General features: G+C 40.7%; 3 protein-coding genes and 2 long non-coding RNA genes across 6 annotated transcripts; 3 read left to right on the top strand and 2 right to left on the bottom strand.

The window, feature by feature from the left end:
• The first annotated feature begins 58797 nt into the window (after nt 1-58797).
• Nucleotides 58798-70769, top strand: LOC128788343 (uncharacterized). Of its 2 annotated transcripts, XR_008431042.1 has the most exons (4): nt 58798-59143; nt 60333-60574; nt 60935-60983; nt 70548-70769. It is a non-coding gene; the product is annotated as an uncharacterized LOC128788343 (long non-coding RNA). The 2 variants fall into 2 exon arrangements; XR_008431041.1 differs by having other exon boundaries at nt 58798-60574.
• Nucleotides 70770-119008: 48239 nt separating this feature from the next.
• CCDC71L (coiled-coil domain containing 71 like) lies at nt 119009-120755 on the bottom strand. Its single transcript, XM_053943021.1, has one exon. The coding sequence runs from the start codon at nt 120633-120635 to the stop codon at nt 119781-119783; it is 855 nt and encodes a 284-aa protein (XP_053798996.1). The 5' UTR covers nt 120636-120755; the 3' UTR covers nt 119009-119780.
• Nucleotides 120756-130995: 10240 nt separating this feature from the next.
• On the bottom strand, nt 130996-134406 carry LOC128788175 (uncharacterized). The gene is made up of 4 exons (XR_008430978.1): nt 134280-134406; nt 133246-133392; nt 131165-131257; nt 130996-131054 (listed from the first exon to the last, which is right to left on the bottom strand). It is a non-coding gene; the product is annotated as an uncharacterized LOC128788175 (long non-coding RNA).
• Nucleotides 134407-142953: 8547 nt separating this feature from the next.
• On the top strand, nt 142954-176050 carry PIK3CG (phosphatidylinositol-4,5-bisphosphate 3-kinase catalytic subunit gamma). Its single transcript, XM_053943047.1, has 11 exons — nt 142954-143239; nt 148986-151007; nt 155160-155225; nt 155331-155556; nt 159478-159581; nt 161794-161940; nt 163162-163252; nt 166413-166543; nt 167150-167261; nt 169149-169306; nt 174037-176050. Exons 2-11 carry the CDS (start codon nt 148998-149000, stop codon nt 174316-174318), a joined length of 3327 nt encoding a protein of 1108 aa, XP_053799022.1. The 5' UTR covers nt 142954-143239; nt 148986-148997; the 3' UTR covers nt 174319-176050.
• A 22553-nt stretch (nt 176051-198603) lies between these two features.
• Nucleotides 198604-272380, top strand: PRKAR2B (protein kinase cAMP-dependent type II regulatory subunit beta). The gene is made up of 11 exons (XM_053943084.1): nt 198604-199017; nt 227493-227528; nt 254575-254627; nt 255683-255766; nt 264231-264337; nt 265586-265739; nt 266949-267050; nt 267628-267702; nt 268474-268539; nt 268669-268807; nt 270267-272380. Exons 1-11 carry the CDS (start codon nt 198693-198695, stop codon nt 270398-270400), a joined length of 1275 nt encoding a protein of 424 aa, XP_053799059.1. The 5' UTR covers nt 198604-198692; the 3' UTR covers nt 270401-272380.
• Nucleotides 272381-273793: the final 1413 nt, after the last annotated feature.

Genomic DNA, 273793 nt, shown 5'->3' with positions numbered 1-273793 from the left:
TGCGCGGAGGGGCCCCGGTTTCGGTTCTCGGCAGCCGCGGCTCCGGGAAAGGGGCGGCGCCGGCGCCGACCCGGCCGCGCGGGGGGACCCCGCCCGCACCCTTTCCCGGCCGGACCGAGCTCAGGGCAGCCGCTGCGCCCTACGGTCCCTTTTACACAGGCCTGGGGCTGATGCCCGTATGGGAAAGGACCTCCCGGCCTTCCCGAGCACCCACATCTCCATCCGCCCGCGCTGCCGACGTACGGCACCGGCTGCCTCCGTGGAAGAACGTGACGCTCTTTGACAGAAAATACTCCCGAGCATTCTTTCAAGTTGTTGATCAGGGATTACGTATAAAGTTACACCTGCTTTCCAAAAGCTTTGTTTTATACTCATTATAACTTCAACTGGTATTCTAATTCGAGTAAATAACTTGAGGTTTTCGAGCCGTACTTATCTGGTATTTATCGAATAGAGGAGGAAGAGGAGGCTCGGGTGGCCTCGTCGCTCCACCGGCACCTGACAGGGCGGTGTAGCCTGGTGGGCGTCGGGCTCTTCTCCCAGGGAATGGGAGAAGAGTGCACGGCCTCAAGCTGCACCTGGGCAGGTTCAGGTCGGGCATTCGGGAGAATTTCTTCCCAGGAAGGGTGATCAGACATCGGAATGGGCTGCCCAGGGAGGTGATGGAGTCACCGTCGCTGGAGGAGCTCGAGGAAAGAGCGGGTGTGGCACTTGGTGCCATGGTCTGGTTGGCACGGTGGTGTTCGGTCAGAGGTTGGCCTTGATATCTCAAAGGTCTTTTCCAACCTAATGGTTTCTGTGGGTCCGTGAATTGTTCTGAGACGAGAGAACACTCTTTTGGAGCAAGTAGCAAATACAGTTCCTGTCACAGCCATGGCTTGTCCACAGCTGGAAGATGGTTGTCTCGCTCTCTGGTAATCGGGCATATGGAAAAATAACTAACTATTAACAATGCTGCTCTACTGCATTAAAAAAAAAAAAAAAAAACGCTGCTCGGTTAGCCTTTTCTGTAAAACCACTGGTGAATTAAAACTTAAGTTGTTGTTTGATCGTATACAAACCCAAAAATTGTATAACTACTTTTTATGTTTTTATTAATATGATTCATACACACCAGTCAGATTTTGATAGAAATAAGAATGTCTAAAAAATTGAAAAGAGTAAGGTTAGAAATGAGATCTAGGTATTTCTGACATCATTCTATATAGATCCTGGTTATCCATAACATCCCTGTGAGCCACATTAATTTGATTACCCTTGAGAGTCCCTGTTGACCTCAGCATGCTCTGGTTTTATGCCCAACCATAAGAGAAAACCACCAGTTTTATATATATAAATATATATACCTTGGCCAAAGAGGCTGTGGGGATTCCCTTGCTAGAGATATTCAGGAACCATTGAGCCACAATCCTGTACCATGTGCTCTAGGCTGACCCTGCCTGAGCAGGGAGGCTGGAGCAGACACCCACTGTGGTCCCTTCCAGCTCTACCCATTCTGTGATTCTGGGAAACTACTTTCATTAGTTTTCTCAGGAGGAAAATGGTTTCCCTAGAACAGGAAAAGGTCTGTGAAGAAGTTGGAAACATTAAGAGACTCCATATATCAGGAGTTTCCTGTATACTTCCCTCTGGCCATCTTGTCTGAATGCTGTTTTTCAACAAAATATGCAAATATCAATGGTAATTGCTGTTATTGCTATTAGCCACCATGAACTTGTAACTAATTCTTGTCTTAGATGTTCCTCTTGCTTTTGTTCAGTCTCATGGACACACAGTCATCAGACAAAACTAAAAGGAAACTTCCATTTTCTTTCTAAGGTTTCTCTGTAGCTCTTCCCGTTTTTATCTCTGTCTTGTTTGTTGCTGCATAGACAACTCAGTCTGCTCTCTTCCACTGGCAAGACTTATCTAAAAGTGATTGCTAGTTTAGAAAGCTGCTCTACTTTTTCCACATCTTCCTTAAATAAAAAAATATTTTTCTGAAATTGTCTGGACTTAGCTCTTCCTTAGTTCCTTCTGAGGATTCCTTTTATGGAGTGTCCTATCAATGTGACAACATGATCATGGGATAATTTGAAATTATCTTTATATGCAAATCTCCCGTGTTTTGTCACAAAACTTTCTTCTGTGTTGTCACATCAGGACTTTGCCCCTTAACACATCCTTTATCTGTGTTATCTGTCCTTATCTTTTTCATGGTGAAATCTCTCTGCTGCAAGGGACAAAGCCTAATTTTTTTTTAATTCTGCTTTAATATAAAGCTGATAAGTAATAAGCGAAAGTTATTTTATCAGATCAGTCTTTTATCTAAACCATGGCAAGAAATTGGAAAAGTCAGAAAAATACTACATGTTTTTTTGTTTTGTTTTTAAATGGCATTTCTCACTACAGAATTCTGCTGATACATCTTCAAGCCTTCAAAGAATAATTAATGATGATTTGCTCAGACAGAATTTTTGTCAGCATCTTGTTTCTCCTCCTGCTGGCTCTTTCTGGCACCTTACATTGTGCCAGGTCTTGAATAATGGTTTAATTTAGCTCATATGAACATATCTTAAGCTGTATCTATAATGAAATATTGTAAAGTTAGGGCATTTCAGAGTATTAATAGAAAATGGTAATATGCTAAACAGAACTATGTTAAATCACTATTGGCTAGTGAGTAGAACATATTTTAAGTTTGGAAAAAAAATAAATAGATTTCTTGCAGCTGTAGATGGTGAGAGTACTGTCACAATGTTGAAAGAGAAATAATCCTGGGAAACTCAAATAGTTGATTTCTGTACTGTATCTGTCCTCTATTATCTGTAAAACTGACTTTGGACTGTTCAACTGGCTTGTTGAAATCAGGATTTGTAATGTATATGGGGCTTAACTTCTCCCTCCAGAAGGAACCACTCCAAGAAATAATGTTCTTCAATTTAAATTCAAGCTCAGCTAAATTGTTTCTGACACCTTTTGCCTACAGACAGAGGTGAGGTTCTTCAATAGTTGTCTTCCAACATTTTTCTTTGGCATGTGAGAGATTTTTAGAGGTACTTGTTTAGATATTTTTAATAAGCAAAGCTCCAATGCTAGCTTTAATAAATTCATATTAATCCAGGGACATATTTTGTTCCCTGGGGATTGCTGATAATAAATGATGTTCTGTGTAGCAGAATTCTGCACTCAACATTTTATGTATATAAAGTCCATAATATGGTGCTGTATCTGGAGGAGAACTATCCTGTAAATATGTCCTCAGGCTGATGTCTTAGGAAGTATGCAAGGACAATCAAATTAAGATGGATATTACACTATATCCTTTCTTCAATCACCACTGCAAAACTTCATATTTATTTAATCTATCTGTAAGAGTCCTGTCACCATTGCATAGAGGATTGCTGTGACTGGAATTTCTGCACACACCATGATTATGTACAGTGCATGAATTTTCCTTTCTGGTTTTCCTGGTTGTTTTGGTTGTTACTTCTGAGCCTGAACAAATCCCCTGTGCTCCCTTTATCTGGGTGATAATTCCAAGGCATATTGACAGATTGAATGTCAACATTGTTTCTTAATACTGTTGTTTTTCTTTTCAGATATGCTGGAAAAAGGGCAGAATTTTAAATGTGCTTCTTTGTGCTTTAGGTATTTGTGGCAGTGTTTAAGCTTACAATTTTTGCAACAGGTCTCTTGGTGCCTGATGGCCAGGCTGGTGCAGATGGAATTTATCAGATATCTGTCACTTGCCACCTTGCTGCATACAGTTCTTTGCTGTGAAGCTGTAAGGAAAACAGAGTGGACCTGTGGACTCTTTCTTCCCCCAAGGCTAAACTCCTTTTATCCTTCCTAAAGCTTCCCATCCTACACCATTCTGCAACATCTAGCTATGTTCTCATAGCGTTCCTTCACCTTGGATACCTGTCTGGGATTCCCGAATAAATCAGTGATAATTGGTTAAAATCATCTAAGCAGATTTGAATGGGCTCGAGAATTTAATTCTCATTGCTAAACCATATCCATCAATAGTCCTGTTAAATAGTATCCCAATCACAAGAAATCATAGAGAAGTAGATTATTTTTTATAGAAGTGAATAAATAATTCTGGCATGTTTGTCAGAATTTAAATTCAAATAATTCAACATGTTTATCGGTTTTTGTGCTTCTAAGCGTGACTCACAGCAAGTCAGCTTTTCTTTATACCTTCTTAAGAGCTACATCTGGCCACTAGGTCTTACCTTTGGAAGCCAATGCCTATGTTTCTGCTGGCACTTGGGTTGGTAGACTTCACAGACATGCTGTGAGACTTCTTGCCTTGACTTTTGAAAGAGTTGAATTTTTGATTATGGTGATGGCTTTGTATCACACCACATAAATTGTTATTTCTTGATATGCATTGCCTAACCAGTACTGAGGTGTTTGCATGTTCTTCAAAGAGTAACAGAAGTTCAGTCACTTCGTTGCTCAGAGTATTGTAAAGCTGAGATAGCCTGAAATTGCTGTCACACAGATGGGTGAAATGCCACAGGACACCCTGAGAATTACTGTTACAAATATGCCTTACTGGTTCTGAATTGGCACTGTGGACCCAGCCGTTTACCAGTTTTGGGTGTACTGAGGTGCCCTCTACCAAGAGACACTCAGGGGGACCTGCTGTCTCTTTTTTCCATGCTGGGGTCTCCTCAGGAGCTGGGTGACAAGTAAATGTTGCTCATGGGTATTTGTGTGCATCTGTCTAGCATCAGCTTGGATCAAGAAGCACCATTCTGAGCAGGAGCTTGCCGAATCACATGCGGCTTTATGAAGTTAACGGAGCAAGTCTTGCATTTCTGGCTTTTTTTTGGCTTTGTACTGTGGTTCAGATGTACAGTTGTATGGAACTGGCTTGGGTTAGTAAAGCTGGTTCTTTATGTCCCAGGTCATATAAAAATGGCAAAACTGCTTCCTGGGCTGACACCAACCACTGTGTAATGTGGTTTGTGCAGCACTGTACCTGAGCCAATAAACTTTGTAATTGTAACCACTGAGCTATACCAAGTGTGTCCCTGACACAATGTGCAACTAAAATAAGCCTCTGCAGCTGGTCAGGTGATGGCTGTGGAGTGTAGGATGCAGTGCAGGAAGGGAGCTGACAGGAATGTTAGACTCTATCACCTGTACTTTGTCCACACACTGAGATTCCCAAACATCCAAACAGCTGAGTTTCTTTTCCTTTTGAATCAAATCAGCACAAAGTATTTTCTCTGCCTCCCAAACCAACTCTCCTCCACTTCATTACAGTGATGTGTATCAGGTTGGTCAAATGAAGTGGAGTTCATCATAATGAATACCTCTGGCTTTTATAGGGAAAAGAATTAAATATTTCCAATACATTTATTTCAGAATTCAGATATACTTCTAAATTGTTTCTTCAGCAGTGTTTGGCCAATGCAGAATTTGTGATGTTCTGTCACAGTGTGAAGATTTTACTGCTGTTTATCTAGAGTTAAGTTTATAATTTAGTCAATGTTTACTGCTCTGGAGTACATGCTGAGTCCTCTGGAGCTGAGACCATTTCTAGTTATGTGTTTATCACCTGATGTGTGGGCTAATTCCAACCAGAGTCCCTGCACTAACACAGTTACAACAGCAACCACAGTGTCTGCAGGGCATAATTGAGCTTTTTGTGATAGAGGGATCAGAGACCTGGAGCTAAACTGATTGACTTTTGCTTTGTATTTCACAATACACAGTGTGTATTAGACTCATGAGACAGATACACAGTTGTGTGTCCAGGTGAAAAGACAAGGTTTCAACACTTCTGCAGCACATGTAAAGTTCAACCAAGCTGCCACAGTTATGTCTGAGGATCAAACACCACCTGTCCAGTTTATAAATACAGAAGATGACTTTCTAATGATTCAGGTCTCCATTTTCATTCTAGCAAGCTGAAGGTTCTGTTTTCTTCATTTGATTTGTGCCTTCTGTGAAGAAAATAAACCAACAAAAAATGGAGCACCCTAGAAACACCAATTACTCAGACTTTCTTTTTTTGATAAGTAGACAGCATGGAAGATTATACATATTTACTGATTGCCCATTTTCTGCAATATTCATGCTGGCTTTGCAGGAGAACACCTGAAGCAAAACAAGATAAATCAACAGATTTGTAAAAAGCTGTAGAGGAACAGACAGTGGGCATTTTGCTACAACCCATCAGTTAGAGGAGTTACGGTTTCACAGTTTATGACATCAGCCACATTATCCTCACATGAACTTCAGCCTTGAACTGTTTTTTTCTCTGGGCTTGTGTTAACATGCTCAAACACTTTCTAGTTCAGCCTGATCCTGTAAAATGCAGTGGTATTCTAGTGAGCTGCTACTGACTTTAGTACACTCAGGATCTTGTGCACTGTGTCTTTAAAGAGAAGGGGGAAAAGAAACTGAATAATTCATTTATGCTTACTAAAAGAATTGTATGGAGGGCAAGCTCTACTGTACAGACAGTGTTCTGGCCAAAAAATATCACAAGGTTATAAAATTTGTTGCACTGTAATTTTAAAGAAATAAGATTTTTTTTTCCCCCAGCATCCTTTCTGAAAGAGGACTGTGAGGTTTATCAGGAAAATACTTTGCTCCTTTTGTTCCTGAGGAGAGTGAATATAAATTTAAGGGATTGGACAGAGCCCCAAGCATTGTCCATTCTCATAACAGTGCATCACAGATTACAGTTTGACTCACAGATAAATCAAGACCATTTCAGTCAACAAGGGTGTTTGTAATGTGGCTGGGGCTGTGATGCTGCATAAGGATGCAGGGCTGTTCTGCTAAGTCATCCCAGCTGCAGGTGAGGAATCCCAGCACACAGATGCAGGATCATTTCTGCTTCTTCAGAGCTGGTGCGTGCAAATTGCTGCTGGACCGAGCCACTCCTTGGGCTCCTTCTGTGCAGAGGTTGAAATACAGTTGTCTAGGAGAACACCTTTAAAAGCAGGGACATCCTCATGGAAATTTATAGGTTTGTATTTTGTTTATTCTTAAGGTAAAAATGAAGGGAAAATATTTGTTTTTAGAATATTAGCCTAAGCTGATAACAGGCAAAAACTGCCTTGGGTGCTTAAATTTGGATGTTAGCAGTCTGTTGAATTGAGCAGGATTAAAATTGGCGTGTTTGGTGAGTAATTGCAAAATGATGAAGTTGTGTCTAAGTAAACTCATTTTCAGAGCTGGAGGTCTTTCTCTTTGATGTCTCAAACATAATTAATCTCTGAAAAAAAGTTGCTGGGTTTTTGTAAAGTGGTCTTACACAATATTTGCACTGCGCAGGTCACTGTGGTTCCCAAGATCTCTGTGGAGTGATTTACAGGAAATGCAGAGTCACTGAAGCAGTGGACACTCTCCTAGAGCACTGCCCTGCAATCCTCACAGTGTAAATGAGATGTAGGTTTCTTCTTGGCCTTCTTGCAGACCCAGTCCACCCTCAATGCTCCCCACAGAGCACAGCCAGTGCGCTGGCAGCAGCCTCAGGCACCAGGGCTGGGGCGCAGGCTGGGAGCCCCTGCACCACCCTTTGCTCTGGGGCTGCTGCCTAAACACGTGGGCAATTTTCTGCTCCCACTGTCCACATGGGAAAAGATTGCAGCTGCATTTTGTGAAGAGCTTAATCCCATTAGTGTGCAAAGAGCATGGCCTAGAAATGTGCTCTGGATGTAAGCAAAGGAACGGGTTGAGGAGAGGCAGGCGCTGGAGCAGTCGGGCTGCGGGCGCACACAGAAGCAAATTGATAGGCATCGAGGGCTCCTTGGGCTAAACAAATAGGTGCCTGCTATGCTATACAGAGTTTTCTATGAATGGTACATTTGGATTTAGCTCTTTTTCTTTCCATTAAATTCTACTTTATGTTGGAATGCATGGAATAGAAGCCTCTCTGAGAAAGGAATGCAGCATTTGAATTAGAACCTCTAGAAAAGATGAAATATATTAAGCCACACAGATATGAAATAGAAGTGTAAGTTTTAGTTTTAAGTAAGTAGAAATACATCTTAAGTGCCTTAAAAGACTGTGTTAGCTAGTAAAAGGCCCTAAAGCCTAGTTTAAAGGTCAGTAGTGTCATAGATACATATTATAATACTGGCTTTTCATAAATATTAAAATGGATTTTATATGTGTAGTGTTAAAGTAACTTTGTTATAAACATCCAGTTTTTATTTCTGTTGTTGATTAAGCTTAGACGTAGTAGTGAAATAGCTGATATAAGTATGCTTGTGTTAAAATGCCTGCTTGGATGGGATAATATCCAATGAACACAGGATGAGGACACCTGCTACAGATACGCCAACTATGAGCACTCACTGTCTGAAGACCATGTGGACCAAGGTCCAAAAATTGGAGATGATAAGAATGGACTAAAACCACAACCAAGGAATATGCATGCCCTAAAAAGGTGGATCCAAGGAGGAGCCATGCTAAACAATTTTTGGAACATGTAAACTAGTTTGGGGAAAAGGTTTACTATGCATAAGGTCCATGAATAAGCAACAGGCTGATGTAAAGGAAAAGATATTTAAGGGGTATTCCCAAAGATAACAGTGTGCTCTTGGCTGAGTGCCAAGATGCACCCAGCTGTAATAACCTTTGCATTATGGTCCTTGTCTTCTATTGTCCTTTATTAAACTTTTAAAGTTTTCTCAGGAGAGTGAACATGTTTTTCACTGTAGTGTTACCTTTCACAAAATTAGGTCCAGACATAACAAAAACATAACAGAACATTGCTTGCATTTCTAGATAGAGCAGGTAGAAGCATTTGTGTAAATAGATAAAATTATATGTGTAGATTTTGTATAAGAACTGACACTTTTGCACATTAGAATCAAGCCAGGATAGGTTTAGGAAGAATGTTTTAGAATCGTGTTTTTAGGTGATTGGATGACTTATGAATAAAATCTCTGTATTGGGATGCAGAAAAGAAGAAGAGGAAGGAAGAATAAAAAGGTGTGGGAGCTGCTGCTGCTGCTGCTGCTGCTTCTGGTCGGGACTTTGTGCCAGAAAGCTTTAAGCACGGATTTTAATACTCTGAACTCCTTGCCTTTGAGACTGATGTATTCATGCAATAAACAATTTACTACAACCAACAACTGCTCTTGTCTCTTTGAAGATCCAAGGCCCATGAAAAACTCGACAACTTTACTCATATTTGTCCTCATTTTTATTTAGTGCTTTCTAATTAAACATGAAATGGAAACTGTAGATTGGAGCCTACTGTGGCAGGATGAGACAGGAATGAACTTTATACCTCAATTTCAATACAGATATGATTGATGAATAAATTTAAAAAAAACCCACATTATCTTAAATTATGAGTCTGAGGAGTAGAAGGAAGAGCTGCCAGTGTCTATTAGGGAGAGAGAGGGCAGGCATTCTATGTGACAGCTTGTGCTGCATCAGGAATCAACCTGGGATCCCAGTTTGAGCTATTTGAATTGGATTGCACCTACCTAACAGATACCTGTATGGTCTGGCTTTACCCTTTCACTGTGGTGACATTTGGAGAATTTGCTGATATGATAAGTTGCAATGAACTGAATTACAGCATGGCCCCTGCCCACAGTGTTTCCTCTTTTCCCCCACTGATTTCCCAAGCTCTCTGACTTCAGTTCCTGCCTGTAGTCTCATGTCTTCCTCAGTATTCTTAAGAAATGAACCAAGTATTGGGACACACCCCTGAAACTCACAGCTGTTTTTAGCTTGTGATTTTTCTGGATTGTTAGCAAGGTATCTTTTATGTTTCTCTCTCTGAAATTTTATCCTGAGATCTCAAAGATAGTGGAAACAGAAGTGAGCTTTTTAGATGGCTTATTTTTAGAGGTATGATTTTTGTGTCAAAACAGCACTGAAATTGGGATAAAACAATAGTCATATCTAAGGATTACTTCTTAAACAGGAATGTGAGATAATCTTCAAGAAAAAAAAAAAGCTGGCATTTATCTTATCAAGTAGCAATTAATAATCATTCCACAAATATTTGGGGAAATCTGTGAGCCAGTGAACTCACTAAGATAAACAGGTTGTATCAAATCCTTAGTGTCAGATAAAATGTGAACTTTTCCATACCTCTTGTTTATTTTACTATATTGAACCAGTGCCTTCCATACATTTTAATTTTCCATTCACTTTGTCTTTCTGTTTAATGCATCTATTTTACTGCTGCTGACAGGAGTTTCTTTCTTCTTGCTGGGGAATCAGAAGTTATCTGATTTATTTTTCTTGTATATTGGAGGAGATACCTCCTCCAATGTTTTACAAAGTAATGTTTTCTCTTTCTATAAACTGATCACAGTAGTGAAAATTAATGTAACTTCCTGTTAAGAGGATTTATTTCTGTATCCCTTTATTAGTGTCTATGTATTCTCCAGTCACCTAACCTATATTGTCACAAAGATCTGCTATTTTATTCCAATTAAAAGATTTAAATGTAGAAGACTTTTGAGATTTAAACAACTAATTGATAAATGTTGTGCAATATTTACTACTCCCAAAAGTCTTCTTTACAGAGAGAATGGAAATCCAACACTGGAAATTTGAGGGGAAAATATCTGAGTGTATAGTTAAAGCAACAGTGTTCTATTTGATGCTGAAATACTAAAGAGCCAAAACTTTTCCTCAAAAAGGGAAATATTCAGAGGACAATGAGGGTCAACTAACTAGCATGGAGCAATGGAGAAGAGTGGGAGAGAAATTAAAGGCTGAAAATGTCCAGAAGACAACAGCAGGAATGTATATGTAGAAGAAATAGTCAGACATCCTTGTTTGTGCAAACGGTGCTGGAGTCATCTTCTGTGCCCTTCCTATGAGTCATGGCTACAGGCAGGTTTTATGGGGTTCCACTAGATCAGGAGATCCATAGAGGAATTGTGTCCTAATTTATGTGTGGAGTCACACCATGGCACAGTGGTGTTCTGGCTGTGTTACCCCGCTCAGCATCTCTTCTATCACATCAGCTTCCCAAGAGCTGGGATTATTTAATATGATGTGCAAGGCATGGTTAGGGCAAGGAGGACAGCTATGAAGTTCCATATATCCACATCACTCTGAGAGCTCCAGATGCAGTCAGGAGGTGGTATGCTCCAGATTCAGACCTGGGAATCAGAGGATATTCCTTGATAGAATGGTAGTATCTAAAAACATAATACTATTTTTATCTGGTAAGAGATGCACCAGGAAGGGGAAAAGGTGAGCTGAAGTCTTGGCAAATCCTGAGTTGATTTATTTTTCAACCATTTCCTGCTGGATCTCAGGCCATTTAAACCATGTGATAATTCATAGAGCTGTCCAGGTTGGAACAGCCCTTGAAAGAGCTCTAGCTTGAGTCTGGCCTGCTGCTCAAAGCAGGTTAATGAAGATTTCAGAGAGTATTTTTCAGGACTTCGTTGTGTCAGGTCTTGAAAATTTCCAAGAACATAGGTTCTCCAGTGTCTCTAGAGAATTTGTTGCTGTGCTTAATTATCCTCCTAGTGATTTCTCCCCACCCTCATATTCAGCTGCAGCCTTCTCCAGGCACTGCAAGGCTGCTATTAGGTGCTCCCTAGACTCTTCTTCAGGTACGTAGGGCATGTGTGATCTGATCACACTGGATACGTCTAGATTTGTCAGGAGGCACTTGCCTCAATCCTCTTCCAAGGAGAAGACAATTCTCCTTTGATCCCTCTCTAGGCACAACAGCCCAGGAAACCTTGCTGGTAAAGAATGAGGCAAAGGAAGTGTGTTTAAAAAGCCGTGGTGGTCAGGCAAACTCCCTGGTGACTGGAAAAGGGGGAATATTGCTCTTGATTTTTAAAAAGGGAAGAAAACAAAACCCAGGGAGCTACAGGCTGGTAGAGCCTCATCTTTGTGCCTGGGAAGATCCTGGAGCAGATCCTCATGGAAGCAATGTTCAGGCACATACAGGACAAGGAGATGATCTGACACAGCCAGCATGGCTTCACAAAGGGCAAATCACATCTGACCGATCTGGTGAATCTGGAATCTTTGGAGGCAATGGTTGCAGGGTTTTAGGGCTCCTCACTCTGTGTCAGAGCACTAAATAAAGCTGGGTCATTCATACCTTTGGAGTTATCTGGAATCCTGAGCATGCTCTAGCCAAAAAAAAAAAAAAAAAAAAAAAAAAAAGAGTTGGAAACACACAAGGTTTTATTTTAGCTTCTCTTTCCGATAAGAAACTTTTTAAAGTCTATATGTATTCATGAGATGTGTTACTTCTAGCTACTCACTCTTTCCTATTTGCTAAGTCAGAAAATTCCCCAAACACTTGCTCAGATGATGCAGCATTTTTGCTCAGATAATGTAGGCAGGCTGTTGGGAACCCAGGCATCAGTGGCTCCTACCATCACAACCAGTGGTTCCTACCACCACAACAAGAGATTATGGAAGATCCTGCATGCTATGCCAACAGTGAAGAAAGGTGTCTAGAATGTGGTACATGAATTCCTTGTTCCCCTTTCACTGTGAACAGAAAGAACTTCTTCATGACTCTTATTTATGGCTCTCCAAGTGAGCTGATTGAAAGATCCATCAGAGGAGCAAATGTAGATTGGAACTGCAGGTGTCCCCCTTGAAGGGCACTGCAAGCCATGTCAATTCCTTTAAGCAATTTCTGCAATCACTATTTCCTCTAATTGTTGACTTCAGGTGAAAGTAATTCAGAGCAGTTCTGGTTCAGGAGGTGAGCTCGTGATGGTGGGACAAGTCTGTACAAGCAACACATGCTGAACCCGCTGAAGATATTCCTGTGTACTTTTTGAGTCTGTAAATTTGTCATAAGGAGGCAAGAGGTACCAATACTCTTGTGAATATTTCTGCAAATACTGCTGTGATTTATTAATGTATAGAAGACTTTTGTGAAATTTCTGGTCTTCAGCTGAGTTATTTAGAAGAACACAGTAAATTCCTGCTTAGATTTAATATGCTTAATATTAAATAAGCTTAATATGCTTAATATTAAGCCTAGGGAAAACTTGGACTTCATTTAGCATTTTCTGAGCAATCCCTATCAGTTAACACAGAAGCAGCACAACTGAAGTGCTTTAATCTTCTACTGCTCCAGTCTGCATGACTCTGCCTGGCAGTCAGTGGCAATGATGTAAGTAAAGATGCCCTAATTTTTGTGCTGGACTATAAGCTTTTACCCATTTCATACATGCTGATGCTTTACAATTTAGCTCTGTGAATTAAGAAGAGTCAAATTACATGGGCCTTGTTTCATTCCCTGTTATGTTGATATAAATGGGCATAAACATACCAAAATCAATGGTGGCTACTGTAATGTAAAACAGGTGTAATGATTACAGAAACAGGCAAATTTAAGCTGAAATTTTCTTCTCTTCTGGTTTAAGTAAAATAGATAATTAGGTGTGAACTCTGATTCAACAGAAGCAAGAGACTTCATTAGCACAACTTCAAAATGCCTTTTTTTTCTGATCCATGTCCAGTTTAGTTAAATCATAACAATTAAATCCTTCAAAGAACAATAAAGACCTGTATCATTAATAAAATTCTTTAAAACATTTGCTAAATAATGAATAAAACTGCCGTATGTTATATTATTGTGACTCAATATCAAATCAATATCAAGCCTGTTGTGTTTAATCTGATTAAGCTCACCAGGACTGGGTCTCTCAGTATTAAAAACACTATCAGGAGGAGCAGTATAATCTTATCTTCTATGGACTAGACAGTGGACAAGATGAAAGTATATTCTGTTATTCAATTGACTGTATTTTTTACTTTATAAGTATCAATCACTGATTATTTATGCCATTATCAGAAGGTCTTGCATTACAAAATGAAAAGTGTGAAAGTCACTATGTCCCTATTGTACAAATGTGTAGAAGGCCAGAAGATAAGGGACTAATGTGTGTGTCTCAAACACTGATAGCTGGATGGCTGTGGAGCCAACCAAGGACTGCAGGTAAGTTACCAAGGCTTGTTGGTAATAATAACTTGCTGTGAGAAAGAACAGGATGTGGCTGGAGAAGGGGGCCATGAGAAGGTAGTGCAGCACTTTTGAGGGACAAATGTCCTCGTTCTGATTCCTGGAGATAAGCACAACTCAGTCCAGTGCAGGCACAGGAATAAGATCAAGAAGTGGGCATGGACTGGTGGGGGGGAACAAGACCACCCAAGACCCCCAAATCCTCTGACCCATTTCCAGAAAGGTCTGAAAGAATGGGCTGTACATAACAACTAATTTGCATAGAAAGCAAGAATCTGTCTTCAGGATGGGGAAAATTATCTATAAAAAAGTACCCCCCAAGCCCAGACAGTTCTCCCAGGACCCTGGACACCCCATCAGCTGCATCAACACTGCAGCCAGGACTAGTGATCTTGATCTCTCTTTTCCTCTTTAATTAATCTCTTTCTTTCTCTCTTCCCTTTCATCTTACCGCTTTATACAAAACCCACTGCTGTGTACTTATGTAAGAGGCCAGGGGCTAACACAGCAATTTCATGCAAAATTTGTAATTTACTAATAAAACTTTTTGAGTTTTTGCAGACCCTTTGACTTTTGTTGTTCCTGTCAAACATGAGCATTTATGGATCTTGGGCACTCCCTTCCTCTTAAGGGTGAGACATCACAAAATTGTTGGAAGGTTTTGCTAAAGACATCGATGTAGTTAAGTTTTGAAAACATACTTTTCTTTAATGAAGATGGATTACATAGATTCCTTGGTAAATGCCTTTTTATGTACTTCACACTGATTTTTTAATAGGTTATTATTCCTAGAACTGAGATTTTTACATTTTAACATCTCTTATTGTAGGCAGATCAGAATTCCAGAGGGATTTGAGATGAGAAGAATTTCTACTCTGTAAGGTTTTTTATTGTGTTTTTACTATCTTACAAAGCCTTAGCGTTTGGGTTGTTTTTTTTTTTTTTTAAGTGACAATATTAATCCAGCATTCTGAATAAATTTCCCATCTCTTTATCTTAATTGGAACAAATGTCTTCAGATTATTTTCCACATGTAATCAAACACTGCTGTATGGCCTTGAAAAGTCACTTCAATTCAGGCAGAATTTCCAAGCATATGAGAAATTTTGATCAATAAGATGGTAATCAAAAAGAATATGTTTTGTACTTCTCTATGTGCCTACCCTCCTAAGATCTTAGAGCCCTTTGAACACTGAAGGAATGAAGCATATAAAATATATTGAGTAGATAACATTATTTTCATTTAATAAATTGGGAAATCAAGGCATACAATTTTGTAACTTTTTTTTTAAATGTCCTCTGGCGTTTTTTTAGTCAACAGTTTTGTCCAAGGCTCTGGATTCAGAACAGTTTATAGCCTTTAATTTTGTTTAGCCCTTGAATGTTCAAGTCCGTGTAATCATCTGGAAGAGTTATTATTTTTTGTGGAGCCTTTGTCGCTGTGTGTATCTCATTCTGTGACCCCTCCACTTTGTGTTTCTCCCTGACCTGTGTCATAGCTCAGACAAGGCCCCCACTCAGCAGTTTGCTGCCAGGGCCCATTGCCATGGGCACTGCATTTTGCTGCTATTTTCTATTATTCTGTCAGGGTGTTTTTGCCATTCCTTTTGCTATCCTTATTCCTGTTCTTTATCCAGTTTAAGTTTAAGGGATTATTTTTTATTCTTCCATATTCTCAAAGACAGATGTCCCAGACTTCATCCTCCTACAGAAGGAAGATATGGGATTTAGAATTGACATGGTTTGTGTGAGGCTGTGCTGAAATAGGGAGGTCAGGTTTTGCTGCAGTAGTGCTTGAAGAGGGTGCTTTTTAGCAGCATGTCTGTCCAAGATTTAGGATAATAAATCTATGGCTAAGGACTTATCAAAAATGATCTCACTTAAAATAATCTAGATTAAAGCTTTGATCACGAGTTCATCATGGTGCCACAGGTAAGGCCTGTCATGGTAGAGGGAACCTTGGACTCGGGCTTGATGTTCCCATCCAAGGTCAAGAACAGTGCTTTAGGTGAAGTCCATCCAATGGAATCAGGAAAAGTATTTCTTCCAGCACCCTGCCCTCATGTCATGGTCCTTGGCCACCCAGAAGCCTAACAGTGGTGACTATTTTGCCTTGTAAAGTTGCTTCAACTCTAAGAGAAGGGAGGAGGGGCATGAGTGCAACACACGATGAATGTAAGCATTTTCCAAAGCTGTCCTAGCCACTGTTCCTGCTGTAGGGCAATTACAGGCAGTGGAGTGGGCTAGATATGTTAAAGAGGTGTTTCCCTTGTTTGACATCAGCTGGAGAAGACTCCTGCACAGAAACCAGCTACATCACATCAGTTATTCTGGTTAAGACCATGCTGCAATAATTGTGTTGGTTGTGCACATTGTGATTGCAGTTCTGTAGGAAAGAACTTGCTCTGAACAGCATCCGCTTTCATTTCCTGTCCCTGGTGTGCTTGGCACATGACATCATGTTGTTACTGTCAGTGTTATTGCCACTGCATTTATTCTCTGTACATGGGAAAAGACAGTACAGCACTCTCTTCCACATGCCCTCCTTTTTCCTTTTCCAGAACCTTCTGGGATATAGTGTCCCTTCTCTGTCCTTCACTAACCTTGCCAGGCCAACATTGGCATTCTCAAGAGTCCAAGCAATCATCAGCAGAACCTTTCTAAGGGTATGCTGAAAGAAGGGAGAAAGGCTGGAAGAAATAGGTAAAACAAAGCAAGATAGGACCCTCTTAATTCTACATATGAATGAGTTATAGCATGCACAAACAATTGTAAGTCAGCATGAGAGCAGTGTATGCTGGAGATACCTTCCACAAAAAGCATTACTCTTCCTGTCCCTACCAAAACACAGAATCCAAGCTGTGTCACCCTGCCCTTCTGGGAATGGGGAACTGAGACAAACTGCAACAGCAATGAGAACTCCACGAAATTTTTATAATTATAGAATAATTCAGGTTAGAAGGGTCCTCAGGAGGCCTCAGAGTCATCTATGGGATCAGACTGTGTCCCTCAGGACTGTATCCAGTTAGGTCTTGAAATCCTCACAGGATAGAGGCTCCACAACTTCTCTGGACAATCTGTTCTAATGCTTGATTGTTGGGAATTTCTTCAGGTGAAGAAACTTTTATCAATGTCCAGACTGATACACCTTTTTAAATTTCAGTTTGAGTCCCTTATTTTTTGCTCTTCTGCCATGGATCATTTGGACCCTTTTCCAGGGTATAGAATCTCAGCCTCTCTAAATGGACCATGAGCAGCAGCTCCTTGATCTCCTGAACCTAGTCCTCATTAGACAGTAAGTAAAATCTGCACCAGATCTTTTTCAGCACCTGCCTTGTAACAGGAGTACAATCAATCTGGACTCCTCCTACTCCTCAGGTACTAAACAGAGAAGTATTTACATAAGGTTGGACACTCAATCTTAGATTGAGTTGGGGATGATAGAGATAAAGGCTCCATCTGCACTAGTGTTAGTTGTTCTTTTATAACAGGATATTTCTTGCATGCAGCCATGAAAATGCTTTGTTTCCTCTGTGAATGCAGAGGTTCAGATCCCTTGAAGCTGTGATATGACAGCCTTGTCAGCTAGCAGTCCACAGCTCACAGCTTCTTAACTCACTCTGGAAAAATTGCAGTCTCAGACTAATTAAACAGCTGCAGCCCTTCACAAGTTGCACTAACACATTACCCTTTGCTGCTTCCAAGGCTTTCCAGAAGAATATAGTAATTCACATGGACTTTAGCCTAGTCTGTAGGCATACAGTAAAATTAAACAACCCTTCAGTTTCCAGGTTTTACATAAATAATGATGTGCAATGAAAATGTGATTGGGGACTTTAAAGTCAAAAGAAGGTTTAAGGAAAATAAGAAAAAAAGGGAGTGCACATGGAATGAAGAAGACAGTCTCTATTTAAAATTATCTTGTGCTATTTTATCTATCAACATTTGCACAGGAATGCTGAATCAGATTAGATTTTATACAACTACTCCCAAAATAGTTGGATATATTCCAGGTATTTATTATGTGCCAAATCTCCTGCCAGCCAGTTGTCAGATGTCCTCAAGGAATCTCCACTACCCTGGCCTTGGGACAAGTTGTGCAGCAAAATTTAGCTGTTAAATGTCTGACTGCTGCTTTCATCTGGTGTTTGAGAGGGGCAGTTAAAAGCTGATCATCTTTAAAGGAATTCGAGAAAACAGACATTCATCACTTGGCAGACTGTATCTCAATTTAATGTATCTGACACACAAATGTATCAGACTGTATCTCAATTTAATGCATGTGACACACATGGTGTGATAGTAGTTACCCTGGGGTAAACCCCAGTAATCTGTGAGTCCCTCTGAGAAATCTTTGTGGTGTGATTGTAGAAGTTTGTAACTATCTGGAGTAGTGTGATCCATATACTATATGTATAAAATATATTTTAAATACAGATTTTTAAAAATAAATATATATTGATTCACCTATCTGTACCTGAAATAAATTGCACATAGGAATTCAGTGGAGCTACTATTGCCATAATAGTAAAAAAGAGTGCAGTATGTGGCAGGTTAACTGACCTCTGTATTTTATTTCTGCCTGATGAGGGGGCACAACTTGTGCTAATTATGACATTTTCACAGTCTGCAGCATCTAATATTACAGTAAAATGCATCTAAGACTCAAACCCTCTGGCACAGTACATAACTTCAGTTTTACATGAAACGTTTGCCAATGTTTCACTTTCACATTTATATTTATTCTTTTATCCAGGGATGTATCACTCAGACATCCTGTGTGTGTGATTAAGAGGACCTTTGGCCATCACATCTGCTGACAGCAGAACTGACTGCCTTAGCAATTGTGTAATAGTGCCATTTTATTTCCACTTTTGATTTACTCAAAGAAGGATTAGGGATCAGCATTAAGACTAAGTGCCTGGCTACTGCAAACAGTATTCCCTGAGAAGCTGCCACGATTTTCTTCATTTAAAAGCATATTCTGAAAAAAATGTTTAGATTTCACAGTGCACTTATTCTGGACAGCAATATCTGAAGGTATTTGAGGGCTTTATAACTGCTACCAGGGTTGACATAATTCTTTATAAATTTAAATAAATACAAAAAAAAATTTGTCAGAAATTATTTAGATCAATGAAGTGATTTAATTATAGCAATCATTGTACCATCATATACAACTGCTTTGGTGTGAAAAACAATCAGGTATGAGAACTCCCAAGTCAGCCAGCAGAAGGAAGAAGGATGGAATCCACTCAAATATCCCAGCTTTGCAGTCTGCCCCTACTCTCTTAAACCTCTCTTAATCCTTACCCAAAACAGACACAGCTGGAGCAGGCCTCGACAGCTCTTACATGATACAAGACTTTTCCCAGCTCAGAGTGTAACTACACAGAGGAGTTGTTGGAGACACTTTATGTAAGCTTCAGTGGTCCCAGATTTCTGTTTAAAGAGAGTGGCAGCTACATCAGTCTGACTGTGGGCAGGGCTTTGATATCCATCCTGCAATTCTGGCAGATTCCCTGTTATACACACACACACACACACACACACACACACGGCAACACCAGCGCTGCAGCACTGAAACTCATCCTAAAGTAAGAATGCTCCTCCACAGGCATCAAGCTGGCAGGTTTCCTCCCTTGCAATGCTCTCTGAGAGATGGACAGACACACAGCCTCTTTTCAGATCCCCTTCATTTGTCAGCATAAACAAAAAAAATGATCTCTGGTAGCATTTGCCTCTACTTTTGAAGATGGTTGCTACAGTTTCTAATTGACGTGAGCCTGCTGCTGCTAGGCAGTTAACCCTCCTGTCCATGCTTTTGGGGATACACTGGGCTGCTGAGCTGTGCACCTTTCAGATGGAGTGCTGTAGAGGTATTTTAGTAACCTTTTCTCACGCAGGCCAATGTTGCAGAGATACTCATTGAGAGAATGCTTGTTTAAAGTAAAACTTGCTGTCCTGTGCCAACAGGAGTCCCCCACTGATGTGCCTGTACAAGTGCTTGGCTGCAAGTCGTGCCACTGTCCTGGTGACCATCCATCCCTGTCACTGTATTGCTGCACTGGGCAGGTGTCACCAGGCTTCACGTGTCACCAGTTTGCAGTGTTGGCCTCTCTGGGGTGAACCCATGCCTTGCTGCCTGCCAAAAGTTATTCCAGCCTGCCCTGAAGGAAACCATACAGTGAGCAAACACACCCGTGAGTGAGCTGTGCCAGAGCAGGGACATGGGGGGAGAGCCACAAAGGCCATGGTGTGCAGTGTGGTGGAAGCCATTGCTCAGGGTGTCAGGAATCACGAAGGGGAGCACAGCAGAAACAGCAGAAACGTGGGCAGCAGAAATGTCACATGCTCTACTTCCACCTTCTCACACCACCCATCCCATTGCCAGGGAGTTTTGATGGAACAATTGTGACTGCAGAAAAAATAAAGAAGGTGAAACTGGGAAGGAGGAAGGGTGGAGTTTCATATTAAGTGTCTAGCTGTTTGTGCTGCTTTTTCTCTTAATATCCAAATCAGGTATCAGAAGCTTGTGTGGTCTGGGAATAAATTACGTAAAATATCCCAATTCTGGACTGTTTTGTCTGTGACAACTACATACAAAATGGTTTAAATATCTTAACTGTGTACAAAACACTGTCCTACATGAGTATTTTTTTTTGGCATCTGCAGGAACAATTTGTACTGACTATTTGCAAATGCCATATCTATGTACAACTTGATCCCTTCTGCAACCGCTAAAGCAGCAGAATCACGTGAGAATGCCAGGGACAATGCATCCAGGATGTTAATCATCACATACACATTTAGATATACAAAGGAGATGAGCTGCAGCAGGAGCTACCTGGGGGAATATGTGGAACTGTCAAAAATTCCTATCTGGAGAAGTCCTGAGTGTCGATTACTTAATTATAAAGATGTGTTGAGGAGTTCGGACCTGTTTTCAAGGCAATCTCTTGTCTCAAACCAGCTTTGCTATCTCATCTGTGCTGATGACAAGCTGGGATGATCCTGGACCACCCAGGGAATTCATTAATTCAGCGTACAGGGTATGCAGAGGGGCAGAGCCCTGATACCCACCTTCGCCACACTTATAGCTATGGGACAGACTTGAGTTTCACACTTAAAACTTACTACTGCCACTTCAAGATGTTGTCCTGGTTGTAGGATTTGGAAATCTCTGTTCTTGAAATATTAATTGAAATAATTTTTTCAAACTGAGCACACTTCCAATTCATTCTGGATCATACAACTTCCCCTGAAAAATTGTAATATTTTCCAAAGTAATAAATCAGTGTTAGCTGTTATGCTTTTATTTATCCAAACCTATGAATCAGTTCTACTATTTTAGGGGAATCACTAGTCTCTGTCGCATTTGTAGCAAGACAGCCTTGTAATGAGTTGTAATTAGGTGTAAATTATTATGGCAACTGTTACATTAACTTTAGGCTTGTCTTCATCTAAGTATTAGTAGATTTCAGTGTTTGTATGTTTTTATGCACCGGAGCAAAATCAGCCAAAGCTGAAAGGGAAAGCAAAGTGGCCTTACAAAGCCTCTGGATATCACAATCTGCTGATTTCTTTTGCAAAGGTAAATGAGTATTGCCTTGTGGCTCTGTTTCTTCTGCTCTCCATGCTCCTAGAGACACTTTGTCTTTCCAAAGTGCTGTTTTGCCCCATCCCCAGCTGTGCAGACCTGCCACACGGGACACTGAGCTGCTGAGGTCCTCCAAACTCTGCTAGACCGTAGTGTTCAGAATCAATAGTTTTAATACAGACCTTGAGAAAGGCAGTGGATCTGCCAATAGTTCCTTCAGGGAGATGTTTCTGTTACCACACTACCATTTGCAATCTGCCTTTCCCGCGATAAGGAAGAAAAGACTGCCCAAGGGATGCATCTCCATGACTGTGTCCACAGCAAGTTTAGCCTATGTTTTACCAAATAAACAGCTCTCAAATTGATGCAGGAGGCTGAATTGGATGATAATGTGACAGGGCATGTTTCAATACAGAAAAGAGAAGTACAGCCACTCCCAGCAACCCCAACAGTAGAGCTGCAGCAGCTCAGAGGTGCCTTGAAGGGGTGTCCTGCTAGCCAGTGGGTCAGCAGATGCTGCAATACCACATCTGGTCTCCTCAAGTTAGGGAGGGAGAAAGAGGAAACCATATTACTGAGAAAAGGGGTATGAAACAATAAGAGAAGTATTTGGTAATAGCCTGAGGTCAGGGCATCAGTGGGGTTTTCACTTCTGGTTTGGGTTTCTAGGAATGAAGAACTATAACACCCTCTGTGTGTAAGTGAATGGTGCCCAGCTGAGTGTGGCTTGACTCCCAACTGAACTCCTGTGAAATACTGATGGATAAATGCTATCCAGTTTAATAGCTGGCTGGGAGAATGGAGTGCAGCACTGTTTAGTTTCAACCAGCAATAACCCTGAGCAAATCAGTACCATCTGCTCTCAGCTCAGAGCTTTCCTGATCAGCATAAAATAAAATAAATGCTAAAGTTTCAGAAAATAACAGCTACCTCCAGAATTGTCAGGCTGGCACCATATGTCAGTCTTCCCTTCTAGCAATGCCCCCAGAGCTGTGTCCATCATTACTCAGAAGTGACAAGGTCTGGATCTCAGGCCTAAAATGTTCTCATCCACATCTTTGGTGTTCCAGCAAAAACAGAACATGAATTTTGTCATGCTATTAAATTATGTTCGGCCTTGCTAACCTCCGGTGATGAATGGCTCCATCTGAATATAATGCTGCCAGCCTCTTTGCATCTATATGAAAAATAGTTATAACATGTCTTAAGGACCTGTCAGGGAAAGAGCTACAGCATTTTTATGCAGCATAACTCCCTGAGGAAGCAGGATGAAATAGAACCACCTCAAAGCTTACAGCAAGAAAAAGCATTAGAGACAGTCCAGTGGAAGATGGGTCCCAGAAGGGCTCAGGGACCCACAGCAAACAAAGAGACTTTGTTTCTGTCACACAGCCATGCCTGCTGAGGGGTGACAAGCCTGCGGATCTGAATCAGGAGCAGGAACAATGAAATGGCATGGAAGAAACCAATTTCTTATTTTTCAAATAGTAACACCCTCTCCCTTACAAGTAAACAGGAGTTGGAGCCAGCCCATGCTGCAGCAGCACAGAAACTGCAGAAACTGTGGTGGCAGTGTTGTGTTGAGACGTGGGCTTGTGGTCAGTGGGAATGGGCAGCATGGAGCTCAGCATGGGCTGACCTGCCCTGACAGGAGGCAGGATCATGGAAGCAGCTGGGCACCACATGAACTCAGAGGTATTTTGTGGCTGCTGGTTAGACTGACCACGAGCTGTGTACTCTCCTGGAGCCCTGGGAAATCACAGTCAGGGTTAAGAGTCCATAAGGGTTACACACAAGTTTTTGGGCCTTGAGTCCCAAAGATAGGAATAAATTAAATATTGTTTTAATTCATCAAGCTAGAGACACTTCATACTTTTCCTTTACAACAGCTCATGGTTTCTCAACACCCTGTTGAGGTTCGTGCTCCACCTGCTCACTTAGGTAGTTTGGACATAAAATGGGGCATCTCTTCTCAATACATATCCTTGCACAAAAGCAAGCTCAAGGCTTGTTCCCTGGCTCTCCCAGAATCTGTCTTCAGGCTGATACTGCTCCTGCCACCAGCTAGGAAACAGAGGGATGTGAGCTGCCATCTCCACATATGCTTCTGGCTGGCCAGAGCCTGCCCTGGCTGCATGGACCACGTATCCACAGATCTCCCAGCCAGTGCAGCCTTTCCCACATTGTCATTCCTGGTGTCCTTCACCAAGCCAAGATGAAATGGTGAGGATGATGCATGTTCCAACAGGGAGGAGGAACCTGGAGTGTAAAAGAGTGTTCTTTAATGTGCAACCCTGCTCAGACACAGTGAGCTGTGTTCAAAGAGGGTATGACATGCTTATTATTGCAGAATAAATATAATGCAAAGAGGGATTTTCCCCCCAGTAGTCCAATTTTAGATTTTTTTTTCCTGCACTGTAGGCAGACAACTTTTTAGTGAGAATGAATATTTGTCTCCATGTGATATGGGGAAAAAATTTGATTTAATCTTAATATAATCCCAGTTCCTTGTCAGGGATCAGTTTCAAGCATGGGCACTGGGTTTAGCTGCATGGAGTTTCTGAGTGCCTCCTGATATTCAACAAATCCCCCCCATACCGAGCTCAGCACATCAGCAGGGATCCAGTTGGGTTTTACTTCACATTCCAAGAGATGCCCTTTCAAAGTACATCTTCTCAAAGATGAACTTCTCATTCAGCATTCTACTGTTTCAGTGATATGAACCCTAAAGTTACATATAATCTTGGCATGTCTGACACTGAGAATCTATTACAATCTGCCAGAGTCTGCCAGTTGGATCTGAGGTTGTGTGATAGATGGGAAAAGGTGCAGAGGCAGAGATGGCAGAAGGAGGAGCAGCAGCAGAGGTTTGACAGATGATGTGAGGAAAATCACTGCCTTGCAGCTATGCAGGATTCTCTTCTATAGGAATGAAGATGCTTATCTGAAAGCAGTCCTGAATGTAAAACCTGGGTATGGAACATTACTTGTTGAGTTTTTGGGAGAGAATTTAGACTACCTTGACTCAATCCTGCAATAAAGTTGCAAAGAATAAGGTCATAAAACCTGGGTATGGAACATTACTTGTTGAGTTTTTGGGAGAGAATTTAGACTACCTTGACTCAATCCTGCAATAAAGTTGCAAAGAATAAGGTCATACCATATCCACTGCACTTTACCAAAAATACTCTTGTGTGTTTCTTGTTTCTGAGACTTTGTAGAGAATACTTAACGCTTTCCTAATGCTGAGGCTGCATTTATGCTAGTATGTATCCATTTATGCTGTTCTCTGGCCTGGAGCCCTCCAGGCATGTCCATACAGCCAAACTCTCCACTTGCCAAATCAGAGGCTGCATCCAAACAGCCTGCAAGGACCCAGGCTCCTGCCAGCCCATGCTTTGGCTGGGCACATTACAGCCTGCACAGACCTTGCCCGTGCAGGGATCTTCCTGATGATTTAGTTGCTGATCATGAGCTGGTGCTCAGGCCTCAGTTCTGGCTCCATTTTGCTCTGGGCTTTAGACTAAAAGGTATTGCATGGAGAAGGCTGCTCTGGTTTGAAAGGAGGTGGTGAGTGGTGGGGTGCTGTGAGGTGGGCTGCCCTCTGTGCTCTGCGGTGCTGGCTGCAGCACGGCCCCTGCTGCCCAGCTGGCCTGACAGGCAGGGGAAAGCTGGCTTTGGAGCACCATCACTGCCCCTAAATCACAGCAGGGATGGCAGAGGTTTTCTGGCATAAATGTGTGCACAGGGAAAATGATTTATGTTAGGAACGGTTTCCAGGGAGGAAGAGGAAGGATGTGCTGGAGCTGAGTGCTTTCTCACAAAGTTAGAATTGCCCTGAAGTGGACTTCTGGATTTTTACAGGAATTTAGGGAATCATAAGAGAACATGTGGGCATGATGGTGGCAGTATCCCAGCTCAAGTGACTGCACAGACGCGCTCCTTCAGCTGGGGCAGAGCAGGCACCAAGGGAGCAGCCACCGACTCCAGTGGTTGGGAGGGAGGAAGGAGAAAGAGAAAGCCCCTGCAAGGGACTAGATTGTGTAAGAAATTAAAGGTGTCTGTAAAGGAGTCTGGAGCAGGACAGGATGGTATGAGGCAGTGTCAGGTTTCAGGAAAGGCAAAAGAAAAGGGTAGATCAAAGGTAATTACTATTTCATCCCCCAACAAAACTGTGTGATGCTTCCGCTCCTTATCTCTGAGTCAAGCCCTACTTCTCCCCTCCCTGTCCTGCCCCACTGCTGTCTCCCACTTTTGACTTTTCCTCATCTTCCTCCTCCCCTCATCCAGTCCTTATGCACTGTCTCTGTATGTGTTGAGCATTTACTGAATGTGCCAGGCAGTGGCAGCCTGGGGATACACTGGCAAGAGTGGGGTCTGTAGCCTTCACTGGAACCCACCCAAGCCTTATTTCACTGTTGGGCTAATCGTGGTCAGTGTGTGTGCCATGGCATGACAACAGTGCCTTAGAGGAGGATACACAGAATTGGAAGTAACTGTGCCTGTGCAATGACCCCCAGCTTGGATTTCCCAGAGTGCCTTCAAGTTTGCAGAGACAAGTGTTTGGCAACTTGTGCTGAGCGTGAAAAGGAGCAGGCAGGAGTCAGTTGCAAGGTCTTGACACATTCGATGTCCTGTGGAGTCATTTGTGAGAGAAGTGGGGGGAATCCATTGTGCTTCAGACCTCCACTGGGTTTGAGCAAAGCAGATTTTTTGAAATTACATAAGCTAAAGAGCAATGTCAAAACAAATGGGAAGTGTTGAACATTTTGCAAAGCACTTCCACCAGTGTCATCACCCCTGCTGAGTTCCTTTAGCAGCTGCATGCACCCAGTCCTTGCTCTCCCAGCTTCTCAGAAAGACCTTACTGATTTTAGAGGTACATGGACAGAGGCCTGCCAAGAGGGTCTTTTTGCCTCGTTTTGCAAACCCAGCTTTCAAAATTAGTGGTAACCACCTTCTAGAGTGTGCAGGAGCTGTGATTAGCACTCCAGCCAGCCAGAGGCTCAGATGAGGGAAGGAAAGCCTTGGGGCCAAGGGGGCCCATGAATGAACATATTTCCCAAAATGCATCAAGTTTTGTTTTATCACAGCAAGACTGTGAATTGACATATTTCCCCTCCCAGCACAGAGATGTCTCAAAGGCACACAAAAGGTTTGTGGCAGAAAGTGTTTCTGCTTGGCCATCTGGGCTCCAGTGCTTGAGAGGGGATTTGGCTAACCCTGAGCATGATGCCATCTGCCAGAGCCATCCATTTCTCTTTGCTATCTGTGTAATACTCCTTTTATGTACCCACAGCAAATGGCAGACCACCTGCGTGTTTTATCTTTTAAAAAGAACCCCCAACTTGTCTGGCTGTGAAATGCAGGATTAGTTGAGAAAAGTTTTCTTCTGGGCACAGTGTTATTTTTTAATGACCAAAGCTGAAGTCATACACAGACCCACACCTGTATTTAAATTATGCTGAGGGCATGGATAGCTCATGCAAGAGCACATGTGACTGATTGTGTATTTTTTTTATAAGCTCATTGTTTGTTTTACTGCAGTGCCAAAAACCCACAGTTGGGTTTAGGATGCAATTGTGCTAGGTGCTGTATGGATGTGATGAGGGAAAGCCATTTTACATTGTCTGTAGCTAGGAGTGCCAGTGATTATTTCCACTTGGTTCAAATGATTTTGCCTCTCTTTTGAGAATATCTCTCTTTATATTGCAGTGCCAGTCTCATCTCAGATTTTCCAGGCTCCAGAGGGAGATGAAGTGTGTTACTTGTCATGCTGAAGGGAACATGAACTGCATTTCAGCCAAAAGGGCTATTCCAGGGAAATGACACCACCAATACTCTCTTTGCTGCAGAGCAAGCAAACTCACGTTGCTACTTGAAATTAAGAGTGAAGCATCTCAAATCACCCAGCTTTCTAAGATGAAAGAAACAGCCAAGTCCTGGTTTCTTGCACATGTTTTGCCTGGATCTGTGACTGTTTCCTCTAGAGCTAGACAGTTTTGTTTGAAAAAAATTATCAGTGCTTCCAGACATAAATCTTACGTTCATCATAGCTATTTGCTGATTCACTTGCTGTGATCAATGGGATAGCAAATGGTGAATGTTTAATGGAGGGCACTCCACAACTAGTCAGGTGACTGCAAAATATTTAACATTCTACTGCAATCAAAGTGTTTGGGAACATCCCTTCTTTTGCCCTTGTATTTGTTTTTTCTCCCATCCCTTGTGGTGTATGTAATGGGAGTCTCTGTCTGGGCATTGACCATGGCTTTGGCAGCTCTGATTGCTGTACAGCTTCTCCAGCTATGGGCTTGAATGCCAGTAGAATGCATATAAATTTGGAATTTTTTTTTTCAAGGGAAGGAAAGAAACTAATGATAGCTACAATTATAATTCAGTGTTCCTAGTAATTGGTGCAAAACCATTTTATTCTGTGTCTCTTCAAATGGTAGTAATTGTACTTGTACACAAGGACTATTTGTGTTTATTAAAATAACCTTATCAGAAGAGCAGCTTAAGCACACTTCAGCCATGTGAGCAGAACCATCAGGGTCATGATGAGGCTGTCTTTGGGGAAATACTTCAACCATTCAGAGAAGTCTGCCAAGGAAATTTCACAGCTCTGGAATTGTTTGCCAGCTGCTCCTCTGCCTACTCATGTTATTTGTCTTTCTCTCCGCAGTCTGTTGCCCCGTGCTACCACTTTGTGTCCCTGACTGCCCAGTGCTTTCCACAAGTCAGACAACTTCATGGTGAGGGAAGACTCTGTGCCAGCAAGGGAATGGCACCACTGAGCAAGCCCCAGTGAGTAGTTAGGACATTGTGCAGCCAAGGAGCTGAACTGCCTCTGCCTGCTGAGGAGATGTTATGGTATGACATAATTCCCCTCGCCTTGCTGCTTACTTATTAAGCTGTGTTTTGAATCCTGTGGTTTAGACTAGAGACCATATTTTCTAGAGACAGTTGACTTAGCAAGTAACAAGAAGGTTGGCAAGCTACCAGGAGGAGTTGAACAAAAAGGTGATTTTCATTCTCCAAAGGCTGCTGAGCTCACTGCTGATAAGGTGCCAAGCACTTCCTAGCTCATAGATCTGAACTCCAAATTCACAGGCCTCCGGAGGAATTTAGGAGCCACTGTTAAGCCTATTAAATCCCCCTGATGTTTCTAACAACAGCTTAGATTTTATCACTAATAAAATAAAACTCACAGTTCCTCTGGATTTAGTCCATCTTATCTCAACAGCTGAAAGAGAGCTTGGCTAAAAGGATAAAGAATTTTTTTTTTATTCAATCAATGTATTAAGCTATTCTCCTTGCTTCAGTCTGAAATCAGAGAGTGCCCTGAGTTACTCTTGAGTCTCTGTTTTGGAGTGATTCAGAGAGTTACTGCTGTGGCACTGTGGAACTCCTGTCCTGGAGCAGGGGCAGCAGAACTTGTGCAATGAGGTGCTCGACCACCTTCTGGGTGTGTTTGTGTGAGTGGTGCCGCTGGCTCAGGTTAACTGATGAGGGGACAGGCTCCTCTTCAACTGCCTGTTCCCTAGCTGGGAGCTCAGGGATAGAGCAGGCACCTACAAGAGATGCCATAGCAACAGAGTCACAGTATGGATGAGGTTTGAAGGTGCCTCTGGGATAAGTTGGTCCAGCCCCCCTGCTCAGCATGGGGTCAGCTCCAGCAGGCTGCCTAGCGCTGTGTCCCTCACACTTCAAAACTTTTCCAACAATAGAAGTCCCACAAGCTCTCTGGACAACCTGCACTGTTGTCTGTGCACCTTCAGAGTAAAAAAACTGTTGGTTTTTTTTTTTTAATGTTTAAGTGTAATTTCCTGCATTACAGTTTGTGTCCATTTACTTTTCCCCTGTGACAGACCACTGGGAAAGATGAGTCTGTCTCTGGTATCTCTTTATACACATTGATAAGATCTCCCTGAGCCTTCTCTTCCTCTGCTGCAAAGTCCCATCTTTTTCCGATTCTCCTCATGTGTCAGATTCTCCAGTTCTTTAATCTTTTTTGTGGCCCTTCGCTAGGCTGACTCCAGTATGTCCAGTATGTCCAGTATATCCATGCCAGTCTTGTACAGGCAAGCACAGAGTGAGACACAAGACACCAGTGCTGAGCAGAGGGGAAGGATCACCTCCCTCAATCTGTTGCTGATTCTCTGCCTAATGCAGTCCACGAGGCTGGTGGCCTCCTTTGCTGCAAGACACATTGCTGGCCCGTGGCCAGGATTCCACCAGGATCCCCAAGTCCTTTTCTGTAAAGGTACCTTCCAGACAGTTGACCCCCAGCCTGCTCTGCTGCCTAAAGATATTCCTGCTGTGGTGATGGACTTGGTGTCTCATGAAGTTCCTGTCCACCTATTTCTCCAGCCTGTGCAGGTCCCTCTGAGTGTCAGCAAAATGTCCTGGAGCATCATTCACTTTTCCCAGACTGCTGATGGTGCACTCTTTCCCATTGTCCAGGGCATGAATGAAGATATTTGGCAGTATTGACCTCTGGGGTAATCAGCTAGTGAATAGCCTATGTTTGGACTTCGTACCACTGACCCACACCTCACTGTGCATTTATCTGTCCATACTTCACTGGTTTGTCTAGCAGAGTTTTGGGAGACAGCATCTAAAACCTTGGTAGCATCAAGATAAAAAAAGTCCACTTTGCCTTGTTCTTTACTGATGAGATTTGCCTTCAAGAACCACAGGCACCAGAGACCTGTGGCAAATACTCTTCCTGATCTGGTCTGTGGCAGACACCAATCACAGCGTTGCCCACATTGGTCAGCCCTTTAATCCTCACCCATAAACTCTCAGCTGGCTCACTGTACATGCCAGGCACAGCTCTATTCAGTGTCCCTGCTCTTGCACATGAAGGGCAAACCCCCTCCCTGCTTTTCCAGCCTGTCCTTCCTGGAGTGCCAGTATCATCCATGGCAGCATTTCAGGTGGTGAGCTGTCATACCATGTCTCACAAATCCTCCTGTGTTATTCCTCCTGTGTGCTCCCCATGCTGCATGTGTCGGTGTACAGGCACCTCAGAGAGGCAGTCAGTCCTGCTGGTTTCCCAGAAAAGGTGGGAAGTAAATTCCCATAATGCTGCCCTCTCAGTGCTCCCTTATTTTCTGCATCACTTGTATTACACACTGTATGTGCTGCAGGTTACATGCTGCTGATTGTGAGGTGAGGTCTAGGCCTCTTTAAAGCTCAGATTTCCTCAGGCTCAAGATTAAATTTCAATTTCCCTGGCCCCTTAGTCACAGATCCTGGAATGGAAGGAGGCCGTGGCATAACCCATCTCATCCCAGTGCCATCTTCTGCTGGGGACTGCTCTGCCTGCAGACCACATTTGCAAAGGCCTGGAGTTATTTCTGACTATGTGTGGCTTCACTGTAATAAACTTCTGTAATGTGATCATATCTGATTAATGCTCTTGGATTGCCTACCTCATTCTTGGAAGAAATGTTGGCACACTGGTATAGGGGTACCTGAAACTGTCTGAAGTTTTGTGACATGTACAGAATGAGGGATGCTCCTGCTGGAAACCAAGTCTGCTCTTTGGTAGATAGAAGATGGAGGAGCTGGATTGTTTCACTGCTCTGCCTTTGGCTTCCTGGTCATAACATTCCTTTACAAGATCAGTGAAGGATAGTAGCAACTTCCTAGGCCTCCACATACATTGTGGAAAAGTATTTATTGAAACAATAATGAGGAGCAATGTGGAGAGTCTAAGAGGAAAATAACCTGTTATGGGTTGTTAAAGTGCAGGAAATAAAACCTCAAGCAGCTGAGGAAGGATGAGTTTCAACAACAATAGGAACCCTGCATTGAGGTCAGTTTGAGTCAGAAAAAAAGTGCTCCCTAGCAAGATCGGAGGAAGGATAAAAAAGAGCTTTTTAAATAAAATTATAAAATATATAAAATAATTGTTATAGAATAATTGTTGAAATGTGTTTTAGAATAACTTTTTAGCTGACAAGACATGGAACAGAAATTCGAGGGTTGGCGTATGAGATAATTCTTCCTTCAGGAGAACTCCTTGTAAAAACTTCAGAGAAAAATGTATGAAATGTAACTCATGGGATTCTCTGAAAAAAAGTTGGTTTTCCATAAGAGGGTTCAGCTTTTATAATTTTATTTTCCCATGCTTTGAAGGCTGTAACCAGTGCTCATTGCAGACAGGTCACTGAAGAGACACGTGGGAGCACAACAATGGGCTCCACAACCTGCAGCTGCCATAATGGTTTTCTCCTGATTTCCATCCCCAGGAAACATGATGTTTCTGTTCAGTTTTTGCTCCCATGGCTTCCCAAGTCAGTGGATCACTTTGAGGGAATTGCTGCTGTAGATCTCCTGAATGGGAGTGTATGCTATGAACCCAGTGTTTCATGGGAATGTCTTGGATATGGGTACAAGATGCATTACTGCACATAAACAGTGTGACTTTGAAGTGTATCAGCTGTATAGGCACTGTTTATGCCTATAGTCAGCAGTAAAACCAGTAACTTTTGAGAGCTCTCAGACTCTGTGTCCTTGGAAATGTGAAGCATTAATGTATTATGGAAGTCAGCACTTGTCCTGTCAGGTGAAAAACAGAAACTGAAATTCATTCCTGACCTCTTCTGAGCTATTTTACTGGATGTATGTGAAAAATCACCTTTACTTCACATTGTTTCCTTGTCTGTCATCTCATTGAGGCTTACTGCATGTTATCAGCACATCTGCTGAGAGAGGACACAAAGGTGCTTTTGCAGCAACCAGAGTACAACAACCTGTGTTTGGTGATCAAGGGCCTTCATTCTACATCTGTATTTAAGAGAGGTAAACACAAAGTGAGCAAATACCAGTTGGTGTCTGTTCTGTAGAGCAGAATGTTTCACCAACATCTGGTCTGAGACTGATGGATAGTGGGTATCACTACAGCCACTGTAGACCAACAGATACATTTTGAATCTCCATAATCTGTCAGAGAGAAAGCCCAGTTGAGGACAATGAAAAATAACATAATTCAGTGAAACTGGATGCACATATTTAATGACAACACTATTAAAAAAAAATCCCTCTCTTTTTGCCTTCTGTTCACTTCCATCCCCTCTCCATCCTCTTCCCAAAGCATTGCCAGTTTTCCATGTGAAATGTTTCCACCAGAAAACCGAATACTGGCTATCACAGTTTATGTGTTACAAGCTCATCTCCACCAGCTGGTTTAACCAGCATGAGAAAAGTCCCTGTTCATGTGGCAAAGGGAAAGTTGCAGGGAAGATTGTCTCAGGTAAACTTTCCCCAAACCTACTGTAAAATTAATTTGAAAGGGGTGCGTACCTTTCATTCTGAGCAGGATTTGACCAACATAAAACACAGAAACAGCCATAACTGATCAAGATGAATCTCAAGAATGGTTTTCAAACAATACACTGTGATCAGATCAATTCATACAAATGGAAGCAGAATCTTGGGGACTACAGGAGAGTTTTAATCTTGGGATTTGCATATTTCCTAGTATTTCTTCCCTAGTTAGAAAGAGGAAAAACACAGTCATAAAGGACAACAGAAAACCACAATTTCTTTTGGGATTTTGTTTTGCTTTTATTTTTAGAAGTCTGACCGACCTCAAATGTTTTAGGCAAAATGTTTACATGAATATTTTAGGAGCACTGCTTTTTGCTACTGTCAAATCCAGTTGTGCTTCAGGAACTGCAGAGTCATAGGGACCTCTTGCTCTAAAGGAGTAGAGCAGGATTTCATTCCTAGTCTGAGAAACTGGATAACTTATTCTAGCAGCAGTTGGGTAAACAACTTAGGTGATACATAAAGATTATCACAGGCAGGAATGACACGTGGTAAGACTCTACTAAAGTGTTTGCTGGATTCCAGTGTTTTCAAGTCTGTTACATTTACATGTGGATTATACACTTTTGTGTCCATGCAATGTATTCACATGAACACATGTGTATTTAGAGACACACACACTGCTGCCTGCTGTGTTTCTTCTATGTAATAAGGATATTTTCTTTCTTTGTCTCTGTGCTCCTGGGAGAAGCAACCCATCTGAGAGGAGCTGGTGTTGTTACAGGTTGAATACATGAATTTTTTTGTTAATGTCAAGGCAGTAGGGAATTTTTCCCAAATTTCCTTTCCTCTGCTGACCTGTCAGCTGGATATACCTTTCTTGAAAGCTGTGATGCAGCAATTTAACCATCAAGTTATTTACACACAATTGCTAATATTGAACTGATGAGCTTTAAGGGACTATCAGGATGTTTATAAAAACCATGCACTGAAATTCAGTTGATTTTGTAAGCTCTCTTGAGCAATCCTTTATGATTAGTGTAAACTCAGCTCACTTCTGATAAAGCCTTACCATCCTTTTGGTCCTAAGGAGATCACTCAGACCTTCAATGTTGCAGAAAGGGTACCATCAGTGCTACTTGTAGTTTATGCTGCTGGATGTAGCTGTTTGAGCCTGCAAAATCCAATTATGAGACCAAAAGAGTAGGGTGGCAATTACATCATGATGGCTGCATGGCAGTCTAGGTTGACCATTGGATGATGTAGTTGTACAAAATACAGTTTTGTACAGTTTTCAACAGCAAACCCATTTAGAAAATACTTCATTTTCAACTGATGTTACTTTGAAGATGGTTATGAACACTTTTTTCAATCCCTGCCACTGTCCCAGGTGAAATCTGTCCCCCAGCATGAACAGAGCTTTTACCTACAGCAGTAGCAAAAACTGTATGAAAGTAGATGCAGAAGCACTTCAAGATCCAATTTCCATGAGGGCTCAAGGTCTCACTTGAATTAAGCCAGTTCCAGTTTTGGAACAAAGGCCCTGCAAAACTCCCTTGAAGACTACAAACACAGGATTGTTTTACTTCATACACCTAAGTAGCCTCTTAAAGCCAAAAGAATTGCACAAGCTTAAGACCACCATATACACACATAATCTGCTAGTCCAGGACCACACAGGGGCTGGTAACTTGATTATGTATTCATACTTGATATAAACATTCAGGAAATCAGACACCTTCTGATCAAGGCCATTTTTCCTGGAGTAGAAATGTGTCATACAATCTCTTCCCTGACCTTACAAAGCTGAGTATAGCTGAGTACCAAAGGAGTCTGGCTTCTGACCCTGGTCTTGAGGGCTTCTTGAAGCAGGGGCCTGAATGTGGCCCCAGATTTCTAATTCTCAGAAGAGAAATGTTTCAAAATACCTTCAAATCAAATTTTGCTATTTTTCTGTTCATGCACACTGAAATGGCTGAGTCCAAAGCCATATACTACAGGCATGCACATATCCCTCATTATGTTTTCAAATAAATGTCATTCAAAAGTATGCATATGGAAAAGCTGGAGAATAATGCATAAGTAATAGTCATTACATAATGATTTAATCCAGTGATACATCATCGATTGTAGCACATATAGCAAAGTGCTTGGGTTTTCAATTAATATAACTGAGATAAAATACCTAAGAGCAGTGCTCTTGACATTTGATCAGTGCCATGTTTTGAGTTTCTGGAGAAGCCTTAAAGGTTAGTGCTATATATCATCCTTCCAAGCTCTGCATTCGAAAACTCAAGCCCACAAAACATTACCTGGTGCCAAGGAAAGGCAGTCATTTTTAAAATCACATTCTGATATAAGCTGTGCAGAAGCCTCAGTCAGAATCTTCTTTGCAGACAAAATCATTGTCTTCAATAATGGCATAAATCAGATGAAGTATTTTTGAAGACAGGTGCGAGAGGAGAGGAGAGGAGAGGAGAGGAGAGGAGAGGAGAGGAGAGGAGAGGAGAGGAGAGGAGAGGAGAGGAGAGGAGAGGAGAGGAGAGGAGAGGAGAGGAGAGGAGAGGAGAGGAGAGGAGAGGAGAGGAGAGGAGAGGAGAGGAGAGGAGAGGAGAGGAGAGGAGAGGAGAGGAGAGGAGAGGAGAGGAGAGGAGAGGAGAGGAGAGGAGAGGAGAGGAGAGGAGAGGAGAGGAGAGGAGAGGAGAGGAGAGGAGAGGAGAGGAGAGGAGAGGAGAGGAGAGGAGAGGAGAGGAGAGGAGAGGAGAGGAGAGGAGAGGAGAGGAGAGGAGAGGAGAGGAGAGGAGAGGAGAGGAGAGGAGAGGAGAGGAGAGGAGAGGAGAGGAGAGGAGAGGAGAGGAGAGGAGAGGAGAGGAGAGGAGAGGAGAGGGAATTTATAAGCTCCAGATTAGAATATGGCCACCAAGAGAGCAAATGGAAAGAAATCCAACCAGGCAGGGCAGAAGGTGAGGTAAAAGATCATAAAGATAATTTTCAACCCACAATAACATAGGCTGAGAAGTAAAGATACCAAAGCCAAACTAAAAACATAACAAACAAAATACACAGACACACAAAAAAACCCCAACAAACAAAAAACCAAAACAACAAAGAAAAACAAACACAAAAAAACCCAAGGAGATTTAGCATCCCCTGGAGGGATCTCATGGGCTGAGTCAAAATATCTGGAGGAGACAGGGACTGGAAGAATAATAGCCTCTGGATGAAGGGATACCTGGTTTAAGGCAGTTACTGGGCATTGGGCCAGTGAGGAAACCCTTCTCTGGACCTTGTGTGCACTGTCAGGCCAGCATCAACCTGGCTGCAGAGGGAAGGATGATGGAAAAGCTTTAAGGGACGGGCTCCTTCTCCACACCCTGAGCTGGCCTGGGAAGAGAGCTTTGAGAACAGCACCAAAGTGCAAATAAGCAAACCTGGTCTGCATCCTGGGAAGGGCTAAAAAAAAGGGGATTGTGGTGAACACCTGCTGCAGCTGTGGGGTGACTCCTGCCCCAAGCTGGAAGAAACATAGGGGAAGCAGAGCAGAAATATCACTTTGGTGATACCTTTAACAGGAAGGCTGAGTCCCTGGCACTAGAACTGAACAGTCATGTGAAATGACAGTGGGAGGATGTGTGTGAGAGCATCATTTCTGGTGAAATACTGGGGCAAAGGGTTCACTAAGAGCTGCTGAAAACTGATGGCAAGCCATGTAGCTAGCTGGCAACAACAAACTATCCTACAGGCAACTGTTGTGACTCCTTAGATGACACAGTCCTTGCCCTAAAATGCTGTCCTTCATGGATTAGAAGAGAAAAATACATATGTAGAAATACTAAAAATACCTCTGCTTCCCTCATGCCTGCCTGACAAAAGGACATCTCCAGCAGGTGCACCTACGCAGCAGGCACAGGTCTTGCAGAGAAGACTCTGTGCTTGCAGTGTTCATCCTCACAGAGCAAGAGACAGTTAAAAATAGCTTGTAGTACACAAACCTCTTAAAACAAGTCAAGGAGGACTTACAAAACCATCTCAGGTGCCTTTTTAAAATATGCAGCTGTGTATGCCTTGTTTTTCTGTCTTTAAACAAGTCAAGAAGTGATTGGAGGACATAAATTGTAGCGTGGCTATAAGATACAAAACAAAGCATCAGATGGCCCCCAAAACCATGATTTTTAACTCTGCTTCTAAGGTGGGTTCTGATGAAAGAGTAGAGATTTTTATTTTGTTTTTAATTTGTTTATAAACTTTACCAACTTTATTGCCATTATGTAGTCAATAAATCAAGACAGGGTTCTGAGGCAGTTCACATGTAATAGATGTTGGGATTTTTTTCAAACACAATTTAAAATCCTTTGAAGAATAACTCCTGGATTTCATAGAATTGCATTACAGAAGTAACTATTGCACCCTGCTAAAGAAATCCAAAACAAGGAATGGGATGAACATATATATATTTATGAAGATTTAACAGTCTGAGCTGGGAAAGGAAATACTGCTGCATTTGAACATAGAGCTGTAATGAAAGAATAAAGAAGCAAGAAGCCTGTAGAAGCAGCTCGCATTTCTCACTGAACCAGACTCTTAATGTCTGTGCCCTTTGAAAGAGGAGTTTCAAGCAATACTGATGACATCTGGTTTGTTCTCATTCCTGAAACTTCTTGCCTGTAACAGCACAGAATAATCAGAAATTCCTTGTGCTCTTGGCTGCTTGCTTTTAAATTAGCATTCCAAGTCAAAATAGAGTTAAACACAGTCACATAGACTGGCAGATTTTTAGTTTTTTGCTCTTCAGTCTAAAATTCTTCAAAGCCTTAGTCTTCTCAAAGGAATAATTAAAAAGAAAAAGTGAGCTTGAAGTACTAGCAGAGATAGTCCTTGCAGAGGAGAAAGGTCCTGTGTCTGAACTGCTTGTGCAAATCTACTTCCAAGGTTAGTTTTCAGTCCCAGGAAACCTTGGGATCTTATCACACCAGAAATGGGTCCGTCCAGTTTAAGCTGCTGTGCATAGGAAGGACAGGATCAAGCAGCTCACAGGACTGCTGACAGCTTTGAACTGGGCAGAATGAGAAGCTTTCATGCCTGAGCTATCAGCTGGGTGTCCTTTAGCAGCTCTGGATTCACACCAGACTGAAGGTGAAATGTGATGGACAGGTGTGCAGTGGCTGTACCCTCATATTTGTAGACTCTCTCCTCATACTCACACATACATATATATGTGTATGCTTATGTTTGTTTGTATAAATACATTGCATTTCTTCATAATTACATTGTTTACATGTAATGTATAGTATGTGTAGTCTGCAGTGTATATGCCTTTTATCTACAGCTCTCCCTATGAGCACAAGTGTCTGTATACACACACACACATAAGCACAGCATTATTTCATTTTCCAGTTGTACTGGAGTTTCCATGGTCTCACAGGAAGGACACAGTAATGCAGCCAGACATTGTGTGTGCTGTGCAGAACTGCACAAAATCTTCTCAAGAAATGCTTGTTTACAATTCGCCAGGTAAAATATTATGTACAAGCTGCAAGTACCAACAGACACAGATTTGGCAGCCCAAGGTTGAAGCAGGTGATAATGACACAGCTTTTTCTTAAAGCAACTCCTGACACATGAGATGCTTCAAAGATTAGAGTGTCACATTGTTTTTAACGAAATGAGATGGGAGCATGATGCAACCCACACTGACAAGGGATGAAGCAAAGGGAGTGGGTGTTCCTTGGCTACTGGCAGTGGGGACTGCACTGATGGCTGGTGCCATGTGCTGGAGCAGGAGCTCAGCACACACAGCCAGATTTGCCAGCCAGCCCTGGGTGCTATTGCTGCCTGCTAGATCTGATGTCTGGTGAGATTCCCATCAAAAAATCACAGTTGGCAGAGTTCCTCCAGGTGAGTAGAGATGACCCTCATGCCAGTTTATGGCCCTCAGCAGTGAGGTTCCAGGCAACCCTTCATCCCAGCTCCACAGCACAGGTGGCTTCCTGCAAATTTACCAGTCACTATTCCCTCTGCAATTCCACTACATAGACTTGGAGGTTACAATAGTGTTCACAAAGACAAATAAGGAATAGGATTCTATAGTTTATATCTGATATGTTTTAAATACACAATAAAAGTCTGTTCTGTTGCTCAGGTACACACTGAGAGTCACAGAGCCAGCAGCTGTGACACAGCTGGTACCACAAGCGCTGGATCTCCCCAGGAAGGATGAGGAGTCCATTGGCTGCCCTACAGTCACTAGCACAAACTGTGCTCCTGCATAACATTCACCAACATGCTGAACATTGCACAGTATGAAAACATACAGAATTCAAACTTTTAATTTCAGACTTGCATAGGTCTGAGCTGTATGATTGCCTGTAACCATCAGGAAGAACAATGAAGGTAATTTGCTTGAGTTTTTACCTAATTCCCTCAAATTAGTCCTTGATTCAGTTCCAGTATCTACAGTTGAATTTGAGGATATCCTTCAGAGAAACATTGATTGGAAACCTCTCCAGGGATGGCAAATGTATGACAAACATGAGCTTCATTGGTGAAAATATTATTTCTTTCTTAAACCTATCTATCAACTCTAAATGCAGAAAGTTGTTATATGTTTACCTGTAACATCAAAACCCTTATACATAGTCTTGTAGACCATTTAAAGAAGTTAGGTAGACTTTGGATCTCCTGTAAGAGGTTCTTCAGGCCTTCAGACAGTATTGATCTATGCAGAAATTTCTCTGATTTTTTTTATATCTCTCTTGGAATGTGAAGTCCAGGAATGGACAGCATATTCCAGCTGCACAAATGCCAAATGCAGAACCAGCAAACCTTAGAGGTCCTGCTCAGAGACAAGCAGGAGAGTGCATTCAAGAACAGCATTGACCTCAACATCATATTACAATTTCATTACAACTGATTATCTATCAGTAAGTCCTAATCTCTTCCAGAATTACTGCTCTGCTAGACAGAGCACCTTATTAGGCAAACATGACTTGTATTTTTTCATTCCTAGATACGTTGTATTGTATGTTACCAAACTGGAATACCTATTATTTTCTTGTGACAGTATTTTTAACCAATTCCCCCTAGATTGTCAAGAACAACTGTTTTCTTCTGGATCTCTCCTGAAAAGACAAAGATCGAGTGTCAATTTTGTCTTCTCTTTTATCTCAATCTGAATACAAGTAAGATTAAGCAATCTTCCTTACACAAATCTAATTGTATTTCTCTAACATCATGTTTATCAACAAAACTTCTCAAGCTAATCTAAAATTACTTGTAAAATTAAAATGTAATATATTTAATAAACCTAGGTTGCACAACACTAATTCTATTACCTTGCTGTAATTATTTATTAGTGGATCACTCCTTCAGTTCTTCCAATATTGTTGGAGACTGGCTGGTTTGTAATAAGGGGGACCTGATGCACCAAGCATCCAATGAACTGAGCTCTTACCTAAAGCTCAGACAAGGCACTGCTGAGATTTGAGAAGTGGCACAACTCACACCATATGTGCCAATATTCTGACCAAGAAAAAAAGTGTGAACTTTTTAAGGTCTGGCAGAGCTTGTCTGATGCAGCAGGGCAGAACCACAAGTTCCCTCTGTAGTGGACAGCAGGAAGGCACCAAGGGCTCATTCTTGCCAACCCACACTGCCCACAACCCAGAATTCTATTCCAGCCCTCCTTACCATGAAAGCAGCTTTATCCTCCCTCCCTTGGAGACCCCCAAACCAAGGATCCTATGGCCTGAGGTTTCCAAAATCACTGGTTATATCCAGTGACCCTAGGGATTTTTCACTGGCAGCCATTCTGGCTAGACTACTGGTCAGCCTGATGGTGTGGCCAGCCACAACCACCACAGCCATTCCTTGTTTTCTCCTACATCCCATAGCCCAGCAGCCTCCACTAAAGCTGTAGGCAGAAAACAGGTTCCTGGCCTTCCACATGGCCCAGCAAAGAGGCTCCCTGTGTTCCAGCCACATCCTGGTGGCCTCCCCAGCTTGTGAGACCAGACCTCTGGCATTGGTCTTGCACATTCAAAGCTCCTACTGACCAGACTGGGTTGCAGGAGGAGGTCATGGTGATATCCTCACTGTGGGCACACTGCTTTGCACATGTCAATGACTGCAGTCAAATGCCAAGAACCCCAGAACAACTGAGATGCTGATTTTGTCTGGCATTGTTTGTTCATACCCAGAATGGGTGTGGAAATAAAGTAGCAACGGTGGGATGGTGTTGATGTCTCCATTGTGTGTGAGAGGTGTGGTTCCATGGTGATGAGAGGCACAACTGTGGGCTAATGCTCCTTCCTACTCCCAGGGCAAAGAGCAGAGGGCTGAGCAAAGCCCCATGTCTGCCCCATGTCTGCCCACTCTGGGTCTCCCTGGCAGAGGAGATCCGTGGGCAGGCTCCATCTGCCACCCAGGCCACACTGGGCAGCCCAACATATCCGAGGGTGCGTGGAGGAACGGTGCCATGAGCTGAGGCTGCTCCAACATCTGCATCCCCTGAGCAAGCAGGAGCAGCCTGTGGTGGCACTGCACATGGGCATGGAGACAGCAGGAGGGAGGCAAGGACATGGCTCACTGCAGGACCATGCTGATGGTCATACAAAGGCAATCTCCACCCATTTTGCTGTCTTTCTCTCTCTCTGTAGGCATACATACCTAAAAGACAATAAACAAAACATATATCTATATATTTAGACATATAAAAAACCATACCCATATTCATACATTAAAACAAGCACACCCACATTCTTCACAAACATACACACATGTCCTTTCCCAGAATATAATGGAAATTCTGCTTTCAGTTTTCTGGAGCCCCCACAATTAACTCATGCAGGAAGGGCATAGCATAAAGCTATAGTCATAAAGCAATTTACCTTTTCAGCTATTCTGTGATAAACTGAGTGGTGTTTGCTTAAAGGTAATTGTCATTTTTTAACCCTAACTGGCAACTGATCCCACACAGCCACTCACTCAATCCCTCAGGTGGGAATGGAGAAGAGAATTGGAAGAGTAAAACTGAGGAAATTCATGGGTTAAGATATAGACAGTTAATAGGTAAAGCCAAGGTCCTGTACTCAAACAAAACAAAGCAAGGAATTAATTCACCACTTCCCATGGGCAGGCGGTTGTTCATCCCCATCATGCATTATAGTAATTGGGGAAGGCAAACAGCATCACTCTTAACATGCCCCTTTCCTACTTCTTCCCGCAGCTCTATGTGCTGAGCATGATGCCAGGTAGTCTGGAATATCCCTTGGATCCGTTGGGGTCAGCTGTCCTGGCTACATCCCATCACAACCTCTTGTACACCCCCAGCCTTCTCACTGGAGTGGGGGGCAGAACAGGCCTTGACTCTGTGTAAGCACTGCTCAGCAATAACAAAAACATCCTCAAATTATCAACACTGTTTTCAGGACAAATCTGAAATATAATCTCATGCCAGCTGCTCTGAAGAAAATTAACTCTACCCCAGCCAAAACCAGCACAGTAAGGCTACACCTATTTGCTAAAGAATCAGCTGCAGAAGTGTTGTGAGAAGGTGGAGTCAGGAGAGTAATAGAAAACTCCCCTCTTCATATTGCTATGATGCCAAGGAGAATGTTTTCTACCTCACTGCCTTTATTCTGCTTTTACGAAGTTCTTGGAGCTCAAATAATACTTCTGTGATCTGTACTAGTGTGTGAAGGCACCTTGAAGTGCTCTTCTTTGGAAGCTTCATGCATTTAACTGGAGGGGTGTCCAGGGCAGCTTCCAGGTAGAGGGGGTGGATGCTCTTTGAAGGCATCCCTTAGGACTGAGTGTCCTTGGGTCTGCTCTGACTCTGCAATTCTCCAGGCCTGAAATAGAAATACAGTCACAGTCCAGAGCAAAAGCAGTCAAATTTGTATAAGCTGCCAAAAAAATCATCAGCCTGGGTTGTTCCAATGAGCAGGCTGGTGTGGGAGCCCATGCAGGCAGTAGTGCTGCAAAAGTCTCAGGAAAAGTAATTTGCTTGTGATTTTTCTGGAGTAATGTCTCTTTGAACTAGAGCTCATTTCCTGAAGAAACTGCCTTCCCTGGGGCCTGGCAAGGAGGATGAGGTGACCAGCTAAACCCTTCACCTGCACAGCACAGCACAGATGATCACAGAAATGCTGGGACAGGATGCCATGGTCCTTGCCTGAAAGGTCTAATCAGGCCACTGGTGATGACAGACCACAGCCTCAGCAGGCTCATGCCAGGAGTCAAGCTAAAGGATGTCATGTAGAGGCTGTCCACAGTGTTCAGGCATGGTTTTGGCATGGGCATCCCTGGAGCAGGGAAGCTCTTGTGAGAGGTTTGTGATGTTGGAGCTGAGCTACAGGGTCATTCCTAATGAAGGCCACTCCTTGGCCTATGGTGAGAACAGTGAGGATTGCATGTGCATTGGAAATGGGCTTTATGTTCACTTTACATAATGAAATGTTGTGATCTTTTTGGTTTCCATTTTCTAGATACTTGTCTAGATAGCCTTGTCCATGCCTTTCTCTAACACTGTAGGCATCTTTCTCCAGATAAGCTCTGATGTTGCTTGGGCATTTGATGGGGCTGTGCAGCCCCAGGAAAGCCCCTTCTGGCCAATTTTTCCAACAGGTTGCAGTGGATGAGACAGGGCTGCCAGCCCACCAGGGACACTTCCACCACTGCCTGCTCAGTGCCACACAGATCAACCCAAGCTCCTACACATTGCAGCCAAGGCAGAGCTTGTCCTTTACTCTGCTGCCCCCAGAAAAATGTGATGGAGGGCATTTGGCCAAGACCTCTTCACCCCAGTAACCCTTCTGCTGTTTTGTCTGTACTAACAGGTGGCTTTGCTGGACATAATGTTGGTAAAACACAATTCCACCAACCCTGCCATGTATGGGAGTGACCTGGGCCACAAGCAGAAGAAGCCCCTTGTGCTCTCCCCTCTTCCCAAGGGGGAGCTCAGCTGTCTCCCTTCTGTGCTGCCTCCCCTGCCATAACCCAGCCCAACTCCTGCATCCAGCATTTTGTGGAAGAAACTGTCTCCTTTGATCTGCTGATCTTTGATCATCTAATATAACTAAAGATCCTGAATTAATGCTGCTGTCTCACAGGGAGCCTAAGTTCCAGATATTCTGTTTGGTGTGCTGTTGAGATCTCTGATAGCAGCATTTTTGTGACTGGTTAAATACCAACTGTGTGTGGAGAGCAGGGTTGATGGGAAGGTGACTGTAGTCCTTGTTGCAAGGATTTGACTAATTATAGAGGAGCAGCTCCTCTGCTGATGTGAATTGTCACAGCCCTGCTGGAAAGCACAAGCCATGAAAATTCACATCAGCTGAAGACACTTCCCATCAGCCAAGAATTTGCTGCAGCTTTGTCTCTCTAATATAAATATTTATGTGGATGGATCGGGCTCCATCTTGCAATTTGACAGTCTATGAGATATCTACAGCTTCAGGCCCCCTCCTCAGCCCCCTGCCTCACTATAGCTCTTATAGATAGTATTATAAACAGAGCTATTGTCTGACTCTAGGATTTTTATTTGAATCTTGATTCCACAACAGGCAGATCATATTTCTGTTGGCAACAGTTAACATGCTTCTGAATTGCCTTTGTTATCCTAGTGGATGTAAGACGCACAGATTCATTCTGGAGCATTAAGAGATCCACATAAGAATGTACATTGCAAGTTGAAATCTTCCCTATGTCTTGCTTATTGTCTTTAACAGAGCACATAAATGAACCTGTTATGTTTTTAGGGCACTGGCTGCTTAAAGCCTAGAGATCATGGTGGATGTTTAAAGAAAGAACAGAAAGAAATGGATCACTATTTTTTCAGACATTTTCTGAGGAAGTGCTTGTAAGCATGGATGGGAGAGTAGAGACATGGCATCACAGACCAAGTCAACTGGAGGAGTACCTCTGCTCAATACAGGCTGAGGCACACAAATTTTGGGGTTTAAATTTTTTGGGGCCTCCAGCTGCACCCCCAGGCAAGGCTGGGACTGGCCCAGGCTTTCAGAAGGAGCTTCTCAGTGTCCATGTCACAGAAAAGATGCAGACATGGCTCCAGCCTGGGCTGGCTCTATCCAGTATTCACACAACACATCTAGCATGTACCAAAGGCATCGTGTCCCATTAAATGCAGAAATGCTAAACACTAACCTCTTTTACCTAAGGCAAACATGGTAAATTGAATTCCCTCGTGTCCCAGAAGAGGATTTGAAAGCCTATCTTCCAGGAGCCATGTGCTGGCAGCTTGTGGGTATACCTTTGTGCTGAAGCTGTCTGATAGCATAAAAATGGGTATCAGACATCCCAAGGATGTCACAGAAACAAGGACACAAGTAGCTGGCACTGGTCTGGTGGTCATTGTGCTCCCCCAGGCAGAAGATTCCCAGTTTCTTTTCTGTATTTCCCAGGCTGTCCCTCCGTGGTAGCCTACCAAGTCTTGGGATAAAGGAGTAAGAATGGGGAGAAGGTCTCAATCCCCCTCTCCCTCCTGGGCAGGCATTTGGACTGGGTCTGGCCAGGATAGAATCAGCTTTCCCCAGAGTAGCCTGTACAGTGTTGTGTTTTGATCTGCAGCTAAGCCAGTGTTGACAGCACACCAGGGTTTCAGCTATTGCTGAAAATGCTTGCACAGCATCAAGACTTTCTCATTTCTGCACTCTGCTTTCCCCCCATGAGTAGGCTGGCAGTGGGCAAGGAGCTGGGAGGGAGCAGTGCTGGGACAGCTGGTCTGAACTGGTCAAAGGGATATTCCATGCTGTGTAACATTATGCCAATAACAAAACTGGGAGGAGGAAGAAGGGGATATTTTAGGTTTCTAAAAGTGCTGTTGCTCAGTGAGTGGCTTGACATTGGCCTGTTTGTGGGAGATGGTGAGTGATTTACTTTGCATTACCTGTGGGGGTTTTTATCTTGTTCCTTCACTTATTAAATTGCCTTGATTTCAATCCACAAGTTTTCTTGCTTTTGTTTTCCATATTGGAAAGGAACACATTTTTATGCTGGGATCCATGGAGTAATGAGAAATATTTTCAAGTGCAGGAAAGGACACTTCCAAAGAACAGAAGAACTAAGAGAAAGCAAACCAAGGTCTATGGAAATATGATGTGTTACATTCAAAGGACCATCTAAATTTCCTGCAAAATGTCATGCATTAAATATAAGTCAGCGTAAAGTAGGAGAGAAAAAACAGTGTACAATAGTTCAATTTACTGAATAAAAGCATGAAGGCTCAATTTTTATTCTCTATTTCAATGTAATTGTAGAAAGAGAAAATTTATTTTCCTGTGAGAAAAAAAACCCAAACACATTAATGATTCCTTCTTTTCAAAAGGAAGCAGGAGAATGCAATGTGACAGGCATAAATGTGTGTAATGTCTAAGAATTCTAACTTGAAAGATTTCAAAGCAGTGACAACTCAAAACTCACAGTAGTAGTAAAATAACATTCCTAAGATGCTGAGAATAATTGGATTCATATTTAGATTTCAATTAAATTATGACACCAGAGAAACCACTCAGTCAAGAATATCAGTACTTGCCAAGGACAACAACTTGTTTGTCTCACGTGAACATTATCATTCTACCTTAATGGGGGCAGGGAGGAAGGGGGTGCTCTGGTGCAAAGGGTGCTAGTATGAAATCTAGGTTCAATTCTTCATAGCTATCCTCTGTGCAGAGTCCTCCTTTGTCCAGACAAGCATTTAAGCTGCAGAACGCAATAAGCATTTTCTTACCTAACTCCCACCAGAATTGCAGTGATGCACAGGCAGGAGTTGGGTGCTCCTCACCTGGGCACTGAGCAGCTGCCTAACACTCACTCCTTGGTGTTTCCACCTTGGCCAAGCTGCTGGGAAGGCCAGTGCCATGAAAACCAAGTGTACTCTGGACATCTGTGAGTTAATCTGAGAGGCTCCTGCTGCTGACATGCCCAGCAGCTACAAGAGCCAAACCATCAGCCCTTGGTTAGACAGCAACCCTGGTATCCCACGTCACTGGTTGTCTCCAGGGGGTTCCAGCAGTGACGGCTCTGGAAGAGAACGACTGGAGCCACCACAACTCATGAGATGACAGGTGACAAACAGCTGAGGCTCCTCAGCACAATCACAGCTAGAAAATAGTGTGTCAGCATTTTTTTATTCATTCAGATAAAATCGGGTAGGACTAGAGCAGATGTCAGGAAATCAGCTGATCCAACCTCCTGCCCAGTTGCCCTTATAGCACTTCTGAAGAAAAGCTACAGAACATTTTCTTTAAAAACTTCCAGGGATGAAGGTGCTTTTGTAGGAAGCTCAGTGTGCGCAAGGTGTTTAAAGTGCTGCAGAGAGCAAGAGATCAGGAGTGTGGCTAACTCATGCCCAAGGTGAAGGGGAGATCAACCATTTCAGCCCCCAGGGATGTCCCAGTCACTGACCCATAGCGACACGTGACATGTCAGAAGTTCAGCAGTGCAGAGGCAAGCTATGGAGGCATAATACAAAGTCAGGGAACATGTCACACAAGGGCATTCTAGAAAAAAAAAAAAAAAAAAAAAAAAGCAGAACTGGGTCCTAGTTGCAGTCCTGCCAGTTATTTCCTGTAATCTTGAGCAGCTCACCCCTATGCTTCAGTTTCTACATCTGCAAACCAAGGCAAATAACATCTGCCTACATCAACGTGGACATTTGCCATTATACTGCAAAGAGCTAAGAGTAATTTTGTGTCATTTATGTTGTCTAATTCTGTGTTATCCTCAATAACTATGGATGTGGCAAGATGAGCTCACAGCCAAAAAACTTTTTTTGTATGCTGAATGGCCCTATGTAATGGGACTAGGTGAAACAGCAGCATCTGCTTAACTCACCCTCAACCTTCAGAGGGTGTAAGCTGAGCTTTCCTTGTGCAGCATGAAACTGTGGTGCAGTACTGACCACCTCAGGGAGCAAATACAGTCCCTGCCTTGTCTTGTTAATTAAAGTTGGAGCATAGAAACAGCTTCTCACAGCTTCACCTTCCTCCTCCTCCTCTTCCTCAGTCACCAATAAAAACTGACTGTACTGGTAAAACATTTTCTACCACTGCTGACAGTCACAAAAGGCTTTTCTCCTTGACTTATAATTGTAATGTATTATTCAAGCAGTTAAGCAATGGAAAAAGAGTTAGAAGCCGGCAAGAAACCAAATAGAGCCCCACACAGAATACACGACTTTTTTTTTTTTTTTTTCCTTAAAAATTATAAAAGAACTGGCCTAGCCAGTTGGGTTGGCCAAATTTTAAATCCCTGTGATATTAAATGACACAGCCATGACACAACTGAGTTTGCATAATAGCTTTTTACAAATTTTCAAAGATGATTTTTCCAAATGTTAGCCATGGCTATTTTTATCTCATGGCTAAATTCTAACACCATTGGAAGGCTGTTCCACCAAAATATTGGATGTTTCACAGGCAAACACACATCTGAGAGGCTGTGGACTATTTTATATTTATGGGCCCAGATATTTTCCCCAACAGATGTGGGATCCCCTTGTGACAAATTTAAGCTTTCTGATAATAGGCTTCACATTTTTTGGCTACTTACCTTGTACCAGTGGGATTTAATGGGCTGCAGGTTGAAAGCTGCTGATTTAAATATCAATCAAATTAATTCTGCAGAAGGATTTGTCATATTGTGAGAGAAAGAACTCAGCCCCTGCAGATGCAGGGAGGAGGGGAGTGGAGGATTAATTTGTGTAGTTATAGCATGGTTATGGGAGGGTTGTTAGCAGGATTTCTTTTTCAGAGATCTTCTGGGATGCAAGGCTGAGGGATCACAAGACCCCAAGAGTATCAAGTGAGGACTGCACCAGGCAACCCAAGCCCCACAACAACCACCCTGCATTAAGCCTTCCTCTGTCCAGGGATTACACCTGAGCTCTGTGGCCACAGATAGAATTCCCATGTGCCCTATAGACCAGCATCATTCTGGCCATGCTTGACACCTCCGCTCCTCTCTTGTGGTGTGTCCTCCTCAGCTGCCCTCTCCTTACCTCTTGTCCTGGGCACTTTTCCCTTGTCAGAGTGTGAGGAGACAGCCCCAGTCTACATCTAGTCCCAGCTTAACTCTGGCTCCACAAACAAGCCTGCAGTTAGAACACCATCTGGGATGAAGTGTGATGTACTGAACACCACTCCCCCATACCACTGCCCCGATTTTGTAGACTCTTGGTCTGGGCTGTAACTTTAGGACAAGGATGCCTGGCTAGGGGCATGCCCTGTATGTGAGGCTTCCAGAAATGAGCTAAATCAAATGGCATCCTTGTCCCAAAAAAGTGGGATCACTGCCCACCTCTTCAGCTGGATTTGTGCTGGGGCTGCCAAGCAGGAGGTGCAACATGAATGTCCAATGATAGCTCGTGGGCTTTGACATCAGGATGCAGCATGGGAGCAACTTCAGGAGAGACCTTCCCTGGGTTGCAGGTCAAAAACACATATTACAGGTTAACAGCTTGAGGGGAGGCCAAAGGATTTGTCTGTTCTTCTCTCCGTGTCCCTCTTTCTGCAGCTTTTTCCTACATGGTATAGTTCTCAGAGTCCTACATTTCATGCCACAAAAATTTGGGACTGCACAAAGTTATCAGTCTGCAAGTGGGAATTGTATCCTAAAAAAATTTGCCCATGGACCCATGTCCTACAGACCATAAGGAAACTTAGAAAGTACCAGCCTGCTTGTTGCACAAATCCCAGGAAAGCATTTGGTTGTTGCAGGAAATTTAGTTGTTGCACAAATTCCAGGAAAGCATTCCATGAACTAGATACCTTTGGGATTAGCCTATTACAAGTCCTTTCACTGAGGCATGTGATATAAGGCCTGATTTTAGGGTCAGAAGCTTTCAGTCTAAGCTGTACATGCAGCGTTGTGCAAGAGGATGTACAAGGGAAAGAAGCAAACTTCATTGTCAGACACTGACAAGTCTTTGCTGTCCCTTTAATCTGAAAGGTTTTATTTCTGGTTTTGGAATTGTTGCTCAGATCACCTCAAAGACTTTACTAATTTCTGTGAGCTTTGGTCCTGTAAATATTAACTGCTGTCAATTTGTTTGATGTGCCTGTTGCTGCTTAAGGGTCTGACTACTTTGAATCTTTACCTAAATAATGCAATGTGATTTTGTTTGGGAGGAGCCACTAAGAACCTTTCAGCTCCTGCATGATGTGAATCAAAAGTGAAACCAGAAAGTGTGTGGCTGGAGTTAGTTGTATAACAGCAGAGGGGTATTACACAAGTTCCCAATCCTCTGCTGAAGTCAAGCTGGGGACTTGTAAATCAGGAGACACCACTAGCAATGATGGGATGGTCAACAGGTTGTTGTCAGACCTTGCTTACTCATTCACTAAAAAGAGTTGCCAAACTGGTGCTTTGCTCTTCTCCTCATCTCAGGCCCTGATTCAGTTGTGGTACAAAGACAAGCACAGGGTTCCAGGTTGTTTTGTTCCACTGTTTGCCGAGGGCAGTGGCTGGCTGTGGGACAGGGCAGCACTCAGCCATGGCTCCTCAGGGGAGTGCCATTGAATCACATCCAACATAATCCTTCACCGCTGCAGCAAACTCTTCCTGGAGGCTCTGTCAGGTCAGGTTTGTCTAATCGCCAGGAGAGGCTGCTCCTCCTCAGGCACCCCAAGGCAGTGCTCCCTGCTGTTGGCTGTGTCCAGCTCTGGGATCCCACTTGGGGGACAGCCTGCACACCAGCACACCCTCACCACCTCCCTGCACACCAGGGCTGGGCTGTGGCACTGATCCCTGCTGCAGGGCACGCGGATGGGTCAGCCCATGCCAGACGTGCTCTGGGCAAATGTCAAGGCTGAAGGCAGAAGCTCTGGGCACAGTAGTGGAAGCACTTGAGAAGCTCCCTGCTCCCACACCAGAGCCCCACTCAGGCTGCAAGCACCACAGCCAAAGGTTTTACCTGGCAGCTATGAGGGACAGTTCAAAACAATATTTTCTTTTAGGTCATGTCAGCACAGGTTTCTGTGACTCCTGAGGCACTCTATGCTGTGCCATGTGCCTAGGGCAGGAGCCCACCCAGCTGCAAGATACATGGAAACAGCTCCTTGCTGCTGGGGCTGGGCACATCCTCTGCTGTGTTTCCCTTAGGATGAAGTACTTGGAGGCTTTCATTTGTCCCTTGTCACCCCCACTGCTGTATGATGGTCAGAGTTTCTATTTTAAGCAGAAGCAGTCCAAATGAATATGTCACAGTTAAGGTGACTCATGCCTCAAGAACACATTCCTCCAGATTTATAATCTGATTTTTGAAGCCTGAGAAGCCCCACTGCACACTCCAGGCAGGCATGCCTGAGTAACTTGTAATAACCCTCTGTGGAGGTTAAGGCAACTTTGTTCAAAGGTATTTCTTTCAGAGCGAGAAAAGTAAAATTGCCCTGGCCAAACAGGCATGAGAGCACTGATCAAGGAGGGACAATGCTGCTTTCTGCAAGTAGAGATATTGCAGAGCACTGAGCTGAGACATCTGTGTTTTGCAAGTGCCAGCCCATCAAACACAGTGCCCCAAGGTGCTCCTGGCAGCCCCTACCCTCCACCCCCACTATGGGTTTGGGTCTCCATGAACTTCTCAATGTCTCCTTCCACACTGCCATCTTCTACCCAGCTTGCACTGAAAGGACGAGAAAAACTCTCCAGCATCCACCAGGTGCTCTGGGAGGTCACTGCCTTAGCCCTGCCATGTCTACTATGGCCTGTTGTCAGTGCTGAAATATTGGTCATCAGCAGGAGGGCTCAGCCTGTGCACACCCTGTGCCTGATTGCACCAGTGCATCCCAAGTGCTGAGGAGCAGGAGGGTTTGGTAGCCTCTCCCACTTCCTTGGCAGAGGCCTGAGCAATGACAGAGTTGGGTGGCGTGACAGGGGATCCAGACCCTATTTTCCTACAATAGCTGCAGAATAATAAAAACGCCAGCATGAATCAGCTGGTGCACAAAGACACTCAGGTGATTCGTGTCAATGAAGTGTAACTCTACATTGTTTAAAGAACATCTGCCTAGTGACAATGTGCAGGAGTCTGACATCACTGAATTGAGGTTCAGTTTTCGCCTGCTAAAGGGCTTTTACAAGTGTCTTAAATCTCCCTAGCAAAGTTTGCTGAAAGATGTGCTGAGAAGACAGTGATCTCACAGCAAGGGGCAGTGGATTAGCCCATAAGCCTGAGCCATAATTCCCGCTACTGGTAGCCTGGTGTGTGCCTGCAGGATAACTGGCACATAACATCAGGGGATGGAGCAGGTCTGCAGCCCACGGAGCTGCTGCAGGTGCCCCTCGGGAGCCCCCCATCTGCAGCCAGCCATGTCCCAGCCAGGACAGCTTCTGTAAGAGATCAGGGTGCACGGAAGCATCCTGACTGGGGAAGCACTGAGCTCAGAAGACCGTGTGACCCATGGAGCACTTTGTGTGTGCACTGGGGTATCCTGCAGCCTCAGAGCAAATTGCAGCATCAAGGCATAATGCAGGGGTCTGTGGGCATCTCCGATTTGGCACCAGCAATTACATCACCAGCATGGCCTTGCCTTTGTCCAAAAGTGCACCACGAAGTTGTGATGTGAACATCCCCACTGTTTGACACAGTAGAAATGAGGAGCAGAGTTGCTACCTTGTAAGAAAATCCTGTAACAGTTCAAATCACCCAACTGGTGTAATCCTCTGTGTGGAGGATCTGCACAATGTGCTGCATGTGGGTGCACAACTCGGGCTCACGCTGTCTGAAGGGATGTAAGATTTTTATAGTGTTTTCTCCATGTTAGGATTTAACCCCAGCTTAGCTGCAGCGAAGCTGCACGCAGCTGCTTGCTCCATTTCCCCTTCATCCCCCCTTCACTCTGGTGGAATGGCACAAGAATCAGAAAAAGGTAAAACTAGTGAGATAAAAACAGTTTAATAATTAAAATAAAATAAAATTATAATAATAATAGTAATAAAAAGAGAGAGAACAAAGAGAATAAAATAAAGGAATAAAACCACAGAAAAAGAAGTGATGAATATAATTGTTCACTACCCCAAGAAGACATCAGCAGCTCCTGACCAACTCCCAACAGTTTATTAACTGATGGGACATGATGTTCTATGATATGGAATATTCCTTTGGCCAGTTCAGGTCCCCTGTCCTGGCCACACTGCCTCCCAGCCTCTTGTGTACCTGCTCATTGGCAAACCATGAGATGCTAAAAAGTCCATGCCTTAAGGTCAACACTACTGAGCAACATAAAACATCAGTGTTATCAACATCATTCCCATACTAAATCTGAAATACAACACTGTACCATATACTAGGAGGAAAACTCTATTGCAGTTGAAACCAAGACACTCTAATAAACAGGATTTAAAATGATACACGGTCTGAGTGCCCTTCTTATAGGGTCTGCCATGGACCAGCCCCTCCTGGTGCAAGACATCAGGCACTGGGCATCAGGTTGGTAGGAAGCATCTGCTTCCACAAATGGGGTTTCCTGAAGTGGCAGGGGAGCAGACAGGCTTTTATATGGAAATTTAACCTAGCACCAGTCATTTTTCCAAGCTGGTGTAACACTTCTGGTAATAACAGTAGTGTCTGGCATATGCTTGAGCACCATGTTCTGCAGAAATGGGCAATGAAAGTGCCTTTTCTGATTTTCAGCATGGATGAATGTTCCAGGTTTTTAAAAAAGGAAAGACATTATGAGAGGTGATCAATAAAGAAACTCCAGCATTTGGCAAACCACCTCTTCCATAAAGCTTCCAGTGTCCACGTTCTCTACCTAAATGCTGGTCAGGTTATTGCTGGATCAGTCCCTGTGATGTTAAATAATTTCCATGCAGAGGTGTTTTATTACTCCACTGCCTACAAAACTCAAAATATGATAAAGCTGATAAATAATAGATGAGATTTTTAGCTGTCATTGGTGATCACTTTCTGGAAGCCAGGAAAGCACTCAGCAGAGTGCCCTTGATTTGCATCACATAAAAGCTTTGGCTTCAAGGATCTTAAACCAAAATCAGAGCAGCAACTGTAATAATTACGCTCTATGCTTGCTATATTTGCTATCAGCTTCAACTGCTAGAATGCAAGAAATAAGAAAAAAATAATAATAATATAAAAAACCAAAATGGTCCCTTGAGAATTGTCATTGCACTTGAGAATAGTCATTGCACTGAGATGGTGTAAATGAATTCAAAAAGACACTTCTCTCTGTGAGTTAAGGAGCTTTGTTCCTGACCTCTAACTAGGACATACTACTCACTGTGCTGTTCATGTTTATAATAGGTTGTCACCATATCGTGGCAGGAGGGAAACAAGGCTCTCAAAAAAAATAACATTCCCAAGTGAAAAAAAATGTTTTTACTTCTGTCACTTCTTGCATGTGCAGCTACAGAACAATTACTCAGAAGACTCTTTCCCTCATTCACCTTGTGTATTGATACAGGGTCAGGACTTAAGAGACTATTTCCATTTTCTGTCCCTCTGTGCAGTCAGGGAGTCTACAAGTTTTTCTGGTATCTATCCAGTCCTTCCATCTCATGATAAAGGAAACTGTAAACACAGGGCAGTGTGTGCACCACATTTTGGTAGAGGAACTCAGGACCAGTCAGAGGATCTGGAACTGACTTTCCTCCTTTTCCTCCTTACTGCTGCCCTTTTTGGCACAGTGCAACTCGAATCTCCTAAATTTTACAGTAAAATTTTGCATCACATATACTAATAAATGTGTGGGAACTGAAAAAGGACAAAACCTCTTAAGGCTGTCCACAGTCCTCATTCCAGAAGAGATGTGTAAGATGTTTCTATGCAGGTTTCAAACATTCATGCATTGGTGCATTATTTTTACTAAAATAATGTTGTTGAGTAATTTCTTAGAGTAAATTTATACAGCAGGTAAGTTAACTGATTCTATATTAGCCAATAGTCATAGCTAAAAAGAGCTGAAAATTTTCTAACAGAATGGTCTGCATGGGTAAACACAGTTGTGTTGAAACCCAGATACCCCAGGAAACAGGATGATTTCAGTGACATTTAATAGGAAAAGAATGTAAACACCCATTTGGATAAGGCTAAAAGTTTTGTTTGGGTGCTGCCAGAACAAAATATTTTTATTACATAGCCTAATTAAGATATTTCAATATTAAAAGTGCTCACATTCCAAACACTTTAGCATTCAACATGCAAGATTTTAATGCATCAAAGTATTTTTAATTGTGATCTCATTTTGCTTCTTTAAATTAGGGTCCTTCCTACCCATAAGACCTGAAGATTCTTGCTCCATGTGCTGCGAATTAGCTGCCTCTGGTTTGTACCACATAGACCAACACAGTGCCTGGAAAAGTAAGCTAACCCTTTGGTGAGGAACATACACTGAAAGCCTTGAGCTGGAAACTAAACACACAGTCATGAGCTGCTTTTTAAAAACCTAGCACTGCCTGAGGAACTTCATTCTTTTCCCACAGTCCTAGGCAACATTTCTACTGCAATATCAAAGTGCAAACCCTGGATCAGCCTCTGCTTTGCAAAGTTTTACCAGGTAGCTGTTTTGGCTGAGAGTGTAGGAGTGTAGTTATCTCAGTCAACATTTTAAAAAAATTTTAGGGAAAAAAAAATGTGTTGTTTTCGCTGTAGAAAAACTAAAATCCCTGCTGACATAGTGCTGCAGGTGTGTCCTTATTGCTGACTTGGCCTGAGGCCAAACACCAGGGCCCCTCCCTATCTGTGCCTTACATCACTGAGGTTGGATGAGGACACCAGTTTCTGATGAAGAAATAAGCACTTTCCCAAAGTGGGGCCAGAATGACCTTTTTCCAAGGAATCTGAGTGGAACAGTGGTGAGCTTAGCTAAAATTCTTGGGAAAACTGGTGTTGCAATAGCAGCATAAAAACCCTCTGCTCATATCTGCTGGGGTCTTGGAAACACAGTTCATGTAGCTAAGACCCTGCAGAGCAGGTCAGATGGGATATGGCTACAGCCCAGATGCGAGGTTCTGGTCAATCCTTTGTAATATCCTTCCTTATGACCATCTGTCCTTATGTGACCCCTCCTCCAGCCCACTTTGTGTTTCTCCAACTTCACCTAATAGCAACCAAAGAGTGGGCTCTCTTGCTGTCTAAACTTAGCTGAAATGTGACAATACTGAGAACTGATTAAGCTCACATTAGATGAAAAATGTCAAAAATTTGAAGGCACCAGTCCAGGCAACCAGCCTAAGGCCACAGTGCTACAGAGCTGTGGACATTTAACCTCTTCTCCAAGCAAGAGAGACCATCCCCGGTTCTGGGAGAGCAGCCAGGCTGTAGGAAAACAAGGGTTGAGTTTCTGGCAAATAAACTAAAACCAGGTGAAACTGTTTTCCTCAGGAAGCCCCCTTGGCACACCTTATCCCATCCTGTTGTGTATGGGCAAGAGGGTGCAGAGCTCCCACCTGAAACCAGACATGAGCAGGGACTGATTCTTAGTCTGTCACTGCCCAGTGAATACCTCTCTGGTTACTTCGAGGCTGTTACAGAGAGGCAAATGATCTCCATGACCTTTCTGCTGAACAGCAAAGGCCCAGGAACCTAGGTTCATTCTAAAATAAATAGTGAACATTTCTGATTTCTCAGATGTCTGTGAAAGTGAAACCATTTCCATTTGGTGTTCCTCATGGGGATTTCTTCTCCAAGATCTGTTCCTGGTACACAAGGGTCTCTGTGCCTGTGTGCTACAGCATGCAGCATCAGCATGTCAAAATCAAATGCAGTTAAGACTAAATCTTTCCTTGTGCTTTAATTTACATGAACTTAAATGCTCAGGCCATGTTCATTATCTGACAGGGTCAGAGCAGTAGCTGGGTCCTGGGGAAGCACTTATTGGCAGAGTGAAAAAAAAAAACCAAAAAAAAAAGCAAAAAAAAGCCAAAAAAAACAGGGTGCCAAAGCACTCTGCAGAAGGGAGGGAGAGGGCAACATGCCTGAACTAAGCAGAGGGCAGGAGACAACAGTTATTGGAAACAGGCAGTTTGGGCTCCTTTAGCACCATCTCTCTTCACAGTAAATCCAATGCTACCTCAACCTTTTAATGCATCTTATTGCTTATAGGTCCATCACTGCTCCCATACAACACAGCTATTTACTTTGAACCAGCAGAAACATATAGAGCCCCAATGCCCAATTGTTACAGCCTGAATCCTTAGACAAAAGGAGGAAATCAGTCCGAAATTACTAAATAACTTGTTTCTTTGGGGTTTGGTTTTCTTTTTTAAAGTGGCTGGATTGCCTTTATCCTTTCGCTCAGTTCTACAGATTCTTCTGAACTACAGAGCCAAAAGCCAGCCAAACAGGCCCACATACCACAGGAACAAGAGAGCCACTAAAAGGGTTGTTTTGACAGCAAATGCTGAAATTACAAAAGCAAACACATCAGTTTGCTTTGAAAAGCCCTTAGTGGTGTTTATGCAGAAAAATCAAATGTAGTCAAAACAGCAAGTCTTTCTTAAAACTTCTAAATTGTTCCTTCAGTTATAAATCCACTCAAGAATTGAAACAGCAGAAGCATGGATGTCTTGACAGTCCTTAGTAGCTGTGTAGGCTGCAGATAGAGACCATCCAGCCAATACTACCCAAATATTGGATGGGCAGAAAAATGAAAGCAGGATATCATTTCCAGAGCTAGTGGTGAGTCCCTGTCATTCATAATCAAATTAGGGACTGGCTTCTCTTTGCATGTGATGGAGTGGGAACATGTCCCTGCCCTCATGTTTCACACATCCAACCTACAGCTTTCATGGGTGATTGGTGGTGGCTGTACAAAGGATGCCCAGTGCACAACTAAGGTGCCTCTTTGCCTTTCAAAACACTTCTCTACCTCTCTCTATCTAGGGACCAGGACTCATTACTTGGTAGAACCTGGATCTTCCTGTGTATAGCCAGGGCTATTTATGCTTCCACATTTTTTGTAGAAGTACCCTTTATTTTTCATATATTTTAGCATACCATTCAATTGGTTCATTCACTAATTTTTCTGTTCCAAATTGAAATATTCCTGCAAGCTGGATAGCTGGTAGAAAATATCATTCTGTGCCATGATCAAGCAATCCAGAGGACCAGGATTCAGAGGGTTATTTCCAAACTGGTGTATGCCAACAATACACTGGGAGAATTTAAAAGACCTCTGGGTTGTTACTTGCAAAAATTACTGCAGGAACGTATCAAAAGCTCATTGTAGAAGATGCTTTTACCTATTGAAACAAAGATGTGTTTGCAGCCCATCGCTACAAATAAGTAGCCTCAATTAGTCATCTGGGTTTGCATGGGATCTTTGTTGGAGTTTGTTCAACTTGAACATTAAAAACAAACACACACCACAAGAAAAAACCACAAGAAAATGACCAAATGGTTCACCACCAGGCAGAAACAACAGAGCTGGATAACAGCTCTAATACTGCAATAGTATAGAGTCATGGTGGCTCTTCAGTGACCTTTAAAAAATATATCTAGCCATAGTTAAAGGTCCAGTCGGTGAACATCTGTGTAAAATAACACTTTGTTTAAAGCTGAAAAGACAGGAGGAGGTAACATGGCCTGCCAGGGAAGTGGGTGACTACATCCCTCCTGGTTCGTACCCCAGGAGGTATCTGTGGAGAACCGTGAGCTGGTCCTGCCTGCTAAAATATTGTGTCCCACAATCCCCAATTTTTCTCTTTCCTTTTTAAAGAAAAAAAAATCAACAAAACAAAAACAAAACACCAAAGAAAACATTTAAAAATCCCCCCAACAAACAAACAAATAAAATGTAGAGAAGCCACCATTAAACAAAATCCCAGCCAAATAATCAGAACAAACAAAACCCCACAGAGCTGAGGTATGTTAGAATACAGTCACTCGAACAAGCCGGCGCTTGTGCCCGAGTGCCTGAGCCGGCGATGGCCCCTCCGGCCGGAGGAGGAGCCGGAGGAGCCTGTTCTGCCTCCTGCTCTTGGTTTCTGCTGCATTCACATGCCACCTAGCGGCTTCCCAAGCGGAAAAGTCCTTCTTGAACGTGATTTACAGACACGCCACCTCTGCCGCCGGCTCCGTACGCCTCAAGCCCGCTGTTGAGGAGCACGGCCCGGGCCTCGCTGCAAACCTGCCCCGCGGCAGCCCCGGCCAAGAGCCGCCTGTCACCAGCCCCTCAGTGCACCCTCAGACTCCCCCGAGAAATTTCCGCCTCCTTGGCCTGTGTTTACAGCTCTCTCCTGTTTTCTGCCATGTTCAAAGCCTTCACGGAGCCTGCACCCATTTGGCTGCTCACCTTACCCCTCTGGGCCATGGCCTTCACCAAATATCTGGCAGAGAGGAGGTTGTACATTTTACTTTTAAAGCATTCAGTGGTGGTGGACACTCACCACAAAGTTCATGTTAGTTAAAATCCTAGTTTTCCAAGGGAAAAAAAATCAGAAATGCTTAAAGAGGTCTTTCCCTCTTTCTAACTTCTTGCAAGGGTCGGGGAGGATTTTATTGTACAGCTCAACAGCTGCTCTTTGAGTGCCCTACAGCCATTTTCCTTCAGACAAAAGGTGTTACACCATAGCCTTTCAGTTAGGCCATTTCTCCAAGAAACGGGAAGTTCTGCCTCCAAAAGTGGTAATTTGATTTGTCTTGCTCCTTTCTCAACAAGGTGGCCTAACCCCTGTGTTGATTGAATGCCTGTGTGCCCCAGCCAGCCCCAGCGTGCCGCCAGCAAAGACAGACGGTGTCTGCAGAGCAGGTCAGGGACACCCCGCAAGGACCAGCAGCACGGTCCCTCGGGACAAGCCCCGCTCCAGGCACGATGCCTGTCAGAGGACACAGAGCATGCATTTGCTCTGTGAAAGGAAGAACTTTATCATCACAAAATCAGGGCAAGGGCTGTCCAAGTTACTCTGGGCAAAGAAAGGAACTGGACCATGTTATCCCTGGCGTTTTCATTAGGCAGAGGCAGCATTTAAAAAGAAGCCACTTTCCCTAAATATTCATTTCTTGGTTTCTATTTCAAATGCTTAAAAACAGAATTCTTCCTCTTGAAAGTACTTGAAAGTTTTCTCTGCAAGAAATTATTTTATTTTTCTAGGGGAAAAAAAAACAAACCAAAACACTTAAAGCAACTCTTTCAACATTTCGGAAATGATGTGCCATTTTTTTCTTTCAGACCACTGGAGAAATTACTTTCTTTTGTGAAAGGCCAGTGCTAGGCTTTACCACAGCCAAAAATCATTGAGCTATGCTGACACCCCTAAACTAATTTCTCCCCTCATCAGTGTGGTCCTTATCCTATACATTGTTTAAACCCGGGTGCTGATCTTGGGTGCTGTGCATCACCAGACCCTGAGGGCTGTGAGACATTGTCCTGCCCTTCAAGCATGGGTTCCTCACCATAGCAAAGGCAATGCCGGTGAAATTATGCCACAAACTGCTGCCCCGTGGCTTGGAGAGCCAGCTTTGCTGTGCAAAAGTCACAACACAGCTGTCCTTATCAGTTAATTACCATCCAGATGATTGTGTCCATGCAGAGGAACCGTGTGGCAAATACAGCTGGAGCCCCTGGGCATGACAAGGACCATCAGAGCTCCGGAAGCACGAGGGGAGGGAGCAAAACTGACTTTCTATCCTGGATGCTCTGGGAAAGTCAAGGAAATTGAAACAAGAGTGCACTCAGCAGCTAGAGGGCAGGCTCATTTTTCCTTTAAAACTTGGGAATCACTTCCTCACAGCTGCAGTGACTTCCAGAGTATTCAAGAGAAGTGGCTAAGAGGTAAGTCAGTCAGGCTAATTGGAGAAGTCTTCTTTGTATTAACTAGGGGGAGGGGAGACCCAAACTAAAAAAAAAAAAAAAAAAAAACACCAAAAAAAAAAAAAAAAAAACCAAACAAAAAAAAAAAACCCAAAAGCACAGATGTACAAACTTGATAGTTGTTTCAAAATGCTTAGCTTCAGCCCACCAGGCTGATTTCTGACACAGCAGGGGGAGAAAAATCATCTACAAGATAGGAATAATCCACAGGTGTGGCCTTCTAGGCTTCCATAACAGGCAAAAAATAATTGAAAGCATTTACAAATAGCAGTCATCAAAGCATTCCAGAGAAATAACTTCCTTTTTCTTTTTCCTATTCAGAAAAGGAATGTGAAGCAAGCTAAGAAGTCTCTGCAGAGTGTGGTCTCAGGTAAGTTATGTACTCCCTAACACAGATTTTTCTATTACCTTCTGTGGACATAACATTTGGGAGCTCAGCCCTTTGCAGGGAATGCAGCTGGAGCAGCTGTCCAGGCACACACCCAGTGCTGCTGGTGTGATGCTGCCACTGCTGTGCACCCACTCAGACGAGCAATTTTTATCTTCAAAGGCAAATTCTCCTTCTCTTCGTTGCTTTGGAAAATAGCCATTGAAAAATCACCTGTCACAGTATTACTGTGCATTTGCATTGAAAACTTTCTTACTGAAGCATAAGGGGAGATTACTACGCTCCCTGATGTCACTGATGTCTCCCTGTTCATACAAATAAGGACTAGGCCATACTACAGGTGATGCCTGAATATTAACATAATTACGGAGGTTCTGCCAATGCAGTTCACATTGGTGAGAGGCCAGGCAGTGCCAGCCTGGTGTGGATGGGGGAGGTAACGCTGTGTTGGACCAGAGGAGGGTTTGAAAGCTCCTGGTGTACACCAGCTACTCACCAGTTTAGCAGGCAGAAACTTAAAAAGCAAATATAGATATATTGCAGTTTTCCCCCCATCTTGCAGCAGTGGTTGCACCTCCCAGTCAAAACCTCATGGGCACCCTTGATGGGCAGCAACATGGGAGAAACCTACCAGAGAAACAAGGCTTGGTCTGGACCTGAGCACTTCTGTCAGCTGAGCAGCAGCCAGAAACCAGGAAAGTCCTCAGAGGTGGAATCCACTGAAAAATACACCACCCTGTGTGTTTTTGTGCCATGGATGGCTCATTGCACTGGTCTGAAGTGAGAGCATGGCTTAACATAAACATAGCCCTCAGCAGAGTCTGTTACTGAGAAAATGGTTCCTTTCACTGCGCTTCCTCCTGCCTATCTGCAAATGCCAAATCCTTATGGCCCTAACGTGGACATCTGGTGCATAATTTCAATAGAGAAAGGCTTGAAAGATATTTGGATTTGGACAATGAAGGTCCTATTAAAGGTCTGAAGAGCCTACATCCTTGGGAACAGAGAAAGCCATGAGAAGTGCTTTGGCTGTTCACCAGCCAAAGGCAGAGGTTTCTCTGAAAAAACACTACTGGAACACAGGAGGAGAAAGAGATATTTACCCACAGCTGTGTCAATGCAGCAGGGATTGGGTAGGCAGAGGTGGAGCTGTCGGGAGACAGCCTGGTGGGAGGGCTGCCCACTGCCCTCCTCTGCCTGCCTGTCGCTTCAGAGTATGCTAATGGCCGCGTTTCGAGTGACGCTACTAAGAAAACCCAACCCCCGATGGCAGCAGCCACAGCAGCAGGTTGTGATTCCTTGGCAGGGCTGCACTGCTGGAAAGCTGCTTCTGGAGTTGTCCTGTGGCTCAGTCCTGCTGTGTTAGGATGACATTTTATCTTCCTGGTAGCTTTTATCTCTAGGTTGGTATGGCTCCAACTTGCTTCCCCCCCCCCCCCCCCTTTTTTTTTTTTTCTTTTTTTGGAGAGTAGAAAACACTTTCTACATGTGTAAGGTCACATCTGATGAAGAACAAGCAAGCACTATTACGAAGCACACATATTTTTCTTATTTAACCAGGGTGTAAAACTAAGCCATGAAAAGAACGGGAATATTTCATCCTGAACTGAGTGGGAGAAAGAGGTGCAAAAGCAGACGTAGCATTAGAGGGCAGACTTTCTGCCAGCCATAATAGCCAGCACAATGCCAGACCTCAGATTTAACAAACACTGTCATTATAAATAGCCCTGGTGCAAGACTGCCATGCAGAAACATGGGAAAATTGAGCTAAACTGGTGCTCGGTAAACAAATTCTCCCTGCTTCCAAAATTATGAACCAAATTACAAACAGTATTTTTCTTAAAGGGGAGGGGGTGCAGGGGAGGGAAACCAGACAAAGAAGTATGAAGGGTTACATTGGTGGGAGAACCTGCCTCTGATCCCACCTGGACTATCCCCGTGCCAGCACCTCTGCTCATATTGGCTCTGGGACCCACACAGAGTTAAGCTGCCATGAGAGCTGAGCTGCCTCTTGCTTAAGAGAGGAAATGTTGCATCAACTGCTTCTTTTTCACACATTTACCAAAATCTCTCTTGCCTTGAGTATCCTGCTCCTTCTTTTGCAGCCTCTCTTGCACAAAGAAGCCCTTGCACAGCCTTTCACATCAGGGACACTGAAACAAGGTTCATGGCTGAAATTTCTGCTATACATTCTCCATTTAATTATATAACTCCATGCTACCAGAAATACCTCTAACATAGCAGGACACCAGTGCACCTTCCTGTTGGTTCCTCTCTTCTGCTTCACCAGATCTCAATGAAACGTCCTCCTTGGTGTGGGTCCCACCCCAGGACTGTCCCTCACTGTGCAGTTGGTAGTCGGGAGCAAGGGCTGCTGCGCCTTGGGCACAGTGGGGAGGGTGGGGAGCAACACTGGCAGCAGAAAGTATCAGCCCAGAGTGACTGCAAAACTACAGCAGAAAATTCATTTGCTGTAAATGTACAAGTCCAGGAGCAGAAGCTGTGTGTGCTGAAATCTGCTGTTTAAAGGCTGGAAAGGTACAAGGCAGAAAGGAAGGTGTGTTGTCAAAATGCTTTAAAGCAGCTCCCAAAAAGCCAGCTCCTACATGCAAGTTTATTCGTGCCTCTACAACCCAATCTGTCCTTCACCTCCGCCAGAAGCAGCACCAGAAATATCCAGCTCTTGGGCCCTAGAAATTGCTGCCTGGAATCTGCTATTTAAAATGGTCTTCTTTTCTCAACAAAGAGCAAATATGGAATAGCTATTTGCAGTATAAAATCCTATGCAAAGACAAGGTCCTGGTTGCAACCTACTGTAGGGCACATCAGCAAGAGGAGCAGCACCTCTTGCTACTCCTTCTCACTTTTCTGAGCCCAAGCTGAAGGAAATACCCTTCCTGTGCTCTTTGCCGCATCAGAAGGCCTGCATATAAAATAGCTCTTCTTGACAGCAAAGCCACGCTTGAGACTGATCCTCACAGTTCCCTCCTACAAGCCAAGCTGCTGGCAAATGTTTATTAGGATTAACCAATTAACCAGGGCAGATTCAGACCACTATTAAGGGAGAAACAAGTCCTCCTTGTGCCTCCCACTGCATGTCATCCACAACCTCTCAGCATCCCTCAAAAATACATATCAAATGAAAACAGTAAGACACTAATTTTTAGCAAACTTGTCGTTGATTATAACAAAACAATCTTCTAGTCCAAAGCCCTTGGCTGGATTATACATGTAGATCCATAGAAGAGGCATGAGAAAGGTGACAGAGAAATTGCCTTTATATTTGTCTCCCAGAAGGCTTAGATGCTGGATGGTTTAGCAATTCACTGCTCCAAATTCCAAATAATAAAGAAGAGGAACTGGTGTCTCCCACAGAGAGGCAGAGGAGGGCCCAGTGGCAGACACTGGAGTAGACCCGTGCTCTCAGTAGCACACTTGTGACCCAGCCTGGCAGGACACCACATGAAAGGAGCCACGTCTTTGTAGTCAGGCTTCTGGTAACAAGAAGCTTCAGAGGCAAAGAGCAAGCTGAGTCCAGCTGAACCACAGTGCCCTGAGGCTGTTTACGATTTGTTTAAACCACAGATCCTTTTAATAAGTCTCGGCTATGTCCTTGCTGGTGACAAATCTCCCATGGTGGCAGCACACACACAGGTGCAGCACCCTTCAAACCCAGTGCTGTGGAGACTGCTGGGACATGGCCCGTCTTTGGCTGGGACAGCTGCTCTCACTGCTCATTTCCAGCCATCCTTCACAGCATACACACATTTCCTCTGTGGTAGGGAGCACTGCTGGGAAGACAGATCAATCATACCCCTGTCTGGCAGGTTGTTAAGGCAGGAAGGTTTTCATTAAGTCAACAAGGGTGTTAATTTATAGCATGTTTGCTACTTCTCTCCAAATACTCTTCCAGATGAGAGCTTGCTCCCTCACGCTTGCTGCATGCCGAGGGCAAAGATTAACAAGCATTTTGTTTACCTGACTGCTTGATGCAGTCCTTCACCCCTCTCACCCTCCACTGTGGGCTCCTGGCCTCTGCTTTGGGTTGAGCTGCTGCTCAAACTGCAGCAGGTTTGTCTGGTTGAAATAAAACATATACATGTGGGGATTTCACATAAGAATTGCTATTTATGCATGTAATGTTGCAAGTGACTTCAAGCATTACAAATGAAAAATCAAATTTTGCAAAAACTCCTGTTTTGACAGTGTGTAAATTATTGCATACCAAGAGCTAATCATTAGTGGAGTCTGAACCTACGAAAGCAGAACTTCTTCTCCACTCAAATACTGAATTTTGTCAGCTTTTTGATGCCAAAATTTTTTTCTCAGAGTTGAACAACTAAACGTTTATTATTGGATTAAGGACAAACTAGCCAATGCAATGAAAAATATATGTATAAAGTATCAACACTTGGTTTTTTGGAAACTGCAACTATTTATATTTCCATAGGAAATTTCAATTAATTGTGTCTGATAGGCAAGGTCATTAATTTCTAATGAAGTATATTGTAGTACAAACTTAACACATTATAAGCCATGCTGCATTTTCATATTTGCAACAAGGACCATGAAAATTATCCAATAAAAGTAGTCATTTCATTGTAACTCCCTGGTCTGTACTAGTTCAAATTAGTGTTTTTGTTTTCCAGTATGGTGTCTCTTCATTATTACAAAACCTTAAAGAAAAGATGATTCCACTCAGGTCTGAGATGTATCTGGAGGCTCTTGGACCACAAGAGTCAAAGAGCTGCAAGACAGTGGGGATAGCAGACAGATCTGCAGAAAGAGTGCATTTCTATGGGCAACATCTCCCCCTCTCTCCTGTTCCCATCAGCCTGGGCCTAGCAACAGGGGATGTACTGAAGAACCATTGGGAGAAGCTCATGAGCCTTTGGGGATTTAGCAAGGCTGTGTGTGCTCACCTCCAGCTGCACAGAAGATCCTGTCTGACACATGGAACTCTGTCTCAGCCTGTGTTAACCCTGAGCTTACACATCTGACATATGCAGAAAGCTGCCCAGGTCTCACTGTTGGGCTTTTACATGGAAAAAGGTCTAATGCACCACACTTGCAGAGCAGCTCTGTGTAAGGGAGCCTGGGACACTCTTCCTGGACAGACAATTGCTCTTTGAGATGCTGAAGGTGAAGAGAAACCTGAGAAGGAGTAATAACCAAAGTTACAGTCAAGGGAAAGCTCTCAGGTGCCTGTAGCAGCCCACCAAGCTGCCCATGGGTGTTTTACCCTTGTAAACTTGTAAACTGGTAAATCTGTAATCCAAATGCTGACATGCACCAGAGCGAGGAAGTGGCTGTGCTGCCATGCTGTAATAACACTCACACAACTGGAGGACTTCTTTGCTTTTGCTCTTTACTCACACCTTAAGCTGAAAATATGGCCTCTCATAAAGTGGAGTGTGAGAAGCAGCATCTGTAACAAGAAAAGAGGCACTGTCTCTTGGGAAAAAGCACTTATGCCCTCTGCAGTGAGAATATGTAGGAGAAGGCTGCTGTTAGAAAGCCCTCTCTGCTCTTTTCCTCTGAAGCAGAGCAGAGAGCATGTCTTCCTAAGCAGACAGCTCAGAAAAAGCCTGGACACTGAACAAAAAATGCCTGGATTATGGAAGAGATGCTGTCCCTCCTGCTCTGCCATGAGTTGGGTTACACCGTGCAGAGACTGGGAATTGCAGTGGCAGTGCCTGGCTGGTCTGTAAGGCTGTGTTTGTGTGGCTACTAGCAGTGATGTTGAGCAACATACTCAAAATGTGAACAGGCTACAGGAGGTTTGCTCAGACCTATATCACCTCAGATGTTCAGAGATGTGTTCCAAACTGTAGTATGGACCAGTCTGAATGGAGGGAGGAAAATCAGACCAGCCCCATGAGAAAAATCACTGGAAAAGACCAAGAGATGTTCCTACATGGAGAAGAAGCAAAGGTTTGACGCCAGGAGCTGAAGTCAGTTGTTGCCACATGCATTTTTTCAGAATTTCGCAGACCTATTGACAGTTTTTTATGTAGTGCAGAAAAGATGCAGCAAATTCTGAATGTCATTAAAACCAGCTCAGATTTCCAAATTAACTCTTTCTCTCCCTAACCTTTTCATAAGAGACAGTCCCCTTACAAACCCTTGAAAACAAGAAAAGATGCAATGTACTTTCAACTTTTCAATGGGGAAGCTTGGCCAGGAGGTTAATTTCTGAAAGTCTTGAGCCTATCTAACATTACATCCATGGTGGAATTACATGCTGTTATTACAGTAAGGCTTGACTTTGCTAGGACTTCCAGAGAGCTGTCTATGGTATGAAGACTGCATGCCTGAAGTGTGCTTTTCTGGTGAAAGAAAGTAGTGAAAATAATGAGAGTTTTCAGACAGATTATTTCTTCTTGAAAAATCAACACAACTGGAAGACCACTGTCTCCTTATGAAGTTCCGTCCATCATAAATCATGCTGAAGCTTGTTGGAAACAGAAGATATTGCAGCTTTATTCACTCTCATTAGGCTCATTCTCACAGGGAACCACTAACTTCCTTTATGGAATAAACTATCTGGAACAATAGGATCCACCATCCAAAAGGAAGGCACATGACACAAGTCTTCTGAGGGAGCTGAGCTGCGCTGGCAAAGCTCTTTGCCGGCTGCTGCTGGGTAGCACAGACTGCAGGCAGCACTCACTGGAAAAGAGCTCGGAGCTGCAAGCAAAGTGTTTCCTCATGTTAAGCAAAGAAAGCAGTGCCTGTTCTTTGTAAATAAACAGCTAGGTTTTGAAACAATACAAACTTTGGCTAACCACTAGGGTCAAAAAAGGCTAATAAATCCTCTTTTTCCTGTTAGCAAAACCCACAACTTTATTTTCTATAACTTTCAAAAAGTAAAAATGGCATAATGAGTAATTTTGGAAATTCCTAAATATTACTTCATTTGCCTGGCAGGAGCATCCTGTTCTCTCTCTCTCTCTCTCTCCCTTGCAGCAGAGACAATCTCCCTTCAGACACTGGAGGTTTGGTACAACCCTGTTTGACATGATTTCAACCACGTGGCAAAGTAGAAAGTACAAAAAAAGTAGTATGACTTTTCTGGATTGTAGGCTGCAGACAACGAATGTGAAGGATGATGGGTCCAAGTGAAGAAATCTGAAGGATATTGTGAGCCTTTGGAGAGGTGAAAGCAAGGAAAAGGCAGAGATGTGAGCAGGAGTGGGAAGCCAGAGCAGAGAAATGCAAGATTTGATGAGCAGGGAGGTCAAAAACTTACAAAGTACAAATACAAAGTTTTTTGTCGGGAATACAAGGGCAGATGGTAAAGTCCTGAAGAAGATCTTAAGAGAGAGAATGACCAGCCCAAATAATGGCAAATAAAATTCAGTCTAGGCATGTGTAAAGCCATTAATGCATTTAAGGAGAAGTAGCTTCATTTTCACATGTAAATAATGCTTTCCATGCTTACTGATGCTACTCAGAAAGGAAGCCTTGGTTGAACTATTGTAGATACTTTCTTGAAAATATAAAATCACTGCTCTGCAACAGTCAAAGAACAAATAAATGTTTGGAATTAGTACAAAAGGAAAACCCAATAAAGTAGAAAGATCACTATGCTGCTGTATAAATCCATCTTGTATATGCACCTTGGATGCTCAGTGCAGTTCTGGGCCCTTGAAAAGAATAGAGAAGAGATGGAAAAGATTCAGGGAGAGTAACAGGTTCAAGGTGAGATTCAGGGTGAGCAAATGTGTGACGCAACTTCTGTACAAGGAACAGTGCAGGAGAATAGGCCTTCTAAAGCTGGAAAAGATATGAGATGTGAGGCACAGAACAGGAAAAGCTATGATATCATCAATGACACAGAGAGAGTGGATAGGGATGGAGTGTTGGTTGTGTCTCCAGGACAATGAGGGACCAGATCACGAAGCTGGTAGGAGCCAAGTTCCAAGCAAACAGAAGGAAGGAGTTTGTCATGCAGCAGGCAGTGGATCTGCTGAGGAGGTTCTTTCCAAAGCACCCTGAGGATGCAAGGAACTTGCATGCTCTCTCAAGTGTTTGGAGGGGTCCATGCCACAGGCAAGCCACAGCAGGTTCAGGAAATCCTCTGAGCTGAAAATCGTTGGAAGTAGCAATAACTGATTGATACAAATCTGCTTACAGCCCCTGTTGAAGGCAGAGTAGATAAATGGGTTAGATGATCCAAACCAGCACAGCTGTTCTTACCTGGAGTGAAAATAGATAAGATAGACTCAAAAAAATACAGGGATCCCAAAGGGAGCTAAGGTGGCAGCATGCAGCACAGCAGGAGGTAAAGTCAGAGGTTTGGTTGAAACTAGTACAGTTAAACTGCAGTCCAAAGGTGCAGATGAGGAGGCAGAAGAAAAGCTGCAGTTTCAACCTCATCCATGCTTTTGCTGAGCCTAGACATGCCCCACTATAATCAGGAGCAAAGCTTCCACTGACTTCAGCAGATCAAGCCCTCGAGACATAAATACAAGCAGTTAAATGAGGAGTTTCAGGGTCAAAGAGTATCTCCAAGATAACAGGAGACATGGCACAGGTGAGTCTGTACAGGCAGAATATGCAATTTATCTGTGTTACTTATCTATCAGCCAGATCCAAATCATTTCAGTCCTGATTGGATCCAAGAAAATGTTGAATTTAGAGATATTCCTTTGCAGAGTCTCCATGATATCCTAAATAATAACTACTATGTAGGTATTGCATACAGCACAGTTACTTTTTTCAATCTTTTTAGTAAGCACTTTGAAATAAGCAGAGTTGCCTCCACTTCAAGTGTGATATAATCTAGTAGTGAGATGTTACAGAGTCATGGCCCCAAGGCAAGGCGCAAAGCCCCACAAAAGGCCAAGAGTTACAATTTTCCTTAAGGGTATGTGGGTTTAAGAAATATCCAAGTGGAAGGAACCACTATTCATTAGTTATTCAAAGCACTATTCCATCAGCAATAATCAGCAAAATAAATATGTTTCTTCACAGAACTGAAGAATGTTTCACATTCTAGGGCATATTCCTAAATACCAAGATTTTTTTCTCATACAGACAACACTTATTTGGGTAATGACTTTGAAATAAGCCTCTCCTGTTCTGAGGTTGTATTTTCCTGAAGGATTGATCTTGATTTGTTTGGTTTACAACTCCTACATGAAGTTTCTCAATAAGTACACACAATGTGGTCAGTATTTTGAGAGAAGAGTCTTTTATTCTTTCAGCTGAAGTAGACTGCTTTTCCTGGAGTGTTGAAAAAAAAATAATTTTAAGAAGCTGATCTGATTAACTGGGTTAAACTAGAAATGTGCCAAATTGCTCTGCAGACATGGCATAGCTGCTGACCTGCACTGAGACTGGAAATCGTTCCAGGCTGTGACATGCCATGTCTGCTCACATCAGCTGTGCACTGGGAAATGCACAGGCAAGCAGCTTGCTGAAAACGTCCTTCAGCTTAGGGCTCAAAAAAGATTCCTGTAAAACATGTTGCTTATGAGGAAACCAGCCTCTCAGACCCAAGAAATGTAATTTCTCACACAATTTATTAGTATTTCTCAGTTTTCTTCCAGTGTATCCTGGATAGGATAGCATGCACAGATGGACACACAGCACAGATGGACACACAGCCCTTCACAAAGAACTTTACAAATACCTCACCCCAGCTGGATCTGTCCTTCAGCCTGATGCCACTAGCCCTCAGCAACTCAAGCTGTTTCTTCTTTGCACTTTGTTTCTTCTTTGAGATTAAAAAAAACCAAAAAAAACAAACTTGCAGTAGTTTGGTTCTGACACTGCAGTTTGACATCTGTGTGTGAACCTTTATATTATGTTTGCTCCCCTGCATGCTGCTCAGACACCCAGTTTGCAAAGCTGGGCCTCTCCACATAGACCAGTCCTTGATCCCCACTATTCAAGGATGTATTTTAGCAGCAGGATGTTACACCTTTGGATCTCAACCACCTTTTCAGAATCCATCCTCCTGTTTGTCTTATTTATCACATCTGCTCCTCTTGCTCATATTCAATGAGGAGGGGAAGCTGGCATGTGAAGACAAATGTTGGAAGAAGAGCAGACTTTCCCCAGTGCAAAGCCTCAGGATTGCTGAAGACATTGCCTAACAGAGCTTTTGTTAACTGTTGGGAAGGAGGAGCCTCAGCAGTCATTCAGGCTGCAGCTGGTGAGCATTGTTGGAAGAGTCTCTCCCATCTGTGCCTTCAGTCTATTTTTGTGCTGTCTTCATATCATGCCATCACAACTCAACATGTAGCTGCACCATGGACTGGCCCAGGGAACAGATCTGAAAGGAGGGAAAAAAGGGAAAAAAAAAATCTTTTCCAGCCAGCTCAGATCTCTGATCTCATTTACCACACAGCAGCACTAACAGTTGTACCACCACCAGGGAGGTAACCTCTTCCCACAGCTGTGGTGGCTGCTGCCAAGTCTTCCTCAGGCAGCAACCCAAGCCTTTGCCCCATGGACCTGCTCTTTAGGAATTGAGTTTTCTCATTTTATTCCCACTACTAAGGCAAGTCTAGCTTGTGTAGACAGGCAGTAACGCATGGATGCCCAACATGGGATTTGAAAAGGTCTGGTTAGAAAACTCACATGGGAAAGGATCTGCAAGAGCTCTCTCCTTGTAAATACAAAGGCAGTAAGTGAAGTTTCTTGGAGTGCTTCTTGCTTCACTTGGTGCTCCCCTATCCCTTGGGGAATTTAGGCAAATAGTTTATATAGGCAAAATCTTTTGGTAACTTCCCCCTTCTCCTTCCTGTTCACCAGTGGGTGGAAGCAGCATTCCCTGCCTTGAGACCTCTGGTCCCAGAGGAATTGTTTGACACTACAGTACTTCCCTTCTAGCATGAATTAGAGTGGAAACAAGAAGCTGGTAACATGTGACCCATTTGCCACACACTTCAGCTCTGTCAGCAGATGTGACCTTTGTGACTAATACAGTGCTGGGAGGTACTGGGAGGGTGCATTAAATCCCTCCCTCCAGCACAATTGTCATCTTCATCATCTCATCACCCATCCAAGTGAGGAAGCTGCAGTTTCAAAGCCTGCAAATTCCTTCAAGACAGACAAAATGCTGGACTGGGTCCAGAAATCAGCCACAGGAAGAGGGATTAGTGTCAGGAGGTGACAGCAGAAGTCAAACCAGTGCTGCACTGTCTTCATGCCTGGAACTAGGTCCCCATGAGGGTGACAGCCCCTCCACAGCCTTTACTGTGCATTCAGCCTCCACCTGTGCCAGGCATGCCATGGCTGCAGGACACAGGGCTGGCAGCTGCAATTGCACCATCCCAATGCTCTGCAGAGCCTCTTCCTGCCCTCTGCCCACTGCCTGCAGATAACAAGCCCTGAGTTCCAGCACAGACAGGATGGCTTCCTATTTGCAGTGTGTGTGTGGATGCCAAGGGTCTTGCAACATCTGAAGTGGCAACTCCCAGTGAAGAAAACTTGTTGCAATCCATTGAAACCACTCTGCTGGTGGACCAGAGGCCAGGAAATTTTTTCCCTCAGGTCTCTGGCCTGGGTGATTCTGTTACAGACCCTCCTGTTGAATGCCACAGGCCCTTTACCCTTCTTGCCCCCTCAAACCACCACCAACCCACCAAACAGTTTCACCCATAACGCCCCATGCTAACACTCCACCCTCCAGTCTCTCTCCCTGGCCTCTTGCCCCTTCCTCAAAGCCTGTTCTACCCCTGTGCTGAGCTCAGCTGTCTGGTTGTGGCCACCCTTCAGAGCATTTCTGTTTGCTGTGGCTGTGGGCCAGCACCAGGCTGAGGATGCACCACCGAGCCCACTTAAAGCTATGGCCCAGTGATACCTAAAAATAGAAGAAACATGTTCAATCATACAGGTATGGAAAAATCAGCAGACAAGGGAATTAGCAGGCTGTAAATACTGAATTTGGAGCATGTTCTGGTAACTGCATGTGCAACTGGCAGAGGACACACAAGCCTGCAGAAGGAAATAGGGAGACAGGACTGTACCCTTAGCCTTGAACTTCCAGATAATGCTAACAAGACAAACTTGGAGATAGAAGGAAAAATCCCTACAGGAGAAGTATGCAGGTGACTGCTTCCTGCTGCAGCACCTGGGCCTCTGGCCACACCCAGCACAGGGGCAGCACAGGGCTTAGAGCTGTGGCCAACAGCAATAAAGCTGTGGTGGAGATGGACTCCTACCGTCCTCGCAGTAAAATGTGCCAGTCATCCGGTTTGCTTACCTGTCCTTCCTGCATTTCACTCACAGTGAATTCACTGCCCTTCATTGACTTGTGGCTGTTTTACTGTAGATTTCCTCATTCCTTACTCATCATTGCAGACATTGTCCTCTTGCAACAACTCTCATGTAATTAGAATGAAAAATCTATGGAAAACTGTAGGTGGAAGGCATACAAACCATTTAGCTAGCTGCCAGATTCAATATTAAAAGTTATTTATAAAAATTTGAGAAGTAAAGATTTTGTCTGAGGATCAGCTTTGTGCTTCTTTCCCATGTGCATGAGAGGGGCATCACTTTTCCAGAGTTACTGGCTTTTGCTCTGCAAATGTAGCACCCCAGGGTTACCTCTGTTTGTGTCCTGTGGGCTCCGCTGGGCTGTCTCCATACTCAACCTGTACCAGTGCTTCTGCTCTGCTAGCACAGCCCTAGAGCAAACCTGTTCAGATGGTTGATCTGGCTGAAAAATACCTATTGGGTTAAAAAAAAAAACAACACAACAAAACAAAACAAAAACAAAACAAAACAAAAAAACCAAAACAAACAAAACAAAAAAACCCTATGAAAACCTAGCCTTTTGCTGAGTTTCATCCTCTCATCTGATTCAGCACATGGAGACATGGAGAGCAGCTGCTTTAGCGGAAGGAGAAAATGCAGGAGCAGCAAAGAGTGATGGAGAGGTGGTGGCAGTGGCCTCACCACTGCCTTTTTCATTGTTGCTGGTGAAGGTGAAGCCACAGGATGGCTCTGGCCCTTGTCAATAGCCTGAGAATGCAATCCAGCTCCTCTCCAAAGCATTGCTGCTTTGTCCTTCCCCTTCCATGCACACTCTCTTGTCCTCCAACAAGTAATTATGAACCAACATGACCTACATAAATGTTCCTCCCTCATGTGCCTCGCAGCACTGCATGGGATCCTGCTCCCTCCCCTGCCCCCCGACAGCCTGGGACAGAGGGGCTCCCCCACTCTGCCAGCCAGACGTGGAGCTGATGGTTGAGATTCCCCTCTGCTCCCACACATGAGCTGAACAAAGTGGTGAGGCAAGCTGACTCCCCCAGCTCTGCAGGTGGGAAAGGCAGAGATGTTGTGAGTTGCTCTCTGCCCCTGTCTCTCTCCATCTGCCTCTGAGGTCCCACTTTGGGCACCACCCCTGAACTCATGCCCAGGGGATGGAGAACAGAGATGACAGGCAGGGGTAGGAGTTTTCTCTCAGGCAGGGCTGCCTTTGCAAGAGATGTGGTGTTGCCTTGGGGATTAGCCAGAGGAACTTGTGCTTCACTAGAGACATGACTAAGAACTTCAGTCATCTCTGAATTTTGCTCACCTCTGAACTTCATCCACCTGCATTCCTAAAGAAAATCTCAGGAATTGTGCTGCTGCCTTCAGTGAGGGCTCATTTCAGCCTTGATTTGGTCTCTATGCAAAACAAACTTGTGCCACTCCTTCGGGTGTATTAACACACACCACAGCTTTAGGTCACAAATTACAAACTCCAGCTGGAAATGTGATTTTCATCTAAAATGAAGACTTCGGCTCCTTTTCTCCAAACAGTTCTGTGTATAGCTTTTTGGTTTACAATTAAAAACTCCAGGTCCCAAAAGTTTTCCTGAACCACAAACCCACATTTGCCTCATGGAATAAATGTCTTATGCTCTGGCACTGCAAAGACCTCAGTTCCCTCCTCCTGCCATTGTGCTCTGTCTGAGCTGTGCAGTGCTGGGTGTGCCACAGTGCCCCTCTCCCTGCAGGAGCTGGGGAAGGCTGTGGGCTCAGTCTGACAAATCAGAGGCTCCATGGGTTGGTTGCTACCTGGAAGGCTTAAGGGAAAGATTATACTGCTCAGCCTAGCACAGGAGTTGAACCAAAGGATGAGCAAAGAGTGCTACTGCTGTTAATGTTAGTGTTTCATTCGCTCCATTGGACTGTAGTCCCAGGAAAGGAGAGGAAGCATCATGCAGGTCTCCTTAGACCTAAGTAAATAAAGCCACAGTTCAAAACAAACTTAAGGGAAAAAAAGTATGTATTGACTGCCAGGAATAAACTTGATAAATGAGCTATTAAAATATTTATTTTTTGCAAAGGTCTTTGCCATCCTTGAACCTTCAGGATAATTTTTGAGATTATTATTTTAAATGCTAGAGATAAACAGAAATTTCTGGTTGGAGTAGTCTCTTTTTATTATATTCATCAGGCTACATGGGAGCATGATAAAACTGGTTGTTGTCCTTAATGCTGAGCTCCTCCTTTTAGTGCCATCTGTCGTTCTCATTATTTGAACACACTGGATTTTTTTTTTTTTTGTGGCATACTCAAGGCCAAGGATTTTCTGGGGGACATTATCTCAAAAAGTTGAATTATTTTACTATTGAAAATCTTAAGAGTAAGGTCATAGAAAGAGATACTGCTGGCATTTTCACTTTTTTACTGCAAGTCCAAACAGCATTAATTTAGGAATATATCTGTCAGAAATATCATTATTATGAGGTGCAATTTGTTTCTGTAACTCCATTTTTAAACACACACTAATATATTTCCGAGTCTATTTTTTGACAGTCTTCAAACAGATACATTGGAGAGTCCCATATTGCACATGTGACTAGTGTTAGCTACTTAAAAGCCCTTGAAACAACATTCCTACATGATGGATGCTCAGATCCCAGATCTGACCAGGGCCATTCCATGGTCAATGTTAGGTTCAAACCATCCTGGCGTCACTTCTCCATATTTCCCACAGTTGCTGCTGGACTAGCAGTCGTATTTTCACCAGCTTCTAATTCAGGGTACAAGGGAACTCTGGTGTGAAAGGCGTGGCACACTTAGCAAGACAGGTGTCTGGCCAACGACTCAGAGTATCTGGGGGTGGCTGTGGTGTCAGGGGTGTGACATTATGCAGATTGGATGAAATTGAGAGGTAGGTATCTTCCAAACACCCATCCTGAAAGACACAAACAGGGTCTCTGCTGAGGAGCACTGGGACAGGACACCGGGAACAGCTGCACCCACCCTTCTCACAGCCTTCATGTCAGTCAAAAATCCAAGAGCTGGGACAGCATTTTTGCTCTTGATACTAACAGTAGTTAAAAAATATAAGGACATTTTGTCAAAACTCTGATGACTGTAACTGGTCCTTCTGGAGGTGGGTGGCTGGGAGTTCTTCGGGCTTGCACAGGGCTGCCCCAGCTATAATCCACATATGGAGGTACAATGCAGCTCCTTCCCACCTCCCAGCTTCTCTGCCAGAACTACAAGGGGTGATGCCCACAGCTTATTCAGCATGTTTTGGAGTTCTCAGGGGTAGGAAGTGCTGAGAGATGAGCCTGTGGGCACAGCTGGCATTTGAGGCAGCCAGCCATCACTTTCAGCTTGCCATTCATGTTCAGGAACATCCCACTGGAGTGTACACAGTGTCTCACACTTGGATCTACACTGTCTGTGCAGGCATGCTTTCACCAGCTCTCCAGACTTCATCACAGTTTCACAGTGTTTGCTCTTTCCCTTAAATCTAGTTCATAGAACCACCTGGCGAATATAAACTTCATATAAACATTTCCTGTTTGAAATAACAAAGGTATAACTCACAGCTCCAACAGCTCTAAAAGGTTAACAGTATTTTGGAAGATATTTTCAGTGCTCATCAGTTGTGACAGATAATTATGGATTTGAAGAGATTTGCAATTTGTTTATAAATACACCTTCAAAAACTTTCTACTGAGACATCTTCAACAAACTGCTCGGCTTCATTGTTAATTAAGAAATCACATTTACACATGCATTTAAAAGCATCAAGAAATTACAGGAGCACTGCCACTTCCACTTCAAATGTTAAATTTGAAAATCTTCTGCCTGGGAAAAAAAAAGAGGAACTTCAAGGGCTCAGCAAACAGAAAGAGCATATATATTGTCACACTGGCTGTGTTTTATCTAATTCTTTTGAAATTCCTGCCACAAATTTGTTGTTAAATATGTTTCTGACTGAGTGGGTCCAAGGACTGGGTTGCCAATCCTGACTGTATGTCAGCTTTTTACCTTAAAATATATAGCCCAATAGTAGCTAATTTAAGTTTTGGATATTGTAGTCTGTTGCTGACCAATACATTATCTGATTAGAGAACCTAATAGAGTGTATGTGGAGGACATCCAGTTTACACCTTCTCTTTCTTCTTTCCTTTTTAAGTATAACAGGTTTTTCAAGATGTACACGTGGTATTTCAGCATACACATTGTGAGAAACAGCTCCAAACCCAGTCTGCCAGCAGCACATCCCTCTCTCAGCACCAATTCCCTCCCTGTGTGTTCAGGGCAGATACTTTATTTTGAGGGAGCCCCTTCCCAGGCAGGGAGCTGCTCGAGTGGGTCAGCATCCTTGGGAAGCTGCAGCCTAAGTCCTTTCAGGCACCCTATAAAGGGTGCCATTGCTTTGTCATCGTTATACCAGAGTCTACTACATATGCTGTATCAGGAATTTCGTGCCCACTAGGTGATGACTGAAGGTGCTTCCCTTATCAAAATCCACATTTTGCACTGCAGGGTGAATTCCTTCCACATTCCTTCCTTCCAGATCTGATTTTCAAGGTTAGCCTTGTGCAGAAATGTGAGCTCCATCTTTCCATATGTGCAAAAATGCAGATCCCACAATCACTCATGTAACAACAGCTCCATTACAGATCTGTGCAGATGAGACAGCACCCAGCAACCTCACAGTAAACACAGCTTATTAGAGATCCCCAGGACAGCCAGTCCCCTTGTGTCAACTCTGCAAAAGGAGTCTAACTTTAAGGATGTTCAGCTGGAGTACTCTGCACAGAGAAACTATTCAAATCCATGAACACACTGTGCCTGCCTCTTTTGGAAAACTGGGAACACCCTTTCTATGTATGCTGGAGCTGGAAACAGAGATGAACCCAGAACTGCACAGCAGTTTCCAAGTCCATCAATTATTTTTTCTCTCTTGCATATACAATTTTGTGCAAGCCCATATTTCTTCTTCCTTGATTCAAATAACTTGTATATCCAGCCTTGTCCATGACCACAACTGAATATTCAGTCCTTGACCATGCAGCCTGATCTGAGTTATTTTTAAGTTCAAGTATACATGAGTTTGGAAATCTAGCTCAGATCTCTATCTGGTTAGAAACATTCCTGATGTGAACACATAGTAAAAATTATTTCAGTATATCATAATTATTCTGTGGGCAGATGGTCTTTTCCAGCTGTTATGCCCCAATCACATTGAAGACTCTCAGAGACCACCTCAAATAACACACAACTCCCTAACAGGAAAAACCTCCAGCAAATGAGGTAGAGTGAGCAATCAAAATTTCCACCTGGACCCCACCAACCTGCAGCACCCTTAGGGCAGTGCATGGCAACCCTGAGAGCAGCATGCACAGCCTTAGCTCTAACTACTCCTTAGCACAGTTCACATCCCACAGAAAAAGTTACATCTAGCTAGAAACAATGCAAGGGAGAAATTTGGATGTGCTGTAAGTGCAAATTTATGGCTTAACATATAGAACAGGGGACTAAAGAGGGCAGCTCAGGGACTGCTGGGTGCTGACCTTCTCCTTTGCTTCATGGTATTGCTCCACCTGGTTGATAAAAATCATATTACTCTCAATTAAGTTTTTTGTTTTGTTTTTTTTTCCAGTTCTAGGGCCAAAGTCCTGGACTCCAGAAAAATAAACTACTTGAGGTTTTAGGAAGAATTTGTGTCTGTAGCTAACAGAACAATTTAGCACTCAATGGCTACAAGGCCATCCAGTCCTGAAAGATCTGTAAATTCAGCAAGTACTTCCCAGACAGTTTTCTTACCTACCCACTCTGCTAAACTCAGCAGAGTGCCACAGCCCAAAATTACAGGGGACAGGTGCCTGGAGGTCAAACAGTGGAGAAAACCCAGCACAGCAGAGCCTGGGCTATTGGCATGACTCTGGTGTGTGGTGAAAGGCCACTCAACAGAGGGCACACACAGAGAGCACAGATGTGCTTCTTTCTAGCACTTCCAGACTCCGAAGAGTTTAACATCACAACTTTAATAATGTGCTGGGGCCACAGTTTTTAACCTTGGTTGGTTTCTAAGTTTTAAAAGAAAAAAGCTCATCCTGAAGTCCCATAAATATCATCACACAGCTGGTATCAGGGTGTCAGGAACAGCATCCATAGGTGGTGCTTGCAGCCATCAAAACCCTTTAAAGGTTATGTGGCTCTGTTGAGGTTTTTTTTCTCATTCAGTATTTCAGGGGTACAAATATTTTGACTTTTTTCACCAAGCTTTCACTTCAGACTTGGCTCCTTCCAGCTCTTTCCTCTCTTTTGTCCCTTCCACACCACCTGTCTGCTTTCCCAGTTTGCTCCTCATCTAGGCAATTCTGTATGCTTAAAATAAATCTCCAGGACAAACCTAGGGTTTTACCTGGACCAGATGTTTTAAAATAGACATTTGTCTGGCTCTTTTGACTAAGTCCTGTGTATTGGCATATGGTAAACAGAGTGATACTTACCTAACTGTAGCTGAGTTATATTGGATTTGCTCCAGTTAAATCCATATTATCATTTGCACCTTTACCCTTAGTTTTGCAACGTAATGGTGTCTCAGGGAACAAGTGAAGCCAGCTGTGGTATTGGAAAGCTGTTATCTCCCAGCCTTGAACTTGGACACTTTGTATTTGGCATCTATCCACACTCACAAGCTACATCCTAGTTCAATTTTCTCACTCTCCACACTAGTTCAGCTTCTAAAATGATTTAGTAACACCCCAGTGTGAACAGTTATAAACCAAGTTCAAAGTGGCTGGTATTGAATCTGCTTTATATGGGAAGGTATGAACCAAAGTCAGTGTGCTTCCTTATGAGAAAATTTTGTTGATTTATGCAATCAGTTTATAAACTCAGCTTGTGTAACAGGTTGCATTTCTGTAGAGCTGTCCTCACACTGGAGAGGAAGAAATGTCAGGTTGCAGGGAAGGATCAGCTGCTGGTCAGACCCACTTTTGCAAATGCAAGCAATCCCCAGCTATGTCTTCAACTGCACTGCCCTACTCTCCGGCTTGTGTCTTGCTCCTGTTAGTCCTGATGCTCCTCAGAGCTTAAAAGCAGGATGCCATATGCTTGAAGAAAATCCATGGGCAGCCTGTAGAAGAACATTCCTGCTTCCCATCAGAGCTGCTTCATAGATTCACCATCCATCTGCACGTTAAGGTTTTGGCTAGTTTTGCTTGTTCCTTCCTGTGAAATGTCATCATTTTGTTTAATTGCAGAAGTCAACCACTATATTCAAGAGATGAATTATCCTACTGCTGCAAGAAAGTTTGACATTTAGTAGCTTGGTAGATATTTATGACCAAAGTAGTTGTTATTTTGAAATATAACATTATTTGTAGGAATTCCCTGTTGGGGAAAGAATAATCAATGACACATAGAACGTGCTAAGCCTCACCAAAATAACATCTTAACTGTTCCTTAAAATGGTGACATGTACACAAATTATGAAAAACAACTCAGAATCTTAACCAGTTTAGTCCTGGAGCAATGTAAGCCTTTAAAGATGGATTTACAGTGCACTGAAAATCTGATTATGTAAACTATCATAAATGGATTCAGTGTGTTAGAGGCCAACACTGAATCTTCATCTGTTTACTGGAAAAAAAGGCAGTAGGGAGCCATACATTAAAATGAAGATTGATTTCAGAAAGTGTAGCAGAAATGAAATATGCTGACATAATGAGTAAGCAGAAAGAAAGAAAGCATAAAATTAACAATCGCCAGCTCTTGCTCCAGGATTAGAACTATAAACTAGAGAATGACATTTATTGTAATGCTAGTCCTTGAGATGAACTGCAAAAGTTTTGATAGAGCTTCTCAAAACTTTCCGGGTACCTGGTTCAAAATCTTTGCTGCAGTAATGTCTGGTCATTAAAACTAAAGGAGACATTCCTGCAAAATTCTATGCACAAGCTCCTGCCCTTCCTGTCAGGATGCAGCCCTTGGAGGGTATAATTTCAGATGTCAGAAATAAAGATCTGGGGGCCTTCTGCTCTACTCTGCTCTTACCTGACACCTTGGTGTTTTTCACCCACAGCCTCAGCCAGCCAGAGTACTTTGTCAGTCTCATCACATTGTAAAACATTATTTTGATGCCATTGGCCAGTGCATCACTAGCAGGCAGGGCTGCAGCTCTTCCAAGTGCAGTGGAGTCAGGAGCAGGGAGGGAAACCCTGTCCCTGGGCACCAGCTGGAGCTGGGAACTTCCAGTATCATTGGGAGTCAAACTGCAGTTCATGGGTATCCTATTGAATGAGACTGTATTCAAAGAGTGAGGGACACAAGAAAAAAGGTTTTCTTCCAGAGTATGAAGGTGAATGACAATGTCAAGAAGGTTAGATTATGGAACACCTTGTTCTTAAAGGCCTAGAAGGAATAAAGCCTAAATAAATATGCTTCTGAAATGGCACACAAAAAGATTCATCACAAGTCTTTATGATGTAAAAGTAGCTTTTCATGCCCTCTTGCTCCAAGCCAGCATGGCCATAAGTTGGTGGTGTGGCATGGTTCAGAAGTGGAGGCCACTGAGTCTGAGTCCGGCTGTTCTCAGCACAGCAGCACCCACTGGGGTTCACCATGCTCGGGGTACTTTGTTTCAGAAATCACATCACATGAGGGTTTTTTGGGTATTCCTCAGTAAATACACCCCCTGTTTGGTTTGGTCCAAGCTTCACAGCAAAGTTACTGTGAATGCTGTGGAACTTCTAATTTCTCTTTTTTACCTACCTATCTAGGCTGTACTTTTATAACGGTATTTAAATTGCCATAATCCCTCTTTAAACTTATTTTCACTGAAATTGATTATAATACTGAAAGGGTTTATATGTGATTTGATAAATGTTTTTTGTTAAAATGTTATGGCTTTTTATTTGTTGTTAGGCTCTTCTTTTTCTCTCTCTTCCTCCCAAAAGGATTGTTCAGCAAAAGCACTTAATGATACAGTTATATTTAAAGTAGCCAGTGGCATTAGAGTTGAGATTAGATACTATCCCTTTACTGGATGTATACATCAAAATAAATAATGAAAAAGAAAACCAGGGAAACCATCCAATGGAGCATATAAGATCCTGAAAAGAACACGTTATGCTGCCTCTTTTCGAGCTAGGTCTCTAAAGCTACAGCTTGGCAAATTAGCATTTTTTTTGAAAGACCAAATCAGTACTGGTGGGCACCCAGGTGTGCTGCCTGCAGTGCTGGGCTGCTGCACCAAAGTGGAAATCACAGCAAATCAAAAGGTCAAATTAGTCTCCAGTCGGTTTACAGGAAAGTTTCTGAAGATTTTCTGACACCTGCTTGTGCTACCTCCTGCCACCACAGAGGACAGCAGACCCCGCCATCTGCAGAATGGGTGTTCCATACCCCGGGGAGTGCCAGCCTTTTCTGTCCCTGGCTCTCCCAGGGTTTTCCCATTGCACACTGTAATGGGAGCAGCCTCGGCACTGGAGGACCAGCACAGCTGTATCAGCCCAGAGAACCTTTCCAAAGTGACTTGGGGCTGAAGAGTGTCCAGCTTATTCCGATACAAGTACAAAGTTTTGATTGTGTATTACTTTAGACTAGAAGCCTGTTGATTTTAGGGTGGAGCAGAGAGAAAGGCTGCCTAGGGCATTTTATCTCAATGAATGAGATGTTCTTTAATGTGGGCATAAAAGAACTTAATTTTGTCCTCTATTTGTCATGCCATTTAATCCAGTGGTCTGCCCAAATATTATCTATGCAACAAAAATATAATAAAAGAAACAGCAATAAGTCATGTAGAGAGGGGTGGGAGACTATGTCTAGATAGCAGAGCAGGTTATTTTATCACATCTCAAAATGCATGTTTCTGACTCACCCAGAGCAGGATGCATCACCCATCACTGCAGGTTTTCTGCAGCGTAGCAATCAATGCTGGAGCATGCCTTGCAGGCAGTCTCAGCAGTCAGCAAGGGAACCCACACTTTTACCAAAGGAGTCACCTCATGCTAATGCTGATATTAATCTAGTGAAGGTGAATCAGGCCTGATTTCCCTCCAGTGACTAAAGGGGAGCCCAGAGCAGCCAGCTCTGACACAGATGGGTACACATTGGCATCTGCAGTGAGGTGAGATCCTTGGACTGAGCCACTTAATCTGCCTTAAAATGTAATCATGGGATTGATTGTCCCAGATTTTCCTATAGAAAAAGAGCAAATTCAGAGGAAAATTCAAAGAGGAAGGAAAAAGGAGGAACTAGTGTGAAGAATCTGATGTGACCCGGTATCCCAAAGATGAGTCACTCCCATCTCTCTCCCATAGCCAGGAGACAGGCAGATGGATCACATCACTGTCAGCACACAGACACATCCATTACATGCAGTTACAAAGTCATGAAACCTCCATTTCTGCTGTAGGTGTATAATTATAGTATGAAAAATATCTGAATAATGGGTGTAATTCAGCCTCCCTTCAGGTATGTGATTAATAAGGTGTTAATCAGTGGAAGGACTGGAAAATACTGATCACTGTTCAGTACTGGTGAATCAGAAGAGGAAGTATCTTGGATGTGGCATATAGACAATATGTGGTTTGAAAATGTGAGGGGCAGAATATCAGTGCTGGGTCTTTCAGTGTTTTTTTCTGGAAAACAGGTGTGTCTCTTATTACATCCCTACATTTCTAACTGGATTCTTCCAGGCACTGTTCGGAGTTGTAGATTTTCTTCTTTTAAATATATATCAAAATATCTCAGGGTATGGAAGAACCAGCACAACCTTTCCCAGTCATATAATCGCTTAGTGTACAAATAGAGTGCAGTTGTAACAGAGGAATTCTAATGTCTACATAAATCCAGTTGAGAATTAATCTGATACTTAAAGATACTTTAATGAGGGTATTTAATTTTCTTTCTTAGTCCAGTGTAATTAGTGGAAAGGCACAGGGTTGTTAATGGAAGGAAGCAGGGTTATTTAGATACTTTATTTAAATATTTCTGTCTCCTCATACTGTGTTGTGATTTGGCTAAAACCCTTTTGGTGCTTGTTGCAGTTGTGCACCAACTGATATTCTGTCAGACAAGAACCAGGAGCAGTAAAATGACCCTTTATTTGGGAAAGGCTCATCAGAAAATGTTACTGCTGAAGCACAGATCAGCCAGTGCCAAGTAGAATTTGCACCATCAAGCCACCTCATTTCCTAGGAAGACAGCTGCCATGAGGACCACCCAAGCACTGAAGCTGGTGACATCATCTCTGCATCTCTACCAAATGCTGGAAAACACCCATAGCTGGGAGAAAGTAAAGCCACAGTCACAGGCAGGGCTGGATAGAAAGAAATTAAATGTTTTCAGTGTGATTTACTCTTGGCCAGCCCCTGTGGGCTGCTATTTTGTATCTGAGTTTCTTTTCCCCATCATAGTCCAACGGCAGTTTTTCATTCAGCCTTTTAATGACTTTGATCTGATCCATACCAGTTCTTTAAATGTTTACCTCTTTTCCTTCACAAACCCTCCAAGATTTCATCAGTACCCCACTGGAGCCTCAGGATGCTGAGACAGTCTGGGTGATGGATACAAGGAACCATGCAGGTCTGTGAGAGCATAGAACAGAGATGGTCCAAGGCTTTTTACCAACTTAGCCTGGATCCAGTTGGACTTAGTAGGAAGTCATGTTAGGTGGCTTTTTAGATAGACCTAACAAGTTTGAAATTACCCAAACCACCTCCTTCGGGCTGTGCCTAAGCCTGTGATGAATTGTGATGATTCTCCAGGAGCTCAGCAGGGAATATAATGTGGGTACATGTGAACACAGTCAGCTCACATCCATATGGGTTTTCAGAAAGAAAACTTTAGCTTTGCCCTGAATGGAAGTGGTTGGACTATTTCCAGACCCAGCCTGACTCTGGAATATGCAATGCTTTATCCATGTATTGCTGCTGCCAATGAGCCATGTCAGACATTAGCTATCTGTGGCACAGATCGTCTACAAACTGGGTAATTCAGCCACAGATGCCTGAGAGCTGGTTTTTAGCTGCAAACACCTTCATGATTGCTTCAGCCATGTCTCTAAATATTGTAGAGTGATTTTCATTAGACCAAATCAAGTTGAAAAAATCTAATTGAAGGATCATTCCCTAATCTCTTCCTTATCTTCTCACTTCAGTTCTTCCCCTTTCAACAGTGCTGTTAATTGCATTAAACATCTGATAGCTGTTAATCTTTTTAGTGAAGATGAATGCAGGGAAAAAAAAGTCTATTAAGTAACCTGAGTGATTGTGGAAGTCCTGTTAGAATAGGGACTTGCTTTCAAAGGGATGGTTGCATTGGCCAGATCTACTGGTCTTATACAGGCAAAAGAAACGGATGTTTTCCCTGAAAACCCCCTGCCTTCTGAATGATTCCTTCTTGGAAAGAGGAAGCTTAAACTGCTTTGCCAAAGCAGTTCAGGAGCATGGGACTATCTGCACAAGCCATCACTGAAGTCTGAGAAGGAAGGAGGATGCAAAGAAAACAAGAAATGGAACAGCTGTGAAAGCCTGAGCTCACGATCTCCTCAGATTATGCTTTCACCCACAGGTGGAGCAGAAAGCAAAAGCAGCAGACATTAGAAAGAGAGAGCAACTATAAACTCAGTGCAAGCTCAATATTTGGTACCTTCCCTGCCTCCCATTCTCTGTCTCTTGTGTCCTGTCTGTTGGTCTTCAGCCCACTGAGCTGTGACAGTACAACAGTTTACAGGACTCTATTTTGAAATGGATTAGGGACCTGATAAAATTTTTAAAAATCCTGCCAAGAAATGTCAGTTGTGTGATGGAAATGAGTGATTGTGAGAAAAACTGAAATGAGCATTGCCCCTGAACATGTGATGTCAAGAAACCACAGCTCAGCTCCATGACTAGCCAGCTCCACATTGTTCAGATTTACAAAAGGAGCTGCCATTAGAAGCCAGGAATCATCTTTCCTGGGATTTGGGGTTTTTTTAATTTGCTTTGTTTTAAATAACTAAGCATTGATGTCTTCCATAGCAACAAATATTGTGGCTATCTTATTCAGTGTTTATGTTTGCCATTTATTGTCATGAAAATGGAATTCAAAGATGGAAAAGGGCTGAGACGTGAAAGTACATACATATCAGCAGTTACAGAGTGTAGAACAATAAGGAAGCAAATTACAGCAAAACAAAGCTTTATAAACCAAACAAAGTCATAGGAAAAGCTATACTTAAAAAAAAAATTAAAAAGCTGCTCTCTACACAAAGCTGTACTCCAGAGGAGGTGAGTGCCCACCCATGCACACGGGCTGTGACTCCTGCCAGCAAGGCCTTCAGGGCAAAGTGCACATCTTACATGTCCTCATGCTCCCAGCCAGGAACCTAAAAAGGTGGTGCTGCTCCTATTCTTTCTGAGATTTTTCTTTTTGTCCATAGCAGTGGTTGAAATTCTCAGTCTACCTCAATATCACCACCTTTAACAGTACCAGGAACATCCTTCAGCACTCCCTGTCCTCCACACCACAAATTTTTAGCACAGATCTTGACACATTTTGACCAGTGCCGGGTAGCCCTATCCCAACCAGCCTGGGTAGAGTTCAGTACCACCATGGGCCAGGGACTGCTCCCAGAACCAGCTTCCATGTGGCCACCCTGTTTTGGAGGGTAAGACAGTTTAATGCTATGGATGCAGGCAGCTCCTTGCCAACTGGCCTCAGCATCAGCAAATGGCCCCAGGCACATTTAATTTGCTAGTATAGACACAGCTTCAGTTTCTTTGTGCTGTGGTTCCTCTCTCACTCATATTTTAAAACTTTTTTGGTAACATTTTGCTTGTCAGCTGATAGGTATTTTGGACAGCAATTTAAGGACTTAGCAGAATTCCTTGTTCTATTTTCCTAGAATGAGTCCACAGTAAATCTTCAGGTATTCTGAGGCTTTACAGCCACCTCCTGCAGAGCTGTAATAGCTGCTAGCAACAGACATTCATGCTGAGTATTTTGGTGATGGAAGAAACCAATCCTCCATATTTTTTTGGCTTGCAAGAACTTGCAAATACTCTTTCTTTTCTTGTACCACAAGTCCAGAGATTTACCTGAGCTGGCACTTTGATGAAGAAACCAAGCATTTCTTGCCAGCTCAAAGCACAGTGGCAAACCATAATCTTAATTTGCTTGTACTGTTCTGTTTTAGGGAGTTGCCCTTATGAAACTGTCATCTGGAGAGGAGAAACAGGAGTCAGACCCTAATGTCCTGAAATTTCTGTGTTTATGTGCTCTGCCTGCTTTTTGTCCTCAATGTGTGCATAGCAGTCAGATCTGCTGTATGTTGGAGAGCCAGGCAAATACTAGTGCGCAATTTAACATGCAGCTCATGTGCCTTTAAATAGCAGCGAGAGCCGAGCCAAGCCATCCACTGCAGCAATTTCTGGACATATGTGCAGCGTCCCCCTCCTCCCCTGAGCCCTCCCAGCCTGGAGCTGCGAGCGCACACAAGCTGCGCGGAGAGGCCAGGGATTGGTGCTGCTGCCTATCACTTCACAGTCACCCCACTGACGTCTCCTCCACGCTGTTGACTTGATCCCGTTTCTAGCCAATGTAATTATAACATGGAGAAGCAACAACAGTTAACAATTTAGGTTAAATGTAATTTAATGCCCCGAGATTGCTGCACTTAGATGAGATTTTGTTTCACTTGAACCATGCAGAGAATGTGAAGTGCCTGCATGCTTCTGCTAAAGTAATTCTGGACAAAGGAAAGATTGACACTGCCTTCTTCAGACTCTATTAAATGCTTGAGCAATGCTTTGGCATGAGTTTCTAATCTGTCATTGCTCTTGGAATTCCACATGTGAGAATGGGACCTGTCTGAGAGCAGAGGTTCCAAATTCATCCTTCTTTGGGGGAGGGTGTCCATAGACATGGTTATATTCCCCTTAAAGAAGTAGAGCTCAAAATCCCTGATCATCTCTAAGGGTTTTCTTAGTCCCTTGAAGAGTGTATGCCTAATATTTCACCTGCAGTGCCATTGTATCCATAAACCACGGAAGATAGCGTGAAATGTTGCTGTTACAAGGTCTGAAAAATAGTAATCTGAAAAATGAGCCTAGAAATTCAAAGAGCCCATCACAGAGTGCTCTTGTGCTACTGGGATAGCTGCCAAGCAAGGCATGCAGATTGCTGTTGCTGAGCTTTTGAATGATGAGAAAATGACTGGGTCTGCTCAGCACAGCAGACGCTCCCCAGAGCACCCAGAGAGGTCAGTCAGCATGGCTGCTACCTTTGGGAGCCAGTTTCTAGGTGGATTGTGCTAGATCCTGGTCCCAGAAGTCAGATCCCCATCACACATTTTAATAGGGGTTTCCAGCTCTCTATACCAATCCAAAAGATGGCTTCCTGACCAGGGATTATAGCTTTAGAGCTCAATTGCCTTCTCTGCAGATGCAGAACGGCCATCATTTTTTCAGCCTTCCAAGCTTCCTCTGCCTGACTAGGAAGGCAAATATTTGTAAGTGAAATTGCTACCTATCCTCTAATTCCTAAGAAACTCAGCAAAAAATAGCCTCAGCAACCTTTTGTGATTTGGTGACAATGAGCCTTTTGTTAATCTTTAGTACTGAAAGAAAAAGGTTATCATCTGACACACTCATGTATTTTGATTAAGTTATTTATGAGCTTGACTTTGTCAGGATCTATTAACTCATACCTCTGTGCTCCTGAGCAGCTGCTTTGATGACAGCATTTGGATTTACTGGCGGAAGCTTGTTGGCCTGTTCGCTCACAGCACATAACAAATGGAAAAGCTTCCACATTCTGTGTCTTAGTGTCAAAAAGTCAGTGCTTACCGTGGTCTCAGTGACTTCCGTAGCTATCCAAGGGCTCAGGAGTAGGTGCATACTGTTTGTAAAGCACTTGGCTCTTGGGTGGCAGGGGACAAATGATTTCCAGGAGCCTGTTGCAAGGGCAGCAGCTCTCCACCATGCTCTCTGAGAGGCTTCAAGGCCCATTTTTTTTTTTTTGCACCAGCTGGGATCGTTACAGTAATTTTCTTGATGGTGTCCTAACAGGAATCTCAGTCCTTGCATGGAGCTTTTTAGCAAAGGGCAGATGCCAACCTAAGAAACAACAACTGCAGCTGACAATCACAAAAAATGTGCTATGGCTATAAGTAGTAAATCATGAACTAATCTCACAAAGAAGAAAACCATCATTATCCTGTGACTTAAGGTAAAGATCAGTTTACATGGAGTATTTTCTAGCCTACCCAATCTTCTTTAATTGTTTAGCATTTATAGTCTTCCAAAAGTATCCACAGAAACTTCTCCAGCACTGTCAATAGTTTCCATAGCTCATATAGTTTAATACTTATTAACACTGATCAGTTGGGTTGTACTGCTGTAATATTAGTAAAACCAGAAATGAACATTCAACACTTGGTGATTTACAAATGTCTATCACATTAATATCACTTGTTTTATTCACAGATGTATAAAATTTCATAAACTATATTGCTTTAATTGAGTTCCTGAGTTCATATTTTACATGTAAAACAGATGGGTACTTCTGACAGTAGTTCACAAGCAAGAAAGCAAGAAAAAAATTACCTTTGAACAACAGCCTTCTATGTGGCTCTCTGGAAGAATGAGAGTAAAAGCATTTTATACAATTGGAGCATTTTGTATTTAGATCCATCTCTTTACTTTTAACTGCAGGATTTATAGTGTAGTGACAGATTTAGTGATATGGTTGCACAGATTTAGTGATAAGGTTGCATAGGCTGTGGAAATGGGTGCTTTTCTGGTTGGAAGTTGTCACCCAGAGTTAATGGCTCAGTCATGCAATAGGAAGAAAGCATCACAGCACTGCTCCCAACTCCTTCTCTTCAGATGAATTTTCTGTCTAGAAGGACTTGGAATCCCTCTTCAGTCACACAGGCTAGACCTAGAGACCCATGAGAAACACATTCACGGATATAGCTGAGGATGTGACGGGACTTTCCGAAGAAAGGAAGCAGTAGTAAATCACTGCAAGCACAAAATCACATAGGGCATAAGGGTAATTCCAACATGGATCATGGACTACTTCTATTGTACTCTAAATGGACCCCCAGCTGACAAAAGACTGAACCTGGCAATGTAAGGAAGAGAAAAGATCTGGATAATCACATAGGGTGAACTGGAACCTTCCAGCAGCCAGCTACAGTTAGAAAGACTCTCAGCAAGGATAGAAAGTGTACATCCACTCAAAGTGATATAAAGAATGAAACTACAGCAGGGAACAGGTTCTAAAATTCATCTCAAAGGAAAGGAGGAAATCCACCATGACAGATGTGCATAAGAAAACACCTGGAGATAAATAATGCTCCTGCCCTTTATGGAGCTTTGTACAATTATTCTGAACACAAGCTACCAAGTAGAGCTGGCTGGTTTCTTTCCCAGTACTTTGTTCATTGACCATACCTTTATACTACATAATACTAATGAACAAAAAATTAGTAGCAAGTAGTACTCTTACACTTCAGGGATTGTAGGAAATCATTTGACATCAATGGTGTTGTAGCAAGACACCAAAAATTTATGTATTTCTTTGCAAAATTGTTTATATTTTCCAAAACCTTTCTCAGTACATATATAATCAAATCATTGCTTTGATGTCGCTGCCAGCATAGGAGAAGAGACATCATCTCCCTACAGTGTCTTGTAGTGCTGTGGAACAAATATCTGCACAGAAACTGGAGTCCCAGGGATGTTTGGCAGTCTTGGTTTTTTCTGAGGATATCTATTCATCACCAAATGAGATACAACAAAAGACAAACAGCTTAGTCAGAACAGCAAAACAAAAAAGTCTTATAATCAACAGGTCAGAAAACAAAGGCTATGAAAATAAATATGACCTTACGTGGTAGTGATGTTACAGAAGGAGTAACTGCAAGCATTGTTGTCACATTTATTTACCCAGGCAGTGTATCTCACAGCCCCTGTGGTGCATGACTCAGATGAGCAAGGGAAGGAGTCCTGGTGACAATACAGAGTCTCAATAAATAGTGTTTTCACTGAACTGTAGATGAGGGAGAAGCAAAAGGTTCATCAAGCACTGTTTGAAAAACTTCCAGTTGGAGATGTGTATCAGATGTTCATAATAAAAGCATGGGATAAGGAACAATGACAATTTGAAGTGTTTACAATCACCAGTAGATGACCAAAAGTAGAGACAAAGAAGGTAGAATCTGTTGGCTGTATCCTGACCATATTGAACAACAGACTTAGTGATCCGAGGGCCACAGGAGACAATGCTGACTTGAGGACAGCTTGCAGGGTGAGAAAGATTAGCAGACGGATAAAATTAAAAGTATTGGTCTATAATAGGATTACTTAGGGGTAACTGACATCTGTGAGGGTTGGATGCTTTGGAGCATCCTTCAGTATGCTGAAGTTTTCTTCATATAAAGACCAAGCATAAAGTCTTCCCCCATTGCCAAGACAATGGTTATATTCACAATGTCTACTGTAGGCAGCCTGGAGTTTGCTGCTGTGACCAGTTTTTCCTACTTTACACACTATAAGCCTGTAAACCTGCCAATGATTGCTTTGAATATCTCATTTCCAACCCAACCATGTGGGGTGGTGGGCTGACCCTGGCTGGATGCCAGGTGCCCACCAAGCCAGTCAATTACTTTCCCCCTCAGTTGAGCAGGGGAGAAAAAATATAATGAAAGGTTTGTGGGTCAAGATAAGGAAGCAGGGAAAAATCAGTTGCCAGTTACTGTCAAAACAGACTCAATTTGGCAAATTATTACCAACCAAATCAGAGTAGCATGATGAGAAATAAAACCAGATCTTAAAACACCTTTCCCCTCCATCCCTTCCTTCTTCCTGGGCCTAATTTCTTTCTCAATTTCTCTAACTCCTCCCCCCAGCAGTGCAGGAATGGGGGATATGGGGGTTGAGTCAGTACATCACATGTTCTCTCTGTTTTGCTCCTTGTGCTCTTCCCCTGCTCCCGCGTGGGGTCTGTCACATGAGACAATGAGACACAGTCCTGGTCTTTCCCACCAGCTGCAGCTCTTCACGTAGTGCTCCTGCCCTGCATCCCATATGGGCTCCTTGTATGGGATGCAGTCCTTCAGGAGCAGACTGCTCCAGGAGTTTATGATTTAGCAACATTAAAAATTTATTCCTCGAGCATTTCAAGGAACTCAGGTCTCTTAGTACTATAACCTAATGGAACCTATTTCCAGCAAACAAGAAAGCTTTTTCTTAACTCATCAAATGTTTACATTGAACTGTGTTAAAAGAGTATTCATCATACAAGGATAAAGTCATAGGACAGTAATAGGATACAGTCATAGCACAGTAATAATTATACCAAGAAGTTTTGCAAGTTCCAGCATGGTTGTTTACATATCTATTTTTAAAAACAAATACCTACTGAAGGTGTGTACATGGTGAGGTATTTATTCTTTCATCTCCTAAGGAATATTAATGTAGGCTTTTCTATAGGTACATTGAAGACCATAGGCAATTTTTGGGGAACACATCACTCAAATGTCATCCACAATTCAAAAGATACATACATAAAGATAAGTCAAAAGGAAGGAAGAAGCATGAGATGGATTCAGGGAGACAGAGGAGAGACATTTTCTCTTGTTCTATCTTGAATCTAAAAGGGCATCCTTCACTGAAAGTTTTTAACAACAGTGGAGAAAAAGTGTATCTCAGGCGAAAAACAGACAAATTAATTGCCTTAGTATCCAAGTTTGGGCCAGCCAATTATTTAAATCCCTACCATAAAACTTAGAACGATTTGAGATTCTTTTCTCTTTCTGACCACTTTTGATTCTGAGAAGTTAATGTCCCCAACAGGAGAGAGAGTGAGAGCAGGCTGCCGCCACTTCACCCAGGGTTTCGTTGTCAGTGGCTCACCCCAAAGATAGTGCTGAGGGGGCTTGGGGGCAATTTTTTTTAGAGGAAAACCAGCTTGTTTTGAGCCAGATGAGTTCCCAGAGCCAATGTATTGCCTGGCCACATAAAGTGTGTGTGCTGGCAAAACAGAGGGCAGGTGGCATGTGTGCAGGAGCCAGGGGAAGCAGGACTTATCTCCACCAGGATGTGAACCTTCTCATGGATGTGACCATGAAACAAGAGCCTAAACTGTTGTTAAGGCAATGGAGTCATTGTAATTAAAGGTTTGCGTTTTCATTGCAGATCTGGTATGTCACTGGACTTCAGCACACAGAAACAATTATTTAGATGTCCCATTCAACTCCGTTTCAGAGGTGAATCATGGGTCTGGGCCCAAGGGAAATGTACCAAATTCTGTCAGCCTGAGTTCAGTGTGTATTTGCACTTCACCTTTCAGATATTTATTTCTTGCACTTCCCCAAGAGGAAACATTGTCATTTATATCCCCTCCTACAGCATTTTGGGTCTCTTCTGTTCACTTTGAGCCATGAAAGCAGACAAATTTTATGATAGCAGAACTTGCCCAGAAGGGAAACCCTGGCCATGAGGCTTTGATAGATGTGGCCCTTCAGGTTAATACCTTTCTTTTCCCTTCACCATGTGTCTGGAAACCTACTGGCATGGGCTGGCCTACAATAGAGTAGCTATTCAGAGCAGCTATTCTGTTTCTTCAACTGGTCTTCTTTTTATAATCACATAGGAATTCAGCAGCAGCTTTGTACACTTCCTTTTGGACTACAGCCCCATCCTCATTTACTCTTAGAGACTTCTGCATTGCAATTTGCATATATAATGCATAGTTAATTACTGTTTAAATTAAGCACACAAAAATCAAGATGTGATGATCTGTGTTATCAAATCAGGTATAAAATTAACAGCTATTATAAAATAAATAGACTATATAGATAACTCTTACCATTTCAGTGGCTTATTTATGGAACCATTAATTCTCTGGGATGCAGAGAAGATATGAATGGAGAACAAGTTGCTCATACTAAAAATTCGGTCCTATCCTTTGTCTTCTTTTCCATCAGGCTGCTGCCTAAGCACACCAGAAATTTCCCATGGTTTATGACAATCTGGTATTTTACACCTTAAATTTTGTAATTTCTTTTGCTTACCTAAATACAATTTTTAGTAATAATCTTTGCTATGAAAAAAAAATGGACAGATCAATCAAAAATTTTAATTTTATTAACAATTTTTATATTGCTATAATGTCTGTCTCTCTTTTCAATCCCTGAAGCAATATAACAGCAAAATTAGTAAGGTTGTTGTCATATCCCATCTCCAGCAGGACTGCAGAAGTCTGTGGTCAGCCCTTTTACATAAATACTTCTCAGGCTGCTGCCTCAGACCACTCTCTGGGGAAGCAGGGTTTAGGTCCCACATGAAGAAATGGGGATTACATGTAAGACTTCTAGTGCCTAGGTAATACTGATCATAGAATGTTGTATAAATTGTGGATATCATCTCTTCAATAAAGAGCCAAAAGTACTTGGTACATTTTTCTCATATATACAAATAGTTTGTGAATAACTGAAACCAAAAGATTTAGGGGCAAATTCACTATTTGCAGTAAAAAAAGAAAAATTGCAATTTGCGAGCTGCAGCTGTGTCTCGTGTTTTGTATGCCATGCTTAGTGGTGCATCTGAGAGGAAGTGAAGATGTTTTCTAAGAACAAAGTTAATTATTCAGTAGCAGTTCTTATAGTGATCAAAAAGAAAGGTGTAAGAAACTTCACGGTTTTTTAATACAAAAGAGCTGTTCTTTGAGGTACTGATCAAAGTAAAAAGAAAAACAAATTAATTAGGGATTTGTTTCAATACTATGCATAAGCTTCATAAGTTTTTGCTGAGACAGAATGGAATATTTTCCCAAGCAACAGCAGTGTCCACCAAGACAAATTATTTTATTAAAAACAACCTCCATGTTGCTTGTTTTAGTACTCAGTATTTTTAGATTTGGGGAAATCCCTAAGTGAATTACCAATTTTTTATCTTTGGGAAGATAAAAACCAAACTGTATCTGAGTGGTTCTTTTATTTAGATGAAAAAAGTGTAGGTGTAAGAGTGAAGAAAAAATAAACAAAGAAATAAAGAAAAGAAGGACAAAAGCAGGAAGTAAAGAAAGGCTTTTAGTAGTATTAATATTATGTGTTTGCTTTGTGTCCATGTTGAAGAGCACAAGCCATGAAGCAATATCCCATTTTATGAGGCACTGTGCAATCACAAAAGAAAAGGATAGGGTGTGCTCCAAGTAACTTATTGTTTAAATATAGCACTGCAGACAACAGGTAAGTATTGAGTAATGGAGGAGGACAAGGACAAGCAGTCCTGCACACCTAATGCCTGATGTGGCTGTACCAAAGGATACTCCAGAGAGACTCGTACAAGGGTTTTGGGGAGCTCCCCTTGGCAGTGCTGGCCATGAGTCCACACTCAAAAGTTTTTGCTGGAAGATGTGACAAAAGGATAGTGGATGGTGGATGGTGGATGGTGGATGGTGAGCATCTTTCAGGCCAGAAGAGAGATAAGAAGTGCTGTCTTTGAGGAAGGGTTGTGAGTGAAGATAAGGTTTATGAAACAGGAAAGAAGGGGGCAATGGAGAGGTCCTAGAAAGGTCGTGAGAGCTGCAAACTATTTCTTTGCTCCTGGGCAATGGATGGAGGGCTTATCCAGTTCTGGTATAACTTCCTCAGGTGAATGAATATCCATTTTCTTGGGGGGATCAAACAACAAGCTTGACATGAAGTTGAAAGCTTATTGAAAGGAAGCAAATGGCACGAGAACAGGCATGGACTTTGCTTTCTTGCCAAAATATTTGGTGTCTCTCATTCAGGGTAAAACTTGACATTTCCAGTTACCATTCCATGTATGAACCCGTTACACACACAGAGATAAAAATAAAACCAAAATATGGGGCTAACACTGTGCAGCTCCATTTTACATCCAAACAGAACGTGTTTCCAGGATGAGCTGGCCTCTGGAGCACTGATCCCATTTGGGATCACTGAGATCCCATTTCTGATCTCCCTCATACCCCACACTGCTCACAGGTCTAGGAATCAGCTCACATGAAAGAGCAGTAGGTTGTCCTTAGAGGACTGCTAAAATGAGCACCTTGAAGCTGAAGGCGGGACCTGGCCTGCAGGCTACTTGTTGGGCCTGATTCAGAAGTCCTATATGTGTAGTGTCTTTCCTCCAGAAGGTATTTAGCAAAATTATCTTTATTCTTGTTACATTTATGGAAATGCAGAGGGTGAAAATTTAGGTAATGTGTCCATGTCCACATAGGAATTGCTGGAAAAGCTGATAAACAGCTCAGTCCTCCCTTGTACCCAGATGCACCTCTAGAAAATGTCCACAGCTGGTGATCATTTCCAAGAGCAGGAATTGGCTGAGCAGCTCTGCCCTGTCTTGCCTTCAAGTTAGATTTGGATTAACAGGGTTATGCCAAAAGAAATTGGTTCCTTTGAAGGCATTTTTTGAAAGGAACATGAAGCAGAAGCCTTCATAAAATAGGTCTAATTAATAAAATCATTCAACTGTTTATGTCTGCTTATCTCCCTTCAGCTGTGATGGAAAGAAGACCTCAACTGGTAACTGTTAAGCGTCCAAGAGAAGATCAAAGGAGTAGAGGAAAGGTATAACCCCAGGACAGGTCTTCCTACTACCTGTGCTGAAATTAATCGTGGTTATGTTTGGCTTTGGCTGATGCAGTACTGTCTCCTCTCCCTGTGAGATCTGAGGTGATCTGCTCCTTTGCACTTCAGGTGGGGCAGCCATACCATGTTCCACCTTGTCAGCTCCCTCTGCAACTGCTGAGGTTTGGAAAAGAAGCATCTGCAGGGCATTGGCATCTCCCTGCTCCAACTCACAAGTCAACACAAGTGATCAATCCCCCCACTGCTCTAACAGAAAAGGGGTTGCTGCATCTTTCCAGTGCTGGTATGCAGGAAGACACCAGTTCTCTGGTTAAATTGAGCCCAGGGAGGGAGGCAGGAAGGCAGGAAGGAAGGCAGGAAGGAAGGCAGGAAGGAAAGCAGGAAGGCAGAAAGGCAGGAAGGAAGGAAGGAAGGAAGGAACAGGATATAAGCGTGTTTGCAGCCGCCAGGTGGGCTAACTTTAGCTTACATTCATTTTGAGCTATTTTTAGTTGCATATGCATTCCTGGGACAGGGGTGTTCCTAAAACAACTTCACTAAGTATAAAAAGAAGTCCAAATGGTGAGATGCATCAGAGCCCAGTGTCTTCTGCTTTGTTAGTTCCCTCTCAGCCTCTCCCTCTGTCCCCAACCCTCTAAACCCACAACAAAAGCCATTTTTGAGGCTACTCTGCTAGTACTGCAATTTTTCTGTGGACAAGTGGCCTAGGTTTATGGTTCTGTGTTCATGTTTCTTTACACACTGTTCACATGGCATTAATAACCTGGATTTATCATGCACTGATAAGCAAAGGTTGAGCCAAGATCTTCCCTTGGCTCTAGCACCCCTCTGGGTTTGATGCCTGCAGTAAGGCTACATTCTGCATTGCTTTTAAGGTTATCAGAAAATCTCAGGGCTTTCTTCTGCTGTGATTCTTTTAAAGGTTGACAACATTTCCAAGTTTCAATTGTACAAAAGCCACCCCCCAAGCCAAGGCTGTTGTGAGCAGGCAACATAGGATGTGGAGCGGATAAAGGAAAGTCTAAGGCAGCATATCCAAGAGCTAATTAAAGGGGACATTGGCCATTAATGAGATTCTTGTCAAAACAGCAGTACATTTTTGTGAAGAATCACCTGTTTAAATTGTCTCATTATAAATGATTATGTACCCCTGTTTACATAGCAATATTTTTTTTCTTAAGACAATCTGCCTTTGAGCAAACAGATAAAACTGTTTTATTTCAGTAATCATAAATCACCCTTCCACTATCCTTATTTCTCCTATTACAGAGATCCTAACTCTGTCCTCTTTGTTATTAATAGATTTTTGCTGACTACTCCCAGTGTCACAGAAATCATAGAGATATAAAATCAGCTGTAAATTACAAAGTCTCTCCCTCGGCCATAAATGGACAATAATCTATTAAAGGTAACATCTGTGTAAAGTGGCTTTCAGGAGAGTTTTTTTCAGATTCCTCATAATATTTACACATTGAGTGCAGACAAGTATTAAAAAGACCTTGCTTCAGCTGCAAGAGCATGCCCTGCTCTAAGCCAGTGCCAGCTGAGTCCCACTGCAGGCAGGCTTGGTGTCAGCCGGGGCAGCAGGAGAGGTGACCCTGAGCTCCACAGAGCAGAGATGGTGGTGAGAGCCAGGGAGATCAAACCTTCATACCAACAAATGGAATGACTGGCCAAGAGCTTCTCCCTCTCCAGCCTCCCTGGGTGTGGAGTTTGTAGCTGGGATAAGGGGAGCCTGCAGTAGACTCAGCAAATGGCAGGAAAGCTTTGGCACTGGGCACGTGCCCTTAACCCAGGCCAGAGAGGAACAGCAGAAACCAAGGCCTCACATATGGTGAGGTGCTTGGCAGGTCTACAGACTCCTGCCCAAAGCACCCCATGGAACGCACCTGTGGGAAATTGTAAAGGTAAGAAGATACTCAAGGAATGTACACCAGCAGTTCTGTCCCATTTGTGAAAGAGAAAAATAATCACACCAACATGTGCACCATGCTTGAAGAGCAATAGCTGTGTTGGGGAACATGGCTGGGTATTGGAAGGATGGTGCAAGATCCCTGGTACTGGCCAGAGAGACTCCTCAGCAAGCAGGGCTGCTGGTGTGCTCCGTGGGAATTGGTGCCCAGCACCTCTGTGCTGCTGGGAGCCAACAGCCATGGAGAGGAATGAATCCTGTTTCCCTGCTGAGCAGACTGCACGCTGCCTGTGCAAGGGCTTTCACAGTCTCAGTGCAGGGAGGAAGGCATGGCACAGAGCAAGATCTAGGATCTCCCTTAATTTCTTCTTTTCTGAAGACCACATTTATACTCAAGCATGTATGTTTGCTGCCCCAAAAGCACCATGAGCTCAGCAAATCGTAGACTAATAGAAGTGTTAAGGTTGGAAAAGATCTCTAAGATCATTGAGTCCAACTGTTGACCCAGCACCACTAAGTCCACCACTCAACCATGTCCGTAAGTGCCATACCTACATGTCTTTTAAATAGCTCCAGCAATGGTGAGTCAACCACTTTTCTGGGCAACCAGAGCTTGACAACCCTTTTGGTGAAGAAATTTTTCCTGATATCCAATCTAAACCTCCCCTGGCACAACTTGAGGCAATACCCTCTCATCTTGTCACTTGTTACTTGGGAGAAGAGACCAACACCTACCTTGCTACAACCTCCTTTCTGTTAGTTGTAGAGAGTAATAAGGTCTGCCCTGAGCCTCCTTTTCTCCAGGCCAAACACCCCCAGCTCCCTGAGCCATTTCTCATCAGACATATGCTTTAGAGCAAATGAACCAATCCCTGCTGGTAAGAGTTTCTCAGAGGAGATACCAATCCTCCCCAACCAAGTGCTCCCTTAGGCAGTTTAATCTCCTTCAAACATTGCTAACTGCACACTCCAGTCACCTTCCAGCAGCCAGTGGACTCAGTGTGAAAGCTGTGAGGGAGTCCTGTGCCTCTCTCATGGTGGCTGCTTATGTTTGATCATCCCAAATAATTATGCTTCCTTAAAAAAGATCAACCTATCTAAAATAAATGTCACGTGTTTCCCTGGTCTTCAAATTTTACTCCAGTCTCAGGCCACAGAGCCATTCACCTTATCTTTTTATGCCCCAGCAACTCTTCTGTGGACCATCTTTGGCTATCAGCAGGGAGAGCAGATAACCCCTCAACATTACCCTGCAGTGTCTGCTTGTGAAAGATGGAGGAATTTAATTAACAACCACCACCTGCACTGGGCAGCCAGTGGGTGTGGACCTGCTATGTCCCTCCAGAGAGGAGAACAGCCCAGGGAGGTGACCCACACCAGTCCCAGGTGGTGACACTTTGTGCCTTGTACAAAGAGTGACGGGCAAAGGACTCATCAGCCCAGCCCTTAGGGAGTCACCAGAGAGAGGTGGAGTCAAATTCCTGTTGGCAGGAGAGAAATACAGCTCCTTGGAGTGTGGTCTGTGCTCTCCCATGGGGGACAGCGAGACTGCAGCTCCTGCAGTAGCAGCAGCAGAAAAAAATTGCCACTTCGTTCCTTGGGCATTCCTTATGAAGACCTGAAATTAGATATTTTTCTTCACATCAGAGGCAGAGAATTTTGCTTCTGCTCTTATTCGTTCACCACCAAAAGGAAAAAAAAAAACAATTAAAAAAAAAGTAATGGGAAAATACCAGCTTTGTTTGGGACCACATTCGTTAGGTTTTTTTGGGATTTTTTAAAATTTTGACCACTGACCCATAGATCAATTTTTTCCTATAGGCTCTATATGCTCCTGAGGGCTATGCATCAGCACCCACCCACCACCTGGATAATGAGATCAACTGCTTAATTTAATCAAATTGACAGAAACATGTTCAGACATAATGGGAAGAGGCTTTGTATGAAGATGCATTACCAAACCTCTTTCCTGCTTAATTCCCACTGCAATCCACTACTCCAGTTGTAATTCTGTAGCTCATGTCCCCACACCCGCTGTGTGCTTCCTCTCAGCTTCTCAGTAACCATTTTTTCCTGGGTTTCTTTCCTTCTCCCTGGGAGCCTAGGAGGCTTTAGCAGCCTGCCCAGCTCCACCTCCTTTTCTGCTTGCTGCTTGCTCTCCCTCCTCCCCCTCATTTCCAGGCTTCTCAAAACTCAAGGCTTCTGCTTCCAGTATTTTGATTTCCTTTTCTTCCTCTTAGCAGCTTCTCTCTCCATTGGGCATTAAAGCAGCCCCTCCACCTCTTTTTTAAGAGCAAGAGTTGCTTTTTCATTTTTCTCTACTTCTCTCTCACCTTCAACAGCCAAATGTATCCTTTGCTCAGTGATATTTTCTTCCTGTTTTTTTCCTTTGTCTTCTTCTTATCTTTGGTGGAGGTGCTACCCTGCTTCCCTTTTATATCTGCTTATTTACATTCTTTTCTCCAGTTAAAATGATTACATTTGCACCAACAACTGTAAGTGACCAGTCAGACCCACATATTTTCCTTGCTCTCTTCTCCTGCAAGGTCCATTGATATCTCAAAAATTAATTAATACTTTTTCTCCTTGCCTTTTTTCTTCATGTCTATTAAAATTACTCTAAAATATTTGTCAAAGCCACTTTTAACCAGGATTTTATTTCTGGCTCCTCCACCGCCTTCTCTGTGCTCAGACAAAGGCCATTCCATGATTGCAGTAATACTTCTGTAAATTCCTGGTAATTATCCTGTTTACTCATCCTTGCTGCTCAGGCAGTGTTTCCTTCTTGTTCAGAATAATTGTACATCTTCCTCCCCAACTGCTCATCTCCCATCTTTGACCACAGCTCTCCTCAGTCAAAATCCTGCCCTGGATTTGCCTTTCACGTCATGATCATAGCTGCTGTCCTTGTCTGCAGAGCAGTTCCCACTGCTCTGTGTGCTGCAGCCGCCTGCCAAAGCACTCAGCCCTGGCACAGAGCTGTGCTCAGGGGTCCAAGGATCCCTTTTTGGTATTACAATGCATTTGTAGACAGTCTAGTATAAACACAGGGAAAACTGTGTTTATATTTTCAGAGAAGGATGTATAGTTAAACCTCTCTTTTATCATACCACCTTCTCTTCCATATGTAAATTCAGATAAATGCAATCTATGGGTTCTTAATTAACACTGAGGTTGAATTTTTATCGTTTTCTCTTTAGGAATTCAGCTGGAAGATAAATCTTCAGATATCAGAGAGGGAGTGTTAGTTTATGTCTCACATCCTTTTATAAACATGGGTTTCACACTGCTTCCTCCAGCTCTCCCAAAGAAGGATACAATACACAGGCTCTGTAACACCAGCAGCCTTAAAGGAGAGTGTGGTTGTTTTTAACCTTTAACCAGAGTCAGACATGCTGCACAGGAGGCAGGACACGAGCAGCAGCACCTCCACTGCTTCAGGGAGAGCTCCTTCCCAATCTGTGGAGGTGCTCTGGCCTTGTCTTGCATCCTTGGGGACCACAGGTTGAGGTGAGAAGGAAGAACTGATCTTGTGCAGCCACAGAACCTAGACCCTTTAGGGGGAGTGAGTTGGCAAAATCCACAGCCCAGGCTCCCCAGGGGCTCTGAGGAAAGCTGGGAACAAAACTTCCTTAGCTGTCATTCAGTCTTGTGAAGACAAGACAAGAGAAACTGGGAATTATATATATAAATTAATTTCTAACCTGGAAATAACAAAGCAGAGAGAATTTTTTTCCACTAGTAGCAGATGCACCCAGATGTGACAATGTTTCTAGAAGCTAGCTGCCACCTCTGAGAGCCTTTGAAATACTAGTAGTAATTAAAAATGTATTTTAACTATGTCTACGATTTATAGCTGAATAGCTTCTGAAATGTGGAATGAACAACAATAAATGCAGGTTTCCCTGCAGGGAAAAGGTCTCTTCATCAAGGGATGATGAGCACATTTGATGTTTAAGGTTCCTTCTTTTAAAATGCCCAGTTGGGAAATTTGCCCAGATTGCTTTGTAAAACCAAAATAGTTCATCCACTTCAGGTAAAATTAATCTAAACACATACTTGAGTATGAGAATAAAATCTAATTTGGAACAAATATATCTCTCTAACCTTTACAGTAATTATAAAGAATGAAAATAGATGGTAATTAATCTTAATAGTTTAGCATGCAAAAACAGAATCATTATGTATCAGAATTTTAAAATATGCATTTTGAAAGCTTACGCATATGCTTACAAAGTATCCTCGAGACACTGATTATCCCCTCCTCCTCTAGAGCTGCCTGGATACTCCGTGTGCCTCACACCCAGTTAATCAGGGTGCCAGTGCTTTATCTCAACTGGAACAATGTATCAGTGCTCCTCCAGGGACCTCTTACAAGACTGAGGTCTTGATAACTCCCATAACTCTCAATTCACCATCCTCTCTGTATGCTATTTTACTACCACTTCAGCATAGAAAATGAAGCCTGCTAATATCCTGTGTGAAGGAAACACACTGCTGATCAACACATCAAGAAAGACAAGAGCTACACAGGTGCTTAAGGCAGCCTCTTGGGGTTTAAGTTATGCTGTATTACTGACAAAAAAAAAAAAAAAAAACCAAACAAAAATAAAAACTAAAATAATCAAAAAATCATGCAAATATAATCTCATGTGAAATGCAAACCAGTCTTAAATTTTGTGCATTTAAATTAGGAGGAGACATCCCACTCCCCTACAATGGATCTTGCATTTGAAAGTACTGCTGGAACATCTGCCTGGTGGCACAGTAACCACCAGAGCCCACAAAACATTGCTGACACCCAACAGCAAACATAAACACTGGAGCTGTAAAACCAAAAGCCACAGCCCTAATGAGCCAGAGGAAGTGAGCATAAAGCAGAAAGACATCACCAGCATCCCAGACACCTGCAATGCCAAACAATGCTGTCTGTTATGAGTGTCTGTTTCCTCCCTCCTTCCACTCAATTCAGAGGGATTTTCAGTAGGAGAAGAACAGAGTTCTGTGCAGAGCAGAACCAAAATCGTCCTCCTTCTTGCCCAGAGACCACTGCTGTGCTGTGGCTAAGATAACAATTAGAACCTGAAGAATATTAAATACTTGCAAGATGTGCTCAAAACTAACTCTTGTCTCTAGAAGCAGACAGTTTGCTTATGCAGAAGAAGCACAATAAACCAGGTGGGGGGAAAAAACAAAACAAAACAAAACAAAACAAAACAGATCCTGAAAATATTGTGCTTGATTTAAAACATATAAAAACTAGAATTGTCTTTTATTTTAAGAGGTTGGAATTCACATGCTCCATGGTTCTAAGGGTTAGGCATGCACTTTTCCCCCTCCCTCTTTTAATGAAAATTGAGTCTCATATAATGAGAGTTCTTTGTGCTACTAAGTGAAAAAAAACTCTTTGAGGTGCAAGGTGGTATTATTTGAAGTAGCAACATGACAATCATCCACACAGAACTGCTCGCTGAAGCTGATATGTGATTCACTGAAAATGCTGAACATCATGATTTCCTTGGATAACCAGAGTTCCTTGTAAGACTTCAAGGAAAGTCTTCCCTCTCTCACCAGTCCCTTGCCACAATTTGGAGTTTGTCGGTATATCACAATTTGAGTTTTGAGTTTCTGTGCTGAACTAATCATAAAAAAATAACCCTCTATTTTTACTAAAATGGCTAAGAATTTCTTCTGGAATGAAATGTAGGCCCTATTTCTAAGAAATGCACTTTTCTCCAGAAAGAGGAAAAGACTGATCAGAACTTGTTCCAAGAAGTCTTATCCTTTGCACATCCAATGAAAGGATAAAATACCAAAAATGCTTCATATTAGAGCCAAATTTGTTTGAAGTATTTATTGCCAAGAATACTCAGACTGAGTGCATCCCTTTTATTGTTCTTGGCACAAAGGGTACTTCCATTCTATTGCTATTGTTATTTGAGCAGTCTGAAACAAGACATAAAGTAATACCAAGTCTATCTCTATGTTAATTCTCCTCAGCAATGCTGTTACCATAGCAAGGTTATACTTGGATTTCAGTGGGCACACAAATTAAAACCTATTGGCTTTTGAAGTCAGTTCAGCATGTTTACAAGTCCTGTATCTGCCTTCTGGATTCCTTGCAAACTTCAGGAATTTCACAATCTCATTTTTCTGTATAATCAGTATTTTTCTGATTGTATAAGAAAACAAGGTATTAATTCACTACTTAGTTTCTAATAGAGAAAAAAGAGTGAAAATTACAATGTCTAACATCTCGTCAAATGTGTAAAAAAATCCAAAACCTGATTTTTTTGCCCATTTGTAGCATTAATTTCTTAAAACAGTATGTTATTTTCAGAGACTAGGTACACCATGACTTGTAGCTAAGATATTTGATTAAAGAGGTGCTACAGTCACCACAAATCAAATTTGTATTTATATACACACACATATATCTCTACAGCTATTCATCACCAACTATTTGAGTCAAAACATTTCACACATTACAAGGATTCTACAATGTGTTTTGTTTGTGTGCTCCTATGTGAAGTATATACTTAAGTTTTTTAGGCTTTCATTATGTGAAAAATTGCTACTTCTTCAACTTTAAAAATTTTTAGAGAGGGTTTTTATCCAAATTGTAATGTTTTACATTTAAAAGCTGAAAATATCAAAATTGCAAATGGCAGAATATACATGGTTAGATTTTAGATGATTGTATACTTAAAAAATAAAATCTTGACAAGCTCCTAAAATACATTTAGGCAAGTTGGACTATTAGTGTTTCAACTATAGCAGACTGTGAAAATCTTAATGAAAAAAGAATTTACTAAAAGATGTTGGAGTTTGTAGTCTCTAGTTTATAAATCAAGAAATTCATTCTTGTTCAACCTTATGTCCAAGCCTCCCACTGCACAATGATTCATTTTCTCTGAAGTTAAGAAAACAGAAGAATTCTCTCACGAACAGAACCAAACATAAATTCTGAAGATAAATCCAATTTCTTTGGAACTTAAGTCTCCAGAGAAAGGACACTATCAATTAGAGGTGAACGGGAGAGCAATGGCTAGTCCCTTCCTCTCCAAGATTTATGGAGGATATAAACATGGACATGTCATAAATTAAACTAGGTGAGTTTTCACTCCCAGTTTCTGTAATTTTTTTCTTTTAGATTGGAAACCCTTTTCTCATCTTGCTAGGGGATTCCTGAAATGCAGATCACACCACTGTCTGAGTGCCAAATACAATACTGTCTCATAGGATTATCATCATTGGAGCCTGCCTTCCACCACCCTGAGCACTGGCACATACTGTACTGTTGTAGTTGTTTCCACATGGATTTTTTTCCCTTGTTCCAAGTTATTGCATCTAAAACCATACTCTTGAAGGGCAGATTTGGCTTTGTCATATCTAGTAATGCCTTCCCAGTAAGGCATTACACAGGCGAGGGCCAGTGACCAAGGACACCTTATCTCCGGTGCTGAGGAATTTGGCCTTGAACAGAGGGAGATGATGTGCAGCAGCAGCAGTGGGATCAGACTACAGAGATGGACAAGGACTGGGAATCAAACCAGAAAAGAATTGTGTTCTTTGACGCCACCATTGCATAAATCCATCAGGTCTCTATTTTGTTTAAACTGTCTGAGAAGTGTAGCCAAGTGTTGGGGTGACAAATTATGGGGAAGTACTGCTGTAGCCATGAACCCTTCCTCATCTCCTCCTTGCCACACCCCCAAACCTCAGCGCTTGTGCAGTGGCCACAGTGGCTTCCCCATGTTTAGCTCAGAGATACAATGAGCACTCAATCAGGTGAACATCTCAAGCCTCCTACCTGAGCCACTGCCACCCCTGGGTGTCACACTGTCATTTGTGTGCAGACATCTCACTGAGAGCCCCTAAATTCATTGCAAGTGTGGAAAAGGAAAAGGCACATACAGCACAATATAAGCATGTAAGAAACTGGTAACTACAGTGACAACCAAGGAGGACGCAAGAGCAATGAATCATTCAGTGATACATCTTTTGAAGAATAGTCTTTAGGAGTGTGGCAACACCCAGAAAAAACCTCCTGAGCAAATACCAGTTTTGCCTCAGCTGAAAGGAGTCTGGCAACTGAAAAACTCAAGAGACATGGGGACACAAGTTTCAAATCTTGTAGAAACAGATCCACAGGCTACATTTGATTTTCTCTTTCAGAACCTTCAGAAAGACGGCTCACCAAAACTGAAGTTGAAGAATGAAATTGAAAACACCAAGATCTGTGTATGGTACTGGACAGGATTTTAGGAAAAAAGGAATAGGATGTGGGACATACTGCCTGTATTGCATTATGCATCCTTCCACCATTGTCCAGATGCAGGGCAGACTAGAGGAAAATATATATCCCAACAGCTGTTACTAAAATCCCAGACAATGTAACAGCCTGGAAAGAAATCTGGGATAGGAGGAAAGCTGTTTTTCTGTGAATGCTTTGTCACCCCATCATAAACATGTTGGTTTTGGGTAATATGCAAGGAAATAGATTTAAGGTGAACCCAAAGGGGACTGGAATTGGCAGTTTAAACCAGAAGAGGCTTTGGAGTGGCCACCATCACATCACCATCTGTGGAGCAGACAGGGGTGCTGAGTGACATCCCAATAGTCCAACTTTAATGCAAATTCTGAGGGCTTGCTCTGCACAAGGAAAGCAGAGCAATGACTGAACTGGAACCTCCAGCTAAGAAGAAAGGATCCCAAGTGACATATATCAAGTCACTAAAATGTCCCTTGTTGTTAAGGGTTTGGGATTTAGAGTCACGTTTACTGAATAAATTTGCTTCCAATCTTGAAGCTAGATGCCATGACTTCAGCTGACACTAGAAGTGAGGTCAGCAAAGATTCAAAATATTTAAGCCTGCTCTGTTAAGAAGCAATTTATCCTGTAAAGCTGTGCATCCATGCCATGAGGTGCATCATGGTTGCTTGTCAATACGAGGGTGGGAGCACATTTGGTCGAGTTCAGAGGGGAAAAACCTCCAAGCGTTCTGCACCCAGCACACTTATATGGGCAGACAGCAGAGGCACATGGCAATGGAGAAAGAGTCTGAGGTACTTCACCAGACTGCCTCTGAGTCCTCACAGGATTTTTGTAGCAATGTTTTGCATCTTCTGCACAAGACTGAGATGAGCAAAAGTTCATATCCAGCAATCAAAACTTTTATGTATGAGTGCAAAATTTTGACAACTAAACAGAATACATCCACAGCTCCCAGTAGCCGACATTGTAGGCAGAATCAGGAATTATGTCACTGCTATGTTTTTAAGTCCTGCTTTAGTTAAGGTTCTCCAGCAGTGCTCTGAAACTCAGTGTATTCCAACAGCTATCTTTAAAACTTCCAGTTTATTAGAAACTATACCTAAGCGACTGGGCTTCAGTTTTCTTGTAGGAGGTATTATGGGAGGCAAGAACTAAAAAGTCTGTGGGTAGCCACACATGAGCATATAATCTCCTCATAACACAGCCTTCCAGCTGTTCTCACATCACATTAGATGGTGGGTTTTGGTCTTTCTGGTCCGTGAACTATAAATGGGACAAAACTTTGTCACAAGATGCCCTATACCCAGTACTTTATGGATGCAAGCCCAGAGGACTGTGAGTCCTGAGGAAATACTTGCCTATTCTGACAGAGGCAAAAAAAAAAACAACCAAAAAAAAGATGGTCTGGTAAAGCAAAAACTGTTGCTCTTTATTTCTGATAATTGTATCTGCAGACCATCTAGGTATATTCAAAGGTATTTGGTTTATCATGGAATTGTACTTCTTTGGTTATTTTTTCTGCTGCTCAGTGCTTTTCTCTTGAGAACATCTCTCTAGGATCTGTCCCTAGAAAACAGCAAGCTATTTTTATCTCTGAGCTAGACAAAATAATTCTGCTGAGGGGAAAAGGGGATGGCTGAGAGGCCAGTTAACAGAAGGCAGGAGAGATGGGGCTCACATTGCACATTTGGATAGGCTGTGAGCTCTGCTGTGCTTACAAGTACCAGCATGGGGAAATCTGGGTTATGGCAGGTGTCTTGAAAACCCTCTGCATCAGAGGCTGCTGAGGGGATAATTCACTGGCCGTGCTGTGGTCTGCAAAACCAGCAAAGGGGAGACTGACCTGTGCAGGAATGTAAAGGACACTGGGGCTTCCCAAGCAAACAAGAAATGCTATTTTATCCCTTCCCATTCTTTGAAAGAAAAAAAAAAATTTAGACTAGCAGAAAATGGTTGCCACTAGTAACAAGGTGTTTTAACGTGCTGGTGGTTTCAATAGTAGTGAGAGCTGTTGAGCACAGTTTTATGGGGACATATATTCTGTCTGGAATACAGCCACAGACCTAGACTCAGCTCTGTGGGATTTGTAAAGACAAAAGGAAAGCCCATGCCTTTAGTCACATTTTGAGACAATTTACATTTATCACCTTCTCCCCCATTGTGAGCTCCACAGGACGGAAGGAAGGACGGAAGGAAGGACGGAAGGAAGGACGGAAGGAAGGAAGGAAGGAAGGAAGGAAGGAAGGAAGGAAGGGAGGGAGGGAGGGAGGGAGGGAGGGAAGGCTGAAACAGTAAGGGGTGGATGGTAAAGGAGTGGACCAAAGACATGTCCCTTGATAAGTCCTTGCATGGCTCTTCAGTGAAGGTCAGGAACCCCAACGGTGTGCCAGAAGAAGTGTGCCCCTCCATACTGTTCAGGTAGGGTGTTTTGCTCCCACCAAAGATTGATTTGATCTGTCTGCATTGGAGACACTTGAGCCATGCCAACCCCAGGACTTTGTCTGGATCTTCAAGAGCAAGGCCATAACCTTCCCAGTTTAATGAGGCACCACTCAGCAGCTGGCAGCCTCCTGGTACTGCCATGGGTTATGTTGCTTCTGGGTACACTGAAGCACAGATAATAAGTTGCATCACTTTCTCAGTTGCAAACCCACTAGTCTTCTGTGATGCTGATGTCCTCAGAACAGAACAGTAGGAAAGGGAAAAAAATAGAGAAGAACAGCAAAGGCTGGGGAAAGCAGGAGAAATCAGGGTTTCCAAGAAAGAAGATGACATAGGTGTTTGAGAAGGAACAAAATAGTCACAAAGAACTGAGGTCTGGCAAGGAAATCTGAACATGCAGCAGGTCCCTTGTACAGCAGGAGACACATTTGGGATGTTACAGTATTAGTAACCACACGCTGAAGTAGGTCACTACACGAACAGCAGCCATTGCCTTTGGGCCCAACTCTGCTATTTGCACTGGCACAAGGAGCAGGCACCAGTGAGTAAGAAGCTGCAATACACTGTCAAACCTATCTCACCCTCAGATGCTGTCCTCATCTCCAAGATCAGCCAGCCCTTTCCTTAGCTATGCCTGCACTGTTCATCAGTTTTGGGTCTGAGTTTGTGCTCAGGCCCAGCACCCTCTACCACCCGTGCTGGTTTGTGAATGCTGAACTCCAGACCTGCCTGGAGTGGTGAAACCTTAAATACTTGCATTATGCTGTCACATGCTTTCAAATTTTCCTTTACATAGTCTAGACAGACTGACATCAGTTGGATTGAATTAAAGTGGTCTACCATGAGATGTCCTGAAACTTGGGTCTTCCTAAGAACAGCCCAGACAATTTACATCTAAACTGCAGCTACCATGATGAAAAGAAAATGGGTGGCTAATATGGTTGAAACTCTGTAACATGTCCTCAAACTCATGTTCCAGCTAGTCCCAAAATAATCATTGGTGTGTGTGATGGAATTTCTGTGCACAAGAAGCCTAGAGCCAGAAATGGGATGTGCTCTGGGCTTTGCAAACCCATAGAATTTAAAATGAATATTCATAAGCATTCCCAACTTTCATGGGAGTAAAAGACTGCTTTGTTATCAAAGGTCATCTGCACTTCCCCATAGGTTCTAACATATGGGGAATCCTGATGTGACCTAATTTCAATTGTTCAAAACTGTGCATAGAGAAAGGCAAATTGTGTCTCCCTACATTGTTCCTGTGTCCTCTCCCTTTCCTATAGCCTTGCTCCTCATCCAAAAAAAAAAAAAAAAACAACAAAAAAAAAAAACAACCAAAAAAACACCTGACCAAACCACACACCCATTCTCAAACCCTATAGCCATGTCAATGAATCCTTTAATATAGATGTTTTTATAAATGCAGCAACTCCCTTCTCCTCATGTAATTCTATTCTGGGAAGCTGCGTAGCTTTCATCTTCATGGGCAAGGTTTGCTTGTTGCAGTTCTAACAGGAACCCCCCTTTAAGTGGAAACAAGCTCCGATGTTCAGCTCCCATAGCAGCAAAAAGCTGCTTCTCTGCGTGACTCTCTCATCTCCTGGGGTGCCTGCTGCCCAGACAGATTCCAGACAACTGTCTCCAGCCTGCTGCTCCTGTTCACAGGCAGGGTCTGGCTCCCTCCCAAGCCTTGTCTTGTCTGACCCATGACTGCCAACTCTGGGATTTTATTGCCAGGATCGTGGTATTTGTTGTTTATCTTACTGTCCATGTTCCTAGACTGAGAAAACTTATTTGTCATTCAAAATTAAAATGAGATTCTGTTCTTCCTGAAGGCAAAGAAAATCTTGAAAAGGATGATATTTTGTGACTTGTAAAAGTTGCAGGTACATATACACAATTTTTAAATACTTTGATTTTTTGTAAGCCTATCTTGTGATGGTGAAAAGTGAGCAAAATTATTTACACGTTAATTAGCAACACTGCTGACATGAAATATTATTTCCTTGTCTGGCACTCCAGATATTCTGTAGCATTTTGGCAAGGCAGAAGCTGCAATTCTGATGTGGTGGTATTTTACATTCTGTGCCCAAGAAAAAGCCCTACACAATGTAGGAGGGCAACAGCCTTGCTGACCCACGTTTCAGGCCACTTTCAGGGAAGGAGTGCTGTGGGAGAGGGGGAATGCTAAGCATCAGCAGGGAGGACACAGCAATCCTAATATCCTATCATGTGTGCCAGAGTTGTACCCAACACAAGGACCCTCCTGCCCAGCTGACCTGTTCACGTTTCATGATCCCTTTGGTAGGTACTTACACAGCCCTGCACTAGACATTACTAGCAAGAAAACCATGGAGATAATAATTAAAAATAAATTATTTCCTGTGCTCATTGATATATTGTTCTGCATTTTCAAAAAACAAGTTACTCAAATAATGAACAAAAAAAATCTAAGTGGCTTTCACCTCCATTATCTTTTCTGGAATGGAAGCTTTCAAACATTTAGCTAAATGAAGGACTGTTTGCAAAAATGAAAGATGTTTTTATAAAAATGTCAACAAAATAAGTCATGCCAAACCAACAGGCTGCTTTGTGCTTTTCTTTTCATGGGACATTTTTAATTGAGACAAACTTATTTTTCAAGATCATTTCAGGCAGCTCTCCAAATTCCAGGAGGTTTTGTTTCTTTCCAATTGTTTCAGTCCATGATCCCGGCAATTATGAGGGTTTTTTTTAATAGGAAAGGGAGTTTGACATACAGTGAAAATATGGAAGAGGAAGCTGGACATGAGTTAACAGACAGTGATATAAGTGTCAAGCCAAATCAGAAGGGTACAAAAACACCAGAGAATTATTAAGACACCTGGTGTGATAGAAAGGTTTCCATTAGATACTGGACAATGAGGTGAAATTTATGTGCAGATGGAAGTAATTTATGCACATTTTTTACACAGAAGATCATTATTTATTGCTAATAAATGAGCACATTTGATGTATCTAGTCAGCAGTCAAATACTTAATATGTTTTAAGAGCACCTAGGGTATTTTCTCTGTAGCACAACTCACTGCACTCAGGAATTCTGTCAAATTACATAGAGCTGCAGTGAAAGGCAGGATCATTAAACAAAGGTAGTAGTAAAGTAGATGGAACATTTTTTTTTTTTAATTGACAAAAATTTCCTCCGCTTTCTCCTCTACCTCTTTCCACTTGTCCAGAAATAAATATTGGGATGTTTCTGTTCAGCATCATTAATTTTATCATAAAAGATGAGAGGATAAAAAGCTCCAAATGACATTATGGTCACAACATACAGATTTTACAATATCAAAGATTAGCACCATCTTTTTTTCATTGTGGATATCATAGAGTTATAGAATTGCTTGGGTTGGAATGGACCTTAAAGGTCTTCTAGTTCCAATCCCCCTGCCGTGGAGAGGGACATCTTTCACTAGACCAGGTTGCTCAAAGCCCCATCCAACCTGTCATTGACCACAGCTCTCTGGCTGCATCCATCTGGCCAATTCCTTATTCACCAAACAGTCCACTGCTTCAAATTCACCTCTCTCCAATTAAGAGATAAGGATGTCATATTGAAAGCATTACAGAATTCTAGGCAGATGGTATTGGTTGGTCTTCCCTTGACCATTGCAGTCACTCCATCATAACAGTCACCAGATTGGTCAGGCACGATTTGCGCTTAGTGATCTCTCAGATCACCTCTCTGTCATTTGTGCACCTTAACATTGCTTCCATGAGGACCTGCTCCATGTTCTTTCCAGGCACAGAGAAAAGGCTCACCAGTCTGCAGTTCCCTGGGTCGTCATTTCTCCCCTTGTTAAAAATAAGAGTGATGTTTGCTTTTTCCCAGTCTCCAAGAACTTGGCCTGACTGCCATGACTTTTCAAATATGACAGAGTGGCTTGGCAATGCCATCAGCCAGTTCCCTCAGGACCCTGGGATACATTTCAATACAGGAAATTTGCCCCAGTATTGTTTCTAATTAATTCTCTCCCTATTCCTTCTCTTTTTATGAGTAGTTAGGATGCCTTTAAAGGACCACTTTTCAAAACATCTTTTATCTGTGCCTGCTTGTGGAGGATGTTGTTTGACAAGGTTAACCTCTGTAAATCCCTTCCAACCTGAGTTACTTTGTGTTCCACAGACACAACTTCCTGAGCAACTGAAATATCTTTGGGAAAAAAATAGGGTGGGCAGCTCTTAAAAGAATTAAACCTTGAGCTTCTTGAAAGATCTAGGAATGAAAAGAAAATCTGACTATTCCTTAGTATAGCCTAAACTACAAAGTACTGAGAATTTCTGTGAAAAACCACACCTGACATTTACAATCACATTAAAGCCCACTCAGAATCAGCACTGCACTGTTTCTGTCTGTTCACAGGATAAGGTGTTCTGTGTTTTTTTCCTGGGAAAAGTACTTAACTGGAAGGCATTTTGTGACTGCACTGTGTGACCCTTCCTGCTGAAGGCCACTCAACAGCAGCAAGAACTGCACTTCAGTATTTCTCCTAAGAAAAAATATTTGGTTTAAGATTTTCTGCCTCTGGTTCCTTCCTCTCTTAAACTGTCACTGTGATAGTAAAACAAAAATCAGATACCCATTCTTCTGGAAGAGCTGAATTTCCCTCACAACCTCCCAAGACCACAAGTGCTAAGTGAAGATTTATACCACAACTTTTTAGTATGAGTGGATTTACCATGAGGCAGAAGTCTACAGAAACCTTACTGGAAAGGGGTTTCTGGATGGGATAACCATTATGAAGTACACAAGGTAAACTCCAGGAGGGATTTCTGTGGCCTTGAGAGTTTTGTTGACCCATGAAAATATGGGGCATTTTTAGAATATATGTGTGACATTTTTAGAATATATGTTCCAATGGCACTGGACAAATAAAACCTACAAGAGAAGCCTCTTTAGGAGAACTGCTTTGGGAGCTGAGTGTATGTGTGCATGAGAACATACATACACTATTATTAATTACAAGCTTCCAACTGTGGCACTAATTCCCTATAGCTGAGTAGACACATACCTTTAGAGGGGGAAAATGTATTGTGTCAGCTTCCTACATAATCTGACATGCACAGTTAATATATGTTCTTTTTTTGCCATTTACCTTACAGAGACATGGGATAAGTTCAGTTATAAACTTTAACGGTTCTGGGATGTATGAAGTGGATGGTTGTTATTTCAACCACTCAACTGAAAAGGAAAAAAAATAATAACATAGTATCTTCATTTTAGAAATTTTAGGAATTCATGGGGAGATGGAAAGAAGCTTCTTTTTCAACAATACTTTGAAAAGGCATCTTGGATCACACAGACTCAAATCCAGAACAATGAGAGCAGTTCAAGAGACTGGACTTTCCTTTGACACTATCATCTTATAACTTCAACACTATCAAGGCTAATCTTCTATAGTCACAAATGATGCTGAAAGAAAACCAAAATGGAAGCTTTCTTAAAGCCCAGCAGAAAGTCCAGGGAACCACAGACTTTTCTGTTTGGCTGCACACCTGTTTGAGTAAAAATGCACGAATGAAGGTCCACTTCTTCCATCTTCTATAATGATGAGTACTACTTAGCAGTTTCACGAGGAGTTTTACAGTAAATAAATGGGTAAGACTCTTGATTCTTGATTCTTGGAATCAACCCTTGAAAACATTTTAAAACATAGTGGCAAGAATTTTTTTGTAATTTTATGAGGATATTTAAGTATTAACACTGTTTTTATAAATATGCTTTATTTTTACAGTATGGAAAAATGGCTTTGCCTTGATTAGGGATAAGACGTGTTCCAAAATGCTCCTACATAGTCCTACCACCACATACACTGGATGCCTCATTACAGTTCAGGAATGAACCATCAGGAGCACTCTAACATTTGGAGTCACCACCTGAGCAGATTCCCTACCACAGAATACTCTGGGATGGGTTTGCCTCAGTCTTTTTGGTTAAGGCAGTTATGCTCACCTAAAATAAATAGTGGATGAAGAAGCAAGATGTTCCCTAAAAACTGTGATATTCAGTAATTTTTTCTCACTTAGGGAAGTATTTATTGTACAGAGCTAAATGGTTCAAACTCTTATAACATGGTTCTCCATAACACAGAACTTCAAAGTTCACCCTTACAAGTGTGACAAAGGGGGCACTGAAATTTTTGTCTTTGAAGTCTAGGACTTCTAGGATCTACCTTCTTTCGTGATATGAATTGCCTCACTTCCATGAGGTATTTCTATTCACTCTTGTCAATCTAGTCCTTTGTTTCCAGATTTCCTGTGTTTATGGACACAAACAAAACCTTCTGTTCAACTCCAAATCACTGGTTTTCACTCATACATAAAAATCAAAATTTTCGTGTTGGTCCATTGGGCCAAAAGGAAATAGAGATGCTGTAATAATAGAGATTATTACAGTAATAATCTGTATTACTGGCTTCATAGGCGTGCAAACTTTGGGCTTGAAGTACAGCATTGAGCCAACACATATTACCATAAGTCAACTATTTTAAACAGCATAAAGAGCCCAGGACTCCGCCTTGCTGAAGAAGCAGTAAGTGAACAATTATTTGGGATCAATGCTGAAATCTTCAAACCAGATTCACTCTGCCTTTTGCTTCTGATAAGCAAGGAAATACAGATACACACAAGATTCCCTTACCCCTTCAATGCAAAATCCAAGTACTAGAATTGCCTTCTGCAAATGCAATGATGCTCTGCACAGGGTTTGGGCATATTAAGACTTTTTGTTGTTTAAAGTCCAGCAACAGAGGGTTTCAGGGACCAGATGTACACTTTGATCCTTTTGATGTGAAAATTTTTATGCAACAATAGAGTTTAAGAGAAGTCTTGCACTGCACTCTCCTTTTATTACCTTAGTCCTGAACAATGTATTTGTGCAATGACTCATAGGAAGGCACTGCCTCTTGAATGTAAAGACTCCACCAGTCAACATGCCATTGGTCAATGGTCAGTGGTCGCCTCAACTGATATCCTGAGCCATCGTCCAACTCTTTTTGACACTGTGACCTTCTGAAGTTCAGTAACCTTTGAGTGATTGGTTGAAAATTCAGATGTAGTAAAGAAAATAGCCCATATTATATTCCATAAAGGGAGCTCATAAGGGAGGGAACCAGCAACAAAGGCTACCACAAAATTCCTGTTTAATATGAGACTATCTGTGCTGACTAAAGTAGAATGGGCATTGTACACTGGATTTTTTCTGGGCCTGAATTTTGTCAGTCTCAGAATTAGCCCCATGTGACAGGATGTTGAAACCACTGAGTTAAATCAAGCATCTCACACTTCTCACACTGCTCAGTGTGGGTGCAGGAACAGCCACATGGAGTCAGACCAGAGGTTTGTCTAATCCATTACGCTAACTCCAACACCACACATAAATGTAGAGTACAAAAATAGTATCATCCCTTTTCATTTAAAAAAAAAAACTACTGCTATAATGTTTAAAATTATCCAACTCAATATTGTGGCAATACTGCACACCCCTTCCCAATCTTCTTCAGATCTGGTCTACAGCTAGAAGGTTGAACAGAGGCCAAACCTAAAACTGAAGAATTTTCTGCTTGCTTAATTTCATCAGATGAATACAGAGAAGTAGATGGGAATAGCACCTTTGAGAAGGAAGAAGATGGGGGGAAACTGGACCACAGACAATCCTGTCCTGGATTGCCACAAACTGCCATGAAAGCGATCATGAAATAAGCTGGTCTAGTTTCCCTGTGACCTGTTGGCTTTCACACCCTGTCCTGTACTCAGAACCTTTGCTGAGCTATTTCAGCTCATTACATCACCAGAAAACCTGACTAAAGATTTCCCATTCTTAACTGACTTCACAAGCTGAAATAGCTCAGTTAATAATCCATAAATGCAGCTGTCAGAGGAGTTCAGACATCAGTGAAACTTCAACCCAACATGCTAACAGGTTATCAGCAAAACACACTATACACCCAATAAAGCTCCCGCTTCTAAACCAAGAAGTCAAAGCACAACCAAGAGAAAAATAAGCAAGTCTTACTCATAGAGCCCCCAGAGCAAGAGTCACTCAACAGTTATAAGTTACTTCACTGTATTTTGTTCTTACACAGAACATTTCAGGATATGTCTCCAAACAAGGCAGCACAAATTCAATACAGTGTCTCCCACATCATACCTCTGGCAGCCTTAATTCTCACCCTTGAAATCTGACCTAGCCTGTCCTGCGCCTGTTTAGGAATTAAGAATCTGCACAAGCCAAATCCTTAATTTTATCATCTTTCTACAGAGTTGAAAATAATACTAAAAAACCCCTCAACCTAACAGCAGGAGCACTGAAATCACCTATACACTTTAAGAACTAGTAACGATACTCCTGTGTTTCTGCAGTAGAATTTTAAAATTGAAATACCTGGAGCCTCAGCATCTGGTAACTCTGCAGCTTGCCTTACTGGGTTTTAAATCAACCCAATTTTGCTTTTACAGTTAAGCAGGTATTATACCCAGAGGAACAGCACAATAACATGCACCCTTGAACTTTCATTTAATTCACTTCTGAAATGCGACGTGGCACTACTGCAGCCATCAGCAGAAGGTCTAACGTTATGTAAACAATTTCAAAAGCCAAATGGATGTAGAATAGATTAAGCATTAGTTTGGAAGAATAAGGAGTTTGCAGCTTCACTAAGTAAGAAAAAACCAACCAAATATACAAGTTTTTAGAAGAAGCTGGCCACTTTATGTTAACACTAGCAAGTTTTTACAAGCAGCCCCTACACCATCAAGATGTCATACTGCCTTTGTTGAAGGCAGGCAACAAGGAGTCAAGAGACATCAGAAATTTTAAATCACCAAATGATTCTATAAGCAAGTTAGGAGGTTGTTCATTCCACCATGAAAACTCATTAGTCCCATCTGCCAGGATAGTTGGAACATAAGCTGTGTATCACCCAGCATTTCTTAACCCTCATGCAAACATAAAAAATTAATGTAAAAAGAGAATAATCACTTTCTCCCTCACACACACCTTTGCTCCTCACAAACCAATGGCAAAGTTAACAGCTAAAAAAAAACTTTAATAAATCAATTTAAAGAGAGACTGCCTATCATATAGAATGACTACATGTTATTTTTCAGTCAAAATAATCAAGCTACATAATGACTTTTTCATCAGTCTGTGGAACCCATGAAAGGTTTATAAAAATAATTATGTGCAAGTAATTATATTAAACACAATTATCCATCATTAACCATCTCACAACCACAGGACGAGTGTTAAGTTTGTTATCGAGTGACCAGATATCAAGTCTTACTCTTTCTGCAGAGAGAGGCACTTGAGTGTCATATTTGTGTCATGCAAGCTGACTTATGGCTGTCAGTACCAATGCTGGATCATAGTTCACCTCCAGACACCTACATATTGCTTTGATAAGCAGTTACATTCTTCTCAAAGCCAGAGCTCGCTGACACAGAGCACCTCAGTGGTGGTGTACTTCACCAGGAACCCATCCCTGTGCAGTTTCATTGAACTGAAACACCATTTGTTCTTTGACTTTTATTAAGTTCACTTAGGTTGACCAAATGAGCTTCCCTAAAGTAAACAGGGTTATAAAATATCAGGATGATTCTATCTTTAGGTGCTCCATAGAAACAAATACTTAGTTCAACTAGAAAACTTTAAAAATTACTTTAGATACAAAAGTGTAACAATTATACTGCGCAATACATCTTTATATATCACTAAACTCGTGAAATTAAAATTTAAAAAGTTTTTGCACCATCAAGAACAGCCACAAGTCCTGAACCTCCATTCTTTATGCATCCTTTATCAGAGTAAACTGAAACTTGGGAATGCTTGGGATTCAAAATACCCTGAGCACATACTAGTGCAACACCACAAAGCATACATAATCCATCGGAAAAGGGGAAGGTGGGGAAAGAAAAAAAAAAAAAAAAAAAAGCAAGAATCAAATGGTGCTTTATTATACAAGCATGAAAGTAAGTTCCTTTGGAAAATAACTTCTTGGGTGGACTTCTGGACCAGTGAGGTAGCCCAATGGGAGAGAAAAAAAAGTGGAAGTGGAACTTGGTCCCCACGCGTGATACCTGTCAGGCGGTCCCACCCTGGGGCGAGGCCGGGGCCCGGCAGGCCGCCCCCCGTGCGGCGGGGGGCCCGGCGCCGCCCGAGCGGGCCATAAAGTGCAGCAGCAGAACACGATCCAGACAAAAGCAATGTAAACAGGTGACTGATACCGGTCTCTTTGTCCGCACCGCGGCCAAGGTGAGGCGCGGGGAGCGGAGCCCCCGCAGGCTCAGGACGGTGCCACGGGGAAGCGGCGCACCCGCACCACGGGGGACAGATCCACTCCGAGGATCCGCTGCGCCCGCCGCCGCGCCGCCGCCAGGCTCCGCCGGTTCCACATGCTGCCCCGCACACGGATGGTGGGGAACGTGGTGAGGCGAGGGGTGGCCGCCTTCCAGATCTCCTCCAGCGACTTGCCGCCGAACGGCTCCCAGGCGGCCGCCGCCGCCGCCGGGCTGCCCTGCTCGCTGTCCGCCTGCTCGCCCAGCGGCCCCGGCGCCTCCGCCGCCGCCTCCTCCTCCTGGGCGCAGGGGCCACCGGCAGCGGGCCGCTGTCTGCCCCGCTCCCTCCTGCGGCGCCGCCGCCGCCGCCGCCGCTTGGCGCTGCCGCCCGCCGCCCCGGCCCGGCGCTTGGCGTCGGCGGCCGGGAAGCGCCGCTTGCCGGCGCGGCGGCGGGGCCGCTCCGAGGGCGGCGGCGGGTCGGGGACGACGGCGCGGCAGGAGGAGTATCCGTAGACGTCCTTACTGCGGAGGATGACCGGGGAGAACTCGTGCTTGAGGCTGCAGAGGAAGTTCCACAGCTCCGAGTCGGAGCTCATGAACTCCGTGGACTTGGGCATGAAGAGCCTAAGGGCGTCGCCCAGCGCCTTGGTGCCGGCGAAGGAGACCTGCGAGCGCGAGTACACAACTTTCTCCGCCTCCCCCTCCAGCCCCCAGGCGGCGGCCGCCGGTTCGCCGCCGGCTGCCCCTGCCGCCGTCGCCGTCGCCGCCCGGGCTCCCGCGGCCGCCGCCGCGGCGCTCCCCGCCTCTGTGTTCATCTTCCCGGCTCCTCTCTCCAGCGCCGCCTGCTTCCTACTGCGGGTCATGGAGGCAGCGGGACGGGGTGGCGGGACAGACGCCGAGAAGGCAGAGCGGAGGCAGCGCCGAAGGCAGGCTCCGGCCGCCGCCGGGCGCCCGCCGGGTGTGAGCAGCGATCGATGTCCTGCGCCCAGCACAAAATGGCGCTTTAAAGTCCCGGGCGGGGCCTGCGCGCGCCCGCCCCCCCTGCGCCGCCCGTTGGCCCGTTCGAAACGCGTCGGGGCGGGCCCGGCCCCGCCCCGCCCCCGCCGGGGGCCGTGGCCGTGAGGGCGGGGGGGGGGGGCCGGAGCCCCCTGCCCTCGGAGCGTGGTCCGGCGGGGTCCGCCGGCCCGGCCCCCGGCGCGACACCGAGCCGAGATCCCGCGTCTGCAGAGGGTGGCCCCTTCCCTCAGGACGAGGCCCCCGCATGGCGGGGTGAGCGCGTGTCCGCATCGCGCCTCGCTGAGAGGTGAGGATCCTCACAGGGCGGTGGACGAAGGTGGCTTGTGGTGTGAAATGTGCTGGAGTAAGGATTTGGTTGGACATTTCGATGGGCAAACTCCCCGAAGAGTAGCCATGAGAGAGCTGAGCCAAATAACAAGAATGGGCCAGCAGACATGATACAGTGAAGCGCTTTATATGATATTAAATACATCCATCCTGTTGCAGAGGAGTTTTTTAGCATGAACCTGTAGTTCAACCTGTGGTCAGTCAACAACATCGTAAGTCATGGAATCACAAAACAGTTGGAGTTAGAAGGAACGTCTGAGGTATCTGGCCCAACATCTGTGCTTAATCATAGCCACCTAAACCAGGTTACCCAGGACTGTATCTGGATGGATTTTGAATATCTCCAAGGATGGAGGCTCCTCTCTCAGCTGGTCACTGATAGTACATGACGAATCAGAATGAAGCTGTGTGAGGGGAAGCTCAGATTTGATACTAGGAAAAAGTTCTCTGAGAGGGTGATCAGTCACTGAACAGGCTCCGCACTGAAATGGTTACAGCACCAACCCTGTCAGAGTTCAACGAGCATCTCAATGACACTCTTTGTTACATGGTTTAGTTTTAGATATTCCTGTAAGGAGCACAGTTGGACTCGATGGTCTTTATGGATGCTTCCAATCTCTCTGGGCAGCCTGTGCCAGTGCTCAGTTACCTTCAGAGTGAAAAGGTGTTTCCTGGTGTTTGGAGGGGACCTCCTGTGTTTCAGTTTGTGCCCATTGCCTCTGACTCTGTCAGTGGGCACTTCTGAGAAGAGCCCATCTCCATCCTCTCTGTGCTCTCCCTTCAGGTACCTGTATAATCTGATAACCCCGAGCCTTCTCTTCTCCAGGCTGAACAGTCCCAGCTCTCTCAGCCTTTCCTTACAGCAGAAGTGCTCCAGCCTCTTAATCTTTGCAGCCCTTTGTTGGACTCTCTCCGGTGTATCCATGTCTCTCTTGTACCGAGGAACCCAGAACTGGACAGTGCTCCAGATGTGGCCTCACCAGCACTGAATAAAGTGGGAGGATCTCTCTCTCAAGCTGCAGGCAACACTTTGCCTAGTGCAGCCCAGGATAATGTTCACCTTCCTTGTGGCAAGGGCATGTTGCTGGCTCTTGTTTATCCTGGTATCCACCAAGACCCCTGATCCTTTTCTCCCAAGCTACTTTCTGTCAACACTGAGATATTTACCGCATCACTGGGATTGGCTTGATATCCCAACAAAGCATATCCCAAATGAAGCAGTAAAAACGTGGGTTGGTTGAGCCCGTTGTGAGAGTCACCACCTTGCTGAGTCCACAACAAGGCATTACCTGCATGGCACTGCTACACTTGCAGCTTTTGCAGCACAATTTTGTCAGCTGTTGGGAAGTCCCCTGTCCCTCTGGATCATGCTTTCCCAATACTTCAGATTCCTGGCAGAGTGTCTTGCTATGTTCCTGGATTGCTGCACATATACCAGAGCTCTTTCCAGCACCCAGAACAGCAAGGGCAGAGGTGGTTTAACCTACTGTACAAATCCTATCTGGAGTTTGATTAGACCCCTAACTAATTACTTTCTCTCAGCATGAGTAAAGGGAGAGGAATAACATTTTTCTTCATAGACAGTCTTTGCTCTGTAATTAATCTTTCAGATTAGAATAGGGAAATCTTTTATTCTCAACTCATCAAGAACCTAAATTGGAATGTCTAGAAATTCAGTCAAGTAAGAGGCAGAAATTCTGCATAAGAAATTATTCCTTACTGCCAGTGGAAATTAATACATTTTCTTCACAGGATAATTCAACTTATGTTCGTGGGAAACTCAAGAATATTAATCCAAATAGCCATTTAAAGTGGATATTAACAAAGCTATTTTAAATTTTCATGGGGACAGTCTCGAGGTACAGCCATATTCTAAACCAGCTTTGTAAATGACCCATTTTTTAAAAAGCAACCTTTCCCAAAATGATGGCATTAGAGCTGTTTTTAATGGGATCCATTCCACAGCGTACTTTAGCATGTAGTCATGTAGCCAGATTGATTTAACTGAAGGAGGTGTCCTATAAAGCAGAGGACAAGAGCCCGGAGCTGGCAGCACCAGGGATAGGCATCTCCTGATCCAGTTGTGCTGCTGTTGGTCACACTCTGGCTATAGGATCACCACGGCTTAGGAGAGGCTCATCACCTAAGGACCACAGGCTGGACCACAGAAGCTGCCCTGGGCTCACATTCTCGGTGGAGGCAGCTATAATTCAGCAGCTCAGCTGGCAAATGGGTCCTCGTTAATCTGCAGAAACCCAGTTGCCCATTGACCATAATATTTTCCCAAAATTACAAACATTTCTGGCATATGACTCAAAAATCATTGAGGCAGAGGGGGGGAAGCTTCTCAAGCAAGCAGTAAATGAATCACTACAACTGCAACTGAAAAGAAAGATCAGCACATTTTATCATGTAGTATTTATTAATTATTTTTACTTTGTAGCTTAATGGGTGGACAATACCCTTTTAAGGCATGGGATGTAATCTCACTTTTACAACTTCATTATGAGTTTTCTGCAGTGTAACACTCTTCTTTTAATACCCTACAAGTAATCTCAAGAAAATCCATGGTAATTGCCTTTTAGTAATTTCCAATAGCTCATTACAGTAATAACAATAATAATAAAATTAATAGTCCTTTGGAAGTGCATAGTTCTTCATTTCAATCATACTACTTCTTGTAAGCATTAATTATCACTCACAGTAATCTTGAGTTATGTAAGTAAATATTGCCTTTCCTTAATAGATGAATAAAATGAAGAAGTAGATCAAAATGGCTTGACTAAGATGTATAGACTCAATTTCCCATAGATCTTCTAACAATCATTATTCTAAAAATGCAGGAAATGTCCACATTGGAACAGAGAAGAGTAAAAAAGACCCTGTAATCTTTGTTTCCGATTATTTGTTGGAATTTCTTTTCTGTATTGAATTCTCAAGAAGGAAGAACAAAGTACCAATTGAGAAAGTGGTACACTAATTGCTGCACAATACAGACACTATTTTCTTTAACGTTGCCTGACTGGTATCAAAAAACCCCACTGGTAACTGCTAATTATTTTAAATGCTAACAATTTTATCTGTACAAATGATCACACAGTTTTGAGTCTTGCTGATGAGCCCTTAAACCCTGGATATTTAGTCACATCACTTCTGCTGACAGGACTTTTCCTTCAACATACTCAGGCTCATCTAGGTTAGCAAGAGCAGTCTTACTGTCCAATGTCTTCAAAGGGAAATACTCTTTCCTAGTATCTTTACTTTTGCTCTTGAGAGGTTGCATTAACTGGCAGCCTGCTTCAGTTAATTTGGTTCCCAAATGCCTTTAGCATATTTTCAGGAAAGTTTGTTATGGCGATGCAAGCATAACTCCACATTGCATTCACAACTAAACTTCAGATGTTACCCAATAGTCATCAAGTTCCTAGGCCTGAGAAGTGCCCAGACAAGTATTGGCAAAATTTCTGAAAATACTTCCAAAGAGAGACAAAAGCAAATAATTTACAATAATTATTTCACAATCAGTTATAAGGGAGAAAAAAGAATCATGGAATCACTGTCTGTAGAAATCACAGCTGCAGTAAAAAATGGAAAGGGTGTTAGGAATCACTATGGAAGGGATAGAAAAAAACCAGAAGACAGCATTCTGCTGAGTATGAGTCCACTGTGCCTCCAAAAATCTTGAATACTGTGCATGCCTAGTCTTACCATCTCTAAAAGAAAACAGCAGTGATACAAAAAAGGGCAACCAGCATGAGCAGAAATATGGAACAGCTTCACTATGAAAAGAGATTAAATAGGCTAAGACTCTTCATCTTGAAAAAACAGATGGCTGAAGAAGAATATGATAAAGGTTTATAAAATTGTGATAGTACAAAGACAGCAGGTAAGAAATTTTTATGTCTTAATTTTCATAATCCAAGAATGACAGGGGAGCACATGAAGCTATAAAGCAGAAAAATTTAAATAACCCAAAAAAACATGTGTTGGCTTCGGGTTTTTTTTTGGTTTTTTTTGTTTGGTTTTTTTTTTTTTTTTTTTTTTGGTGGGGGGGAGAGTATTTCCCCCCATATGACTCGTAATTAGTTTGTGGAACTCATTTTTCAGTTGTGGATTCCAAAATGGAAAAATATACCCCAGTACATTTGCAGTCATTAGAGAGCACACCATTCAAAAGTATTAGACATGTTTGGAAGAAAATATCCATCAATAGCTCTTCTACATGAAAGCCGTGGGCTCAGAAAGGCTGTAAGCCAAAGGCTAGGAAAGGAAGTAAGGAACAATATAACTGGAGAAGTAATTGTCACTGTTTGCAAGATTCTCACTCTCTTTCCCTAACCTTCCTCGGATTCTTGAATATAATTCCAGCGTAAGAAATATGTTGCTCAAGAACATGGTTCCCACACATCACAGATCATGTCATTTTGTAGTATTGATTACATTGTTTCCTTAGGCACTCTATTTAAAGTACCATCACTGTTAAAACAAGTGTGAATTCCATTCCCTTGTCTCAAACCAGACAATTTTTAAAGCCTAGTACCAATTATTTTAAAACCGTATTAATTAAATGTTATTTAGTGTTATGTGGATGAGCATGTCAATTCATTAATTCTTTTTGTGCTGCCATTTTCCTTCCTACCAGATTTGTGTATTACCAGATAAGCTGACAGGACAACTTGCCACAGGATACAATGCAATGAATCTAATATAGATTCATGTTTTATGCTGGCTTAGGGAGGACACAATACGTGATCCAGTATAAAGTCCATGGAGAAAAGTTACCCTTCCAAATGCTTTGAATGAATTAGAGCGAGGGAGTTGATACTAGCTCAGCTTTGTATGTCATATCGATGTGGCTTTATTAAATAGTTACAGCAGCTTTACTGTGTCATTGGACTATGTCTTAGTCAGGCTCTTTCTTATTTGTTTTCTTTGTCCAAATGAGTCTTGCAAAACCTACTGCCCGCTGTGTTTGTTTTAATAGAAAGAGACAGAACCCGTTTTTTAAATTTTTTTTCATGTCGTCTTCGACACTTTCACAGGGGAGAGGAGGGAGAGCTTTAGACACTTTAGGTGGAAAAGGTCTTGATTTCTCTGTTTCAGTGAAAGTTGCAAGCAGCCAATTATTATGTAGATTTAGCTGTTAGCATTAACACCTCCTTTTGAATCTCTCTTTTGTTCTCCGAGTTAGGCAGGGCTTCAAAAGCCTGGAAGGCTTATCTCCGCCCAGCTCCCTTGCTCCTGGCAAGGGCCCTCTGTCCCCGCCGCAGGGGGTTTGGTGGCCCCTGCGGTTTGTTTGCAGCGCTGGGAGCCGGCACAGACCTGGCGTAGGGAGCGTGGAGTTTGCCGCCTTACCTCACATCACATGAGCTGAATATCTTTACTACACTGAGATCTTGCCCCGACTTACACCTGCTAGAAGTCTGCCATATTAGTTTTAGCGGTACCATTTTCTTTTCCTTGAAAGTATTTTTTATGTTATTCAAAATAGATTCAATTCAAAACACCTCAAGTGTGATTTATATAAACTTCCCCAAATATTCTAATAATTTATAGTTCCATAGCACTTGGTTCACAGTATTTCTTATAATCATTTTAAAATTCTTGTGAATTCAGCCAGCAGACAATAAATATCAAAACTGGATAATTTGAACACATTAATTATTTTGACCATTTTCGATAACATTACTACAAAGAAAGAATAAAAATAGATTGATCATACCTTGAGAACTGGGCTTTTAGATTGCACGTTTTAAAATCAAAGATTCTTTGTAGCTATAGATACCCTTCATTTTAATACAGGCACAACGACAGATACTAGCTGAGGTTCTGACCCTGCACATGATCTGCATTATTATAAAGGCTCTCCACAAAAGAGGCGAGTTCATTCATCCTCGGTCAACCTGCAATAGCTCCAGGTGGATGAGTTGCTTATTTAGCAGAATTTTAAGATTATCTTTCAGAAATGCAGTGGTGTTTTAATGTGTTTGTTGTCACAGAGACATATACAAGCGTTATCAACCAGCAATTGAATTAAATATTTTTCAAAATATACAAGTGACCCAAACTTCCATTGTAAAGTCAAAAAGTAGTCAAAGTTAACAAATCATCTATATTTGATCCCCATTCCCCTCAGCTATCTTTGGAACGCTCCTCCAAATAAGAAATGGTAGTGGTTCAATCTTTTACTGACTTAATTAAACCCATGGTAAACCCTAGTGTGGTCACTTACTCCAGTTTGTTTGGTTTAGTTTATACAAGCTATTATTCAGTTTAAGCTCAGTGAGCCATTGTTGCTCCCATTTAAGAGAATCCACATACGGGTTACTATTGGTTTAATTAAAGCCATATAATTAAGCCAGAATTTTCACTGTCTATTAGCATTCTCTTACATCTGCATTTTGAGTCGTAAGCTTTCAACACTGGGAACTCAAAGTTAAAGTCCCAATACATTGTCTGGAGGGACCTGCTTAGTGTTCGGCATTTGCAATTCATGGCCGGAGCTATTCATTTTTCCTTTGCAGGCAGTGAGAACTGCAAATGGCCCATCACTTTGGAAAAAGTGATCATTATTTAGAAGTGTAAATGAAGATGCCAAAGGCTAACCTCAGGTTTTGTCTGAAACAAAGACTGGTGTCTCTGGTCTGTAGCAATGGATTGGACGTGTCATAACAGAGAAATACCACATTTATCCTCAACATTACATGTTACATGCACCGGAATCATCTTCCTTTTCATATTCTTTATATTCTCCATTCCTTTTCTAGCTTCTTCCTAATCCAGATTCTTCCTGGTTGTTCCTCCCTGTCTGAAAGCTGAATCACTGAAATTCCTGTCCATTTGCTTCCTGCCAAAATGAGATGGTGTTTCCAAAAGCACCACTTCCTCCCACTGACTAATATAGTACAATATCCTACAATACAGGTTTGCTTTTCTTGCTGCGTGTTCTGTTTTATCCCACAATGTTTGTAGAATTAAACAATTTAGTTACAAAGAGGGTAAGATGTAGATCTTGTTATGTACAGGCCACATACAATAGCAAATGAAAAATAAATTAGAAAACAATAGAGAAAACTGAAAGGCTGAGACTCCAGGACTGGTGTAAGAATTACTGATAACAAACCATTGCTGGAAATGGTTGCCAGGCATAATCTCTATTTGCATATAATTTGAACCAACATCAAAACAAAAAGAACAACAACAAAAAAAGTCCAGCTCACCAAGGCAGAGACTGCCTTTGGATATAGAGCTACTGGTTATCTGGCACATCCATGCTTGACTTTAACTCTCTCAGTATCACTCAACCCACTTGTCTCAAACTACGGCTAATACAGTGTAGGATTCCTTTAGTATAATTCATTAGTACTACTGCCTTCTGTAGAGCTGACTAATCAAGCACTGGTAGAAAAACATAAGCCATAGTCTCCCAAAAGTGTTGTAAGCCCTGAGCTGTTGCTTGCTTTAAATTTATCACCAAAATAACTATTCTGAAAATTCTGACATCTATGTCAGAATTTCAATTATCAATTTACCAGATAAGGTGTTTTGGAGTTTTGAAAATATCTTCAGGACAAAACCCCTCTTTCCTGTCCAGGCTTAGCTGACATGGAGATATACTTCATCAAGCTTAACAGTTCCTGCATTTGAAATGCAGAGCTCTGTAAGGTGACAGGAACAATACTGGGAGCAGTACAGGCAGGCTGCTCCACCAGGGAAGGCATGGACCATGGGAGCTGAGGGTGACAACACAGGCAGGAGTACTGCCTCACCCACGGGTGTCAGGAAGTTGTGTTGGTGAGTCCAGATCAGGAGCAGGTCTGGAGGCAGTGATCAGGGTCAGCCTCAGGCCACTGATCAGCCAGGAGGTCTGTAGTGACGAATCAGGTCTGAGGCCAAGTCAGGAAGCCAAGACAAACCAGGGTGGCATAGTCCAGGTCAGAAGAAGAAGGTTTGAGAGGAAGGGCAGACTTAGCGGCAGGCAGAAGAGCTTTAACTTAAAAGCAGCTCCCAAGGGAAGGAGAGGCAGGCCCACTCTCTTCCTTTCCTTTGCAACAGCTCTTACCAGCAAAGAAGCTGAGCTGGGAATCAAATTTTTTGAGCTGGGAGAAGTACTGAATAAAAAGACTGAATAGATTGAAAGTCCGTCTGCGATAGTGGTCAGCTGTAGAATTGGCTTCATGCTCTTGGTTTTGCCCTGTAGGCCAGGTACTCTGAATGAACAAAAAGTTGTGCTCCTAGCTGCTTTCTGTATGTTCTCCTCCTCTAACACTCAGGTAAAGAGAGGCAGAAAAAAGAAGAACCAGCACCACTATGGCTGCAGCACTCAGATTCTGTCTCTCTCCCCATCAACAGTGTGAGAATTGGCATCAGCAACTTCTAAAGTTTCACCTCATTATTTTTGAGAAGAGACAGAGACTGTAACTACTGCTGCACTCTTAGTACAGCTACCCCAACAAATCATCACCTGAAGAAATTGCTCCCACCATTCTCAAGGGTTTTGGGGTCATCCTTATTTCATTATGTGCATCACTACCCTTTTCAGCTACTACTTCTCTCTGTCAAGCTAATGCCTCATTTTTTAACCCAAACAACCCCCATTCATCTTTCATTTCCTCTCCATATAATGTTCCCCGGCATGCAGTTCCTTCTGCTTTCAATCCATTTTCATTTTCTTCTTTGTCCCCTTTTTCAGTTTTCTTTCACCTGCCACCAAACCATGTCATTTCTTGCCACCTAGTCCTAGAAAAGTTTTGAGTATGAAAGTTAACATGGTAAAGAAACAATTTAACATGCTAAAGAAACAATTTAACATGGTAAAGAAACAATTCTGTACAAGGATTGGGTGCTTAGACTTCTAGCCTGTGAAAAACATGCTTACGAGAAGAAAAATGGGGAACGGTTGTCTGCTGTTTCTTGTAATACAAAATCTAGAAGGCGAAAAATCAAATTCTTAGGTGGCAAACAAGAGACACTCTTCTATGTAGTGCATAATTGAGCTGTGGAAGTAATTACAAGATACCATGGGTTTCAAAAACTTACATGATCCAAAGAATAATTAGACAAATTCATGGTTAAAAATAATCTAACAAGTACTATTAAAAGAAATCCCACCACAGGATCAGGCCTTGGCCTGGATGTGCTAGTGAGAAGCTTGGTTGTCTCCCCAAGATTAAACTCAGAGGATAGCCTGGAGATGCCAATCCTCCTCCAGGTACATAAGTGGCAGTTGCTGTATTGGGGATGATGAAAATAATAATTAACATTACAGAGCTAGATAAAATTATAGTTCTGAAGGATACTGCAACAAGGTGGCCTAGTTTGAGGGTGGGAAGCGCGGTGGAGACAAATAGAGGCCCGGAGGTCCCCTCTGGCATGTGAAAACTAAATCCTATAAAGGAACTTGTGATTTTTGTTTACAAACTTTGCACTTATTAATTTTAAAAGGAATAAATACTGGAAAAAGACATCTGTCATCACTTATGTAACCCATAAGGCAGGCCTCAAAGACTATAATTAGAAAGGGGGAAAAAAGAAGAAAATTAGAATCTTACCATAACCAGTTTCAACTGGGAATATGTTACTATAAGGTGGTACCAGCTGAACAAAGTAGTTTACCATGAGAAAATAGAAATCTATAAGGCTGAGAAAAATATCCAACTTGTCCTGTCCTATTGCAGCAAGTGAAGGATGTAATCACATACTGTCTAAGTGAGATCTGAAACACCTATAGAAAATTAATGAATTTTCAGTTAAAGAAAAAAGGGGCATTCTAGTTTCAGATGCTCTGAATTTGTGTTGAAAATACACTAAAGCTGATAGTGTGCATGATCCAGGATTGCATTCTTGGATTTCCACAGGCACTGACGTACATGTGCTCCTCCTCCATTTTCTAAGCATTAGGTGTACTGAGTTGACACAAAGGAATTCTTCTGTATCCACTACAAGCAGAAAAAATAGTAAGTGCCAGTAATGAGAGATTAATCACATTTCACCCAAGACAAATGGAGATCACTATCAATATAAAGCAAAGGGAGAACAAAAGACCTACCATTCTGAACAGATAGATGTCTGTCACTTCCCTAAAGATTTTTTGACAGAATGTGGGCCAACCATGGGCTGTACAGATGTTCACTCTGGTAACCTGTGGGAAACACAGGAAGATCCTGGAATCAGGCATCCTGTGTGCCAGGAGAGGCAGATGTGTTCCAGACCATTCATCTGTGCACAGTAAACCTCCCTACACTGAGTGTTGCTCTGAAAATAAGGCCACTCTTAGGGCCTTCCCTCTTAGGGAAACCATGCTTCAGTTAATGCTAGACAGCTGCAGTGTACATATTTGTAGATTGCTGTTAGCAGCTGGCTAGCTGTCTGCCTGCAAAGACTCCAATAATGCCAAGGTTATTTTATTAACACTGAATAACTTAATAAAAGGATTTGGTTATGTGACACGTGGCTGTAGGAGTACATGCAAGAAAGCCAACCCATTGAATACAAACCATAAACAAGCTACCTGTCATAAAACAAACATCAGACAGACAGTAATAACACAACTGACTGAAAAGGGATGGAAATATGCCCTCTTCATTGCACAGTGATATATTCCTTCATCATAGTCTAAAAGGTTCTCATCTGAATTCTTTTCATTTGTCACCACAAGGCTGTGAGCACAAGGTATTCCCTGTCTGTGTTACATCCCCGCCTAGTTCCTGTGAGTAATTTATTTCCTAGATGCCTGTTCTACATCACTGATGCCTTAATCCCAGCTCTGTGCATAGATTTCCTCCTTCTCCTGATAGATACTTTGGAGGTCACTGAAAGCAGCAGCAACAGAGAAGTCATCAGCTTCACTAGTGTAACAGGCAGAACTCTCCTGCCTTTGGCCCAGCTCTATGGTCTCCCATCACTGCAGAGTGGCTGAATACAGTAAGAGCTGTTCCCCCACATGGGACAACTTATGTGCCAGCGCTGTCCCCTTGTCTAGCAGGAACAGACTGAAGGCAGGAGAATGGCCTTGTGGAAAGTCTTTGGCTGAACATGTCAGCAAGTAACACCACTCCAACCAAATGTCAGATGTTTTCTCTTTCTAAAGGGAAACAACCAGCTTCTCTGTTTTCCTCTCTCTTTCTTTTCTCTAGGAGAGAACAAACTATACAGCAGACTTCTCTTCACCGTAACTCCACCAAGTGAGTGCCGAAGAAACAGATTTCCCACCAGTTCCTTGCACTGAGGCTCCCGGTGAGTTCCAGCTCTACCTGATAGAAATAAGTTATTGTGCCCTCAGTGGTATTTGGGACTTCTTCCTAACCAGTGAAGGGCCAAGAACATCTGCACCTTAGCAAATACAGTCCATCTCCCATGGCCAGTGACTAAGGATGGGAGGCAGGGAGGGCCGTGCTACCAACAGCTTCAAAGGTGAAGAGCTCATCCTTCTACCTACCCACACAGAATTTCTGAAAGTCTTTTTATCCAAGGAGGCTTTTTGGGGCATTGGTATTATTCTAAATATATTTGAAACTTATTAATAGAGGCCAAACATTTTGAAATTTTATCTTTCAACTTAGAGATGGATGTTTCTTTAAAAATTAAATTTGCTCCAGAAAAGTCTAGTATTGAAGGTAACTAGTATTGCTGGCTGCATACCATTTAACTTCATACTGTTCATCAGAAACTGTGGCGTCTCCTTTTTAAAATATCATTTCCCATAAGTCAGCATGCAGTTCCACCAGTATGCTTTTCATTCTTTTCTTTGAATACAGTATAACTTGATCATTTTCTCATGTTACTGGAAAAGTATTTATAATGGTTTCATAACCGTTTGATTTCTTTTACTGAAGTTGATAATATTTGCTGTATCCCTTTTGCTAATATCTTTACTAGGGTCTTTACATCTGAATTTAATAATTTGTCCTGGACTGTGCCTGTCTGTGATAATATATCCAAGGATAATTATTATCTTATGAGCTTGAATAGAAGCCATCCCACCAGCAATCCGCTGGTGCTCTGAGGGTGCTGAGTTTTACCATGCTAATGGTAATATTCTGGCAGATAATATTCTGTCATAGATATCTCATTGTGTCTAATACCTGAAGTGACAGTAGATTTCATTTAAGAGTTTTCAAAGACTTTTACCTGAGAAGCTGTGAAGCAAAGGTGGCTGCACAAAAGCAGATGGTTTGAAGAAAAAGGCTAGGCTTCCATCTGATGCCCAGCAACACACGTGGCTGGCTCAGTATTCCTGGTATCACTCATGCAGAGCTTTGCACCGGTGATGGTTATCTGATTCACACAGCAGGAGAAATAAAGTTGTTATGTTCCTCAAATGTAGCCATTTGAGCAGAGAGAAGGGATATTGCAGGGCTTACAGAAAGGTTTGATAAAAGCATGGGTAGTGTCGGGTACAAGGAAGGGAAACATTTTGCAGAAAATGAAGTCAGCAAGATGAAAAAATTGAAATTACAAGGGAAATTACAAGGGAGTCGTCAAGATTCACATTGCTGGAAGATTATAGAAGTCAGGACGTGTGAACCAGCCCCAGCATCAGCAGCCACCCTCTCAAGCAGTGCTTACTTAGTCCCACAGGGACAATTTCAGGCCACCCTTGTGTGTAGGTGTTAGTGTCCTGAAGATGTCAGAAGCTTCACTGGTCCATGTGGCACCCCTGGATAGGTGAGTTTTTCTGGGCACCCCTAGCTCTAATCCCCAGCAAGGGCAAGTTTGAAAAGTGTTTGGAGACCTCAGCTCCCATGTGAGCTCCTTAATCCAAGCTGTCTGCTCATCTCTGGCAAAGCCTCAGCTCAAAACCTGGTAGGCAGCTGAGAGGCAGCTCTGGCACACCACCTTGAGCTCTCCCATGAAGCCTGTTCTCCCTTTCCTGTCTTACTCCTCTCTGCCAAGAACTGGATATCCAGAATTGTATTTAGATGTTTACATGACACAATTTACATGGTGAGTTGGTGGGATGTGAAAGCTCTGCTAACACTTGGTTTGGATGAAACATACGTAGCTGAAGAACAAATAAGTCAAAATCATTGTCACCAACTCTCTTCCAGAAACAAACACTTTGTATTTCCATATCCTAAGGATCTTTAATTACATAGATATTAATGACTGAAACCAGAACTAACTATGAGTTAGGTTAACTATGGGTTACACTGCTGGCTGACTTTTGGGCAACTCCGGTGAGTAACATCATTCTCCACAACCCATGGGTGAATCAGGGACAGGTGGAGGCAGAAATCCAGAGCCCTTCCCCGCTGTGTCTCGGCCGGGACAAAGCCCGGTGATGTTCCTGCCGGCCCAGCAGGTGTCACCACAGCACCAGGGTCCCTCTGTCCCTGCGTATGACGCAATGCCGGCGCTGGCCGGGCGGGCGGTGACGTCACACCCACGGCCGGTGACGCAGCCATGGCGAGCGGGCAAATGCCACGGGTGGCTCCGGAGAGCAAGAGTTTGTAGGAGCCGCTTGGCTTTGTGCCTTTTTGCCCGGCCACTGCTGCCATAACTTGCGGCACCGCAGCAGGGCAGTGATGGCTGGGAAGGGTCGGGAACAAGGCACATGCCCAGGAGAAGTCACCCGCTTAATTGCCTCGGCACAAAACTGGGGGAAAGGGGAATGTCCCTGGGTGGGATGGCAGGTCAGAGAGATCAGGTAAAAAAGCTCAGCTACAGTGATGTCACAGAGGGTTTGTGGTCAGCTGAAAGGTCTGGATTCATGCCAGCCAGTGTACTCCTCACTGATATACCTCCAAAGGCTGGTCTAAATCCTCCTCCATCGGCTGAATCTGGACTTGTTCTCAATTTTCTAGCAAATTTCACCGCCAAAAATTGCACATATACTTCTCCAAGCACATCAAATGCAAGACCTTCCCTTCTCCCTGGCTGCAGGACCTATGATGGATTTGCATATCTCAAACTCCACAGCATTTCAACGTACATAATTTGGTTAAATGAGATTATCAGACTAACTCAAACCCAAACAGCTGGTTTCTTCCCTAATCACTAGTGATAAGAATCCTTGCTTTTTGTACTCCTCCTTTCGTGGAATTAAGGCTGGTAATGCCAATTAATTGGGTAATGCCAAGTTCCTTTGAAGTGACTGCCAACACAAACACTGCTACCATTGCACGTGCACCCTCTGTGCACAAAATCATATCCTTTCTGGACCTTCAGTGTTCTTGGCTCCACACTGTTCAACCCTTAACTACCTGGAGCTCTAAAATATATTTATTCCTGTGGCACCCCTCAATGGACCATGCATCACCTAAATAATTCTTTTGTTAAGAATGCATTGTATAGTCATGGTTCTCCATATATTTTATCTACCATGAGTTTCAGTGAGGTTAGTTCATGGTACTCATGGTAACTCATGAGGTTAGTTCATGATACCATGATGCTGTTGAGCAGGATGGGAACAGAGAACTCCAGATCAGAAGGCTAAGAAAATGAACTCTGATTTATTTCAAATGTACCACTGCATATATAGAGAACATTGAGAAGACTAATTTCATTGGTCGTAGAGTAAAAACATGTCACACCATTGGTGTGCAATGAATGACGCACAGCGGCAGAACATATCTATAAACAATGTGAATAACAAGATAGATTAGAGAATTATTTACATTCTTTCCCAACTGCTTCCCAGGCTCTTGCCTGGTTAGAAAACCTTTCTCTTTCTCTCTGACTGAGCTGAGAATACCCACAATACCAGAGCATCTCACAAGCTAAATCTGGGATTTCAGATCAATCAGCTTTTGATGTGCTTTCACTCTTAGCAGAGGGACACTGCTCTGAATATCTTGCTGTTTGTCCAGGTGAAACTGACTTAACTCAGCCAACACTGTTCTTTCCTGAGCTTTTAACATGCCCAGTCAATTCATGTACTGAACAGTCAAGACACGGTCTTCTGGGTTGCTCCCCTTCATTGGCAGCCTCCTGGGTGCAAACACTTAACTCCGAAACTCCCAGCAACACCTTTTCAAATGTCCATTTCATCTACAACGATTGTGATGCCAATTACTTGAAACAGAGGCAAAACCAATGAAAAGTAAGATTCCAGGTGTGGTTGCCACCTCCAGTGCTCAGCCTGTCAAGACAGCAGTCACTAAACTCTTCTGGGCTTCACTTTTTCATAGAAATCTAAGAAGCCCCATTCACAGGTGTTGGAGCCCAAGGGACCATGTAGTCCTGTGCCAGCAGGTCACCCTTCCGCAGAGAAGCTCTGCAGCATTGATCCTCATTGTCCCACCACATCTGCAGCCACTCCTCAGGGGCAGTGCCTGCTATCACAATACCAGCAACTTCTCTGCCTAAAACAAGCTCTGCGATGTAGCATTTTGTAATCACTGTTCTGGAGGGATTTTCAAAATGCAGTCTTCAAAGTCACTCATTCATTTGGGTTTGTTACACATCCCTAATACCAATAATTCTTCTATGGTGTGGTCTTGTCCTCTTCCTCTGGATATAGCAGGACCTTCTACACATTTATTTTACTTTCTTCTCTTTAATGGAATCTAGGAAGAGTCCAAAGCCAATCTGGAGTATTTTAAATCATCTGAGATCAAAAAGGAAATACTATCCTAGGATCGTCCCATGTGTCCCTCATCTCTATACGTTTATTTATGGCAACCTACCACACCCTTTTAGGGTACTGTTGCATTTTGGAAAGACTGCAGCATCTGTTCTATCCAGGACTAGGTTACTCTATTGAAGAAGGAAAATCACACCATCTCAGCTAAAACATTTCGTTGTTGGAGACACAACGGGAAAATACTGGGAAAGAACATCAGCTTCCCAGAGAAGAACAATTGCTCCCTGCTGGGATGAAACACAAGGCTTCTGCATGTCTGCCTCATTATGTGAATTCAGGAAGACTTCCAGTAGCTTCTGAAATGCATCAAAGAAATTCTGAATGTTGTTCATGAAATTATTATTGTGGGCTATGTCTGTTCAGTCACTGACTGACAGCCAGATGAACAACTATAAAGAGATCCAGCTCAATGCCCTGCCTTTTTTCAGCCACACAGGTGCTGCAGACAAGCTGGCCTAACCTGACCAACATAATACTTGGGGTCAGTGTTCTACATGCCCTGGAAAACATGATCAGGCCAACTGACATATTTTAACTTCAGAAGTAGGAGATATTAAAGGTTTCTATCACACCTAAGTAGTGTAGCAGGTATCCAGCTGATACGTGAGGTAGCATGACTCTGAGTCATGGTGCAGAGACTGACATTGCTACATTCCCTTTGAGCTTTGAGGTGCAGAACTGCAACCCAAAGTGTAGATCAAGGGAGAATAAGACACATCTTACTTTGTGGAGAGTGTGAAGAGCAGGCTCTGACAGGCACCTTGCAGCAGTTACTGCCTTCCACAAATGACTGGGATATGTCCCACCCAAACTGGGCTTAGTTACTATGTCCTCACCTGCTGAACAGCTCAGGCTTTAAGCTGTGAAATACTGAAGAGGCTTTGGAAAACTTTGCTGTAGATGCCTGGCTTTCCACTGCTAGCAGGAAAATATACATTTTATAGATAATGCAATATTTGTGATGGTAACTCAGGGAATACTAAAATACATGGGATGTCTGGCAATACCAGCTGTTTTATCTGGGCTGTGTTTCCATGTTTGTCTTTAACCAACTCTGGCTGACATAGAAAATGGACAGCCATCTATAGAGACCAGACTGACACACGAGGAAGCACTAATATCCACAGCATAATGCTGTTCTCATTTTGTGTGTAAGGGTTGATGCTTCCCATGTGGAAGTTTGGTTCACAGCTTTTCTCAGATTTCTTTCTAGGAAGCAAATATACAAAGTTCGAGGACTGAAAGTGGCTTTTACTTATCATGGTGGTGCTGGCTGGCCAGGCTTTGATTTGTCTGTAAACCCAGAATCCAAGGACAGGTATTTATCTAGCAAAGCTACCACTATGATGAGGTACCATCTCCAGTGTATGGAGTGTTGTCACAGATGTGAACCCAGCACCCCAACAGGATTCCCAGATAGGATCCCCAGCCTCCTCCTGAAACAGACCTGCCCGCAGGCTTCCTGTACAAGGGATTCAGCATTTTGGAATGAAATCCTGTTATTCAGTCCCCAAAATCCCCTCAGATGTGGTGATCTGGACACTCTGCTAAGGCCACCTGTCTAAGTTTAAAGCTGTTGGAGAAGATTAAGGGTATATTTCCAGAAAAGACCAGGCTGGGAAGGAGCTTTCTTTGTAGCCAATTTTGTATTCAACTAAACTCCGTGGAACAAATAGATCTCCTTAAATATCTTTTCAGTCTTCCTGAGTATTATGACAGCTGATCAATTAGCCTGTGGGGTGCCTGAGACTCTAGTAAGAAACACATTTCTGTCTAAAGGATATGTTGCTTTAATATACAGAGAGAGGCAATGAGGTAATTTAAAGGGAAATAATTTTACATTAGTCATTCACGAGAACAAAAATACAGAAATCCTCTGATAAAAGTCTAGCCTTACATAACTTCTATGTAATGCAAATATGTTTACCTCCTCACACACTAAAGGTTGCATCAACAAATGAATATACAGCTGAGAAAATTTTTAAAGATTAAGAGCAATAAATATCAGGACCGAAAGACAGCACAGCAACACAGTTCAGAGAGCTTGTCTAGAGAAACCTCATAATGTATTGGCAAATTAGACTCATTATCTTCCATGTCAGAAACTTTCAGAGACGGAGGAATTCTTGTCGGTACCTTATACTAAAGAGCACTTAATATAACGCTATTAGACTAGAGGCATTGTTGGTATTGGGAACTCCTATTCTTTATTTTTCTATTTCTGACCTCTTTCATTTCCTCTGTCATGTCCCACAAGATGATGCAATATTGCATCACCACCTAATACTGAGACCTCCCTCTGTCAGCAGCCATAAAAACTTTGGAGTTTCTCCACCCCTCAAGAATAACCAGTGATCTTAAAGATCTCTTTACACACTCTGCTACCACAACAACTGCATCTCTCTCTGACAAACTCATACACGTCTGAACAGACAAAAAAAAAGGCATTCAAGCCAATAAGAGGTATTATGTGAATTTTACATCTCAGCTGAAGTGTGTATGCATGTGCTACAGAGGAAACAGCTTGCACTCCCACCCCTGTGCTTTAAATACCTATTCTGAAGTATAGCAGCCTAAATCAGTAAAATGGGAGACAAAGTCTTCAGCAGATGTATCTCAGAAGGCTTCTGAACACCTGCTGTTTCCTGTTTGCAAGCTTAAACTGTTTGAAGTGAGGGATTTTGTGTAAAATCTCAATCACCAGGAGCACCAGTCTATTAGGAGGAAAGGAAAGAGTGGGTATTTCTTGGAGAAGATGGGGAAGAGATAGGAAAGACTCATCTTTTCCTTGTTAGAGATTTCCTGACTCTGCTCTGCCTATAGACGTTTACAGCAATCATTTCTGGATCAGGCCACAAGGCTTCTTTCATGCCCAGCAGATCTTAAAAGATTCCCCTGGACCAAGCTTCTAGCTGGGAACCAAGTTCACATAGGAGACATCTCAGAGAGGACTTAACTGCCTACAGAGGGATGAAGACAGACCCCCTCCTTAATTTGCTCTTCTGGATCCCCCTATTTCCCCAAAGCATTCTCCAGCTTCCCCAGGCAATGACCCAGAACCAGCATCTGGGTCACCAGAGCTGCCTTTCCCATGACATAAAGCTGTGAATGGAGGACAGATCTGCAGGCAACACTTATCTGTCAGTTACATCCCTTTCACAAACAGCTACCATACCTAGAACATGATGCAAAAGCCAAACTAAAATTCAGCTCACTCCTCCTCTCCTTGTTGGCAAGTTATAGCAAGAAGAGAAGCTTATTTTTGATACCAAAGTTACCATGTGATTGTGCATATTGACAAATCAATGACAATGATGTTAATACAACTGATCACATATTTGTATGATCCATTTTTACAGCAGAGCTGTAAAATAAAGGGATTCTGTCAATTTCTTCTAAATCCTCCCCTGAATGCAACACAAAGAGTTTACAACACAATTAGAAAATTCCAGCTTATAAATTCTCCAAGAAAGGAGAAGGCTACCTATCATTCCATCAGGATGGACAATGTATCATACAATGGAATTTTTTCATTTTCTTTACATAGAGAAGCAATTACAAAACTGAATGTAGCTATTGTTGAATTTAGGCAAGTAGGCTTTGACTTTGTTGTTACAAGGCCTACAAAGCTTCTGCGTTTAATTTTTTTTTTTCTCTGCTGGCAATATAGAAAATAAAAACCAACATGAAGTATTAGATACTATTTCCTAAATTGCAATGAATCCAATTTGTCAATGATAACAGAACATTTACATCCAACATGTGTCAGTACATAAAGTTGTTGCTGAGCATTTAATGTGGCTGTTATTCTTTATCACTGTTTCTCCACTAAACAACATAAAAACTGATGTTTGACTGTGCAGAGGACACAAAAGATACCATCTTACATTTTTTCAACTCCAAAACTCCCGTTTAAAATCATGACAGCAATTTCTTGTCATATTTTTATTACAGCTGGTAGAGAAAGGAAATAATTGCATTTTGACTGCACCCTACAAGATTATATTAGCAAAATGATTGCTTCTTTGCATGACTAATTTTGATTAAATCAGCTTCATTTAAATATCAAATTGCGTTCTTCACCTTTCTTCATTAAGCTATGGTATTCCTGACAGTTTTAAAGTTCTGTTTTTGATATGGTAAAATATGCATTTCAATTTATTGTGCAGGCTGTTCTTGACTAAAAAAAACAACCAACAAACCAAATGATAATTTATGGGAGAGGGTTTAAGTCACATATAGAAATTAACAGGAATAAAATAATGTTAAAATGTTTATTTCTAAAGAATATACAACCTATAAGGAGAGCATTCTCACCTACAGGAAAGTTTGTATTACTTGATTTGCCAAAAAAAGCAATAAAGAAAATAAGCTGTATATAGATGAGCTGAAGATTAACTGCAAAAATGTAATATTTCATTAACATACAAAATCCTGAAAAGAGCAAGATTTTCAGTTTACCAACCTTTCTCAAATATAATAAATAAAATAATTTATTCTTTCATTGCAAATAACACTACATTGACTTATAGCTATTTTAAAAATGTTATACAATTCTGGCTGAAATCAACACAATACATGTCATTTGCTCTGGCTGTAAATTATCCCCTCTATAATTGTCTTTTGACAAATGACAGTCTTTTTATTCAGCTGCTCAAATCTCCATGTGTTTGTGCATCCCCAAATAAAGTCCACGGATTTTAACAGGATTAGTTGCCAAACTGGCTACACTTGTGTTCCCGGAGTGATCCATCTGGGGATCCAGCCAAAAACCACAACAAAAAAAAAAGACTTCCTATTTTGATAAGGCTTTTAAATGTCTTTTAAAGCATTCAGTAATGCGATGCAAAGCTGAACTGCTTTGACAGATATTACCCATTGTACTAGGCAAAACCAAGCATGAAGTGAGTGTTCACTGTGTTTCCCCTATGCTGCACACACATCACATGGAAGTTGTTGAAGGTTTTTGCTTTGCTTTCACATAAAAAGGAACTTGAGGCCAGTACAGCTATTATGATCCCTTACAGACACAGTTCATTGTAATGTATATTCATTTTGAAACAGAAATTTCTCTTTTCTGCTTCAGGCTGGTATGATTCTTAACACCATGCAAATGATTTTTTTAGTCAAAAGAATCCATCCATGCTACAATAACAATTATCCAACTTTTTATAATAATGTAACATACTAGTTACTTCCTTCTGATATTTTCTTTCTATGGAAGTTAAGAATGTGTACCTAGAAAAATCATAATAATTTTTAAAGTCTTTGTGGCAACTTATGGTCTTGTAAAGTGCTCCCTGAAGATGTAACCTTATGTCAGCATAGTTTTCAGGGCAAGTGTGTGTACTCTGTGCCATACACAGTTCACCTGTGAATCTCACTGCAAGATCTGGGTCAAAAAAATGTCTCAACATAATAATGGAAAGAGTTTTGCTGTTCAGTCTGAACAAGAGCTGTGGAGACAGAAACACTCAGCTTCATTCAGAGCCAAACAGACAGCAGCCTGAATGGGGAAAGAGTGGTGAGGGGGAGTTGTTTGTTTGTTTGTGTTTGAATTGCATGTGAATGGTTATGCCTGAGCTGCAGTTGGAGTCTGGCACCGTAAGGCTGATGAATTAATCCTCCTGCTGTGGGCAGCTTTGGCAAGGCCTTAGCTGGAATACTACTATGTCCAGTTTTGAGCAGTGCTTTCCAAAACCAATGTGGCCCAATTGGCAGGAACCCGGAGGCGAGCTACAGGAATCACAGGAGGTCTAAGGAACATGACCTAAAAAGGGAGATCGAGGACTGCCCGTCTGGAGATGGAAAAATAGTAGAAAAACAGTTAACACAGCAAATTCAAACAACAAAGTAGCTGGAGGGGACAGATGAAGAAAACCCCCAAACTGAATAACAGGAATAAGACGAGCAAGATGCTCTGTCTGTAGGAGAATTTTAATCAGACAGCATGAAAATCTTTGCTAAGCAGGAGACCACCATGCTGGAGTAGGTTGCCATCTCCAGGGGTTTTTAAGGGCAGTTTAGACAATCTAATTTGTCCCTGCCCTGAGGTGTGGGGCTGAAGGAGCTGTCAGGTCTGGCCGGGCAGGCGGAGGTCGCTGCAGGAGGGCCATGGGCAAGCCGGCTGTGGGGCCCTGGGCAAGGAACACCTCAGGAAGCTGCGCCAAGGGAGCTTTTGCTGCCGGTGCTGACACCAGGACACGTCCCGGTCCTGCGTGCCTTGTGCTGGCGACTAAGCCTCACCGCAGCTGTAGTGCTTTCACCCCAGCAGAGGGTCTGTGCGCTCCGGCTGATGCGGCCGGGCCGGGGCCGGGGCCGGGCCCGGGCGCCCGAGGCCGCGACGGGGCCGGGCGGGGCGGGGAGGCCGCGCAGCCGGTTCCCTTTTCGCCCGGCGTGTGATTGGCGGCGGCTCCGGAGCTGCCTCTGCCGCCGGCTATGGAGCCTCCCCGCCGGCCCCCGGCCCGCGCCGCTTCTTTCTGAGGGAAACACCTGTCCGGAGCCGGAGCCAGTGCCGGTGCCGGGGCCGCCGCTGCGGTGAGTACCTCCTTGCCGGGGGCAGCGGGGGTCGCGGCGGATCCCGCCCCGGGCCGGCGCTGCCGAGGCCCGGGCTCGCAGGTGGTGGCTCCGCTCCCCGCGCCGGCCGCGGGCGGACCCACGCCAACCCCGCGCCCGCCGCAGGGCGCCCCTGGCCCCGGCAGCCCCGGCGGGGCGGGCGCGGCGAGGTTCGCCCTCCCGCGGGCGGCGCCGGCCGCCATCTCTGGGCCCGGGCGGTGGGCCGGGGGCGGGAGGGAAGAAGGGAGGGAGGCGGCCCCCGGCCCCGGCCCGCTGCTCCCTCCGCCTCCCGTACGCAAAGCCCCTTCCCGCAGGGGTGTGCGGCTGGCCGCAGCCGGCACTGCTGAGCCCCCCGTGCTGTCCGGTCTCGCGCGGCCTTGGTCCCGCCTCACGTCATGGCTCGAACAGGAGTTAACGAGTTTGATGCCAAACCCGCTGAGGAAGCTGTTGGAACGTTGAATGAAACAATGCGAAGTGAAGGATAACAGTAGACAGTTCTCTCGAGTCTTGAGATCTGTGAGTCAGCTCTGCTACAAGACGGCTTTTAAACAATAAGTAACTATTTCCTCATCCAACAAATTTCTTGTGTCTGTCTGATACATGTAGACCATGAAACCTTTCCACACGACAATTCCTCTGAAAGAATAGCTGAGGGCATTCGGGAGTTGGTTGCTGGTGCAGATTAGATCACGCTGTTAACAATTAGTGTTGGAAAACCGGGTCCAAGTTGACAGGCAGTGTTTAAGTAGCGAATGTGTCCGGGCAGGAGCAATAGCAGCGATCTCTGGGTTTTAAAACTCTGCGAAGTTTTAAACCTTGGTTCCAAGGTGGATTACTTTGAGATTACTGCTACATCACTTGTGTAACCCCAGTGAACTAGAACTTTGCCGAAATTCTTATCTAAATTTACAGAATCGGCTAGATGTTACTGTTTGTTCCAGGAGCCCCAAATAGATAACTCATATAGAATCTAAATGTGGTGAAAGCAGAGCATCCTGAAAATGCTACAGCTGTAATAGCAGTTTGATTGACTCCCTAACCTCCCAACCAAGCTGTATCTGCTGGTTCACATACTTTTGAGGAGGAATGTGGCTGCATTACCTGTAAAGTTAACTTGCTAATGGGAACCTGCACTGATTTATTTCCCATTCGAGCTAGTAGTTATTAGAGGATCTGATGAAGCAACTGAGTCAAGTGGTATTTTGTTGTTGTGTTGTGTTAGTGTTGTATCTTACCTGTGAAATTCAGCACTAGATCACTGCAGGTGTAGGGAAGATGTACTCCTGTCCAGCAAGTGGAAAGTCATTTCCTACTACATAACAGTGTGGGCAAGTAGATGTAGTATGCTGCTTGGAAAACCTTGAGTCTTGTCATAGTAATTTTGTTTTTTTAAATTTATCTTTCAAGTAAACTTTGTCTAGAACTGTGAATGTAAGCTTTAGTGTTGTATTTACATAATGCATGCACAAGGTAATTCTTACTCTGGTAGAGAGTGCTTGTTTTCTTGAAAATTAAGTTGTCTGGGAAGGAGTTCACACTAAAGTGAAAAGAATAATTTTGAAATAAGGTTTTCATGCAATGGATTAAAACAAAAGCAGGAGCTCATATAGAATAAGTACAATAGTAACTGGTAGAATTCTAACATAGTCCTAACAGAGCAGTCAAGATTGACAGCTATCCTAAATTTTTTGTAGCCAAACAAGTAATGCATCGTAACACCACATTGTCTTTTTGAAGTACCTTTCAGCCATTTTTTTCACATAATTTAATGACTTTACTCATTAGTGTCTCTTCTAATCCTGCTGTGAATCATGTTTCAGTCTCAGTTATGCTTAACTGTACTGGCTCCATTCCCTTTCCTTCTCTTCCCTCACTTCCCAACCACTCCTGCAAGTGCTGAGTCACTGATAAAGGAACTGATCCAGATGAAAATTAACCAATTTTTTTTGCTAGTTTTGTTATGATCAGATTGCTGACCTGCGTGATGAGATAGGAACACAACTGGAGACAGACTGCTTGTCTTGGTTACCTTTTACAGGCCCATCTTTTCCTTTTCCATTGGACCCCATCAGGATTTTTAGACCAGTGTAGGACAGTTCTTGTAATACAGGGATATTCAGGGTTGATGAGGCTCAGTAGAATTAGAAATAAAACAGAGTGATTTTTTCCCCCTTTTTGGGGTGTTTTTGCAGTAGAGTTTTGAAGTGTCAATACTGTAAGTAAAGCTTAGGCATGACAGAGGTTTTAGGAACTTAATATGAAATGATTTTTCATTATAAACATCATAGTTCTATGATTCATGTGGGCGAGGAAATATGGTTTTGCCGACACATGGATTAGCAGGAAATGGATACAATTTGGTGTCACCATAAGAATGCGTCATTGCAGACACAGATGAGAGACAACTGTCGCTCCAAGAACTTGCTTCTGAAGCTGAGGAAAAGGGGTCAGCGCAGAACTGGGGATGGATATTGGGTTGGAATGGACTAGACATGACAGGTCAGATAAAAGCCCAGATAAATGCAGGACAAAAGACAGCCTTGTATGGGCAAGGCAGCTACAGAAGTCCCATGCATTTTGTGTTGTGTCTGATGCAGTTTGTGGGGGGATATCTGAATCCACAGAAATGTTGCTCTACCTGCCTTTATAAGTGGATTAAAGTGTGAAACAACTGCATTCACTGAGAAATGTACAGGTTAGTTCTCTGCTCCATGACAGAGAGATGCTGCCTTTGCTTGTCCTGATGGTGTTGATCTATGGAGTAGTGGTAGAAGAGCTGTTTGTATGTATATATGTTTGAAGAATTAATCCGTAAGTCCATGACTCAAGGAGCAGGCTGAGGACATTTTAAACCAGGAAGCTTTCCTAGATCTGCAGAACCCAATGAAACTGAAGTGACTCCAGGTTTAGTTAATGGTGCAGCACAACAACTTTTAGAGGAAGGACTCTGCAAAAAATCTATATAGCTTGTTGGCATGAAAAAAACCTTAATGCTAGTTGCTTATGTCTAAATGAAGAGAAATATATGACTACATTGTATTTTAGAATTGAGATGAGAGAAGAGCGCAGTGTGTAGTGCTGCGATGCCACAAAGGCTGTGGCTGTGATGAATGCTGACAGGTTGAATGTGGGTGGAGGATGAGTTTTGGAGGTGTCTTGGCCAAGATGGGTAGATTTCATGTCAGTAACAAAATGTTCAGGGTAACTTCACCACTACCTTAAGAAAATTCAAATACTGGCTTTAAAAGATAGAGGCATCTGGGACAGAGTGTGTTTCCCCCAAACTGACTCCTGAGAAAAATAACCTCTAAAATAAAAGATCTTGTCTGACAAGCAGAATGATGCTCAAAGAGAGAAGAGCTGTGTCAGTGGTGGAGGGTATTTTCTGCTTTTTAATCTTGGCAGAGTGTTAATCAACCTTGGCATGTTGGAGGCAGGTAAGATACTGTCAGATTTTTTTGCCAATACAGAGGGAGGGGTTATTTTTCACATTTTTATAAAAATGTGTTGTATAAATAGGAAACATGCATGTATTAAAAAAAAGGCGCTTCACTGTAGGTAGACAACCTACCAGTTGTTTCATATTTTTTTCCTCCTTTTTAAGTCTCATCATTTTTGCATGATATCTACCACTGTAGGATTTGTACTGCCTGTTGCTCTTTAAAAGATCAGTATTTCACTGGAAAAGTCATAAGGAAAAAGGATGAAATTAGACGGTTTTCTGTCTTTTCTTTCTGTTTTGTACATGTTTTCTATAATTTTTTTTTTTCCTGTGGGGATTATTTTTTTTAGTAAAAGAACAGCACCTCAGGCTGTAGTTAACCACAAGAATTAGGGTTGAAAGTCTCTGGTTTAATTTCTTTCTGAATCTAAAGTCATCATTTCTAGTGTATTTCACTGTGTGTTTGTAATCATAAATGAATGAGTTAAAAATATTTGGGATAAGGCTGCCCAGTAGTTCTGCTGCTGAGGTTACCATGCAAGATCCTTGGCATATACAATCTCTATGAGATGCCTGTATGGAGACTGGCTTAAAAATCTCTAGTGAATTTAAGTTGGGAGTCCTCAAATGGCTATCACCATGCAAATAAAAACAATGCAACATTGCATATTTAGTTGCATTTTATCTACTATTTGTATTTAATTCTTTTGGGAGGTAGTAGCTTAAAAATATATTTGGTTTAAATATCTTATTTGAATTAATTAAATTTATCGCCCAGATTATTCTTTGCTATTCTTAAAAGGTTCTAAACATGTCTCCTATACGTGTGTGTTAAATTTATGTACTGTTGGTGTGTTTTTACTGTTGTAACAGGAAAAGCATTCTGACTTCTTTTAAAATGAGCAATCATATGTATAATCAACTTGGTTAAAACTTCCTTCCTGGTAAGAGCAGCACTTCCTTTGCATCTGGGTATGAGATCAAGCAAGAAAAGCAGAACAGCTTAAACAAAGAAATCTTTTGTATGAATGATCTTCCTTTAAAAAAATAGGAACTACAAAAATTAAACTAATGAATAATCTTCAGCAATTGAGCCTTGGTTTTATAAGCAGGTAATATTTCCTTGTACTTTGTCAGTTACAGAGGTGGTGTGTCCACAGTCGCTGCTTTCTGGAATGCAGAAGAATTTTAGTTAGCATGCTCTGTTGTTTGAATTTAATCTTTTATGTTTTTATCTGCTTCTTTTAGTATCTGCTAAGGCATCATTACAATGGCTTTACTTTTCTCCAGCAGTTAGGATTTTATGTGTAGAAAGTGTTGCTTGGAAAAGAAGTTCAGTATGTTGCTTTAACTTGGCTTGTGCGAGTACACTCAATCAGCACTGAGTAATTTCCACTTCAGTATTGGTCAATGGAGATTAACTGAGAAGCAATATTTTTTGTTTACTGAATGCTGATAAGGTAGGCTACTTGTGTTTAATATTGTTTTACTGGTGTTTTAGGTGTGATTTGATGTATAGGGTAATAAATCAGCATCAGCTTGGGAGATTTTTCTTTTGTAACAAACTAATAGTTTATATTGGCAGTGTGTCCTTTGAAAATGGATGGATATTGTCAGTCTGGTGAATTGATTTATTTTAAAGAAGAACATCTAAGGACACTCACCTTGAATGTTAAATGCATGTTAAATATATCTTCAGAAATAGTCCCTGACTTTTGCATCCTAAGAGCTTTTTGTTAGGTTGAAGTCCTGATTCCTCATCACTAAAAAGAGGCAGAGAAAACTGGGAATAGGCTCATGTCTGTCCAGACTGCAAATAAATTGCTTGTTTTGTTACTTTCTGCCATTCCTGGAGCTCAGTGGGACTGCATTCTATTCATATACAGAAGTGTGTGTTTTAATTTCTATGAAAACCCATGTATGTTAACATTAGCAGCATCAAAACAGAAGAGACAGCAGAAGAATCAGTGCTTGATCAAATAGAAGCAAGAACTAATCCATATGGAGATCGCACATTCAAACTGCTTATCCTCAGTAAAACCTGGGCAGGATGTTTAAAACCTCTATTTTAATTACTTAATCACTGGAGAGTTGGTTGGAGATTTTTTATTTATATTTGGTATTGAATTGAATAGATTACATCTGAAATGGTTAATGTAAATCAAGTATTTGTGACCAGAAATTAAGGAGAAGTGGAAATATAAAAAATGTATCTGAAAAGTTAAAAAGTAAGAGTAAAGATAAATGTAAATGAGAAAGTAATGAAGTAATTGTATGTTTTGCTAGATTCCTTCTGGCATGGAGTTGGGGGATCATGAACAGCCCGTTGTTATGAGAGACGAAAACAAACGAAGGAGGAGAAGAATGAAACCTCATTGTACATCAAATAGCTTTTCATCAATGGAACTGATATCCATTGAGTTCATTTTACCTACAAGCAATAAACATACAAAAGCACCAGAAATTATGTTACTCGAAATAGCTGGCAACTGTACGGTTGAGCAAATGAAGGCACAGATTTGGATGCGTGCAATAGAGACAAGTCAAACCACAGACTTCTACCATGCATTCACCCCCGATCAGTTTATTCTGCAGTATCAGAAGAAAGGGCAATGGTATGAAATTTATGATAAACATCAAGTATTACAGACATTGGACTGCATACTGTACTGGAAGGTGTTACAGAAAAAGGTAGGCAAGATCTATGTTGTCCAGAAACAAAAACCATCAGAAGAAGTTCAGGAATTTCAGCAGCAACTTAATGATTTGATTGGTTATGATGTCACTGATGTGAGCAATGTGCATGATGATGAACTAGAATTTACCCGACGCAGATTAGTCACTCCACGAATGATAGAGGTAGCCTGCAGAGATCCTAAATTATATGCTATGCACCCATGGACTACATCTAAACCACTCCCAGAATATTTATTTAAAAAGATCACTAATAATAATATTTTCATAATCATACATAGAGGAACAACTAGTCAGAAAATTAAAGTGTCAATAGATGACACTCCAGATATGATTCTCCACAGTTTTTTCACAAAAATGGCAAAGAAAAAGTCTTTGATGGACATTCCTGAAGATCATAGTGAACTGGATTTTGTTCTCAGGATTTGTGGCAGAGATGAGTACATTACTGGAGAGACACCAATCAAAGATTTTCACTGGATAAGACAGTGCCTTAAGAATGGGGAAGAAATCCACCTTGTCCTTGACAATCCCCCGGACCCGAATGAAGATGAGGTTCAGAAGGAAGAATGGCCCTTGGTGGATGACTGTACAGGAGTTACAGGGTATCACGAACAATTGACAATAGATGGAAAAGATCATGAAAGAGTCTTCACTATCTCTTTGTGGGATTGTAATAGGAAATTTAGAGTGAAAATAATTGGCATTGATATCCCAGTTTTACCGAGAAATACTGATCTTACTGTGTTTGTAGAGGCTAACATTCAACATGGGCAGCAGCTACTTTCACAGAGAAGAACTTCGTCAAAGCCTTTTACTGAGGAGGTTCTGTGGAATATTTGGTTGGAATTTGATATCAAAATCAAGGATTTGCCTAAAGGAGCACTTCTGAATCTTCAGATATACTGTGGCAAAGCACAGTATATGGGACCATCTGCAAAGACAAACCTTCAGTCACATGAATCCTCCAACTCTGATGCAAAATGCAAAACCCAGCTTCTCTATTATGTAAATCTTTTGTTGATAGATCACCGTTTCTTGCTACGAAGTGGGGAGTATGTGCTCCATATGTGGAAAATTCCAGGTAAAGGGGAAGAACAAGGAAGTATAAATGCAGACAAACTCACATCAGCAACTAACCCGGATAAAGAAAACTCAATGGCTATCTCTATTGTACTGGACAAATATTGTCACCCAATTGCCTTGCCCAAGCACAGGATATCATCAGACCTCCAGGGGGACAGGACTCGAGCTGAAATGCCCAACCAGCTTCGCAAGCAACTTGAAGAGATCATAGCAACTGACCCACTTAATCCACTTTCTCCTGAGGACAAAGAACTGTTGTGGCATTTTAGATATGAGAGTATAAAGCACCCCAAGGCATATCCTAAGCTGCTTAGTTCTGTGAAATGGGGTCAACAAGAAATAGTGGCCAAAACATACCAGTTGCTAGCTAAAAAAGAAGCTTGGGATCAGAGCACTTTAGATGTTGGACTCACAATGCAACTTCTGGACTGTAACTTTTCAGATGAAAATGTCCGAGCAATGGCAGTTCAAAAACTGGAAAGTTTAGATGATGATGATGTTCTTCATTATCTTTTACAGCTTGTGCAGGTAAGGTGTATTTGCATTCCTGAACTCTGCCTTCTAGGAATATATTTTCATTACCACATAATTTGCATTTCCCATTTTAGTAGGTCTTGTTAGTATTCCTTAGTTTTGAAGTCTTCAATGTTTAGTCAAAGCAATGGTAGTAACCAGATTAATGCAAAATACACTTTCCTACATTTTGTCTTTTGCCTTTGTTGATGTTTTTGTGGTACCATTGCCTTGTGTCTTACCATTTGCATCTTGTGTTTACAGTAGTAAGTTTTTCTGAAATTGTTAATGCCAGCACAGCTATGATGGGAGTAAATCCTAACTGTGCTATCTGTAATTCTGTTCATATTGGATTTGAATCACATAGCACTGAAGAGTTGTTGACTAACTTTACCGATAGTTTAGAAAGAGTGTAGTAGACTGAGTGTAGATAGAAAGAAAGTAAATGCAGATGTTGACAGGGGCAAGGCCTGAAGAAATATCTGGGGTTGGGTTTTAGGTCAAGAACACCAGTGTAATAACACAGTATTTTGCAGCAACTTCAGTCTTGTGCTGTTAAGGGGAGCAAATTTATCTAGAAACTCCCTCCCCTAAAATTTTGAAAGTCGCTCAAGAGTTGATAGGACTACGTAATAAGATTAAGTCATTCTGGGAACTTGGGTACAAAATTGTGGTTCTAATGGCAAGGGATCACTGCCGTATAGATTCAAAGCACTTTGTATGTTCATCTGCCAGATCAAACGTTGGGAAGGTTTATATCAGTTACACAAGAAACTTGGTTTGGTTGCTTTTCTCTCAACTTGATGCCATCAGTTGGCAGTGGCAAAGTCTCCTCTGGTGTCTGATGGAAGGTGTAACCTTGTGTTCTTCCTGGTAAGCAGGTGGGGCTGCAGGCATCCTACACCTGACAGGGCTCTGTTTTGCATGGAAAGGCTGATATCCTTCAGAGCATGAAATACTTTTTTCAGAGAATCAGAGGACAACATTCAAAATTAAACAAAAAACAAACCTAGAACTACTGCTGCTGAGGAAGCAGCTTTTTATTTCTGCAGGTTCAGAGAGAGCTCAGAATCACAGGAAAATGAAGTTAGTATTTCAGATTTTGCTGCACATTGGTAGTGCTTTAAACAAAGCCTTTCTAGCCTTGTCTTTGCTTGTCTGAAGATTAGGCAGAATTTATGCACTTCTGCATTAACCAAAGGAGTCGCTACGGTTACCTCATTGGGCCTCCCACGTAGCTGCTGCTATATATATATGCTTGGCTTGTGAGCTTTTGCTGTCTACATGTGGCTCAGCAATTTTATTCACTTTTTTTTTGTATCTAAATTAGGAGTTTGGGATGATGATTGGTTGCTATCAAAATGCCTGAGAAAATAGGGGAAATACTGGGGTTGTTTCCTTTTTTTTTTTTTTTTTAATTGTTTGTTTTCAGGAAGTACAAATCTGGTGAGTTTTAAAAAAGAATAAACCTTTCTAACAGTTAAATAAAATATTGTAGCATAAAATCATAGTGCCTTAACTTCACTGTGTCATTTTTATTAAGAGGTGTTGTAAGAAATAATGAGCTTACCAAGCTTACCATCATTAAAAACAAAAAACATGCTAGATTCCAACTTTACTTCTCTGCTGCTTTCCTTGTCTTTATTTCTTAGCTGACTATGGAGCATAAGCTGTCAGGATTCTGCAGCAAAATTTTGGTATGACAGTGTATTTAAAATATACATTTTTCAGAGAATGGATGTTGGCCATTCCTCTGCTCCAGTGGATGCATCTCTTCTGCAAATGGTGTCACTTTTCAAATGCACACCTTTAGGAAAGCTCTGTGGCTTATTTCACTCTGCACAGGATATTCCCGTTTTATCCTCTGTGGAGTTAGAAATCAAGCATTTTATTTCCCCACAGGTTATTTCTAATTGAAGCAGCCACACCATAAATCAACCTATTGAGCTTCCTATAATGTCTGTTCTTCTGTGTACAGTTGATAAACCATGGATAAGATAGTTAAAATGCAACAAAATTCTTTGTAAGATAAACACTGATGGCTGTACTGCATGTATATGGCAGTGAGTAAAGGCCTCTGCTGAACTGACAAGGAAAAAGTACACACAGGTCAGTACTAGCAGACATTTTTTAATGGCCAGCTTTTATTGTTGCTGTGCAGAAGCTGATATTTGACTTTGTGAAGAAAAAAGGGCTGGACTGTTAAAAATAATTATCTAAATCTTCAGCTCAATAAGGATAGTCATAATACATTTTTAATATTGTTTTATGTTAAAATATATTTGCAAGTTCAATAAGGAGGTTTTGCTTTGAAGTAATGATCGATTGTTTGGCTGTATTTCAGTCTTAACTTGCTTTTCAAGGTTATGTGAGCATTAGGCACAGTATATAACAGAGTGAGGTTTATAATAGGCTTTCTTGGAACTGGAAGAAAATCCATTTGAATTTATGTGATAATATTGCTTTTGGGCACCTTACTGCAGTGAAAATTAATTTTTATTAAAAACCCCTCATGTCTCATAATCTCATACACAAAGTAAAAGGATCTATATATTGTTTTATTTGTGAATTCTCATTGTCTTTCCTAAATAAGATGATGTTGTTTGGGGATATAAAACAGTACTGCAGAGACAGTCAAGACAGTTCTTGCAGAATTATGATACAGGAGAAGAGCAAGTCTGGTGCTTGGCTTTTTTGTCTGTCTCTTAGCCAGCAGCTAGAAAGAACGTGTCTTTCTGACATTTTTATAAGTTGCTTCATTGGAAAGTTGACTTGATTTTTTTTTTCTTTTGATTAAACCCACAGTATGATTTACATTTCAGAAATTATGTTGAAATTTTAATAATAAAAATACAACTATGCGCCACAGTACTTGTAAGACTTTATAAAACTATTATTGGTTTGATGAATTTAGCAGACCTTTGCTGATGGCTTGGTTGCTTCTTTGCAAGCTGCAGACTGCAGTGATCTTGAAAGAGCCATTATATTCTGTTGAATAACTATTGCTAGAGGTTTGCATACTTTGTTGCTTCTGAAAGCTGAGCATACTACATGCACCCAGCTCTCTGCGCATCCCTTTGTTTCCCCCTAATCTCCTACAGGCTGCTTCCTGGCACTCTTATTTCCAGAACCTGAAGCCATTCACCAACCCCCTCAGTCCATGACAGATTTTGTGACTCTGATTCATAGATTGTATGCTTCTTATTTCTCTTTTGTTGCCATGGGATATAAGTGCATACTTTTTTCCACCATTAATCTGAATACAAACCTTCTGTAAGCTTGAATTCCTCAAGCAAAATGAAAGAAGCTACTGAAAAAATTAGTTGAAGTCAAGAAGTTCCCTGGTACTACCCAGAATCTGGAAATGTGATGGTTTTCTGGTAGACCAATTATCTTGGTTCCTGGGATGGAAGAGAGAATAAGAAAAAAAATTTCCAATACTGGCACTTGAAAATAGTTATTGACTTTCTCCTCCCACCTCCTTTTTTGGCAGTAGCTTGGAAATGTCTGTGGGCTTGGGTGGAGGGGAGCAGCTTTTGAAGGAGAAAAAATACTTCTGTTTTCATAGTCAGTAAAAAAAAAGCTCTGGTGAAGTCTTCCTCTTAATTGTACTTCATTATTCTAGGATGTATATCAGAGCTTTTATTCTGTCATTCATTTACAGCATAAAGGCCAGGTAAGTGCTCTGAAAAGCTGCTCCTGTATCCTGTTTTTTCTGGGGAACTCACCAGTGAATCCTTGTGCCCTAGTCTCGAAGTAGTGGATGTTGACCAAAACCAGTATTTTATTATTGAAACATTTTATTAAAGAGCTATTATAAATACATTATTCCATCTGTCAGTAATCATTTCAAGCATTCTCAGTATCAGTCATACTGCAAACTGGTTTCTGATCTTGCTGATTTTTGCCAAGAATGACATTGCTTTATGCATATGCTCAGGTTGGACTCTCTGGTTAGAGAGTTGTCACATTAATAATAAACCTGGAAAGAGCCTTTTGCAAACAAAATGTGCTTCTTGAATCAGACAGAGAAGCCTCAAAAAGACTCGCTTTGTTACACATTTTCTACTCCTGCAGCAGCAATGTGTTCTCTAGATGTCACTGGTTAAGTGTAAGCAGTGGGATCTTAAATGTTTTAACAACGTCTTTTATGTTTGTATCACTCAGGCTGTGAAATTTGAGCCATATCATGACAGCGCATTAGCCAGATTTTTGCTGAAACGTGGTTTGAGAGTAAGTACTTCAAAATATAGCCAACCTATGCTAAGGTTGCTGGCATTATTAAAACCCTTTGTCAAGAAATGAATGCTAATTTATAGTGTTTTTCTTTACCTGTAGAACAAAAGAATTGGTCACTTCTTGTTTTGGTTCTTAAGAAGCGAAATTGCCCAGTCTATGCACTACCAACAGAGATTTGCAGTCATCCTTGAAGCCTACCTTAGGGGCTGTGGAAAAGCAATGCTGCACGATTTCATGAAGCAGGTTCAAGTAATTGAATTGCTACATAAAGTCACAATGGAGATTAAATCAGTTTCTGCAGAAAAGTATGATGTTACTTCTCAAGGTATTTGCTAACAGGCATTTCTTTGTTGTTAATATTTTTTTTTCTCCTTGGGTGTGAAAAGCTGGGCAGCAAATTGTACTGTTCATTAAGAAAAGTTGTGGATAAATTGCTGTCAGAGGGCATAATTTTTACTTCCTTTAAAATGTGAGTGTAAGTTAATAATGATTGAACCAGTAATAGATTTGTTTGCTCATTTCACCCCAAAAGGGGAAGAATATCAATGTTCTAGATACCCAGTATTTTCCCAAGCTTTTGCTTCTCTTCTTGAACCTCTTGCCACGCCATCTGGGAAACAGATAAGTTCTTGTACAGTAGCTGAATGCCGGTGCTGAAAATATTCGCAAATATCAACTGGAAATTAAAAGTGACACTTGCCAAGAAATACAGCCTTCCTCTAAACTTGAAGATTTTTGGCAGGAAGATCAGGGAGGAGCCCAGTGCAGCCTCTGCTATGCCATGGAAGTAGCTGGTGGATCAGGCGTGAATATACAGGGCATGTCTTTGAGGAGCTCTGTGAGACAGATGTTGCATTGTTATTTCCAGTTCTTGCAAGCACTGCTTTGGAAGCCACAGTAGGGTTATGCAATGCCTCTTTACCTCTGGGTTCTGCCTGCCTTTCCCCCCCACAACTTTCTTAAAAGCTTCTTTATCCTCCTTCCTGTTACTTTCTTGGTGTTGGGAGTAAGTGTGAGAGGACGTATGACAATATTAAAATTCTAAAAGCTGTAGAGAGAACACCTCTTCCTGTGTGTTCAGCCTGGTATGCTCCAGGCCAGGAAGTCCTTGGATTGGAAAGCTTTTCCACTCTGGTTATGCAGAAGTGATTGTGGTGGTGTTTCAAGAGAGATTTGAAGGAAATATGCATTTATTCTTCAATATATAGTGTAAAATCTGTTATGTTACCACATAATGTGAGTTAAGGGACTTACTGAAGCCCCATATAAAACACTGTTTCTAAACAACTTCTTAAATTTTTCTTAAAATATTCTATAACCAAAATGTATTTAAAATTGCATACCGTAGAAAGAAACTATATAAACTTGCAGATGTACATGTCTGTAAGAGCAGTGGATTCCATAATACATTATCTTTGAAGGATATGTGGGCAAAGAGAAAAAGCTTCAAGAAAAAGCAGTCATATTAACACCCACCAGGTTTTGAAGTTAAAGAATCTTTGGATATAATGTACAGCAGAACACTGAAAGATGACTTATATAATTGACATTTTCACTGAATAAGGCTTCCTGAAACTGTGGAATGTCCTAATAAATGCTATATCTAATGTAATTTATTCTCTGATTATTGAGGACATAATTTTTTTCTACAGGCACCCTCTACTTCTTATATTTTTAAAAATGTATATCCTAAAATTTATTCTGTAGGTTATTGCTTCTTTTTTGTCCCAACATTTCTAAGTTTATTGTTGTTCATATTTTCAGTGTGAATGTTTTATCCTGTTTCATTTCATTCTGTCATGCAGTCTCATCTTATTCTTGTATACACGTTTCTCCAGTGTTTGTGGTTTTTCTGTAAAGAACAAATTCCTTTCTGCTAGGGATTTGTTCCATACTATTCCAGCAGCAAACATGTTGTCAAACTGTTTATTTCACTTTTCACTGTAATCTCTTTGCATATATTTGAAGATAGCAAGTAATAATAAATAAATAAATTCTTAAGATCGTAATATTACATCTTGCATGGGATTATCTGCTTTCATCACCCTCTGAGCTAGATTATTTGTTTCCCAAGAATGTGTCTATTCAGCTGTTTCATCGCTTAAAATGCATAGCACCTTGTTCTTAAGCCAGATCAACTTGAAAATTGTTGTAGCAAGTGCCTTTACTTGCATCTTAAAATCAGCTATTCCTAATCTTTTGTAGCTTCAGTTGGTTTGCTTACAGTTTTCAAATTACATTACATTACATTACAATGAGGAGACTTACTGAGTTAACAGTAAATTGTAACAGTAAACTGTAAACAGTAACTTTCCTAGATAGTTGTCTAGGAAACCTGTAGTTATATTATAGAAAGCTGTTTAATTATCCAAGTTTCTACAACTTAGGTGTTTTTGAGGGGACAGGGTGGAGTTGTTAGGGTTTGGTGGTTTTTTTGTTTGTTTGATCGGTTTGTTTTTGTGTTATTGTTTGTTTGGGTTTGGGATTCTTGAAGTGCTTTTTTGTAAAGTGTCTAATTTTAAAGTCCACTTGTTAGCTCCCCTATATCACTGCCAGATTTATTTTTTACCAGAAGAGATACCATGTTAGTTACCAGGTACTGCTAGTAGTTCTTTTCTAGAACCCTCTAGGACAGATGTAACATTTGTGTTCTGTGAGTTGTCAGCCAGTTCTTTTGCCTTGACTTCCTTAATTTGATAGCAGCATTTGAACTGTCCTGATTTTTTTTGTCTAATGTACGCTAAGAGCCCACAAAGTCTGTATCCTGGGCTGCATCAAAAATAGCATAGGCAGCAGGTCAAGGAAAACGATTCTTCCCCTTTACATGGCCCCTGTGACACTCCGTGTGGAATACTGCATCCAGCTCTGGGCCACTCAGGACAGGAAGGACATGGATCTGCTGGAATGAGTCTAGAGGAGAGTCACAAAAATTATGACAGGGCTGGAGCACCTCTCCTGTGAGGAAAGGCTGAGAGTGTTGGGATTGTTCAGCCTGGAGAAGGCTCAGAAGACCTAACATCAGCCTTCCAGTGCTTACAGGGAGTTTGTAAGAAAGGTGGGGGACAAACTTTTTAGTAGGGCCTGTAGTCATAGGACAAGGGTAAATGGTTTTAAACTAAAGGAGGACATATTCTGACTACAAATAAGGAAGCCTTTTTTTTTTTTTTTTTTTTTTTTTTTTTTTTTTTTTTTTTTTTATGCTGAGGGTGTTGGCACTGGAACAGGTTGCCTAGGGTGGTAGAAATGCCCCATGCCTGGAAACATTCAAGGTCAGGTTGGATGGGGCTCTGAGCAAGTTGAGTTGAAGATGTCCCTGCTCATTGCAGGGGGATTGGACTAGATAACCTTTAAAGGCTCTGTCCAACCCAAGCTAATCCACGATTCTGTTCTTCTATTTTAAGTATCCAGGTCTATGTTTAGCTTTATCAGTATGATTTTTTTTTTCTCTTTTATTTTTATCTCCAAAATTACTTAACATGTATATGCTTCCTCTGCTGTGCAGCTATGGTTTCTTTTAGGACAGTGTTCAGGTCTTTGCCCTAATGCAGGGTAATAGCCAGTGTATTGCTTATGCTGCTGACACTCACCAGCTGAGGTGAACAAAATACATCATGCATTGTATAATCTGTACTATTCTGAGTTGAGGATTCAGGAGCTTGAGGTTTTATTAATTAAGAGATTGCACTTAGGTATGAACATTAAAATTCTTGTTCATATAAATATACAGCAAATTTTCTTCTTACAGGAATGTAAGATTAAAAAGGCTGTACTGTGAAACCAGTTTTAGGAGGGTAGGAAATTCAGTGTCTCTGTAGTTTGTCTCCTTATGGTTACAGAGTAATTGATTCCAGGAATTCAAAAGCCATGAGTCTGTCTGCATTTCTTGTCAGTTATGAGGGAAAATACTTTTTGGTGTATTCTACTGTGTTTTGTTTTTTAAACAAAAGCTGACATTTTAAGGTAAACTCTTACTGTGCAGCATATCTAATTGCAGAGAAGGCACAAGACTTCTGAGGTGTTTGAAGACTTTACATTTAGGTATCTGAAACAACCCTGGCCAGTGATACTGCAAGTTAAAGAGTTTTCCTCCATTCCTTGAATCAGGAGATCCAGGAGGAAAGCAATTTGAAATGGCAGCTAAACGGAGCTTTTTAGCCAAAGTATAATGCTCAATAAGTTTGATTACCTATAACCTTTTTGCCTTCCAATGTTTGATTTTATTGCATTTTCTTTCTTGTAATTGCAGTTATTGCACAGCTGAGACAAAAGCTTGAAAAATTACAGGGCAGCAAACTTCCAGAAAGTTTTAGAGTTCCATATGATCCTGGACTAAGAGCAGGAGCACTAGTGGTAAGTATATTCTGACTTTCTACAAATAATTTAAAGAATATATTTGCAAGTATGTATCACTTGGTAAAAAGTTTGTTACTATGTTTAAAGGTCTTCTTTCTGTGTGGATACAGTGATATTGCAGGGACTCCATAGGTTTTTGCTCCCACAGCTATTACTATTTTTCTAAATGTAATGACATGCCACCATGTGCTAAAAAATTGCAACAACCCATGAAATTCTAATCATTAAGTGGCAATTATACTTTTTCCATTAGTTGAATACAAGATTTAACCAGGTAGCTGATTCTCTTTTTGAAATTAAATAACTGTATAAAACTTTTATCTGATTCAGGGGTTGTGGGATATTCAGTTTCCATTCTTCCAGTTACTTTCTCTGTCTTACCCTGATTCATATCTGTCACTAAGATTTGGGTCCAGACCTTTATCACACTGACAAAAATGTCTACCTCAGCTATTTCTGATTTTTCAGTATCTCTATGTTGGTTTTGTTAGAAAGTACATTATGATTTTGTTAGAAATACATTAAGAAACACTTGGGTTTTTCTATATTGCTGCCTTCAGTTTTGTGGTGAGATTGCAATTGTGTATGTTGACTCAGAGTTTGAAAAGATTCATAGACAGCAGATGTGTAGTTAGAGGAAATTGTATCATGCAAATAAAATGTAATGTGAGGTCTGGGTAAAGAAGCACAGTCAAGATCCTTGGACTCACTTCATGTGCAGCAAGGACCCTATAAGGAAAGAACCCCTTAATTTTCTCTACCTAAGGACAGACAAACCATCCAATTTAAGGAATTGCCAAATGTTCAGGCATTGTCTAGATATGGCCATGTTTCTGTTAAATAAACCTGTGTCTTAGGAGACAGGCTATGAGCTAGTCTGTCTTCAAGCTGAGAGAATGAACCACCTCTCAGGTGAGCATGGCTGAAGCACTGTCAGCACAGAAGCCAAGACAGACGACATTTCTTATTCAGAAATAATTTATGACTTCTTAAATACTTTTTTTTTTTTTTTTGGTACAGAAATCATCAACAGCTTGGCAGAAAGTAGGTTTTGAAATAAAAAAAAATTTCTCTGGATTTTCTAATTTTCCTTCACTTAGGAAGTATTCAGTCCTACCAGGACCTTCCTAGATGAATGAAACAATAAATTTACAAAGGAAGGTAGCTATGTCCAAAAATTGATGGGTTAGCTTTTGTTTTTCCAAATTATATGAATAAAAACATTTGGTAAAACAAACTAAGCTTTCATTTAATGTTCATTCTAACAAGTACTATTTGTCCATAATCTTCAAAACCTAAATTTTTTTTAAGTCTAAACCAAATATTAGAAGCAAAATCACAGTTTCTAGTAAGTTCTAAGATTAAAAAAGTTCTTTCATTTTTGAAAATAAGGATGGTAAAAACTATTTTGTTTTAAACTGCAGGCTCAGAATTTCAGTAGATGAAACATGAATATACTAAAATACTCCTATATCATGAATTCCATCTCCTCTCAAACACTGATGTGCATTTGTTTGTTTGTTTGTTTGTTTGTTTAATTTTAGATGGCTTTATTGTACATAGTAATGTTCAACAATGAATCAGGAATTCCAGAATAGAAAGTAAGACCTACTACAGTTGTCTTAGCCATAATAACTGAAAAAAATATTTGAAACACTGCAGTTTCCATTCTGAATTTATCAGTATTGGAAATATAATAAAACTAAATGGGGAATCTATTATCTTAGGAGTGATTACATTAAATTAGTTTAAAAAATGCCATTTCCCCCATGAGTTTGAACAATTCACTAAGGGAATCAAATCAAGCAGTCTGGAATGTAGTTGACAGAAGTCAGAAGGGTGGATGATGTGGTAAATTGCATCGGACAATAATTATGTTCTGGTTTTGCAAAGCACCTGTCAAAGTGCTGTTGTGAAGGCCCATATTTTCCAGTTTTGTCAGAGTCTCTATTCCTGTTTTAAATTTGTCTGAAGCAGATTTCCAAGCTAAATCTAGTTTTGGAGAGTCAATTTTTCCTTTTTCATGGACAGTGGTTAAAGTTGTGCAGGTTCAGGAGGGTTTGTGTGGCAACTGAACTCTGTCCTTTACATGTGCTTTTAGTGTGTTGCTTGTGGTATAACTGAGTGGAGGTTGGTAAACTATTTTGTAGGTGCTGTTAAAAAGGTTTCTTGGGTTGATGTTGGCATACAGTAAACATGTCTTTCACAGATAGAAAAATGTAAAGTAATGGCGTCCAAGAAGAAGCCCCTCTGGCTTGAATTTAAATGTGCAGATCCAACAGCTTTGTCAAATGAAACCATAGGCATCATCTTCAAACATGGAGATGACCTCCGTCAGGACATGCTAATTTTACAGGTATGAGAGCTAAACCTTATAAAGAATAACATGAATATTTTAAAATATATTTAAATCATTTTGCTTTTCCAAAGTGTGTATACCTTGTCTTCACTGTCCATATGAAATGCGAGGTTTTCTTTTGTATTTAAAACTCTGTATGGCAAGGCTGACATCAACACTGGATCATCTTTGTCATAGTACAGCTTTTTATGTTAGTGTGTTATGGATTAACCCTGGTGGGATGGAAAAAGAGGAAGCGGAAGAGCAAGAAAACTTGTGAGTTGAGCTAAAGGTAGTTTAATAAGCAAAGGAGAATTGGAAGAACAAAGGAAGAAAACAAAACATGTGGTGCTAAGGCAGTCACTCACCACATCCCATGGGTGGACCAGTTCCCAGCCAGTCCCTGCACAGAAGATGGTTAAGCTACATAACCCCTTGCTCCCTGTTTTATTGCTGAGCATGACATTGTTCAGCATGGAGTATTTCTTTGGTTGGTTCAGGTATCTGCCTGGTTGTGTCCCCTCCCAAACTCTTGTGCACCCCAATCTAGTCACAGGCAGGGTGAGAAACTGGCAGCCTTGGCACTCAGCAGACGCTGTTCAGCTGAGACACTGGGACATCAGTGTGTTCCCAGCCCTGCTTTGGTCACCCCCTAAACCACAGCATAGGACAAGCTGCTCGGAAGAAAAGGAGCTTCATCGCAACCAGACACAGTGCATACTGTTACCCTGGCTTTTCCTGCCATATGCCATACATATTTCACATTTTGGTGTTCTAGAGACAAAATCTCACTTAGTGTAAGATGGCCTGTTTCTCTGATTAAGTGTTTTTATCATTTATTTATGCAATGGGTGAAGTTAACAAATGAAAAATCAGTTGCTAGCATCACTCCAGTTTCAGACAACTGGTTTGTTAGGACTTTTGGAAGTATTAATGGGGAAAAGTGGGCAAGCTTGCTAACACATTCAATCTCACCTTATGTAGAAATCATGCAATATATTTATTAATACTTTATAGAAAAGTAAAGATTTCCTGGTTGCAGAACAGATGAAGAAATATAAACACTGGTTCTATAACTGATTATTTTGAATGGCTGCACACTTTCTCTATTTATCTCTTAATCAGATAGCAAAGTAAGTTTAGCCCCGTCTTAGAAGTCTGGGTAGTGTTATTTGTACAAGTAATCTGTAATATTCAAATAATTTGAAATAACTTAGCACTTACGGTTTTTTTTACTAGATTCTTCGAATTATGGAATCCATTTGGGAAGCAGAATCCTTGGACCTCTGTTTGTTGCCATATGGCTGCATTTCCACAGGGAACAAAATAGGTATGTGATCATACTGTGATTAGAAATTCAAAATACCGTATTTACAGATGTGTATGGGAGAACTATTCTAATAAGTGCTGTAGTCCTGAGGTAAATAGCACATTATTACACTTTCTGTGAGCAGCCTTTGGTTGCATCTTGGCAGTGGTTTCTGCCCTTCCTTGAGCTGTAGCGCAGCTGTTTACTGGCTGTGATTCCTGTGCAAGGCTTGGCTTGTGCTGCAAGCTCCTCTTTAATAACGATATTTAGTATGAAACATCAGTGAGAGTGAGTGACTTATTCAAGATGTATTTTAATGTGTTGATAGGAATAAAATAAAAAGCAAAAGATTTATATTTTTTCCTGACCTAAAGCTTCATACCCTATACCACATAGAAGCAATAACATTACTTAACAGGATACTCAGGTAATATTTCTCACTAGGCATTAGTTCCTGCAGCAGAGAGGATCAATTTTTCAGAACTTGTGGTGAAAGAAATCAAGTAAGAAATCCCAATAAAATTAAGACTCTTTTTAACTCTTTAATACACTTACGTAATGTACTTCCTCTCTAAAATCCATTGCCACATAAAAATTTTTAACATCCTTTTGATTTCAGGATATCTCAGCAATGCAAAAAACCCAAACTCACTGATAAAATACCTGGTAGCATGACATAAGAGAGTTTTTCTCCTAATATAAATGTTTTAAAATTGAATATTTATTCTTAGAATTTTAATAATAAAGTAAATGGGAAATTGTACATCAAAATGCTAACTGTAACTATAAGCAAGTCCGAGAGTTTCTCTTCTTTAGAGATGTTAAACCTAATTTTTTAGTGAGATTTTTAAGATCTGTTTTAATTTTGTGTAAAATTATCTCAAGACAATGTAATGTATTTAAAAAATGAAGGAAGAAGGAGGAATTCTGCCAGTGATTCTAGCAGGTTCATACTTGAGTTACAGATTTCTGTTATTCTTTCATGAATTCTTAATTGATTCCCCATTCTTCTGTCTCAAGGAAATAATATGTGATTTTCCTATAGGCATGGGAGAGATGTAAGAATTTAGCATCCTTTTAGCACCACAGTAGGGGCATGGTTGATCATATTAACACTCCTGCTTGGTTTGCTGAGAATACCTGCAGCCTAAATTAGTAATGCCCAATGTGGCACACTTTGATATAGAGCTTATGCTTGTTTGGAACAGAACCAAAGAGTAGTGGCATGCAAATGTTCTTTCACAGTATTCACATGTGGTCTTCTTCCAGACTGCTTCTTCCCTCCCTCTTAATACTTCCACGGAACTTGAGCAGTTTCTGTGTATTGACACAAGGACAGTACCCCATTCTACACTGAGCACTGGGAAACAGGTGTCTTACATCTGGGGCTGGCACCTCCTCCTGCATAGAGCATTCTCATTCTGTTAAAGACATTGCATCCAGTGCAGTTTGTCATTTTGGAAGCATCTGTCCTCTTCACTGCTGCTGCCCATCAAACCTCTGTAGGATGAACTTTCTCTTCTCTGTATCACTGGTAAAAGGTCATACCCTGCTCTCTCTCCCTTTGACATGTCCATATGTTCCTGGCTCTGTGAAGCAATTATCACTACTTACTGTGCAGCATTACTGCCGAAATTAAGTTCAAGCTGTCTCTTAGAAGAGTCACCACAGAGCCTCAGAAACACATTGCATAGTGCATTTCCTGCTGCACTCCCTCCCAGCTGAACGCAGCCCAGCTGAGAACTGCTATCCTTGTCCCACCTCCAGAGCCAGCCCAGCTGAGAACTGCTATCCTTGTCCCACCTCCAGAGCCAGCTCTGCTCCCCTGCCATCAAGGAGCTGTTGGCCGGTAGAGGGAGATTTGTGAGCACAGGCAGGGAAAGATTTTTGAACAGCTGGAATGGGAGCTGGAGCTCACACCCGGGAGAAAAACAGCAGCTTGACAAGCAGAGATCAAAATGCAAAGCTTTTTAAGTTGGTGGTCTTGGTGGTGGGTTTTGGAGGTCATATTTCCACAATAGTTTTATGGCAAACATATCCAGGCCACTGTAAAGACAGAAGAAAATACCTCCAGGGGATATACAGCCCTGAATTCAAGCATGCAGAGAGGGCAGGAAGAGATTGCTGTGTTGTTACTCCGTTACAGGAGAATTTGCACATAATTCAGTAATTGCAAAAGGGTGGGATTATGAATAGAAAGAAATGTATCTGGTTCAGACAGAGTTAAATTGAAACCAACTCAGAAGCTGCTTTGAATTGCTTTGGAGAAAAACAGATATTTTTGTTTACTTGCTTATCTCTGAACTGGAGCTGAAGCTAGAAGATGCTGTTGAACTTGAACCAGAGGAAAAAAAAATTCCAATTAGCAAATAAATTCAATTAAAATCTGACTTTCCCCCATATAGTCATGCCCAGTCTGGACTGCATTTGCTAGTCTTGGCTACAGTGCAGGCTTGTGTTGCAGCCTCTGTTTCTGCATTTCCCCCTAGCTTCCTCTCTGTCACATGCCATGCTGGCACGAACAGGACAAGGCCCTGTTTCTGCACCATATTGCTGTGATGTGCCAGTGTGTCTTGGCAAGGCTCTGTTCAGTTTTGGGACAGACCCCATGGCCCTGGCAACCAGAGCTTTCCCACTGCAATCACCTTGCAGCACCTCGAGCAATCCCACTGCTGTACCTCGCTGTGCACTGGTATTTCTGAGCTTTCTGTGTATATGCACAGTTACGCTTAAATTGGATTTACTGCAGGAGAGCCAGCTCGATTCCTCTGTCACAGCCCTGGCAATCCTTGCATCCCTAGACTGCAGCAAAACGAAAGCTTTTCTTCAGTGCCTCATATTTGTGAAGTTGGAGAGAAGCTGGGGAAAATGTGAATCAGGATCAGGACAGGAATATTTCCTCTCCTTGGGAAAAGCCTTATGCAGCAGGTCCCCACTCATCATGTGATACATCCATTTTAATAGAGGAGGAGTTTTGATGCCAGGTTCTTTATGAACTCTGGCTGGTTTCAGCTGGGAATGAACAGGAACCATTGCTCCTTGTCAAATAAATTTCTGTTCACAGTCTATGAATATCTGCAGTTGGTTTTTAAACACAGTTTAAAATTTAATTTTGAGTATTTTTAATATGCTTTCATAAAAATTTTATAACTTCTTCTAATCTTTTCCATATTTTCTTAAGGAATGATTGAAATTGTGAAAGATGCTACAACAATTGCCAAAATTCAACAGAGTACAGTTGGGAACACTGGTGCATTTAAGGATGAAATACTAAACCAGTGGCTCAAGGAAAGATGCATGATTGAAGAGAAAGTGAGTACTTTGAATTTTTAGGTTGTATTTTTAATTGCACCCTACTAATTTAGGAGCATTGAGCCTGTATGTTTGTGTTTGTTACTTGCGGGGGTTTGAAAAGTCCATTCATTTTCCATGCACTAAGCTGCAGGTGTGTGTGAATGAGCCTTTAGCATCCAGCTGGCAGCCAAATTCCTGAGAGACAAGATGCTTCTGAAGTCACTCCTTTATCAATGGAAGTTAGAAGCGATACATGAGGAGCAGGTTCAGAGGACATCTAAGAACACTGAAAGGCAATGTGATTTTAGAGGATTCAGGTGCAGGTTTGGGTGCTCACAACTCCTTTGCTTGTGTACATCCAATGACCTACTACAGCTTTCTGCCACATTTTTTTCCTTAGAATGTGTGAGCTGCTCTATGCTGCTTTTCTGTGCTGAGGGATAGAGCCAGCATGGGGGGTGCAGTGCAGGGCTGTGATCTTGATCTCTGTTGTGCAATGGTGTATTTTATAAGATCGTTTGCCTGTTGATAGATACATTTCAACAGAAAGGTACCTAACTTTGAGAATTATTGCATTTAATGCCTAGCATTGAAGCATTTGACATATCTAATATTTATTTTTAGTTTCAGGCAGCTGTGGAAAGATTTGTTTATTCTTGTGCTGGATACTGTGTGGCAACCTTTGTACTTGGAATAGGAGACAGGCACAATGACAACATCATGATTACAGAAACAGGTGGGTTATTTTTTCGAGAATTTCGTAGATGTGCAGACTGTCTATACTTCACTAGATTTATGTTTCATTTTAATAAATAGTGCATTTCACAATTAATGAAGAGACACAAACCAATTCTGTCAGTGGTGCTTACAAGGTCAAGTCCTCCTGTAACATTGAAATGTATTTCACTCCTGTTGGCCTTCATACAGGCTGGAGATATGTATCATTAAAAATGCCATTATTTTCCAAGGAGCAGTTTGATACAAACTAAGTCATTAGAAATGTAAACCAAATTCTTTTTTACTGTCTACATCTTTTGGTCTGAACACCAAAAAACTTTATAAAGCAGGCAGCTGTTCATCTATCTGCTGTGTGTCTGTGGTTCTCACAGTGTTCAGTGCAACTGAATTCTGCCAGAATTCAGATGTTGCTGGACTCTTTTCAATTCTGAGGAATGTAATTTCTTTGTGTGCTGTTGAAAAAAATTTTAGGAAATAAGTATATATGGAGTGTATTTGTTTACCTACTAAAATCTGTGGGATGGTTATATCCTCTTGAAGAAACTCAGTTTTTTTGTATAAACTTTAGGAGTTACTTCCGTAACTGCACGTTGTTTCATCCTTAATTTTACTTACCTATGGAAAGAACCCCTGAACAATCAGTACATACGGAAGAGTTTTATTTAGTCTAAGGAATTCACTTTTAGTTTCATGATCCTCTCACTTCATAATTAGTCTCTTATCAGAGATGGAAAATAGAAGGCTGGATATTTGTTATTGATTATATTAAAGTTTTATCAGTTGAAGGCTAGAGAGAAGAAGTACCCTGAAGGCAGAAATTAGCAAATTGAAGACTACAGTAAAAAAATTCAGCAGAAGCCCTTGAGGAAAAAATGACTAAGAAATGCTTTAATTTCAACATTATATATAGTATAATGTGGTGTTATTCCCACTGGCAGAACATGAGGCACAGGTCAATAGACAGGGAAACTGAGAAAGAAGTGTTGTTATGTTGTGGTCATGAGCAGATTTGCCTCAGAGTCTTTAACAGGATCTCTCTTGAGCCTCAGGAGCCAGAAGGATCTCAGTATGAGAGGTCTGCAGGGAGTCAGATTTGGTAGGCTGGGGGAACTTGAAAGCTGGTTTAAAATCTGGAATGTCTAAGGATATTCCACCTACAGATCACTGTTAAGTATCATCTTACATAATTCGATGTTTTATCTTTTTTTATAATTATGCCACTACTACAAATCTGTGTTTTTAAGTAACCGTACTCTTGTATCCATTTCCTGAGTGCCAGTGAAAGTAATAAAGTAATGTGGAGAGCAGCAGTACACTCCAGTCCTGTAGGTGTAGTAACCCTTGAAAGGAGAGGTTTTGATTGCTTTTGTGGCAACTGGTGCCTTGCTACTCTCTCAAAGCTATCCAAAGGGTGACAATGCAGACTTTGAACACAGAGCGGTTTAGAAATTGCTAATGAAGGTCTGTGAGGTGAAAGCATGTTCTAGTCAATGACATTTGCCAAGGAGATGGGTAGTGCCAGAATCCCATGGGTATTTGAAACATAACCCTCAAGCCTTTTCTGTGTAGTGATGCTCTGATTGTTACGGGTACGAGGCACAAGCTTTCCTTGGTTGATTTTTGAAAAGCTGTGAGTGTATGTTCAGATAATACAGCAGTTCTTCTGGACTTTTAACAACTGCCAAAGATAAACAAAAAGTAATTTTGCTAAGAGGACAGAATTATGTATTTCCCAAAAAAAGAAAGAAAAGAGTCTTTTCTGCTGAACTTAAGAGTGATTCATATGTACTGAAAAAAGGGGTTGGAACTACTGTGAATACTCGTTAAGTGTTCTTAGCAGTTTATTGTATTCGTTTGAATGTGACTTCTTCTTCTCTTTATGAAGGTAACCTTTTCCATATTGATTTTGGCCATATTCTTGGGAATTATAAAAGCTTCCTTGGAATTAATAAGGAGAGAGTTCCTTTTGTGCTGACTCCAGATTTTCTGTATGTCATGGGAACTTCGGGAAAGAAGACAAGTCTCCATTTCCACAAATTTCAGGTAAAAGGATGAGAATCTAGCTGCAAATCAATTAAGCAATGTTTTTTTTACCCTCTAAAATGAACATTAGTGCCTTTCAGTGATTTTCAAAGATCTAGGCTCCTGGGTATTATTTTAATAAAATGTACTGAATTGTAATTCAATTCCGGGATATTTTAGGCCCAACTAAGAGAAAATATTATCTGTACAATTATGGGAACTAGAATTCAGGCATTCACAAAGGCACATTGAAAAACTCATTAGCAGCAGACCCGATAAGCAGTTCTTTCTTTGTTTCTTGTCTTGATTGAAAATACTTTGCAGAGGGCTTCAGTGTTTGTGCAATTGGAAGGAACTCATGGCTCTAAGCAGAGCCTCTGTGGAGTATGAGCAGGTGTGAGGCATTTGTCAGCTGGCTTGGCCAGTGTTATTCCCTCCTGATTCTGCCCTTGAGTTCTGGTGCTTGGACTGCTGCATCTCAGTAAAAATCTGTAATGGCCCTAAACTATCTCAGATGTTGGTTTGTGAAGTGGATAGATAGATTTAACTCTGAAAGAAATTTAAAATCTGTTCTATTGCTTCTATTTGAAATTGAGTGCTTTCAAACTAGTTGTGATTATTTGAGCTAGTGTAGAACCTGGTCAAAAAGGGAGTTTAGTATGCAGTTCCTATGTTTAATGAAATGAATGGGAACATGGCTGGTCAAAAGTACTTGTATGTCTGAGGTCTTTAGAGACTTTGATTAAAGTGTCTGATTTAGAAAGCAAGTTCCTTATAATATGAAAAGAAAAATTCTTCTGTAGAGTGAGTCAAAGCCAAAGCCTGAATTTCATGTTCTGCATTCCTTGTGGGTGAACTAGTCCCAGTATGGAGTCTGGTTCTTTAATTACCTAATAAAGGTTCTTCCTGGTAGATGGTGACTATGTCCCTTTGAACATATATGCAGTTACTTCAGAATTTGTCTCCATTTGTGGTCGCATTTCAGTGCTTTTACTCACTCATCCAGAAATGAATGTTCCCCATCTTCAGGCTGGGCACATCCTGCAGGCCTCCCTGCCAGGAATGGGAATCCACTTGGATTGTCTTGCAATTCCCACCTTACAGTATTCTTATGTTAGGACAAATCACACTGTCCACCAGAAACAATCAAAAGGGAGAGGACCCGTGCAAAGAAGAACCAATGATCTTTGGTTGAAGACAGTGCCCAAACGTCCGAAAATAATTTAATAACCAGGTGCAATCTTTGAATCTTCATTTTTGCCAGGACTGCCTTTATCACAGTGGAAGTATTTGAAGAGGACTTGTAGATCAAAAGATGTTAGGGTGGGGTTTGCCATGGGTTGGAACTGCTGTGGGAAGGGAACTACATGGGAAGGGAATGCTGAGCCCATGCTCTCAGGGAAGCCTGTGAGCTGTACTGTGTGCAACAATGATGCTGTTGCTGCAGCTGTAAGTCATGTGAAGGTATGGGACTGAAACACCAGTCTGGGGTGTGTAATTTCAAAGAAGACCTCTGTTCTGGAAGCAGAAAATAGTTGAAAGTGTGAAAGTGTGCTAATGGAGAATTGAAAGGTGTCTGCAGTGAGGTAAAGTTGGTTTCATATATATGGATCATCCAGGTCTTTAGAGAGGATCTGACCTTTACTTCAGCAGCCCAAATACCAAAATCAGTCTGAAGTAAGTTTGGTCAGAGCCTCTCTTCAATACTTCATGCCTCCATCATGGAGTCCTGGGTTTGACTAAATAAACTTTTCGTTTCTCTGGTACTAATTTCTAAGTACTGTTACCATCCCACTAATGCGCAGTTTAGGAATGCTGTGATGGCAGCAATGTCATTTCCACTAGTGTCCTTAGCCAGATAAAAGATGATTAATGTGTTTTTACTGTTGTGAGCTGTGATGGTGATATGAGACCTGGGCATTTTAAGTGACATGGTTTAGGCACAGACAATAAATAATAAACTGACCAAAAAAATGTAAGTTCATGTATAGTTCTGCTGCAATAGCTACTGTTTATATATCACTATTGCAGTAGTACATTAAAAGTCTTTTCTGTCTCAAAGACCAGTAAAAAATAAAATACTTCTATGCAAGTAAAAGGGTAACACAGAGCAAGATTTGCATCACATATTTTGCTATTAAAAATATATGTTTTAATTACATGGCCAGAGTTTTAAAAAAACCCAGAATTGTAGTTTCACTTTTCAGTTAACTTGTTTCATGATATTTCCTAATATTGAGCGATTCATTCAATCTGCCTGCTGACTCATTCATGTATTAATGGAAAAGTCTCAGCATTTATCCCTCATTAATTTTTAAGAACAACTCTCATTATTTTGTACTTCACTACATTAAAACAGTTTGTAGTTCAGAAGACTCCTTTGTTTTTTACAGTCTTTGGTGTTTTTATTAACTTAATAATCTACTTTTATAAAATTTTATTTCTTTGTTATTCACTGGACATAGTCCATACAGATGTGTTAGCCAGGGCTCGTATTGCAGATGCTGGAGAAGATAAAAGTGACAAATAACTTTGACCAAAGATCACTGCAGAAGAGTGAATTTATTTAATTACAAAATCTCATGTATTTGATTGTGAAACAAAGGTGACAGAAAGTAGAAGGGTACCCAATTTATCACTGAGAAATACTTATTTGCAGTATACTGTACATAGGAAGGGATGGCCTATGTAACAGAACTTGGACACTTTATATTATAAAAATGCCTGGATTTTAGGATAATAATAATTAGGACAGTTTCAGGCTTATTCAGGATTATTCTTTTTTTCCTGTTGGGCAATGGGATTTTGGTTTCTCCTCAGCTCCTCTCATTTTGCCTGTGGCTTTAGATGAATTAGCAGCTTTCTTCTTAATCCCACAATAAACATGTACATACCCTTGACACCTACCTATCGTCTGGGTTATCTTTGGTTCTCGCTGCCTCTCTCAGAAGTGTAAAAATTCCTTTTCTTGGAAGATACTAATGCAAAACCACATCCAGTTCCTGTCTGAATAAATAACTGTAACAGGCAGATGGAGATTTTTAAAATCTTTTGAATTCCTAGAAGGGCTGCCTTTGAGATGCCGTGATACCAGGTTTTTCTTGACTGCATAATTGTTTTTCTGTCTCAGACACCCAAAGCAGTGAGATACATCATCCATACAGAAATGTAAAACCTTCTTTGATATAACTATAAAGACCTTTCATCTCTTTCAAGGGTAACAAAGCACAGACTAACTCTTGTGACAAGATTTCTCTGTTTGAAGTTGATAATACATAAGTAAAATTTATTTTTTTATTTTTTTCTCCTGCTATAATGGAGAGAAACTATTCCCTGTGATAAGGTGATGGTGTATTCTATTGTAAACTCTTCTTTGACCATTGCATTTAATCTTTTGTGGTGCTAGAACAAACTGACACTGGTGTTCATAAGTATGATCTTATTTCAGAACAGAATTTATTTGGGAATAGAGTAAAAGATTTAAGTTTCCAGGCAATACTAAAAAAAGAAATTGTACAGACAGATCTTCAGTATATCATCTTCCTTCCTTAGTATTTTCCTAACCTGTCTAGTTGGGTGTCCTGGTGTTGCTGATGTAAACAGTGATAGATGTTAAGATTTTTTGTGCACTTCTTCCTGTTTCAGAGGAAGAAAAAAACATGTACCTTGTAAAAAATGCCCTGTGTTCTAGAGGGCTGTTGGGATTGGTTGGAAGTTTACATTAAAATATTTAGGCTTCCCAAGTATTATTCAAAAGCTTAATATACAGCTGTTGAAAGGTTAAATTGAATGTTTAATTGCGTAAAAATTAGCATTGCTTCAGCTGTGGTTTAAATAATAACAACCTTCTTGGAAATATTTTTCATATTTTTATATTACTGCATTGCAAACCTAATTTCTAGCTGATTGATTATTGATGTCTTCGTTGCATTGTTCTTATTTCTGCTAGTAAATGAGTTACAAATTTAATATAAGAAGCAATAATTTCAGTTTATGTATTAGTCGCTTAGCAGGAAATAATTATTTTTAAAGCATTGCATGTTTTTCCAAGCTGCAGAAATGTCATTCTTCTAAAAGTTCTGTTGTTAAGCACAGATTATTTATACATGGAAATGAAAAGGCTGTAAAAAACGCCTATGGAGTCCAGAATGACAGTGCATAGTGATAGAAATCCTCCAGCAAGGCAGAGTGCCTGAAGACTAGAGCTGTCAGCTAGCAAAATTCCTTAGAACACCAAGCCTGAAAATCTTCCCTGTTAAATAATCCATCACCACTGCACAGTTAATAGACACCTATAGAAAATGAAGAGCAATCCCCTGGAGGTGCTACTTTGTTCAGTATCACTGGCCAGCCACAGTCTTTAAATGGGAACATCCCAACAGGAAAGGAAGACAGTGAATTATTGCTGTCTCTTTTAACAGCCACAGAAAGAGGTTATATGGTAGCAGCATTATTTTGAAATTCTGGTGAGGCTAAGGTTTTATGCTTTAATAATTAATGTAGCATTAAGAGCTGTTAGTTGTACACCCAAACAGTTCTCGTTGCCCCAAGCCGTGGTGAATGAAGTTACACTGAGCAGTGAGTGCAGAAATTTGTGTCACGTTTTGACTCAGTTGAACAGGTTTGTTGGGTCTCCTGTTGCTGACACCTGAGTGATTGAATGGCATTGGTTAATGAGAGTTCTGTGAAATTCCTACACCATCCATCTCAATTCATCTCCTCAATTAACAAAAAACTCTTCTCTCTCACAGGATGTATGTGTGAAGGCTTATTTAGCTCTCCGACACCACACAAACCTGCTGATCATCCTGTTCTCCATGATGCTGATGACTGGAATGCCCCAATTAACCAGCAAAGAAGACATTGAATATATCAGGGAGGCACTGACAGTAGGGAAAAGTGAAGAAGATGCCAAAAAGCATTTTCTTGATCAGATAGAGGTTTGCAGAGATAAGGGCTGGACAGTGCAGTTTAACTGGTTTTTGCATCTTGTGCTTGGAATCAAACAAGGAGTAGAAAAGCATTCTGCTTAATATTTTATGTAAATTAACTGTGGGTGTGAATAGGAGGTTAGTGAATCTACATTATATTTCTGAATTCTGAATAAATGAGCAGTCAAAACTGCCTTTACTCTTCTGGCAGCTTAAATGGATCTTGTAAAAAGGCAAGGACTTTACTCTGCCCCTCCAGAAGATCTTCCTGCAGATAAGATTTTTTTTTCTGATTTCTAATGACACTTCAAGTTGCTGGATTCTTTTAGTTCCTTTGCTGTTTTGGCTTGGATTTTTTTTTCTTTCTTTAGCAATAATTTCAGATAAATATAAGGAGGAGGTTGAGTAAGATGATAACCTACAAACCCCCTATGACCTTAATTGTTCATGAGGGGTCAAGTCCTTCAAAACCAGAAGAGCTTACATAAAATCTATGGTTATAGTGAAATCTCTGTAGACAATCTATATGTGTCTCAGGATGGTTTAGACACAAGTATTCTTCATCTACATCCTTCTCTTTTGTCCCTTCCTCAGCATTTTGTCCTTTCTGGATTTTTAATGTGTTGTCAGTAGAAAAGAGCTTTGGCTCTGCCATTGGAGGAAATTGCCTTACTGTTACTGTAACCTCCTGACACAGACAACCAATCTTGACTGCCAGGAAAACTTCAAAGTTACTGGAAAGTTCCTCAGACTTGAACATGAAATTCTGAAGGTTTAATTTTGAAAGACTTTTTACTGTACTTTTTAGTGAGTATCATCCATATTATATTACAGATTATATTCTTAGTGTAAACTTATTAAAATTCCACCTGTATAGGAAAAGCTGTGTAGAAAAAGCAATGGTACTTCCTTATCCCTCAGAGAAAACTCCTTATCTAAGAGTAATTGACATTTTACCAAATATCTGAGAAACCCAAAGTTATTTATTCCTTGTTGATATATTTTCAGGATATACCTAGAAGGAATTAAATGTAATCTTTGAAGTTGTGTATATTTTGCTATTTATTTTTAAATTCCTGAAGAAACAATACTACTGAAAAGCTATTTATGAAAGAAAAAAAAAACCTTGTCTTTAATTTCAATATTTAAACTTGAAAGAGGAAAACTTAAAAGAGGAAAAAATGGGCAGTGTTAAGTAGAATTTTAACTCTCTACTGTAGATTGCCTGCAAATCAAGTCTGCCTATGGTAGGAAAGGAAAAAAAAAACATATAGCCTGAATTAGTCTTTGACTTGGATTATTATGGTATACTTCTTGCTAATTGATTTTTACCAAAGAGAGAAGATGGCTTATAATATTGCTTTTTTGCACTTGTGCCCATGTAATTTCTTCCTTCCTTGTAGTATTACATGGGCTTTACATTACATATAAGTGATTAACTGAATTTTAAAATTCTGTTGTCATTTGCTTTGATCATTTCACAGAACTGTTATGATTTTAACTACTGTTACTACTGAGTGCATTCTTGAAGGATTTTTAATAAATGTACTGTAATCGGTGTCTCAGTTATGAGATGTAGCCAATTTATTCTTGAAATGTAGATGTTTAATTGTTTACTGTGCACAAGTATTTTTGATGTAAATGGTAGACTCCAGTTAAGGAAATCTCTAAGGTTAAAATGTAGACTATTTTGTTATTCTGTTACATTATTATTCTGTGCAAGATAGGCTTTAGATCATACTAAAATATAAACTAAGTGGTTAATATTGTCTGTAAAATGATATTTTTAGATTTGTATTTTATAGATCTGAAATAAATTGATATGTTCTATTAATTTGATTATTATTCATGAATAAGCAGCTTAGCCCAAAATACATGTAAATATTCTTTATCCAGTTTCTTAAAGAATACCTAATTTCAGTAAGAAATCATATTCAAAGTCCCACTCAGAGGAATTGTTTTAGTTCCATATAAATAATTCTGTATGATGTCAGATATATTGAAATTTAATAGTCTATAGCATTAGAATTGCAATTATTGTAATTGTAAAATGTGAATAGAATATTGCCACTTTTGAAGAGCACTTTATTCACTCCTGGTTTGTTCTATGAAGAAAAATCTGAAGATTTTAGTAAGTTCCTTGTTTTAAAAAACAGGTAGATTTAGTGCTAAATTTAACTCTAGCATGAGAAAATAAATGCTAGTCACAAATTCAAGGGAAATGGCACTCTTAAAGCAACCTCCATTTGCCGGAAAAGGTCTACAAGGGCTCTGCACCCAGAAGAAAGTCATTTAGTCCTGCACTAAACTTAGACTGATGATTTTTATCAGCAGTTTACAATACGCTTTATTGAATTGTGTTTATTGCAGACACCTGAAACACCTCAGTGTTGAGCAAATTCGCAGACTTTTCATTGCTTTCCTTGCTCATGAAGCCTATGGTTGGACTGCCTGGGCTCTGCTGGGCTGCCTGGGCTCTTCTGGGCTGCCTTGTGTCTTCTGGGCCAGCCTGACTCCTGGGAGATCAAAGTAGCTGCCAAATCTCCTCTTTACCTACGGAGCAAGCTGTGGACATCAGCATCTCCTTACAAATAGCTGCACGAGCATGCAGCTGATTATCGGCTGGATTTTGTGTCCCTCTGGAAACCTCCACCCACCATTGGCCTGGTTTTGTGGCAAGCCCTGACACAAGGAGAAACAACACAAAGATGTGGTTTGAGGCAGTCCAGCCTCAGCAGGGAGAGGAGCTGCTTTTCTGGTGAGGAGGTGCACACAAGGACACATCTGCACGTCCTAGACAGAGCACAGCTGTCCCGTTCTGCAGTGGCATTCCCAAGGCCTGGAGAGCTGGAGCTTTAGCACAGATGCCACTGCTGGAGCAGGAGGCTGAGCTACAACTTCCCGAGTCTCCCACTGGCCCTGCAGAATAACTGTTTTTAAGGCTTATAAACCAGGAAATGTAAATTAGTCATTAACCACTAGCCTTTTGCAGAAGCTCTAACACAGCATGCAGAAAAAGAAAATTACTACATTTTCTGAGTAGGTCTCAATTATCATCACTGTCTCCTATTAGCCTTAAGATTCTTTTTTTTAAATTTTTTTGGAGTACTTTGAGATTTGTAGTATTTTCTTGGTAGTTTCATTCACATTATGACTGCACCTAACAGTGGAAATTTGAATCTATTCTTAGAGTCAGTGCCTCAGACTCAGCTGTGACTTGACATCTGCTTTGACCCCAGCAAGCTTTGACCAGCATTGAGATGTTGGTTAGCAGTGAGTGTGTCCCCAAGGCCCCATCCTAATTATATTCCAGGACAAGAAGAGAAGTTGAAATGGAGCTCAGGTGTACAGTGTGATTATATTTAGATCTTCATTCAATACACTGGTTGCACTTGATAGAAGTGCTTAATCTATCATTAGCAGAGTATTGAGACTTAACATGTTTAGCAGATTTTTTTTCTAAAATGTGATCAATGATACAGAAATACAGATATGAACAAATGACTTTAGAAAAATATCAATGGAAATTATGATTCTTGTATTTTAATTATAAACCTTTCTCCTGACTACCAGCAGCATTCTGCAAATCCACATGAGTCCCAAGGATTATATAGATTTCAGACTCCATGCTAATGACTTTATAATGTAGTTGGTGTAAAGTAGCCTTGAAAATAAAAAATTATTAAAATTAAAATTTGGGATGCCATCTGCAGGGTCCGGGTCACTCTTTGAGCATCCTAGCAACGCTGAAGTTTCTGCAAAACACTCATGTGTTTTCATGAATCTTCTCATTGCAACTTACGTTAAAAAAGTTAAAAGCAATATTCCAGAAATAATGAATTCTCCTAGAGAGTGGTCAACAGGGAGATTCCTGCTGTGCTGACCCCACTCTGCATTTGGAAGCCAGAATTGGCCCAAAAAGGTACTAATATATTTGAAATCTTGTGACACGCTGACAGAAAGTAAGATTCATGCTGGAGAAGAGAAAACAGAAAGACGAACTGTTTGTCTGCAGTTACACAAGGAGTGAGCAAAGATACAAATGCCATGGTTATACCCATGTGAGGTGTGCACATCATTATCTCTTTAGAGAAAAGGGGCACTGGTGATCTGTTCTAGTCTGCTGACACAAGGAGACAGGCACAAGGCCACGGCTTCTCCTGACTTTTTGTGCATCACTGGGTCTCATACCCAGCAAGAGAGGCACTGATGACCTGCCTGTTGATAACAAACAAGTGGACACTGGACAGGATCAATTCCTTCCTAGCCCTGGAATGGGGGCTTGTTGTTTCAGAGGGTGCCCAGCAGCACTTGACATGGCCAAAGCCCTCTGCAGGCTGGGGAAGGCAGTGTGTGCCATTGCTCAGGTGTTCTCCTGGGGATGCAAAAGAGGAGGCTGTCACTTTGGAAACAGCAGCAGCACTGCCAGGAACACGTGCCAGTTAATTTTAGCTAACAAAAGATTCCTGTGCATGGCAGAAGTGCTGTATCTTGTAAGTGCAAGCACATCCCACACCTTGGTGCAGTCACTCAGTGTTCAGCGTTAGTAGTCACCGTGTGCCAGTGCTGGTCATGCTCTCAAAGCTGACTTTGGTCTAGTGCATATGGTCAGAGTTAGCCACTCATCCACTTATTAAGTGCATGAAGAAAAAAAGGGAAAACAATACACTGTAGATAGCAGCATTTCTTTATAAGATAAACAATGAGTAGATACACAAGAAAAGTCTAATGTAATGAAGAATACCCAGAAAAGATCACTCAAAGGAGAAATTGCAAGAAAATAAAAATGTTAATGATCCATGGTACAAAACAGTTTTAAGACTACATCTCTACCAATGTTCCTTTGCCTTTGAATATATCTTTCTTTATCAAATCCAATTATCCTGCAAAAGGCTAAGAGGGCTATGACTGTTTAATAACCTAAGAAATATGCTGCCACAATGCAGCTTATGATAAAGAGTTAATTAGAAATTGAAGATATAGCCAGATCTGAATTTTGCTCAATGTATTTACTGTTAAACAACCTGAGATTAACCCAAAAAAAAAAAAAAAATTAGCCTAGTGCTTCTTCCCCAAATCAACCAGCAAGTGTCTGGGACTGGCAGTAAACTCATCACATGAGGAAGTTATTTCCCATCATGATGGAAATGCATTTTTCTCTGAAGTTCTTGGAGCTGGTCCCTGTCAGGGACAGGATACTGGCCTGGACAGACTCTGTCTCTGATGCAGGATGGCAGATCCTCTGCTCAGCTGTCAAATGTCTGTATGAAAAAATCTTGATGAAATAAACAGGTCTCCTCAGGAAATGCTTTCTCTCCAGCCAAAGATATTCTTCATTTTGATGACGTTCATGACAGCATCTCTGTTTTACAAACCTGTTTCCTTCCCACAGAATATGATGTATTTTCCAAATCTTGTAGAATAGTAATTCTGCCTACCTGGAGAGAAAAAATACCTAGAGATCTCAGTAACTGTAAAGTAGTCTGAAACCAAAACACTCCAGGCAGGGACCTTTGGATTCAAGGTGATGGTTCGTGCAAAGGCAGGCAAGTATAGGGATGTGCTAATTAGCTACACAATAATACTTCAGAAGACAGTCTTTGGGATTCTGTCATTGCAACACCACACCAAAGTGTGGATAAACAGTGGCCTCTAACAAGACCAGAGACTTGAAGATCCTGCGGAGATTGATACCAGCTTTGTGGGGAAGAGGTGGCCACTGGGTGCAGCTGCAGCCCTCCCAGGGGAACGGGGACTCAGTGGCAGCAGCTCAGGCAAAAATGGGTGTAGAGTAAGAGTTTAAGTGCCAGGATGAACTGTGTGCTCTGCAGGATTTAGCCCTCAGCAGATAGAGTATGTTACTGAAAGGCCCTTTCATGGGATTCATGCCACACAAGTAGTGGTGTTATCAGGACTATTCTGTGAGAATAAATAGTTTATAAAGCATTAGGTTTACTCTTTTTAATCTATAAGTAGAACCATAACATGAATAACTATTTTGCTGCTGCTGCTGCTCCTGCTCCTGCTCAGGATCTTCACCCTAATTCCTCATTTCTCTTCTCTTGTTGCTGTTCCTTGGACCTCAGAATCTAAAACTAGAATAAACTGTCTGCATCTTACAGCCAGGAAATGCATAGCTGAATGTCAGCAAAAGAAACACATGTCAAAAGCACTGGTAACTGGACATGCTGTCAACACCTGCACTGGGAGAAACTTGCTAAAAATTCTCCTGACTCTGACAAGGAAACAAACGGCAAAATAAATGAGGAAAGGCTGTGTGTATATGCTTCAAGGTGCAAAGCACTGGAAGACTAAACTTTCCCAGGTTTAATGCTCTATATTCACCCTCCTGACTACTATTATCAATGGGCTCAAGGTAGAAAAGGAACTTCATAGTGAATACACATTTGACTGGCAAGTTAAGTGCAATATTAAGAGAAATACAGCCCTTTTCCAGAACATCCAAGACTCAAAAAAAGCAATAATGTGGGACCACCATCCAATTGTCCCACCTGGTATCATGTATGCATGCTGTCCAACACTGTGATCAGTTTAGCTAGTGGCAACAGAAACTGCACTTTCTGAGAAGCAAGTTACTTGCTTTCAGTACTCCCTGTAAAGCTGTGCTGCAGAGAGCATCCTTTGGAATATCATGGTCACAAGGCATAGCCCAACGAAAAAGATATATGGAAAAGTCTTTATCATAATTGCAATATCCTAATTTAAAACATCATCAAATATGAACTACAAGAAATATTTTTAGTGTTATTTATAAGATCAAGAGATTATAACCTGAAACTGAATCATAGAAAAAATTATTAAATGCACCATTTTGTCAAAAAGGCTTAGAAACCAGAGTATAGCTCATAACAATTTGCCAGGACTTCTTGTAATACAGCAGATGTCACATAGTTCACAGCAAGATGTCCATAAAAAAGGACACCACAACCCTTGAAACATAATTTAAACACCATAAGAAGTGAACAACTTGCTGGCACTCTTACAGGGAGAAGCTCCATGAGTGTAGATGAGGGAACAAACACCCATGTAGCAACATTTCCATTCAAAATGGGAAAATAAATATTTGTAGATGTCAGAAATGTCATGAATCCACAAAGGTAATGATTTAAAAGACATAAAATTATGGCATGAAAACACAGAAGCCCATAGGAAAAAAAAATCATAATAAAGAGCTGAAAAAATCCATAGCATTTGGAGAAAACGTTAATCCCTCCAAACTGCTCAATGCCTACTAAAAGATAAAATGAGGTCAAGGAGACATTGAATGTTTTAGGACAATCCATCCTTGATGAGGATTTAGTAATTCTAGTTAATTTGTGGAACAACAAAGTATTCTTGGCTACCAAAGAGCTGTGGAAGGCAGAAACAGAGTTAGCTCTGGAGTATGGACTGCAGAAACTGCGCCTGATCATTACAACAAACACAACTCAATAGCACAGAGAAGGATACTCAGGAGACCTCTCAGAAGGTACATGCAGGGAGAGAGGGCTATGCACTTCTCCAGCAAGAAAGGTCAGAAATAGCTACAGACTGCTTCCTTTGTTCAAAACCACAGAACTGGAACCCAAGGAGCTTGGCAGCAATGCCCGACGCACCCAACAGAGCACAGCAGGAGCTGGCAGCTGCTCTTTCTGAACTCAGAGAAACCATTACCCGTGATAGCTGATTACTATGGTAATTCTTCAAACTCAAACAACCTGGGAACTGACAATACAGCAAATCAGGCTGTGACAGAGACCCACAAGGCTTGCAGGCTGCGAGGGGAGTGGTGCACAGTGAAGAAACATCAATCTTCAGTGCATTTTCACATCTATGTATGCCATTTAGACTCTACAAATTGCCAGGAGTTAGATGTTTCTTATTAATTTACCATGTCATTTTTCCTAAAATATATGGTTTACAAAGCCACATACCAAGCTAAAAGGAGGAGTGTGTTTTGCCCTCCAACAACTACTTTGTGTCTTGCACTTGTCTTAATGCTACTTTATTAATGGGAAAGGGGCTCTATTGGAAGATGCAGGCAAATACCTCCCTGGCAGATAAATAGACTAGAGGGAGTTTATGACCTGAGGAGTGTTCATAGCTGTGAGTTACCACATGGCAGTGTTTGCTACCGAAGGGACCTGCAGTGAATTTATTAAAGTAATAGTCAACAACATCTGAGGGGTTTAACAGGTCTGTACAGGGTGGGTGTCCCAGACATACACAACCTGCTCTCCAGATTTTTCTTGGCCCAATGGATGGAAAACTGAGAAATATACAAAAATAGTCAATCTTCTACTAAGCACAGCAAATTAGGGTTGTCAAGATCTTCCCCTAGTTTACTTAACAACTGAAAATAAGCAAAAGAGCTGTGATTTGTTTGTAATGCCAAGAATTATTAATCAACATTTGTTCACTGGAAGATAAGCTAGAAATTGTATTATAATAAGAAGTGTCAAATCACTTAAAACTTAAGACTCCTAAGGAGATGATCTGTCCTCACAGTAATTAAATCAGCAGAACAACCTAATTTTTATGCACACAGAAGGGACACACAGGGAAAGAGGATAACACCGTGCTCTTCACTGTGGAATATCCTGCCAGCAATACCAAAACTGCAAATGAAGAGAAAACATGTACAGTATCAGCCAGACCTGAGAACTTCCTGCATACCATATAGAAGAGAAAATTCCAATACAGCCAACCCAAGCCCAGATGATTCTTCATGTTTTGGCTATACTACAACTGCCAAAAAGCAACACTTGCTTCAGATGGAAAAGAAGATTTAAATGGCCAAGCAAAGGATTAAGGTACATTATATGAATATTTTTAAGAATCACTCAAAAATTCCTTTGCTTATGAGAATGTGTGTCAAGACAATTAAATAGTCATATGGATTTTTAAGGGAGAGCTATGAAATTAGAGAATTAGAGTCCTCCTTAATCTTTTTTTCATGTGTCTTGAGCTGAGTTGTGAGCAGAGCATGAGTTTGAAATATTTTGTTAATAAAAAGCCTATTTAGTTTAGTTTATCCCCTATGAATTTCCATTCCTTCACAGAGCCTAAATAAAAGCAATAAAATCACATTTACATTGGGATATTTGCCTTTTTTTCCTTAAGAGGTAATTTCTTCTACTCTCTTTTTGGCACTGCTATGTATGCAAAGCCTAAGTATAGAGTAGATTACCAGTGGAAAATGTAACTTCAATTTAGTACAAAGAGTAGATAACTGAGACCTTCTCATTGGCATGGTCTTCCAGGAGAATGATCTTCAGGTGCTTTTGTTGAATAGTGAATGTTCCTGTGGCAAATTTGGGGTGGAAATAAGATAAATAAAATGAATAAGAAATAAGATAACCCCATGGTGTTGCTCTATTACTTTGGGAGGCTCCTGATGTTGCTGTTTCACAAGGGAAAGGAACAGAGAAGGTGAAATTCTTGCAGTGAGTATCAGGGCTCATATTGCTTTCAGTCCCATGAGCTTTTTGAATTGTAGGTAAGCCACGTGCCCAGTGCAGATGAGAGGCAAAGAGGGTTCTCTTGGGAACAGCTGCTGCTGCTCTCTGGATCTCTGCTCTCAGCACATCTGTCCTTTAGGCAGCCAGGACAGCACATGTCACCAGGGGAGCAGGAAGAGCAGCAGCTATGGCCAGGATTCAACAGAACAAGGAGAGCAGAATTTTGGCTACCAAGCTGTATATCTGAATAGCCAGCTTGGTAGGAATTCCACCAATGCCAAGTCAGAGTGAATGAACTCAGTTCAAGCTGCAACACCACAGGCCTGGGCTTGGGAGCAGGATGTACTGTACCCAGAGAAAATAAAAGCAGCAAGATTCAAAGCTGGAAATTCAAAGCTCATTTCAACCAAGTCTTCTTCAGCTCTTGGAAAACAGCCTTGGTAAATCTCTAGTTGTATCATCATGACAATTTTCCCAGCTTGTTGGCTAAACAGTATCAGTACTAAATATAGCCCTCTTTGGCATGCCAGCAGGAGCTTGCCAAACATGAAGAAGAGTAATTTGTCCTTCCTGAGAAGACACATGCCACCCTCAGGCATATGGGACTGAGCCAGAAACAATTCACCCCAGAATGGCAAACAGCCCACTACTGGCCTTGTTCTGATGTGTTCCCACACTGCCATGGAATCATACTGGATACTATAGCATGGAACAGAACTGGGGCATTCCGGGGCAGTAGTTTTCCCAGGTAAGAGTCACTGTTGTAAGACAACCCACTGAAGTGCAAAGTTAAAAAGTAATACCATCATTTAAAAAAACCACAAAAGCAGAGAGTAATCTGATGAATCTTCACACAACATTTTAGGGTTCTGAAGTCACCTATGAGACTGCTCCACCTTCAGCTACTTTTAATGTATAAATTGGTATGTACCAATAGCTCTGTGACAAACAGATTGTCACAGCTGTCAGAGTGAGTCACAAGAAATCAACTGCATTTGAGAGGAAATTGGCTTATCCTTTAAAGAACAGGCCTGCAAATAAACAATGGCGGGAGACATATTTAATGCAATGTAATACTTAGCTCAGAAAATGAGCTAAGCCGGAGGAAAAAGAAAAAAACAACTTATTTGTGGGTCTCTTATGATGGATTATATTCTCGTAAACTCAAACAGACCAGTTCAGTTTTTAATAGCTTAGACACCAACAAGGTCCAAGAACAGCCTTTCAACTGACACAGAAACATGATATTTCCATTTCTTTAGGACCTCTGGTCCTTCCCTCCAGAAAGAAACAAATCAGTTGCAGTTCTGCACTGGAAACAGATTATTTATGAAAATGCTTCTGAGCAATAAAATATTAGACCTTCATCCAACAGTGAAAGTCGGCCAAGCACAAAGGTCCATAGGCACACAACTGCATACAAGATAACAACCAAGAACAACAGAGGAAACACTGAGATGTGGAGAAGTTAATTGCTCTATTCTTCCAAATTCAACAATTATGCTCAGACACAACCAAAAGTAAGAAAGGAAATCAGCATTAACTAAAAGTAGACCTGCCCATACACAGAGTGGAAGACTCTCTCCAGAGCTTGCCCCGTAAGAAGCTATACTAGATCTGTTCAAAGAATTTTTTTTTTCCAGTTGAAAAGATGGATAAGAAGGAAACTCAAGTGCACTGAAACAACAGAAAGGCAACTGTATTGCCCATTACCTTCTCCATGGGAGAACCACCAAGATATGCTAAGGGCTTTGCACTGGGTAAGTTTTTTCATTTCCAACCTACAGCTGGGAGTGTCTGCCACAAACAGCAGAGAAGAAAGTTAAGAAGTTGTTTAATTACTCATGGGATTATCATCTCTCAGAGGGAAAATCAGAAATATCTTTAAAGGAGCAAAGGGCAATTGAAAAGTTTAAGTGCCTGTTTGCAGGCTGAGAACTACTAGCTTAAATTACATTAGTTGAGATGTTTTGAAGAATCAAGAATTATGAACCTTCCACTGTGGTAAATGCCTTTTGCTGGAAATGGTTTTGAAACTCCAGGTGTGGCAGAGACCTCATGCAGGGACTTGTCACACCAACTGGACTGTCCCTGAATTCTGGAAGTGGGCTGCTGCCATTTCTGTCAAATTTCAGTTGAAGATCAGCATAGAGGTGCTCAGAATAAGAGAATGTGGTGGTCCAGGTAGGAAAGAGCTAGAGAATAGAAGATTTATAGATTTGCGGATTTTTTTCCCCTGTACTTGTTGCAGCGAAAGAAGAGATAGAGTTCTGTGGACTATTTAATATTCTTTGACTACTCTTGAGCTATGTGAGTAATGTTCCCCTTTAAGACCTTCTTGACATGTACCCTGGTTCTTAACTGAGTGCTCTTTGTTTGGAAAACAGCCATTAGGCACTCACCCTTATCTCAAGAGTCAGACAATCAGTATTGTGGTGTCATGATGTGTTCATTCTCTTTACGTTTCATATGAACGAGCTGGATTCCTTGGAATAAAAGTGGCTTTTCTCTCCTGCTGTGTCAGGAAATAAAGACATTTCTGACATAAAATATTATTTTTCTAAGGATAAGGTCATCTTATTGGGCCAAGAACACTCTTTTTAAGGCCACAGAATGAAGTAACTCCAAAAATGCACTGGTTTTTATTTATGTAAACAAATAGTTTTCAAGCTTTCTGTCTAGCCCACGGCATTATTAATATTGACATGAATACATAGTTGGCTTCCAAATAGACCTGAAATCCCTGTAGCTCATCTGCGTTCAATACAAAAACCCTAAAAAAATCCCAGTTGTTGAAACATCACTGCAGTCTAACAGCTTAGCAGGAGGTTCTCATCTGTTTTCAAAACTGATTTCCAGTGAGTTTCAGCCCTAGTTGGTTCTTTAAACCTCTCAGATTTGTACAGTCAGGCTCCTTCTGTTTCATCAGAGAGTGAATAATCTTTTCCTTCTTTGAGTTATTACCATTTTAGTAGCAAAGCTTAGCCTCATTTTGTAATTTCTGCTGGATGAGTAATTCCTCCTTACCCAAGTAGTGCCATTGAGTTTCCATGTGAGCAAGAACTTGCAAGATCAGGACCTTTCACCCTCAGCATTGCTCCTTTTTTAGAGCATAACTATTTTTATTCTCCAGCTTCCAGGCATAGAAATGTTGACATCTAAACTGAAGAATGCCAATGGTTGAGACAGAGAAAGAAAATAAAAGCCATCAATTAAATTATTTAGAATGTTTACAAGACATTGCACTATTAAGCAAGGATCTGTTTACACAGTGGAGTTATTTTAAAATATCTACATGTTTTAAAAGTCCAAGTCTTAAAATGCTGCACATATTTGAAATTAAATAATGTTTCATGCTTTACTAAGTAGTAGATATTTTTAAATAATGGACATTTCAAAATAAACTCTAACACTTATTAGTATATCTCCAATAAAGTACACCCTTACATAAACCTTTAGAAGAACTCTTCTTACATCTCTGTATACTGATCAGCAGAAATTAAACTCTTTCAGGCATAAAATCCTTACCTGTTCCCTTAACTTGGCTACTGTCACCAGTGACACACCCCAGGGGTCACCCTGTGTTAATGGCTTGGATGGTGGGACAGAGGGAAGGCTCAGCAGGTTTGCAGAAGATACAAAACAGGGTGAAGTGGCTGACACAGAGATGTCACTGAGAGCATCTCCATGCAGAAAGTTCACTGCCCTTTGGCTATTAGACATGAAAAATCTTAGTTAGTAAGAACCCCATATTTCCTTTGCACCTGGGCACTTTAGAGCCCAGGACAGGATTCACTGCAGTTCTGCAGGATGGCCCCTGCTGGGATATGATGTCTTTTTGTCTCAGGAGAGCCAGCATGCTGCTGTCTGCTTGCCCTCCTCTGCCCTCCCTCCCTGTTCCTACCCCCAGACCTGCCATCCAGCTTGGCCAATGTCAAGCAGGGAGCAGTGCTACTGACATCAGATATGTGACACGCAGAGGTGCAGGCAAAGAAAAGGTCTGCAAGGAGTCAGCCCTTCTTCTTGATGTGTTATGGTGCTCCCTTCTCCCTGCATCTGTGTTGAAAGAGCAAAAAATGGTGGACATTCACAAAGACCTGTCTCATTTCTGTAAGCACAGAACAGATTAGCAGATGTGCTTTATCTGGACATTCCTAGGACAGTCAAGGAGACCAGTGCAACCCCAACTTGTGTTCCTTCCCTGCCAGCCCAGCTGCAGTGATGACCGGTCTTCTCCATGTATCTTAATCCATGTGAAATTGATTCCATGGAGAGGACCATAAAACTAGGCTAGCACTTTATGGATTAAGTAAAAGATCTCAGCCTGATGAGTATCATGCTGGAAACTGGCCAGGGAAGTGGTGTGGCACTGATCACATACTGAGAATCTCTCTGTGTTCTCCATAATCATTATCCTATTTTAAAATAAGGATAAGATCAGCTGGACCTTGCTGCCAGCTCCCACAGGACAATCTAGCTCTGTAATGTAAGTAAAAGAGTCTATCTGCTGTCTGCATCTTCCTCTTCTATTTCTGTTCAGGGTGAAGTATCCATATTGCAGTCTTTCCGGAGAAGGAAAGGATAAAAAGCTGAGGACTTTGAAAGATGACTGGTCCTGTCAGAAAAATGATTGGTCAAGGGGAATTTTCTCATCCAAAGATCCCCACACTTCTGTGTCTTCATTCCTGTTACATTACTTCGTCATCACCTTCATAAAAAGAATATCAAAACAAATACCTAGTTATTACAGATAGCCAGAGGGTTGCTTCATGAGTGACTCTTACCTTTCAGAGTGATAGTTCTGGGGCAGTTACACTTCCCTTTCTTTCCTATGGAAAGGGCAGATCTGCTGTTTTGAAGTTCTGCTAGTGTTTCTGCCCTAGTGGCCTGTTTTAGGAATATTTAGAATGTTTACAGTGGGGCTACCAGAGAAATGTGGATTTTAAACACACATGCTGATGAGAACTCAGGAAAATGAGAAGATATGATTTTGAGAAGCATGCAGATCCATATTGATCTTTAAGCTGTCCTGTCTGCACAGACCCATATGAGCCCAGGGATCTTAGGATTCCTTATCCAATTGCTCATGACAATCTATACAAATTGTGAGAAAAAAAGACTTGTCTTATTCTGAGAGTCCAAAACTCAGAAACATCTGACAGCCCAGACATGCTACCAGGGACAAGCTTATAGCCCTTGCATTATTGATTATACTGACTTCTTTTTCCTTTTGTTTTTGCTTTGGGAAGAAGGATGCATTCTGCAGTTTATGCATAATGTAGATTTATCTTGTTATAAATTGACTTGGTAGGTGATCTTTGTAAATAATTACTTTGAAGGCTGACTGGAAGGGCAGCAGTGTCCCTTTCCTTGATGGGAGTCCTTGACCTTTCAGGGAAAGATGCTTTTGTCACAATGAAGTCTGTGGAACCATCTAGACAGGAAGCTTCTTTTGAGACTGCCATTTTGAGAGGCTCTCCTTCCGTGCAACTTCATGGAAATTTGGCTCCTCACAGGTGCCCAATTTCAAAATATTTGTCTCTCCTTCATGAGTTACAGGGCTCTGGAAGGCTGTGAGGTTGTCAGAAGGCTACTTTTCGCCTGTTGCCATTGCCAATTAAAAGGCCTAGGCAATGGAGACATCGGAGGAGACTTGTTAAAGAAATTGTGTAACATTTGTAACCTTGCAGCCTTTCTCCCTGACTCATGGCCACAGCAATGGACCGCGGTTTCACGATGTAGCCATGAGCTCAGACCCCCGGAGAACCTTCTCACCTTCCTGTGCCTCAGTAGTCCATGTGCCTTGCCAGCTGCTACCAAACCCATCTGCTTCTTGTCCAAGTTCTAGTAGGAGAAAGTTGTGCCACCATCTAGATGGCAGGAGGATGGTGGAGAAATCCACAGGGCAAGGAAAGCACCCTGACCCTGGATCCTTGCTACATGTTCACAAGGGGTTACCAACCCTCTCTGCGAGGAGTCAGGCCAAACCTCCAGGAAAAAACTCACATTTGAGCTACCAGGTATAAATTGAGGCAGATATAGCAGAAGTAGGAAGGACTACTGACCTCAGTGTGTGGCCTCAAGACAACATTTCTTCCTTTCCCTATTTGTTTGAAGTCTATATCTCACAGAGCACTATGAGAGTAGGGCATTTATGCAGATGTTATGGTGCAGGGTCTGTGGTGTTGTACTGAAGATGAGTCAGGGTTGGGGCACATATTAAAGTTTCCTTTAAACAGCACTGCAAGGAAGTTTTGGAGAGGTCTTCTTCTGTGGTGCCCTATTTATATGCAGAAGTGTCTTTAGCACTTTATAAAGGACTGTTGTAGAGCTGCAGTTGTGTCTGAACATGAGTCCTTGACTAGGTCTTATGGCAATGATCTAACGGGATGGTTTGTGGGGATGTAAAGACATTGTCAAGCTGATTTTAACACAAAAATGAGTAAATGAGAGAAAAAACTCTATCAAGTGAAAGTGACCTTAGGACAGAAAATTATGCTGACCTGGAAAGCACCATGCAAATTTTAGTGGACATATTGACTAAGGACCATGTCCTTAAGGAGGTAAGTTGTCCTTTTGGGGCACATTCCATAGCCAAATCTATTCTCTTGTACATCATCAGCTTGAACCTCTCTGTTGCTCCTTAGGCACTGGTTGTGTTGTAAATCAGTCTGAAGTTGGGTGCATTTTGGCTAGTCCCAGCTCCTAGATGGTCCTTGAGGGTTAACATGCTGTGGATTTGGGCAGCCTCCAAATTGTCCTGCCAGGTAGGCCCAAAGAGAGGGATTTCAGCAGGCCATCACCATCTCCCCAGCAACCACTGGGCTCTGATACATGCAGCAGAATCTGAACAAAGCAAGAATTCTGCCCCCAGCTCCCTGCATGCAGTCCTCAGGTGGAGTGAACATGAATAATGGAAGACCCTGAAATAGGAAGGAGAACCAACTGTTATGGCCAGTGTGGGAGGCTTCTGCTAGTTTATGTGGCTGCTCTTCCAGCTGCACATATGCAACAACTGTCCTCACCAAATGGGTTCAGTATGAGCAAGGAGTACTTACATGACAAAACATGAAAAAGTGCTGTTGCAAAAGCACTTGAATCCAAAAAAAGCATACTTTGAAATAAATAAGGGGCATTGGGAAATTACATTCTGGCAACTGCACAGTGTGTGCATTTCCCATAGAACTGAATAAAAATAGATTGTGTAGAAAACAATGATAAAAAACTCATGGGAATGCATGTCTGGCACAGTTTATATTCCACTCCTGGAGCTAATGTTGGAATATTGAAAATGTGGTGCAATTTTATTTAAAAAATGTAAATATTTCTGTTTTTTTTTTTAAGTATAAAAAGTAATCACACACTTTCTTTGATGATCCATAAGTCTACACTAAATAGCCAGTCTTAATTCACTGCAAGTCAACTGTGTTAAGATTCTTGCACTGCAGTCATAGACAGAGTAATATAATGGGATCTTTAGATTCTGCCAAAAGAGAAACAGTAATGGCATATAGAGACAAATGCACGTGTGTTTATTTATACATGCACACAGATACAATTATAGAGAGATAAAAACACAGTCTTTTCCAGAATCTGTAAAGGTCATTATATTTTGATTATTTTTTAATCAAATGCACATCCACAAGTTTGTATAGCCAAATTATCCTGAGACAAACTGGAGGCTTGACACTCCAGTGCACAGCTCTGACAAATCCACATTTGTCCTTTAAGATCTGCTAGTTTGAATTAAGATTGTTCTCTCAAATGCAGCTGTTCCAACTACAGGCACATGTCTTTCCTTATAGACTAGGCTGTAAGACACCTGAACCCATCTTGGCTGATGGCTTTGGGACACTAAAGCATCTGTCATACAATCCAGCAGTACCCACCCAAGCCCAGCTGTGTGTAGGTGTGCAGAGACACCCACACCGAGAAACATGTTAGGGTCAGAGTGCGGTTTTACTCACTAATGCTATTTTCAGTTTTCAGCAGGACAAAAGTCTGCAGGAACATTACCTCTACATTAGAGCTGAAACCAAAGAAAATATTTCAGCTGGTGCCCTCTTTAACTAATACTTGCACAGAAGCTTTATTCTTCTTGCCAAAAATAACTAATAATTTCCTCAAGAATATAATGAGTAACAATTAAATCTACCAGAGAAAAACAAAAACAAGACAAAAAAACAAAACAGACAAACCGGAACAACCCCACACAGTAAAATCTAAACCCACAAAACCAAAAAATAAGCCAAACCAAAAGCTCAACAGTTCATGTTCACTGAAAAAGTTGCCTCTTCCTTAGAAGATATCACTTCCAGACTCCACAGGTCTGACTCCCTTCTTCTGGAAATTAGGTCCCAAGAAACTGAAGCAAATTCTCTTAATGACTATTTTTAGGAACACTGACAGTTAATGAGAAACTCAAGGCATGGAATTATAGCGTTGTTTTCCATCAGCTCTTTCTACTCATTTTCTCCCAGTTTTTGCCACAAAGTAGATGATCTGAAGACTTCAGATCTAAGCTCAGAACTAATAGCAGAAGATTTGCAGGGAGAAAGTACATTTTTCAAAAATTATCAGATTCCCCAGCTCCCTCAAGGAAACTGAAGCAAAACTATCCATTCACTATCATTTTTTTTTTCATTTAAATAAAACCCAAGCATCCACGGCAGTGACTGTAGGTTTTCAAAAACACATATGTATTATGATTTTTTCACTAGTGCTTCATATTTCAGAAGATCTAAGAATTTCTGCATCTTTGGGTGTTTGTGTGCTCCTCTAGTGACATGAAAGAGTTTGATTTTCCAAGATGTTGAGCCATCTCTGATAAGCAAGACTGATGTTATTCTTTTCCATAAATGTGCTACTAGACTATACAGACTCATATCCTTCATCTCTTAGATCATATAAGCCTCTTCTACTGAGCATGGTAACAAGTGCGTAGATAAACATTGAGAATTCTCCCAGTCTTTTCACCTCAAGACATTTCCTTCAGCTTATGGATAATTCCTATGTCTCTTTTCTGCACATCTCCATTTCTCCATATTCTTTTGAATATATGAACACTAGATCTGTACTTTTTTTTACTGGTCTCAGGAGTGCTTTATAGAGGGAAGGTCTCCCACTCCTATTTTTGATCTCCCTCTTGAAACAAGCAAAAATCTCATTTGTCTACAGAATTACACCAGAAATTGGAGTAAAGCTGTTTTTCCATTCTGATCACCAAACTCTTCTAGGAGCACTGCCTTCCAAGATAGAGTCCTTCCATTCTGTAGAAACCTCTTTCTTCTAAAATCAAAGACATAATAAGGAGCTTGTAGAGTACGATTTTCTTTAAATGGACAAGTCATCCAGACCATTCCATGCTTCCCTGAGCTCAGAGATATCACTGTTCAACTGGGTTTTTGTCATCTGGAAGTTATATCAGCAACATTTATACTTGCTACCATGTGATTGCAGGAGGTGTTGAACAGAAGCCTACCGTCAATTCTTGGGGAACTTCTCCATCTGATGATGATCTTCTGTTGTTAGCTATTTGGAGAGATGTCTCTGTTAGCCATTTAACAGGTTGTCTTGACAGTGTATAGTGCCATTTTTATAAAAAGTGTAGGGCATCAAACGAAATAAGATCCTCAAAATAGATGAAGTCTACTACATCTACACTTTCATTTTATTTCAATGCTCTTAAAATGAGAAGGTTTACTTTTAATGACAAATTCAGTACTCACTATATTGACTTTAGAAACTCTAGTCACATTTTTCTGAAATTACAGGTGATTATGAGAGCTTAAATTGAGGCACATAAAAAGGAGCACTTTTCTAAGAGACAGTATCCTGTAGTTTCTGAATATCAAGGACAACAAACAACAGATTTCAATGGAAATCAACAGCTGTTCATTTACTGAATAGTAACACTTGTAAACAGAACTTGTAATAAGTCACAAAGCTCATACTCCCTGGAAAACACAGTTTGGGGTTAAAAAGGACTAGGGTGAGTGAAAAAGCAAGGGACTTGAGGTTAGATAGAATATGTGATACTCTGCATTTCTTTTGAACATATTATCTCAGTAGATGAGGTGGATGGAACACTTGGATTCAGGACCAACATAAGCCAACTAGAATTTGAATTGCTGATAATCTGATACTCCTCCTCTTGAGCCATGACTTCTGCTCTCTTCTCCCTGAGAGCATGATGATTCACCTCAGCACTACTCAGGTATACAATTTCACTGACCACTTAGCACTACAAGTGCCTAAAAGGTGATACAAGGGAGAGGAAATGAACACTTGTTCCTGGGTTAGCAGGTGCCATTTTGTGTGAGGAAATTCCTCAAACTGTGTATCTGGTGAAACTGATTGTGAATTGGTACTGAAAGTGGCAGGGGCTGTTTCATTTACACTGCTTTGCTGCTATTCTGTTTCTTCAGGTGGATTCCTTCCACCCATGTTTCGAACTTGGCCTTTCTGTTTGCTCAGGGAAAACCCTCATTGGCATAAATAACAACTTTACTTAAGTATGTAAATGGCTACTTGGTTCTTGCCATTCTAGATTTACAGTAGGCAGTGGAGGAGTTAAGGGGTTTGAATCCACAGAACAATAAACACAGGCAGAGTAAAGGGTATGAGATGGAGGAGATTCAATTGAAGGAAGAGTCATGGGGACTATGTTAGAACTTGATTCACACATTACAGGCATTAGTTTCTTATATTGTTTATAGAATTGAATATTTTTCTGAAAAATAGATTTGGGCTTGGTAATGGATTTTGTAATACAATAATGGTGACATATCATTTGAATGAGAACAGAAAAGTGAAACTATGGATCTACACAACTGCAAGTTTTGTTATTGCTGGAAAATTCATTGCTGAATGATTGCTATTAAAAACAGATAAAACATTCTGTGAGCAAGATTTGCCTACTAAGCTAGAAGGACCTGAAAAGGAGAGAAAAAAAAAAGTCAATACATGTAGTATTTTAAAGGTATTTTGGAAGATCAGAAATTGGTACACGATTATTCTTATGAACTGTGGTTGTTCTAAACTCACAAACCAGCTATTGCTCAGTCAAGAGCCAGGAATAGAAAACATTATCGTATAGCTGATGAGATTTTGAAGCATAAAGCATGTCGGGATTTGAAGATGCCTTCTGAGCAGCAGCTTTTTTGGTGTGCAGTATGCAAAGTGCATCTTCACTTAAAATTTCAAAAGCCTGGACAAAAGATTTGAGATATCACAAATCAATGATCTTCTAAACACAGGAAATTTAGGGAGTAACATCTCCCAAAGACAAATGTGAGTCTTTTCCTACTATCCTGCATTAGGCAGAGGGCCTGGCTTTGCCATGTGTTTCTCCAGTACAATATGAACTCTTTCCATGGAGAACCACTGTGTAAATTACTAGGTTGCCAAATTGAGAGAGACTGTTACAGATGATGAGATCAGGATCTCTTCTTTCTGGGCTAGCTCTGCAGCCGGTCCTTCTTGCCTGACACGAGGTAACAAAGGGCAGGATTTAAAAGCTGGTACTCCATTGGTGTGCTTGCTAAAGTTGCTTTCCTCAGGGGAGAAAGGGCTTTACCCTGGCTTACACCCCCGATGTTAAGTGCACACTTCTGCCCCTCTGTACGCCACCTACAGCATTGCAGGCTTAGCCGGGGTTCATCGGGAGATGGTTGTTCGAGAGCAGGTCTTGGGAAGGACTGGAGAAAAATATTCTTATCAGGCAAAACATCGATAACTGGCAGAAAAAAACAGGCTTGTAGTTGGATGTTGGATGGACTTTGTTAGGTCAAGTTTACTACATTTACTAAATTTGCATTGACCCTGGTAAAGACAAAGCCTGAAAGTCTGACACTCATCTGTTCTGCACTCTGTTCATTGTCCTCCATGTGATCAGAAAATATCTCATTCTCTGAGCTCTGACAAGTGGTATTCCCAACCACTGTCTGAAGCATCTGTCTGGAATTGTCCTGTGGGAGACAACTGCTATTTCTCACCTGTTAGCTCTAATCACCTAGTTTTTCACTGCTGCAAACCAGGTGAAGGGACAAGAAGGACATGCAAAGCAGGTTAGCAGTATGCTATGAAAAGGGCATCTATTGGCTAGGAAGAAAGGACATAACAAAGTCTTTATGTTATTTCCTTGGGAACTGTGAGGCAAATATTCTGCCTATCCTTTTTCAGTACAGAAGGATTTCTGTAGGTTGTAAATTCTCTTTCTTTTTAAGAAGATATTTACAGCTGAACTAGATGGCACACAAAAATTAGTAGTAACTAATGAAACTCATTGGAGAGGTGTGAACCAATACTCTCACTATCTAACTGTTCACTCTGCTAGACATAACACATATTTTTGACAGCTGTCCTCCTTATGAGGATTTAAAAGCAATTTAAATATCAATACAAGGTCTTTGGAACAGAAAGCATCTAAAGAAACTAGATGACACCAACTTGAACTACAAAGTTTGCTGCCATCCTTTGAGATACACAAACCTCAAGGTAAGTTTCACTAGACACAAGTGTTTTGGGCTGTTTTGAAACCTTTTTTAGGAAGAAGAATTTTTTTAGAGTTCTGCCACTTAGGAATCTCTTATTCAAATTATCTGAGTTTTGCATAAAAACATCAAAGGCTGGCTCTTGAGGATGTCTTCAGAGGAGTGATCTCATTTTAAATCTGGGAGGATGAGAGTCTCTGACAAACTAGGGGAGTCCTTGATTAGATGGCAAAAGAGAGTATGCTGCTGGTAAATTCCTAGAAAAAAAGACTGCCTTGTCTGGGTATGAGAAAACCTCAGAGATGACAACTCTTCTAATCCTGGAAGACTCCATTAAATGGAATATTGTATGCTCACAGGACACCTAGTGCCTGGAAGGCACTAATTACTAAGACTTCTCTTCCTGGGAGCTTCCTCAAAGCTTAGGTATGTCTCAGCTTGGTCACAAACAGATCAGTCCTATGAGTGGTGTGAGAAAGTTTTTAAGCTCCCAAACTTGTGAATGAGCCAATCTGGCATTTCTAGGTAAGCCACCCTCCAGAGCAACTAAGCTATGCACCTGTCCATGATGTACAGGTGTCAGCTCTCCTGCTGCACCTGATTCTCAGCCATTTTAATGTCTGTGGCTGCATGCTGCAGCAGCAGTGCTTCCAGCAGGCAGCTGTGGCCAGGGCATGCCAGCTCTGCAGCATGGCATGGAGTGGGGGTGTGCTGGCAGCCCCCTGGACACTGCAGCAGTTCTTAGAGCCTGACGACAGAGCAAGCTTCTGCAGTCCAGAGAGAGCCCGTGGTCTGCCCCCAGATGACTTAGCTTGACTTTGAAGAGGTTCCTCAAGCAGGACAGTGCTGAACAACAGTGAATTTAACTTCAAAAAAGTACTTTATAATGGCCTGCAGCGTAAAAGGAAGCCACAAGATGTTGCCCGAAGGTATTCCACAGCTCAACTAGCAGAGGTGTCTCCTGCCTGTTACAGGGCAGCGGTATCACCCACGCAGGCATGGTTTACTCACTTCGCTAATTTACCTGGTCTGCAACACTAAAGATCCAATTTGTGAACCAAGCTCCATTTGAAAATGCATACACAATCAGAACTGGGTTCAATTTGGAAATGAATTCAACTTAAAACTGGCTTTGATATCCCTATCTGTGTGAAAAGTGTCACAGAGATTGCTGTATTTTGCTGTCACCTTATTTTTTCGAGGTCAGGTCTTTCAGTATCTTGCTACTGCAAACTCACACTTGACTGCTTATCTTACCCTAAGCCCTTATGAAGCTCGTTGCAAGGCCATTTGAGGAATGCTGAATGTTTAATGAAATCAATTATCAAACAGCCATGTTGTCGCAGGCTTAGAGGTTTTAGCAGTTAATTTGCTTGATGCATAAAAAGAAGACTCCAACAGATCTTTCTGGAACCCCAAAACGTTGGCCAATGTTCAGAGGTGCTAACAAACCGGGGCGGGTGCTGCAGTTTTCATCCATTCCACGGACCTCACTTTGAAGAAGGAATTTAGTGAAGCATTGAAAAACATGGCACCCGTAAAATTGCTACTTACTCTACTTAAAACATTTAAGCTTCCTGGTGATGACAAGCAGCACCCACTTAACACTGTGCTAAGTAGTCTCTGCATGGCTTGGAAGAGCGTCTATGCTGAGCGTTGGCACTCAGCAGTGTTTAAATTGGACTTCTTCCCCCATTTTTAAACAATTGCTTCTTTCTCCAGCTAAATTTTTCGTGGACCTTAAACAACCAGCTGACAAACAGGATGTTCTTGCTTGCACCACATCACCCCTCCCATCCTAAATAATATAGATGAATGTAAATCGACAGCACATCTATGCGTATGAATTATGTGGAGAAGAGCTTTAAGGTGGTGCATGGCCGTGAAATAACACAGCAGTAACCAGCTATGAAGTGCTACATGCATTGCGGTCCTTCCCTGAGCGGGGACGTGTCCGCTTATCGGGAATCCCCGCTGGTCGCGGGGCGGATGCCTGGACACCCCCGCAGGGAGAAAGCACTCAAGGTTTGGGTCCCCGGCAGCCCGGGGGTGGCGGGGGCAGCGGTGCCCGGCGTGGCCGAGCCCCGGCAGGGCAGCCCGTGCGAGGGGCAGAGATGCCCTGCCCTGCCCTGCCCGCTGTCCCCTCCACTCCGCGCCGCCGGCTCCGCGCTGAGGCGGGCGGGGCGCGGCGGCCGCAGTCCCCGGCGGGAGGTTGTCATGGTTTCCCGGGTCACATGTGCGCGAGGTTCCCCCGGCGCGGGGGGAGGAGGCGCCGCCGCCGAGGCAGCCAGAGCCGCTGCCCCCCGCGGGCCCGCCCCCCGCCCGCTCCCACCTGCGCCGCCGCCCGCCCCTTCCCGCTGCCCACGGGCGATCTGCCGGGCGCGCCTCGTCCCCCGGGCCGCCGACCCCCGGCCCTGGGCTCTTCCCCCCCCTTCTTCTCCTCCTCCTCCTCCTTCTCCTCTCCCCTTCCCCTCACCCTCCCCCTTCCTGGCCGGGCTGCGCCCCCCCGGCCGGCCCCGGCATGAGCATCTCCATCCCGGCGGGGCTGACGGAGCTGCTGCAGGGCTTCACGGTAGAGGTGCTGCGGAGCCAGCCCGGGGACCTGCTGGAGTTTGCCCTCCAGTACTTCGGGCGCCTCAAGGAGGAGGCGACGGCCAAGGCGGCGGCGGAGAAGGAGCCGAGCGGCCGCAAAGCGGGCACCGGCCATGACAGGGGCACTCAGCCTTCGCGCCGGGGCCCCCCCGACGCCCGCGGGGTCAACTTCGCCGAGGAGCCCATGCAGACCGACTCCGAGAGCGGCGAGGACGAGCAGCCGCCGCCGCCGCCGCCGCCGCAGCAGTTCCCGGGTAAGGCTCCCCCGCCTCGCCGGGCCCGGGGGTGGGGGCGCGGGGGGGGCTCCCGCGGCCGCTCGGGCTCAGGTGCGCGGCCGGCGGGGATGGGGGTCCCGGCCCGGGCCGCCCGCGGGGCGCGGAGCCCCGGGGGTCGCGGGGGCGGCGGGACCGCGCCGGCCTCGGTGCGCGGACACGGGCAGCGGCGGGCAGAGACCGCCTGCGCTGACGCCAAACAGCGGAGCCCGCGGGAGGTTTCCCGTATCCCGCGGCTAACTTTAACCTCCCGGGCTTTCCCCTGGTGTTCGCGGTGCTGGTGTTTGGCATACAGGTATCACCAGCTGCATCGCTTGTAGCGTATGAGCCTGTAATAGTCTAGCGAAGATCTATCTATAGGTTTCCTTTCTCTAGGAGCAGATCTGCATTCCGTAATTAGTGCAAGGGCATGTCTACCTCAGAAAACACCTCTCATGGACATGTTACTCTATTCACACACTTGATTAAGCGTTTTGCGTAGATGTACTTATATGTGTTTTAGAAAGTAGAGCACAATTTAAAACATAATTTCTTCCTGAAAGCCAGAGTGAAATATTCTGCATTTAGAAGGGCCTGTGGAACAAGTGTTGCTGTGACAGCAAAGAACATTTGCAGTATCTTTGTGTTTGAAAGTAACACCGATCTACACGCAGCTAATGGCACCTTATCTTTGTGTGGCTGACAGGTTTTATTTAGAAACTGTGTCAATCCTTTTGCTGGTGTGGGTTATGGGACGGGCAGGAGCTGCCTCTGAAGGATGCACAGTGCTTTGTCTTTGTGTCATGAGCAGGCTGACTGAAGGGTCAGTCAATAAGGTTAGATGGAGAAGAGGAAAGGCATCCAAGCATCTTTATCTTATTTTTTTGAGGATAGCTTGAAGTGTATCTCATCAGCTCATCAAAGCAGTCGTCCCTCCCAGTCGTGCTGGAGGTAGATTCACTTAGCAGAGTAAGGAAGGCAGTTGTTTGCTAGTTGAATTTACGTGCAGATTTTGAAATTATGTGTTATGTGTATTTCATCAGGAAATGCAGATAAACAAGTAGGTGTTTAAGAAGTGGTTAAGTTTTCAAAATGCTTTGTGTTACCCCATAAGACAGTCGCCATTCTTTTCATCTGTTCTTTGCAGCTATACCCACATGTATTAATGAGAAATTGAATCTGTCAATCAGGTTCTGCAGATTTATCTGGCAATTTAAAACTGTAATGCTGATTATGTGAGATCAGTAGAAATTTGACAATTTGCTGTCTTTGTAAACTGAAATGGTCAAAATGTGGAAGAAAAAAATTATTATCTTATTTCCCTCATACTAGATGTGGTCTTTCAAACATTAATTATTTGAACACCAAGCAATCTCATTGGTAAATGGAAAACTGGAATGTTGTATGGAGGGAAGTGCAGAAAAGTAGTTTTATTTATTAATATGTATGTGTAACATACGTGTAACTTTACAGGGTGCTCTAAGAAGCTTTCTAAGCTTTTTGAATGAATACCAGTAATCAAGATTCTTTTGACAGTCTTTTTGTTGTGATTGTGAAGAGAAAAAGCTATTATTGTCAATATTCTCATTAAGGGACATGCTAGAATCTCTTAGTTTGACGAATTGATTTACTTGTTTGACAAAAACCCTTTAAAATACCACATTTTTAAGCCTAATATATTTTGAATGTTTAATTGTATTATGGTTTGTAAATTCTGTCTGTTCAAATAATTATTTATTAAAAGAAACAAAAAATGAAAGTATTTGCGAAGCCACGTGAAGGTTAATAAGGAGTAACTCATGGTAAATGATTACTAATAGTGTGCTTCTCTATGTGTACATTGTGCAGGAGTGTGTTTTTTAAATTCAAATTTTATGTCTGCCCTGAATATATTCTTCTAAGGTAACATGACAATGCATCCACTCAGCCTCTTGTTAATAACTAGAGGCATAAAGGCTTGTACTCAAATATTTGTTTAATGAGTTTAGATACCAGTTTAAAAGCATGTTTCTTCTGTACTTTTGCTTTCTGTTTCTAGAAATAGCAATTCTCAAGAACTGAAGTTTGGGGGAAAGTTTTACATTTTTTTACCTTTATGAATTATTAGACTTCTTCTGTATAGCAAATTTGTCCTGTTTGCATCCTCAGGAGAGGACAATAAATTTGAAAAGTTGATAAGCAAATATAAAATGAAAACCTCTGTGAAGGAGGTCAGACCTGGTGGTGGTATCTTTCCTCTGCTAAAGCCGTACATTTGAAATATCAAACTGACAGTATTCCTTAATTAATTCAATCAGAACATTTTGAGCTTTCACTGTAAATGCTCCAAACCTATTTTTTTCCCTGCCAAATGTTTCTAAATACCTACAAGCACTGCAGTTGAACTCTTTGTCAATATTAGTTTTGTCCTTGAAATGTATTTTGGAAGGTACATGAGCATTATCCTATTTCAGAAATGATGAGCTGAGGCATAAGCTGTGTTAAAAAGAAAAAAAATCCTGTACTCAGGATTAAGAGTTATATGTGAACCTTGAATTAAACTCTATTCAGGTCTCTGCTGTGTCCATTACCTCAGCTGCAGAAATCACATAAAGGTAAAAGCAGTTACCTTGTCTGGAAGAAGAACTTTGTTGTATTGGTGTTATAGGTTTGAATTGGCACCTGGAGTTAAGGTGACCTCAGAAATGACATTCTTTATGTTCAGAGCATTTAGATTATCCTCTTTGGAACACATGGTTTAATTTGGGAATGTTTTTCAGGTTTTCTAGTTGATTCATTTGTTTGTTTTTTTTTTAATATTTAATTGTTCTACATGGGTTTATTGGCATTAATCAGTTACAACCACTAATTCCTACTCAAACAAATTGAATAGGAAATATACATAAAAATGAACCCTGTTTTAGAAAATTTGTCTAACTTTTAGCAGGTCTGAAGTGCATATTAAGATTTATTATATTGTGTCTGCAAAATTTGAAAATGCTCAGTAAATTATTTGTTCTTTTTACAGTGACTATACTTTTCTTCTGACTTTACCACTTACGTGTTGATTTGCAAGTTATGTTGATGGGCAATAACCTATGTAATTTGTAACTGTTGTTTTAAAATATTTGCCATAGATAAAAATTTGTATTTCATCTAGCCTTAATATGAATTAGTAGAAGAGTTTTTTGAGGTAACATTGCTGTTCTTTAAAGTCAGAAATTATAGTGCTGTATGTATCATTTGGCACAACATAGCCTCTGTTTATTTTTCTTTTGTTTTACTTCAGTTTGTTTTGGTATCTTTTTCAGATAGGTGGTGTATTTTAACAGGAAAATACTACAGCTGTCCCTCTCCTCCCCTGTGTGCTTCTGTTGGTGTGTTGGTTGCTTTGGGTTCCTTCTTTAAAAACTTGAGCGAGAAAATGCATGTCTATATCTCAGCTTAACCCACTGATTGTGCCTAAATAATATGAAATCACTGTTTAGGTAAAACATACATATTCTCCCTTATGATACTAATTTTAAAGGCATGTCTTTATTTTAATTCATTTATTCAGTCTGAAGTGCTTACAGATGTACTGTTCATAGAAATTTTGAATTAATAGGTAAATTGTAGAAGCAAGGAAAAAACTGCATGCAACTACATTTGTATCATGTGTACGTAATGGGTAGATTAGAGCAGTGGAAGGGGTCAATAAGGACAAGGGAGCAATATAAAAATACATACAAGTTGTAGTGGATATCCTTAAATCAGGGGCAGTATAGAAAAGCATGTGATTTTCTTATAAATGTGTATATTCAAACTAAAATCTGTGGTATGATGGATAGTGGCTGAAATCACTACCATCTGATATGTACTTAGCCAAACTTAGAAATGAAGTTTTAGTGATTTCTACGGTCACTCTTTTGAAATACAGAACGAAAGAAAGCATTATTTTTATGGTTATAAGGACAAACCCAATTGGACCCAGGCTGGGGTGGATGCAATTTACAATAGAGACAAGTTTCCAGCCACAGACCAGTTCCTTGGGAGCATGGCATTGTTGGAGTACTCCTTGCAAGGCTTTGGGCCATATCTCCTTGCAATTTTCTAGACTATGCCTGCTGTCATTTGGAGAGTAACTTAAGTGTAAATTAAGTGTTCAGGGTGGGTATTTGGGAAGAAGATGGATTCTGTAAGGGAAAAGAATTCCAGCTGCAAGAATTTGGTGCCTTGCTGGTCCAGTGGGCCTTGGTCAGGGGTTGGTTACTGGCTGCTATTCTCTATTAGTGTACACAGTCACAGAACCATAAAGCTTTCTATCCTTGCTGTAAATCTTAAAAAAAAAAAAAAAAAAAAAAAAAAAAAAAAAAAAAAAAAAAAAATCAGATCTTTGAAATAATAGTTTCCAGTAGTTTTGACAGGAGCAAATGAAAATATTTTCTTTCTGCTAACAGTTATTTTAGAGAGTAAACCCAAGCAAGTTGGCAGTTGTTTGTAGATTGTTTGGGTTTCTTTTTTTAATCTGACACACGTGTTTTATTCAAGTTGGGAGATTTGTCATCAAAAAAACTTAGTTTGACAAAATTACAAGCAACTAGAAATGTGAAGTTGTAATATGTACCTTTTAGTAGCCTTTGTTGGTAGGATTATGATTCCCTTTCAGACATGTATCTACTTGTGGCTGTAGATGAAAGGAATACTTTTGACACAGCCATTTTTTAAAAAATAAGTATGTTTATATTAATAATTTAGTTGAAATTATAGCAGTCTCCACTCAAAAGTATTTATACATCCCTGCTCAAAATTAAGCATGCATGAGTGGAAGTATCTCTGCTGGCTAATACTTTGTTGAAGTTTGTTAAAGTATTGAAGAGAAGCAGGAGAATATTCCAAAGACCTATGGACAAAAAGATAGTAGAACTATACCAAAAATATTTGAATTTGTCTTCAGCTTCTTTTTTGCTAAAGCAACAATGTGGAGATAATTTTGGCTGACTGTTCAGCTTGGAAAAAGAGAACAGCATTAATTCAGGATGTATAGGAAGACATAAAATTTTGCTGGCATGGGTTTGTAGTGATTGCATTATGAATTATAACCTATAAGCAATGTCAATACTAACATTTGCACAGCAACGCTCAATTTCTTGCTTGTATCATGTCTGTTTCAAAGGAAAACTTGATTCCTCAGGAACTCTCTAGGAATATTGTTTCATTTGTTGACTTCATTTCAGTTTCCCAAAGAAACCTTATATTTTTTGTTCCCCGTGTTTATTCCTGTTTATGTGTTTAAGTGAATGTAAAAAACCAGTTTATTTCCCTGCTTGGTGAAGAGAATAAAGATTAATCTCTGGACATTAAGAGAGTGTGTGTTTTTAGAAAGTACTCCTACAGCATAATGACCTAGTGCTTGTAACCTGCACAGAGGTGTTTCTTGCATCTGTCAGGAAGTTAAGCTTGGTTTAATACCTGTAAATCTCATATCCCACATCTGTTATGTAAAAGTATTGCATTATGTTCTCTGGTTCTGTCCAGTTCCCTCAGTCTGCGTGAAATGTACCTAAACAGTCAAATCTCTTCAGACTTACTGGCCTTAGCTGCTCCTGTAAATCTGGAACATATGGTTTGGAAATCACACATTCATGTCACAAGGTACAGATTAGTTGAGGTACAGGCTGCTGCTGCACTTCTGGTTTTCAAATATCAAAGATGACCTCTAGATTGGGAAATTTCATTTGTTGGGACAGTAATGAAAGAGACAAGAAGGCAAGGTGGAAGGCAGGATATGGAGGAAGAAAAGGAGTCAGTGTGTGGTAAGGAAAATATAAAGGTAAAAACAAGAGGAAGGGGGAGATAGATAAAAGAATAGACAGCACATGTGAGAAAGCACATGAAATTCTTTGCCCTTATTTTTCTACCCAGCTATAGCCCTGCTGTCCCAAATTTATGTCCTGAATTTTCTACTGAAATTCTGTTTGGCTTATAAATATATTTCAGAAGAGCACAAATGTGAGCATAACTAAAATCAGTGGTCAATGTGAATTTGGTCATCTGATGCTGAGAGATCTATTAAATGTTTTGACATGGTCATCTCTCATATTATCATGTCTGGAGCCTTGCAACACTTGCATTTTAATGAAAATTTCAACTCAGGTTTTTTAAGGAGGATCCAGTTTGGTTTCAACCATTTTCTGTTTTAAAAAATAATGGTAGTGGTCGTTATGAAGATCAACAGGCACATGGGTACAGCTGCCATCTTCATGGCTAAGAGAGCCAAGATGTTGCTGATGAAGAAATGAAATGTTGAACAGTACATGACAGACAGGGTGAAATGTCCCTACTTGTAATGCTTAATCCAAGTCACAGTGGTTATTTCATCAACTATTATTTTAATGGAAATGCCTTAAAGTCACGCTGTAGTGTAACTATTACCAACCTAGGTTTGAATTCCTATTATGAGCTTCAAGTGAATGTAATTATACAGAAGTTCTATGCTTTAAAAAGGTTAGCAGTTTTTAAAAAGTGAATGAAGGAGGGAGAAGAGTTTGAGAAAGAGACATTAAAAATGCCCCAGTGTTCTCTGCTTCTGAAATAGGTCTTGACATACATAAATTGGAAGAAGAGGTGATTTTACCAGGATGATACATTTATCATCAGTCTGTTTGATATTGTTGCTTGTTTTATGGATGTGGGTGCATAAAAGATGAACTCTGTGTATACATTAATTACTACATGTTAGATAAACCTGTCAAAAGAAATAAGCTTGTCTATAAGTAGATATTGCCATAAACATCCATCAATTATGGTATTGTTTGAAGGTATTCTTATGAGAATTCTAAAGGAAAAATACACTTTTTCCCCCTTTTCTTTGGGACATTGGATGATGATACTGGTAAGTCTAGATAGCTTTATATTGGGGTTTTATACTGAAACCCCTTATCTCTTCATGGAACCCTTTTAGGCTAACCTTTCCACATGCTGGGTAGGAATGATCACCCATTTGTTGCATGGAACAGGATGTTTTGATCATGACAAGTAATTACAAACTTGGGGTTTATTTAATCTTTTTCTTTATGGAATACATTTTTTGGTCTGTAGATCAGTTTGCACTCATAGTACTAAACAAGAATTTGTTGAAGAGGGTGAATTTTGGCTTTGAGTGTGCTTTGTTTTATCATCATTTTTTACATTTCTAATTGACTGGCGTTATTACACTTTTCCTTGTAGAAAAACATCATGTTTGTTAATTTGGTTTTTCATTAAAAAATATGAGGAGCTCTGTTTCAATTTTTTGTGCACTTAGTGATAAAAATAGCAGAAGTACTCACAGAGAATTTCTATTTGCAGTTTCTAGGCAGTGTAATACACGAATCCAGATTTGTATCAATGCAGCAAGTAACCCAGAAGATACACAGTTTTGGGGTTACATCAAAAAGATGATGGTAATCAAATGTCCAGTGCCTCATTCAGCATTTCCAGTGATACCATGTCATACAAAAATGTGGAAGGTCTGAAATGAAGGGGGATGGAGATGAGCAAGGGTGCCTGAAGTGCATAGGAGGAAAATGCAGATTGTAGGTACAAGGTATCTTCAGAATGAACTGTACAACAGCCATATGGCAGTTTGCCATCCTTTCCATAAACGGCATCCTTTTAGCATTGCTGCTCAGAAAAGTAATTTGTGGACCACAGATAAAATAAGGAAATTATAGAGAATAGAACAATAAAAAAAGATCCAGATTTTAATTTAATCTGCCTTGCCTTATTGTGCTATAACACTCTGGATAATGGAAGGTAGAGTTGTAAAAAGCATGCTGTAACAACAGAAAGTGCTTTTCACTTATGTGTTTGACTCTTAAATTGCTTAATGAGATTAAGAAAAAAATCATCAGGTCAAGAACTTGAAGCTGAGGGCTTGAGCAGGTAAAGGCTGATAATGAGAATAGCTGTCTTACACATACAGTTTCAGTTATGTGACTGCAGTGGTTTCTGTAAAGCTGGGCTAAAAGGGACAATTAGTAAATATTATGAAGACTTCCTGAATGGATGGTCTAGAAAATTGCTGTATAAAATAGATTTTGAAAGGAGAAGTAACATGATCTTTCCTGCTCAGTTGTTCCAGATACCATCCTACTTGTATAAAGATTTTTATAACAGCATCAATTCCTTCTGAATCCCTGTGATGTAGATGTCAAACATGTTTTTATAAATAGTGGTAATGTTTTCATATTATACCTTTTTAGCAGAAATGTCCATTGTAAAGCATACCAGATAGGAAGAAAAGAAATCCTTGCCCCAACACTGGAAAGAAAACATTCCTTGCAAAGCCTCAGTGTAGACTATAAATAAAAGATGTACTGAATTCTTGGTTGGGATGAATACTAGCTGGAACCAAGCATAAGCATTCAGACTTGCCTGCCCAAGCACACAGGCTGAAATTCTTAGTGTGATTTCCCATTTCTGATTCTGAAAACCAAAATTCAATGCCATGGGTTGTAAGAGATTTCTAACTTTTGCAGGACATGGGTTAACTTGAACTCAAGCTGTCCATGACAGCTTTGCTGTGGCCTTTTTTGGATGACCTCACGTATGAACATATATGGTCACTCTGTTGATCTGGTTTGTTTGTCATTATTTTTACCCCTGAATTTGTTTCCCATTATTTTTACCACTGCGATTGTTCCCTTTTAGATCCTCTCTCTGAAGCTGTCACACTTTTTGTTGATGCTGAAGAACTCCATCTTTGGGCCAGTAATTGCCTTTGCTAAAAAATGCAGACTAGTACCACAAGTCTTCGAAACAAGTGTTGATCAGGAATTTTTGCTATTTAATATCTTGGAAATTAATGTCTAAAATCTAATAAATATGTTTAAGTATTCCTACTGTTTTAACAATGGTTAATATGAGAAAAAGTCTGTCTAATAGAGGGCTGGAATTGTCTTGAGATTTCTTATTCTCTTCCAAAACAATGTTTGTGATACTCATCACACTTGTAGTCAGAAACAATTACAATATGTGCTATAGACATCTATCAGAATTTTATTAAGACTTCAAACAAAATATTTTCTACCATTGTAATAAACCTATTTTTTCATCATGAATGAGTTTTGAAAGTTGTATATTCTTAATAGTTGATGATACTAAACATAGAGGGAGAAGTTTATTTTTTTGTCCCCAGTTATGCCTAATTTTTACTGAAATTGAGAAGTTAGGATCCGGTAGCTTTATCGATCTGTTTCTTCATGAGTCTCTTTAGTACTAGACCCAGTCATCATTTTAGCTTTAGTTCTATTTTTGGAGTTTTTATTTTTCAGTTCTGAACGCATAGTGCTTTTTCCTTCCAGCCATTTTGTTCAATAACTTTGAGTAACATTCAGGCATCTTTCTCTAAAACCCATCTTTTAGCTAATAATTTCTCTCTCTCTACTGGTTTTTAATAGGTAGTCTAAACATGAGAAACTTTGATCTAGCCTTCACCACTACAATATTTAAGCATCTGTGAGGTAATTTAAATACAAAGTTAATACCCTGCCTTCCTTCCTGTTGCTTCAGCCTACAGGAAATATTGTTTAATGCCTAATGCACATATGAAAAATTGGTTTGAAAGAAGATAGATGGCTATTTATTCTTAGATATTACTAACTTAAATTCGTGTTAAAAAATTTATCTGCAGTATTTTTCTGCATGTCTCCCTTGCAAATCTGTCAGTTTTCCCCTTCTATTGAAATGTAGCTGCTGCTGGCAGTTGAGGTGGGAGTAGATGTAGATTAATTTCCATTATCAACCTTGCAAAAAGAAGTAATTTGTTCTTCTGGTTTTGCCTTCTTAGTATCAGGAATAAAATGGAGTCATTGATTTAAGTGCACCCTAATTTGCCATCTATCTGGAATATATTGTCATATGAACGTGGCTCATCTGTAATTACTTCAGTTTATGGCCTCAAAAAAATGCAAAAAGAAGAGGAACAATGCCATACTTTCTTCAAGTACATCCTTCAAATTATTTCATTAAGCACAGATGCAGGGTTTGGGAGGTATATGGAGACTTGGAAGTCTTGGGAAAATCTAATGAAAGACCAGTTTGAGCTTATAAGAGAAAGATATACTTTCCATGCAAATATGTCCTCTTCTCTGACTTTGTTTTTGGGAATTTGAGGAGTTTCTCAACAAGAACTTCTGTAAATGCTGCTAAAAAGACCTGAGTTTCTTGCTACTGCAAAAATTGGATGTCACTGATCCATTTCCACCAAAGAGAGTTTTCCTGGGAAGGTTATGTGGAGCACAAAAGTACAGCACTCTGTTGCAACCTACCTCTTCCATCTCAATCTTTTTTTGGCTGAAGGATCTTTCTCATGCACTGGAATAAAAAAACAAAAACCAAAAAACTAACAAACAATTAAAAGAAACAAATGGTAATAGGAGATAGTAGGAGACAGAAAAATCTCATCATTTGTTGCTGTTAAGAGATATCAAGTGTTTTGTTTTCCTTCTGTTGCCTTTTTTTTTTTTTTTTTTTTTTTTTTTAGTATGTGAAATTAAGAAGGTTGCTTGGTCTACTCTTTATCCAGAAGCTCAATCAGGGGCTAAGATCCATTTCCCTTGTTTTGAGATAAAGTATTATTTGCAGTTCTGTTTGAGAGTAATGGGAGATAAATCACAGAAATGTGTGTGATCACCCTTCTCAGTCGAAAGGAGGCAGATTAATATTTACAATTGTAGCATGACTCTCAGTGTCTTCACAGATGTAACACCAGACAATATAAGACCATCTGGGACTGAACTGATGTCAGGTGCACGTATAGACCTTTCAGAAGAGGAGACAAGTACTCCTGATCCAGATCATTGTAGTCATCTTGGTGTCAGCTTGTACCTCATTGGGTGCTTACTGAAATATGCTTGTTCATGTTAGAAAAATGTTTTTAGGTCTAACTATTCTGTGAGAATTCTGCCACCATAGCATCTGGATCCTTGACAGAATCAAAACTAAACATACAAATGGGCTTCAGAAAGACATCCTTAAATCCTACAAGTTAAGGAGAGTATTAGTGCTTCTCCCTAATAAAGCAGGCCATTTATTGCCTCTTCTAGCTTGGAGGTGACAGACCCAAAGTCCCTTTTTTGGGAGCTGGCCCGTGGTCCCAGCCCTCAGAAGGAATCTGGCCCAGCAGGCACTGCTAGAGGCCCCACTGGCATGGCACAAGCAGGGCATCGTTCCACTGCCATGGGGTAATTTAACCATTAAGCAAAATTATTTTTGTTCTTATGAGCCCAGAGTTTCCTGTGCTTGCTAAGATGTGTTTAGCTTCTGAGAAAGCAGTTGTTATTTGTGGTTGTGGTCAGTATGTTGCCATCTGATGTTTCACCTTTGACATATATTGCAACGTCCTTTTCAGTAAGTCTCTTTCTTTTATTTTTTTTAAAGTTTTGATGTTTAATTTGCTGAAGTTACTATACAGGTGCTTGTGAAGAGCTGATAACACTGACTACACGGCTCTGAACATACAAACTGGCACAAGCCTTCTTTGTTTCTTTAAATCATAGCGTGAATTTATTCCAGCACTGGTTGGTCGGTCTGGTGTCCTGGGGTGACTTTATGATGCTTGTATCCCCAGTTGTCTCTGTTTATGCTGGATATTAAGTTCTGCACCTGTAAGGCTGGTCCTGAGAGGGAGGCAGGGGAAAAAGAAGCGTGCAGTTTGTTTTCAGGAACTGCACTCACTCCTCCACATTCCTGCTCCTGGACTGTGCTGTCTGCAGCATGGACAGACAGCGGGACAGAGCTCTCCTTTGCTGTTAGTTAGGTTTTAGCTAGCTGAGACTGAGAAGTTCCCTGGACAGTGGCTTTTCTTTTTCTTGGAGCTGTTCAAACCTGCTCTGGACTGAACACCCAGAAGAGCTCTGGGAGCTCACGCCTGTGGCCCACCCAGGCCTGGGCCGTGGCATTTCCAGCTCAGGAGGGGCTGATAAGAGACTGAGTGAGCCAAGCTACAGCCCATGGAAAGGACTTTCTGAGTTTGCCATCTCTTCAGAACAGTGAGAGCTTTTATTGTTTAATATTATTCAATTTTCATGCTTGTGAATGCTTTGCTTGTTAAATAAAGAGGGTTTTTTTTTCCACTTTTCTACAAGGAAATATTTTCCTGAACCAGTAGGGTGAAGGGTTTGACATTGCTTTCCAGAGGGACCCCGTTTGGAGTTTCCTCCCAGATTTGCCCTAAACCAGGACATACGTGTTCAGTTCAGCTGGGGTAAAAACAATCCAGCTTGATGGCCTGAAAGAGGCAGTGGCTATATGGCACGGAGTGTGTATTGTACCCTTGCAAAGCTGAGTGTGATTCAGGAAGCAGTGGATTCCTAAAGGTGTGCTACAGTGTTCAGGTGGAGGAAGCACCTGAGTGTGTGGTTCAGAGCCATCTGGTACCGATATTGGGAAAGTCTAATGTGATCAGCTGGCAGGCCAAGACTGAATTTATGTGACCTGTCCTTCATGGTAGGTACTAGTTTGGTATGAGATTCTATTTTTCACATACTATTAGAAACTTCTTTCCTTTGAGGCTTTTCTTATTGTTAAATTCAGTTGAAAATGGTAGAGCAAGTTCAGTTTTTTTCTTTTGTTAAGGAGTTCGTGTTTCACTTGCAAAATTAAATTGCCCATGCTTGTTTCCAGTGTTTGAATGGCTTCTGCTGAAACCAATTAAAAATTGACAGGCGAGGTTCTGTGGAACAGCACTCTTTCTTTCTAAGTATCAAGAATAGAAATGTAATTGCTGTGACACTTGGAGGAGTTACCTGACTGTGACTGATGCTCAGAAAGTAACAGGAGCCTGGTTATTGCTGAAAATACTTAGATGTATTGCTTAGATGGTTTTGTTTTGTTTACATTTGGAAAATGTACAAAGGTCAGAGTAGAAACACATGTGCTGCTTTAAAAATGTAAAGACTGAGCCAATAAGATGTACACATTTATTCCGGAAACTCTACTTTATATTTACTTCTGGCTAGGAACTGACATTGTTTAACTTGTGCTCTGCATTCCAGGACAAAACAGTTTACAGAGCTGTAGAACGACTTTTTTTTCCAGATGAAGGGATGAATTTAGCTTTCCTTTTAGTGGGCGCCTTTAATGCAGTACATTTTAGGTATGATTTTTTTCCCCTCTAAAACTAGCCTCATGCCTTCTTGCACAAATCGTGTTTTAGAGATAGAGCAGTTGCAATGTTTTCTAAGGATAACTTCTTCCTGTGTAGTTATTGTTTGATATGGAGTTCTGTGTTCCTAGAGTGAGGATCAGATGCATATAACTGATTGTGCTTGAGGGAGTGGAGTGAAGATTGAAGTTTTGTAGTCTGTAGTTGGAAAATTACACAAATTCCAGTGAGAATGTGAGGTAAAACTTGGCACTGGATACAAAGCTGTCACTCTTTTCCTGTTTGTATCAAAAGAAATTTTAATCATATTTCTCAGTTTTAAAAAAGTACTTTTGGTGATCAGTAGTTTTGATATCTAAGCTAATACATATTACTTTTGTTTGACTGTGTTTTCTGTTGTCAGATCCTACATATTTTATGAAAGTGGTTTGATTTCTAAGTAACTTCTTGTTTTAAAAGGAAAAAGGAGAGCTTTGAACTGGAGGTGTGAAACAAATGAAAGAGGCATGTTTATCAGAATTACTTGCATGTCTTTAAAACTGAATAGTGGTAATCTATAATACTTACAGAAATTTTAAGGTCATGATACAGGAACACCTACCGTGCCTATGAAACTATATGCTATAGGAAATATATACTTCTCTGTTTTTAATGGACTGGCCTGATGAAGCTCTTGTAGTCCATCAAATTAGTGATAAAAACATTTTTAAGTGATGATATAAGGTGTAGTATAGTAACTGGGAGTAACTTCCCATATCCTACCAGTCATAAGAGATACTTAAAAATTATGGGAAAAATTTATTTTAATAATCCGTGGGTCTGGGTGAAATCCACAAGACAAAGGAATTTGGACTGAAGGCTAAGTTTTTGTCTGTTCTAATCTCACCCCTTGATAACTATCCTTTAAGGAAGAAGAACGATCTGCAAATTAAAAATAGGGCTCTGAGAGTTAAGACAAATTAGGTTAAATGTTCATGTGTGTTACAGACTTGCTGCGTGCCTTTAAGTAGTTTGCACTAGTGCCTGTAAATTGGCAAAATGGAATGTTTGCCATTCCCAGCTTGCCAGGATCTTGTAGCAGTATGTATGTGAAGGATTGTGAAGGGCTTACGTGTCATTGTTTGTCTACAATACTTAAAAAAATTTCTGTATCATAGAGTCCAGGGCCCAGTTGATGCCAGAATTTAAGAAATTTTTATCTGATGTGTTTTTTTTTTTTTTTCTGGCCAAATATAGAAAATGATGGGTTTATCTTTAATTGAAAGGTGCAGGAAAACTTGAGCAATCAGCAAAGCCCTTGCAAACAGAGGAGACCTATATGATTTGTTTAGGCTACAAAGATTGTCCTTAAAAGTGTAATAAACCCGAGATTGCATTACTTGATATTCCTAACTCATTTTGTCATTTACCAAGTTGTGTGTACAAAAGGCACTTGTGGCTGTTAGTATGGGCTCCTGCCATGTAACTATTACAGAATCCTACCTTCAACCATGTGCTCTTCAGGTCACATTTAACATAAAGGTCATGCATTGACTCTGCCTATAAAGGGTGAATAAATTTTTAGTCTTAAGTCACTGTCTTTTCTTAAAAAAAAAAAGTTGTCAATTTTTGTAACTTTATGGGGTTTTTTAAAAATCCACTATTAGGACAAAAAGTTGGGGGTTTTTTTGTTTGTTTGTTTGCTTTTTTATTGCCCAAAATAATTTTAATCTCCTCATCTTCTCTTGTAGTAACCTAATGTGAATGCTGGGAATGTAACTGAAAAGCAATATTTATCCTGATTTATGAATTGAGTATCCTTTAATTTCAGAAACTTCCTAAATCAGGCTGTGTGGGTTTTGGATTTTTTTTTTTCTTTTTTTGAGAAAGCAAGACAGAAATGTTAGAAAATTCCAATTTAATTTACAAAAATTGATTGGGTTATTTTTTTTCTGCTGAGGGTTAAATGTAAAGCATGCATCTTCCAGTAAGTTAAAGAAGAAACTCTAGTGTATCTTTGTGGACACTTGAATATCCAGATCACTAGGCCAGTCTGCTTTTCAGTATGCTTTTTTTTCACATTTTTTTGGCTTCAAGAGAAGAATTTTTAGTGCTTGCCCTTGGAATATGGCATAGCCTGGAAAGTAGGGCATTTTCTTTTCAGAGGTGTGGGTTGCTAGTCTGCCATGTACCCAGTCAGGCAGTTTTTTGTTTTCCTTTTTTAATGCACTCTGGACATTTTCTGTTTACCTGCTCTAAAAGAAATAGAATTTCTTGAAAGGCAGTGTAGATTATGGGAAGACTATCAGGCCAAGTAGCACTTTGTCATGCACAGATTAAAGCATTTCTGACATTTCCCAAAGCAGAGAGTCTGAGCAATATTCCAGATTATCTGCATCTGCTAGTCTGCCTTTATTCTGGCTCTGCATATTCCTGTTCAGTGCCCAAATCTTGGATCATATTCCCAGGTAGCTAGTGTAAATAGACAATGTAAAAATGCGTGTTGGACTTCTTGGATGGGTCTACAGGAAAGGAGTCTTTGTGTCATGACCCATGACATTTGCTGTGGTTGGTTGTAACTGTTTTTCAGGTAATGGTGTCATGATCACATGTAGTTTTGCTATGGAATCTGATATGGAAGCATAATAGGGTTTGTTTGGTTTTTTTTTTTTTTTTTGGGGGGGGGATTATTTTGGTTTTGTTTTCTTTTTAAAGCCCTCTCTTAGAAGACCATTATTTTATTCCAAGAATTATTTCTTTTCCTGATGACTAATCAGCGTGTTGGAGAGTTTTGCTATCAAGAGTCATGGAAAGTTTGGCTTCTGCTAGGAATCTCACAGATAGTTACTGAAGGAAGTCAGGGCAATGTTCTCAAGCATCCCTAGCCAGGGAAAGAGCAAAATGGGTGTGAAAATGACTGTGATGCTGAAGTTTACTTACAAGAGATGCAACTTTTCAAGTGCTGCCCAAACTATTGAGCAAAATGGAGAAGTGCTGAAAAATCCACTACTTGCCATTACTAGACATTTCTGAATGTGATCCACAAGTAATGGAGCTGAAAGACATAATGGGATTTAGTTTACATTGTGGAGTGCTTTTAATGTTACTGCACTATCAAGAAAAGAAATTATAGAAGGTACATTTTTGTATCTGTACACTTAGGTATCACTGTCACCAGGGATTCTTTGGTGGATTTCTCTATGCCCTTCTATGGCTCATACAGACATTGATTAAAGTCAGCCTGAATCACACCTGGAGTCTCTATAATTAGGGCATCATCAGCAGTCTTGTAGATGTGGGTAGTGGTTCTGACTGTTGGAAAGAGAGGTAGATGCTTGTATTATTCAACTTGAATCTGTGTCTTACCTTCTTCTTGGACTCATGTTGTCCCACACATGTGCAAAGGTAAATGAGAGCAGATGCTGCCATGGTACCCAAGGCCTGTGTTGAAGTCAGTGCAGCTGCCAGTACCAGCTGTGCTTCATTCACTTGCCCCTGAGAACTGTAAAGGCCAAATCACAAAGGCTGCTTTGGCCAGCAGCTTCACTGCAATCCCCAGTACCTGCTTGCAGTTATGTAGCACTGCATGTATATGGGAAGGGAATGGTGAAATATTTTGGATTTTGTTTTTTCCCTCCTCTCTCTTCTACCTTTGAATTAAACTTTCAGATCTCTACACTAGTTTTTTGTAGCCCAGGCTTTTGTTGCTGGTGTTGCCCAGATCTGTAGCCTAAGAGTACAGGCATTAACTAGAAACAGAAAAACAAAACCCAGAAGCATCCCAAACCTGTTTTCAGAAGCCACACTCAGACCTGTGGGATGTGAGCTTTGAGAGCCACCAAGTTAAGTGACTTCAGTAGATGTGTTCCCAGCTGGTGTGAGGATACTGGGACTTGTTCATTTTGTTGTCGTTTCACTAACTGGTTTGGTTGGCTGCCAGACACTGGACAGTTTGTCTGATGTGGGAATGATGTTATTTGTAGTCTAACCAGTGGAACATCTGACTAGGAAATAGGTGGTAGGCTCTGCCTGTGGACTGTTAGGTGTTTTGCTGGTCAGTGTGCTGGATTTAAGGAAGCCCTATCCTGCCATCAGTATCACCCACAAGCTTCTTTTATGTGCTAGGAATGAGGACAAGATATTTCTTAAGAGCTTCTCTATTTGGCCATGGCTTTTCTAGTTAGATGCTTCTATTTATTTTGTTTGGTTAGGAGTTTTTTAATTTTTTTTTCCTGAACAGTCATGCTTCTCATTATATTAAAGCAATAACACTTGGGGTTTGGGCTTTTACATTTTTTTTTTTTTTAGTCACTGTTCTTTCTGTTGAGGTACATCTCTCAGCCTGTCTCTAAAACCAAGTGTGGAAAATGTGCTTTGCCTCATTATCTGAAAGCTAACAAAATTGTCTATTTTAGATCTGAATAGCTGAGAATGAATTATCGTGAATGGAAGAGAAACTCCCTTTAAGCACGTAATGTTCTTAAAATACGCAAACTTTAAAATATGCATCAAATCCAAAATCTTAGATTTCACCAGGAAGTGAATAAGCAGGCAATGCAGATTGCAGATTATACATATTCATATACTTCTTCATCAAGGTATTTTGTACCACACATTTCTGCCAAGGCAGTCCTAGGAACCAAGCAGAGTCTTTGTATAAAATCTTTGCTTTGGAAAGTTTTAATGGTGTTTGCCCATGTAGGATTTGTTGTAATAACCTAATAGCAAAGTGACAAAAACATGAAAAATAGTAGGAAAACCTGAGTCTCAAAAGCTTTGAGGCTTTAGATTAAACATGGGTAGTATGAATGTGCATGGGAGAAAGCAGTTATGTTCACCATTGTCAAATGATATAAAATAGATGAGATAATTATAAACTCTACACAAAGGTGCACTCCTTCAGAGAAGAATACTGACATCTTCTCCAGCCCACTTCCATCAGTGAGATTGCAATGTTTTTCCTTTGTAATAAATATATCTTGTTAAGAGACAAAAGACATAGGCCAAAATTTTGTAAAAAATAAACCAATCAAACAAACCAACACCTCCCCCCCCAACAAAGGACCTAAAGCACTGTTATGTAATGGCTAAGGGAAGAAAATCAGGAGAGCAAGTCATTAATGTAAAATCTTCAGTGCTCTAGTTTTCAGTTTGACAGAAATACTGTTTCAAGGACAGGTACAGATTTTGTATTTTATGAGGTGGTGAACCTGAAGCAATTATGCCAATTTGATCCTTTACAGAATCCCAGCTGATCTGGGCATTTCTGGTAGAGCGTTGGCAGAATGATCAGTTTTTGTGTTCTGATAGGGAACATGCATACATTTGTATATATGCTCCAGGCAGCAAAATTAGAAAGCAGAATGGATCTAAATGCCTATGCAGCAGTGTTAGAAAGCAAATAACCACAATATTCTTAAAACAGCTTGTGAAATTTCAAGTGAAAAGAAGCCATTTAGAGATGGTAAGAAGGTAAGCATTACTGACATTTTGTGTCAGATTGTTTGGTAGCAACTGTAAGCTATGCTCTGGCTATAGCAGAATATCCCTTGGAGATGGTAATAAATTAGCAAAGCAGGATGTTACTGCAAGTGATGTTGGGTGTAGGGATCATGTTAAAAAAAAACCCTCCTAACAAACAAAAAAAACCCAACCCGCTCTGCTGGGCAGAAATAGGCAGTTCAGGAAAAACAATCTATAAGGGGTGATGACCCTCTGCTGAAGCAGGGCTGCAGGTCTTGGGTCTTGGCCATGTGGGAAGGACTGGGGCTTCGTAGCCCAGGGCATATCCTAGGCAGGCTGACCTCCCTCATACATTTATTCCATTTGTATTTTTAGGCTCAGTTTTGCTTTCAAAAGGTATTGTCTCTGACACTACTACTTTTCATCACATATCCTGAGTAATCCGGGGTTGAGGGCAGCAAGTGCTCCAAACCAAGATTTCCACATGTGTACACATCTTCTGCTTGTATGTAGACAAGTTCTAACACAAACTAACTTTTCTACCCTGTGGTATTACAGAAGATTGGAAATATTGCTGTAAATTATATATATTTCTTTCCTTTTATCTAGATCACTGATTACTTTTAATCAGATAATGACCAAGTGTACTGGTCACAAGCAATAACAAAGATGAATTTCTAAGGGCAAACATGCTAAGTAACAGGATACATATTTAAGATAGAAAAACTCATCAGCATCTTCACTTTGTTGCTTTAACATGGGACGTTAATCTGAAAGAATAGATGTAAAAATTAAAAAAAAAAAAAAGGCTTAAAATCTTGATCAAACTATTTGGTTGGGAAAAGATCAACATTTGATTCCCAGTGAGCTGTGACAGTCCATTTCACTGTGTTGGGTCATTGGTCTAACATATCAGGCAGCCATTTAATTTTTTTATTTTCAATGTTTGTAATTACATACAGCATCAATTATTCATAAGAGCTGAAATCTCTTTAACTGATGTAAGTAGGAGAGACCTATTTACATCACTTTCAAGGTTCTGTGTTCTGACAGGTTAAATAAACAACTTGCAGAGGAACTCCAGCCAGAGAGTTGGTTTCAGTGGGGACCCAGCTTCACTGCCCCTGTGCAAGCACACACAGCATGGGGGATAAACAAGAGGAGGCAGAGACGTGCACACGCGTGCCGGGCTGTCATCTTGTGTCCTGGGATGGCTGCTGTGACTGGAGGGCTGGAATGGAAGGACACAGCTCTTTAGCAGGCAGGAGAGATGAGGGGAGGGTGTTACCCTCATGCCAGTGACCAGCTGGAGTGCATGGAGCAAAGTCTGGAGGCAGAGAGGAGCCAGCCAAGAGCCTGTGGGTCAGGATTAAAGGGAGGGCAGGGAGAGGTGACCTTGTAGTGGGGGTCTGCTACAGCTGCCAGGCCAGCAAGCACATGAGGTCCTCTATGGCTGTTCTCACATTCAGAACTCCTGGTGTTCATGGGACACTTCATTCACCCCAATATCTGCTGGAAGGACAACACAAGGGAGCAAAAGCAATGCAGGAGATTCCTGGAATGCATTAATGGTAACTCCTCCAAGAGACAGGGGAGCCAACAAGGAGAGGTTCTATGCTGCACTTTGTTCTCACCAATAAGTAGGATCTGGTGGGGAATGTGAATCTCCAGGGCAGCCTGGGCTGCAGAGACCATGAAGTGGTGCAGTTTGAGATCCTCAGGGTGGTGATTAGGGTGCACAGCAAGCTCAAAACCCTGGACTTCAGCAGAGAAGATTTTGGCCTATTCAGGGATCTGCTTGATAGAGTGCCATGGGAGAAAGTCCTGGAGGGAAGAGAAGCCTGAGAAAGGTGGTTAATATTCAAGAATTACCTCCTCCAAACTCAGGACTGATACATCCTAACAAAGAGGAAATCAGGTAAAAACGCTAGGAGGCCTCTGTGGATGAACAAAGAGCTCCTGGACAAACACAAACACAAAAAAGAATCCTACAGCAGGTGGAAGCAAGGACAGGTGAGAAGAATATAGAGAGATTGTCTGAGCAGCCAGGAGTCAGGTTAGGAAAGCTAAAGCCCTGAAAGAAGTAAGTCTGATCAGGGATGTCAAGGGTAGCAAGGAAAGCTTGTATAGATATGTTCATGATAAAAGCAAGACCAGGGAAAATGTGGGCCTTCTCCAGAAGGAAATGGGAGACCTGATTATGAAGAAGGACAAGGTATGTAACAAGGTACCTGTTTTTTGCTTCAATCTTTCCTGGCAAATGCCACAGCACCCAAGTTGCAGAAAACTTCAAGTCTCAGAAAGGACTGGGAGAATGAAGAACCACCCGCTGTAGGAGGTCAAGTTCAATATATTCTGAGGAACCTGAAAGTGCACAGGTTAATGGGACCTGATGAGATGCATTCATGGACTCCAAGGGAACTGTCCAAGGAAGTGGCTAGGCCACTATCCATATTTGAGGAGTCATGGCAGTCAATGCAGTTTCCACTAACTGGAAAAGGGAAAACATAAGCCCCTTTTCTAAAAAGGGGAAAAAAAGGAAGACCTGGGGAGCTACAGGCTAGTCAGTTGTACCTCAGTGTCTGGCAAGATCATGGAGCAGATCCTCCTGGAAACTATGTAAAGGTACATGGAAAGTAAGGAGATGATTGGTGACAGCCACATGGCTTCACTAAGGGCAGATCATTCGTGACAAACTTGGCCTTCTGCAACTGGGTTATGGCAATGATGGATATGGAAAGAGCAGCTGATGTCATCCACCTTGATTTGACACTGTCCTGCATCACATCCTTGTCTCTGGACTGGAGAGGCATGGATTTGACTACTCAGTGGATAATGAATGGATAGGTAATAATGGCTGGGTGCACTCAGAGGGTTGTGATCAACAGCTCCATGTCCAAGAGGAGAGCAGTGAGGGCTGGGGTTCCTCAGGGGTCGGTGCTGTTTAACACCTCTGTCAGTGACAGGGATGGAGCCCACCCTCGGCATGTTTGCCAATAACACTGAGCTGTGTGGAGCTGTCCCACTGGAGGGAAGGGATCCAGAGGGACCTTGAGAGGCTCAAGGTGGGTCTGTGAGAACCTCATGGTTCAACATAGCTGAGTGCAAGGTGCTGCACCTGCTTCTGGGCAATCTGAAGCACAAGTACAGGCTGGAAGCAACCCTCAGAAGGAAGACTTGGGAGTGTTGGTGGATGAGAAACTCAGCATAACCCCCAGTACATGCTGGCAGCCCAGAAAACAAACTGCATTTTAGGACTACAACCTCATGTAAATTTAGTTTATTTTGTGTATTAAAAAAATAGGGATAGTGAGATATTCTGGTTTCTGTGTATTTTAATCCTTTTATGGATGTATTGATGTCTGCAAAGACAGCAATAATTATGTATGTATTTGTTTTGGTACAGGTGGTTTTAAAATCTGTAGATGGCATTTTTAATTTAAAAATAAATAAATTTTAGGGCATCCCATGAGATGAAGCCATTTTTTCTTACCAACATCTACTTTTCTTGCAACAGCTGAATTATTCTCTCTTTTTTTTCCCGGTAGCACATAAATGCTACCACTATAGTATTGTTTCTCTCTCATCTTTGCCTTCTCAGTCAAGTCTACAGGATTCACTGAAAGCCTGCATTACCTTCATGCCTCACTGCCTGTATTCTGCTCTGTATATGACTGCATGTGGCCGTGTGTGCTCTATCTGCCCAGCTATGGGGCAGTCTCAACTCCTTAGGGAGCCCTTCCTTCCTGAAAGTGTGTACTTGCAATGCCTTCCAGCAACACACCTTTCTTTGGGTGGAGCCAGATCCCTCTGTGTGCAGATCCTACCCTTTTAGGAACTGTGGGTATTCTTCACCAAGGTTAGTCAGAGTTTTGGAGTGGGCTTCAGACATTCTTGAGATGTTAAGATTTGTTTTCTGGGAAATTAGGTAGCAGTGTTGCTGTCTAACCTGTCAGGTTCTTTGGCTGACTAGTACATACAGGAAGTACCTGTGGCTGTGATTTACCTTTTCTCTTTGTGTAAAGGCCAACCCTATGTGCTGCTGTTCTTCAATTTTGTTTTTAAGTTAAAAAAAAAAAAGCTAAAACTTCTGAGACTGACTTATTTGGTGAGGGAAATAATAAAACATAGCTCATGCACTTCATCACTGAAATATTACCATTGCTATTAAATTTCCAGATTGAAATACAAATATTTTGAAAGCTATGCTCTAGCTACTGTATTGCCAGGACTGTTTGTCTTCCAGATTATAGCTGTGTATTTGCTGTGCTCATCCCTTCTTCTCATGTCACACAGTTGTCATAGCCTTTCACAGAGAAAAGACAAGAACCATTCTCCATAGACCTGGCAACTTCTTTGTCAGAGTAATTTCTTCAAACTGTCAGTGTTTGTCATGCTTTCCTTGAGATTTTGTAAGGTTTTATAAGTGTGAAGGTAAATTAACATAAATATATTGTCTTGTGTTGGTCTCAGCCTCTGAAACCATCTTCTACCTGGATTAATCCTGAACTAAAATGAAAGTTTCTGGGAGGGAAATTAGAAGGGCTCCAAATTACTGTTATTATCCGTGGTGTCCCAGCCTATTATTGTCCTGGGTAATGGGGAGTTAACTCTGTTTCCTCCATTTGGGACATAAAAACATGAATCTGACTAAAGCATGTATTTTAGAGAGGCATTCATTTAGATTTGTTTTTGCTTTTGTTCTGATTAGGTCATTCTAATTAATAGTTTGTTTGTGAAAGAAGACAAGTGAATATTAACTAGTGTAATATAGGAATGTGATTGCAATAAGCATAATTCAAAATTTTCTGAAAGTTGAGACCTTTGAGAAATAGGTAAGCTTGGAACTGAAAAGGTGGAGCATATACTGCCCATGATCCTCATCAGTTAAAATTTAGCCTGGGATTTTGATGTATATGATGAAAGGACCATAGGTAAGTCAAGAATAACTCTACTGAAAACAGTAGAGTTAAATGGAATAAAATCAAGACTGTGTTGAGAGCAGGTTCTCAGCCTGTTGTTTGAATTTGGGCTAGGTTTGACCCACTGACCTCAGTGGTGTCCTTGAGAGCTTTAACACAGTTTTGCCCTCAGTAGAATAGAAAAACAGTGTATGATTTGGATATGACATTTGTTTCCGAAGCTCACCTGGGGCATTTGCACTTTCCACACAAGGAAGACACGCTATGGTCTGGGTGGCTCTCTTTGTCTATCCATTAAGCTACATTAGCAGTATTCCTGCTCTGTAAATAAGGATGGGGTTTGGGCTGCCAAATTGAAGAACTTAAACATGTAATAGCTTAGTTTAATTTTTGAGGGTTTTTTTATTTTTTGTTTTTCTTCTTTTTTAAGGCGGTTTAATCCTTTGCCATATGAAGAAATTACAGTGGCTAATTGAAAGTGAGGCTTATGAAAGTGTTCTAATTTTTACTGACACTGAAGATTAATCACTAATCCCCTACCAGCCCTTGTCACTTTGAGCAGGCATTTTAGCTTTGTGTGTTTTTCTCTAAAAGAGCATTACCTTGAGTTGCTGTAAGTGTGGCAGGAGAGTGAGCAGTCTCCTGTTGGCCTCTGTCCCCCAGAGCATCTGCAGGGAGTGGGGTGTGCTCGTCCTGGCTTGGGCACATGCAGGGTTTCCTGCACTCTGCAGCACACCTGGGGATGTGTCTTTGCTGTGGTTTGCAGACCTGCTGGAAGCACCAGTTTACAGGTCTGGTTTTCAGAGAGTGCTCAGGCATGTCCTTAACAGCCCCTGATAGGCAGAGCCTCTTCTTGAATCCCAGGCTTACAGTCCCTGACTTCTTAGGAAGGCTGCATATCTAATGTCTGTGATGTCTTTAGCTTCTTATTCCAGGTGGCATTAATGGCACAAGAATCTCTGGCAGTTTCTGAAGCAAAATAATTTAAATTGTGAGTTTGCAAAAAGAGACAGCTCAGGCTATCAGAACAGGTTGACCATCTAAAGGATGCCCAGGTAGGGATCCTTTCATAGCATTATCTTCTTAGGCTTGCTACTCTACAAACTACCCTACAGACTCCCATTTCCTCCTTTACTTACAAAGTTATGCTGCTCTTGATCATTTACCAATTATTTATATTTACTTGCTTGATCTGTATTGCCAAAGTGTTTTAGAAGCTGTACTTCCATACAGTTCTCTGAGCAAGGATTTTCAAACATGAATTTCAGTTGTTAACAAGTGACAGATTGTGGAATTCTCTCTTACGTAGTGCTAAGAATCAAACTACTGTAATATACCACATAAGTTTGTGCACTTTTGAATGGTAATTTAATCAAAACTTCATCAGTATACAGACCTCTGTCATTTCTCTCACACAGACCCACCCCACCCCCTGATAATTTTCACTTGTGAAGTTTGTAATAGATTTTGGTGGAAACAAAGTAGAACATGAAGAGTCACATTCAATATTGGAGTGACATCATGCTTGTAAACAAGATTCTCTGTGCACAGCTGTACATTATTTGTTGTGATGCAGCACTCTTTCTAATACTGAAAAAAATACTAAATGTCACTGGACATGTTCTGAATTTATCTGTATGTCTGTTTATGCCTTTTATTGGGAAAAATCCTGCCTTTTGCAATGATGAGGTTTTGCAATCCATGGGTTTTATTCCTTCTTTATTTTGCACAGATGTGCATGGGGGGATGTGCATGGCACTCAAGTTACTGTGTTGTTTTTCTAGCAAGTTGTTTGAATTGAATCATTTTGAACAACCAGTCCTCAGCATGATGTCACTATAACCTTTAAGATTAAGCATATTTTTGCTGTAGAGTTAACTTCAGTAGCCACGTAGGTATTGCCTCATGCCCATTCCCTTCCCATGTTTACTCCTGCTGGAAAACTGGAGCTGTGAGCTGGCGTGCATCAGCAGTGTTTCATCTGGCGTGTTATTTGGGATGGGGTAACCCTCCCACAAGGCTGCCTGGGTTTCACATTGTAGGGAGCAGTCCTTGGGCAGCCTGCAGAGCACAAAGCCAGCTGCTGTCTGCTGTGCCTGCAGGCAGGCACTGAGAGTCCTGAGAACCTGTGTGTGGACATGGCAGAGAGGAGAGAGGGGAGCAGAGTGTTGGGAAGCAGCTGGAGCAGCAGTGGGGTGGAAATCACAATGCCTAAGCACCACTTCTACGTGTGTGTGGCTTGGGGCTTGAACCTGTGGATTTAAGTACAATATTCCTGTGTCCTGTTAGTGGGATTTCAAAGCTGCCCTCATAATTCAACCTGGATGCCAAGACTGTCTCTTGGCATCCCTGTCTCTCTGGGTACCACTTCCACTTGAGCTGTGTGAATCAGGACAGTCATCTCAGTCCAAACCTAAGAGTCAGCCTAACTCGGATGTCAGCAAGGATGGTGGCTAAAAATAGATATCCAGAGAAGGTGGTAATCACAGGCAGAATAAGTAGTGTTTCTTCCCTGGGAATGTCTCTGCTGTTCCTGATGCTGTGTGGCTCCAGGAGGAGCATTTAATATCCCTCATTGAATTATTTTATTGATTTGTCCATTTGTTTCTGAGCCAAGACTTTCCACTCCTGACATGTTTGAAAGATAATTTAGTATTTGTTTTATGCCTCAAGAAAAATGCCTCTTAGACTTTCTTTTGCCCACCTTACTATGCTTACCCTGCAAGACATGACCTGGTTGGCCACTCATCTACTTTGTACTGAAAACACCTAAATTCCTGTAGGTGTTATTATTATCTGAGACTTTCTTGTATGCTAATGCTTCCACCTTTCTGGACAACAGAAATAAATTGTGATTTGCTACCAGAAAAATAGAGAGTAGTTCAACTTGCTCCATAACAAAGAACTGTGGGTTCTGTTTTCAAATCTCTCAGTAACACATTTGGATGACCTCCATGAAATCCCAGTCTGGGCAGGAAGGCTTTGTCTGGTTGCTGCTGAAACACTGATTATTCACATAAGCTCAAAAATAATTGCTGATCAAGGTTCTGACATTCTTGCTATTTTTTTTCCTAACAGTAAATAATTTGTAAAATCTGTTGCAAAATAAACTAAGCTTCTTGTAGCCAAATAAAAGAGTGAATTTTGAATTATATAGCTGAAAAAGAACTTTTTTCTTTGACAATCCTAGTAACTTGTTTCAAATTATGTTAGTTTTGTGCTACATGTTCCTTTTTTGTTTTTTTAGATGTGCTGAGGTAGCTGTCTAGAGGAGTTAAATCTTCATGTCTACAGATTATATACAGAACTGACAGCCAAAGCCCTCCCTGAGTTTGGGGAAAGCTTCTGAATGGGAGCAAAACATTATTTTATGCTTTCTTGTTAGAAATATGTCATATTCCAATTTTTTTAAAACATGAGCACATCTGCTGAGACTTGCTGAAAATTTACTTGCTTGAGGAAATAACTCAGCCATCTGATGGTGACAGTCATGACTGATGTCCTGAAATGAATTTGGCCCAGAACAGTAGTGACAAAATAAACAGTTTTGAGGAATCAAACAGCCCCCGTATTACAAAACAGCAGTTGCATAAAATATGCTGTCTGTTTTGATAAAAATGTGTCTACATTTTTTTTTTGTCTTTTTATTTAAAGAAAAATTATTTGGGGGAATTAGAATTCATGTTTCAAAATAATTTTGCTGGTTATGTTACTCTTGTGCTCATCTATATATATGTTTAGGGTTTGTAATAGCTTATTAACTGGGGGTTTCCTTCCTTGTGGCTAGCACTCCAAACCTCTGTAGTTGGGTTTCCCAGTGTATTTTTTTGCCACTTGGACCTGTCACTCCTGTATGTGCTTGTACGAACCATCTGTGACTGTGGTTCAGAAATTGTAGCTTTGCTCTGGTTTTTTGTCCCCAGAGGAATAAGAAGTCAGTTTGCATCTTAGGCTGTTGTTACTGTCTCTTCTGTTTTCTCAGTAATTTTTTTCTCTTGGCTTAGGTGTTCAAGGCATGATGCATAACTCCCATGTAAAATTTAGTGGGATAAAATACAAAGGTTAATATTTTTCATTTTTCAGTTCTGTGTAAACATGAAGAACAGTTTTTAAGGTTGAATATTAATAAGCACTGTAAGGGCATACATTTTTAATGTGGCTGCTGCCCACATTTGAAATTAGGTCATTCAGATTTTCTTCTTGCTCTTTATTCCAGCAGTTAATACATCACATGAAAGTAGAGTTCAAGACCAGTGGTTTTTACTAATTAGAAGTCTGAAGGTTGTTTTTGGAGGGCAAAACATAAAACTATTTATCTATTTTATCTCTAGTAACTCTTGAAGAAGCCAGTAAACCTAGAAATGAAATAGAGGCAAAGCCATGTGTTTTAAGTCGTATTTTGCAGTCTCTCCCAGTTGGAAACAAGACAGGAGTCTGATTACAAATGTTTGCAGCATGCAGTTGGAGATGTGCCAGGATGGCACTGTGAAATATTTGCACTGGGGTTTTGGTGAGGGTTGGCATTGTTATTGACTTACCTAAGGAGTTTTAAAGGTTAGTCAAAACAAAAGTTGATCTTTTAATGGGATTACAGATTAATCTTTTTCTCTATAGGAGTATCTTTAGTTCTAGATTTCCAATAGGTATATTTTGTAAAAATGAAGTAATTTTTTTACATACCCTGCTTGCATTATTATTTGCAAGATGCCAATTTCTGTGCACTCAATAAATAATGGAGATGAAGATCTAAATATTTCACATCCACTCATGAACAGTAAGTAACAGTAACTCTTAGAAAGCTGAAAATGGTCTCGAAAGCTTTCTAGTTAGTATGTACCATCTCCTGCGAAGCTACTTAAAGTGAATGCGAATGGGCTTCTGTAAAGATACAAAAATAATGCTTATCTGGTGTTTGTAGTTGTCACACTTGGAATGAAGTATAACACTGTTATGTTAAAAGCAAACTAGATTACTACAAAAATAATCAATATGTTGTTTTCTTTCAGCTCCAGCGGTAAACCGATTCACCAGACGTGCATCAGGTAAGCTGAATGAAGTTCCTTTTGTCTACATAATAGTTGAAACATGCTGACAGTGATTGTCCTGTAAAATGTAATATGACATTTGTCAAAGGTGTTGGACTTGGGCTAACCTCTAATTTGTTACCTGCTTTACTGAAAAATGTAGCCAAGGCTTCAGTCAGAGAACTTGCACGAGCCCTTCTTGTTGCTGTGGAATTTATTAAAAACCGAAGCTTTTTTTTAACATCCCCCCCCACCCTTAAATAAAATAATTTCAGTTCTAGCAGATCTGAAGGCTGAAAGCAAGAGCTGAATTTAGTCTAAATGTAAGCAGGGTTACTTTGCTTACTTCATAGACAGCCTGAAACTGCAATTTCGTGATCAGCTATGCATGAAGAAATGTTCAGCTGTGCTGGAAATCTCACTGTTTTCCAAACCCAGGCTGGTTTGCGTGCATGGTGTGTTGTTGTGCTGTGCAGAGCTGGCAGATTGGGTTTGGAAGCACCGTTCCCGTGGTGGTGTGTGGTTGTGTTGGGTGTGCACCTGCCTTGCCTGGTGCTGGTTTGTGTATTCTTCAAGTTAACTTAGTTCTTGCTGGCTCAGAGGACTCTTTACCTTATTTCCATTATATGTAACAGATCCCTCCACATTATGTATCATAAAAAGTTAATATTCTTGGCCTTTTCTTATTGTTCTGCTGTGTCATGTCCTTTAGACTTAATTTTTGAGGGCTTTTTTTTTTTTTTTTTTTTTTTTTGAATTGTGAGGCCCAGAATCTGGATCTTATTTGTTTGAAGTACTATGAATATGAAATGTAATGAGACTCATGGCTGACTCATAGGAGTCAGGAGAGCAGGCAATGTGAGCTATTCCTAGTCATTTCAGTATGCCATATTCAGTATAAAATGCTCTGTTTTCAAGTTCAGGTCATTTTTAATAAATGTATTTCATAATGCAGTAGTTCTATCCAGACTTTTAGTTTTGCTACTTACAACCTCAGTCAGGTAGTCTCTTGTCAATTTAAAAATAGTAGTGAAAATCCTTGGGATCACTGAGGAACTGTAGAGAAAAAAGGAAGTTTGCAGGATTGGTGCATAGCATATAATAGAATGACACAATGGTTTGGGTTGGAAGGAGCCTTAAGATCACCCAGTTCCAACCCCCTGCCATGGGCAGGGACACCTTCCACTATCCCAGGTTCCTCAGAGCCCTGTCCAGCCTGGCCTTGGACACTTCCAGGGATGGAGCAACCTGTGCCAGTGCCTGACCACCTTCACATATGTAGCACAAAGTAAGCAAATGTAATTAATTCCAAATATTCTGATGCTTTAAGTTATGATAATACTTCATGGGGTACTGTAGCTTGAAATGAAAGGAATGATTTGTTAACTAGTGCTCAGCAACAGTGAGCAGGGCTCTATGCAAATCACATTTCATGTTTTAAGGAGAGTTCTACTGTGACTGATTGATAGCTGACAGTAATGAATGCAGTTCTTCTAACAGATGTGTGATAAGCTTTTGCATTCAGAGAGTTTGATTGTTTGAAAAGCTAGTTTGATTGTTTGAAAAACTTGCACACAAAAAGCCCCCAATCAGTTATTCTTAATGTTTATTTAGTATTAAATTAACATTTATTTTTAGAAGGAAACTAAAAATATAAGTCTGAAATTTTTGTGCAATTATTGGGGAAATAATTTCTGTGGGGAATGAGTATTTCATGTATTTTGGTCTTGTTGTGGAGAGATAGAATAGTTATCTTATTCAGAATAATGAGTCAGGTGGTATAGTAAATCAGATGTAAATCATGTGAATACATTTCAAGCTAGAACAAGGAAATTCTGAACACTATGTGTGCTACTTTATTAAGTTAGTGGTAGCTTTAATAGTTAAAATAACTATATTTCAAACAAAAAAGCCTGTGAAAGGTGATAGTTCTTACTTTTCATCTTAAACGATAAATGACTGTCAGAGAAGTACATTACATTTAAGACACTTGGTGGTTAAAATATAAAATTAAAAACACAAATCAGACTATGCTGATAATATAAACATTTCACAGGGATGTTTGCAGTCCTAACCATATTTTTAAACATCTTTTTAAAAATTGAACAGTTGTCTGTGTAGATTAAGGCAATCAAGATACCTTGCAAGGGGGAAGCTAGATAGTAGCTGTTGGGTTTGGGGTTTTTTTTATGCTTGGTAGCTTAACCTTCTGTAGTCAAAGCTGATTCTCATGTTTAGGAAATGCCATATGTATTATGTAGGCAGACCAAATGAAATGTAGGGTTTTTTCCCCTCAAATATGAGCTTCTCCTAATTTTAGGCTGTTTGACTAAGAGCTATTTTAAAATTTGAAATGTGCAATTTTGTAGATTCTTGACTGCTTTTGAAGATTTTCTTCTGGTGAATATTTCTCCGAGCTAGTGGTGAATATTTGGAGAGTTAGCTGTAGAATGTGGTTTCATGTTGCATCTGATTAATGATATTGCAGACTGATTCTGGGAGTGTGTGACTTCAGGGTGCCTTTTGTCGTGCCTCTGCCCATAGGTTCTCTCTACTTCTCTTGCACAGACCTAGGAGTTGTGCTGCCTGAGGGTGGATTAATTTAAATAAAACAGAAATATACGAGGTTCTGGTGTGGTGATTTGCATTGGATTTCCAACATTTCCTCACAGAGAACAGTAATTCTCTACAATGGGTATTTTGATGCTTCTGTTACTCTTTGGGTAATGCCTAGTATTTTGCTTGGTTGCATAAGACATAGTTATTTTTCCTAACTGAGCTAGAAATTAGGCACCCAGAGCTTAATTGCTGAAGCACCTACTGAAAATAATACAGCACAGCATTTATTATTTAACAGCTGTTCCTGTTAACATGCTGAGAATGTATTAATGAACTGTCATTGGTATGTAGAGGAAAAAAACAGAAGTAAGCTAGGATAAATTAGCTGTTCTGGAATTCCAGTTCTTAAAATTTATTGAGCTACCTAATTAGATATCTCTGATGTGTGTTTATTCATATGTATGTGTATATATATGCATTGTGGGCTCTATACATAAAATACACTTATAGTGCTGGTGACAGCTACTCACGGGCTAGCTAATAATGCACTCCATTGTTCTAGGATATGCACAAAGAATAATGGATATCACACTCTTAAAAAGAGGAGTTTAGTAAGAAGAGGAGATTAAAAATACTTTATAGAGCTAGAATGAACAATGAGACAGCTGCAAGTAGTTAATCCTTTATTTTTCTTTTCAAATCTGATGGCACTAAGATGAAGAGAAAGAAAAACAACTGTTGAGGCGATCAAGAGACTTGGGTGTGGAAAAAAAGGGGAGCATGAAGGGCACCCCTTCGTCCTTCAGATATGATGTGGGAGGTTCTGTGCAGCCTCATGCAGGGGAAAATCTGGGAGCAAGTTTGCCAGAACAATTTATTCTTCTTTGTTGTGTAAGGGGCCATTAGGAAGAAAGTGACAAAATAAGAGTTTTGGTCTGCAGTATCCTGAACCCTTGCGTGGACTGGATTCATCATGCCCAGAGTAGCATTTATATATATTACTGCTACTTCTCAATTTAATAATTCCTACAGGAAGCATGACAATATATTTAAGAAACATGGTGAATTTTACTGCATTTAGACTACAGGAGTCCTGTTAGTGAAAGAATGGCTAATTGCTTTCTGAAATTATGGAAGAGCATAGGTGATATCAAATTAATGGTTAATTATAAACTAATATCTAGGAAGAGCAAATCAACATTGCTAGCCAAGAATAGAAAATGTCCCTAGGAACAATATTTCACTTGTGATTTTCAATCAACTCAACTATATTGAGTTTTTCTTAAAAAGATTGGCACCCACTTTCCTGTGGCATATTAAAAATTGTCAGAGAAAGGCAACATACTGAAATGAAGTGCTATTCCCTTTTATAGAGTAAGGCAGAAGCTGGGGTTGTACCAAAAATAATGGTGTGGAATTAAGTAGCTGTAAAGTCCCCTTTGAAATGCTCAGGTAGAATGCAGTGTTGTAGAAGCATATCAAGTGACAGAAGAAAGAAGACTGAAGAACTTTATTGATGAACCAGTAATTCCAGTTCTTCAAGAAGAATCACTGGTTCTGCTTCTTCTGAGTGATGAATATTCCCCAAACTGAATTCAAGTGATGCTGGATTCACCTTTGTTCATTACACACGTGTAGCTGATCCAAAATTTGAAATGTCCAATATGTCTCTTTTCTGAAATGAGCAAGGACACAGCTGACATACAGTGGTATCTAATACTAAAACTCAGTTAAGCACTAAGGCAAAACCAGAAGAAAAAGTGCTGTCAGAGTTTGAGACAAATCTACATTGCATGAACAGAGTACAGTAAAGAAGGCATATTGTGCCTTGCCAGGGTCCTTCTTACCATTACCATCACTGTAACACTCAAATCTTTTGCTGAATAACAATAAGGGTGTGGTGCACTGAGCTGTAGGCACCTTAGAGCCACTGGATCAGGGAGAATGCTGTGCTTCAGTCTGGTCCTGGTCCTACTTAAAGTATATATGTTATAGAATATCCTACATTAGCAGGAAAGCACAACTCCTGTCCCAGCACAGGACACCTCAAGAGTCACACCATGTGCCCAAGAGCATTGTCCAAATGCTTTTTGAACTCCATCACATCTGGTGCCGTGGTCATTTCCCTGCGGAACTTGTTCCAGTGCCCAGCCACCTTCTGTGTGAAGAAACTTTTCCTAATGTCCAGCCTAAACCTCCCTTGCACAGCTTCGTGCTGTTCCTTTGGGTCCTGTTAATGGTCACCCGAATTAAGAGATCAGTGGCTGCCCCTCCCCTTCCCCTTGTTAGGAAGCTGTAGACAGCTGTGAAGTCTCCCCTTAGTCTCCTCCAGGCTGAATAAATCAAGTGACCTCATGCACTCCTCGGCTTTCCCCTTCAGACCTTTTGCCATCTTCATAGCCCCCCTTTGGAATAATAGCTTTAGATCTTTATTGTGTTGAGGCACCCAAAACTGCACATAGGACTCGAGGTGAGGCCACCTCACCTCAGTGCAGAGCAGAGCAGGACAATCCCCTCCCTTGCCCAGCTGGCCTGATGCCCTCAGGAGATGCTTGGCCCTCCTTGCTGCCAGGGCACTGCTGACTCTGACTCTTGGGAATGAAGAACTGCTCTCAGTGATCTGCCTCACAACACTTCTGGGTCTGTGGAAAGCTAGTGATAAAGTCTGTTTCCCATGCAATCCATAATTAATTGATCCAGCTTCCTTTCTTTAGTTCTTCTTGCATAGACTATTTGCTGTGCACTTCCTCTGCAAATGAGACAGTCACAGAATCAAGAGTTTAATTTGCTCATTTCCTCTTATATTTTCTGGCAATATGAGAAAAGTTCCTATAGAAGTACGAAGTATTAACATAGGGATGCTTAAAGAACACACACATTTGCCTCCACTCCTAACCACTGTTTTCATTCAGAATGTTTGATAAATATCATGATGTTAAACTGGGAATGTTTGATCCTGTCTTGTTGTTACCTTGCGATTTGTTGCTTTTGATGCAGATCTGAAGAAGAGCATGTGTGCTTTGAAGCTCTTCTGCCTCCTTCCAGGTTCAGTTGTTTTGGCTGTTCTAGTGACAGATTTCTGCCCATGAAACTTTTTCTTCTCTCAGTTGCATCGCATGTATACAAAAACTCTTCCATACTACAGTGTATAGTTAGACTGTAGTATTCTTGTTCAAAAGAAAACAAAATTTAGGCTATCTGCATTACTTCAGGAAGTTTTTAAGTAGTTCATATTCAACTTTCATTTATTCTTCTTTTTAAACTCCAAAACCTGAAGCATAGATTCTAGCAGGTTGTATCAAAGTGTTTGCTTGGATATATGATGAGCAGAGGTTGAATATGAATTTTTCAGAGCCCATTGATGGAGCTGAGTTACAGAAATAGGCAAACTGTTGCAAATCAGTGCAATGCCAGGTTTTAGATACAGCTGTGTTTAAGCTGTTTTTGTCGTAACACTGAAGGCTTAATAAAAGAAGAAGAGATTTCGTAGATGCATACTATAAGGCAAAGTTTGAGGTGGTGGAGGAAGGCAGGAAAAAATGCAAGGAAAGGGAAAGAGGGAGATGGTAGGAATAAGTATGTAAGCCTTGTGCTCTGTGATAGGTTGCTATAGGGAGGGCTCTCAATATTTGTCCCACGGAGGTGGCAGGGAATGAAGGAGGTAAACAAACAGCGATTGGCCTAATTTTTACACACACAAATATTTAGGCTATGCCTTGAGGAAAACTCTTGGACTAAATACTTAGTAAAGCAATAGACTAAACTGCACAGGAATGTTGTGTTATCTCAGAAGTTTTAAAGAAAGGTAACACCTTTTCTTGAAGGCATAGAGGTGTAATTCATACTGCAGCAGTGCACAGATGATTTAGATAGATGGTTTAGATGATTTATTGACGTTTCATCTGCATTTCCATGTTTGTTTAGATGTCTTTGCAATCACATATTTCGTGACTGCATTTATAAACTGACTAAAATATACAGAGCAATCATTTTTAAATTGCACAGGTTGGTAAAGCTAGATAGCAACTGTTTCTTCAGAAAATAGGGGAATTGTGTTTTGAGTTCACAAATTACTGTGTATCCCTCTTTATGGGAAATTGTTTTTCCTGCTGTCTTAGTATAACCTTTGAAAAGCATTCTGCATGTGGTTTTGTATCAATAAAATTAATCATTGTCGTTTTTTCAGCTATCTGGGCTGGTCTTGTTTCAAACATATGAAACATAAACCAGAGATTGGTGTTGAAATATGAATCAAGTTTGTCTTTAGGGGCTGTTGCCTAGCCTGTTTGAGGAAGAGCTCAGACATCCTAGCAAAGTATCAAACTGTTGGACTGATTGACCAATATCTTTAAACTCATTTTTGTATGTAACTGGTACATACGATGGGTATGGGAAGGTGTGTTTATACATCAAGCCCTAACCTGCAGCCAGCACCGTGGCCTCATCCGTACCATTGTTTGGGAATGGTCCTGTTTGGGACTGTGCCAAGGACTGTGCTGGAGCCTGCTCCGGGTGAGAGAGTGTGGTGGAGGGACGGGTGTGGTGGTTCTGTTCCGAGCCAGAGGGAGCGCTTGGATAACGCCGGTTCTGAGCCGGAGGGAGCGCTTGGATAACGCCGGTTCTGAGCCGGAGGGAGCGCTTGGATAACGCTGGTTCTGAGCCGGAGGGAGCAGTTGGATAATGCTGGTTCTGGGCTGGAGGGAGCGCTTGGATAACGCCGGTTCTGAGCTGGAGGCAATGGTTGGATAATGGTTCTGAGCTGGAGGGAGTGCTTGGATAACGCAGGTTCTGAGCTGGAGGGAGCAGTTGGATAATGTTGGTTCTGAGCTGGAGGGAGTGCTTGGATAATGCCAGTGCTGAGCCCGGAGGGAGTGCTTGGATAACGCTGGTTCTGAGTTGGAGGGAGTGCTTGGCTAATGCTGGTTCGGAGCCAGAGGCAATAGTCAGGGCAACTGCGTGCTGAGCTCCGTGCTGAGCACTTTTTGCATGTGATTTACTCCCTCTTTTTTGCACACTTTTGTTATTAATATTGTTGCTGTTACTGTTCTTTCCCTATCTTTTTTCTGTTTCCAGTAAATTGCTCTAATCTCAACTCATGATCTTCACCTTTTGTGCCTCCAGTTCTCCTCTCCTGCCAGCTGCGGGGGGAAGAGAAATGAGTGAGTGGCACATTGGTTTGGAGAGTCTCAGTGGGAGGGAGCACTAAATTCTTAAACTTCAACAGTCATACTGTGTTTTCTGTTTTAACCTGCTTCTGAATTTGCATTCAGTATTGATAATCTCAGAGATCCAAATAACATATGATCAGAGAAGTTAATAATCTTCCAATGCTTCTATCAGGATGCCCATAACTCATGATTTTGAAAGAAATGAAATAATGGAGGTTTTTTTTTTTTGAATGAGAATGTATCTGTGTTGCTGAAAGAAAGAGGGAGGATTTTAAAATAAATTTAGAGCAGGTGTGTATTGATAGTCATTATTTAATAGTTCTGATCTTTTTTCTCTAAAATATTTCAGTATCTGTGTCTATGATAAGCTCCTCTTTGTTTGCTGTGCTGTATTGTTCTTCCACACTTGTATTAGGTTAGGGTGGTATGCTCCCTCCACTGTAACTGATAGAGCATGAATCTGTAGGCTGTTGTATCTGCTTACCAGTTTTCCAAAACAATTCCATTCCATCTGTGACTTCATGTGGTTTGACCTTCATGCCGTTTATTTATTCTGAAGGATAAAAGATGAGTAAGACAAGGCATGTTTTACATAGCAAGTTGTTCAAAATGGAATAACAGTATTTGTTGTATTAATGTGAATGCATCCTTAAGAGGTTAAGGTGAATAATTCCTTTTCTTGTTCTAATAACAATTTTGTGTGAAAGTGAAAAAGATTGATTTTTGATGTCTTCACAATTATTGTGAAGAATTATAATGAGCATGCCAGAATGAAAAATTGCTGCAATTTTTCTCTGCTACAATGCCACAATCCACTCATGAGGAAAATTGTATGTATTTATTACACAGATTAGGAAAGAGATCTCCATGAGAACATAAAAAAAAATGAACTTGTCAGAGGAAATATTAAATGGAAATATTAAAGCCTTGTTTAGTTTTCTTGTTAAACCTGAGATTGCATGGAAACACTAACTCTTTCCCCTCTAGATAAACAAGAAAATAATGAAAATGTGGAGATTCACTTTCAAATAACCAGTCACAGAAGAGGAACCCCCATCAGCCTAAACTCAAACCTTCAGTCAGTCTTTGAAACCATCTTTCACTCTGAACATCAGCTACACACTGCAACAAAATTGGGAGTTTATATCCTTAACATTGTTTCGTGTGCAGTCTAGTAAGTGATGAGTGTATCTTTTAAGGCACAAATTCAACACCTACTTGTTAGCCTTTTTCTTTCTTGCTATCACAGTCTGAGTTTTGGAAATACAGCTTCTGATTGGAGCAGTACTGTAGCAAAACTGTGCTGAGCTGGGGACTTGGAACACTGAAAGGGGGAAGCCCTAAATAATAATTACCTTCTAGTCTCTCATATTCTTGCCAGTGAGCAACAGGAAGAGACATTTTTTTTTCTGCTAGCATTGATTTGGGGACTACTTTCACCCCTATTCTCATTGGTCCAGAGCTGAGTACACTTACTCTTTTGTTCACTTTTTTTTGTCTATCCATCATAGTAATATATTACGTGTAGCAATATATCATCATAGTAATATGCTAATATCAAGGATAGTTGTGCAGGACACAATTTATTTTTTTTCAGGCATTTTCCTTACTGAGAAGATAAGCACTAATCTTATTCTTTATTTAAAAAAACTGCCCCATTTATGCTATCCATTTGGAAGTTCCTGGGGAATGCCAGCCATCAAGGCTTCGGGGTTTAGGCCAAATGGATGAAGTCAAAGAATCAGCCAACAGCAGACAAAATGTGCATGTGTGTATTTATAAAGAACATATCAGAAATGTCTCCCTATATAAGGCTTACCCACTGTTCTATAGGATTTTTAGACATACCACAGAATCAATCACATTTTCTCATGGTTAGTATAAAGGAATGCTTCAAATGTGAAATAGCTAAGAAAGAAAAAGAGAGATACTTACGCCTACTGTGTGGCATAATTACACTGAAAAAAATGAGATCCTAAGCCAAAAGATCTTCTTGAGGTGTGCTCCTGGGATCAGTTTGTTCGTGAATAATTACAGCAGAGAATCTAAACTGTCATTGTGGTTCAGTAGTGCCCAACGACATGAATATGTTATTGCATGTTGGTGAAAACTGTACATTTTGTTAATTGAATTTCTTAGCTGTGCAAGTCAAACCGCGTAGGAAGAACAAGTATGGAGTGCCCCATAGTTCATCTTCATATGTATGAGGCTTATTAGACCAGCACAGTTGGTTTCTTTAATATGCCATCCAGGAAGTGGGTCTGTTGCAAGAATGAGGATGGGGAAGTGGTACAGTTCTTCTGGGTGAGTTCAAGAAACACAGTCCATGTGCAAAAAAATACCAAAGTACTGTTGGAGAACTGTGGTCACGCAGCTGTCACAGTAGCAAAGCAGAGAGAGGCAGGAGCAACACAGTGTGACAATAGCTGATACTCTGGGTTAGCAAGGGCCTGGAAGAGAGGAGTAGGAAGCCTATCCTTGATGCAGTCAAAAAGAACAATTAAGTGGGATTTCAAATCCTTTGTGGTACGCCTACCACCAAGTGCCCAGCAGCTGTGCTTGCTGGGTGTGAGACACCCTCGCTGCCTGCACTGTGCACATTCCCATCTCTGCAGAAAACCTGCCCTGAAAGGGAAGGAAAATTAAAACATGTGATGATACAGAAGCTGTGCTGCATAAAGGAGACAAAGACTGCCTGCTATTAGAGGCTGCTTTGCTGCAGTCTGACACAAATGTTAGCTATGTATATGACCATGCTAACACTCTATACCTGCTGATGCAATTGTGCAGCTCATGGTATCCTCACACCTGACTCTGAAGCCAGTTGCTTAAAACCTTCTGCACAGAACTTGACTGTGTAATGGTCAAGAAACTGTAGATTTAAAGTTAAAAGCAACAGGAATAATTTAATTCTTGTAGGTGCGCTGGCCCCCACAACAATGGAATATTACTCTCGCCTAACGTAGGACAAAAAGCTGAGAAATTCCTGAGAAATTTACATATAAAGCACTGAATTGAATGGCACACAACCTTATGGTTTATGCTTTCCAGCTTTTTAAATTAGATAAATATAGCAAAATATAGTGTGTAACTGTTGGTGTAGAGAGATGCTTTAAGTGGAACATGATGTTTATGATTTTGTTAAAAACGGTATTAATTTGGAAAAAATATGTGACAGTAGATACAATCCACTAAGTAATGGTATTTGCTATACTTGCCTAAAAGCCATAGGCCATTTTGTCACATACTAGCTTTCATTTATGTATTCTAAGTAGAATTTCTTACATGTTTTCATTCTGAGTTGGCCTTGTGCAGGGGTGATGACTGGCTTTGTCAGTTGTGGTGATGATTTCCCAAATTATTTTTTAATTTTTATTTTTTATTTTGGTGATCAACTTGGGGGGAAAAGCAATTGAAATTGTTATATAGTCCACTGATACTTGTTTGAAATACTGGGTTTGAATTGCAAATTTTTGAAAAGTGTGCCGACTTTATTTTCACAAAAAAAAAAAAAAAAAAAGTATAGTTTATCAAGCTATAGAATGTTTTTATTCTATTAAAAAACTGTTTTGTCTTTGCACTAGCAAGGACACACTAGTGTTTAGTTTTGGGCCCCTCACTACAACAAAGACATGGAGGTGCTGGAGTGTGTCCAGAGAAGGGCAACCCAGATGGGGAAGGGTCTGGAGCACAAGTCCTGCAAGGAGCAGCTGAGGGAGCTGGGAGTGTCCAGCCTGGAGAAAAGGAGGCTCAGGGCAGACCTTATTGGTTCTACAACTGCCTAAAAGGAGGCTGTGGCCAGGTGCGGTCAACGTCTTCTCCCAGGTAACAAATGATGGGAGAAATGACCTTCAGTTACACTAGAGGAGTTATACATTGGATATTGGGAAAATATATTCACCTAAAGAGTGCTGAAGCATTGGAACAGGCTGCCCAGGGAAGGGATGGAGTCCCTATCCTTTTAAGTGTTCAAAGAATGGATTGATGTGGGACACTGTGGTATGTTTAGTGGGTATGGTGGTATTGGGTCAGAGGTTGGACTTGATGACCTTGGAGGTCTTTTCCAACCTTAATGATTCGATGACTCTTTAGGTAACTGGACTTACATTATTTTGATTACTGAACAATGCCAATAATACCCATAATTCTGGCATATCCATACATTTCTGGCAAATAATTATTGGGATGTACTATTTTATGGTTCACCTCTGACCATAATGTCATTCTTATTAGGAGTTGGAGGAAGTTTTTTCAATATCTGTGACATTTTCAAAGCAGAAGCAAAATCAGTTTCAATGTTGGGCGACTTTTAGTTTAAGAACTGTATATGTGACAAAATAACTTTCAAATTTATCATTAAAAGCTTTACATTAAGGTTGAATTATTAAGTAGAAAAAATTCCTCTACACTAAAAGTTATAATTGACTGATAATGAGTTACTTTTTCTATCATTAATTTTTAGACCTTTGTTTTCCAGACTAGGCCTTATTTTTTACAAGCACTAAATATGTCCCATCAATTTGAATGAGAAAGGAGGTGCTCAGCTGGGTGGAGGTTGAGGTGGCAAGTGGTTGTATTGTGCAAGAGAGAAAGCAAATTTCAGGGGCATTTCTATTCATTTCACACTTCTCATGCAGGGCTCTTTAATCAAAACACAACATGACTGAGGGATCATTTGTAAAGGCATTGTTTATATGAGCAATTGGAATTGTCTCTATTTATAGACTGGCTGCAATCACATCCAATGACTGGGCTTCTTAGTGCGTTTGTCATATGAGTGGTGCCAGCAGGAGCTCTGTATTTACTTCCCCATACTGCCATTTTTAATGAATACTTCTTTTTATGAAACTTCTCTATTTTTCTTCCTGGTGTTGGTTGCATGACTGCAAAGTTAAAACTACCACTGTCCTTCCTTCCTGAGGGTAAAATCAACGCACTTTAATGACCAGGTTGTGAAATTGCACAGTGATGCAGGTGGGCACAGCCTACGTAAATGGCTTAATGGAAAGGAATAATGCAACCCTGGGCTGGCTGGATTGATGGAAGCAATTTGTTACCAGCCATCAGTGATGTGCATGTACACATTTTCTAACAAGCAAATGTTTAGCATCATAACTTTTGGAGAGTTTTAATGTTTTTATTTTGTGTTCTGCACAAAATGAACTGGGAGTGGCACGACTTCATGTTGTCCTCTTATTTTTGGGGAGGATTGTGTCCAATGAAGACTTACTATTCTGTTTTCCAGTTGAGTCCTTGATCCTTTAGTTGGCACAGACACAGACATGTATTGGGAACTGTCTGTTGTATCTCTTTACCTTCTAACAGAGATACTAGGGGGGACAGATGCACCAGTATGAGGAAGCAAAGTCTTTATCTCTGGTATATCTGCCATTCTCTATGTTCCACAGGCTTCCCATGCTCTCTGTACAGTGCTTTTACATGGTATCTCTAATTCTTTTAGAGTCACATAGTCATCATCAGGCTTCATCCTTATGGGTATATTATGTTAAAAGCATTTAACTTCATGAGGGCTTAAAAATATACTGGGGGCCTTCTGCTGTACTCACTGAAACCTGTTGCAATATTTATGCTTTTTTAATGAAAGTTTGATTAAAAAAAAATAATTTTCAATGGTGGGTGTATTTTGCTGAGAAGTTATGAATGGGTTTATATGATGAGGAAGATCTTAAAATTTCATCAACAGTTCACAGAATTTTTTTATCTTCCCTCTTACACTGAGCCTTTTCTTAGGTTTTCAGTGGTGACAGCATAATAAGAAACACTTTATTTTTAACTGTTCTTGAAAAAGAATAAAAGAAAATATGAAAAGCCTGTTTCTTACTAGGTGTGCCACAGTAGGAATTCATGCCTATTTTAGATAGTTTTGTTATCATCAGTAAATTATTGTGTTTTTCTGTGGGCAATACTCTATGTGACTATTGACAGTGTCTCTATATATCCTCCTCCTTACTGCAGATCACACATTATTTTCCCTTGGCAGTACCTGCAGGGACTCGATACCTGACCCTCCTTCATCCTTGGAGGGAGGAGTGGGTTACAGCGCAAGCTGTAACAAGTTCCAAGGTGTCAGATCCTGCAGCCACTCTGCAGAGGAGAACCACTTTCTGCTTAGGTAGTTTTTCTTCTGCATGGTGGATCCCGTTCTTTTTGTTTACAGCAGTAATTTCTTTATAATTTATGTCTATTGCTGTGAGACTCAAGAAGTTTAAATTCCATCTTTGATCCATATGAGAACTATTTTGATTGCTTAGAAAGTGATGCATTCCTGATGAATGGTCTATTTGCTGTTCTCTTAAATTCAGCAAGGGGAGAGGCATCAGGTGCCCATGTTGCACAGGAGTGAAGCAGAGAAAGCCACCAAGGCCTCACCTGGTTCAGGTGTCTGAGGTTTCAGTGACCCTCTTGGTCACTGCCAGGGGCAAGCACCACTCTGCACACCTCTGGGACAAAACTGATTGGGATGTGGTTCCTAAGATGACTCCTCAAGAAAGGGTCTTTTTCCACACTTGTCATGATTAAGACAAGACCAGTGGAGCCCATGGAGCTCCAAGTCTTGTAATACGAATGAAGCTTCTGTGTTGATACTTTGTAGCACTGGCTTACCAAATCTACACCAAGATATTAAGCAGCTTTCAGTGTTGGGCCCCTCTCTACTCCAGGTGCTGGAGTGTGTTCAGAGAAGGGCAACAGAGCTGGTGAAGGGTCTGGAGCACAAGTCCTGCAAGGAGTAGCTGAGGGAGCTGGGAGTGTCCAGCCTGGAGAAAAGGAGGCTCAGGGAAGACCTTGTCACTCTTACAAGTGCCTGAAAGGAGGCTGTGGCCAGGAAGGGATCAGCCTCTTCTCCCAGGAAGCTAGCAGTGAGAAAAGAGGACATAGCCTCAGGCTGTGCCAGTGGACACAGTTTTGTTTGGACATCAGGAGGGATTTCTTCACAGAATGAGTTATTAAACACTGGAATGGGCTGCTCAGGGAGGTGGTGGAGTCACCATCCCTGGAGGTGTTCAAGCAAAGAGTGAACATGGAACTTGGTGCTATGGCCTAGTTGACAAGGTGGTGACCAGTCAGAGGTTGGACTTGATGATCTCAGAGGTCTTTTCCAACCTAACTGTTTCTGTGAAAATAGTTCCAAATGAGCTACATAGAAGATGTTTTTTGTACCATAAAACAGTAATGAACTCTGGTCCCTCTAATATTGAGGGCATTGGGATATAAACACCAATAGCGTGCTCAGAGCTACAATCAATAGCATTTTTGTCTTTTATGCATCTGGCTCTTTGCAATTCCTGGAGCTTTCCATATTTTGATGACCATTCTTCTGTATATCCCATTATTATCCAGACTTTTCAGTTTCTTCATATTATTGATTTCTCCTTATACATGTCTAAGATGGAAACTACTCACCAGACTTGAATCGTCTATACACTGGCCTGTGTGTACTGTGCAACTTTGAGAGCTTCAGCTAGTTGTAAATAACTTTCCCTTGCTTTACAGGTTGGCCCACTGAAAGGCCCCTGAGAGTACAAAAAAACCCATGCTGATTTATAAGTGTTTATACTAAGCGTGGTACCTTCAGATTCATTTGTCACAGTATTCCAAGCATGGCACTGTTTATTTTCAACACTTGTATCTTTCAATTTTTATTGCTTTTTATTGTTTTCTATTTCTTTGTAATTAGAATAGCTTTATTTAGCACACCAGCAGTGGGTACCTCAACAGCCTGATTCATTCAACTCAGCCAGTATATTTTTGCTATCTCCTAGCTGTGCTGTTATCTTGGTAACTTTTAGACTGAATGATTATTTAATCATTAAACCTGAATTTTGTAGAAGTCTCAAGGGTACTGTCTACAAATTACATCAAGAAGTTCTTTAACACTGCTGCTTACAGATGGGGTGTTTATAAAATAATACAATTTCGTTGGGGTTCTTTCATCTTTCTCTGTGGGGTTCCTTGGGGTTCCTTCATCTTTCTCTATGGCCTTCATTATTCCCTTTAAGTTTGATCTATAAAAGAACTTTCTGTTACAAATAATTGTTTTGGCAGAAGAAGCTAGATGCCACTCTGTCTTACACTAAGGGTTCATTAATTCTCTGATAATTAACAGAGTTGTTGCTGAAAAGCATTTGTAGGTACTTCATTTCCTGGGAGAAAAGCCTGAATTCTAGCACCTGGCAAAGTGAGATGTTAGCTCTTTAATTTGTGCTCTTGTTCTAGGAGCTTTTGTGAAAAGTGGTTACCTGGGATACAGGATTTCTTAGAATATTGGTTTCACTAAATGTGAAGTGTTTGGCTCAGGTTAGGATCTTCAGTATTTTGCCCTTTCAAATTTAAAGGAATTGTAGCTTACATCTCTTTTCTCATGAAGTAAAAATAGAAATGAAAATATTTCCTCTCTTCCATTCAGTAAAAATAATTTCATGTGTATATTGTTTTCCTGAAAGTATGGATCTCTTTTGCATGCACAGCACAGTTTCAAGAGCAAACCAAGTTAGGAGCACATATTTTATGTTTAGTTTTCAAAATGGCAAGTGCACTTTTTTCAGAGGTTTTCTGATATGGATTCAGTTGCTGAGAAATTTGCTGTATTTGCACTCATGAGCTTTTTCCTGTTGTCTTACAGTTTAATTTTCTGGTGAAATGATGTGAGGTTGTGGTTGTGTAGGGGAATGCAAGAGCTTGTTCCAGTGGAGACCCTGCGTATTAAGGCAAGAGACTAGGAGTTGAGGTTTGTGTAAGACAAGAAAGTCTGCAGAAAATGGAGAATACTGCAATATAGGAGGAAAATGTTTGTGGAGATGTGCTCAGCTTTTTCCAAATAATGTGACATAATTATGAAAAATTTGCTGCAGAAGTCAGGAGGCCATTCATACAATTTAGTAATTTCTTCTTTAGGGGAAAAAAACTCAATCTTTCTTGATCAGCTGCAGGTGGAGAAGGATGCATTTGTCATCACAGTCATTTGGGTATGGAATAGACTGGAACCAACTGTCTTGTCAGTCTGATGCTGTCTGAGGTCATATTGTCAAGTATTCATTAGCAAACTCCTGTACACACATGTTATTTTCCTGGGATTCATCTTTTCCTCAAGTGCAGAGTGGTTTTAAGTAAATACTGAGAAAATGGAGTTAAGTGGTGGTGAACATCATAAAAGAGTAATACACTTTGGAGCATCCTGTGTGTGCTGATGACACCTCACGCAGCCATTCTGCATCCTCTTGTAATAGTATCAAACAAGACAGAGTGAAATGGCACTGTGGAGATCTGTGAGATCCATAGATAGAAGAAGAAATAAAACTGCTTTCACAATATGCAGGAAAAAGATAGATATGTTTGTGTGTTTACCCATTTAGTCTTTTGAATACAGTAGTATTTAGTTCATAATGGTGCCAAATATGTATGTGTGGGAGGAGTGGAGGGTATTTAGAAAGCTGAAAATAAAAAATGCCCCTTTTTAAAAAGTCCTCAGAGTGTACTGTCTGCATTTACCATTGACTAAGGACTTTCTGAGAAGTACTAGTTTCAAGTAGTGACAGGTCGTTAGCTGAATGAGTGGAGGCTTGGGGGTTTTTTCCTCTTAGAAAAAGATTTGTTCTATGAGACCTCAATGCCTTTTTTCTTCTTCCGAGTGGTAAGTAGTCATGCAGCTACAGACAACTTCTATTACTAAAATATAAATGTGGTAATCTGTGTTTTCAGGGTTATTATTGTCTCCATTCTTGGAGTGATAGTATTTGTAGCCCATTTTTTGGCTTGTTTCAGTTGTCTCTCTGATGTTGCAGATGCAGGTGAGCATGTACTGATTGCTATGTGGGACTTGCTTTTTTACCTTGGTGTGTAGTTACCAGTATTATTTCATTAAAGCACTTTGTATTTTGACTACGAAAAAGTAAAACAGCATATATATTATTTCATAGTTTCGATTGTTTTCTGAACTTCCTTTGGCTATTTGAAAAGAATCCTGTCAGCAGAGTCTTGACTTTATTTTTTGGAATTGTTGAGAAAACAGATGTTCAAAATCAACCATTTCAAAACTTGGCAGAAATATTTTCCCTAATGTTTTTTGTCTACCTGTCTTCCTGTTATATCTGGAACCTGTTAAGTAAGTTTGGTTTATCATATTTCTTATAGAGGATTATGTGAGCATGACTTGCCCATTCAACCAAAGCCAACATACCTAAAATCAGCATGCTAAAATTCCAGGACAAAAGCTCCATTAGCTTATTTCATTTTGCCTAGCAGCCTGGGCCCAGGAGGAATGAGGAGCATCTCCTTACAGAGTACTTTGGAATGTAGAATGTAGGGCACTTCTGGAAAATGGGAAAGGTGGGTTTAAGCTTCCTTCCCTTGATCCCAGAGGGTGAAAACCAAAGGTAACTTTGCTATAGCAACCATTCTTTCCAAAGGACGATTCCACCTCTTTTTTAGGTGCCTATTCTCAGCTTGCTGTTTTGAATCCCATATGGCTGAAGGATTTTCTGTGAAGCCTGTTTGAGATTGAATTTTGCACTCCCTTAGCTGCTCAGACCAAATCTTCACTGTATGAGGGATCACAGGCTTTGACATGTACCTCTGAAGAACTCTTGAATTTATCACTTAGATATCATTCCAAAGGTTGATAGCTGTGTTCTAGATTTGGAATTATGTGTACCTTCTCCATTTTGCTGAATGATAGATTGTACTATGTACCATCCTATCATACTGTAATACCTACTGTTGGCAGGTTTTTCACCTTATCTGTTTAAATCAGTTTTTAATTGGTCAAATCCCCTGGCAAGACACTGAGACAAGCTTGTCAGAGTCAAGTTTTGGCTTTGTCTCTACTCTCCCTACAGCCACTCTTTACATGAGTCTTGGAGGTCACCTTCTGTTGTCTCCCCTCAACAAAATATTTTTCTGCTTTCTTGAATCTTTTAATATCTTTAAGTCTCCAGTCACCAGTGATTATTTTCTTTGTCACTCCTAACCATTTTCTTCCCCTCACTACATCCTTTTTATAGATACCGAGATCTTGCTTTAGTCTTTAAACACTAGCACATAAAATAGCCATAAATATGTGCTTTCATAGAACAACCACCACCTTTTTGTGCCATTAGTCTTTGTAACTCTTTGCAGATCCTTGACACAGATTTTTTTCATGTATTTTCACTCCTGTCTTCCAGCTGCTGTCTACATAGCAGATTCTTTTCCCTTCTTAAATACATTTTCTGAGAGATGCTACCACTGTCCCAGACAGTTTTTGTTTTTAACCCTCTTTAAATGGGCTAACAAAATGGGCAAATATTAGGTTGCATTGTTCAGAATGTGTTTTTTTAACAGATGGAATTTATATTTGCTCACATTGTATGTAAGAGATTACTTTTCTAGTGGGAAAATAATTTAGTCTTTCTGATATCATCTTAATGCTGACTTCTCAATAAGAAAAAAGATCTGTGATAGAGGCACTATGTAATCACATCACTGTATGGTTTCATATGAAGTACTAAATATGGCAGGTAGAGCTGGGTGCAGTTCTGTTTTCTATTTCTATTCTGTAGTATTAAGAAATATAAAGTTGGAATGTATGCAGAGTTCTGTGTCTGCTCAGACTTTGTCAAATATTTATGCATATTTTATATATATCCCAAATAACACACTGTAGCATTGTGAACTGCTGGACTTGTATGAGAAAGGGAACAGAAGGTTACACATGTCAACGTCAGAGTACAGTATGTTGCTGTATGTTGTGCTGCTCCTTATGCTCTAGTGGGAAAGCTTATGGAGGAAGTACTATAATGCATGGTATATGTTGGCAATCTCTTCTAGTGGAAGTAAATCTACTTTTGTGATGATTTTATTGTTTAATAACTACCTGCAGTGTTCTGGACACTGTAATGCATGTTTGTGCTTGTCTTCACTAGCCAGACAGATGAAACCAAGCATTTCCTGAGACACCAAGTAAAACTGTCTCCTACCATGAGCCAGAAGCTTGGCTGAGTTTTTTGGTTTTTTTTTTTTTCAGCTCCATCATGATAAATTGCACAAATATTGAACTGAAATAGGACTAAGTACTGTGGAAGTCCTTAGGGAAATTCAGTTAAAGCTCCTTTCTGGTACCCTATTTAAAAATAGGGAATTCTTTCAGCTCCTTGTGCTGAAGTTTGAATAGAGAGTTTCTGTGAAGGAGCCTGCTTAGTGAACCCCTATGACTTCAGGAAGTAGTGTGCATCTTTGACCCAGCAATGAGTGTGCTAGCTGTGATCCCGAGTGCTTTGAAGCAGAGGAAGGTACTGTGGTCTAACACGTCACAATTATCACTTTTGCATACTGGATAATATTAAGACACTTGTGCAAAGGTGTCCTCCACACATTAATAACTGGGATAAAGTTATCCAAAAATGTCTTTTGGGGGGTTCTCAGCTTTCTTCAAATGGGCTTTCATAGTGATCAGTAGAATCTTGATGAAACTTCTGCTTCATTGCGAGAATTTTTGAAATATGAATAAACCTCATGTGGACTTTTAAAGAGAATCCTTGGGAGGTTTTATGACTCACTATTGGCATGGACCTCATTCAAGATGCTACATGTTATATTGGGTACTTTTTCAGAAATGCTTGAGGAAATAACTTGTCGTTCAACACATTAGAAATAGCACTGGTAGCAGATGGCCAAGAGAAAATGCTGTAGAAAATTGGATTGTGTGACACTGATTTCTTGCAAGCGTGTAGTGCAGGCTGAGAAAGGTCTTCCAGCTCTGGCAAAATAATGCTTTTGCTATTGAGCTGTGTAGCTGAGCACAACCCTGGTATTTGGTAGGTGATCATGACTACGAAGGCAGTGTTTGGAGAATTGCAGTCTGAGCAATGACAGCAAGAGTAGGTAACTGTCCTTCACAAGCAGCTGATCCTGAAACAGACTGTTTTGGCAGTGCTCCCAAGACTCTGATTCAGTCAGTTCCTGCCTAATGAACTGAAGACCACCTTCCTGATAATTAAGAAGAAACAAGCTGCCTGGATTTTATCCAGCTTCAGATTTTTACGCTGACATTCTGAGCACTTAGTTATTTGTGCTAGGTAGTTGACTGCTCAAAAGTCGTTATCCCCTAAGTCATGTGGATTGGAGGGGAAATTTCTTTATTTTTGGTTTGTTGTGTATGAGGAAATCTCTACAATATGCATGTCTCTCTGACTGCCAGACCACTTTTTCTGTGTATACATAGTTTTATTCCAGCTTGGGTAGCATCTCTAATGTAAATGTTCTATGTCTGAAAGGGTAATAACACAGAATTGCAAGGTATCAGGCATTCTGTGTATTCACCTAATTATGCCTAGATAAAGTTTCAGTTTAGTGACCCCCTCAGGAACAGGCACTTCACAGACTTCTTTTTGACAGTACCATGAGAAGTGATAGCCCCAGTGAGCATGCTTTGTTCCAAATTAGTTTATATTCAAAACAATCTAAAATTATTGAAATATTTCCAGGGTTTGGCACAAATGGCCAGTGGGTATTGCCTTATATCATGTGTGGAAATCAGATAAATTTTATCTGTCTAATTTCACTGTACACTCAGATAGATGAGAGAGTTGAGCAACCTTTCTCTGGGCTATTTTTCAGTCCTTATGTTTACTCACAGCTCTTCAATGGCATCTTCCATGTGGAAGATCTTTCCAGTCAAAGCCACAAAGACAGAAATAATATGGTACTTGATAGCTGTAAGCCTTGAAATTGAGCCCATGCCTGGTTATTTATTTATCACTGCTACCATCCCCAAAGGGTTGCTTTTATTTGAATAAAAACTACTTATGGAATTGGAGTTTTGGGATGCAGGGCTGTCTTTCTAATCCTTCCTCTAGTGGTAGGAACTGGTGAGATGTCAGAAAATAGACTTCCATGTCAGAAACTTTAGAGGTCCAGTAGTATTTGTCTAGTTTAGTTTAGAGCGACCACCTGCAAGGAGTGTCTGTGTACCATACTTCTCATGCAAGAGAAGTAAATCCTGACAAAACGTGGAAAATCTCACAATGTCATTAAGTCACCTTAGCAATTTCCATACAGTTAAACTGGGGAAGTGATGTTTTTACTGTATGAGGGAATGGGCATAGCTGCCATAAATAGGGATGTTTATAGGGATGTATGACATGCTGGTGTCGTTTGGAAAAAATACACATATATTGATTGGTTTTCCTGCCATGCCATGTTTTGAGTAAAATGCATTATTCAGTGATTATATATGAATCTTCACTGATTTCTTTATTGATAGCTTCGTTTCCTGATGTGTCAAGGGAACGAGAGAGCATGACTAACATGTTCTCTGATCTTACAATTGCCAAGTGTATGTTAATTTTCATTTTAGAATTCATTTATGGCTGGAGTGACTGTACTGCTGATTTTGAATGTAAAGCATATTTACCAAGTGAAAACTAGAAAATTGACTTTACTTGGAGTGATGAGTTAGAAATTATCAAAGTTTACCTTTGTCTTGCTGACAAAGCAGTCTATCTAGAGTAGTGCACATATTTCAGTGCATGTTTATTTTCATAATACACTGTCTTTTGACAGTTCATTTTTCTTACAAATACTTTGTCTTGATGCATTTGGGTTTGTTGGTATTTGTGTCCATCTTGGGGAACTATATGTGAAATATAACCTCTGCTGGATAAATGGAAAGAAAAAATTAATTTCACTTAGTTGAGCTTAGCAGCCAGTGGAGAAGTATGTACAGTGTTTGTACCACTATTTTTTAATGCCACAATTATGTGTGGGTCAAAATGTGTCCCTAAGAATAGTAGTAAGACTGTTTTTTCAGCAATGATGTGAATACTGCATTCAGCACTGGCACATAGCAAAACATGGCAGGGCATCTGAGCACGGTAAAGTAGCATGCACTGAGTATTGTTGGGATGTGGAATGAGCTAGAGAGGTAAAAAAATAAAATATTGAACACTATGAGTATTTCAACCACCAGCAGTGTGCAGTCATTCAGAATAATTAATGTCTGTGGTGACAGCCATTAGTCATGGTCATGGTGCCTTAGGCAAAAGAGATGGGGACCACAGACTCTCTCCTTGGAATACATGAAGTGAGTACAGAAGGCATGCTATTGCATGAGCAGCCTGTCATCATCATCAGATGATTAATTCCTTTTTTTCCAGGAAATACATACTAAATGGAGAAGTGGGGGAAACCAGTCTTGCAGCTTGTTGTAACTACTAGGACTCATCTCAAAAGGGACAGGAATTGCCTCAACCAATAAACCATCTTTTTAATTAATCTCATTTTAGTCTGGCCATGTAACACAGGTCAGAAGAATCACTTTGTAAAAAATGCCTGTTTCTCTCCACTGACTGTAACTGGAATCCTGATGTCTTGTGCAGGTGATACATGTCTGTGTAAAAGGCATCTCAGTTTTAGATAGTGGGATTCTCATGTGCCAAACCCCAGTGTTCATGTAATAAAATTCAGTGAACCATAGTAATGTCAGAAACGGTATTTTAGGAAGCAAAATAAAATGTGTCAAGTTTTTCCATGAGACATCTAGTGGTATGCCCTTAGAAATGAATGTCTTACAGAAATAGGAAATAAAGGGAAGGAAATTTCATATTTAAAACAGCAGATTCACAGCATTGGTATTTTCTTTGTGACCCAAATGAAGGCAAAATAAGTACAGAATTGTAAACAGAAGAGTAAGTTTCTCATCATAGATGATAAGAATAAATCCATTTAGAGTTCAGGCCTATGGGCACTAGTCAGGAGAAACTGCAGTTCTTAAATATATTGTCCATAACCACTGATAAACAAGGAATATTTAATGAAGGAACCTGCTGATAGTAGCTACTGAGGCTGACTGAAATGCATTTCTAGCAGAGGAGAGTGATGTTATGCAGAGACACAAGCTGACCCAGAATAAATACCTCAGGAACGTACTCTCTGGACTGATCCTGCTACATGAAAGGGATATAAGGTGATTCAGGATGGACATGGATGAGAAAAATTCACTTTCTTTTGTATGTTCTGGAAGACTATTAAATACTCAGCTAGGCCCTCTGAGACCTGTCAGTTCTAGATAACAGTATCAAAGCTATTAAATTAAATTCCTGATTTGTTTTAACTCTTTTTACATAGAGGTAAGGCCAGAAGGTACCTGTACCTCAGGCTGAAACACACTCCATACTCCCAGCAGCACACTGCACTGTAACACAGATTGTTGGCTCCCACGTAAACATACGTGCACTAGGGCACAGCTGAAACAAAATAGAGGTTTACATTATGATGCGTTATATGGTGCTTACTTGGCATGTTATTATTGTTTCTCTTTAAAGAAAATCCCCTGAAGTTTATTTCTGACAAGATTGTAGTAACTGTAGTATCATTAAACAGTCGTTAGGAACATTTTGTTTATGTAGAATTAAAATATTATAGTTGTTCAAGAGATTGCAGACTTCCTTTTATGGGCATTTGTAATTATTTGGGACCAAATCCAGTTTCCAGTAAACTGGACAGGAATCTCACTCAGTTCCAGAGGGACTTGTGTCAAATTTCTTTAGGTTTTTGAAGATGCCAAATTTTATAAAATTGAGATTTTCGTTGAGTACTTCATACAGGGGGGACCAAGATTTTTCTTAATATGTGCACTGATGTACTTTACCATGAAATCTTTTTAATTGGATGTGGTAATGAGGAGGTTGATGGGTCTACCTGGTTACTAGTTCATAAGTTGTTTGTATAATAACATAGGAAGTATGGGGAATAAACAAGAGGACACCAAATGTTAATGCATGAGCAATGCTGTGACTGAACTGGCATGGCAAAGATGTTGTGGGAGGACAGGGAGGAGGAAGAGGCTGTTGTGTATTTTGGTTCAGATATTTGTGCTGTGACCCAGCTGTAGAGGGAGTTGGACATACCGATGCTCTATGAGTAATAATAATAATAATAGGAAAAAGCTCATGGGCTCCATTGTTATGCAGGCATTGCACAGACCACCAAACAGTTCAGGTAGTTAGAGATTTTTATTGTCAGGGTACAGGTGGTGGTAAAAATGAGTGATTTTAATAAACAGTCACCTGCTGGAAGCCAATGGAGGAGAATACCAATGTATTTTGCCGTGCACTTACAACCAAATTTTGAGGCAGTGGGAAACGTAATCTAAAGGGGAGCTATGATATTTCATACCAACTCTAAGGGAGAAACTGTTAAAGAATTGGGAGAGAAAAGGCAGGTTGAGTGAGAATTACCCTGCAATGTCAGGCCTCGCATATTTCAGGAAGGGAAAGATGTAAAAGAATTAGAAAAACAGGTTTCAAGGGGATATGAGAGGACAGTGGGCACGACCTCTTTGTAAAAGAGTCTCGACAAAAGAAGTTAAAGAATTGTTTGTTTCCCAAAGAAAAATTATAAAGAGAAAAAATGCAAATTGAGACAGCACAGGAGAAGGACAAAAAGCATGGTAAAATAAATCTGTCTAAAATACAAGACGCTCATTTCTGTCAAGCACAAGAAGAAACCATGTACAAAATTAAAACTAGTTTGGATTATTTGGAACAAATACAAAAGAATAGCCAAAGATGCAGAGAAAAAAAAAAAAAAAAGAAACCAAAACACACACAAGAAGCCAAAAAATGTATACAAGAAAAGATTGTGTACAATAAGTACATGAGGAGTAACAGAAATGGTTCTGGAAGTATATTTTTGGTAGGAGCATGTTCCAGGAAAGTGTTGCTCCACTGATTAACAGAAGCACATTGGTCTTCACTAGTGTTATTTTGAGTATATGGAAAACAGCCTAGAACAGAGAAAGGACAAATCAGACAGTACTTAATGTGTTAGGTGTTCCCAGGTTAGCTGTGCCTCAGATTTGCTATACTTGGAAACTGGAAGAATTTTCTAAATTAGTCTCACCCCTGTTAGCATTAAGAATCTGAAGAAGAAAAACAAGTGTGAAAAATAGAAAAACACATCCTTAAAAGCAGGCAGGAGCTATGGATGGAAGAGTCCTGTCACAGATTTGCAGATAATTTTTGTTCCTAGAAAAATTACAGACAAATATTCATTTTGTAAATACCTTGAGAAAAGTAACAAACAGCAATCAGCGTGGATTTGTTGGAACTATCTAGTAATCTGGAAAAAGAGATTAAAATTTGTGGATAAAAGTAAAGGAGTAGATGCCCTACATTTTCATTTTAAGAAACTTCTGAAAGCTATCTTACAAGAGTCCCCTATAAACAAGCTAGGGAACATCAAGCAGTATTTATATGTAAGTTGCATGAGATATAGTTGCACAGCTGGTTGGATAAGGTAAACCCCAAGCAGCTACTGCTGTTTCACTCATTCCACAAGATTTTATTTTAGACACTAATATGTTTTTTCAGCAATAATCTGGATTATGTTTTAGAGAAATTTGCAGTTCTCACAGAGTTGAGGATGAATTGGAAGGATGCCATAGAACAGGATTAGAGTGGAAGATGATCTTGAAATGGCTTTGAAAGTAAAGTAATATTTAGCAGGTGTAAGGATATGGTATTATACTTGGGCAGAATAGCCATAAGACAGATGGTTAAGCAGTGGGTTTTGAAAATGATATATGTCATAAATGTTACATGAATAGACAGAGTCAAGGTGTTGTAAAGAAGGCATGGATGGATGAAAGACATATAGCCTGTGAAATGTAAGGAGTAATTCATCTGATGTACTTAGTAGTCTGCTTGGTTCAAATAATGGGACTAGTTTGAGCATCACATTTCAATAAAGATATAGCTAATTAGAGGCATTTCAGGGAATGGCAATAAAATAGTTAGTTAAAAAACAGGACTTGTAAGGAAAAAAATTAAGAACCATAATTATTTAGCCTTGAAATTAAAGGGTAGGTAGGAATGAAAAGTTTTCAAGTATGTGAAAAACCCCAACAAAGCACCTTGAGCCAACCAACCAACCATTTGAAGAAACACACCCTAAACCACCTTGAACCTACACAGATGAAGGGAATGATCTAATCTCTGCATCCTGTATGGATAGTTTAAATTATAAGAGAAGGAATTAATTTAGACATTGAAAAAAAAAATCCTGACCATAAGATGAGATACTTAGAACAAGTTAGGTGAGAAATTGGTAAGTATGTTAGCAGTCTTTCAAAACAGGGCAAGCGTATCCAAAAATGATACAAAAGTGTAGCTTTGTTTCATCTGCAGTTTGGAGTTGACTTGCTCTGGACCCTCTCAGCAGTATGAATGTGTTACATTACTGTGTATTATTGCTGTGCATTGCACAATGCATTTTCTGTTCTGTAAATCTTGTGAAACACTACTGTAATTGGAATTAAGATTATCCTTTTTATTTTATTTCAGTGTGTGCAGAAGCTTACAATCCTGATGAGGAAGAGGATGACGCAGAATCCAGGGTACTTCATGCTTAGAGTCAAATACTTTTTCAATTCTCAGGCATTAAATTTAGGAGGAAAATGTAACAGCTTTACCATTTCTTTCCAAAAACATTGTTATTATAATATAGCTTAGTAATCTCTTGGGAGTTTGTGTTAAGGAACATTTAAAAATTCTCTGTGATAGTCACCCATGTAGGAATTTATGTATTATTCTTAATTACCAAACCTATGGTATATGGTTAAGGAAACATTTTTGTGCAATTATATTTACCCAGAGAGCACCTGCTTCTAAAAACTCTACTTGATGTCCTTATAATCTTGCAGTAGTTTCCTTTTTCAAAAGGCAGAAAAAAGTTAAACTGTAAAATTGCTAAGATTTTTCAAGGTACAATGTGACAAACAATGAACTATATTTATTTCTTTTATTTGTGTTACTACTTAGCTTTTAAGATTAAATAGCATGAGTTTCAAGAGAATTTTGTTTATATTCTACCTAATTTTCTGGCTTGTAACACTGTCCAAAAGGTTACCCTGTGGTATTACAGCTGTACATAGCCTATCTTTTGAAGCATATGAATTGAACAACTTGATTGATACTCAGATGAACCAGACACTGGTAATTTAGTAAATCTCAGATAGTGTCATATCTGTTGTTTACTCTGTGAAACTTATGATATAAATTTAACACGGATATGATTTCACGCAATATTCTTTAGGAAGTGGTCATGGCAAATGGCTGAATGTAACAGTGGTGCTTTTTATAAAACATGCATGCCCCAAATATGATTGGAGATTGGTAATGTTTATGTAGCAGTAGAGTAGATAAAGGTGTCCAGAATGGCTTGCAGAAATGAACTGGATTCCACAGGTGTAAAGCAGCGTTTCATTTGCTAATGCTGTGGTGATACTATTTTATCATTGAGTGTTTATTGAAATCCTGAAGGTTTTGAAATGAGAGAGTTATGAATCATGGCCAAAATATTGTGTAAAATGCTTAGCTGAATTAGCTCAGTCCTTCAGCTAGTGCTGCTGTATGATAATCACTCTAAGAGCTTTTGTATTATATCCCTCAGATTATTCACCCCAAAACAGATGATCAAAGAAACAGACTGCAGGAGGCATGCAAGGACATCCTTCTTTTTAAGAACCTAGACCCGGTAAGAAATTCTTGGTAATGAACAGCATTTAGCTGTGCTGCTAAGAATTGTTTCTTTTGAGCTTTGGAACAGAAATTTACAGATTTTACTTTTGTAACCTCTTACGTATGCTTTCTTCACCATTCAATAAATTCCAGAAATGCCATTTTTAAAAACTGATACGTCATGTATAGAGTCTTTTGTTTACCATGACAAGTGATAATATTGAAATACATGAATATGAACATGTACATTAATAAAAATGGATACATTAATTATATTAATTATTGTATTTTCTCATTTTAAATCTTCCTGTACACTGATGTCTATAAACACATCAGTTAACAGGAATGTTTAAGTTTTTTCTATTAGTTACTTTTTAGCATCAAAAGGTGCTGAGTGCTCCATCAAAACAGAAAATTACCCCCAAAGCCTTCAGTTTAGCTATTGATATAATTGAACAAGTGAATTATGAAATAGAGGAAAAGAGAAATGTACCAGTGATGTGTTTATATTATTATTGTGCTTAATGTAGATACCATAAAAAAGCTTCAGGTAATTTTCTTCCATGCAAATAATTTCTTTCTGTTTCATATAAACACAACTATGAGCTTTTAAGAAAGCCTAAATGCACTGAATGAATGATCTGGATCAGACAAAGGTGGTAATGCTACCAAAAGAGCACACAGGATTGTTTTAGGGAAAAGGTGAGTGTATCAATCAAAACCTGCATACTGAGGCTGGGATGACTCACAGCATCCCAAATGCTTTCTCAGGAGATTTGATTCAGTGCTGTCAAGAGAGGGAGCAGGAGGGGAAGAGAACAATTATGTAGATTTTTAAGTATGAGAACAGAAAGTTTAAACTTTGATTCAAGAGGGAGCTAATGGAAGGACCAGCCTGCAGCTCTGTTTGTAAGTCAGATGCTATTACAGAAAATGCACATTAATTTGTGCTGCAAGTTTCCAGCTCCTGCTTCTGTCTGCACACAGACTGAACCCTGACCCTGGGTACTGTTCCCTTAGAAGCCCTGAGGAGCAGTGAGCCACAAAGCCTCAGCTTAGCAGAAGCCTGGAGTTACTGTTATGGAAGGGCATCAAGTCTCAGCATGGTTGCTCATACATGTGCATTCTTGAGACAGTGAGGATCCTGACACAGAAGGTTTCCTTACTCCCTCCCTCATGCTGTCTGTTTAATAGGTAGTTAATCAGCTGCTCCACTATACTTGTTCAAGCTAAAACCACGCACACATCTACCCTTCTGCCCCTGAATTATTTTTCTGAACAGCTTCAGGGAATCAAAGTCATTTGTGGGCATCTGCTCTGGATATGAAACTGCTTTATTATATATTTTCTTTATTGTTGGTGTGTCCTGGCTTCCACCATCATTACATTAGCCTGCCAATGGCATTTTGGCAGACCCCTCTCGGTTAAGCTCTGAGCATTTCTTTCTTATGAGCTCTGCAACACGATGGATTATGGTGTGCTCCTAGAACCTGCTGTGATGTTAATAGTGCTTACAGCATCAATCCTCTGGATGGGATCTGCTTTGCATTACAGTGAGAGCTAGATCCTCTGTCTCAATAGTCATCAGCCACTTGGTCTGCAGGACAGGGGTCTGTTTGCTATACTGTAATTTTATGTAGACATAGAGCATTAAACTGCTCCAGTGGAGGCACTTGATGGACTTCTTCCAAGGATTAATTATTTCAAGGAATACTGAGGGATTATTTCCTCTGTTTATGAAGCTCTCCTCAGGACTGTGCTTACTGTCTTGATACTGATGTTTTGAGCTATTTTGTAAAATTCTTCTTTTGACTCAGTTATTTGTAATTGCTAAAAGTTCCCCCAATCTGTTCCAAGTGTTTAGCAGAAGACTTCTCAGCTGAGTTCTCCCTTTGTGGAGGTATGCAATCCAAAGCCTTGAAATGTGCTCTGGGGATCTCCCAAGTCTTGTTCACCCCCTTTTGCTCAAATTGTCCAGTGGATTAAGAACACTTCCTCCTGCTTGAAATCCTTTACAGGCAGCATTCTGGAAAGCTGAACAAGATAATTTTTGTAAGAGAGTTTTCCATTACAACAATTTTATTCATAAAAGACACTGGAAAACTATTGAGCTCTGAAGAGAGCAAAGATATTAAAATGTAGCCTTCTTAAGTCTGGCTTGTTCCTTCTGTGGAGCTAGGATCTGTAGTCCCTGGGGAACTTCTCCCACTCCTCCTTCTTGTTCTGCTTCTGAGCAGCAACTCAAGGGCTCTGCCAGTGTAGTTGCAGTAATTAAATATTCCTATGCCAGCTCTTTTACTCGCCTCTGCCTCTCCATGAGAGATGCTGCAGTTTACAGAGTGGTGTATTAGCAAAAACCTTATTAATCTTGAAGAGAGATAGTATCTTCTGCTGCTAAAGCTCAAGTCTCTGGAACAAAGTCAAGTTTTGTATTGATAGCATCTCCTGCTACCACTGTTGTGTTTTTTGGTTGTTTTTTTCCTTGTACTGAATTTCAGCTTCTTTCTGCTGTAGTTCTGTGTATGAAAGTCACCATTTCAAAGGTCACTTAGAGAGGAACAGATGTAAAGAGCTTAATGGATTTTTCCCCAATGGCCTTTTAGAGGGTGTCAAATACCATTTTCAAATACAGAATAACATGTTTTACAGTGTGATCAGAATTGCATTCAGTACATGATGCTCAGTGAAGTCCACCTTTTCTTAACTTTATCCCACCTTAACACACTGTATTTTAATTTGAATGGAAGGATAAGATAAGGCTATCACTAAAGCCAAAGGAGAAGTTGCAGTAGTTGACTGTAGTAGGGAGTGACTTACAGTTCTCTGCTCAGCGTGTTAATTAAAGAGGCCATTTGAAATTACAAGAGCCATCACATAAAATTAAAACCCAGCAGAACCATTTGAATGTAAGGCTAAATGAGAGAGGAGAAAAAGATAACCTTCAGACTTTGAGACAACTTAGGACTTGCTATACACGCACAATACTCTTGAGCCCTTGTTTAACTATAGTAGTCTTTCAATAAGAGATAGGTAAATTTGCACATCTATATTTATAAATATTAATATTTCACATATTGTCTGTGATTAAAAATATAATAATGTAAAGAAACACCAGTTCTCATACATTTCCCTGAGCAACATTCTTATGTTTTAAAGCCAGCTCTTATAGTCTAAAGTCTGTGAAGTTATTGGAATTTTATGGAAATTTTCTTTAACTTTGTAGATTGATGAGGATGTGACCGGTCAGTGAATGTGAGTTTAGCAATGTATTCCTTAGTTAACTCCCTTAAATAAAAAATACTTTTAAAGAATTGACATTTTAGCAATTTTTTTCCTTTCTTAACTATTTGCCGTCTAGTTGCTGTCACTCAGTATCAGTTTTTCATAGTTAGTTAGAGTTTTGGAAAAATTACTTCAAGAGAAGAATATGAATTGAAACATGCATTTGCAACAAGATGAGGGAAGGAGATTTTGCAGAGGTACTTGGTTACTTCTTAGAGGACCACATCAGGAAAGAATCAGGAGACAGGTCTATTCAGATGTTTGTTTTGTTCTTCCCTTGCTATATTAGATGAACTCATTCCTCTCCTAATGTATCTCTTCTGTTCTTCTTCCCAGGAAAACCTCTTCCTCTTAGAGTATTGTTTGTTGTCCTTCTCAGTTGCCTGCCTCCCCATTACCAGAAACCATAATAGTACGGTTTTGCTCCCAGGATTGTCATAATGTGCCAGACTGGTTACTCTACCTGCACCCTCCTTTGTGCTCCAGGTGCTGGAGGTTACTACAGTGGGCTCTGAAGCTGCTCTCTTTCCCTTCCACTTTCACTTTGTGTAAGCCTGCAAGGAGGAAACAAGATGATGATCAAATGTCTTCAGCCCTTATAGAGAATAAGCCTGAAGTTGCTATCACTGAAATTTCTCTCTGTTCAGCTTAACAACTGTTTTATCACCAGGAAGAATAGCAGCAGCAGCTCATGTACTGGCCAAGGAAGCATTCTACACTTACTTTTTACAATACAATTCAGAGTTGTTCTTTCGGTTTTGTCTCTTAAGAGGAAAATGTGCTGGAGTGATTAACAACAGGCTATTTAGTTTGGAAATTAGGGCCCCCAGGGCAGCAGTTAAAAACCCTGATGAACCTTTTATCAGAGCAAGAAGCTGGCTCCGGCTGATACCATCAAAGCTGAGCTCTGCCCTTGCACTTAAAGTCTGAATCCTTTCTTTGGCAAGAATTCACAAGCAGTGTTAGATTATCTATTCTCTTTCAGATAAGTTTAATATTGGAGAGCTTTGCCCTGCTAATGCTTGTACAGAATATATAAAATAGGTCTTGACTCTTTTCTGAAAAGTAATAAATTATACATATTGTCCACAAATATGCAAAAGCAATTTCTGAGCGTATTGCCACTTACGTACCTGGAGAATTAGTATAAGAGAGCACAAATATTGATTAATCAATTAGAATTGATTAACTTGAAGGAAGATGAAAGAGAACATAATGTAACTGTTTTATGAATAGTAGAATCTTATACTTAAGGCCAAATCATTCCTTGAAACCACTAACAGAAGGTTCTCATGCTGCTCTCAGGTTCTTAAGAGTTTTGGTGAAGAATTAAAACTACAGATTTTGGAGCAATTAATGAGAATATGCACCCTATCCCCCCACCCTCCATCCATTCACATATATATATATACACATTTATACATATATAAAATATATGTATAATAAATATAACTGAGCCCAGAATGCCTGAACATGTTAATACTCTGCCTCTCAGATGTAACAAAGGTGGTGACATTGAGATGCCCTTCCAGAGAAGGGCAGTGGAGCTGGGGAAGGGTCTGGAGCCACAGGTCCTTTGAGGAGCAGCTGGGGGAACTGGGGGTGTTCAGCCTGAAGAAAAAGGGGGCTCAGGGGAGACCTTGTCACTCTTGTACTGCCTGACAGAAGGCTGTGAGCAGGTGGGTGTTCCAGGTAGCAGGACCAGAGGAAATGGCCTCAAATTGACCCAGGGGAGGTTCAGATTGGATATTAGGAAAAATTTCTTCACTGAAAGTGTTGTCAAGCTTTGGAAGAGACTGCTCAGGAAAATGTTTGGGTCACCATCCCTGGAGGTATTGAAAAGCTGTGTAGTTGTGGCACTTGGGGTAGTTACAAAGTATGAAATGTGTTACTGAGCCTGACTGATGGGCATGTGCATGATATTTGAGAGGCAGAGTACTAATTTATCATGTAACTGTGTGGATGAAGGTTAAGGTATATTCTCAAGGAAAATGCTATTGCTTAAAAATATTGATTGTACATTGAAATACAAATTAGAGTGTTTGATGGTGAAGAAATGAATGCCTTCTCATTAATTTACAAGTGGATATAACACAAGGGAACTAAATATTTTTAACTGGATCAATATTGCTGCTAACATTTTTATCAGAGATCCCCTCGTATATATGTGCATGGTTTTGTTTTGAAAAACAAATGTGGAGAGGTATAGACATAAATTCTGTAATTTATCTTCCTCTACAAGGTTCAGAGTTGTTGATTTAAGAAGTCCTTTTCTTCCCATGGTTTCCTTGCCTGTATTTTGCTAACATTTTCTACCTCTCTCCCCCTCCCCACACCCATCCCCCTTCCTTTTCTGGTATTGTCTGCTTCATTGACTTCTTAATATCATGTTGAATATTAATCTGTTGATATTTCAAATTGCACAAAGTGAGGACAAGGTGGCCAGCAAGATGCCATTTTAACTGGAGCTCATTTTATGAACTCAGGGACAATAGAAGAACTGTGAATTTACTTTGTTCACATAATAATATTCTAATGTTTTTAGAAGTCATATGAGACAGGGAACTACAGGCCAGTCAGTCACAAAAAAATCCCTTCATCCTGATTTCATTTTACATGTATTTTTGAATGTAGAACTGCTTTAAGGAAGAAGAGCATTTAGACTGCACCATTTTACAAAATACTAGAATTAATTCTGTTTATGAAATAGATTTGCTTTTTAATTCTGAAATTACCTATCTTTATATTTTCAAAATAGCTACAGAGGGTGCCAATAAATTGAGCCTCAGTCTGGCAGAGATTCCAGAGGATTCACACAGAACAAACAGGGCAAGCAAGTTATGTAATTCTCATGGTAAAAGCAAAAGCCATGTTCCTGGTTTGGTTAGTAGTTCATTTGTTGTAGTTCACTTTGTCTTAATTTAAAGTGGACAATTTTAGAAAAGGGACCCCTTGTCTTTAAGTTAGTTGCAGTTTATTTAGGAAATTAAAATAAATGTCCAATGCTTCAGCAATGCTTCACTACTCTCAGATATATTAAATATCTTAAAGTATTTAAAACATTTTTAAAAGGGAATTGGATTTATGAATTCTACTCTGTTGCATTAAAAAATTATATATTTACATACTGGAAAAGCTGTAGTTTGATGAGCTTGATTCATAGCTATAAATTGAAAATGTTTTAACCAGAAATCCAAGATGAAGTGCACTGAATAAAGCTTTTAATTGTATGTGTGACTCCTCCATTACAAGAAATAACCATATTTTTGGTTTAATCTTTTTTCCCAAGAAATCTTGAAAGTATTTTATGTTCTGGGGTTTTTGCACATGTAATACATTTTTCCTGCATTGCTTGCCATTAGATGATAACATGGCCTCTAGCCTCCCATGAAGTGGGGAGCATTCTGTATGTTCTCACTGAGAGAAACATACATTTTGTATGTTTTCAAAAGGCAAATAAGGATTGTTGGTTGGGGAGCCACTTTGCCAGTTCAGATGTAAAGCCAGAGGAAGGGAAGGTGCTGCTTCAGTTGCTTAGACAAGCTGACATTAGGTCAGTTTTGCAGATTCTGTAGGAATTTCTTTTTGTTTACATAGAGAAGACTGAAAAGAAGTAATATTACCTATTCATTCAAGCATGGAAGCTTTTAAAAGGCAACTCCTGTACATAATTTTCAGTCTCTTCCAATGGCGCCCACTCACAATTTTCTTTCTCTGAAATGAGCTATAACACATTCGTTGATATCTGAAATGATATCTATCTTTTTTCAAACACATACCTGTCTATACTAACAAAGGTACTAAGTAGAAACATAGTTAAATGATTCTTTGCTGGCCTAGGAGGGCTGCAGGATGTCTCCCTGTACTTTACCATCATCAGCTAAGGTACTAAGGATGGATACTGCCATTCTGTTGTTCTTTTTGCCCACACACAGCCAGCTCTGTGAAGGAAAATTTGTATTTAGCTTCCATTTTTCAAAAAGGCTTGGATAACATGGTACTGCTGGTATTTTAAAAAGCTTTCAGGAAGTAAAAAATTCAGCAGCATAAGGATGGAATTCATTACAACTAATTTATCTGTCTAAAAATTGTGTGTAACTGGGAGTTACAGTAGATCTCTCTATCGTCAGAGGAAAGAAAGGGAAATCTCTAGAGAATGATTCTGAGCTATCTTGTGTGGTTATCTCTGTCCATGGGCTGCAGAAGGACTCTAAAGGACTGACTTAGACTGGTGTTCTTTGGAAAGGCAAATGCCATCCATCTTTCAGTGGCTGGAAATGCTGTGAATGCAACCATTGCAAAATGCATATCTAGAGGCTTTTTTAACCATGATTTTCACTAGAGCTGCTTGTTCCAGTATGATACATACTTAATAAGTTTCAAGAAGTAGAGTATAGAATTTTAGGCATATGGCAGGATAAACCAAAAATAAAATTTAAATTTTTAAGTTGACTTTTTACGATTCTTAATCCACAGTGAGCTGTCTTTGGGTTTTTAGATGTGAATAGTCAAATTTACATCAAATAAGACAAATTAAGTAATTAGTGGGTGGGTTTTTTGTTATTTTGCAGTCGCAATTCAAATGATCACATTTTGTTAGTCTGTTAACATTTCTCTGTCAACAAGGTAGTTTTGTAGCCATTTGTAAATTCCTTCTTCCCAAAGAATCCAGCATTTACTTACTCAGCCAAAGCACTGCAGACCTTTATGGTTACATCTGGTCCAACATTCTGCAGGCATTGTATAACTTAGACTTTCAAAATACCTCACAATCATTTTGAAACTAAATTCTGTAAGGAAGTTCTAAGGACAAAGTCAGGTAAATGTATGATTTAGGATAATGGATGCAGGTTTGTTTTTTTTTTTTTTTTTTTTTTGCAGGAGTATAACATTGCTCAGTTGTGAAGGGTGAAATTCTGTTTTTGGATGGTCATGAGCAATTTTATGTTGCAAAGGAGATCTATTTTATCATTTGCAGTGACAAGTAAGAAGCTGTGCTCTGAACACTGGGAAAAGCTAACACTGAATACTAAATAGAGCTGTCTTTCTATTATTGATCCACACATTTCTGTAGCACGAATATTATCCACCATTAACATCTTTTATTTGCATATTGGGAAGCTGGCCAGTTAGTTAATTCAAAGAGTAAAATTTTAGAAGCAGATGCTAATTTCTTGTCTTTGTGTTATTTTAAACAGGAACAGATGTCTCAGGTGTTAGATGCGATGTTTGAAAAGATGGTTGAAGGAGGGGAACATGTAATTGATCAAGGGGATGATGGAGACAACTTCTACGTCATTGACAGGTGAATTGCTGTGTCTTATTATAGCACAAAGTACTATGCAAAAGTCCATTGAGAAAAGTCTGTATTCTGTGAACTTGTATTTAATGCTGACATTCCAGCTTTTCTTTTGGTATTCAGTGACAGGATTCATGGGAATGGTTCAAAGCTGTGCCAGGAGAAGTTCAGATTTGACATTAGGAATAATTTCTTTACCTGAGTGGTCAAGCACTGGAAAAGGCTTCCTAGAGGTTGGTGCCCCAAGCCTGTCAGTGTTTAAGGGTCATTGGGTCAATTCTATGAATAAAATTCTTTCACGTTTGGGCAGCCTTGAAGTGGTCAGGTAGGTGAACAAAACGATTGATTTAGGTCCCTTTTAACTGAAATATTAAATCAGATGATCATAAAAGTGTGTACAGATTCTGTACTGGAAAGACAATCTTTTTCAGCCATGTGAGGTTACAGTTTGTTATCTCTTGTCCAAAAGGCTGCAGGGACTTTAAATATTCTGTCAGCCTTGCGGATTTTAGTTGTAGGGTATTGCTCTGTGTCCCTTATCAATGAAATAACTGCACAGATGTTTGCTTTACATTCACATGATTTATCAATGCACACCATAAAAATATTCAGCACAGAGGAAAATGATGCCTCAGCATCAATGGGCTTGGCAAACTCATTTTACAAGATATCAGATTTTACTGCATTCCCAAAGGGAAAAAAAAAAAGTTATTAAATTATCAATGGAGAGAAGAAATGCACAATATATTAGAAAAATGCATATATGTATTTAATGATTTTACATGATACATTCCTTCTGTCTCCTGCATCTCGGTTGTTTCATTAGAAATTACTACTTCAAAATATTTAAAATATTAAATAACTTATATTATTTCAGTGATCCTATCACAGCAATTTTTGCAAAGACGACATTTGTATCTAGTGTGGTTAAAATGAAATTAAGAAACAGATTCTAAGATTTTAATTTTCAATAAGTTCTGGTAATAAATAGATCACTGTACATCCATTCTATTTTTAAACTGGGTTAATGTAAAAACTAATAACCCTATCCTTCCCTTTAAAGAGGGACCACTTTTATTATTTATAGAAGTCATTGAGTTGTCTTTACAAGGTGTTTAACATCATCTAAGCAAGAAAATATGTATTTCAAATACTTTATCTTTGGAATTCATTGTATAAAAAGTATAAAGAGAGGCTGCTTAGCAAAGGCCAGGGCTGGATTCTACTCACTGTACTTATGTATTTTATTAACAGAGGTACATATGATATTTATGTAAAATGTGATGGTGTTGGGAGGTGTGTTGGAACCTATGATAACCGAGGATGTTTTGGTGAGTTGGCCTTAATGTACAATACACCCAGAGCAGCTACAATTATAGCTACCTCTCCTGGTTCCATCTGGGGTTTGGTAAGTAGAGTACTTCTTTTAAGCTATTTTTAGAAAATCTGTATTTTATATAGATTTTACTGGCATGCTGTATCAGCATTAAATATATATATATATATAAATATAATTTCAGAAAGTTTAATTCTAGAAATCCTGAGAAATCCCAACACAGTGCTGTCTTTTACCAGAATCTACAGATGAAAATCTGAGGTTTAATAAAACACTGATTGTTTTTTTTATAATTTTGTTTTATTTTATTTTAATTGCAATTTCCCAAATTGAAAACCACTGATAATTGCATATTAACTTTTCCCCCCATGCCTTGATTGGAAATGCCTTTGTTTCCAGAGTAAAATTCCAATATGAGGTTATTTACTAGTGTTATACTACCTGGATCTTTGACAAGAGTAATTGAGTTTACCCCAGGAATGAGCTGAGATGGCCACCATCTTCAGGACATGCATACTGATCTAATGACTGATCCCAGGATAGAAATGAAACATGTGGTTATTCACCAGCTTAATCCTTGTCACTTCTGGGATTGTTTAGGACACTGTAAGAATGGCTTTAAATTAAATTGGGTTGTGTTAGGCAGTAAGTCCCCCCTGTGGCAGTGAAGGCTTGCAGTGCATTTTCCCTCTGCTTGTCACCAGGGCACAGCCACACAAAGTTAAGAGAAGAAAACGCCATAAGTGTAGTTTTTCCATCTGTCCGCTTCACTTTCATGGCCAAATCTTGAGGAAGTTGGCTGTTTAGGGCAGCAGTGAGCCTTGTTCTGCTGAAACAGTAGATTGTGGACTGTGACCTAAGACCCTGACTCATGTATTTTAGTTTTTACAAAACTCTAAAAGCCTCTTTGAGTACATATCAATTTATATGGGACCTCAGGTTAATGAATAAACTTTGTAAATTTAACATTTAAATATTGAGGATTTCTTAAGTATCCTGAATTGCCCACTCAGTGTTCACTGCTGTAAACTCTACCCTCTGTAGGTGAACTCAGTATTTACCCTGCAGGGATTTTCATAGCGAATTTCAGGTTAACTTTAGGAGCTCCTGATTGACATCTAGAGGAATCTTGCTCAGTTGACAGTAGGGAGAGACCAGCTCAGTTGACAGCTACACTGAGTGACTAAAATGGAGTAATTTGATCATACACAGCTAGTTCTAAAGTATTTTATAGCACATATTTTCAGTTAATTAACTCTCTTTTTCTCTTTGTGTTTACAGGATAGGGTAACATTCCGAAGAATCATTGTAAAAAATAATGCCAAAAAGAGAAGAATGTATGAAAGTTTTATTGAGTCATTGCCATTCCTTAAATCTTTAGAAGTAAGATTTCTATTGCATTATTTTAATAGCTATATTGGAGGTACCTGATAAGATCCTGCTCTCGAAGACTTTAAATTTGGCAAAGTGTCTCCACAATAGAAGTTTGCATACTTGTGTTTCAGAGAAAGACTACATTTTGACTTTTTTAAAATTTAGAATGAATTATTATTGTTCATATTGTGTTTTAAAATATAAATTAACTTTACTTTCTGTTTCCCAAAGCTTAGTTTTACTAGATGTTAGCCAACAAAATTAAACAATTACTTGAAGGAATTTAAAAATATTTTCATTTATCAGCTATATTTTTACATATATTTTTACATGCATGCTTTTCTGAACATAATTTTTGAAGGCTTCTAACAAAAATGGAAGCTTATCAGAATAGCTGTTAAAACTGTAATATACCCTCAGAACACTGTTCAGCAGTTCTTTTTTTAATGGTAACCAAAACTGGAAAATAAAGATGCACTATTCTTTTGTGCAAAGATTCACAGAAAGAAATATGAAAGGGCTTTCTAAATATATGCTATCATAATGTTAACCAAATATTTCTTACATTTTCTTTTTTTAAATGAAGGTATCTGAGCGTTTAAAAGTGGTTGATGTGATTGGTACCAAAGTGTACAAAGATGGAGAACAAATCATTGCTCAGGTACAGTTTCTTCCTAGTTTTAGTTTTTCTTTCATAATAGGTAACAGTAACCATGTTATTTATAGACAATGCATACTTTTAAACCCTATTTTTCTTTCTCACAGAAACAAAATCAATGAATCTTAAATGTAAGAGGTGGTTATTTTGTTTCAAAAGCTCACTTTTCACTTATGATACTTTCAAGAACAACCGTCTTTGTTGGTATAAATAAAAGAGTCAACATTTTTAGTACAGTTAGAAATTCAAACTTGATAAGTGTGCTTCAAGGAGGAGCACTGAAGACTCACCTTGATTTTATTGTTAAAATATGGTCAACTTTTTAAGAAGACAAAAGTAAACTCTTCAGGATAGGCAACTGTGATTGTCTTGCCCCAGGATAATTAGTGGATAAGACATAGCCCCTGGAGGCTTTTTATACTTTTTATACTTCCCTTGCTAAGGGAAATCATTTGGGAGGAACACAGAAGTGAATAAATAGTAGTAAGGATCCTAAAAATCTTTCACAAGATTGGTTTTCTCTGCTTTTTGTGTAAGGCACAGTCAGCTATGTCTTTTCATGAAAAGGCCTTGCTGTTAGTTCTGTATAGATGTTTTGATTGTTATATGTCTAGAGTATGGTCTTCAAATTAGAAGTGGTTTCTTTTTCCACAGGTATCAAAAAGAGGAGCTTCAGGGCACTGGTTGCAAATATTTTGATGTTACCGTGAAACTAAAAGGGAAATTTTACACTTTTTTTACTCACTTTCTTTTTTTTTTTTTTTCCTTGTGCAGGGTGACTTGGCTGATTCTTTCTTTATTGTGGAATCTGGAGAAGTAAGGATTATAATGGCAAGGAAGGTAAACATGCCTAAAACAACAACCTTTTTTTTTACCATTGTCACTAACTTTGCTTATGAAATCCTGAGTTCGGCAAATCTCTCCTCTAATACTCTTTCTTTCTCTCTCTTTCTTTACATGATATTTCAGGGTAAACAAGATCTAGAAGAGAATGGAGCAGTAGAAATAGCTCGATGCTCAAGAGGACAGTATTTTGGAGAACTTGCTCTTGTAACTAACAAACCCCGAGCTGCTTCTGCATTTGCTCTTGGCACTGTCAAATGTTTAGGTATTAGTCAATACCATTTTATATCTAATAATAAAATTATATTTAATTATATTTAATTATATTTAAAATTATATTTAATCTATTTGGTTGTTTCTATTGTGACTCTGTCTTTCCCCAAAATATAAGATTTAAGGCTGTTTCAGTAATCACCTATTATTGTGCATTACTATTTGCATTATTTATCTGCAAAAATCACTTAAAATTGATAAATACTATTACACACAATTTCTCCAGTATTTCTCTGATTGTACGGAAGTAAAAATTCTTTTAGGACAGTACAGAATATTGCTGCAAGCTGCTTACAGCCATCAGATAAATGTCTAATACTCTGCAGAAAGGTGAGGTGTTTCTTTTCTCAGTAGACTGACTCATCTAGGAAATAATTCTGTTAAAAATCCTGTGCCTTTTTATCCCCATGACTTAAGCTCTTAAAAAATTCTTTTGTCTTCACTGGCTGTTAATGTAGTCATCCCATCACACTGTAGTCTCAAGCACAGGAAGAGTGAAGACTGTAGGAGTTGTGCTCATAGACAACCCTTCACATCCATTGCTTTTCATGCTCTGATGTTCAGCTCCTAATTATGGGAAAACTATAAGCTGCAAAGATAGACTTGGCATTCCTGTGTAACTATTTGATGACCAAGTAACCAAAAAGTTTCACTATTTATTAAAATTCCTAACTCAAAACACACAGAGATCATCAGGCAATAGAGATCAAAGATATGACAGATGGGAAAGAATAACAGGCAGTGGTGAGGAAGAATGTTATTATCCATTATGGCTGAATAACAAAGCACTGGCACTTCCCAAACAGCAGAGATCTTGAACGTTTCTCAGGAGATGAGAGATTACTGGCCAGCAGGTTGGAAGTATATGAAGTTTCCTCCCTGGCCTGGTTGGAACTATAGAGGATCACATTACGTGATCAGATAAAGAATATATTCTGGTTGGCTGTGCACTGACATTGTGAATTAGTGTCTTCAACTTTTTGCACATTTCCTGCGAAAATAAGTATTCATTACCATTTTCACTTTGGGTGGAAGCAAGTAAAAAGAGCAAGGAAATAGGCTGTTACAGCCCAAATACAGCCAACAACAACACTTAAGGTTGTGGCTTTTTGAAATCGCATGGGTCTTAAAACTTTATTTTGTGGAGGAATCCAAGCCCATTCAGACTTCTTCACAAGTTCTCGGGTAACATATATCTTAATATGAAAATATTTTCAAAATAAGGAACAGAACAAGTTCGAGTTTATTTGTGAAGTTTCAAGACAGCAGTGTATTGGTTGGTCTTGGTTTTGCTAAGGTAAGCAGTTCCCTCCTGTGTGAACAATGTACATGCCTCAGTAGTATTGTTGTCATTTAAAATCTTACACTGGAATATCATAAATACCAGGATGAGTGTCTGTTACTGATGAGCACATAATATTCTGTCTCTTTCTTTCCTTTTTTTATCTTAGTTATGGATGTGCAGGCATTTGAAAGGCTTTTGGGACCTTGTATGGATATTCTGAAAAGAAACATTGCAAACTATGAAGAGCAGCTAGTTGCTCTGTTTGGAACAAACATGGACATTGCCGACACCAGTGCATGAACTAAACATTGGAGCAACAAGATCTGTTATGAGAATATAGCACAGTAGTGGTTAGTCCACTGAAAAATTGTATCTCTTCCTATAGATGCCAAGCATTTTCTGTGATTTTAAGAATGGGATTAGGGTTTTTTGGTTTGGTTTGCTTTTGGTTGGGTGGTTCTTTTGTTTTTGTTTGTTTTGTTGGTTGTTTTTTTTTTTTTTTTAATTATGACAGTGGAAATACTAGTAAAGAAAATAGCAATTCAATAAATTGAAGGCTTGATTTTTAAAAGTGCTCAGAATTTATGGTTCTATCTGATATAAGGATGGTCTGTCGTAGCACAGCACCTTTGAAAATCAAGTCCTTTAAAACAGTATTTCCTTAAAGAATAGATTTTTTAAAAAAACCCACATGTGATGAACTTGTTAAATCAGCTTCCGTTCTTCAAAAAGGTTACATCTTTTCTGGAAAGACTGTTAGTTTGAATGTGATATGTTGAAAGTATTAGTGCACACAAAGTGTTTATATGTATTACTACAGAAGATATACAGTAGATATTACTTTTTGACTATTACAGTTGTCATGATTTTATGTTGCATTTATCACAGATGTAGTGAATCACAAGATTAATCATAAGATAAAGCATGACAATGCATTTTGTGTAACGCTCATGACCCAAATCTGGTTTTTAACATTTCGTAATTGTTTTAAAGTCCTCTTTGTTTAATATGTCATGTTTCAGCACGACATTGTAATATCTTATGCAATTTAGAGGACTTGCATATTTTTGCAATAAACTGCATTTTTATTAGTTATATGAATTCTGTACATGAGTGAGGACAGCTGACAAATTAACCTTAATGCTTTTAAAGCAAAGGCATGGGTCATTGTCATGTTCTACCTAGTCATACATTACCTATATTGTTTTCCTCCTCCCTTGTTTTATATTTATGCATTTTGTCTTTTCTATTTATGCTTGTTCCCTAGTTAATTTTTTTTTTAGATCTCACCTTTTTGTTAAATCTGTTTCAAGTGAAATGATCTCTGTATATCTCTCTTCCTGCAGTCTAATCTTAGCTATCAAAGGTCAGAATCAATTATTGAAGTGATTGATATCAAAAGCCATGCTAAACTAAGCTTGTCCTTGAAAATCCTTAACAGGAAGTGCAAAAACATTTTTAATTTGAAAGATTGGTACTTCCAAAGCTTTGCACACATGTGTCATTGTTAAAGCTAACATGTCTTGCTTTCAAAAACCTGTAGGTCATCATGAAATAATATGTTCAGCCATAATAGCATGGGATACCTTCTGAGACTGAGGAGAGAGAATATCATCTTAATTACGAGCACAGGGCTCATTGCTTACGAGGGTCTGTGACTGGAAATTTCAGGCACAGTCCAATTTCAAGCCTGCTTACTGACCTGTCTGTTGATGTTCATGGACAGCCAGTGCATCTGCTGACAATGGGCAGCTTTGCAAAAATGACACTGCAAGAGTAGTAGGAAGGCTGCTTGTGCCCTGATTCAAACACCCGAATTATACCATCTTTCCTTCTTAGATAATGACTTTTCTAATGCCATATATTTGTGTATGTTGATGTAATCATTATGCTACAGTTAGTGATATGTTCTGACAATTAATATAATCATACCTGTATATGAAATTATGATTATATAATATGATTACAATATATAATTTATATCATATAGTATGGTATAAATTATAAATCAGATTTCTAAAAAAATACAATCTGAACAAAATTTACAAACGTAATTTTTTTTTTTACTTAGAAACCTGGTATGAATAATTGCACATATGATAACTTGCCTTTGTACTTTTGATTTATGGGAAAAAGAGAAGCCTGTTATACTAGAAGGAAATATCAGGTAACCAAGATCTACACTCTTGTCATTCTGTATGCTTAATCTCTAAAAGCTACCTATATTTTGCACTGGCTTGATGTGATTAAGAAAAATGCTAGAAATTACTTGTATGGCAGTAAACTACAATCAAGGCCATAAATGCCAGTCATGATATTTTCAATATTGTTGGTTATATTTAAAGTTTCCTTACAATAAACAATTTTTATATATAAAAAAAATCTATGTTTGTTGATATTCTTCTTGTCTTTTTTTGTCTTTTAATTCTATTACTATAAAGTCACAAGTGATGTATTTATGCTCATTTATTAAAAAAAAAAAAAAACAACCATAATTCTTAACACTTTCATGCTGATTTTCAAAAATGACACTATGTGGATGCTCTGTCTACTCAGACAACATGTTGATGCAGTAATTGTCATAATTACTTTATTTGATGAATTGCTTGTAGTTTATAGCTGGGAAAAAGCTGTGGAGTAACAAATTTAGGATAATCAGAGACTCAGTTTTTCTGATTTCCAAAATACAGCTTCATGTTGCAACAGTTTTATTGTGTTGCTCTTGGGCACTGGATGGTTTCTTGAATTTTCTTTGTTGGTAAATTCAGGGGTGCTTAACCAACAGTAACATGTTATCACTTTTTAAGTTTCATCCAAATCATTGTATCCTTCATCTCTCAGCACTTGGGATTTCATCTGGATCTCTTCATCTCTTCATAGACACTTCAAATGTGCCAGGCTTCATGTCATAAATGTGTTGAGTGTTAATCCTAAGAATGAAATGAAATAATATCAAGTTACTGATTTTTTTTTTAGAGTCCTTTCAATAAAAAGTAGACATTTCTAATAATTTTAAACAAAACTGTGTTGGGTTTACCTTATTAGACTGTGTCCATGCTTAAGTTACTTGATGCTTCTGTTATTAAAGATTTTTATTGAATTTGTTGAAAATATTCCCCACTTAGAGAGAAGAGAGAAAATCCTGAGAGAAATCCCGTATGAGAGGCATTCATGGGTTCATATGTTTTACTAACCAGAAGAGAAACCACATGACAGCAAATGTTTTTTATAAATGGGGAAAATAATCTGATTGCAGCCCTGAAGTTGATCACAAGACACAAATCCTGAGGCGAGCAAGATTTCCTTGATCCTACTGCTGATGCCATCACTTTTTAAATGTCAAATGACATTGTACTCCGTGAGATTTAATTCAAATTCATCTGAAATAAACATTTCAGATGGAAATGTTAAATCCATTTCCTTCTGGATTTTCTGTTTAAGTTCCAGAAGTGACCAACTGTGGAAGTCTTGACGGAAACATCTGAAGAGTACTGTGAAACCATTTACAATCTAACCATTTACAATAAACCACTATCACTCCATTTTCTTCCCTCATATTGTCTTTTCTATTCAGTAAAGACTGTTTTGCTCCTTGCTGGAATGGTGGGTTTAAGTTTTTTGTTTTGGTGGTTTGGTTTTGTTTTGCTTGAAATGTTTGGTCCTTTAAGCTTTCTGTAAGGTGACCCTACAACA

This window comes from Vidua chalybeata, chromosome 5, assembly GCF_026979565.1.
Source record: "Vidua chalybeata isolate OUT-0048 chromosome 5, bVidCha1 merged haplotype, whole genome shotgun sequence".
In the NCBI taxonomy this organism is placed as follows: domain Eukaryota; kingdom Metazoa; phylum Chordata; class Aves; order Passeriformes; family Viduidae; genus Vidua; species Vidua chalybeata.
This window is presented reverse-complemented; position numbering and strand designations above follow the sequence as displayed.

Bases quoted from the DNA above. Each gene is read 5' to 3' on its own strand.
- CCDC71L (XM_053943021.1), bottom strand. From the start codon at position 120,635: ATGACCCGCAGTAGGAAGCAGGCGGCGCTGGAGAGAGGAGCCGGGAAG.
- PIK3CG (XM_053943047.1), top strand. From the start codon at position 148,998: ATGGAGTTGGGGGATCATGAACAGCCCGTTGTTATGAGAGACGAAAAC. The intron at 167,262-169,148 runs GTGGGTTATTTT...CTCTTTATGAAG, and splicing joins CATCATGATTACAGAAACAG to GTAACCTTTTCCATATTGAT. The intron at 169,307-174,036 runs GTAAAAGGATGA...TCTCTCTCACAG, and splicing joins TCCATTTCCACAAATTTCAG to GATGTATGTGTGAAGGCTTA.
- PRKAR2B (XM_053943084.1), top strand. From the start codon at position 198,693: ATGAGCATCTCCATCCCGGCGGGGCTGACGGAGCTGCTGCAGGGCTTC. The intron at 264,338-265,585 runs GTGAATTGCTGT...TTTTATTAACAG, and splicing joins AACTTCTACGTCATTGACAG to AGGTACATATGATATTTATG. The intron at 267,703-268,473 runs GTACAGTTTCTT...TTCCTTGTGCAG, and splicing joins GAGAACAAATCATTGCTCAG to GGTGACTTGGCTGATTCTTT.